We start from the raw sequence: 288,358 nt of genomic DNA on the forward strand, positions 1-288,358 counted from the left end.
GGGTTCATGGGGTTTATTATTAGGGGCTTTTAAGGGGTCCTGAAAGTTTTGTTTTGATCAATAGAGACATGCGTTCAAAGACGTGTAATGTTAACATTGCTGTGCTCTATTTGTAAATCTTGATGTAATCCTAATATTCCAATAAGCTGTAACAGTGACAGAATAACACCTCTCACCTCTGTTTCTCTCTGTCTGTCTCTCCTTGTTTTCATTTTACTATCCTATTACTTTTCTCATCTATCACTCTTACTTTCCTCTGCTCTTTCTGACTGTTCCTGAAATGCCACATAAAACCATGTAAATAAATTATATTTTATTTCATTATCAACAAATAATTACATTCAAGCCATCAGCAAGTAAGTTGAAATATATGGAAAATGTGTTTAATCCCTTTAACCACTTTACCCTGGGTAGGGTCGTACATAAAAGTCTATCTGCTGCCATCTGGTGGTGAGAGGCAGAATGAAAAAATCACAGACATGAAGCAATCATATTTCAAAAATTTATTTACGAACATAATCTCTGAGGAACAACAGCAGTTCTCGCGCTCTCTGTACATGCAACTGTAGAAAATAACAACTTTAATTTTTTACTCCATTAATTTTTTTTATTATTTTGTAATTTCTCGCGTTTGAATTGCAGGATATCGACAGCTAGAGGAGAAAGTACTGACTGGGTCTCTGACAGCACTGACGATAGCATCAACACACCCTTCCCTCCCATAGCTGCTCCAACAATATGTACACAATTCAACTACATTGTACAAAAGAAGGAAAAAAAAAAAAGAACAAAACAAAATTTAAATGAAAGGAAACCAAAGTGACTTTTGTTACATCACCCGCAGCATCTCGTCGCTGTTAGAACCCCACATTTCTACGCAAGATCTGACTAGTACAAAGAGGAGGGTGCAAAAGGTCCTGGGCAATTATTATATACAGCTTTATGTACAATGTCTCTTTTCTTTACTGACTACAAGAGGAAAATTTACACAGCCAAGATCTCCAACTCGAACATACCACAGGTGTCAGAAAGGATAATAAATAGGTTATTTTTCACCATTTAAAGAATAGATCTACACGCTTTATGGATCAATTTCCATTTCCAGAAACATTTATTGTCTGATCAATGCATGTAAGGATAAAAAAATATAGAAGAGGCTTGAAATTGTGACCGGACATTGTGTAAAAAGAAAAAGTGCCACCAGACAAATCACAGAGGTAATAATGTGTTTAGAGGTCAGATGGGAGAAATTAAATCCAGTCCGAAAATTGGTACTGTCTATGAAAGAGGTTCTCAGAGGTTTGGATGACCACCATGTAAAACTGCTACATAAAAGCATCACAATTTCAAGCCTCCGTTAAAAGAATCAAGAACGGCAAAGAAATCAAAAGTAACAAAGAGCTTCAACAATTTCGACACAACACGATGATGCTTCTGTAAACAATAGCGAGATTGCAAAGACGTAATGGGATACATTCTGTTTTTAAAACCACCGTTTGAGGATTGGGTTGCACTGGAATAACCACTTCGACCGACCAATTTACTTTTGGTTTGCTGTTTTTGCGGCGATGAAAACACAAGGGATCAATTTAACGATACAATTTAAACAGAACCTATTGAAAGAATAATAGCACCCGGCACAAAACTGCAACGTGTGACAACCTGGAGCCCGTTTACATCAGCAAAATTGGTATCCACATCGTATCCTACCACTATATCTAGCTAGCCAATCGAAATCTGAGTGCAGTATGGTGTCATTATGAAGGCGTCCACACTGGCAGTCTGGATGTGTTTCTTTTATCAATCATACATCATTACTTACTGTTTAATCCTGCGTAGGAACCTAATTGGAAAAACTGGGGTGCCAGTAGGTGGATTGGCTATTCTAATCTGTCCCTAGGTGCAAATAGAAAGTAAATAGGTTAGTGTGAAACAACCTGTAATGTGTTAGTGCAGTCATTCACTCATTCACATCTAAGGATCCCCAGCATCACATCACACACTCACTCTTTCACTTATTGGCATTACACGCATTACACACCTACTTACTTATTCATGAACACTTAGGACATCTTACAGTCAGTTATTTATACACACCTAGGAACTTAGAGCACTACACACTCATTTCCTCACTCATTCAGACATAAGGACGCCCTACCTACTGGGAGGTGGAACATAGACACCCTGTTGTCAAACGCGGCGAGATTTTATCTAAATTTCAATCTCTGAAGTCATTTAAGGAATCAGATTCGAATTTACGCAGGCAGCGTCGGATACAATCTGGATACCCGATGCATAAAACATCCAGGTGTAAACAGGGTCACATGATGCACACACACAATAAAACATGGGAAAACCCAAACAAACACAAGCCTGGTGGGCAAACGGCATACGTTACACAACCTCAAGCTGAATACAGGCAGCTATAAGTGATAAAACATAAAAATAAAAATATAGATACGGATCTTAAAAGAGAGATTTTGAGGGGAATAAAAATTAAAAGGCAATACTAGTAACTGTAATAGAAATATTAAAGAGCCTTGTTATAAACCCGGATTTAAAACGTGTGCACTACACGCAGCTGTTTAGGTGGTGAGATTTGTGCTTTGAGGATAAAACGGAGAAAGAAAAATCACTACATACGATGTGAGGGATCTGTGAAGACTGTAACTATGGAAACAATCCAAGAGCCCACAAATACAAAAAAAAATTGAGTGTCTTGTTGATTAATATGTTATTTTATATTTTATTTATCTCACTGGACAAAAAAAAGAAAGAAAGAAATAAAATAATAAAGGAAGAGAAAAGCTATGCTAATCAGTAATCTTCAGAAATCACATGATCCGGAAACACCACCATCCTGAATTTGACAACCAGCTATTTGTGATTTGTGCAGAAAAGAAAACGTGTCCATGATAAACATGAAGGAAAAACTCGGGGAGACAGACGGCTAATAACTACAGATGCGGGGTCAGGTTAATATCAGGTTATATCGGCTCATGTGCTGCTGATGATCAAACATAACGTGTCCGGCTTGAAAAGAAAACGGTGAGTTTAGAAAGGCATTTTCTTGGTTTTCTTTTTTTTTTCCTTTTCTTTTTACCAAAGTTACATACTTGTGTATTAAAGCGATGAATAATAGACCTCTACTATTATTTAAATAATTCCATATTCGCTCTGCTACATCTGAGAACTACACTCACAGCCCTGACTCTTTCATTCTGAGGGATTACGCAATAATGGATCAATACAGGTGGAGGTGGTCCGGGATGGGACGCACACTCTGACCGACCTGGGACAGAACCTCAAGAACCCGTACACACATATACACGCAGGTCCTTAAAATACTGACAATGTGTATACATTTTGGCCCGAGGGTAAGGGATGGGGGAAAGGCTGCCCAAAAGTGAACTGTACATACAAAGATTATTTTTATTCATTTATTTTTTACACATAACTGTGTGATGTTACAGTACATAAGTTATTTACAACTGTGCAGTAATGGGTGGCAAAATAAATTATCTAGAAGGCAGCGAGAATACATCGGTTAACGAATATAAAAACTGTACATCATTTACGGGATACAATTTTTGTTTTTGTTTTTTTGTTTGTATTTTTTCTCCATTAAACTAACATTGGCTCTGTAGTGTTTCAAGTCATGTTCGCAGAAAGGGAACAATGAAATGCCCGAGTAAAGAAAACAAAACAAAACAAAACAAAATCGGCTTTAAAACCAAGTCTCTGCAAACACTGCCTTCCTGAATTCTCGTCCTCTTGTCTCCGTTCTGGCTTGTTGCACAGAGAAAGTAGGATCCTGCGTGCTCGATCAGGTACTCTGTTATCCTCTGTTATTTCTGAGGATGCTAGTCCTCACTCTGGCGCTGAGGCTCGCCGGCAACACCGCCCCGTCACGGGGCGCTGCGGGCATTCTGCTCTCCTCTGCGCGAGATCAGAGTCTGACAGCACGCTTACATGCCGTAGCCGTGGACGTTCGAGCGATCGGCGGAGCGATCTCGCGCCTCACGTCTAAAAGACGGCCGCCCCTCGGGCCGGGTTCTGTTCACCGCCTCCAGCGGGCCGTCCCTGATGTTGTAGGGTGAGGAGCACGGGAGAAGCCCGGCTTTTTTTTTTTGGAATTTAGTCGCAGGGGATAAAAAGTAAAGAAAATCAATTTCGGAATCCCCGTCTCTTCTCACCCGAATCAACCAGCAGGGAGGGGTGGATAAGCTTCAAAGTAAAACCGTGTTGCTTCTTAAATTCCAAACGAAAGCATAAGAAGGATGAAAGTGCAAGTCGTGTGTTTTCCCCCAGGTAAAATTCGCTCCTTCTTTGGACAGAAGGCGACAGTTTGGTTTTTTTCTTTTACCTCCTGTATGATATATGCTTATATAATCTTCTCAAAGAAAAGCTTCTCTTGGAAACGGCTAGCCCTTTACCGAACTCGCTGTCTGAGGTCTCTTTGAAAACGGAGGATTGGAGGACCGTGCTCCGGGCGCCCAGGCGTCTTCGTGTCACGCGGGCAACAGTACGAAGTCGTCGTTGACGTCGACCATTGGCACGTAGAAGGATGGGACCTCGTTGACGCAGAGAGATTTGTGTCCGGCAGGGTCCAGCTCCTGCACTTTGAGTTGCCACTCCATCCTCTGCACCGCGTTCAGGGCTGCGGCCTCGTGCTGCTGCCGCATGAGCAGACACGTCTGTTGGATCAGGAACGCAAGGTTAGAACAAAGGCTTTCCTTTTTACACTGACGACTAGTGATTATGCTGATGTCATTTCTATAAATATGACTAAGGTTCTGGACATGAACAGTGCAAAAAAGCGTACTGCTCTCAGCTATTAAGGAATAATTTAGCATATATACGTTTTTCTTCAGCAAAAAAGATGAAATGAAATATATAATATTAAAAGACACAGCGAGGTAAGATTCTCACCTTCATGCGGTCATATTTATCATCCACGTCTTGAATCCAGGAGATAAACTGACGAGCGTTAAAGCGATCTCTTACAGACTTGTTTTCATCCCCCTGTTTAATAAGACAAAAATATTTCGAATTTAGCATATGTGCAAACACACACACACACACACACACACAGTGATTTAAAGTCATTATAACTGACCTGGCTCTCTGATGGCATGTTATACACCTCGGAATCCAGCAGCATGGTGCAGGCACTGAACGGAACAGCCTGATTAGCGATAGTCCTCGCCGCTCTGCAGTGAACTCGCAGGACCTCTTGTTCACATGACACGATCAGCTTTTCCTATATGGGGCGACAAACAAAATAAGTCCAGATTCCCAATCCTCCAAATACCTGACGTTTATTATTTCAGTACATGAATCAATCACATGCATGTTTTCGGGTTCAAAATAATTAAATAAATACACAGAAATGAGGCTTTTTGCATTGTGGTTTCGTAAAACTTAAGGTAAGATGACGTGCTTTTTAATAATGAACGAACACGGTGCAACCGTCTGTTTTTATATCACAACTGACCTGTGTGCTGGTGCGATAAGGTCAGTAGTACTTATTTAGATTATTATATAAGGTTACATCATTAGATAGAAGAATCCCAGGATGTTTTATAAGTTTCATAAGTTAAGCATAGCAACATGTACATATGTTTTATGGTATGTACACCCAACCAGGCATAACATTATGAGCAATGACAGGTGAAGTGAATAACACTGATTATCTCTTCATCACGGTACCTGTTAGTGGGGGGGGGGGGGGGGGGGGGGGGGGATATATCAGACAGCAAGTGAACATTTTATCCTCAAAGTTGATGTTAGATGCTGGAAAAATGGGCGAGTTTGACGTGGGTCAAATTGTGATGGCTAGACGACTGGGTCAGAGCATCTCTAAAACTGCAGCTCTTGTGGGGTGTTCCCGGTCTGCAGTGGTCAGTATCTATCAGGAACAGTAGTAAACCGGCGACAGGGTCATGGGCGGCCAAGGTTCACTGATGCACGTGGGGAGCGAAGGCTGGCCTGTGTTGACCGATCCAACAGACGAGCTACTGTAGCTCAAACTGCTGAAGAAGTTCATGCTGGTTCTGATAGAAAGGTGTCAGAATACACAGAGCATCACAGTTGCAGGGCTGTTTTGGCAGCAAAATGGGGACCAACACAATATTAGGATGGTGGTCATAATGTTACGCCTACTTGGTGTATAATACAATATGATTGTTCATGTGTCAGACCTGATATATTTTGGGTGTTTATAAATAATTGACACAGTTCTCAAGGTTACTTGGACTGTTGAGTGCAGGATTTATGAAATATATGGAGTGATGCAACAGAAAGGCAACAGCCAGCGCGTGGGAGATGCTAGTTTGCACACTTACCCGTTCAATGCTGTGCTGGAGTCGCAGTTTCCCCCTCACTGCTTCCTGCTGCCTGAAGAGTTCTTTCAAAGGCTCGGACAGTGATGGAGGTGGAGCGATCTGCAAGGGAGAAAGTGAGGGAAAAAAGGTTTGAATCTCAGTAGTCCTTCCTGGTGCATTATAGAGTGTTATTTTTGAATGGAAACTATGCTAACTAAATCTACCAAACGCTCCATACAGACCCTGTTTGCATTAAGGGCTGGAAACACTACATGGACAGGCCCGATAAATAGAATCGGACCTCTTTGCCACAAAAACGTATTTGTGTATATTCAAATGAAAGAACATTGGTGGGATCAGGTACTTATGTTGGATAAGAAGACCTGAATTCAATCAGTGGCCCAATTCAGCCTAAAGGTGTTCAACAGGGAAGGGATCAGGGATGAGGTGGAGTTCCTCCACACCAAATGTGGTAAGACGTGACTTTGCTTTGTGCATAAGGGCTCTGGTCGAGTGCTGAATTGGGAAAAAGCATTCCAAACCGCTGGTACTTAAAGAGGTTTTGGTTTGGTTAGTGTCACAATTGTGTACCATGGCTGAAATGCATGAAACGGGGTCTAAAATTGGGTAAACAAATAAAGAAAAGGTTCTTACCACCGGAATATGCAGTTTGCTCAGCGGTTTGCCATCAAGAAGGTAGGAGCCGGTGTACGTCACATATTCCGCGTAGCACTGTGGAGCTTGAGGAGTTATGTAACACAGAATCTTCCGCTTCTCTTCGATCTTTTTCCGAATCTGCAGGTACTCGAAATAAGGGTTGGACCTGTCGCTATGGTAGGGCTCGATGTCATCCAGCTTGATCGCGTTCACTATGACCGCCAGCGTCTGCTGAATCATCTCCCGTGTCTGCTGCATGGCCGTGTTGACGAGCTGTACTTGGACCGGCTGCTGGCCCGATTTCTGAAACTTCCGTTTGCGCGGATGCTGCGACTGGCCATCGTCTTCCTCGACGGCGCGGCCTTTGGCTTTGGTGACCAGAGAAGGTGGCGCTTGGGTCGTAGCCTGCAGAGAGATGGTGCTGATGGTCTCTTTTTCCTTCTCTCCTGAGGACGAAGCGATAGTGATGATGCTTGTGGTTAAGACAGAGGAAGCCGCCGTGGATGCGCTCTGTTTACTCTGGTTGGCCAGCATCTGAGCTCGATTGCGAGTTATCCGCTGGGATACCTCTTCAACCTTTTTGGGAGTCACGGGTGTTGTGACAACTGGGGGTTTGATTGTTGTATCCAGGGCCTCTGATATTTGGGTGGTAATAGTTGATATGACACTTAATACTGGTGCTGACAAGCAAGAATTGCATGAGGGACCCAAGGCTACCACCGGGTTTGGTGCAATCTGATCAATTTTCAAGGGTGTCACTGGGTCCAAAAATGGCGCTACTAAAACTGGTGACAAGGCATCTGTGGATAGATCTTTCTGTTGATATTTCTGGCCATTCTCTTCATCCGTAGTTGAATACATGTTCCCATCACCCTCATCCCGGGCAACAAACGTGCCAACTTCTTTCTGAATTGCTTCCGTTAAGGTTGGAACTTCCTGGATGTTTTCGAGCTCTGGTTTATGCTCATGATTGGGTATGTAGCACTCTTCGGGAGCAGGTGGTTCCATATCCTGAGCAGGCTCACAAAGAGGAACAACCGGAGGAGAACATGGGGCTTTAGTCAAACTTGGAAAGGCAACATCTAGGACCTCTAGCTCTTTGCTGGTTTCCATTGCCGTTTCTCTTGTTTGTGGGGGAGGATGTTTGGTCTCCGCCATGTCCGGGGCTGCAATTTCAGGCTCCTGTATCTCTTTTTCTGGGAAAGGAAGTTCTGGCAAAGAGAAAGGACCCAGGTCATCGAGTTCGTCAACTTCAGCAGAGAAGGGGTCAGCCCAGCGAGAGTCATGGCTTACTGACTGTGCAATGTTGCTCTCAGGGGCATAATTAAGAGATTCCACCTTGTTTTCCTCGGTTTCACATAACGGCTCGACGTCCATTTGGTTCTCGTCGTCGTGTGGCTTTATATCTGTGAAAGTTTCTAGTAATGTCGAGGAAGGTGGAATAAAGCTTGACTCTGATTCTTCTGGCTCTGCTTCGGGTCTTGGTGGCGAGGAAATATATTCCACGTCGTCTTTTTCGACCTCGTAATGAGGTTCTGAGGAACAGTATGACCTGGAATACGTGGAATAAGGAGGCGTCATTGACTGATGGACAGATACCGCTGGAGGAAGAGGTGGAAGTTCACAATCCGAGTGTGAATATGGACTGCTTATCTTTGAAACGGCAGCTTCAACTTCACCATAGCTTTCATGTGGTGACTTCATACCTTCTGAGTTCCACTCTATTGCCTGATCACAAGAGTTTTCCATAACGTTATCATGAGGATGAGAGGGTGTCAGTGGAAGCATCTCAGCTTCTCTGTGGTCTGGAGATTCGGGCCAGGGCTTTATAACATTCCCGAAAGAATACGTGGGATCTTCTGCGGACTGCATGACCTGATCGGTAGCCATTTTAGTTTCAGCTGCATCCTGTGGATTATCTTCCTCTTCGTCATCGTCATCGTCCTCCTCCTCCTCTTCTTCATCGTTCTCATCGTCTTCATCTCGCTCCTCCACAAGAGGAGGTAAATATTCGCTGCCGCTCACTGGATCAGAAGGCAACAAGCTGGGCTCGCTCTGATGGGGTTCAGATAGGTCATCAATATCCATCGGAGGCAAAGCTGCAGGAGCCGGTGTCGGAGGGGCAGCTATGTCCAGGCACGGCTCCTGCGGGTCAGGTCTGTGGACTGGAGTTGAGGGCTTCATGAGATAGTTGTCCATGCTCTCAGGGGGGAGTTCGTTGATGGAATTGGCTGCAGAGGTTCTATCTGGTACAGACTGTGTAGGATCAAGTCTGGGAGACAGCATGCCATTGCGGGGCGAGAGGTATGGAGAGGGGAGGCAATCGAGCCTGTCCATTTTGTCCTCATGAAGGTGCGAGTTTGAGGACTCGAACTCCGGAGCTGAAGGTGCATTCTGCTGCCTGAGGAACTTGTTGGCTTCCGCCTTGAACTCCTCGTCCAGAGGTCGTCTTACATCTGAGCTGACCGACCGACTCTCGAGGGGTAACTGCATGTTCTTGGCTGGCGTGATGCAGGTTCCTTCAGGAAAGCTATGGGATGAGTTCTGGGAGGAGTATCTATCAAAGAACGATGGCGAGCAGGCATTCATGGACATCGTCAACGACGAGTTTTGGCAGTCATCAAACATGATATCTGGGTAGTCCTCTGCACTGCAAGATGGCGTGCGGGGAGTCTGCATGACTTCGTCATAGCTCTGGCACGAAATAACCGACGTAGGAGTGGGCACCCCAGTCGGCCTGTTCTGGTCGGGCCTTGGTGACGCCGGGAGATTTTCTTTCATCTGATGACCTGTCAGCCAGTCTTTAGAGTTCTGGCTGTCCATGGGCTGGGATTTACGATCAGGAGACATGATCTGGGATGGAAGACTAACATCTTTGAGCTTCTTTTCTTTGAGGGCGGATTCTAACATGCTGGATTTCTTGGATGACAGATCGGCGCTGTTCTTTTTGATATCTGCGTTCGATTTGGTTTTGTCTTTAAGCTTCGGGTCTCCTGATTTATGCCTCAGCTTTTCCATCTGCTTCATCCTTTCCTTGTGTCTCTTGTGGCGCTCTTCGTTTTCCTGGTCTTTTAAACTCAGCATTTTTTCGAAGCTTGTTAGTCTGAGATCGCCGTCAACCAGAAGCTTCTCGCGTGGTCGGACGTCTTTGCGAGCTGTGTCTTTTGACTGGTTGAGTTTTTCGCTGTCAGTGAGTCGATCTTTGATTTTGTTATATTCGTTTTTATCTTTGTCTTGTATGTCTCTGTTTCTGTCCTTGTTTTTGCCGTCACATTTGGCACCATCTTCTTTCGTCTTTTCCTTCAGACTGGTGACTTGAGGGTTTTCTTTTAGCCCAAACTTCTGATCGTCTTTACCGTGTCTGAAGAACCCGAGGCCGTCTGAGTATTTATGTTTCTCTTCCCTGGTCTTTTCCTTGTGCCTCTCTTTTTTCTTTTTGTCCTTGAACTTGTCACTGGTGATGATGCTGTTTGTCTTGTCCTTTTTGCTCATCTCCTTCTCAAACTCCAGAGTCTTATCCAGGTCATCCTCTCCGTCGCCCTTAGAACCGTATGGAAAAGTGTACTGGTCGGCTTCCAGGGGCATGGGCTCTTTTTCAACTGATAAGCTCTCTCTGCGGCCGAACGACTCCCTGATCTCTTCTGACTTGTCCTTCTTGTCCGCTCTTTCTTTTTTCAGTTTCTCTTTGTCCTTGTCATGACTCTTTTTGGACGACGATGAAGAAGAATGCCTGTGCCTCTCTTTCTCCCTAAACTTGTCCTGTGGGTTGGAAATTGACAGGGAATCTCTTCTGTCCTCTGACGTGTCTGGCAGGATATTAGAGAAGTCGTAGAAGTTGTTCAGAACTTGTTCGTGACCCCGGTCTGTAAAACTGTCCGATGACAGCTCACTGTTCTTATCGTTGGAGTCGTCTTTGTAATCGTTCATGGCCTCCTCTTCCAGCTTCTCCAGCAACGATTTCTCATTCTCGCCGCTCCCCTTGGAAGGTTTTCGATCTTTTAAGTGGTCTGGCTTGTCCTTATGTTTGCTTTTGCTTTTCTCCTCAGTGGTCTCCCTCTTGTCTGTTGGTTTCTGTCGGTTCTTCTTGTCCTGATTGGAGTCCACAGACGCCCTGTCTTTGCGGTCCTTGTGTTTCACATCAGTCATCTCCTTGTCTTTCTTATCTTTGTGTTTTTCCATGGAACCTTTTCTTTCTTTTCCTGCTTCAAAGCTGGTCTTCTCCTTCTTCTTCTCTTTATGTTCCTTTTCTTTTTTATTTTCTATGGAGTGTTGTTTCACCTCGCCGGAGTACTTCCTGTGCTTATCTGTTGGGACGTCCGGGTCATCCCGGTCAGGTGTGGTCAGGAATAACTCATCAAACCAGTTGTTCATGTTGTCATTTTCATCTTCGCTCTCATCTGTGAAAATGTCCTCAATTTTATACCATGTTTTCTCCCGGACCTTCTCAGGTTTCTTTTCTTCCTTTTTAACCTCGAGGAAGTCCTTTTCTCTTTCTGCATGTTTGTCCTGGGATGTTTTTTCTTTCTTGTCTTTACTCTGCTCAGATGAGGTCTTCCTCTCCTTCTCTTTGCCGTAAGAATCTTTGTGTTTATCTTTAGCGCCTTCCTTCTTGTCTTTAGAGCTCCGGTCGATGTCTTTTTCTTTTAGAGATCTCTCAGACGAGATTTTCTCAGGTTTCTCCTGGTCCAGACTTCGATCTTTAGGCTTATCTTTGTGTTTTTCACCTTTCAGCTTGTCTTTCTTTTCAACACAATCTCCTTTCTTCTCTTTTTCTTTTCCCGAATGGTTCCTCTCTCTGAGATCTGACTTAGGAGTTGGTTCGTTCTCCAGTTTGTCTTTAAAGAAGGTCTCGTTCCCATAGTCATCTCTTAAGCTTTCTTGTTTTATTTTGAAGTCTTTTCGCTCCTTGGTGAAGTCATAGGAATCTTTTCTGTCTCGAATAACGTCAACGGACTCCTTTTCTTTCTTCTCCTTGACCACGCCGTCAGCTGATTCTTTTCGCTTCTTTTCCTTTTCCGAGTGACCGGAGTTGAGTTTCTGTTTGTCCGTCCAGTCTTTTTTCTTTTCCATGCCTTTGTCAGAGCACTCCCTTTCTTTTTTCTTGGATGTAGCTTCTTTTTCCGAGCGCTTGTCTCCATGCTCTGACTTCTTGTCTTTGACTTTGTTTTCCTTCTTCCTGTCCCGATTTTCTTCTTTCATCGTCTCCACTATTAGCTTTACGGTGTTGTTCGCTCTGTATTCTTTGATGGGAGAATCCCAGCTGTCGTCTTCGTAGAGAGAGCTGTCCGAGGAATGGTCAGACTGCCAGTTTTCATGATCTGACGCGCTCATCTTGGCGTCCTCTATGAAATGATTTTTAATGTCGTAGTCTTCATAGTCTGGCTCTTCTTTAGTGATCTTATCCTTCTTCGGCTTTTCATCTCTCACAGTTTTTTCCTTCTCTGACTTGAAATGCTTCTCCTCTCTCTGCTCGTTCCTCTTTTCTGCTTTCAGAGATTTGTCCTTGGACTTTTTCTTTTTTTCCTCTTTGTGGATTTTTTGTTTCTCCTCCTTCGGCTTCTCTTTGAGCTTCAAGCCTTTCTCCTTTTCAGTTTTTAAAGGTTTGTCCTTCTCCTCTTTGCTCGCTCTGTCCTTGGTGGATTCCTTTGGTTTCTTGGATTTTTCCTCTTTTGAAACTCTCTGAACTTCTTTGCCTGACCAGTCTTTGTCTTCCGTTTTGCTTTTTGAAAGCCTATCTTCCTTCTTAAAATGATCTTTGTCATGCTTGGAGAGTTTGACTTTATTTTCAGAAGGTGACTCTTGCCGAGAGTCCTCGAAGTCGAAGGAAATGCTCTTGACAAACTTCTCATTCATGTCTTGGTTCAGGACTAGAGTTTGAACCTTCTCTTTCTCCTTGTTTTTGTGTTTATGTTTAACTTTGTGTTTTTTTAACACTTTCCCGTCTTTGTCCGTTTTCGAGGCAGTTCCATCAACTGAGTTTTTGGCATGCGTGTTGTTTTTCCTTTTCTCTTGCGCCTTCTTCTTTACCTGCTTTACAGACTCCACGCTCGAGTCCGCAGAGGAATAGTCCGACTCGCTGGAAAGCCTGGTCCTGACCGAATCGGACAGGGAACTGTTATCAGACCAAGTCGGGGATGAAACAGTCTTCCAGCCGTCTGTCCTCCACTGCTTCGGGTGTTGCTCGGCCAGAGAAGGCGTTTGCTTCTGAGAGCCCAAGCTCCCGTGAGAAGACAACGAAGACGACACGGAGAGCGAGCCGAACTCTTTAAGGCTCAAAGTCGCGGAATCCTTCGCGCAGTTCGAACTCGGCATGGAGGCCTTGTCGTCCTCGCTCTCCACGTCGCACGTCTCGGAGTCCGAGGTGCAGAACTTGTTGTTGACTTTGTTAAACCGCACCTCCTTACTGATGTTATTTTTCATCTCCTTCTTTCTCTTTTTCTTGACTTTGCTTTTGTCTTTCTGCTGCTTGGAGCAGAGCGTGGAAGAGTCTCTGCTCTTGGCGTTGCTTTGAGCAGCCGGTTGCCTGGGTGTGGGTGTGGGCGTGAAACATAACGTCCGGTCGTCTTCGTCCGAGCTGTTGCTGTCTGACAGTATTCGCCGCGCAGACTTCTTTGGTGTGAGCGAGTTGCTTTTGGAGTAGGTTTTCACCTCCATCTTGGGGACGGAAATTAAGCTGTTGGGCTTGCTGACGGGATCCTTCCGGAAGTCTTTCTTCAGCAAGTGCTTGTCGTCGACGGGCGGGACGCGCTCCTCCTCGTCGTCCTCGTCGAACTCGTATTCGTCCTTTACGGGTGTGGTGACGGATTTGGGCGGGTCCAGGGGCTTCCCCTTCAGCTTTAAGCCCTTTTCGAACTCCGAGTCTGTGTTATTGCCGTCGATGGAGCTTGATGGGGCGAACGACGGAGCGTCTTCCTCCTCTGAAGATTCTGTCGGATCGTGGCACAGAAACACACCGTAAGTCATGCGAATGAACTGGAACACGTGATGATTGATGGAAATATGTAAGAGGTTCTAAAGCACGTACCTGATGAGCTCTCACTAGAGGTGTACGTGCCTTTTCCCAGCAACAGATTAAGCATCGTTGGAGAGTTTGCGACCTTCAGCGGCGTCTCCCCTCTCCTGTTGCTCTGACAAGGATCTCCTCCGTATCTCAAAAGCAACTTTACGACCTGGCAAATACAAAATAAAAGGGTTTTTTCAAACTTTTTTTCAAGTGACCCAGGCAACACAAACAATGCATCTTACTCCCTCTGTTTTGCTCTGCACAATCTGGTCCCACTGTGGTTTACAAGATGCAACATAAAGCCTCCAGAGGGGGTGATTGTGTACAAGTTCATTTCATCTTTCTCTGCTGTTAAAATTTGCTTATTTAACTGTTATTATTTTTCTCTGACACATTTTTTTGACTCGCAACCCCAACAAATGAAACATTAGATCCACAGCAAAAAAACAAACACAAAAGTCAAATAAAAACAAATATTCAGCAAAAGCTGTTTTTCCAAATAGGGTGGGAAGTACCTAGTACCTAATACTTTAGTTTCCTTCGGGATCAATAAAGTATCTATCTAATCTATCTATCCATCCATCCATCCATCCAATAAAGCAGTATGGACTAAAATTCCATGCTCTAACTCTAGTGTTTGACTAAGTAAGCGCTTACTTTAAAGTGACCGTTGTTTGAGGCATCATGTAGAGGCGTATCATCATCCAGACCCTTGGTGTTGACCTCGGCCCCTGCTGCCAGCAGCTGCTTGGCCACTTCATAAAAACCTCTGTTGCACGCCTCATGCAGTGCAGTCCAGCCTGGAAAACACAAAGACTTAGTTTGTTTTCTTATCGTAACTATATAGAAATATAAGGTGACCTGGTACAGACAACCAAGCGAATGTATATGATAATGTATATGGATGTCGGCTCATCATCTAAAACTTAATCCCAGCAAGACAGAGATGTTGCTCATTCCTGGAGATCAGTCTCCAACCCAGGACCTAGTAATTTCTCTGGATGACTCCCAGATCAGACCATCTGATAAGGTAAGAAGTCTTGGTGTTGTCCTTGATAACCAGCTGACATTCTCTCCTCATATAGCCAACATGACAAGATCATGTCGGTTCCTCCTTTACAACATCAGGAAGATTCGTCCATTTCTCTCCAGGGAAGCTACCCAGATTCTGGTGCAATCACTTGTAATCTCACGGTTGGACTACTGCAACTCCCTTCTGGCTGGAGCTCCCATGTCCACGATTAAACCCTTACAGCTCATTCAAAATGCAGCTGCACGTCTGGTTTTTAACCAACCCAAACACTGCCACATCACCCCACTGCTACGTTCTCTTCACTGGCTTCCTGTAGCTGCACGCATTCAGTTTAAAACACTGACGCTCGCCTACAAAGCCAAAAATGGACCAGCCCCAAGCTACCTTCGTGGCCTAATCAAACCCCGCTCTGTACCACGCAACCTCCGAGCCTCTAGTCTCGCTCGACTTGAGCCCCCATCCAGGACTAAAGGAAGACAAGCATCAAGGCTGTTCTCTGTTCTAGCGCCGAAGTGGTGGAATGAACTTCCTCTGTCTGTCCGAACATCAGAGTCTCTTGCTGTCTTTAAAAAACGATTAAAAACCCACCTTTTTACTAAACACTTAGGCTGACTTGTACTTATTTACTAACATTTTGTTCCATTCTTTTCCATTTCAAAAAAAAAAAAAAAAAAAAAAAAAAGACACTTTGGTTCTAACAGGTTTTAGCAGATTTGTGTTCTTTGACTGTTGTTTTCCTAAACTTGAGAAATGAAATGTTCACTATAGAAGCACTTCTGTAAGTCGCTCTGGATAAGAGCGTCTGCTAAATGCTGAAAATGTAAATGTAAATATATGAGCAAAAAAGAACAGCCATGTATCGTCTTTAAACCGTTTAAGCTGCATGCTGAAACAGCGTCCTCACCTGCAAAGTCTTTTACATTCACATCAGCTCCCTCGCTGATGAGCTCCTTGATGCGGCGCACCTCGCCCCGGATGGCCGCCCGGTGCAGCCGCGTCTCGCCCCTCTCGTTCCGCTTGTTTACTTTGTCTTTGGTTTTTGAGGCCGAGTTTGGCGTTCCCTTCTGACCCAGATTCGACTGTGACTGATGCTTTGGTGTTGTGTCTGGAAAACAGAGAAGAAATCAAACGATAAGTTGTCTGTCTGCAGGATGAGATACAAAAGCTGAGACCATCACCTGCCCCAGGGTGGCGCTCTCGCATTAGAAACGTACAGCAGGAGCTGGAACCGAGACCTGACGTTTCCTGGACTCATTAAATCTATTTTAGCAGATTAAAATCTGAGCTTTATTACATTTTCTTCATTGAGTTTGCAGGGCATTGTCCAGAATGTTATTTAAGACTCGGCGCGTCTGCGTTCGGACCTTTAAGTGTAAATGGGGAAATGGCCAGGAGTTTAAGTAGATGATGTAGGAACTCGCCAAGAACGGAAGCGATTTGCAGAGCTTTCCTTTAGTCAGCACAAAAATATCTTGGTGCATAGCGGTAATATAAAAACCTTAAGGCACAACGGTAGCACGTCTGACTCCAGATCAGAAGGCTGCGTGTTGAAAGACGGCTTTGTGGGCGATGGTAGCTGAGTGTGTACGGTTCTGGACTAGTAATCAGAAGATTTCTGGTTCTAGCCCATCTAAGGTCAGACTGCTATTGTTGAAACTTTACAGTTGCTTGGATTGCATTCTGTGTCTAATCTAAATTACTTTGGATTAAATAAACTTATAAACAAATGTAATATGAAGTCTTGTTTTAACAAATGGAAAACGGAAGTGCGCAGTAATCCCACTAAATAATCGCAGGCTCACAACGATCAGGATTGTGAAGCAAACGACTAAAATAACGGGACCTGACGAGGGTTATCTAGGTAACTGAACTCTAATAAAGCAGCGCAGTGTGTTTTAATGAAGCACAGCGTGAGAGAGCGCAGCAGAGACACTGAGGGCTTGTGGGGGCTGCAGAGCTGCAGTGCTGCTCTCGGACGTGGTCCTCATGACAAACACGCACCTGGACTGTTTACTGACTCCTCCGCTGTCATCTGCATGAGAAGAGCCACCTGCTGCCGCTCCGACAGCGGGTACCCGGCCCGGATCCCTGGCATGCCCATTCCGAACGGCAGGCTTGGCTTCCTGGTGTTGGTGGGCTCCTTTTTGATGCGTTTCCGCTCCGGACCTTGCTTCTCTGTAAGAAAGGGGGGAGAAGAATTACGTGAATGTGCAAGAATTAGGAGGGCTCTAACCAGGTCATGTGACCACACATTTAACACTGCGACTTGCTTGTAATTCCAAGCGAGAAAAAATGCAGTTCTATTTAATGCTACCTGAATGTCGTTTGCAATTCCAGCCACTGTACACCTAATGCACTGGATATATCAATACATACACCGATCAGCCATAACATTAAAACCACCTCCTTGTTTCTACATTCACTGTCCATTTTATCAGCTCCACTTACCACATAGAAGCACTTTGTAGTTCTACAATTACTGACTGTAGTCAATCTGTTTCTCTGCATGCTTTGTTACACCCCTTTCACCCTGTTCTTCAATGGTCAGGACCCCCACAGGACCACCACAGAGCAGGTATTATTTAGGTGATGGATCATTCTCAGCACTGCAGTGACACTGACATGGTGGTGGTGTGTTAGTGTGTGTTGTGCTGGGGTTTTTAAACACCTCACTGTCACTGCTAGACTGAGAATAGTCCACCAACCAAATGTATCCAGCCAACAGCGCCCTGTGGGCAGCGTCCTGTGACCACTGATGAAGGTCTAGAAGATGACCGACTCAAACAGCAGCAATAGATGAGCGATCGTCTCTGACTTTACATCTACAAGGTGGACCGACTAGGTAGGAGTGTCTAATAGAGTGGACAGTGAGTGGACACGGGATTTAGAAACTCCAGCCGTGCTGCTGTGTCTGATCCACTCGTACCAGCACAACACAGGCCGAGGCCTGAATAAAATATGGAGGGTTGCGTCAGAAATGTACTTTCTCTGGTGACAGACAGGCCTTAAAAAGACTCAAAACTGACCTGGGGCAAGTAATAGTTTAAGCTAAGCATGTAGCATGTCGCTTAAGGGCTTGTCGAATTCCAAAAGACCAAACCCTCACTTTTTTTTCAAAACACAATCCAGTTTAGCTGCTTTGCGCGCCTGCCTGCCAGCCACTGGTAACACCTGGTAAAACCTTTTGTCTGCTCTTGGTAGTCGGGACAAACCAGAAACGTTCAGTTAAACCTAGACAGAGGCGTCGGCTTTTTGGACGTCTGTTCTTGTTTATTAATTGCAGACATGTGAAAAGAAGTGAAAGGACTGAGGTGTCATAATTAGGCAAAAGTAAATTCATAAACACAGTTTGTTTTTGTTGTTTCTGTGCTGTCTGAGCAACTAGGATGATTTTTCTCACTACAAAAGTACTGGATCAGCCAAGTTGCAGAACATAATTGAGACACAATAAATATCCAACTGTTCTGACCGACAGTTTCTAAGCCTCGAGGTCTCAGGTAAATTACGATCACAGCCAGGGAGGCGGCAGCCGCGGAGCACGATCACCCAGAATTCCAGCGGGGAGGGAGGGGCGCTCCGAGGGCATGTCGGTGTCTGTGCGTCTCTCTTTTTAGGGTGTGACCTGGAAGCCTGACAGCGATTATAAAATGGCCGGTGTCTGTTACAGCGCAGCGAGGCAAGGTCACCGCGCAGAAGAGACGCCGGACAAAAGCAGCTGCACTTCAAAAGACACGCCCGTCGATTATTTTCAGCGGCTGGATGTTAACCTATCTCCCACAATGCGCCAAGTAGGTCCATTACGCTGCCCCCGCCCGGACTATCGGCTTACGGTGGCGAACTGGAAGACGTCCCAGCGACTCTCAAGCCGTACGGTCATAAACAAGCCCGAACGTCGTGCACACGCACATCTAACGCAGTCTAACGAGCTACATACAGCACACACCATCGTGTACAGTTCAGGGTTTAAGCCTGCCATTTGCTCAGGGCCACAAACCACGTTTATACAGAGAGGAAACAAGGCAGGAGAGACTTCCTGTCGCAGAACGCTTTCCAGGGATTGCTTTTCCGCAGACGAAATCTGACGTGCTCGCTCCAACATCTGCGAACGATTACACTTCACGTACCCCCACCCATGCGCGTTCACCCGCACATCTGCCGCTTAGACGCATTCCTCCGATTTAGACGCCAAACTGCGCGAGGTGCAGAGGCAGTCTAAACATGTCCCGCACCGCTGGAAGGAACCGTGGAAGAAAAGCTCCGGTAGGCTTCGCACGGTGAACAGAAATAATTGCGGTGCGTGATTATCCAGGCCTAAAGGGACGCGGTCAGAGTGAACGCGAGGCCCCGGCTGCATGTAGTTCCAGGCTAGATTCATTAGCACAACGTTTCTATACGTGCAATGAGGCTAGACACCAATTTCAGTACGATTTTCCCACTACTGACATCTGCACAACAACAGTTTCATTGTGGCGTGCTTAAAAAAACAGCTTCTGTGTTTGTCTGGATGTCAGACATTAAGATCGGACATTTACAAGTATAAAAAAGTCTGAAACAAGACAGTGACTGACAGTAAACACATTTAGAGGTCTCCACAGCAGATCATTTTGGTCTGCTTACCTAATTCGGCACAGTTTTAAACCGGATGCCCTTTCAGGCTTGGGACTGGCACTGAGAGCGCACTGACGTTGGAAAGTGCACATCACAAACACTAGGCTGTTTGCCAATCATGTCTGTGCAGACGCTCGTCCGGCTGATAGTACTGCTGAGATTTACGTAACCAACTTATAATGCCACATAATGGCTAAAAAGTATAAAAATAAGTATAAAAGCTTCCATGTGACGTCTTTCAAATGATAGACTGGTGGAAAGTTTGAGACATGGCACATACGTACGTCTGTTAGGGACAAGGGTAGCCTAGAGGGTTGAGCTTTGGGCTATCAATTGAAAGGTTGAGAGTTTGAATCTTAGCTCTGCCATTCAACCACTGTTGGGCTCTTGAGCAAGGCCCTTAACCCTGTCTGCTCCAGGGGCGAAGAACAATGCTGGGATATACAAAAAAGAATTACTTTGTACTGTACACCTGTATATGTATACATGACAAATAAAACACATTCCTAAATTAGTGATCCAATGGTCTCAACAAATCCCTCTACCTAGGTGTGAAAATTGTTGAACCATGACCAATCATCAGATTAAAGCAGCTAATGGTGCTTTTTAAAGTTAAAGGTTTGCAGAAATTTTTTTCTGTGAGAAGGTGAGATCAGGAATGTTCACTGTTGTTGAAACCTTGCAGTCTCAGGGTAAAGGCAGTAAAACTAGTTTCTCTGATCGTACCAGATAAGCGGAGTGCTTGTTGGACTAGTAATGTCTCAAAATGAGGTTAGAATGAAGTCCTTAACATGCAGTGATGCAATGCTGAGTGAGGGTGGGGTGAGGCAAAGCTTCAGACGTTGTAGCTTAGTGTTACGTCGTTTCTGCACTAATAAAGCATGTTGCGCCTCCTTAGAGAGAGATGGGAATTGTGGAATTTGGTTGATAGGATGGCCGCAGTCTAAAGTATAAAGGTTTTAACTACACAGCTGCATGCTAATGACACAAGAGCTTAAGACATGCACAAGTAACGCTACTACATTCATTCAATCAGATTCGATTTATTTATTTCATTGTCATTTATTTTCACAGACAGAAGCCTGTCCGGCCGATAGCACTGCTGGGAATTTGAACAACGCATCCACAATGTTAGGCACAGACAAAACAAATATTATCAGCAGTAGCGGTGACTTCGGGTACAAGCAAAACACCAAATTCACACATTTGTTCTGACACGACAATGTCTTGTAGGCTTACATTGCAAAAAATGAAATAAATACTTTAAAGCAATGCTTCCAAAGCTGGCTGAAATACAAACCAAATGAATTAATTGTGCTATTCAGCCTGCTTAACTGTATATTCACATCAAAATAGTTCTAACCTAAAATCTGTGATGTTTTTATTGTTCCAGTGACGCTACGCAACATGCAGCATGTACAGCAACAACCTGAAACACTAAAAGTGAAACTGAAAACCCCCAAAATAGTGAAAAATCTCAACAAACCGACCCATTCTCTAAGAACCCTGGCGTGTCCTTATTCATCTGCGTGAACACACGAGAGTGGGCGCTGTTGGGCTTAGCGAGGGCTGTAAAAAATCTGGGTCACTCGTGAGGGAGGGGACTTACCGACGAGGGGACTTCCCATTAGCAGGGACATAAAGAGCGAGCTCTGTTCCTGTCCTCCGATACTCACATTTACACCAATGCTGTACACACACACACACAGTATACACACACACTATACACACGTCTACACCAGCGAGTTTCTGTCTCAGCTAGCCTGAAGTGTCAGAGAGTGAGTTCAACCGGTCCAGAGGAAGAAAAAAGGAGGGAAAAGAAATCCTGCTGACAGTTTCTCCGAGTATAAATCTGAAACCGGTCACAGAGCGGCTGCGTACGGCTTATATAACACGGCCTCTCAGGGCCCGTACTTCTCTAGGAAAGCCTGCCATGGAAAAAATAAGCAGAAGTAGAACAGAAGCAGAAAGAAACTTGGAATTCGAGACTGATTTGGGACTAAGAATCAATGTTTACAAACCAAAATGAAAGAGCATTTGTATTTCAGGACTTGTGACTGAAAGACTGGTGAGATACAAAAGCATACAGGAGAGCAAATTCAGCTAAATGCAAAACTCAGGTCCAGTTCCAGTGTTTTTAAAATACAGCTGGTTTATCTAGGTGTTGTTTTGTATACTTTAGACGTCAACTTTTGTGATGAGCCTGCAGATAAGGTTTCCTTCTGATGGCTCTTTCATGAGGATCGAGTTTGCGCAAGCTATGTCAGCTAAACCTTTTTTGCAGGTTCATATTTATATAGGAGTTTTGCTTGGTTTGGTTTTCTTGGTTTTTCAAACCTTGAGTCAACTTTTACAGCTGCCCATACCTGCTACATCCTGACACTTTGGACAGTGAAAAACCACAAGCTGGGAGAAGTTTGATGGCTTGTGGAAGCCGTATGGACGTTCGCCTGCCTTTGCTCCCATAGAAAATGCAAAATTGTGTAAGCCTAGTAGCTGAAAATCAATCTGTTATACCAGCATCCCACACAAACAGTGAGAATCCAACACATCTATTGACAAAGCTTTAATTCGAACATTATAATAATTAGCTCAATGCCTTACCACCAACCAAAAATATCCAGCCAAGAGCGCCCTGTGGGCAGCGTCCTGTGACCACTGATGAAGGTCTAGAAGATGACCGACTCAAACAGCAGCAATAGATGAGCGATCGTCTCTGACTTTACATGGACCAACTAGGTAGGAGTGTCTAATAAAGTGGAAAGTTAATCCACTCATACCAGCACAACACACACTAACACACCACCACCATGTCAGTGTCACTGCAGTGCTGAGAATGATCCACCACCTAAATAATACCTGCTCTGTGGTGGTCCTGTGGGGGTCCTGACCACTTAAGAACAGGGTGAAAGCAGGTTAAAAAGGTATGCAGAAAAACAGATGGACTACAGTCAGTAATTGTAGAACTACAAAGTGCTCCTATATGGTAAGTGGAGCTGATAAAGTGGACAGTAAGTGTAGAAACAAGGAGGTGGTTTTAATGTTATGGTTGATCTGTGTGCGTGTGTGTATATATATATATATATATACAGTGTATCACAAAAGTGAGTACACCCCTCACATTTTTGCAAATATTTGATTATATCTTTTCATGGGACAACACTATAGACATGAAACTTGGATATAACTTAGAGTAGTCAGTGTACAGCTTGTATAGCAGTGTAGATTTACTGTCTTCTGAAAATAACTCAACACAAAGCCATTAATGTCTAAATAGCTGGCAACATAAGTGAGTACACCCCACAGTGAACATGTCCAAATTGTGCCCAAATGTGTCGTTGTCCCTCCCTGGTGTCATGTGTCAAGGTCCCAGGTGTAAATGGGGAGCAGGGCTGTTAAATTTGGTGTTTTGGGTACAATTCTCTCATACTGGCCACTGGATATTCAACATGGCACCTCATGGCAAAGAACTCTCTGAGGATGTGAGAAATAGAATTGTTGCTCTCCACAAAGATGGCCTGGGCTATAAGAAGATTGCTAACACCCTGAAACTGAGCTACAGCATGGTGGCCAAGGTCATACAGCGGTTTTCCAGGACAGGTTCCACTCGGAACAGGCTTCGCCAGGGTCGACCAAAGAAGTTGAGTCCACATGTTCGGCGTCATATCCAGAGGTTGGCTTTAAAAAATAGACACATGAGTGCTGCCAGCATTGCTGCAGAGGTTGAAGACGTGGGAGGTCAGCCTGTCAGTGCTCAGACCATACGCCGCACACTGCATCAACTCGGTCTGCATGGTCGTCATCCCAGAAGGAAGCTGACGCACAAGAAAGCCAGCAAACAGTTTGCTGAAGACAAGCAGTCCAAGAACATGGATTACTGGAATGCCCTGTGGTCTGACGAGACCAAGATAAACTTGTTTGGCTCAGATGGTGTCCAGCATGTGTGGCGGCGCCCTGGTGAGAAGTACCAAGACAACTGTATCTTGCCTACAGTCAAGCATGGTGGTGGTAGCATCATGGTCTTGGGCTGCATGAGTGTTGCTGGCACTGGGGAGCTGCAGTTCATTGAGGGAAACATGAATTCCAACATGTACTGTGACATTCTGAAACAGAGCATGATCCCCTACCTTCGAAAACTGGGCCTCATGGCAGTTTTCCAACAGGATAACGACCCCAAACACAACCTCCAAGATGACAACTGCCTTGCTGAGGAAGCTGAAGGTAAAGGTGATGGACTAAACCCAATTGAGCACCTGTGGCGCATCCTCAAGTGGAAGGTGGAGGAGTTTAAGGTGTCTAACATCCACCAGCTCCGTGATGTCATCATGGAGGAGTGGAAGAGGATTCCAGTAGCAACCTGTGCAGCTCTGGTGAATTCCATGCCCAGGAGGGTTAAGGCAGTGCTGGATAATAATGGTGGTCACACAAAATATTGACACTTTGGGCACAATTTGGACATGTTCACTGTGGGGTGTACTCACTTATGTTGCCAGCCATTTAGACATTAATGGCTGTGTGTTGAGTTATTTTCAGAAGACAGTAAATCTACACTGCTATACAAGTTGTACACTGACTACTCTAAGTTATATCCAAGTTTCATGTCTATAGTGTTGTCCCATGAAAAGATATAATGAAATATTTGCAGAAATGTGAGGGGTGTACTCACTTTTGTGATACACTGTATATATACACTGTATATATTAAGAGGCGCTCTGTTAGAAATAGAAACGTCCTTCTGGCCAAAGAAAACAGGAAACAAAGGCAGAAGAGACAGGAAGTGCCCACAGGATGTTGTGTCACCGCTTTGTGCTACAGATGAAAGAACAACGTGACACGACGGAGCGAGAGACATGCTAAGAAACACAGTAATACACTTAAAAATGCCCGCTGTTCGCCAGCCGCAGCGAGAGCAGCTTGCCCGCAGACCACAGAGAAAGAACCATGCCAGCGCTACAGAGCTCAGCCAGCCTCCCTGGTCTACGGTATCGTGCCGGTCGTGAATTAGCCGCTGGAAGAAAGATGAAATCTGAGCTCAGACGCTGAGAGCGATTCGAAGGAGAGCAGAAAACGGCGGTCGGCATGTCTGTAATGCAGAAGAGCTAGCGGGCACATCCTGTGCTAGCAGCTAGCTGATACATCTGGTGAGCATTCGAGCTAGAGACGGTGTGGGTGCCTGGGTGAGCGTGGAAGAGTCCGTGCCTGCCAGCTTTCGAGTGGACAGCATTCAAGTGGGCAGCAGTGGTAGGTGGGGTGAATGTTGGCGATAAGTCGGCCCACTCCGCCAGCCTCGGTGTAAACAGGCTACGAAAAAGTCGGTGTGTTTCTGACCACTAAGATCTGACCATAGGTGCTTGTTCGGCATAGTTCTACAGCCGTGTGATTATTTAAATGATCGTGGAACCATACATTTGTTATCAGCACCACTTGCCATATAGAAGCACTTTGTATATTGTTTTACAATTACTGACTGTAGTCCATGTGTTTCTCTACATACTGTTTTAGCCTGCTTTCACCCTGTTCTTCAATGGTCAGGACCCCCACAGAGCAGGTATTATTTGGGTGGTGGATCATTCTCAGCACTGCAGTGACACTAACATGGTGGTGGTGTGTTAGTGTGTGTTGTGCTGGTATGAGTGGAGTTTTTAAATACCGTGTCCACTCACCGTCCACTCTATTAGACACTCCTACCTAGTTGGTCCACCTTGTAGATGTAAAGTCAGAGACGAGCGCTCATCTATTGCTGCTGTTTGAGTTGGTGCTCCAGCATGCTCCGTATATTGACCCCCCTTCCCACCCACACACACACACACACACACACACACACACACACACACACACACACACACACACACACACAAGATCATGCCGATTATGTCTGTGTAGATGCCTGACCAGCTGATAGCACAGCTGAGATTCGAAACCCAATTTTAAGCAAAAGTAGGCTAGCGTGTTTCACCGCTCAGCGCCTTCTGTGTCTATGCAGCAGAAAATTCAGCCGACTACAGCAAAAAAACTCCGAATTTAATATTGCACATTATAAAAGAGAAAAGCGTCCGACGTGGGACCGGTGCAATCCAAGCGCTGAGATATTTGGGAAGCAGGGAAGGAAAAAAAAATACCAAGGAGAAATACCAAGGGAGACAAAAGTGGAAAGAAAGAAGTACTTTGAAGGCCTCTTGCAGGGCTGAGAGAGGAGAGCGATGCACCATCACGCTGCTGCCTGCAGAAAGCAGGAAAACAGGAGAGCAGCAGAGAGAGAGCGAGAGCGAGAAGAAAACAGCGCTGCGAAACGACCGGTGAAATAAATTATACATCATCAAAGGAAACTCTGTGGCAGCACGAGTCCAGCTCACCGCTGGTCTGACCGTCAGACTTTTCTACATCAGCTTTAAGAGGATTCGATGCATTTTCACCACCATGTATAGCATGTTAGCCAGCCCGCACAGCCCTGCACAGCTCGGTTGCATAATGAAGCACTGCACTGTATTTCAGCCAGATACGAGTCTGTATTGTAACAGAGTGAATCAGCAAGCACGGGCGTCTGTGTTTCTCCTGATGGGTGCAGGGCGCCGTGCCGATCACTCCAGCTCGTTACATAAGAAAAGCCGAAATTCTCTTTGCTCTGGCTAGCCTGCAGCTAACGGCTTTCATGCGGCTGCTTTTGAGCAATGGCAGAGCAGTGAATGGCTTTTCGAGCACATCTATTGCTTATACGGTCTTTATTCTGTTTATAATTAAGCTCAAAGGAATTGGTAATTCCCTGTGCATAAGGACATAAGGACACAGGACATAATGCCCTGTGCAGACCATGTGAACTTAGTTTTCAGCAAAAATTCTGGGGGACAGAAATGATCTTTAATGAATGAACGTGGACGTTACAGACGACGATTTATTGCTGACACTGTTTTAAAACCTGTCGAGATCAAGTATGTGTTTATACACTAATCAGCCATAACATTAAAACCACCTCCATGTTTCTACCCTCACTGTCCATTTTATCGGCTACACTGACCATATAGAAGCACTTTGTAGTTCTACAATTACTGACTGTAGTCCATCTGTTTCTCTGCATGCTTTGTTAGCCCCCTTTCACCTTGTTCTTCAATGGTCAGGACCCCCACAGGACCACCACAGAGCAGGTATTATTTAGGTGGTGGATCATTCTCAGCACTGCAGTGACACTGACATGGTGGTGGTGTGTTAGTGTGTGTTGTGCAGGTATGAGTGTCCACTCACTGTCCACTCTATTAGACACTCCTACCTAGTTGGTCCACCTTGTAGATGTAAAGTCAGAGACGATCGCTCATCTACTGCTGCTGTTTGAGTCGGTCATCTTCTAGACCTTCATCAGTGGTCACAGGACGCTGCCCATGGGGTGCTGTTGGCTGGATATTTTTGGTTGGTGGACTATTCACAGTCCAGCAGTGACAGCAAGGTGTTTAAAAACTTCATCAGCATTGCTGTGTCTGATCCACTCATACCAGCACAACACACACTAACACACCACCACCATGTCAGTGTCACTGCAGTGCTGAGAATGATCCACCACCCAAATAATACCTGCTCTGTGGTGGTCCTGTGGGGGTCCTGACCATTGAAAAAAAGCATGAAAGGGGGCTAACAAAGCATGCAGAGAAACAGATAGACTACAGTCAGTAATTGTAGAATGAGAAAGTGCTTCTATATGGTAAGTGGAGCTGATAAAATGGACATTGAGTGTAGAAACAAGGAGGTGGTTTACAGTCTACTTGTTTACATTCCTCATAGAAGTCACAGAGGCTCTGTCATTACTGCACACAAATGAAAACATGCCGGACTCTCTCACTAAGAAGAAGCAGAAGCTGCAGCAACGCAGGATCAATTTTTTTGCTTTGCAACTAGGCTACCACTGTCCGATCCACTGTCCTGCTTTTTTCATTCGCAGAACCTTTAACTATTGCAGTTATTCCACACTGATTTATCATCACTACAACTCAAAACTCAAACCTCCGTCAAACGGAGCGGAAATTCCTCCCTAAACAAAGCTTCTTATCTCTTCCTTAGTCTCCAGTTATAGATCTAGATAGATATACAGTTTTCCCACAACCATTCATGAAGTATTTGCTAACAAGGAAAAAAAAATGTTGCCTGCAGATACGTTAATCGCTTTTCAATGATTTGTATATATTTATTGATACGATGCACAATGCTTTTGTATCAGAACTTTTTACGATTAGGTAGATAAGCATTACTGGCATGCCTACAACACCTGAGTTCTCTTAGCTCAGGTTGTGGGAAATTATTGGCACTGGACTGAATCAGACAGAGAGTCATATCCAATATGATTCAGCAGTTCAGACATTTAAATTTTCAGTATTTAGCAGATGCTTTTATCCAAAGCGACTAACAGTACTGTGAGAGTATATTGTCTAAGCAATTGAGGGTTAAGGGCCTTCCTCAAGGGTCCAACATCGGCAACCTGGCAGTGGTGGGGCTTGAACCAGCAACCTTTCGATTACTAGTCTAGTACCTTAACCACTAAGCTACAACCGCCCTTTGGTGTCACATTTTACACACACACACACACACTGATTTATAAAATCTCGATCAACACAATCAATCGTTTTTTTATTAACATTTACATTTTCAGCATATACTGTATCCAAAGCCTTTATCCAAAGACACTTACAGTTATGACTGAACACAATTTTGAGCAATTGAGGGTTAAGGGCCTTGCTCAGGGGCCCAACAGTGGCAACTTGGTGGTGGGGGGCTTGATCCAGCAACCTTTTGATTACTAGTCCAGTACCTTAACACCACTGAGCTATCACTGCCCTTGTGGGGCTAACAAAGCATTTTTGCAAAGCACAAAGATCCACAAAAAAGATTCTTCTGTATAAAATCGCTCGAACAGAAATGCACCTGATGGTCGGTGTGTGTGTGTGTGTGTGTGTGTGGAATGAATGTAGCACAAAGGTTACAGGCCTGAACTGGTGTGTATCCCAGAGAGAGAAAGTGAGAGGAAGCCAGAAAGGTAAACAGGACTACACACACACACACACACACACACACACACACACACACACACACGTTTCATGACTCAAAGAACCAAAACTGAGTGGAGCGAGGGAGCCGAGCCAAGTATTCCAAAAATGCCCACAGGTGACTGAATGACTTGGCACAAAAAAAATCAGGCCTGAAACAACAACAACAAAAAAAGCCGTGGTGAGTTTTGCTCCCCACGCGGGCTGCGTGATCGCTCACGGTTACCTGGTAAACCCACGAGACCGACCGAGTAGCTCAGAATAAGGAGAAAAGGCTACGCGACTAACAGCCGAACAATTGCTCATAAATTGCCGTGAGTCAACGGCCCTCGCGTGCTGACCTGGTGAAAATATGGGTGTGCATAATACGGCACAATAGAATCGTTTCAGGGGAGAAAAGGAAGCGAGAGACGCGCAGTGAGCCGATGGGAAGATGACCCCCCCCCCCCCCCACACACACACACACCCCTCCATTAGCATCACAATGAGCACTATAGGCATTGTCTGAAAAGGCCGAGAGAAAAGAGAAAGGAAGGTTTCACGCCTAATGGTCGTAGCAGGCCAAAATGGTAGGGAGGGGGGGTGGGTGGTTAACGGCTCGCAAAGTGCAGCACAGCCAGAAAATACAAGCACTAACTGTAAAAAATCACTCATAGCATTACCACAAACGCTACTAATAGTGAAAGCTTTATGTAAGCAAAAAAAAACAGAGAGCAAATCAAAAACTAGCTAAACATAGCTTGTTAGCATTGATGCTGCATGTTTTTAGCACATGGCAGTTGTAGCCTAGTGGTTAAGGTACTGGACTAGTAAGCAGAAGGTTGTCGGTTCAAACCCCACCACTGCCAAGCTGCCACTGTTGGGCCATTGAGCAAGACCCTTAACCCTTAACTGCTTAAACTGTTTGATAACAGCGTCTGCTAAATGCTGAAAATGTAAACGTAGCACATGCATAAGTCACATGTAGCAACAAGCATGTTACATGTTTAAATCCCTGATTTAACCAAGGTAGAGGAAGAATATGCAATTCTTTATAAAGTCTATAAACACTGCTGTATTATTAATATCACGATGCTACCACTCTTACAAAAACCAACAACCAACAAACACATTAAACGATTTAATCTCAAGCCAGAACATCAAAGCAAATCAAGAAACCTTTATAAATAACCTCTAAACAAATACTTTCTCGAACCCTTCAAGTTCATCTCAGCAAAACCAGCAGACACAGCTAGACGTCTTACCCGAACCTCTCAGCCCTTAAAGTCCATTAGATCCTCGTGCATGTCCATCATTGATCATGTTTACAGACTTTTCCATGGTCCATCACAGCACAGCACAGCACAGTCCAAACAACTCCATGTATCCCAGCACAAACACACCCCCCACCCCCAAACACACACTACCCACAATCCTCGGGAGATAGGTCTGGCCCTGCCTCCTTACCTGAGTCTGAATTATTCTGGTCTCCATTGGCTCCGACTGTAAAGGGCAGCTTCCTCTTAGGAGCTTTCTCTTTCATCTCTTTGACGCCATCGCCGCGGTCCAGTTTAGGAGTCTTGTTTGACGAGCCTTTATCTTTGTCCTGGGGAGACGCGGGGGAGAAACGCATGCTAAAGTCAAGGGGTGATTTTACAAATGAAGCACTTAAATAATAAATAGCTGAGGTAAATATTCCAGAGTAAATACATGAATGCTTCATAGCTTGAACACTGCAGTTGTATACTATTATAAATCAAACCCAAATCCTGAGTCCATAATGGCTATATGTAAATATTATGTAACAGGGCTGGAGGGTAACAGGAGAAAAACACACTCCAGTTATTTTAGGTTTTTGTGATTCAATATTAAATAAAAAAAACTATTTATATAACAATTTTACCCTAGTTAGAAAGTTCTTGTCTTGAACAAATGGAATGGTCATTTCTTTATTATTATTTTCCAATGAAAAACTGATAACATTTGATAAATGAGCAACAGTTAAAGCTTCGTATTTTTTGCCCCGCCTTCCTTTTAAGAGTACCACCCAATGCCATAACTATGAACCACATTAAAGCATTTGAAGCCTTGGCAGCACTTCTAATAAGAAAAATGACCCTAACGTGACCTAAGTGGTGCAACTATTTTTTGTGGATGAGACCTCTCTACTTCAAGCTGTGATGATGCCACAGGCCATCCTGTACCCGGGAGCTGATAGGCACTGTTTTCTGGGTGAGCGGAATTGCATTCGTGATTTCCGACACGTTAATCGGATGGCACCAGACTATGGAAGCATCGAGAACCAACTGTTTGTTTGTTTGTTTATTAGGATTTTAACGTCATGTTTTACACTTTGGTTACATGACAGGAACGGTAGTTACTCATTACACAAGGTTCATCAGTTCACAAGGTTATGGACAGTCATGGACAATTTAGTGTCTCCAATTCACCTCACTTGCATGTCTTTGGACTGTGGGAGGAAACCGGAACACCCGGAGGAAAACCCACACGGACACAGGAAGAACATGAATATTCCACACAGAAAGGACCTGGACCGCCCCACCTGGGGGATCGAACCCAGGACCTTCTTGCTGTGAGTGCTACCCACTTAGCCACCGTGCCGTCCTCGAGAACCAACTGAGAACACGTGAAGGCAGGTGTGTGCAGCCTCCAACAAAACAGAACAGAGGGGTACTGAGAAGCGCGCATGCTGACGAAAACCGTATAATGTGCATTGCAACAGGCGCACACGGGTAATTCACCACACCCTGCTAAAACCTCCTTATTAAAGAAATACAGCACGAAGGCCTGAAGGCAGAAAGAATTCCACTCCGAATGTTAGCGAACGCTACCAGCGCACACATTCGCACAGCATTTTTAAGTGCAGTTTAAATGGCAGCGAGGTCTTAGCAGTTTTGGTGTGCAAGCTTTTCTTTCCCCAACGCCCCTCCCCTTCTTTACCCTGGTGTATTTTGCTGTTATATAAGCGGGTGAACATGTGACGGCCAGCTTACTACTCTTCCTCCTAATCGCTGCTCTGTAATCATTCTCAGGGGTAGAAATATTTAACCAACAGAGCCTCTGGAAAGTGTGAGTCACCCTTACATAATTAAAATATATTAATAAACACACTTATGCAATGCGTGGCGTTTTCTTCCTGCCTTTGTTTTCTTTTTTTGGATGCTGGGAGGCAGGCAGCTGGAGCTCTGGCGGGCGGCTGGCGGCGCTAACGAAAGCTAATTAAGGGGTTCTTGCTGGAAGTTCGGGGTTGAACGTGGCGCGATAAGGCTGAGGAGGAATGCGGCATGGTTCTATTCCCACAGTCTGGCCAAAAACACAACCGCCCCCCCCGATCCGCAGTCGTTCTCCCGCCTTCTTTCCATCTCTCTGGGACCGACAACACTGCCAGTGTCATGAGACCATGATGTCACCGCCTGCACACACTGCTTTACTGTATGTGAAGCGCACGGTGTGGGAGAGATGGGAGGAACATCGATGCGCAGAGGCGACCAGGGCTAAATAAAGAGCAGGCAAATGTGTTTTTGAATATCATTATCAAGGGGGGGGGGAGCATACATTCATCATCATCAAGCATACATTTTTAGATTCATTTCTTTTAATACACGCTGTATATTATTATTAGCTATACTGTTAGTTGTTGTATGTTTGTATGGTACATTGTGTGTAAGGAAGGCATTAGTTTAAGGTCAGACTTGTTCTTTTGATCACTAATGAGATATTCTTTGCATGCCAGTGGGTGGAAACAAAGTCTCACCGGGGCAGAACCTGTATAGCACACTGTGCCTCCTGACAGGTGTTTTATTGTATTAAGACTTTAACGTCATGTTTTACACACTTTGTTTACATTCATGACAGGACAGATAGTTACTGATTACACAAGATCAATTTCGTATCTCTAATTCACCTCACTTGCACGTCTTTGAATTGTGGGAGGAAACCACACAGACACGGGGAGAACATGCAAACTCTACAAAGAAAGGACCAGGATCGCTCCACCTTGGAATCGAACCCAGGACGTTCTTGCTTCCTATCGTGGTGCCCTGCCTCTTGAACTAGAAGCCTAAAAATGGCAGTGAATGAAACTGGCTGTATTTCAAACGGCACCCCTGCCCGCTACATAGTACGCCTAATTAGTGCCCAATAGTAGCCAATAGTATAGTTACACAGCAGGTAGCACATAGAATCAATAGAATAGAATCCTCTGGTGGTGGTGCTGGAGCCTATCCCAGCTTTTCACTGGGCACAAGGCACGCAGTAACACCCTGGATGGGGCGCCAGTCCATTGCAGTGCAGACACACACACACACACACACACACACACACACATTCACCTATAGGGCAATTCAGTGTCTTCAATTAACTTGACCGCATGTTTTTGGACTGTGGGAGGAAACCGGAGCTCACAGAAGAAACCCACACAGACACGGGGAGAACATGCAAACTCTACATAGAAAGGACCCTGACCACTTGCTTCACCTGGGAATCGAACCCAGGACCTTCTTGCTTCCTATCGTGGTGCCCTGCCTCCTGAAATAGAAGTCAGTGAATGAAAACTGGCTGTGAATGAAACTGGCTGTGTTTTAAACCGCACCACTGCCCGCTATATAGTACGCCTAATTAGTGACCTGCCATTAATATAGTTACACAACATGTAGCACATAGAACCAATACAATAGAATCCTCTGGTGGTGGTGCTGGAGCCTATCCCAGCTTTTCAATGGGCGCAAGGCACGCAGTAACGCCCTGGACGGGGCGCCAGTGCATCGCAGGGCAGACACACACACACACACACACACACACATACACACATTCACCTATATAACTTGACTGCATCTTTTTGGACTGTGGGAGGAAACCGGAGCTCCCGGAGGAAACCCACGCAGACATGGGGAGAACATGCAAACTCCACACAGAAAGGACCCGGACCGCCCCGTCTGGGGATCGAATCCAGGACCTTCTTGCTGTGAGGCGACAGTGCTACCCACTGAGCCACCGTGCCGCACCGGTGTTAAATCTACCCATGATAATTAATACCCCGCTGTTTTAAATGTAATTCATATAAACAATGTCTGACAAGCTCAAGTTCAGGCAGGTGTCCACATAGTTTTGGCCACACAGTGCAGCTGAAACAACTGTGTAGATAAGACTAGAGACGGAGAGAAAAGAAAGGCCAAGCAGAGCAGAGCGGCAGCTGCGAGCTGCGTTCTTCAAAGCCGCCTTTGCGAGTGCTGTGTTTAGAGCTGTGTCTCCTAGCAATGCTCTCTCGCCCTCTCTCACTCTCTCTCTAGCGCTCTTTAACGATCTCTCTCTCTTCCTCTCCCTCGTGCTCTTTCCCGCCCCTCGCAGAGTCTGATGCAATCCTACCCAGAACTCTGTACATACACACACACACACACACCGCGATCGTTCCTCCCAGCGCCAGCTAACCGCCGCTCTAACCTCGTTGAACTGCGTCTGCTGCGGCGAACGCGAGAGAGAACCTTCACGCAGGCGGTCAGAAACACAATCGAAATACAACTTTAAACACCAGATGAGGAGCTAAACCTGGCATAGAGAATGGAGCTTATTACAGGTCTGTTACAGGTGACTTCTGACTGACGTGTGAGCAGTCTTGTGTTTTTATTAGACGTTTTGGACGTGTAGTGTTTTAATATATTTCTGGAAATACTGGGAGCGATGCAGAAATACAGCCCAGACAGGACGCTCATCCAGAGCAGGGCAACACACACTCAACTGTATAAATGACACTACACCGACCAGGCATAACATAATGACCACTGACAGGTCAAGTGAATAACACTGATTATCTCTTTATCACGGCACCTGTTAGTAGGTGGGATATATCAGGCAGCAAGTGAACATTTTACCCTCAAAGTTGATGTTAGAAGCAGGAAAAATGGGCGAGCGTGGGGATTTGGGCGAGTTTGACGAGGGCCAGATTGTGATGGCTAGACGACTGGGTCAGATCATCTCCAAACCTGCAGCTCTTGTGGGAACAGTGGTAAACCGGCGACAGGGTCATGGGCGGCCAAGGCTCACTGATGCACGTGGGGATGCGAAGGCTGGTCCGTGTGGTCCGATCCCACAGACGAGCTACTGTAGCTCAAACTGCTGGAGAAGTTATTGCTGGTTCTGGTGTTCCCAGTCTGCAGTGGTCAGCATCTATCAGGAACAGTGGTAAACCGGCGACAGGGTCATGGGCGGCCAAGGCTCACTGATCCACGTGGGGATGCGAAGGCTGGTCCGTGTGGTCCGATCCCACAGACGAGCTACTGTAGCTCAAACTGCTGGAGAAGTTAAAGCTGGTTCTGATAGAAAGATCAGAATACACAGAGCATCACAGTTGCAGGACTGTTTTGGCAGCAAAAGGGGGACCAACACAATATTAGGAAGGTCATAATGTTATGCTTCATCGGTGTATATGGCAACCAATCCACCTTTGGCATGTTTTTGTTGCCGATATGCACACAGACAGAAGAGAATCAGGACAAATGTCTTACAAACAGTGAGTGTGATTAGGCCCTGTAACTATTTTTGTACATACACTTTATTCATTCATTCATTCATATCCTGGTCAGGGTCGCAGTGGGTGTGATTCCTTTAACGAAAGGTAGAACACTCCAGACAGGTTGCCAGTCCATCACAGGACACATACACACAGGGAAATTTTCAGTAGCACCAATTAGCCTGACTGCACGTCCTTGGATTTGTTGGAGAAAACCGGAGCACCCGGAGGAAACCCACTTAGTCACAGGGAGAACATGCTAAATCCACACAGAAAGGACCCAGACCGGGGAAACAAAAGCAGGAAAGATTCTAACACAAGTGTGTGTGTGTGTGTGTGTGTGTGTCCGGAGGACTGGATTTAGGTCATAATCAATAGAGCAGGAATCATTTTACAAGCTCGGTGTCAGACTGTCCTGCAAACTGTGCTTAATGATTTTAGCTGGTCAGTTTGGGACGGGTGTGTGTGTGTGTGTGTGTGTGTGTGTGTGTGTGTGTGAGAGAGAAATAGAGATGAATGTAACGTTATCTTACCTTCTTCCCACCCTGCTTTTCCACCATGTCGGTGCTGAGTGGGAAGTCCTCGCGCTGGGGGGTTTTAGAACCCCCACCCCTGGGCATCGTACAGCTCTCGCCACGCCAAACCACATTCACGCCTCCATCGCGTCGTCATCGACCGTCTGAGGGGAGAAAGAGACATTAGCACCTGCTCGCCCGTCTCGCTCGCCCAACATCAAGCGATCCGTTTCCAGCCATTAGGCTCAGCCTGGCTGCCTGACTCCCTTAGCGATGCCCTTTAATGCTGGGTGAGCTTTGATCGCTCTGCTAAACCCGCGGCATTTCGGAAAACGCAGTTCATAGTTCGGCTGGAAAAAAACATGATAGAGAGGGGACTTACCAAAGATAATTACAAATAAATACATTTATTAACATCATGTTTTACACACTCTGATTACATTATGACAGGACAGGTAGTTACTGGTTACACAAGATTAAACTGGACAGTTTAGTATCTCCACTTCACCTCACTTGCACGACTTTGGACTGTAGGAGGAAACCGGAGCTCCCAGCGGAAACCCACACAGACACGGGGAGAACATGCAAACTCTACACAGAAATGACCCGGACCAGACCGCCCCACCTGGGAATCGAACCCAGGTCCTTCTTGCTCTGAGGCGACAGTGCTACCCATCGAGCCGCAGAAATTAAATAAATAAATAAATAAATACTAGTGCTAATAAATAAATAAAGTACTAACGCCTCTCGTCATGGTTACAGAGTAACAACAACTAATGTTCGAGTATGCTACAGGTATGCTGTATGCTCAATTATTAAATACACCAAACTAGGCAGTAGTCGCCTAGTGGCTAGGGTACTGGACTAGTGATCAGTTGTAGACAGTAGTCAGGGACAGTTGTGGCCTAGTGGTTAAGGTCCTGGACTAGTAATCCAAAGGTTGCTGGTTCAAGCCCCACCACTGCCAGGTTGCCACTCTTGGGCCCTTGAGTAAACTACGAGACACAGTGGCCAATAAGGGGTCACATGACCTACCACAAATGATGTTTAATGTTTACATTTAGCAGACGCTTCTATACAAAGCGACTTACAGTACTGTGACACTATATTGTCTAAGCAATTAAGGGTTAAGGGCCTTGCTCAAGGGCCCAACAGTGGCAGCCTGGCAACCAGCAACCTTTCAATTACTAGGCCAGTGTCTTAACCGCTAGGCTACAACTGCCACAAGAAACCCATATGCACTTATACGCTAATAACAAGCAGCCAATCCACCGACCGGAGAGAACGGACAGCAACCAGAGGCAATCAGGTATTGCCACATGTAGCAGGCTTAGCAAAAACTAGCATACGAGTTCTAATCAATTCTAATTGATTCATTTTTAAACACGCTGAGATAGAACAGAATGTGTCATATATACATATACACGTGTACAGTACAATGGAATTCTTTATCTGCATATATCCCAGCTAGTTTTCGAAGCTGGAGTCAGAGCGCAGGGTCAGCAACTGTACTGGAGCCGAAAGGGTTAAGGGCCTTGCTCAAGGGTCCAACAGTCGCTGTCCGAAGCTCTACCCACTGGGCATCCACTGTCCCACATCACATGATCACATGACATCAAACTTGAGATCAAAGCATATGATGAAATGCAGGCCAGCGGTGTGTTCTAAACACTCGCTCTCGAGCGCCTCGATGTTCCCGCCGCGCTAAAAGCGTTCCCTCCTCTGTATGAGGTGCTTACACCATATAGAGCATGAATAAATCATACGCAGCCGCTTCCATGATCATTCTCTCTGCCGTGGTGCAATTTCTCCAGAGTGCTGCGCGTAACCCGCCATTCCGCTCTGTTTCTCCGTCTCCCTCTTGCCGTCCTTCCTTCGCCCCCCACCCCCCCTCTTTTTTCCATTCCTTCCCGGGAACACTGGCACTCAGTCGTGCCGTGGCGCCACATGTGTCCTTCAGCGGCTCTGTCCTACTATTTATATCCAGTGCGCGCATGCATGCATGTGGACGCGAAACCGACGAGAGACAGGGCCCCTGTCGCTACCCCGTATCTAGAACACGAGATGTGTTCTCATCCTAGTTCCACGGCACAGTACACCTAAGGTCAGACGATGGCACAGATAAAAAAAAATAAAAGAGTCCTCAAAGTGGGTGGACACGTTCTGGAACAATATACTTCACTGGAGCTTATTTTAGGACAGACAACAAACACAGAGCTTCATACATCCTGCTGTCCAGGGCAGGAATCATTTCACAGCAGCCTCATCTATATTTTCCATAGGTGGCAATTCTGAGTGTGTGTGTGTGTGCAGTGTGTAATTAATTTTACAGTTCCTTGTGAGCTTTGAAGGAAATCCTGTGTTCAGACTTTCTCAGCAAAGATGAAGAAGCGGTACACTTTAATGATAAAGGTTCTGCAAATGTTAGAAGTATCAGTACTTCAGAGTCAAATGATCCAAAAGTTGAGGAAATTGGTACTGATCTAGTCCTGTACCCCAAATAAAAAACAGTCCAGTACAAGCCGCTTCTATTTAATGTACTAATTCATAAAGAATGGATTACGTCTCATGGAATGTATGCATTTTCATTGTATCTGTGTGTGTGTCTAGGTAATTTTGTGTGTGTTTGTGGGTTGGGCATTGTGTGTGTGAGTGAATCTGTGAGTGTGTGGGCCATTATGTGTTTGTGTATGTGATTCTGAGTGTGTGTGATTATGGGACACTGTGTGTGTCTGTGGGTAATGTGTGTGTTTGTGTATGTGTGTGTGTCTGGGTAATGTGTGTGTGTTTGTGTATCTCTGTGTGTGTGTGTGTGGGTAATGTGTGTGTGTCCCTGGATAATGTGTGTGTTTGTGTATCTGTATGTGTGTGTCTCTGGATAATGTGTGTGTTTGTGTATCTGTGGGTAATGTGTGTGTGTGTGCCTGTGTGTTTGTGTCTCTGGGTAATGTGTTTGTGTATCTGTGTGTGTCTGTGTATGTGTGTGTGTCTCTATGGGTAATGTGTGCATGTGCCTGTGTGTGTTTGTGTATGTGTATGTGTCTCTGGGTAATGTGTGTGTGTGTGTGTGTGTGTGTGCCTGTCTCTGGGTAATGTGTGTATCTGTGTATGTGTGTGTGTCTCTGGATAATGTGTGTGTTTGTGTATCTGTGTGTGTCTGTGTATGTGTGTGTGTGTCTCTGTGGGTAATGTGTGCATGTGCCTGTGTGTGTTTGTGTATGTGTATGTGTCTCTGGGTAATGTGTGTGTGTGTGCCTGTGTGTGTGTGTGTCTCTGGGTAATGTGTGTATCTGTGTATGTGTGTGTGTCTCTGGATAATGTGTGTGTTTGTGTATCTGTATGTGTGTGTCTCTGGATAATGTGTGTGTTTGTGTATCTGTATGTGTGTGTCTCTGGATAATGTGTGTGTTTGTGTATCTGTATGTGTCTGTGGGTAATGTGTGCATGTGCCTGTGTGTGTTTGTGTATGTGTATGTGTGTGTGTCTCTGGGTGATTTTGTGTGTGTGTATGTGTCTCTGGGTAATGTGTGTGTGTGTGTGTCTCTGGGTAATGTGTGTATCTGTGTATGTGTGTGTGTCTCTGGATAATGTGTGTGTTTGTGTATCTGTATGTGTGTGTGTCTCTGGGTGATTTTGTGTGTGTGTATGTGTCTCTGGGTAATGTGTGTGTGGGTGTGTGTGTGTGCCTGTGTGTGTGTGTGTGTGTGTCTGGGTAATGTGTGTGTGGGTGTGTGTGTGTGCCTGTGTGTGTGTGTGTGTGTCTGGGTAATGTGTGTATCTGTGTATGTGTGTGTGTCTCTGGATAATGTGTGTGTTTGTGTATCTGTATGTGTCTGTGGGTAATGTGTGCATGTGCCTGTGTGTGTTTGTGTATGTGTATGTGTCTCTGGGTAATGTGTGTGTGTGTGCCTGTGTGTGTGTGTCTCTGGGTAATGTGTGTATCTGTGTATGTGTGTGTGTCTCTGGATAATGTGTGTGTTTGTGTATCTGTGTGTGTCTGTGGGTAATGTGTGCATGTGCCTGTGTGTGTTTGTGTATGTGTATGTGTCTCTGGGTAATGTGTGTGTGTGTGCCTGTGTGTGTGTGTCTCTGGGTAATGTGTGTATCTGTGTATGTGTGTGTGTCTCTGGATAATGTGTGTGTTTGTGTATCTGTATGTGTCTGTGGGTAATGTGTGCATGTGCCTGTGTGTGTTTGTGTATGTGTATGTGTGTGTGTCTCTGGGTGATTCTGTGTGTGTGTGTCTGTGTGTGTGCCTGTGTGTGTTTGTGTATGTGTGTGTGTCTCTGGGTGATTCTGTGTGTGTGTGTCTGTGTGAACGTTAGGGGAAGGAAGAGGAACTCATGTGACGAGCAGCGACACTCTGAGAGGAAACACAAGCTGAATCCATTTCTCATTTCCTCTGCCTTCCACCTCGATCAAGCTACACAGCATCAGCGTCGTTCTCCTCTCAGCACCGAGCAGCGCTGATCACTCACGAGGCCTTTACTCTCTGCACTGTACCCTACTGTCCAACACACACACACACACACACAAACACACACGGCTCCTGACATCTTGTACCAAAAACAAGTCTTGAGTTCTGAGCAGCAGCTGTGCGGTGTGTATAAACCCGGCCAGCTGCATGAAAATATACAGAGTTCACGTGTCTGTATTAGCAAAATACACCGTCAAGCAAAATATATTATGTAGGGACATAAATACTGAATGATTCTAATAACTGGAACACAGACGACAGGACGGAATCGTATATACTTGTAAAATCATTTATTCAGACCTAAACACTTAACGCCATGCTGGATAAAACTCTCACCGCACTGGTACCAAACCATTACAGTAATAACACCACTGTGAGCTGCTCTTGATTGAGACTGGACTCAAGAACGTCTCGATTGAAAGGACGCTTCAAGCATTAATATTGCTGTTCATACAACGTAAACAATTCGCTACCTGTTACTATCCACGCTTACACCGCGTGCTAAACATTCAGGTTAGGCAAACGACATTTCGCCGCTAGCTCTCCGCTCTGGAGCTACTGGGGCCTCGCTGGGAGCTTAGAGGAACTTCCTGACGCCTGCTGACTTTGCAGGAGAGGCCTGAGCTCGACTGAGACTAATCCCACTTTCGGCAGCCCGAAATGCAAACCAGACGGATTGAGAGTGGAAATCAGAAAAATAGAATGATTTAGTCGTCACATCTGCATTGGGAGGGTATAGGGAAGGTACAAACGGAACAGACCAAAGAGAAACACAAATGAGCTGAGAGAGACACCACGACTACAGCATGCTAACCGGCGGCCTCGATGGATGTTTGTTTTCCCGATAGTCTTTAATACAGAAACATTAGATCTGTGTTCAGTGGAAACCTATTTAGAAAGGATTACATAACTAAACACGGCGGTTTCATAAAGAAACGGTGAAGATGTGGCAACTTTCACTTCACTTTAGGCAGCGTGTGTTTCTGTCTGAATGAATTCTTATTTGACTTCCACTGCCAAACCAGTAAAACGGTTCTTTATCGTAGTAACTGAGCAGTACTGACCCCTGAACTCTGACCCAAGCTGCCACTGTTGGGCTTTGAATTAAGATCATTAACCAAATCTGCTCTGTTTCTATGGAATTCATTGTTTGTAGCCTAGTAGTTAATGTACTGGACTAGTAAGCAGAAGGTTGCTGGTTCAAGCCCCACCACTTTCCATTGTAGGGTCCTTGAGCAAGGCCCTTAACCCTCAATTGCTTAGACAGTAAACTGTCACAGTACTGTAAGTCGCTTTGGATAAAAGCATCTGCTAAATGCTGAAAATGTTTGATATATTTGATTTCATTTTCATGTTCCCTGGTCAGGGCAGTGGTGGGTCTAGTTTCTGCAAAATCATTGGGCACGATGCAGAAAGAAACCCGAACAGGGCGCCAATCCATTGTGTATTCGGCCATCCCCACGATCATGTACGTATGAAGACGCCCGACAGGCTGATAGCACCGCCATGGATTCGACCCATGGATTCCAGCAGTACTAATTTGGGACTAGACTGGAACTAATAATTAAGTCATTTGCCACAGAGATGATGCATTTTCATACGTCCAGACAATTTAATATCGCGTCTCATTCTCCACTCGCGTCGCTCTCGTCTCCCTCGTCGCTCGGAGACAGGCCCGTGGCTTTGGCTCACTGCGGGGCGTCTCATTCTTCGCCTCTCTCGCACCGGTACCGTCACAGCCACCCACGGTGAGCAGCACTAATACGGGTCGACTCCGGTGGCGACGAGTGCTACCGAAAGGGCACGGTGCCCCGGCTGCCCTGTTCCTCATCACTAGCATTTTGCTGGGGGACTCGGTGCACCTGTCCCCAGTGCATGCGATGGAAAATAGCTGGAACACGGCAGCTGCACTTTAGTCAATGGGCGTTACGGAAGGCTGCTGTGTGTGTTTACGAGCGCAGATGAAGGCTAGGTTTGAAATTCCTGGTGTCTCCTAAGCTCACGGCTGGACTGAAGCCTTCCTGGACATGGGCTTTAAATAAGACGGACATATAGTGTTAAAATGAGGGAAAAATGGCTCATTTATTATTCACCTCACTGATCTTTTCATTTCAAACATATATTTACATTTACATTTTCAGCATTTAGCAGACACTTTTATCCAAAGCGACTTACACAATGATCTCATGACCACATAGATCACAATCATGGCTACAGCTTCACTTTGGATGGTAGAATAAACCTAAAGTGAAAGCTTTTATTGTTATTAGTTGTATGTTGTGCAGATGTGACCTCGTAATGAGTCAGCCTGGGCTCCCAGGTTGGGCTATTGTGCCCTCGGCGTGTACCGTAAGTGCCTATTTGCATACGCTATAAAACTGAAAGAGCTGGGCGCGGGAGCCTGGACTTTGGTGTGTAAATAGAGCGTTGCTATGGCCAGCTCTCGTTTCTAAGTTACGCCGGGCTGTGATTGGCCGAGCGGCCTGCAAGCGGCACTGATTTATTTCATTAGAGGCTTTTGTGTGATAAGGGAAGAGGACAAACAAGGCTGTGAAGGAGAGAAGAACATCTTTTTATTATAAAAATCGCTTGTTCATTCATTTTAGTTCTATTCTGTTGTGCAGTATTTTTATTTCAGCACATTTCAGTAGAATAAAAACATTTAATGTGTTAATGTGTTGAGTTCTGAAGATCAGAGTGTTTACTAGAACTGATTACTGAACATGACTGGAAAGATCAGTCCGGCGTGTTATTTCTTCGTCAGAGAACACTCTAGATACGGCGAGAGGCCAGAAAGGGTGGAGCGGGTGATTTGTAGTGATATTCCGAGCACGTGGGCAGCTCAGTGCAGCGTGTGAGCTAGCCTGCGGCACAGCTCTGCTGCAAAGGAGCCAACCTCTGCATTTCTGCTACAGGGACGACAGAGAAACCGTCTCCGGCCCGCTTTTACCGTCGCCGATTCGTTCTAGATCTGACCGCAGAAGTCTTTCAATCCTCCCCCAGCCCACACGGATACGAACCGAGACGCGAAGAACATATAAAGAACCGGCTCACTCGCACACACACACACACACACACACACATACACACATACACACATACACACATACACACATACACGCGCTAACCGGCTGTACCCACACGAGGCCTGTTGCCTAGCAATGAAGGGATGGGGGCACGTGTTTCCGAGGAGCCGACACGCGGAGAGAAAAACAGGAAGGGAGGGAGGCGGAGATATTAAGGAAGCGCGGAGAGAGCCGGACCGCTAATGAAAACGTGCGCTCCCGCGAAAGTCCGCTCATGCCCTGGGCTTCACCTCGCGCATGCTTAGAGAAACTAAGAGGTGGTCACGCTCGAGACGAAGCGAAGCAAAGGGAGATTCCGGATTCGACTCCGGCACCGGCGAGAGCCGAGGCGCAGGCCCTCCGTCCGTTTTTCATGCTCCAGTTCTTCGCTAACGAGGAGGCTCGGCGGCCAAGTCACATGACGCGCCTGTTCGGCTAAAAACAAACCTGCGTGGCACTTGCGAGAAACCATGGTTACAGCTTAAATCAAAGGTTGCTTTATGACGTATTTGGGTTCGTAAGTCTCAGATATTCAAGGTGGGTTTAGAATCATGAAGATTTGTCTATGTTTATTTATTCATTCATTTTCAGTAAACTGAGATCACATGATGCACGGGAGTACAGAGTACAGGGTGCAAGCTTCTAGAGGCATTCTGCGTGTCAGGTCGTGCACTACGCAATAAAACAGGAGCGGAATCAACATGCACTGCTATTCCAAACAGCTTTCGACACGTTAGCTGGGTGTCACCAGAAGCTTCTCCTGTTATCATCACTAACTAAACTGCACTTTTTAGAAAGAAAAACACAAATCAGCAAAGCCTGAAACACCTATCTGATCAGGAGGCCGTCTGAACGGCGAGCGCTCGCACGCGGGTTAGATAAGAAGCAGCCGGAACCGTGCAACCATTCATTTAACCCCGCCGGCGATTCGCCGCGGGCCCCGAATTCAGCCCCGTTTCCCATCTCTGCCTTCCAATCTGCTTATCAAAGAGCAACGTAAATCTCTCCAGAACACACCGTCGAGGCTGCGTGTAGCTATTAAAAATAATCACCGACCTCATAGTCAGAAAAAGTGAACCGGCGGTCTCCTCCAACCCTCTCATTACTCGAACAGAAAAAGCAGCTGGGAGAGGAGGACGTTTCTCTCACGTTAAAGAAAAAAGTCAATACAGATGTCAGGAAAAATAAAGTTGCTTTCCGGGCGCTCGTAATCGGCGCTCTGCAGACGCACACACATCAACATATCAGCTATTCAAACTCCCATGATGAACCCATTTCAAGCCCTGACGTCACCCTTATGTTGCAGGAATGTTTCAATATTCAAAGTTCACTTTGGTATCCTGAATAAGCACCGCGTGCAGACTGGATTCAATTAAAAGGAAGATGAAAGTCACCAGCTCGCTGACAACTTTCCATTACACAGACATTCACTTTCCGGAAACATCTTTGCACACAAGCGCTCTCAGTTTGGCTACCGCCGTATTTTGTGCATCTCTAGCCTCGGAGCGCTAGCACAAATCTTAAGCAAGGCAGTGGTTCCCAAAACTGACAGCCTCACACCCCTGTGGGATTGTGCCCTAGATTGCAGCAACGCAAGAGGTCCCTCGGTGGCAGTACGAAGGGCGGAGGCTCCACCCGAACCCAGACCGCTTCACTACGAAGGTGAGGAGGCTGCATCTCCTGCCGATTGGAATCATGTCAGAGCGGTCAGCCCGTGTCCTCAAAAGTCCCGGCGATTTTTTCGTGGTCTGGCTCTGCATTGTAAAAGTCTTGCACAATCGACATCATCCGCTCGGAATCGAAAGCTCTCGTGTTTCAAACCAGCGTTCCATTCTGTCCCAGTATTGTGCTCCCAGAGAACAAAAAAACCCAACAGTGTAAACAAAACCGCTCCAATTAGAAGAAACATTCAGCGTTCTGTTCGGGGCTCAGAAAAGCCTGCATTCTTCCAGCCGACATGAAAGAGGACGCAGAATGAAAAGTGAGTTTCGCTGGCACGGAGAAAGACATGAAATATGATACGTGCTGTAAATGAACAAAGACTGAGAAAAAAAACAGCTTGGGAAAATAAGGCAGATTCGGGATGGGAAACCGAGATTAAAAATAGCTCATAAAGCTCTAAGTATTAGAGGTCATCGAGTTAGGCGCCAGTTGTTCAAAAGAAGAGGGGAAAAAAGCAAAAAACAAATGTGCTCATGGTTCAGTGAGCTCCTGGTACTACGAGAACAACAGAAAAGGTTCAAATGCTCTATTTAGACGTGGCAGGATTGAACACATTTGTGAAAGACCAGCAGGACTAATGCTCAGCACATATTTGATACTGAAAATGATGTTGCATCAGATTACATACATTGATGACAGGACAGGTCATCAGTTGGTCTTTCATGTCATCTGGAGGTTCGTAACCCGTCACTCCTTGGACTACTGACCTCCTAGGTATGAGAGAGTGTGTGTGTGTTTGCCCAACCTGTCCAGGACGTTTCCTGCCTTTCGCCCAGTGAATCGGACCCACCGTGCCCCTAAATAGGATAAAGCGGTGGTAAAACACACAATAAATGAAGTACGGGATCCGCATCGGGCATCAGCCGACACTTGAGCTCTGATAGGAGTCAGGGCTGCGTTTCCATGGAGCTCTGACGATGACCTCTGAAGGTGAACGGAGTCTGGAGAATCATTGGGTATGGCAGTAAAGAGCGGTGAGTGACCTCATGAGGATGCAGAGAGCCCTCAGGAGTGAGTGAGTGTGAGTGTGTGTGTGTGTGTGTGTGTGTGTGTGTGTGTGTGCCCACAGGCTGCCCTCCGGGCATCTCTGCTCAGTCTGTCTCTCTCTGTTCTGCAGCAGAAGGTAAACCTACAAACCTTTTTAACATAAACACTGCCATTCAATTAAAGCAAGCTGGCTCCAGGTAGGATGGCACTACCAGCTAGTCTAGAGCAAAATATAGTGATGGCAGAATCTTTAAGGCTGATTTGGGTTCAGAGGCTGAACGCTTATGATCTGATTACATTTCAAACCGGAATTTAAGTGTCTGTTCATGAGATGCATTTAACAGGGTTCTAAAAAAGTACAGGACGGCACGGTGGCTCGGTGGGTAGCACTGTCGCCTCACAGCACGAAAGCCCTAGGTTTAATTCCCCAGGTGAAGTGGTCCGGGTCCTTGTTCTCCCTGTGTCTGTGTGGGTTTCCTCCGGGTGCTCTGATTTCCTCCCACAGTCTAAAAACATGCAGTCAGGTTCAGTGGAGATACTAAAGTCCACCTAGGTATAAGAGAGTGTACACCGATCAGCCATAACATTAAAACCACCTCCTTGTTTCTACACTCACTGTCCATTTTATCAGCTCCACTTACCATATAGAAGCACTTTGTAGTTCTACAATTACTGACTGTAGTCCATCTGTTTCTGTACATACTTTTTAACCTGCTTTCATGCTGTTCTTCAATGGTCAGGACCCCCACAGGACCACCACAGATAAGGTATTATTTATGTGGTGGATCATTCTCAGCACTGCAGTGACACTGACATGGTGGTGGTGTGTTAGTGTGTGTTGTGCTGGTATGAGTGGATCAGACACAGCAGCGCTGCTGGAGTTTTTAAACACCGTGTCCACTCACTGTCCACCCTATTAGACACTCCTACCTAGTCGGTCCACCTTGTAGATGTAAAGTCAGAGACGATCGCTCATCTATTGCTGCTGTTTGAGTCGGTCATCTTCTAGACCTTCATCAGTGGTCACAGGACGCTGCCCATGGGGTGCTGTTGGCTGGATGTTTTTGGTTGGTGGACTATTCACAGTCCAGCAGTGACAGTGAGGTGTTTAAAAACTCCAGCAGCGCTGCTGTGTCTGATCCACTCATACCAGCACAACACACACTAACACACCACCACCATGTCAGTGTCACTGCAGTGCTGAGAATGATCCACCACCCAAATAATACCTGCTCTCTGTGGTGGTCCTGTGGGGGTCCTGACCATTGAAGAACAGGGTGAAAGGGGTGTAACAAAGCATGCAGAGAAACAGATGGACTACATTCAGTAATTGTAGAACTACAAAGTGCTTCTATATGATAAGTGGTGATAAATGAATGAATCCATCCAACATATGGATTAAAGCGGGGCAAACTTATTTCCTCATGTTTAAAAAACATTTGGACCTGGGATGTGTTTCTTATTTTGATGGGACGCTATGGGCTAGGTGGTTATGGGTTAAAAAACATGTACCAACAAGAACGTGGACAGTCATAATTTGTCAGAATTAGGTGCGGTTTAGATTGAACATGCAGAGATTACTGAAAGCCATCGCATGTAAACAATCATTCATCCAAAAACTAAAACAAAAAATCCACAATGCCCTGAGCGATGCTAAAACTTGTGTTTCGCAACACGGATTCTTTTTGGTTCTCCACGTTTCTGGGTACGCCGCCAGACTCGAGGGTGGCATTCAGGATGAGAAATGCGGTAAGAGGCAGGACAAAAAAAAGGGTTCGCTTCCCGTGTGCATTAAGGGATTGGGTTAAGGAGACAGAATGTAGATGTGTGTGTGTGACACAGATGTGAGGATCTCGGAGTAGAGCTGCATTAATTAAGGATCATGGGCGGAGGTAAAAACAAGCACTGAACGGAGCTGGATAATGAACAAAGCACACAGACAGAACAGGGTGGTGGTGGTGTGTGTGTGTGTGTGTGTGTGTGTGTGTAGGGGGGGGGGTGACCTTTTTGAAACGTTAACATGAGCACCACATCAAATACACCCACTACCCAACCCTGCCGCTACCCGTCACGCCGTGCTCGGGACGCATTTTGCAATCAAGGGTGAAAGGTCCTCGTGAGCAGTCTACACTCCATAAATGCTGGGACAAATCCCCACAGTTTCTAGATTGTAGTTCCTGACCGTGCGCCTGATTCTCGACCAGTAATTGACCTTTATACCCAAAACCTTTGGTTCTGGTGGTTCCAATCCCAGCTGTTCTTAAAGGACGGGGGGAACGCAGTTGGCGGCCGCCAGGCAGCAGTTGTTTTAGCAGGAGGAGACGGGGTGTAAACAACACGGGAGGGTGGAAACCCGATCCCTCGGTATAGAAAAAAAAAAAAGCGCACAGGCAGACAGAACAGCAGAGCAAACACGGCCCATTATCCCCGCTCATTCCTGATGGAGCCTATCTGGCGGGGGGTGCGAGCTCTGAGGTATTACTGCACACACACACACACACACACACAGAGAAAAGGGTGTGTGCATTAGCCGATTGGTGCAGCATGGGTAGGCTAGTGTGTGTGTGCCACTGTGTGTGGGTAGAGATCCTGGACATCAGCATCTCAGATCCTGGATGAATTAAATATCAGGGAAGCAAAAGGAACAGAGAGGCGGGGCGGGGCAGAAACTACTGCACCGAAAGCTGCCAGTAGAGGCGTGACCATGTTTAGGACGGGATAGGGATCCTGACAGCGCATGTGTGCGCCTATTCCATCAAAGACGCCCTTAATGAACGCCGGATAACAGCTGGCGGGAGCATTTTGGCTGTTTCGGGGAGGTGCCCGAGCCTCCGCTTAATCGTCGACTAGATAATGAGCACGGGTGTGGCGTGTGCAGCGCATCAAGAGGATTAGTTGGCGGGTTTAGGAGTCGCCACAGTGGATCGTTCGGCAGCACTGTTTATTTGTATCCGGGCTTGGGACCGGCACCGAGGGCGCACTGAGAAGTCAGTACACATCCCAATAGCTAGGCTGTTCGCACACCCACAAACCCCCCAGACACAGCCAGTCATGTCTGACCGTACCTGACCTGACCGGCCACTAGCGCAGCCGAGAGTCGATGTTTGTGGTAGAGGGCTAGCATGACTGACAACTGTGCCGCTCACATTTAAAACGTCAGTTAGTACTTGTAATGAACCGTCCAGTACAGACATGAATATGAATAAGTGAGTGACCATGTGACACCAGGCACTTCTTAGATCCTGAATAGTGTTCAGCTTTATGGGGTTATTAAAAATGAATGATTGAATGAATTCTCTTATACAAACAAGCTTGAAGTTTCATATCTAAGCCCTTGATAGGGTGCGTCTATGGGACTAGATCATCACAGTGAGCCGATTAACGCTCTAGCCTACAGAAATTAAATGCGAGTGATCCTCCTTTAGATATAGCCCATGCTCACTGCTCTTCACTGGTCAGTCATAATCACAATAATCAGAACTACAGAATCATTCGAATCAGTTTTTTCTATTCATGCATTTGTGAAACATCAGGACGAGGCGAGTCCACAGGAACAGCTGTGAGGAGTAAACACGAACACGGGGAGCGGCGCCGGCTGCTCTTCTTCCACGATTCCGAGTAGAAACTTCAACTCCGCTTGAATTTACAGCGAACACTTATACAACACGCCACCTGTCCTCACTTCCAGCCGATCGAGCCCGTCTCCATCTGTCCCCTTTCCCCTGGACACGGCCCCGGACTTGGAACGCAATCCGAACAAGTTTCCAGAGCTTCTGTGTTTCCTTTACAGCGAGTTCGCCCCGACGCGCTGGAACGCAAAGTCGTCCAACTGGCTCCGGCGTTCGTGCTGGATGTAATAATCCGTCAGAAAGGTGCTGAAAAGGCTAATTTCAGCCCAACTTAATCACGGGGAGCAGCCTGCTGCTCGGGTCGACGAGAGAACCCGGGAGCCAGCGGGACGTAGTCTGGAAGGCTTTATGTTATGCATCTTGCGTTTGAAAATGCCTCTCTGGCACAAAAGTGGAACAGGAATAGTGCGCCGGTGTGAAACGCACACCGGGGACGGTGAACATCAGCACTGCTCCAACATCAGTCAGCTCCAATAAGAATTCACGCCAAACAAAACTGTCTGGGGTTTCTTTTTCCACTCGGTTATTCGTTTCATGTTTATAAATAATCTGCGATGAGTTTATCACGCATGAGAAAGTAAAATGAAACACACGCACGTTGCTTGTCTTGGGTTTTATTGCTAATAGGGCCGTGTGCAGGACCAGCGATGACCACGGTGTAATGCTGAACACCCTCTTAAGGCCTATCGCATTTCAGTCCAGCAAGGAGTGGACAGCCAGTGGTTCATTCCTTACAAAGAACACTCTGTACTTCAATTTGCCGGGGGGGCTGTGGATCCCTGAAGTGCTGGAGTGGGGGGTTAGAGGGTCAGGCTGGCAAAGAAAAGGTCAAGTAGTGACCTTTGTGGGAAGGGAGGGTCAGCCATTCAGTATTTAGGGCCTTGAGTGGTACTTAAAAGAGCATACCCAGGTCTGAACACAGTCACATTATGCCTTGCTACCGGCCTGGCTGGCTGCTTAACAGACACATTTGGACGAAGCCGCATAGCAGTACAGGAATCTAGCTATTGAAGGATGACTATCAGTGCACCCTCAGTGTTGGTCCCAAGGTTGTGTCAGAAACGGCATCCGGAGTAAAACCTGTGCCCAAATCTTGGGAAGAACCCCAAAAGACAACAGCACATCACAAAAGACGGACAGAAGAAGGTCTGAGGGGGGATTCGTCCTCTCCTGTGCATTAACAATGCAGCTCTAACCAGCTGTACGCAATTCAGACAGTTATTGCTTCTTCCCATCCAGCCCTGCCACATCACACCTCCGAGAAAAGCTTCAACGTCAGCTAGCATCTTATTATATCACTTAGCTTTCAGCCCCATCAGACCCGGCGGCTCGGAGCTCTGCTATTCCCAGCTACACTTACCAACAGCACGGCGTTCAACAGCAATGTTTACTTCACAAAACATGCACGTGAACGCACTTCTGTAGGAAACACACCACGGCGTGGATTTTATTAAGATTATAACAAATAAAAGCATCCAAACGAACACATTAAAAAACAGACCACAAATGAAGCAGAGGGGTGATTATAATGACGGGTGTATATATTGTATCTGTTTAATTACTGCCAATTCTGCTATTGGTGCTTGTACGACCCCGTGGCTGGCCGAAAAGAGCCGAGACCACCATGTGCCCCATCCTTCAAAAAGAGCCATGGATGCTTCAGGTAGCAGACAGCAGCGGTCGCAACTATACAGCAGCAATAAAGCCCTGTCGACAACCCTCCCTCAGGCACCCATCTGGCAACCCGATGGACGAGTCTGGGTTTGGTTGTTGCCGGGAGAACGGTACCTGTCTGACTGCATTGTGCCGAGTGTAAAGTGTGCTGGAGGGGGGATTATGGTGTGGGGGTGTTTTTCAGGAGTCGGGCTCGGCCCCTTAGTTCCAGTGAAAGGAACTCTTAATGCTTCAGCATACCGAGAGATTTTGGATAATTTCATGCTCCCAACTTTGTGGGAACAGTTTGGGGATGGCCCCTTCCTGTTCCAACATGACTGCGCACCATGTTGGAGCACAAAGCACAAGCTCCATAAAGACGTGGATGAGCCAGTTTGGTGTCCTGACCTCAACCCGATAGAACACCACTGGGATGAATTGGAGCGGAGACTGTGAGCCAGGCCTTCTCGTCCTACATCGGTGTCTGACCTCACAAATGCGCTTCTGGTGGGAATGGTCAAAACACACTCCTAAACACTCCGTGTGGAAAGCCTTCCCAGAAGAGTTGAAGCTGTTAAAGCTGCAAAGGGTGGGCCGCCATCATATTAAACCCTATGGATTAAGAATGGGAGTCACTCAAGTTCATATATGTGAGAAGGCAGACGATCGAATACTTTTGGCAATATAGTGTTTAAATATACATTTACATCCAAAGTGACTTACATTATAGTGACAGTATAGAGTTTGAGCAATTGAAGGTTAGCAGTAGCAGCAGCAACCTGGCAGTGGAGGGGCTTGAACCAGCGACCTTCTGATTGCTAGTCCTGTACCTTAACCACTAGACTACAACTGCCCTGTTTATTTACCAGTTATATTATAAAAGCACTCTAGTGCAGCAGTCTAATACGCTGGCTCTCGCCAACAAACAGTAATCATGATGTACAAGTGTAGAGGAGATTGCATAACCCCACTGAGACTTATTTATTTAAAAGTGTAATTGTAGGGATTTTATCCGGGCTGCTATATAAAAGTTTCAGTTTTTAGTAAAACCCACGCAACACAACTTCACTGCGACTCTTCTACTTTAGTCACAACGTATTCCCACGTTCGGTCATCCGACTCTCCTTCATTTTCTGCGTAGTCCGATCTGGCACGAGATCACGTTACGTTACGTGCGAGCGTGTTGGCAGACACCCTGGTGAACATCTGCGCGACGATGCCCGCACACGTTGGTAAATCAGCCGAGGCGAAAAGCAAAATTCAGCCGTCGCGCGACGAGGGCAGAAGCACTCTGGCTAGCTGGAATTTCCTGTTGATAACCTCCCGCTAATGTGCTGCGCTGCCATGGAAAAACACGACGCCTTAAAGATATACCGCTCCAGCCGAGCGGGGAGAACGAGACGGTAGGACTGGAACTGTCGGTATTACCGAACAGGCCTGGGTTAAATTTAACACAAGTCCACCTAGTAACAAAGCACTTAGGTTCATATCAGACGATTATTACATTAGAGCTCCGGCTGTGGAGGCAGCGTCAATCATTTATTAGCTTAGGAACAAGAAACGAGTCACTAGAGTGTCGATGACATCACACCCATACGTTTATATGGACGTAGAGCTTGTACGAGGACACAGTACCGTTTTAAGCTCTGTTTAACCTTTTTCTCCCCCCAAATAAATACCAAATCCAAGTTGGATGGATTCACCATGAAGACAGGAGCATCAGGAGTGTCTGGTTTCGGACGGTGTGACCAGGCTGCAGTGCTACAGTGTATCACAAAAGTAAGTACACCCCTCACATTTCTGCAAATATTTCATTATATCTTTTCATGGGACAACACTATAGACATGAAACTTGGATATAAGTTAGAGTAGTCAGTGTACAGCTTGTATAGCAGTGTAGATTTGCTGTCTTCTGAAAATAACTCAACACACAGCCATTAATGTCTAAATAGCTGGCAACATAAGTGAGTACACCCCACAGTGAACATGTCCAAATTGTGCCCAAATGTGTCGTTGTCCCTCCCTGGTGTCATGTGTCAAGGTCCCAGGTGTAAATGGGGAGCAGGGCTGTTAAATTTGGTGTTTTGGGTACAATTCTCTCATACTGGCCACTGGATATTCAACATGGCACCTCATGGCAAAGAACTCTCTGAGGATGTGAGAAATAGAATTGTTGCTCTCCACAAAGATGGCCTGGGCTATAAGAAGATTGCTAACACCCTGAAACTGAGCTACAGCATGGTGGCCAAGGTCATACAGCGGTTTTCCAGGACAGGTTCCACTCGGAACAGGCTTCGCCAGGGTCGACCAAAGAAGTTAAGTCCACGTGTTCGGTGTCATATCCAGAGGTTGGCTTTAAAAAATAGACACATGAGTGCTGCCAGCATTGCTGCAGAGGTTGAAGACGTGGGAGGTCAGCCTGTCAGTGCTCAGACCATACGCCGCTCACTGCATCAACTCAGTCTGCATGGTCGTCATCCCAGAAGGAAGCTGATGCACAAGAAAGCCCGCAAACAGTTTGCTGAAGACAAGCAGTCCAAGAACATGGATTACTGGAATGCCCTGTGGTCTGACGGAACCAAGATAAACTTGTTTGGCTCAGATGGTGTCCAGCATGTGTGGCGGCGCCCTGGTGAGAAGTACCAAGACAACTGTATCTTGCCTACAGTCAAGCATGGTGGTGGTAGCATCATGGTCTTGGGCTGCATGAGTGTTGCTGGCACTGGGGAGCTGCAGTTCATTGAGGGAAACATGAATTCCAACATGTACTGTGACATTCTGAAACAGAGCATGATCCCCTCCCTTCGAAAACTGGGCCTCATGGCAGTTTTCCAACAGGATAACGACCCCAAACACAACCTCCAAGATGACAACTGCCTTGCTGAGAAAGCTGAAGGTAAAGGTGATGGACTAAACCCAATTGAGCACCTGTGGCGCATCCTCAAGTGGACAGTGGAGGAGTTCAAGGTGTCTAACATCCACCAGCTCTGTGATGTCATCATGGAGGAGTGGAAGAGGATTCCAGTAGCAACCTGTGCAGCTCTGGTGAATTCCATGCCCAGGAGGGTTAAGGCAGTGCTGGATAATAATGGTGGTCACACAAAATATTGACACTTTGGGCACAATTTGGACATGTTCACTGTGGGGTGTACTCACTTATGTTGCCAGCTATTTAGACATTAATGGCTGTGTGTTGAGTTATTTTCAGAAGACAGTAAATCTACACTGCTATACAAGTTGTACACTGACTACTCTAAGTTATATCCAAGTTTTATTTCTATAGTGTTGTCCCATGAAAAGATAAAATAAAATATTTGCAGAAATGTGAGGGGTGTACTCACTTTTGTGATACACTGTACATACACGGGATAAAGCTAAAGCCAGCTTTAGGATCCATATACATCTTTATTATTCACAATCTTGTTTTAAACACTGCTTACATAAGCTTTAGCCTTTATTATGATACATGCTAATATCTGTATTTCTTTGAAAATGAAACCCTAAACTGCCGCTCAGGTGGCGCAACGGTAAAAAAGACACGCTGCAACCAGAGCTGGATTCCAGATACATGGTATCGAGTCCAGCTCTGCCTTACCGGTTCGAGGCCGAGTGGCTGTATGAGCAACGATTGGCCGGTCGCTCGGTTGGGGGGCGGGACAAAGAACCGGATGTGGGTCTCTCTCTGTCAGAATGCGATCGCGACCTCTGCCGGCTGATTGGAGGCGCCTGCACAGAGATGAGGAATGGTGGCCTTAGGGTGCGTCTCTCCGCATGCAACGCTAGGTGGCGCCACACTCATCAACGTGTGGGTGGCAAAAATGCATCCGGCTGCTGCCCATGTTTCGGAGGGGATGTGGGTTAGCTTCGATCTCCTCGGTCAGGGCGGGGTTCGGCATAGACAGAGAGGAAGCGCGATGCAAACTGGACAAATGGATGTTTAAGGACGTTTGGATGTTTGAGGGATGGTTAAGGTACTGGACTAGTAAACAGAAGGTTGCCGGTTCAAGCCCCGCCACCACCAAGTTGCCACTGTTGGGTCCCTGAGCAAGGCCCTTAACACTCAATTGCTCATCGTGTTCAGCTCATTGTGTAAATCACTTTGGATAAAAGCGTCTGCCAAATGCTGAAAATGTAAAAAAATGGATTAAAATTAAAATCCTAAAATTAAAATAAAAAAGAAAAGAAAATGAAACCCTAAATTAAAATAAAACAGCCTAGTTACCAGAACGCAAAAGCAGAAAAGCTAAAGAGCTCAAGCACACATTTACATTTTCATTTACATTTTCAGCATTTAGCAGACGCTTTTATCCAAAGCGACTTACACAGTGAGTGGAACACAATGAGCAATTGAGGGTTAAGGGCCTTGCTCAGGGACCCAACAGTGGCAACTTGGTGGTGGCGGGGCTTGAACCGGCAACCTTCTGTTTACTAGTCCAGTACCTTAACCATTGAGCTATCACTGGCCCCTGACACATGACTAGAACGCACACACCGGCGGTTCCAGCTCCAAAAGTCAGAACTTCTACCCGAACCGAAGAGTCATGGGATCCACGACAGCCCATCGGCGTGCGGCACAAGGGCCGCATTGAGAGCGGGGACCAGGGAAAGCCGATCCTCACGAGCTAGCGTGTGGAATAGCCTCGTTCACCCTGGCGCTGTGCACACAAAGCTTTCATTATAAGCTCTTCGCTGTGCCAACCCTCGTATTCGGGTCTCTCCGTGTCGGCCTGGTTCGGTTCGGTCCAGGTCAGCGGAGATGAAGGTTCAGTTTAATAAAATGTTCACAAGTCATTTATTTTTAATTAATCTATTTTATTAGGAGTTCCCGGAGGAAACCCACGCAGACACGGGGAGAACATGCAAACTCTACACAGAAAGAACCCAGACCGCTCCACCTGGGAACCCAGGACCTCCTTGCTGTGAGGCGATAGCGCTATCCATCGAGCCATACCAAATCTGCCTCTCACAAATAAAGTCCCATTTTAGTGTTATACTTCTCTCTTTCTCTTGTAAACACACACACACACACACACACACACACACACACACACACACACACACGTATTGCGTAACAGAAAGGGGTGCAGGGCCTCTGCCTTTTCTATGGACACGAAAAGAGAGCCAAAACCGGTCTCCTTCTCTCTCTCAACAAAAGGCCTCAGATTCCAAACGATTTCGCACCAATAGTGCAGTGGTATTTGTTGCACTGAAAACACACACACACACACACACACACACACACACACAATATATATACAGAAAGAACACTAGACTGAAACAGCTAAACAAGAGCGATTACATTACATCTGAAACACGCCCGTAGTAAACGTGAACAATGGCGTTCAGAGAGAATTTGAGAGTAAAGTTATGGTAACCATGACTACGAGTACGGTCCGCATTATTCTCCGCAGTACATACTGTATATAAACGTTACCATTACAACAAGAGTTAAACCTTAACTGAATGCATAGCAACAGGTTTATCACCCAGGGACGGTGCTAGCTCAGTGGGCAAAGCTCTGTGCTGTCGATCAACAGGTTGCAGGTTCCACCGTTGGGTCCTCAGGCAGGGTCCTGAACCCTCTCGGCTCTAGGGGTGCCGTCCAATCGCTGATCCAGCATATACTGCCCATGGGTCTGTCTAAAAACCCAGTGATCTCTACACAGACGGCATCTGTCCGAATTCTTAGATTCCTTAAAATGCTGCCTACTGAGGTGCCTTATTTCGACATAGTCTAAGTAGTGCATCTAACAGGCAAACGTGACAGAGGGGCACCAAAAAAGAGATATAAAGACTCTCTTAAGAAGGCCCTCAAGCTCTGCCACATCGACTTTCGGCTATGGACCTCTCTCGCCGCTGACCGGGATGCCTGGCGCCTCACCGTAAATAAAGCCACCTCCACGTTTGAGAGTGCCCGCAGGGACGTGCTGAGAAGGAAACGTCAGAGGAGGAAGAACCGTGTGGGTTAGACCTCGGACCCTGGCTAGACCCTTTCCTGCAGACGGGTTTGCCAACCCCGCAAGTGGCCCCCCAGGCACCAATATATATGCACAGTCATACTTTTGATGGGCTGCTATGAGCTTGACGGTTACCGGTCACCCGTGGATTAATGCTGTTGGGTTATTGGATCAACCAAATTGGCACAATCTGTATCCCGGTTACACACAAACATTCACGACTGAACATCTGCATACATCAACAGTCTCATAGATTAATCAGCGTGGCCTCTAAAAAGAGCTAAAATCTGAGCGAACAGGAAAGAACACGCTAGCAACATACCATCATTCACACAGGTATGTTTGCGCTCGTTTTATAGGGAACACGGAGTCCGTTTGCAGCGGGCTTTAAACAAACAGACCTCATTTATTAACAAAAAAAAAAGCAGAACAGGTGGCAGGTGAGCTGCCTTTTGATGTGACAAGCAAAGCAGAACGTTACAGAGCGATGATGGGAAGAGTAAACACACCTACGCCCACTTCAGCACCGCATGGTCGTATCAGAGAACAAGAGACCCTACAAAGCTGTGCTGTTCAGAAACGGCACCTATAGAGGATTAGGAAAAACCCCTTTAGTGTGCATAGAGCTTTTTAGTGCAGGACACAAGAGAGAGAAGACAGTAAGCCCCTTACATGTCATCTTTAATACATGTGTGTGCAGGCCGGACAGTAAAACCGGCTCATTGTGCAGTCTCCTTTATATAAAAGCCAGCCTGGGGGAGGTGCACTGAAAAGGCTGTGTGATGCTGAGTGAAAGGACCGCTCTAGTGCGTCCTCGGCGGCCAACGTTAGGCGAGCGTGAGAGCAAAAAACAAACAGCGCGGAGGATTAAAGTCCAAAAATAAAACTGATTTAGCTTCTCAGAGCTGCAGCTGGAAGCTGGTGCCTTTTCTAACCGCGATCTGTTCTGCTCCTCTGGTGAATCTGAGAAGCCGCAAGGTGCGAAAAATCCGTGGGCACGTGAAACATATAAAAAAAAAAAATTAAAAAAAAACAGTCAACGTGACCTAAATAGGCAGCGAGTGAACGAGGCTCCGGCTTCCGCATAGCAAAGTGTTTACTTCATGCTGTATGTGTGCAACACCCTGAGGCGGGAGAGAGAGACACACAGAGAGAGAGAGAAGCAAGACCGGCTGGAGGAGAAGAGTCGAGGCAGAAGTCACAGAAGAAAGGCGGTCATTATTGCATCCTTCTGATTGACAAGGCCTGTGTCCACCCATTTACCGGTGCAGAGCAGTCGCTGAGAGGAGAAACGCACCACGCCCCGGCGGGTACCTCTCAACACGCCACTAGCTACAACCTGCACAGACGCTTCTACAGATGTGTTCAGTTTTGGGTTCCGGGTTACACCTTGAATAAAGGATGCTCAGAATTGTTTGCTGGCTACTCAATACGTGATCATGATATTCTCATGATCATCGTGTGTCTTTGGGAGATGGGAGTAAACCGGATTTCTCAAAATATATGTGAAAGCTTAGCAAACTAGCTACTGATCAGATTGTGGGTCTGTCCGGAAACCTAGTGATCTCTCTACAAAGACGTCATCCTACACTCCCGAGGAGAAGCCTGTCTGAATTCTTAGATTCCTTAAAATGCTCCTACTGAGGCGCCTTAATTCTACACAATCTGACTGAACAACGAGGGAGCGTCCGAAGCTTCCTTAGCATTCAGTGCGGCACTTCTCTCACAAAAATGACAAATATGACGAATGCGGTACAACAAACAAGTTATTTTATATATATATATATATATACTATATTTGTCATATATACATATACAGATGTACAGTACAATGAAATTCTTTCTTTGCATATTTCTTCTTGTTTGGAAGCTGGGGTCAGAGCGCAGGGTCAGCCATCGTACGGCGCCCCTGGAGCAGACAGGGTTAAGGGTCTTGCTCAGGGACCCAACAGTGGCTGCATAGCAGAGCCTGGATTTGAACCGCCAATCTTCCGCTTTAATAGCCCAAAGCTCTACCCACTAGGCAACCACTGTCCCAAAGAAATGAAATGTAAATAAATTCTAGCTGGGAAAATCTAGCAAAATGTTAGCTGGCGTGCTAACGGGTTGTGCCGCCTCAGCCCGCTGGTTTAAATGGCCCAATGCTAACTGTGTTAGCTTAGTAAGTGAAAACTTCAGTGACATAATCACTGTCTAAGTAGTGCATCTAAATAATCTGCCTTATGAGTCGATGTCTGATTAGAATCCCTAGGCATTAGGCAGCAAGGCAGCTCACTAGGATTTCGGACAGACTGTGTGTGTGCAGGCAGCAAAACATGCCTGTGAGGTCTTTCAGAGAAACCTGGGTCTGGTTTCCTAATCAAGCCCCCACCTCTTCCTTTCCTTTCCTATACAATAGAGCTTCTTTGACTTCAAGAGGAAAGAGAAATGAGACAGAAACAGAGGTGACGTTAAGAATAATAATACAACTATTACTAATACTAGCAGCTTAACTACACAATATGAAAGTCTGGCTGAGGTTGGCTCTAAAAGAACGCGTGGAGCTGTAGCACCGCCGCTGTTCGGCTTTTCCCGACAGCGGAGACTGAAAAGGAAGGATGGTGACGGCGTCAGGCCGAGCATCGATCAGTCCAGAGGGTGGCACTTAACAAACCCAGTGTGAAAAGCAGCAGCGCGGTGGCGGCGTATCGACACCCTGAAAAACTGAGCATTTAACGTCTCGGCTTCGGCCAGAAACCCTTATTACCGCCGCCGCACGGAGGAGACCTATTAGCCGAGCCTGCTCAGGGCCACGTTAGCCCGCGTTCGGCATCGCTCGCTGTAGCGAGCGCGCTAGTCTTTCTGTAGTTCTGGTGGTTTCTGCTGTGTCACCACTAATGGCAGCGGAAACTGGAGGGACTAGCGCATGCGCGCACAGACACAGACTCAGGCAGAAGGAGCAGATCCATTATTCCTTTTGAGTTCTGGTCAGGAAGGTAGGCAGCAGCATGCAGTAGGATAACGTCTGTTTAATGTAAAGACAGATTTACACTATTACACTATTACAGCACCTGCAGTGCGTCTGAAAAGGTATTAAATGAATCCTTGTTGAAGGATTGGAGATCATTTGCCCATCCTGTATCACGGTATACACCAATCACTGTCTCCACTTACCATATAGAAGCACTTTGTAGTTCTACAATTACTGACTGGAGTCCATCTGTCTCTTTACATACTTTTTTAGCCTGCTTTCACCCTGCTTTCACAGAGCAGGTATTATTTGGGTGGTGGATCATTCTCAGCACTGCAGTGACACTGACATGGTGGTGGTGTGTTAGTGTGTGTTGTGCTGGTATGAGCGGATCAGACACAGCAGCGCTGCTGGAGTTTTTAAACACCTCACGGTCACTGTCACTATCCAGCCCCGTGGGCAGCATCCGGTGACCACTGATGAAGGTCTAGAAGATGGCCGACTCAAACAGCAGCAATAGACGAGCGATCGTCTCTGACTTCACATCTACAAGGTGGACCGACTAGATAGGAGTGTCTAATAGAGTGGACAGTGAGTGGAGACGGTATTTAAAAACTCCAGCAGCGCTGCTGTGTCTGATCCGCTCATACCAGCACAACACACTGGTCTGAAAGGGGGTGGTGCAGTACAGGCTAAAAGAATTCGCATCCTAGATATACATACATTTAGAGTTATGTTGTCGAGAGTTAAGTGCATGTCCCATCATTTTGTCCATGTACACACACACACACACACACACACACACACACACACACACACACACACACAAAGCCGTCACAGCTTTTGTAAACAGGCACTTTATAAAATGAAAGGAGCGCTCGACTAAAACGAGCCGAACTAGCAATCAAATAAAGTGCTGGCGATCTCTCCTGCAAATACTTCTGCTGCTGATCAAACTCACACACACATGGACACTTCTAGGCCCGGGAAAGACGCACGATAAATAAAAAGGAATTCTTAAGCAGAACTGTGTGCCCTCTGAAAAAAGCGTAAAAACAAAAGATCCCATCTTCTAGCCGGCCTCCCAGCACCAGCCAACAAAGCTCTCATTACACCCCGATCGATAGCGCACCCGCTTAATGAGGACGACCCGACCGCGCGGCTCTTCGTCTGAGCCGGGGGCGAGGTCTGCGCGGCGGCTCTATCGAATATTATTTTAATCCGGCTGCACGGACGAGAGAGGACGTGGAGGGTGGCCAAAACGACAAGCGAAAGTACGAGCTCTTTCTGTCCAGGCTTTCGAGACGAGAGGCTGGGCGAGCGCGTGCGGCTTCACGAGAGACCCTGTGAATTATTGATGGCAGAGACAGCGGGCCAGACTGCGGACCGCTAATGCACAGGGCTCGTGAAGACGGACGGATAACGTTACGCATGACATCACCGGGCAGACGCCTAAAAACGAGCCTAGCCTCCCTGCCACTCCCATTCCGTCCCGTCCCGTCCACGGCAGGACGGATCCGATAAAACGCGAGCCGTCGTGTCCGTCAAGGCGAAATTTTGACATTTCCGCAGACAACCAAAAAATAATAAAATGGAACTGCTCGACATTTCTACATTTTCCATCAACCAGTTATGTGGAATAATAAAAGAGAAGCAACATGATATCTTCTAGAGTGCAAGACTGGAACACATTATGTCATCGTTTATTTCATATTACGTGTTCCCAGCACCTCTTATCACATCTTTTCCTCATACGTGCCCCAAATTTTCCATCTCAGACGAGCTGTAATCCATTTGCCCCTTTCCAGTTCATGCTGATGTGCTATCTGCAATCTGCACAAATGGAAATTTACATTTACATTACGTTTTTGGCATTTAGCAGATGCTTTTATCCAAAGCGACTTGCAGTACTGTGACAGTATACAATCCAAGCAATTGAGGGTTAAGGGCCTTGCTCAATGGTAGTGGCAACCTTGAAGTGGTGGGGCTTGAACCAGCAACCTTTTGATCACTAGTGGTTGCATCAAGATGGGTTGTCACAAACCTTCTATATTTATTTCTTTTAAGATAATCATTTTTTACTTTAGCTTGAAACATAAGAGGCTACGAGTTTGTGTAGAAGAAGTGTGGGAGGTCCATTCTGCAAACACAACCAAACAAACACCAAATTCTATTTGGTCAGCGTTCTTCAACCCACTAGAACATGCCAGAATTAGAACAACCAAAAAAAATACTATAAAAAAATAACGTGTAGACTTCAGCAGCTTCCCAGCAAATTAGCAAGTTAACAAAAGCTGAAAGAAAGACCGAGACCAAACAGCGGGCGCTTTGTCGACGATAGAAGCGAGGTAGATTCAGGAAAAACGTGAGTCTCGTGTGCGTGCAGGACCGAAGGCCGTTCGCTTCTGTGAGCTGCTATTCAGCCGAGGTATAAAAGAGCCCGAACGCAGCGAGCACAAAGGAACAGCCGCGCGGTACTGACGAGAACTACGCCGAGGAACGAGACGGAGAAAAGTGCGCTCGCTTTATTTAAAAGAAGAGAAAGCTCGCACAGCAGAGCACATACCACACCAGGATTCCATCCACAGCTTCGTAGAGCCTGAAGAGATGCACCAATAGCGTCTCTGAGGGACATTATGAATCCTGTCGTATGAGGACACAACTTCTCTTAGCCTATAAACAACTGTCAACCAGCAAGCTTATAACAACAGCAACACATGAAACCCGTCACTACATTTAATGCCAGCAAGTCTTTAGCCATTACAAAATCACAAACAAATCAAAAGGTCTGTCTGAAAACCTAGTGAGCTGCCCCCGGACAGCTGCCTAAGTAAAGATGATTTTAATAAGACATCAACTCATTAGGCAGATTATTTAGACGCACTACTTTATGTCACAGCAGATTCACTTAGTAAGCTAACACAGTTAGCCTCAGGCCATTCAAACCAATGGGCTGAGGTGGCACGACCCCCACAGGACCCCCACAGGACCCCCACAGAGCAGGTATTATTTAGGTGGTGAATCATTCTCAGCACTGCAGTGACACTGACACGATGGTGGTGTGTTAGTGTGTGTTGTGCTGGTATGAGTGGATCAGACACAGCAGCGCTGCTGGAGTTTTAAACACCTCACTGTCACTGCTGGACTGAGAATAGTCCACCAACCAAAAACAGCGTCCTGTGACCACTGATGAAGGTCTAGAAGATGGCCGACTCAAACAGCAGCAATAGATGAGCGCTCGTCTCTGACTTTACATCTACAAGGTGGACCGACTAGGTAGGAGTGTCTAATAGAGTGGACAGTGAGTGGACACGGTATTTAAAAACTCCAGCAGCGCTGCTGTGTCTGATCCACTCATACCAGCACAACACACACTAACACACCACCACCATGTCAGTGTCACTGCAGTGCTGAGAATGATCCACCACCCAAATAATACCTGCTCTGTGGTGGTCCTGACCATTGTAGAACAGCATGAAAGGGGGGTAACAAAGCATGCAGAGAAACAGATGGACTACAGTCAGTAATTGTAGAACTACAAAGTGCTCCTATATGGTAAGTGGAGCTGATAGAATGGACAGGAGGTGGTTTTATTGTTATGGCTGATCGGTGTAGGTATAAATATATACAGAATTTTTAAGTACTATACAATAGTCATGAGTCATGCTATCAGCCGGTCGGGCGTCTACATGCAGTAGATAGATTGGCGTCCTGTTTAGGGTGAAAATGAAGCTAACTGAATGAATCTCGTATATAAGCGCATGTGCAGGAGCGGTGGAACTGATAGTGTGTGGCGATGCGGGGGTTAAGCAGAACTGCGTACAGCCACTTTATTGCAGCCTGTAGATCCTGTGGGTCTGTACAGACCCCCCCTCCCCCGCCCCACCCCCCCACCACCCCCCACGCTCTTCTCTCCACCCCCTTTCGCTCTCTCCCCTCCCCCTCACTGCGGCAGCGCAGATGGTAGCTGTGTGACCTCGCCGTTCCTGCCTCCTTGTTTTGATCCTGCAGTCCCGATTGTTCGGACTAATCCCATCCTCCCCGAGTTCTTGGCTCGGAGCCAGGACTGTTATTAAGCACACAAAGCCTTTTCATTCCAGCTACTGTCATCGCTGCTGCACCCCTCCCCCCACCTCCCCGCCTTCTTTCCCAGCCCCCGAGCACTCGACGCCCATCCCTCCCCTCCCCTCCGCCTCTCTCTAGCGCTGCTCCGTCGCTTTCTCATGTAGCGGCTCCCGCGCCTCGGCCTGACCGGACCGCCCCGCCGATCGCGCCTCATCGGCCTTATTATTATTATTATTATTATTATTTTTCTCCTCGTGTTTTTCCTCCTGCGCTCTTAATTACTGCTGGAGTAAAAGGTCACTTCTGTAATGAAACGTAGAATTCGATTAGCCGCACCGAAACGTACACAAACCGACCCGATCGAACGTTCCGGCCCTCGTCTTCGCGGCTTCGTTTCCACGCCGAACGTGCCGGTACCGAAACGGAAAGGTGCTAACACTTGGACATGTTGCTAGGCAACCGGTGCAAGCCACACTGCAGGTGTTTATGTGTAATTCCTAGCAAGCGTTCGGGCTCTCGCCGCTCACTAACACACGCGCGCGCGCGCGCACACGCGTGCTACAGCACAAGCATTCAAATGTATTTCACCCCGAACGCTCCCACCACAGAGCCAGAATGACCGATCGATGACGTTGGGTCAAGCAGGAATCGATTAGAAAAAGCAAGTGATGAGAACTGAGGTCGCAACGATCGTACGTATCAGAACGTCTCATGTTTTGATGTGCTAGCGGGTGCGCTTGAAGAACGCGCTCTGCACTACTCGACCGCCTGCGACCTGCCTGCCTGGGGCCGCTGGGGAAGAAGGCACAGCATGCAATCAGCCGCTGATCGGAGGTCTCGCACCTGGTGGTTTATAGGCTGCTGACGAACAGGCGCAGCGGTAAAAACACACGCTGCAACCAGAGCTGGATCTTGAGTAGGGCTGGGTATCGCCACCAATTTCCTGGATCGATTCGATTCCGATTCACCAGGTCCCGATTCGATTCGATCTTCGATTCGATTTTCGATCCAATTTCGATTCAACACATTTAGGCATATTTGAGTTACATTAACAGGTTTTGTTTACATATGTACAGATGTTCAGAGAACGAATGTGATAATTGTACAAAGAACACTCATTATTAAAAATATTTGTGTATTTTGTTTACATAAATAATTAATCCAAAACAGAAAACAGTAACATTCAACAGCCAGGTGTATGTTTACATTACATTTACAATGTTGTAGCATGTCAGACAAATGAAATAATAATAAAAAATGAATGTTACTGTTTTCCTCCATTTGTCTGACATGCTACAACATTGTAAATGTAATGTAAACATACACCTGGCTGTTGTACAGCTTATGCCAAGTTTACACTACACGACACTCTGATTAACACCTGGTCACTGTAATGTTCACACTACACGACTGATCGGCGATGGGGAGTTTTACACTACACCATCCATCACCAGGGGGAATCACAGGCGAGCTTCTCTGGTCTCCAAAACTACGTTTTGTCACGAAAACACACGTGAGAAGTGATGAAAGGTTTAATGATACCACGTCCAAACATGCACATCAACAAGTAGCGAGCAATCAAAGTTTGTGCGCTGATGAAATAAATGAATCTGAGTGGATTTGGCAACACGAGCAGCATGGATCGTTCTGTAGTGAGTTGGAGGTTAATAAATATTTTGTTTTGTAGAGAACGATCTCGCGTGTGCTGATGTATTCTGATAGAAACTATATTGCGCTCCACCACCTGTTTCCAACCTCTCCCCTGTGTTTCCCCTCGCTGTTTCTCACATTGATTGAGAGCCGAGTTTTGATCGCAGAGCGAACACCGAGTTCCTCCCGAATCCAGAGCCGAGCGAAAATCAGTGCAAAAAGTTGTGTAGTGGTCATAACTTGAGCTTCTGCCATGCTAAACTGATGTGCAGGTCAGATATCGTTACATGAAAAAACAGTGGCTGGTCACGCGAAATTAAAGGGGGTAACAATAGTAATAGATTTCCGTGTGCACCGTAAAAAGGGGCGTATTTAAAAAATCGATCTCGCATTTATATGAATCGATATCGGATCGTTCAAATAAAGATCGATTAAAATCGAAAAATCGATTTTATAAACCCACCCCTAATCTTGAGTACGTCGTATCGGATCCAGCTCTGCCTTACCGGCCGAGGCTGAGCGGTTATATGAACAACGATTGGCCTGTTGTTCAGATGGGCGGGACTAAGCCGGATGTGGGTCTCTCTCTGTCAGAATGGTGCGGTTACGACCTCTGCTGGCTGATTAGAGGCGCCTACACGGAGATGAGGAAGGAGTGCTCTTAGGGTGTGTCTCTCCGTACGCATCGCTAGGTGGCGCAACGCTCGTCAATGTGTGGGTGGCAAGATGCATACGGCTTGCTGCCCACGTGTCGGAGGGGATGTGGGTTAGCTTTGATCTCCTCGGTCAGGGCGGGGATCGGCAGAGGCAGAGAGAAGGCGGGATGCAAATTGGGCAACTGGACGCGCTAAAGGGGGAGAAAAAGGGGATTAAAAAAAAAGAATGATAAGAGGTGCTTGGTAGAGCAGGACGCACTGTGTAACGGTCCCTGTAAGGGGTATGAGCATGCGCAGTATTGAGAGAGAGTATTCAGACAGCGATAGATAAGCACGCATGGTCACTAGCTCGGGTTGTAGCCTGACTGTTCTGTTCTACTGCTGCTATCCTGGATTGTGATGAATGGAAGTGTGGGTGCTCCTATGCCTAATAAATACTCCCATTACCCTGCACTGGTCGTCTCCTGTGAACAAACCGTCTTTATTAGTGTGCATGCAATATACCAGGCTTCTTCAAAGCCAAAAAAAAATGGGTCGAAGAGAAAAATAATAATAATTAAATAAACAAATTTAACAGGCACAAGTGAACTTATCCTCGGTCAGCAAGCTGGAGGGCTGTGTCTCAAACAGCTGCCCTGTTATGTGTTCACGTTTACATTTTCAGCATTTAGCAGACGCTTTTATCCAAAGCGACTTACATTACAGTTACAGCATATAGTCTGAGCAACTGAGGGTTGAGGGCCTTACTCAAGGGCCCAACGGCAGCAACCTGGCAGTAGTGGGGCTTGAACCAGTGACCTTCTGATTACATTTACATTTTCAGCATTTAGCAGACGCTTTTATCCAAAGTGACTTACAGTACTGTGACAGTATATTATCTAAGCAATTGCGGGTTCAGGGCCTTGCTCAAGGGCCCAACAGTGGCAACCTGGCAGTGGCAGGGCTTGAACCAGCAACCTTTTGGTTACTAGTCCAGTACTCTAACCTCTAGGCTACAACTGCCCTATCTAGTTTACTAGATGTAGTACTAGTTTACTACAACTGATTACTAGTCCAGTACCTTAACCGCTAGGCTGCGACTTGTTTATTAGTGGTTGAAGTGTCGCCACTCACTTGTAGAAGCTACCATCATTAGTCGCCGGATAATAGTAAATAAAACGGCGAAATGCTGCAGTCATGCTTTCCAACCACACAACATTGCTAGCTAGCAGTTAAATACAGCTAAATACGCTAAGCAAGATGCACTTGGTATCTCCAAGCTACTACTACTGTAAATGCTTTCTTTGTATTAGGGCATGATTTGGATTCAGAAACATCTGCATCGCCCAGCTAGCTCAGTCGGTACAGCATGAGTCAGTTAATCCCAGGGTAGGTAACTGGTTCGAGCTTCACGTTGGCCGTTCTTAAAATGTTATGTATGTGGGACAGCAGTACGTCAGTGCGTAGAGCTCTGGGTTTGAATCCCGAAGCCCTTGAGCAAGGCTCAGGAGGGTCTCAAGTGTCAGCCAATGCTGTGCTAAATGCTGTGCTAAATGCAAAACCAGCAGAGATGAAGGTCTCTACAGGTCCATCATGGTACTGAGGTTTGTTTGTGGTTTTTTTTTTTTTTTTATTAAACCCAGTGCAACCAGGAAAGTGTGAGGCTGTGATTTCACTGATTTCACTACCCACAGCTGGCAACAAGTAAACCACATTTAAAAAAAACATGCTAGCACCTATGCGAATACACACAAACGTATTAAAAACAGCAACGAATCGACAGTAAGCATCTATGGCTAATATTCCAGCCTGTTCAGTAGGACGTCTGACTGAATTTTTCAGCTCATGCGAGTTCCTTCTGTGCTTTGAAAAATTAGGCCAGTCTGGAGTCCCAAAGCCTCACATCAGAGTCACACGCTTCACTGCACACACTTCAGCTCTATACATCTATTAAAACCCACTTTTCTTTCTTTGCACACTTACACACTCACACACACACACACACACACCATCGCTAAAGCCTCGCCAAGCCCTTAAATTAGCCTGCTGGATAGGAGTGGGGTGTCAGCAGCTGAGGCGACGCCTGAGGCAAGAATCAGGACTGGAACCGCTGAGCGCTAAGCCTGCGCCTCGAGTTCGGGTTCGGAGACATTAAAGGCGGAGATGAAACGGACTCGTGCGAGCGCAGCTGAAGCAGACATGAAAACCAGCTTAGATGGCCAGATGGAGCTTGTAATGGCTGCTGCTCTTCTGCTGCTCTTTGCTTCTTTACTTGCGAGGAAACGTTCTAGCTCTCGCGTGAACGCTAGCGAGGGCGCGAGAGGGAAGGAGCCGACACCTGCTCCGGCAACAGCCGCTCTCCATAACTTCGACACTCCCCGTTCTTGCCTGACCGATCGAGCCTGTTGGCATCGCCCGACGCTCAGGTGCCCCCTTAACTCGCAAGTGTTGTGCGTGCACTTGACGGACCAAGAACTCACAACCTTCAACAGACTATGACATGGGAAAGTAGGTTGAAGAAGCTAGCTGGATGGTAATTTAGCATAAAGATGACAAGCACATGATAAAAAAAGCGTGTTAGACATCTGTTAGCATAAATAAGCAACATCTGTACCCCTTGAGTCATTTATAGCCAATCATGATCATGATAATCATCACTACCGTTCCACATACAAACAGTACCTACTACAGATATGTTTTAAAAGAACGACTTATTCTTATTTTAATTAGTATTTTAATCAAATTCAATTCATGTGTGGTCCAGCCGATCCCTGTTTTACGAGCCTGTCATCAACTAAGTCGTAACTAAACAGTCAAACCTTCACAAAACTCCAAATGCTAATAGATATGCTAAATAAACACCATGAACGGTAAGTATCCATATTAAACTGCATTTACATCTGTGGCACTCAGTGGACGCTTTTATCCAAGCCATTGAGAGTTATAATGCTCCTGCTCCAGGGCCCAACAACGGCAACCTGGCTTAAACTAGCAAGTCTCTGATTACCGGTGAGATACCACTGCCATTCAGTGTGGTGAAAAAGAGCCAAAAAAGTTTAGCCCGAAACTTAAGTGGAGGTCTAAAACAAAAATCTGATAACGGTGCGCTTCATCAAAGCTTCAGTCTTGTCTCGGGGCTTATCTGGTCTGAGCATGTGTGTGCGCTGTGGCACCGTGGCTCTTATTGATTTGGGACATGTCCAATGGCTGTCTTGCTTCAATTTATCTGCCGGTCGGTCCTACGAGCCACACACATAGCGTCTTGAAGGAGCAGAACGCCTCTCCTCCGACGCCAAGCATGACATCATTTCTCTATCGCTGCTCTATATTTAGCGGTTCGACCCAAACCAGGAGGTCTTAGTGCCCGGCCCAGACGCCTACTTCATTCAATGTGTGAAGAATCATAAAACATGAGTGATATTAATCCAATGAATATGTTAATAAAACAACTGACAATGATCCACATTTCTGTTTTTACTTACATGAATATTTCTTTATTTATGAATTTATTCCTGATGTTTTAGTTCCTGTGATGAGAACGATGGGCTGTGAAAAACACCACTGTGAACAATCGTTCTGACTGGATGCTTGAGCTTTAGATTTTGCAGATCTGGTTCATTTTGTGTGGTTCTAGTAACATCTAATAATTAGCATCTAATGTCTGATTTATTCATTTATCCATCTGTGGCAGCTGTTTTCTCATTGACAAAGTCCCAGTCGGCCCAGAGTATCCATCAAACTCTAGGTGTGATGCAGGAATAGAGTCGGGTTCATGCGCTAGCCACAAAGGTCACTGCACGCTCCCTATAGCGGGTAAGATACTGCATTAGTAAATTGAAGGTCACCGGTTCAAGACTGACCGCTGCTTTGGTTACATTCATGACAGGGACGGTAGTTACTCATTACACAAGATTCATCAGTTCACAAGGTTATATCGAACACAGTTGTGGACAATTTTGTATCTCTAATTCACCTCACTTGTATGTCTTTGGACTGTGGGAGGAAACCGGAGCACCCGGAGGAAACCCACACTGACACGAGGAGAACATGCAAACCCGGACCAGACCGCCCCACCTGGAGATCGAACCCAGGACCTTCTTGCTGTGAGGCGACAGTGCTACCCACTGAGCCACCGCTGTTGGACACTCGAGCAAGACTCTTAACTCTCAATGGCTTGGATTGTATTTGTACTTACTTAATAATGTAAAATTCAGTAATTTTGGCAACCAAACTACCAAGTGAGGATTAAATCTGGGGGCTAGGAGCTGTGGTGACACTACTTTCTGTTCAATATTACGCAGCCATAACAAATGTAAAATACAAACCTCCGTGAGCAAATGATTCAGTAAATGAAATAAGAAAGATATTGTAATAATGAAACCATGTAAAAAAGCGAGGCGATAGCTACAAGGAAAGACACAGCGAAAGAAAGAAATTAGCTAAAAAGGAAGAAAGTGGGAGGCCGCTGAGATAATAGTGTCGTAAATCAGGCAGCGCTAACTCTGCTATAAAGCATCTTCAACTGCTTCCATCTCACCGTCCTTACATTCTCACTCTCGGTTTTATCAGTCTGTCCGATCTATAAAGCCGAGCTCAAGCGAGACCCGTGGTGCAATTCAACGCCTGCTGGACAGGCCAGAAAAAAGCCAGAGCGAGAGAGATGTAGCGATAGCCAGAGAGAGAGAGTTAGAAAGATAGAAAGGAACGGAGAGAGAGAAGGAGAAAGTGAGAGCGCAGGAGAGAGCTGGAGATAAAACGAGGGAATAAAAAAGATAAAGGAGATTTGAAACGAGACGACTGAAAGCAGCAGAAACGCGATTGGTGCGAGTGCGCCTGGCATTTCCACCGCGCTCCCAGCGCTGAATAACATCCTGGCCGGCTAATCTGTGCGAGCGTGACAATTTATTCAGGATCACGTTACCGCCGAGTGCGAAACGCAGTGCGGAGGAGGACGTGCAGGCACCAGCGCCTGGGTTTCCAGCGACATGCTCCGCAGCCTTTTCACTGCCGACTCTGGCTAGCTTTAGGGAGCTTTAAGTCGGCGCTAATAAGCAGGAAAGCGGTTGGAATATAGGACGGAACCGAGCGTTTAGTGTGCCAAACAGTTAGCCAAGAGAAACCGGTATGAAAATATTAACGTGTACAGTCATTACGTTCAGATGCAATTAGCACTGGAAAAAAAGGCTTTAAATAGATAAAGAAGAGATGTGTTAGCATAGCTAGTTCTATTCCCACAACTGAAAGGCGTACAGAACCACAAATCGTCCACGGACAGGTGCGCTACACAGGATTTCACAACAAATAATAGCAAACCTAGTCAAATTTGAAACACTTGGCTTGGTAGTAAAAGAGTGCAGGAGCTAGACTGGCCTGTCTGCAGTCCAGACCTGCCTCAGATCGAAAGCGACTGGAGATCCTAGACCGTCGAGTGTTATGGGAAGCGAGTATTAATATCCCCAGAACATTGTTAAACAGGAAGGTGACGTAACAGTGATAAATATTTCTCTGTCCCAACCTTTTTTGGAACATTTTGCAGCCACATGCTGGGTGGCCCAACTAACTGATGCTTAAATCGGGCTTCAAATCCAGTGTGTGTTTTGCTCAGGGATAAAACTCAGGAATGTGTGAAACAATGAGAAGCCTAGCCGGTAATAAAACAACGCTAACGTGTCCCGTAAACCAGCTGAGACAGCACGGAAGTGTGTTAGTGAAGTGTGTGAAAGTGCAGCCTGGTTACAGTAGAATATAGATAAGCTACGATGCAAAATAATTCCCATCCACCTTCAATGTACAATGTTGAGTAAAACCCTGTACTGGATTAAACTGTGAATGCTAACTCGACCATTCCAAGAATGCGGAATCTGCTCCTCAAGCTCGACCTCAAATACAAAGAATCTGGTAAAAAGTTCCATGAATGATCCACTGCTAGAGAAATTATGAGGTAGCAAATAGGAAAATGTGCACAGATTCCTACTGTAATATACCGCCGAGAGCCATTAACGTCAAAAACACTTAGGCTAACACGTGCTGACCAGTCAGATTCAAGGTTTCAGCAGTTCTAAAGGTAAAATCTCTACAAAACATTAACTATTAGTGTGGTGGAGGATGGTAAATATGAAGGAAAAAACAAAGCCATGCCAAAACAACAGTCGGATGCCAGTAGATACTCACCTAAGTAACAAGAAGTGTAATGTACTGGCGTTTTGCACTTTACTAGCCAGACGATTAATATTGTTTAGGTGGAAAGACTCTCTTCCCCCGACTTATGCCCACTGGATTAGAGAAGTTATGCAATACCTCAAATTAGAGAAAATAAGATACTCTCTTCAAGGGTCAGTACAGAGGTTTTATACAACCTGGCAGCCCTTCTTGACATTTGTGGAAAATATGAAAGCTGGAAATATGAGACACTAGGTTTGTGATATGAAGGATGTATTTATTTTGGTATTACTATGTGCCTTGTTATTTCATTGTGTAGAAATCTGTGATTTATCTCTCTTTTTTTACATGTGCTTATATTTTCTTTTGTAAAGTTTCCACTTCTGAGCAGAAGACTGGGGGAAAACCAGCATGCTGTACAGAAGCTGGTTAAAATGACACACAGAGAACACGCGAGAGCGGCGCGGGATCGGCCGAACGATCGCTTCGACCCAGCCACTTTCATTCTGCCCACACGTTATTGCACCACGGTGTCAGGGAAAGGACGTGAGCGGCCACAAACCATCAGGACTTGTGAGAGGGAATGAGTAACAGCACTGGTATCCTATGCCACAATAATCACATATAGACACATCCTGCTGTTTGGCAGCTAGTCTGCGACCTTGCACTGCAGAATGCAGTTCTCCTGTGACTAACACATTTGTGCTGGTTGATGTATTTGAGGCAACAGAACCAGCACATGACACACCTCTACAAGTGTAAAAACCCCCAACAACAGGCATGAGAGCTTGATTAATCAACCATTCAAACACAGCAAAATTAAATCACCCAGGTGGTGCAGTGGGATATTCCGCTAGCACACCAGCACCGAGTTTCTGAACTCCTCGGTTCGAAACTGGGTGTTGCCACCGGTCGGCTGGGCGCCATCTGGGGGCATAATTGCAGCAGACCACCGTATCTGCAGGGTGGGGGCCGGACTACGTGTGGGTGAGTGTGTGGGTCTTTATACGCTGTGTAAGGACCCTGATTGGCGGAAGAGACGCCAGTGCAGAACGCAGGTGCGAGAAGAGGAGGGCTGTACAAGTGTAGGAGGAGGCGTGTACAGCGACGTGCTCTCCTCGGATGCAATCTGGTATCTCTCAGCAGCGGAAGACAAAATAGAGTCGCTAAATCGGGAGGAAAATGCATAAAAAAAAGACCTTGATAAGGGCTCTGCAGATTCTATACGTCTAATGTTTAGAACAGAACACTAAGTTATAGAGTTCTACATCATTTTTCATCAACACCATATGTAGCCGTTCATCAAAAACACGCTTTGCAACGAAGCTACACGGCTAATGTAATTCAAAAACAATTAAAAACTGTTTTATTTTGAACTCTTTATAGTCTATTTCGACCGTGGACCTGTTCAGACAATTTTCCCTGTAATTTAAGGGGGTCTTTTCTTGCCACTGTCGCCCTTGGCTTGCTCAACAGGGTTTATTTTTGCACTTTCTCCCCATTTTCCAACCGATTTAGCGACTCAATTTTGTCTTCCGCTGCTGAGAGATACCCGATTGCATCCGAGGAGAGCACGTCGCTGTACACGCCTCCTCCGACACGTGTACAGCCCTCGTCTTCTCTCTTCCGCCAATCAGGGTCTTTACACAGTGCATGAAGACCCACCCACCCACACATCGTCCGGTCCCCACCCTGCAGATACGGTGGCCAATTACGCCCACCAGACGGCGCCCAGCCGAGTTTCGAACCGAGGAGCTCAGAAACTCGTTGCTGCTCAGCAGGGGTTTTTATTGTCAGTCCATGATTCTGTAAAGTTGCTCTGACACAAAAGCTACTGTAAAAAGCGCTACACACATAGATTTGACTTAACACGAGCTATAAAGAAAGTAGTATCCTCAGCATTAGCATTTTAATTTGCATTTTGGTCAAATTAGCCTCGAATTGAATGCTTTTATAGTAATTTTACACCCTGCGCTGACCAAAAACCAGAACGTAAAGCTTCCGATTTGAATCCATAAGCAGATCATGAGCAGTTAACCTTCTGCTCTTCTGACCTTTACAGATATGAACACGACAAACCTAAATGATCGTGTTGACCTTCCGCCCTTCTTTTCCGTTTATTCCATACGGACTGATTCGAAACTCGATCGTTCGTACGTTCATCGACGTGCACCCTACGGGTCATTTAGAACAGGCGATGCGGCTAATGACGTGTTTTTGGAAGATGGGCGCAAATGGAAGTGTCTGACGGTCATGAGGAGACCACGGCACAGACGTGAGCAGAGGCGAGGATCAAATCAGGACCGACATTACCTATTAACGCTCTTTGGTGTTAAACTGTCCAGTATTTAATGAATCAAAACAAGCTGTGCTGCTCAGGGTTGAGCTTTAACACATCATATGGGTTTGAATCAGGAAAATGAAGCTGTGGCTCTGCACATATAGCAGTGTGTGTGTGTGTGTGTGTGTGTGTGTGTGTGTGTGTGTCAGTGGGGGCAGGTGAACAGCAGATCCAGCTCATTTCAGCCCTCATCACGTAGCGCGCCACTGTTTGCTCCTGTGCCTCGCACGCTGGCCGCGTAGTCCGCTACGGCCGTTGCCATGGTAACTGCAAATAGCGAGCCGCGCGGCCCGGACCCATTACTGTAAACAGCGCCTGAGAGATGCTGAGAGACAGAAAAGGCCGGAGAGAGCAGCACGAGCAGCTCGAGCGGCATCTCCGCTACCATTTCACATGTACGAACGCACCTGGTACTATTCTGCCCTGGTTAAATCAGCAGCGCTTCTAACAGCCGACTGGAACCAAAAATGAAACTAGCGGTAAATTTGTCATCGGATTACGCTGCCGCCTGAACCTGACGATTTGTCTCCTCGAGCGGAATGGGAAAGGACGAACTGGTCGCTTGGACAGGCTGAGCATTTAGGAGAAAATTAGCAAGTACTCGGGTAGGAGTGGGGGGGTAAATGGGAGGCGGTGTCGCACCGTTTGAATCCGTGCAGACAAACTGCTCCTGTTCTAATGTGCACCCTACCAAAGTATACTGACTACTGTACACCAATCAGCCATAACATTAAAACCACCTCCTTGTTTCTACACTCACTGTCCATTTTATCAGCTCCACTTACCATATAGAAGAAATTACTGACTGTAGTCCATCTGTTTCTCTACATGCTTTGTTATCCTGCTTTCACCCTGTTCTTCAATGGTCAGGACCCCCACAGAGCAGGTATTATTTGGGTGGTGGATCATTCTCAGCACTCGCCTACCTAGTTGGTCCACCTTGTAGATGTGAAGTCAGAGACGATCGCTCATCTATTGCTGCTGTTTGAGTCGGTCATCTTCTAGACCTTCATCAGTGGTCACAGGACGCTGCCCACGGGGCTGGATAGTGACAGTGACCGTGAGGTGTTTAAAAACTCCATCAGCGCTGCCGTGTCTGATCCACTCATACCAGCACAACACACACTAACACACCACCACCATGTCAGTGTCACTGCAGTGCTGAGAATGATCCACCACCCAAATAATACCTGCTCTGTGGTGGTCCTGTGGGGGTCCTGACCATTGAAGAACAGCATGAAAGGGGGCTAACAAAGCAGGCAGAGAAACAGATGGACTCCAGTCAGTAATTGTAGAACTACAAAGTGCTTCTATATGGTAAGTGGAGCTGATAAAATGGACAGTGAGTGTAGAAACAAGGAGGTGGTCATAATGTTATGCCTGATCGGTGTATAAGTATGTTCAGGGAAAGCAGGGGTTTGCAAGAGTAATGCAGTCAACCGCAGCATCACCAAAACTGTTTACATTAGATAATGAGCGGAGATGTTAATGATTAACCGAAGAACCAATCAGAACAAAGAAACCATTGTTCCATTTCTGGAGCTGGTTAAAAACGTCCTGACGTGATATTAGATCAGAGCTGCACGGATTACACAAGCGGTACGGTGACAGTACAGGAGCTGAGCTGAGCTGAAATCTAACCCGTCTCGTTCGCCCTGTTTATGCACTTCTAAACCCAACAGAAAAACCTTTTAATGCATTTACTGGGCGGCAAGGTGGTCCTGGGTTCGATTCCCAGGTGGGGCGGTCTGGCCCGAGTCCTTTCTGTGTGGAGTTTGCTTGTTCTCCTCGTGTCTGTGTGGGTTTCCGCTGGGAGCTCCGGTTTCCTCCCACAGTCCAAAGACGTGCAAGTGAGGTGAACTGGAGATACTAAATCGTCCATGACTGTGTTTGATATAACTTGTGAACGGATGAACCTTGTGTAATGAGTAGCTACCGTTTCCTGTCACCAAAGTGTAAAACATGACGTTAAGACCCTAATAAAACAATAAAACAAACAATAATGCATTTATTACTATTAGGAATTAAAGCGTCTAACTGGGAAGCTGTTGTGCGTCTGTATGGAGTCAGACTAGAGGAGAAAGAATACCGCCCTGATACCGAAATCATTCGTTCACGTTTACATCTATGACATTTAGCCCAGCAAACCCCAAAAAAACACCAAGCACCCTTCAAACTCGTCATAGCGACAGGCTGACGTTCCCAGATAAGCACCTCGACTCGCTAAGAACGGATTAAACACGGATAAAGCGGCTGAATTATGTAAAGTTCGAGCCCGCACAGCTCAAGGTGAGGTCGAGGAGGGCGTTATTTGCATGGTGGGCATGTCGCTTTGATCCCGTCTACCTCTGTACCAGTCACCCCCCCTCCTCCTCGATCTGTCGGTGCAGCATGTGCGGAGTGTCGGGATGGAAATATTCACCATGCAGACTCATGCCTTTTAATGGACAGGGCCTTTCAGCTCCATCGGCGCTGTAGTGGAGTGCAGCAAAGGCTCTGGCAGAGGAATAAAGCCCAGATCACACTGAACCTGACTGCTTTCAATGTTGCTCAGAATGAAGAGAGCGAGAGAGAGAGAGAGAGAGAGAGAGAGAGAGAGAGAGGGAGGAAATAGAGACAGGGAATGAGATGCTACCCAACTATACAACATGAAAGAATTTGGGTTTTAAAAAAAAGAGCTGGCAGGCATGAAAAGGAAAGGCCATAAAAGAATGAGTCAGCACACAAAAGCAGGAGAGAAAATAAAAAGCTGCTGTACAATACGCCTGTATCCTGGCATGCCGTGCACAAAATAGGGCCGATAGTTTCAGTAAAACGTAAACAAACACGCTTAATAACTACAGGAAATGTGAAATATATTTTAATTTTAATTAGAGATGGGCCCGATACGATCACGGATCGGTATCGGGTCCGATATTGATGTCACATACAGATCGGATATCTGACGGACGGGCCGATCTACTTACCGATCCAAACTCCAGTCCGCATCTTGTGCGGACAAAGGATAATGTTTTTTTTCTCTCTCTCTTTTAATATGATGTTCTGTGTGGTTTCGGCCTCATAATCTAACCCTTAACACAATAACAATCATAATAATATTGAAGTATATATATCAGTATTGGTATCGGTATCGGCAGTTGTGTATCGGAATCGGATCGGAACTGAGAAACTGGAATGGAATGGCCCATCACTAATTTTAATTAGTGTAATAGTTCAATCATTCATCATTTGAATAATATGAACACATTTTGGTTCTGATTGGAACGACTCCATTTGTTCATTTCTTAATACGTCGTTACCCAAAGCTGGCGCATGCATACTGAGGACGTGTCTCAAATCAGCAGTCTGAATTCTCACTCAGTTCAAATCAACCACCAGCTGTTAGAAATAAACTGAATTCTTACTAAGTAATATCTAAAACCATATCAGACGGGAGTGAAATAAACAAAAAATAAATAAATGCGTCGAGCCACATTTGTCAGCAGTCAGCAACTGACAGAAGGGAAACAACTTGGGGGTTTGTTTAACATAAGGGTAGACTAGCGTGGCAAGTTACCGGGTCACAGTCTAGCACAACTCCTGGATTGAAAATATGCCTGTAAGCCACAACTCTATGCAGACAGCCTTTATTGTTATATATGCGTGCGTACAGTTACAGCACATCAAACTGTATTCTTTTAACATCCGGCTTGACAGAAGACAAAAAGCACAGGGTCGGCTATGACTGGCCCCTGGAGCAAATCTGAGTGATTGAGGAATGATGTCTGCTATTCATACTGATGAAATGCATTTCAGAGACAGGACGTAGCTGATAAACAAACATATAGCATGCGGATTGTTAGTTTAAATTGTGTCTAATTGGGTCTTTCATGATGATTTGTAAATGGGTGCAGCCCAGTAAATGATCGTGTTATGACTGCATGTGTGAGTGACACAAAGCAGGGATTTCGCTGGTAAAGACAACCCTGTAATTGTATAGGGTGAGTGTGAAAGGGACGACATGCATTCCGCAGAAATGGTTTAAGACATGTCTAAACCGTTTAGCCATTAACCATTCTAAACCCGCTTTCAAGCCTTTTATTTCCAACCAACCGGATCCTGAAAGGAAGCCCCTGGAGAACGCGAATCTTGGCCCGAGGTGAGAGTGAAGACACGTACGGATTTGCAGGTCTGAGTTACCTTTACCTGAAGTGATCACTGAAGGTATAACAAACTGGATACAAGTCTTATTTGCCGTAGTAGGGGGCTCATTACGAATGAAACTGATGTAAATTCCTTTAAAATACACGATTTCTTTATTCTTCGGAAGTTAGTGTAACCTAACCCTGTCTACTGTTTATGTCTAAGGAACAGAGTAAAATCTATAAGCTGTATTCCTATATCAGATTGTAGAATGTGGTGATGATGGTTAAGGGGGGATGAAGTCAGACGGTGACGTAACTCGCATCGAAATCATTTCTCGGCCGTCGGTGTAACATTTCGTGAATACGTCATACACGCCAGGGTCTCCTGCTGCATTAGCTGCTGATCCTTTATTGCTCGGTCAGGGCGAAACCCCGATCGCGGTCTTGCGCCGGAGTGTCTCGGCCTCGGCGTGCTGCAGGCCGGCTAACGCGGGAGAAAGCTGGCGAGCGATAAATCCGGCTGATGCAATCTAATGGAACGTTGTCTTAGGATGGGCTCGGTGCTCAGTAAATAATGGACTACTTACAGTCAGGGAAGATAATGCCCACGCCCTGGGGAGAGAGATAGGGGTAGATTCGAAAACACCATTAATGCCTTCTGAATGGAAACACTCGCGCGCACACACGAGGCAAGCTGCACGCAGATGCCTGGAGGACTGGTCGGCCCTTTCTTCCATACGCTGGCGCTCGGTGGAAACGATGATGGGGGCGATCGGTGGAGCTCTCAGGCTCCACGCTGCTGTACTGATGTCATGCTGACGGTAACGAGAGACCGAACAAACAAGGAATGCCAGGAATGAAAGTTGCTAAATAAGGTGTTTGGGAGTTGGATCTTACAACAAGCAAACTAAACAGTGTCTGTCTGATCCGAGGGCACTTAGACAAAAGCTTAAAAAAGGGGGGCAATAGAAGTAGAGTCCTTTCCTCTTGTAGGATGATGCGCCTGTATCTGGTTTCCCCAATGGTACGGTCTTGTTAGGCTACACTTTAATTCAAAAAGGAACCAAGAAACATTGTAAGTTTACTGCTAGCTTATTAATCAGGTAACCAAAAGATGATTGATTCAAAGCAACTAAACTAAACAAATCCACATAGCTGACTAACTAGTAGCCAGAAGTCTTGGTGGATTGCGAATACAAACAAATATATACTGTATATAGACTAACCTGGCTACTGTCACCCACAAAACTCCACTCCAATACATACAACAACGTACTCCAGCTTTCCTCCAAAAAATACGACCAAACCAGAAAGATTTCAAAGCCAAGTGCCAAATTCCACTTAAGAAAAATTCTGGCTTTTAACTTTCAATATCTTAAGCCACTCAGGGCATGTGCAATACCCCACTACTACCTCACTGCTGTTTTCAAACTATCTACTGTACTTTTTTATAACTATAGTTTAGTCTTTATTCTTTATATTTAAGATTCGTATACATACATGTGTGTGTGTGTGTTATGTATTTGTATATAATTTTTTGCTTCTATTCTTACTTATTGTGTGTGTAAGCACCGTTGGATTGCTACTCAATTTCGTTGTACACTGTGCAATGACAATAAAGGCATCTTATCGTATCTTAGCCCTGTAAGAGTGGACAATTTAATCTGCAAAAGTAAACCATACAAAAAAGCCACACCCTCAAAGCCCATTTAAGCTCTTTTCTCTGCTTTAAAAGCAAGCAAGTAATCATTCACATGAACGACACAACCACTGTCAGGCTGACCGGTTTCAGCCTAAATGCGGATACGCGTATATTATGAGCTCTGGCTAGAGTGACCCTTGTTGAAGAATGGCAGACAGGGTAGCGAAGACATAAACCTTCCTTGGCTGTCATTGTGAGGTCAAAAGTGTCGATCAAAGGTCAGAGAAAAGGGCATTTCTGGTCCAAAACTCTGCGGGAGCAAAAGACAAAACAGAGCATCTCAAGGCCTGAATGCAGAGGGTCACCCTGCCCCCACGACCACGTAAAGAAATGGTACGAAACGGTAATGGGAAGAGTGAGGAGTGAGCAGGACAACATTTGGCCAAAGCTCTTTTCAAGGAACCTCTAGCGCACAGAGCTCTCATTCATATCGTAACAAGCCCAACCAATCACAACAGGCCGATGCTTTTCTGAAGCGCCTCTGCTTTGAGTTGTTTTTTTTTTCCATTCATTTGTGTTTGCCAAGGCCACAAGGGTAAGCAGAGCTCCAACCGGAGAGCGCTGACTCCCACCAGGCATTGTTTTCAAAGGCAGCTGACATAACTTTGACCTATTCTAGATAGACTTGTGTAGGGTACAGGACTAAACACGAATGAACAAGACAAAAGTGGATCAGTAAACAATGCCACATATAAGCCACCTAAACTCTTCATTCAACATTAAACCAACTGGCACAAACAAGCCTCGGCCAAAATATCACCCTCCTGAAGCAGTAGCAGGCGACAGGAATATTTTTAACCTACAGATCTCCAGAGGGTCCGTTTACTCCCTCTTTAGTCTGTATTGATCCTCACACACGTTGCAAAAAGTGAAAACTGAGCCCAAAATTTCAAGGACTCTCAACACATCAAAAGTTTATAGATCACGAGAACAGTTCACCAGAGAATCCGGCGCCTAATCAGCAGTTTCCACATCTCGGTCTGTATTAATCGAGAGCGACCTTGCAGAACATGACACTGAACCTGAAGTCTGACTGCAATTTTAAAACCTTGTGTCCACAGATTCCTACAACAGGTCACCAGGGAGAGCGTACACGGCCCCATGACTCGATCCAAGCCCGTATTGATGCTCCCAGAGCTCAGAGAGGACTGATAGATATACCATGGTAAAACAAACTACAAAGAAGGAGCTGCGTTTATACGGTAAACAAAAAAGCTGCAATTCATTTAGTCTAGGCTGAATGGTCACTTGACTTGACACTTGCAATCACAAGGTGTGGCATGTCAACATTCAAAAATACGACCAAGTGTTTGACTAAACTCAATACAGGATGTAAGAAGACGAACAGTGAACCAAAAGGCAAGGGAGGATTGAGGATTGAGGATTTTCCCGTCTGGTGGTGGACATATGTCCCATGGTGTTCGGTGGGTAATCTAAAACCCGTCGAGCTCATGAGTTGTTGGGGAGTGGACGGGAGAAGTCATGAAAAAGGAGGAGCAAGATGGTGGCCTCTGCCTGCTCGAGTGGACAGATGGGCCACGTGTGGCGTGGGAAGGGTTAAAGTCTGAGGAGGTCCCATCTGCCGGATCGTCTGTTCCCCTGGCTGGCTGCTGGCCCCTGCCTGGCTTTGGCGTAGTAAACGACACAAACACAGTGGCACTGTAACTTTCACTCTCACTAGCGCCGTGCATGAGTAACGTATAGGCGGGGCGATAAGCAAGGTTAGCGGAGCACACCAAAGAATTACCAGTCCCAGTCAATCGTCGGAAGTTAGGCCTAAACGCTTGTAAAAGTTAGAGGAAAAATTTGCTCACTCGGTGCGTCGCTAATACAAACAGAAATGCTGTTAGCGTATCTGATATTTTTCAGTCTCTAGTAACAGGAGCAGACAGGAGGGAAGAATTCCGAACGCGAACGCTCGTCGTCATTCTGTGCAAATCCGGCAGGCCAGTTGGAGGGTTTCAAAGCCGCCAGCAGGAACGGGGCCTAGTAATGGAGGGCCACCTGGATCCGGTGAGGCTAAGAGCCCACATTTCGGCTGCCACAACAAAAGACGGGTTCTTTATGCTCCGGTACAGACTTAAGATTAAAAAAAAAGAGGCACTACAGGCTTTGAAGTCCACCAGAGGTGGTGTTTTTAACAGGCGGAGAAAAACAAGACGTCGTGAGATGGAACAGCCAGACGTCACATGGTCAATCTGCAGGACATTATCAATAACACTACTGCAAGACTTTTACCGTGTGATTGGATATTTAGATACATGCTACATACATGTACGCATATATACAGGGGTTGGACAAAATAACTGAAACACCTGGTTTTAGACCACAATAATTTATTAGTATGGTGTAGGGCCTCCTTTTGCGGCCAATACAGCGTCAATTCGTCTTGGAAATGACATATACAAGTCCTGCACAGTGGTCAGAGGGATTTTAAGCCATTCCTCTTGCAGGATAGTGGCCAGGTCACTACGTGATGCTGGTGGAGGAAAACGTTTCCTGACTCGCTTCTCCAAAACACCCCAAAGTGGCTCAATAATATTTAGATCTGGTGACTGTGCAGGCCATGGGAGATGTTAAACTTCACTTTCATGTTCATCAAACCAATCTTTCACCAGTCTTGCTGTGTGTATTGGTGCATTGTCATCCTGATACACGGCACCGCCATTGGATGCACATGGTCCTCCAGAATGGTTCGGTAGTCCTTGGCAGTGACGCGCCCATCTAGCACAAGTATTGGGCCAAGGGAATGCCATGATATGGCAGCCCAAACCATCACTGATCCACCCCCATGCTTCACTCTGGGCATGCAACAGTCTGGGTGGTACGCTTCTTTGGGGCTTCTCCACACCGTAACTCTCCCGGATGTGGGGAAAACAGTAAAGGTGGACTCATCAGAGAACAATACATGTTTCACATTGTCCACAGCCCAAGATTTGCGCTCCTTGCACCATTGAAACCGACGTTTGGCATTGGCACGAGTCCATCGTCATACATCTTAACCTTTTTATTCTATAAATTCTATAATTAATTCCATAATTTGACCTATTCTTCCTAATTAATTTAACATTCGATTGGTTAAATATAGCAAACGCTTCAATCCAAAACCACCACATTTGGTAAGGCATGTTTACAAGTAGCCAGCTGGCACTTACTTCCACCTAGTCAAGCACTAGCATACATAAACTATTCGAAAAATCGGGTAACTCATTTGAATGAACACACTGCTTAATGTATGGCAAGCCAAGCATGCCAACGTGGTGCCAAACAACATTCCCTATTCATTTATCGAGTCTCTAAAACTGGCCTGGAAACGAGAGATGGAAGCCAGACCGAGAACTGCAAACAGCAATCATTCACTGGGTGCATAACGAATAACACCAGTGCTTGCTTTGCCTGGGTCGGCGGAAGGGTCGGCGAGTGCAGGACATGGCTCGGTCGTTAGTAACATGGCCGGCAGAGGACAGGGAGACGAGTCCTGCTTCCCATCACCCTCAGCAGTGTTTATGCAACAGGCAATGGAAATAACCCACCTTGGTCCCTGAGTCAACTCTGCATTTTCCCGTCTGAATTATTGCCGAAAGCAAAGGTCAGCCCCCTCTAATGAGAGGAGCGGGAGGTATGTGAGCACGGCGCGGGATCGCAAACAAGGACACGCCATCCCAGGAGTGATATTGGCTTGCTACCAGGCGAGAGACACTCGATCCCAAGGTCGCAGTGCTGTGGCCGGTTGTGGAGGGCCGAGCTGAAACGGGCCGTGTGTTAGACCCTCGGTAATTCAGATTACTGGAAAATGTGTTAAACGTGAAGTTTACTGAAAGCTGAAGGTCTGGCTGACACAGTAAATAACACGGCCATTATAGCAACCATCATGGTCAAAAACCAGAAGAACACATCTCTATTACAAATCTCCATTAATATAATAAATCACAGTTTGAATATTATCCATTATTACTCCAAAAGCTGTTGAAACCCCACTGCTGTGGTATGGGAGGCCTTACGTAATGTGGATTTCAAAGGCCCGAGACAACACCCAGGCTTGACAACTGCTGTCCATCTAACACTCGAAGATCTCGTACATAAAACAGACCCTCAGACACTCAACACTCCTAAACGCTCTTTTTCAGGTCCATGCTTTCCTGACCCTGTGATCAAATGCTACATTTCGAATTTTAGCAGCAGCAGCACTACCAAAACAGCACAGTCATCATGATCCAGACACAGCCAGGACCGGGAGGGAGACGGAGGGAGAGAAAATGAAAAGCGAGAGAGGAAAAAGCAGGGATGGGGAGGGGGGGGATGCCAAACGTCACACAGGAATTAAAGCGAATGAAGCAGATGAGACCGGGGAGAGGCAGAAAGGTGGAATAGAAAGTCTGAGAGGTGAAAAGGGCACCGAGAGCTTTAGATTGGCTGATTTCTTTTCCTCTTTGCTCATGTACAAGCAGAACATACAAGCAACACGCCTTCATTAGCATATAGAGTGTCTTCACGTTTTACATTTCTGCTACCCAAAGAGATCTGCTAGCCTCCAGTCAGTCCTTTTCCTTTCTTTCTTTTTACTTCTTTAATATATAGGTGAAAAGGTATGACAGGGAATTTATGGTCCCTGGATTCTTATCATGGCTGTCAAACATGGATAGCCGTTTTTATTTTTCCGGCATCCACCAAAAGCACGTGCTATTATATATATTCCCAACCAGAGTTTAAACCAAAGTCATTTCCTTCCATCAAGAGAAGGATAAAACATTAGATCTACAAAAGAATCCAATTACAGACTCCAGATTGAGCCGAAAGAAAACAACGCAATGAATCTAAAGCTCGACGTCTACTTTAATCAGTGTGCCAGCGATGGTACACGACGTGCCAGCGTGCAAGGACCGTAGCAACCATGAGTCACCATGGGGGGCATCCTTTTAAGTTGGTTTAAAACAAAAACTCTAATTTGTTTCCAGGGGGGTTGTGGTTTGCTGAGCCCCCTGCAATTCATGTAATGACTAAATGATGTCTGCAACGACATGCTGGCACAAATGAGCGTAGATAATAAGAGCTGTCCAAAACCGTTCTGAGCACGTTTTTTTTTTTTTTCATTTGCTGGAAATTCCTGAGCTATGGTCAGGTCAAGAGCAAGAACAATAACATGGACGCACTAATAAATAGAATCTGGACCGGAAAGCACAAACAGTAGTAGTACACAGCAAAATACCTCGCGGACACTGAAAAAGCAAGTTCCTACGAGACCAACACGCTGAACCACGCAGCTCGTACGGTGAGTCACTGCACATTACCATCAATCATGTAATGTTTACAAAAAAAAGTCTGCTATCTGCACGTCAAGTCAGACCACAACGTCCAGACGTCTTACACAAACTCTCCGGCCTTCTGAGAGACCAAGCGATGAAGCGTCATCAGTCACGGTAGCCACTGCGGTCTCGAAAAGATCATGTCCGAGTTCTTCTGACTAAGGACTAAGCACGGACGCCAGCTTTTATAGCGGCACGCAGCCAAAGACTTTAAAAGGGAGCATGAGAATGAGCCTAATTTCCCTGACAGCACATTCTTTTTGTTTGAGCTGCACCCGAATAACAGATTCATCCCGTTCTTCGCCTGGAATGGAAGAAAAAGCGTCTGCACATTGTGGCTTTCTCATCACCGAAGGTTTTTTAAAAATCCTTATGCATGTCTTTATATTTCTGGAATCTAAACATCGCACCTTGAATTACGGGAGCTGCTACTCGTTAAGCAAAGGTGATCTCGGGACATAGTGAGGGAAATATTTGTACTCTAGCCAATCAGCTGCCATGGTGATGAATGGAATAGTGATCTCATTCTTTTGGACAAGGATCTTAAGAGCCGATTGCGAGTGCCAAGCCTTTAACAACCGGCAACTGCCTGACTACTGCAAAAGGGCACCATCCTACCCCTGTGTAGTCCATCATCTGAATGATGCAGCAACGGTGCTCGTTCTCCTTTTATTTCTGCTTTTAGGAGCCTGGCATCAGGGGCACGCGCGAGCAAAGAAAACGTCCAGGAGGTTCGATTTAAGGGTCGGAATTTCCAAACACATTGGGTGTGATTATTTAAACGATAACACCGATATAATAATCGCTAATTATCTGCTGATGCCCATATGTTCAGAGTATTTTGATGCATCATGACTCGCAGCCAAAAACTGCCTATGCCTTCCAATTCTCCAGGCTGCGCGTGGAAGCAAATCTGGCAACGTGACGCTCCCTCTCTCGTCTTCCATCCTCGAGCGCGCATTCCCGCGTTGAAAGGCGGGAGGGAGATGGCATTTTGGAGGGTAATGATGCATGGGTTTGTGCTCGCTTGCCACAGAGCCAGGCCTGTTTAGAGCACACGGCCTTACTGAATAGAGCGTTAGCATGTGGCCCACCAGGAGGGGAAGCAGGGGAGGGGATTGGCGAACAAAGCCCCTATAGTGGTCTCTAGCTGAGCTATGAGACTTATGTAATATGACTGGCAGGGCCCACTTCCTCAAACACGGCGCTGCAGACTAATCTTGTTAGGGGGGGGGAAGCTCAGGTGGGAGGGAGGCCGAGGGAAAAGCGAAGGAGCGAGAGCCAAAAAAGAGAGAAACATGCTCGTAATAAGCTCGGGCCGATCACAGGAGAGCGCCCGCTTTCATCTGCTGACCGATAAGACCCTAAATAATATCTGCCCTGGTGTGAGATGTGCCTGAGCTTCGATCAGGTTGAGAAGAAAGAAGGAAGAAAGAGGTAGAGGTGTGCAGGCAGCTCAGCTAGCAACCGCCTCTGCTCGCCATCAGCACGGCGCTGGATTTAGAGCGGTTAAAAATAAAATCTGATTTTGATTTACTGTACCGGGTGCCTGGAAATCATGTGACTGGCATCACATGAGGAGAAGAAGGAGGAGGAGGAGGAGGAGGAGAATGGAGGAGGGGCGGCGGTGAGGGGAAAAAACACAAGCAGGCCTGCTTGCATAATGAGTTCTGTGATCAGTCTGCTTGGTTTTCACTGATGGTAAGCAGATACAGACCCACTTCGGAGGTGAACAGCACCAGCTCACATGCCGGCAGACCCCCAGGTGAGAGTACGCACAGGGATAAATGGTGAAGGGAATTACTGACACGTGAGAAGGAAAACGAGAGAGGAATCTAACCTGGCTGATGTATACAACCACCGTTTCTGTGAGAATAACCAAAACAGCATTTACAGCCGTCGTGCATCAGTACAGGACGAAGGTTCTGTGTTTTGGACTAGTTCATATTTCTATGCACTTGAACATGGAGCAGCGGCACAGACGCGTTTGTTTATAGCTGTGATAATTATCTGGGTGACATACCAGGCTAAACAACATCTGCAGAATGCCTAATTTACTTTGAAAATGCGTCTTGGAAATGCTGTAGTGCTTTAGACGAGTGAGAGAGTAGGGGAGTTTGTTTATTAGGATTTTAACGTCATGTTTTACACTTTCGGTTACATTCAGACAGGGACGGTAGTTACTCATTACACAAGGTTCATCAGTTCACAAGGTTATATCGAACACAGTCATGGACGATTTAGTATCTCCAATTCACCTCACTTGCACGTCTTTGGACAGTGGGAGGAAACCGACACACACAGGCACGGGGAGAACATGCAAACTCCGCACAGAAAGGACCCGGACCGCCCCACCTGGGGATTGAACCCAGGACCTTCTCGCTGTGAGGCGACAGTGCTACCCATTTAGCCACCGTGCCGCCCGAGTAAGGGAGTACACTTGCTAGTTCTCACCACAAACAAACCGCTCCAGAGTTGGTTTGGGACCTGAGTGAGATCTCCTCCTGTCAGGGTGATTACTACGTTCACACCAAGGAGGAAAACAAACCTGAGTCAATTTACACAGACCAGTATTTTCGTATTTGAGACACAGCCTCGCACCATCACGGTTATTTAACGACTGCCGTGAAATGCGTCTCTTTTCTTTAAAAATCTGTTATAACAGGCAATTCAGTAGCTGTACAGTAGCCTGAAGGGAAGCTAATAAAAATAAGGCCACATATTGGGAATAGAAGTGCTTAAAATAAACAGATTTAATTTCATATGTTGGCAGGATTGACAAAGGATTGTTCGTTCTGTGTACATTAAATACAGACGACCTAAATTTGGGACAGACACACGACCACACACTACACCAGCGGCATCAAAAACAACACAGCGCCGATCCAAGAGAGAAAAATTCCTCCACACAGACGCAGGACCAGGCAGGCAGAGCCTGGCCGTGCACTAAGCCCTGCTCTTTACCACACATTCCAGCACATTAAACCAGCATGTTGGTACTAGCACGCGTCCTAGCACAACGCGCTACCGAGTGCAAAGAGCCCAGCACACATTTCTATGTTAACAACCGGGTTCATTTTCCAACACCTACAGCAAATAAGATTATTTACAAGCGAGGAGACAAGTCACCAGGGAACGCCCTAATGACAGACCAGCGGCGATCACGACACAACGTGGCTTCGGCTGGCGTAGAAGAACGAACCATCGCACAGCAAACAGATGAAGCGGAGTAGGAAAGGCGTATTTACCGATTCCATGGCTGTCTTCAGTGGCGAATAGTTAAAATCCAAAGGGGAGGAGAAAAAAGCTGTTTTAATTCAGCAAAGTCCAAGGAATCCTGCAAAACAACACAAACAAGAGGAAACGGATTAGTTCAGCATAGGTGGCTGTTTTAAATTCCAAACGTGATCTGGCACGGAGGATCCAGTTTCACTGCTCAGGTTGTGGTGGTTCCAAGTAAATAGCAAGACGCTGCACTTGTGATGGTGTAATGGTGGTAATTTGCCAACATGCCATCATGTGACACGCCGGGTTTGAAGTTTAGGCTAGAAATATTCAGTACATGCAGTTTTATGGCTTGAAGAACCACATCTCTGTTACTACAGCCATCATACAATAGGACGAACCTTAGAACAAACTCTAAAAGCAAGTTGCAAACAAGGGCAGTGGTGGCTCAGTGGTTAGTACTGGACTATTGATGGGAAGGTTGAGCCTCAGCACTACCAAGCTGCCACTGTTAAGCCCTTGATCCTCGGGAATTATTCGATTTGCTATGCCAGCATTAAATAAACTACAGAAAGACTAGTAACAAAATTTACATTTACATTTACATTTTCAGCATTTAGCAGACGCTCTTATCCAGAGCGACTTACAGAAGTGCTTCTATAGTGAACATTTCATTTCTCAAGTTTAGGTAAACAACAGTCGAAGAACATAAATCTGCTAAAACCTGTTAGAACCAAAGTGCCTTTTTTTTATTTTTTTTTTTTTATTTTTTTTTTTTTTAATGGAAAAGATTGGAATAAAGTGTTAGTAAATAAGTCAGTAAATAAATTCATAAAAATGAATCAGAAGTGTCATTATTTAAACACGTCCATCATTTATCTCATATAAAAGCTTTAAAAACTCAATCAGAAACGTATTAAGGCAATTTGGAGGGACCAGTGATGTTTTGGGAGGTCTGATGAACTCATAAGCTTTGCTGCACGAATATAAGGAGCTGTGCTGCATCAATAGTACCCGCATTGCCCAACCAATAAAGAATATATACTGCAAACTCTAAGGTATAAATTGCAAGCAATGTAGAAACAATACATTCCATTTAGGGATTAACCAGTTAACCAATAACCAACAAAGAAGTCGTAGTTTGATCACTGTAGAAATGTCATTTCAGTTCACTTCCAACATCTGTAGCTTGATTTGATCTGAGAACGGAGACCCACCCTTATACCCTCAGTGTGAATGCTCTACACTATAAGCTGGTCAGTTATCATTTCAAAGAAACTGGCATAATGTGTGACCCTAATTCCATTAAAAAGTCAGATCCAAATTGGTTTAAATGAAACGTTAGATAAACATCTAAAAGTACAAGATGTTTTCATTTCATCTTTGAAGCTCTACATGACCAGCCTGCTAAGAGCTAAATCAGAATCAGACCCGAGCGCTGCGGTGTGCTCGTGAGTATCTGAGGCCCCGATGCTTTTGCTCAGCAGCAATGCCCCAGATTTAAGTAATCCAGAACCGAGTGCACTCCCTTTTAATGGGATCTGGAAAGAAGCCTGTAATCGTGCAGCACAAAAATCCCCTGACCACACGCAGAACGCGCTGCGGTGGAACCGCTGAATAGAGATCGGCCAGACAAGGCGCAGACCACCGGCTTATCGAGACGCAGTGGAAGCTGTAAACAAGAAAGAAAAATGGCCTGCTACGTGGACGTCCATTACCGTGTTGATAACGGTAAATATTTAAAGAGTAGACGCTGAAATATTAAGAAGAAGACGGAGATTCCGCCTTCAGCCTGGAAGCCTCAGTTGCTATTTTTACACCGACAGATGTTTTCAATAACACTAAAGCTTAACATATAATATCATATAATATCACAATACAAGCAAACCGAGCTGCCAGGTAAAGCAACAGATACGAGTTTGCGCTGATGTTTGGTGACAGGTAAAACCAATTAAATTATAACCCAAGTGTGTGCTGATTAGGGAGCCTTGACCGAATGTTCTAGCAATTACAAAACAAAGTACACGTTTCAGGCAATATAAAATAAGCACGATGCTAACAGAAAGCTGCAAAATACAGAGTTAAACTGCAAGTCTGAACTAAGCTGCTGGACACTGTTGGACCCCTGAGCATGGTTCCTAATTCTCAACTGATTGACTGTAATTAGCTGCAACTGTATAACACCATGTTGCCACATTATGATATTTTATACATATTGATATAATTATATAAGTTTACATTGTTATATTATTAAGGATTTGAAGATTATTTCTGTATTGTTGTAAGACTAACAAAGTCCTGATCCAGTTTCTTCCTTCTTTCTTTTAATCGTACCCTCCCTGCACAGAGTGCGTGTACTGCTGACCTTAAAAGGGAAACGTTGGGCTCTAGGAAGGGAGCTCGTGCACTCCGAATTAGCCCTCGTAGGTCTGTTTGGTTTTGCAGCCGAAAGAGGATGCTTTCACAATTCTCATCGAGCAGGGAGGAAAGAAACGGCAGGCCGGGCCACATCCTGTCTCCGAACATCTCCGTAAGACCGGCTACACCGGGCACTAAAAAACAACTCGCTCTGCAGATAAGCACTTCATTCAGACTGGGTAAGATGGCATCGCGAGGCATGGTTATGCTGGCATACTGATAAACAAAGAGGAAACGGGCAGCAAACTAAGCAGATAGAAACAGAGACAGAGCATCATGTCTGGATGTGTACAATTTCAAAATACAAATATAGTGTATTGACGTCATATTTGATTATTAAGGACGGCAGGGGTGTGTGTTGTCTTTTTTATTTGCCAAAATATCCCTACAGGCAAATACAGGCCAACATTGGCGCAGTACAATTGCAAAAAAGCTGTCTGGGTTGAGACGGCTGCACTGGTAGAGAAGTTTATAGCGTGCCTCTCCGTACGCTGTGCAGCTCTCTGTCAGACTGCACCACCGTCAGGTGAAAAAGTGCGGCCATGTAAGTACAGGCCAAAAAAAACAAGAACACTCCGGTATGTGAGCGTGTTTACAGATGATTCTCCGGTGCTGACAGTTTGATTTGAGTCTGCAGGAGAGATTCAAACTCAACCGTATAAGAAAACTGCTGAGGTGTAAAAAATAACTCTCATTTACCTCAAATTACCAGATAGTCTGACAGTGAGGAAGAAATAAAAGTGTGAAACACACACAAATTCCAGCGTCCGCCTCTCACATAAATACAGTTATCGGAAATTAGATCTGCACGCCTGTGCGTTGTGCAGTAAATCTAAACCTGGATTTCTATCGAACACAAATGGCTTCTGTCGAGATCTTTTTTCCAGACTTCTCCCCGTCTTGCTCTGAAATTCATTTCACTGCACGCTGGCATGACCTCCATCTTGTTGCAGCCTGCGTTAGGCCGCTCTGTGTCGGTCTTAAACTTGCCTCATACATGAGATCAAGAGGATTTGGGCCAGGCAGGAAAAACATGCGTGGTCATGAAGTCCAGCATCAGACAGGCTTTTATACGTACCACTTAGAGCTTCATTCAAAATCCGCAACACTTTTAAAACATAACCAGCCGTCTGCACGTCAGCACTGGGTTCCTCGTTTGGACCGTTTCTTTTTTTAGAATTACCTGGAAAATGTTGAAGATTTATGTCTAGTGCACAGCACACAGCTCGGGACTGCTGGAGCACTCACACTGCATTAGTCCATCACCGCCGTCCATTTTCATCACAGCACTCGCAGCTTTCAATCGTCCACATTTCTCAATGCTCAACATCACCGACAACGTCAACGGATACGTGACCGGAGAGTCTAAGTAATGCGCCAACAAAGTAGCTGTTTCTGCAGTACGTAGTTCAGAAATCATTAAAGAACAAGAATGAGACCTGGCAATTATACAAATTAAAAATAAAATCACATTATTTACTTATAAACCGCTTTTATGAAGAAAACCAGACTATTATTAAGCAAGAATCAATCTCAGCTCATAGAAAACAACCTAAACTAGGACGAAAGATCATGTTTTAGCCTTGGATTGAAGCAGTACGCATGAAGACACGTCAATACGGAGCTAAATGATGTGTTTTATACTTTGATAGGACGCTATGACCTAATCTGAATTGTTATTAGTGAAGATTATTCACTAAACGTTCCAGCAGCGAGATTGTGATGCTATTCGGACTGTTACTAAGTTTTGTTAATGCATACATGAAGCTGTACACCAATCAGCCATAACATTAAAACCACCTCCACTGTTTCACCCTGTTCTTCAGTGGTCAGGACCCCCACAGAGCAGGTATTATTTAGGCGGTGGATCATTCTCAGCACTGCAGTGACACTGACATGGTGGTGGTGTGTTAGTGTGTGTTGTGCTGGTACGAGTGGATCAGACACAGCAGCGCTGCTGGAGCTTATAAATACCGTGTCCACTCACTGTCCACTCTATTAGACACTCCTACCTAGTCGGTCCACCTTGTAGATGTAAAGTCAGAGACGATCGCTCATCCATTGCTGCTGTTTGAGACCTTCATCAGTGGTCACAGGACGCTGCCCACGGGGCGCCGTTGGCTGGATATTTTTAGTTGGTGGACTATTCTCAGTTCAGCAGTGACAGTGAGGTGTTTAAAAACTCCAGCAGCGATGCTGTGTCTGATCCACTCATACCAGCACAACACACACTAACACACCACCACCATGTCAGTGTCACTGCAGTGCTGAGAATGATCCACCACCTAAATAATACCTGCTCTGTGGGGGTCCTGTGGGGGTCCTGACCATTGAAGAACAGCATGAAAGCAGGTTAAAAAGTATGTAAAGAAACAGATGGACTACAGTCAGTAATTGTAGAACTACAAAGTGCTCCTATATGGTAAGTGGAGCTGATAAAATGGACAGTGAGTGTAGAAACAAGGAGGTGGTTTTAATGGTATGGCTGATCGGTGTATATTTCAGTCGGAGGCACAGATTTGCTTCAGACAAAGCTCAGCCCAACACAGTCAACACAACAACATTAAACGACTTTAATCTATTACTACAGCCAATTTAGTGCACAACACCCTGATTAATGGAAAGCTAAAACACCTGAGAATAAACTGCATCTAAAAACAATTGGGTTTTCTTTTAACCTCGTGAGCATCTCATCTGAGATTCTACATCGTACATCATCGGCTTTAGTGTGCTATGCGTGCGTGATCAATTTACATGGCTTTTCATCTTAACTAATACAATAATATGCTTAATATTCAATAAATTCAAGGTGGTCTTTGTAGGGAGTGAGGGGCACAGTGGTTTAGTTGCATTTGGTAACAACTGACAACAAATATCAAGAAAATTTCAGGTTTATATGAGACTTTACTGTGTCCGCATCGCTCAGACTGGCACAGTTTGATCCTCACATTCACAAAAAGCGAAACCATAGAAGGCAAAGTCCTCAATCCATTGTGGGATTAGAGAGCAACGGGTGCCCTAATGCTAGCCTAAGGACACAGCCATCCTTTATCCTGTCCTAGCCCCCCCCACCCCCCTTTCCTCTGGGCATCAGATTACAGGAAGCGGCAGCATTTCCACCACGAATCCAGGTCTATTTATCCAGCAGAAATCAGGCTACCCTCCAGACGGACAGCACTTTTCCTCCTCGTATCGCACCACACATCTGACCGGGGCTCACAATTCCTCCAATCATCCTTGCTGCCCGATCTTCAACAATGCGCAAAGGAAACCGGCGTGGACACAGAAGCCTAAAAAAATCTCTGAATAAACAAGCACAGACGAACAAAACGGGCCGTCCTGAAAGTGTGTGGTGGTGTTTTTTATTTCTTTCTCCTGGACCGACTTCTCCAGTGTCGACCATCTGCACGTGAAAGCCTGAGTAATAAGCCCCGGCTCTGATCGGCAGACACTCAATATGAGAGAAACCAGAGTCGAGGCTGCTGTATGGTTCAAGAGATCGGGTATCGACGGCAGCAGCTTGCTTGTTGTAATATCCCACTAAGCAAAATAAATAGAGCCATCATATGGTCCCCGACAGGAGAGAGGAACCTGACACGGCCTGGTAAGTAAAGAAAGAATGGACACCGGTGTCCCGTTCTCTCGCTGGAGCGCACGTACGGCGTCCTCCTTCAGATACATTTACATTATTGATCACGCTGGCCGGGGGTGCGGGTGTAGGGGTCTCTTCATGCTCCCTGTCCTAAAGCACATTAAAATCTGATGTAGGACAGAACCTTCCTTGGCAGCAGTGCAAAGCTGAGTGCAGCCGCACTGCTGCAGGTTTTGTATTAGCTCCTGCATGAAGGAACAGGCTCTTTATCAGCAGCTAAAAAGCTTTTAGCCAGCTAAAACTGGTCAATGAATGACCGTCCAGGCAGCTGCCAGAATTATAATAAGCAGAAGAATCACGAATGCGTTTCTTAAAGCTTAAAAATGTGGCTTTTTTTTCTAAACGTTAGCTCTCGACACATAAAAAATAGCACAAATTGGTTTGCAGTCCTTTTATTAATGACGTTATTCATTTCTATAATTATATATAGATTTTTTTCTTTCAGCTGCTCCTGTATATGTAATTGGGGTCGCAAAAGCAGATCTGGTACGCATTCCAGACTTGCTTCAGGTTTTGTGCCGGCAGACGGCATTGAGAGCTTGTCATGTCCGTGCAGACGCCCGACCGGCCGACAGCACTGCTGAGATTCATTCTACATTTACATTTTTGCCATTTAGTGGACGCTTTAATCCAAAGCGACTTACAGTACTGTGACAGTATATTGTCCAAGCAACTGAGGGTTACGGGTCCTGCTCAAGGGCCCAGCAGTGGCAACCTGGCAGTGGTGAGGCTTGAACCTGCAACCTTTTGATTACTAGTCCAGTACCTTAACCGCTAGGCTACAACTGCCCTGAGATTCGATCGGCAAAATAGCTCATAAGTCAATCTGGAGGGTTTGATGCTTTATGGTACCTCATTGCATGCCTAATTCTCAAGCACACTAAAACACCACCACCATGTCAGTGTCACTGCAGTGCTGAGAATGATCCACCACCTAAATAATACCTGCTCTGTGGTGGTCCTGTAGGGGTCCTGACCATTGAAGGTTGTGAAATTCACAAATTCACAGGGTGAAAGCAGATTAAAAAGGTATGTAGAGAAACAGATGGAATACAGTCAGTTATTGTAGAACTACAAAGTGCTCCTATATGGTAAGTGGAGCCGATAAAATGGACAGTGAAGGTAGAAACAATTTGAAAATTTTTGCTACTCAAAGTACTCAAACTAAATAACTGCTGATTCAGTACAAAGCCTCCTGTGTGCAATATTGTTGTATATTTTCTATACGTCATTCCTGACCTACTCCTAACCTAAATTCACTCTAGGTGCGCATGAGTGTTAATTAACAGAAGTAACAGCGTTAATTACAATAATAATATGAAACTATTTTGGGTGATTTAACCTCAAATAAAACGTCTCTATATTCCACTGATATTTACAGCAACTTTGAACCAGTTTCATCATACAGATTTGCAGGCCTTAACAAATGTATCAGTCGCATCTGCGCACACACGGTTAACAATCAGATTTTACTCTGCAAAACCTTGATAAGTCAGGGCCAATGTCTAAACCAGATAAGTGTGACTTATCGTATGCTGCACAAATGTTACATGATGGTAATACACAGCGTTAGAAGCCATAAATCAGTCGTATTTTAACCTTATTTTAAATGTTTGATGAGCTCCTACAATCCTAAAGCAAAACCTTAATTAATGAGAAGTTTTTATACTACAGTATATAAACAGAGGTAACTACCACATTTTGGGACAAACTGATTCAACTACAAATGCGAAGAAACCTGAAGACAGGTACAAGAAGATATTTAATTAAAAATAGAAGGAAAAAGGACAGGTGCAACTGCAAGGCTCTGCAGATTTAGGGATCTTATAAACACGACTGAGCAAAACCATTAGAACCAACCGCCTGATGCACAGCTCTCAAACAGCTCTGACCGGACAAGACACGGACTTCATGGTGTATCTGGACATCTGTTACCAGCAGGTTTTGTAACTTCTGTATGGTGCGAGGTATCCACGGGTGGAGAAAACAAGATTCATCAGCCCTCCAGTCTACCGACCAATATTCTATTGGTTTGATGTACAATTTAAGCCCAAATTCTGAATTCCCATCATGAATGAGTCTTGGCCGCCCAACAAGCTGTTGCTGGTTTGTAGCTTGTCCCTCCTTACTCACCAAGCTTTTTATGCTGATGCTGCATTCAACATGTATACTAGAAGTAACTAGCATCAGCCCAACATTCAGTACATCCCTGACCCTCACATGCACCACTACAAGGATTCAACAGGACCATTCACAATGCATTCCACGTGCAAATCCAAGTACACTGCATGGGTACTAATTTAAGGAAAGGCAGGACCTCGGACTCGGCCAGGTTAAGCTGAATCCACAGACTGAGGGACGGGAGACGATCTTTACACGTCCAAAAGGACCAGAGAGGTCCATCTGGCACAGTGAATAGCTAAGCACTGCCACAGCCCACACTCCTGCTTCTCTGCCAGCCAACGTGCAGAAAAAGACGACCGAGACAGAAAGAAAGATCCTACTAGTGCAGGGGAAGAAGGGCGCATTTAACGATTTAGGAAGCCGTGGCGGAGGTAAAGCCCGGCGTATGCAGCTATTGAGAAATATAGGCTGGGTCAACGATCTCCTGAGGTTCGAATTACAGAAATAAACAAGCAGATAAGACGAACAGCAACCTACAGTCAACACTCCAGCAGAAGACTGTGTGCAGCGATTTTCTCCCCTTTATTTTTCTTCAGTCGTGCTCGTTTGCCTCCCGAATTTTGATTAACGTGTACAAACCCACACGTACATGCATACAAAACTCAAGGCCTGTACAAAAGTGTGCATGCGGTGGGGGGAAATTGAGCTGGCAGAGTAGCAAAAGGGGAAGAGGAGGCAGGAAAAAGGGGAAATGGCTGAATTGGGAATCTGCGCCACGCCTGACACAGTTAACAGCACTGTTTATTCTGAAGAGCAGAGCAAAAAAAAACACCCGGCATTTGCTAGTTGTCAAGGTAACGGTTCCTCGGAGCTGGAAAAAAAACACAATGCAAGAAATTCTAATGCCTAGCCGAGCTTAATCACTAACGTGTGCTTCATCCAAATACATCAACACTGGTTACGTGAAGTGGAACCGTGTACGCATGTTCTGATACGCTGATATGTACAGTTTTTATACTAGTTATTACCGTTCTTGAAAAAAATCCCTATTTCTTTCTGTTTGTGTGCTTATTCTTACAGCTTTCCCTTTAGTCAATTTTGGAGGAATTAATTCCTTAGTCAAGCAATTATACCTACGATATCTTTGGTTTGGTACAACTGCTTAGGAATTTGAAGAACAGAGCTCATTTTCTTTTATATCGGGTGTGTTAGAAAGCCTAGGGAGCTCTCTACATAGCATTTACGTCATCCTACGCATGCTCCCGAGAAGGAGGCAGTTCGAAATCCTAGATGCCTTAAAATGCTCACTAGTAAGGCATCTTAAAATTTCAACGCTATTTTAACAGAACAACGAGGGAGCATCTGATGCTGCCTCATCGATGGAGGCAATCCCAGCATTCAGTGCGGCACAGCTTTTCTCACAGAAAAATACAAAACATGGCAGATGGTGCGTAGAAACGTATATAAATTATTATTGATTTTTAATTTGTATAAACTTGTTAGATGTTAGTTGACGTGCTGACGCGATGTGCCACCCCATCCCACAGGTTTGAATGGCATGAGGCTAACTGTGTTAGTTAGTTAGCAAAAACTGATGGAATCGCTGTCTAAGTAGCGCGTTCGAATAACCTGCCTTATAAGTCAATGAATCCTCTCTACTTAGGCAACAAGACAGCAAGGCAGCTCACTAGGTTTTCGAACAGACCCACAGTGTGAATCCAACACAAATACGTAAATTGTAACTGCACATGAAGCAAACAGCAAATCAGCCATGTATAATAGTAAAGCTATAATACTGTATATAATACTGTATATAATACTGTATAGCTTGTCGTAACCCAGCTCGCACCCCGCCGTGCAAAGCAGTGTCGTTTAAGAGCCTACACGCGCCGAGCTGAATTGATTTTTTTAATAAACCGTACCTGCTGTATTCAGGATTGAAGTTTAGCTGACTCGAAAGAACTCGCAGTGGTTAATTGTTCAAACTTCTCCGCTCTGAGAGATTCAGACAAGCATTTGCGTGGTTCCTAAACAGCGACTGCGACAAAATTGCCTTCCCTAAATCCATTCCTGATGTCCCGATATCAAAAAGCGTCTGTTATGAAATCTGACTCTGCGAGCTCTACCCGGCAGCCTGTCAGCGTAGTCATTTTTCCCTGTCGCTCCTGCGCCCGAGCGGCTGCTCGTCATGACGCCTCGGCCGCTTCAGCCACGGCACTTAACATGCGTCGGTTTCACGTTGCCGTGCTGCGTTTGTTCAGAGTGAAAGGGGGAGAGACAGGAAGAGATGGATGGATGTGAGTGTTTTGTAGCAACACACATACAGTAAAGAAGCTTCTACAATAAGACCAGGACAATAAGGTAGACTAATAAAATAATGCTAGATACAGAGACACGTTCACACTAAGCCACACTGGAACCATTTCAAATGTGTTTCCCTACATACCAGGACAACGACAGATGAGATTATTATTACAACACGTAAATGTCATTCACACAACAACCTTAAAAATTTGTCTGGTTTACCCAGAACCACAGGGTGCCATGTATAGGACGGAATCCATCATGGGGCCTCGGATTTTAAATCCTAACTGGCTGAGAGCACCGCTGACGATTCAAACCCTGGATCCCATCTCCCTAATGGTGTATGCATCGCGTTAAAAACCAATCCTTCAGCTTCTTGTGTGTTTTATCTTCTCCTTTTTGTATTAATATTTTGTGTTTACATTAATTCAGCAGTTACATATAAAAGGGGCGGCACGGTGGCTCGGTGGGTAGCACTGTCCCCTCATAGCAAGAAGGTCCTGGGTTCGATCACAAGGTGGGGCGGTCCGGGTGCTTTCTGTGTGGAGTTTGCATGTTCTCCCCGTGTCTGCGTGGGTTTCCTCCGGGAGCTCCGGTTTCCTCCCACAGTCCAAAGACATGCAAATGAGGTGAATTGGAGACACTGAATTGTCCGTGACTGTGTTCGATATAACCTTGTGAACTGATGAATCTTGTGTAATGAGTAACTACCGTCCCTGTCATGAATGTAACCGAAAGTGTAAAACATGACGTTAAAATCCTAATAAACAAACAAATATATAAAAAAGATTTAAGTGACGGGAGGTGTTTGACATACAACGACAATAACAATGATAGAAATAATAATTATGTTCGGGAAACTAATTGACTCTGCTACTAAATGTAATTCTACTAAAGAACGTTCTAAGCCTTTAATAATTACAATTCTCTACCAGTACAAATGTCTTTCTTTACCATGGTATCCAGCCATACCAGTTTACCGTGTCAGCCCTCACACTTTATGTATCTCAGATGAAATATAACACAAAGATGTTAAAGGTAACAGAAAAACGTCTCCACAGATGCTACAGCTTTTACCGATTGGTTTCGGGTTGAGAAGGAATAGAAATCACGATGGAATAAAAGACTTCCTCTAGCACACCGTGTGCTGTAAAAATCCTTGACTCTTGTAAAAGCCATTTGTTTATCATCAGCCGTTTCCATGGCGACGGAGGGAGGTAGAGCAGCGTATCTTTAATTCGAGCAATAGTAAGTAAGGCATTCAGCACTAAGCGGCCTACGCACAAGTTTAGCGCGGCTGTGAACGCCACACACGTCAGCTTAAAGAGTGCGGAGAGAGGCATACAGACAGACCAAGACTTCACCGCCTCACCCTCGCAGTCACCTTCCGTCAGGTCAGACCGCGGCTGCAAGAAATCGTCCGGTGCTGAGGTTTCCGATTCTATCACCGTGAGAGGCACGGGAGTGCCGACCAGGACCTGACTGTAATAGAAGCTGATTAGGAGGGCAAACAATGCCTGCTAGGTGCGTGTGGGCCACCAGACAGCTTTCAGAAAGCTCCCGGCTCCAACTCGGCCCCGGTGTCACTTCCAATCGCCGGTGAGACGAGCAGCGCCGGGCTGCCCACCGCTTTCTCATTTTCTCCTCGTCCAAAAGCTGTCTGTTCAGGAGAAGTGGATATGCATGAATTAAGGCTGGGAAGAATTACAACTGGGTTAATGTGAGAGACTGGGAAAATGAGTCTGAAGGCATGACAGAAGAAGGGTGGCAGGATGGTGTTGGGTTGAGCATTAGTACTGACGTGTTGGGGGGGAGGGGGAGTCACATGGAGCTTAGCGTGGCTCTCCGTACAGGATTAGGTATATTAATACATTTGCTCACTTAAAATAGTTGTTGTCCTGTTCTTATAAAAAAAGAATCTAAAAATAAAGACAAATATTACCCGACAGGCTGATAGCACCACTAAGATTTGTATATGGGATAAGTTATTATATATATATATTATACTGTATATCTTCAACTATTCTTGAATAAATGATATTAATAATAATAATATATTATAAGACACTTGGGAGATTCAGTGGTTTGTTATGCTAGGCCACCTTTGCTGACATCCAGGTTGGAATCTACACATATATGTATGGCTCTATCTTATAGAAGGGGGATATAACATGCACAGATGTACCACACTTATATAAGTGTATCATTCTTAGGGTTTTGTTTAAAATATATTAGAGGGAAAAACTAGTAACTCCACTAATTCAATATCAGAATATATATATATATATAAAAAAAAAGCTTTTGGAAAGAGTAAAAGAGAATTTTTAAAAGGCCCAAGGGCTCAGTCGATATTTTGGGCCGATAGATCGTTACTAGTGTTTTATCATGTATGTCGATGCATCGGCAGCATTCCAATACATCCCCAATGCGCTGTCAAACGTAATGGATGAAAACAGACGTTTGAATGCAGAGCAGGTCGAAGATAACCCTAAAGCCAATTAGGCATTGTGACAAGTTATAAGAGCGCTTGATTATTAATCATGTGCACAAATGATTTTCTGTTTATAAGCATTTTGCTGCTTTGGCTTCACAAAGCATCGCACGTAATCAATGAAGAAATCAGCCTTGTCCGTTTCCTGTCGGTGTTAAAAGTTTTAGACCCACTCGCGCATGAAAAAGTCAATCATTCATCCCGGCTTTTGGAAGCGTGATACCGGCAGATGAATGAGAACTGGTGGGCCGGATCAATCGCTTTCTCCATTATTCATAATCGAGAACAGTTCTTTATGGCTGGGCACTTTAAAAGATCTGACTTCTGACTTTTGGAAACTAAAAGCAGCCGGAAAAAACAAAGTGATATTTAGATGCATTATTTATGTTAAATATGAGGCTTATGAAAAGGTCACACACAAATCCGAGAGGATGTGGCAGCGGCGGCTTTAAAACGACACACAATTGGTGAAAATTTACAGGGCGCAAACGCATTATTTATACAATATGTTAGAGTAGTATTTCTTAAGTTAAACTGGCTTTGTCAGTGAATGTACTGCCTATATTATCACTTGCTAACAATGTGACGATGATAGGCTGAGACTTCCTCACGTTCCTCAGCAAACGTTTTAATCTTTGGAACTATAAATAATATTTTGCTGTCTTTTTCACCACTTAATGCACATGCAACTTAAAAACACACAAATGTCAAATACGATGGCAGAGGGTACGTATCAAATATCAGTTGTACATCGGCATCTTTCACATAATGCTAATTTTGTTTGTTTGCCAATTTTTTGCCTTTAAATAATCTGTACTGACAATTCAGGGGTGAATGTAGTGTCAAGTGTAATGCATTCTAGTTTATAAAAGACATCCAGTGTGTGGCAGCTTGTTGATAAGTGGGGAAAGAAGAAATTGGCTAGACTGGTTAGAGCTGACAGAAAGGCAACAACCATGATGAGCAGAAACACACAACAAGACAAACCTTAAGGTGAATGAGCTCTAACCGCTTAAGACCAGGTTCCAGTCCCGTCAACCCGTTTACAGTGGGCACAGGCTCCCCAACTCTGAATGTTTAAACATAATAATGAATCTCGATATTAATGTAATAAATCTGTGACATGCTGATTGTAGGCTCAGTTGTTTACTTCTAAAATGTTTACATTGAAATCTTCTGTGTTAACAATCTGTAATCTCTTTCTCCAGACAACGTGGTCGTGACCCAACACAAGAAAGTGTGCAGTAATCTAAATCGAAATTCCTGAGCACTGCAGTCAGGACACATAGTTAACCACAAAACGACCATCATCTACAGTCCCGTGTAAAGCCAAGGCACCTTTCTAAAATAACCGAGAGGTCAAAAGGCCATCTTACGATAAAAGAAAAAGGTCGCACGAGCCCTAAACAAGTTTAATTATTCATTTCGAAACACACAGAACACAAATACTCGCACATTGTAACCGTCTTAGAACAAAAGGTGTCAAATGAAAAAATCCCAATCAGGCGAAGAGATAACTTGCATGACTGTGCTACCTTGAAGTCAAAGAGGTCAGGTTTTCTCTATCTATGCATATTTAATGACCGGTATGACCCCTTGACTCACGTCTTTGCATCGTTTCTACGCTGCATGATTCACAGAATGTGAAATTACAACAACTACAAGCCTGCCACATCATCATCACGAACACCAGACTATCCTTTTATCCAGGACAAAAACCGGAAGGATTAAGCCCAAAAGAAAGAGACACAGATTAGTCAGAGAGAGTTTTAATACGCTTGTTTTCCCGAGAAGCCAGAGACATGAAACCACGGCTCAGGACACTGCAGTGATGAGGGCATGTCTCTACTGCAACGAAAACCACTTCGTACGTGCCTGTGCTGAAAAGCCCACATTTCAAAATCGTTCGGCTTTTATGAAATTGAGAAACGCTGTACCGTAGTGTGGCTGAGGGAACATCCTGTCAGGGAAACAGGAAGTCACATACGCCGCACGATTTATCATTTGGTAATCGTTACCACAGCACTGGCACTTGCGACAGGCTGCGGAATGTAAACAAGCACAAAAAGAGAGCCCAGTTTTATTGCTTTCTGTATGTTTCTGGTAAAACTGTGCATATTCAAGTGTAGAGGGGCAGAGGTTAAGGTACCGGACTAGTAATCAGACGGTTGATGGTTCAGGTACCACTACTGCAAACCAAATTCTCAAATCCCCTTAACCCTAAATTGCTTGAATTATATTCTGTATTGAGTCAAAATTGTGAGTCAGTTTGGATAAACGTAACCACTGATGTCAGTAACGCGTTAATCTGACCACATTTTTCAGTAGCGAGTAATCTAACGCGTTACTATTTCCAATCCAGTAATCAGATTAAAGTTACTTATCCAAGTTACTGTGCGTTGCTATTTTCGTCATTTTCCTTAGTAAAAAGATATATTTTTGCTTTCTTCTTGCGTCTCGGGGAGTGACGTCTGGCCTATGAAGTCATGGGCTGTGTCCGGAATCGCATACTTACAGAGTACGTACTAGATTGGAGGAAGTGTGCACTGCTCGGCCGGTAAAGAAGTACATCTTACCAACGTCAAGTGATGACGTGGAGACGTGATGACGTAATATCACCATAGTTACAGACTCATTACAAACCCCACTCACCAACATTTAGGATATTTATCGTCCTTTTGTTATTTATTTGTTTTTAAAAAATTGTATTTTATTTATCTTACTTACACTTGTGAACAGAGGACTCTCCGTTTTCCGCGTCTTTCTTGTTTCTTATTCCGCTTCAATCGCCTACGCAGCTCCAGTTGCATTATGGGATACATTAGCGGACCGCATTATATAACTAATAAAGTAACTTGTAATTTAACTTAGTTACTTTTAAAATCAAGTAATCCATAAAGTAACTAAGTTACTTTTTAAAGGAGTAATCAGTAATCAGATTACTTTTTCAAGGTAACTATGCCATCACTGAACGTAACAAATGCTATAAATGTAAATGCAGCAATGTAATGACAACATGCCGTCCGTGTATACATCACAACTAAGAACGCTTTAAATTTAAAATAATAAACAGGCAAACAGGTCTGCCGCAGTGGAGGAGAGACGCTGCTGGGTAACTGAATACAACTAGATTGAGAGAAGATGCATAAATGCTTTAAAAAAAGTAATAATTTCACTGTGAATGTAAACTGAACATAAAAACGAGTGCATTTTCATACAAATTTAAGACAACGAAGTACATGCGAAACGAGCAAATTGGGCCTGTATTTGGAAATGTTACCGCAGTGAGTTAATACTGAAATACTGAAAATCACGTCTTAGATTAGCACAAAGCTTCTAATAAAGAGCACCGTTTCACATTGATCACTTGTAGACAGGTATCGAAATTCTAATGCAGTTGTGATGACTGCTGCCGATACTGATCTATAAGAAAATAATCTAAAAGCGGATCAATAATGCAGAGTGTGCAGGATAGTTTTCGAATAAAATGGAAACAGGCTACAAGAGTTTTTACGCTTACTGGAATGAAAACCGCGATAGAAAAATATTATCTCCATCAAATATACACCGATCAGCCATAACATTAAAACCACCTTCTTGTTTCTACACTCACTGTCCATGTTATCAGCTCCACTTACCATATAGAAGCACTTTGTAGTTCTACAATTACTAACTGAAGTCCATCTGTTTCTCTACATGCTTTTTTAAACCTGCTTTCATGCTGTTCTTCACTGGTCAGGACCCCCACAGGACCACCACAGAGCAGGTATTATTTAGGCGGTGGATCATTCTCAGCACTGCAGTGACACTGACATGGTGGTGGTGTGTTAGTGTGTGTTGTGCTGGTATGAGCAATAGTTTTTAAATACCGTGTCCACTCACTGTCCACTCTATTAGACACTCCTACCTAGTTGGTCCACCTTGTAGATGTAAAGTCACAGTTAGACGATCGCTCATCTGTTGCTGCTGTTTGAGTCGGTCATCTTCTAGACCTTCATCAGTGGTCACCGGAAGCTGCCCACGGGGCGCTGTTGGCTGGATATATTGGTTGGTGGACTATTTCCAGCAGTGACAGTGAGGTGTCTACATGTTGATAATTTTACCGTCTATTCTAGAGATTAGTGTACTAGCAAACTAACTATTACTAGCACAACACGTCATATTCAAACAAAACCAGATATCGGCCACAACACTGTTGATGTAACTTCATACAGTTACGATTTTCGACAAAAAATGCACACCCCTAAAATAATCATTTATTTTTCCACCAAACCAAAACAAGAACAGGACGCTATATACACACTATAAATAGAATTCTGCTTCATTTTTTAGCTGTACAGCATCAAGTTTAATTCAGAACATCTGGAAGACATGATACAGATGCTTCCCCAACAAAAAGTCGAAGGCCACCGAACACAGAATAAATAAGATTTATCTACAATACGCCTTCAGGGAATTTTATAATGTAGAAGCGACACCGGAGCTATTTTTCATACACAGAGTTCAACAGATGAAATCCGTTAGCTGGTCGATCCAGCGTTTCTGTTCTAGTTCAGCAGCAACTAATCAAATAAATGTTGTACAAGCTCAAAAGCATCACTGTGCATCCTGTGAACAGTCTTACTCGCTCTAGTATTCTGTCTGCACACTATCTGTGTGTGTGAGTGTGAGTGTGTGGCTTCATGTTGAGTCACAGATGTTGGTGGTCCTGGGGAGCGAACGCTGACGTGTTGTTATGCGCTAATCACAGCTAATAGCAAACAATTATCAAAGTCACCAAGTTCTGCCACGTCGTCGAGCTTGTGATTGCATTTCTAATGACATCGCGTATGAGACTTTTAAAGACTCGTATAGTCCTAAATACTCGCGCTTACACCTTCACACTCTTGTTCCTCGCATCAGATTTATTCTGAACTTATGATCGAAACAACACACTGCAAATCTCACACACACACACTAGTTAAATTTTTATCGTGGCAGCAGTAGCCTAGCGAGTAAGGTACTGGACTAGTTATTGAAAGGTTGTTCTTTTAGTGCCAGATTGCCACTGTTGGGCCCTTGAGCAAGGCCCTTAACCCTCAATTGCTTAGAAAGTATACTAGTACTGTAAGTCACTGGAAAAAGGTGTCTGCTAAATGCTGAAAATGTACATGTAACTAAAAGACCAAACCAAAAGCATCAGGAAAACCAAGAGGTGCGATGGCATATAACTGGATATTATAATAACAGTAATTAACTCAATTATTATTTTCATCATTTCATTTTCAGCAGCTGATTTAGCCTGTTTAGGGTCACAATGATTTGAGAGCCTGTCTGGGAAACACTGGGTATATCTCAAATAGGGTAAATAGACCCTGCAGTGCATACAAATTATACAATCTAAGCAATTGAGGGTTAAGGGCCTTGCTCAAGGGCCCAACAGTGGCAACCTGGCAGTGTTGAGGCTTGAACTGGCAACCTTCTGATTACCAGTCCAGTACCTTAACCACTAGGCTACAGCTGCCCACAAATCCATTTTACAGCAACACATACATATTGATTTACTCACTACCTTACATATAAAAACAAATGAGAAGATTGTTTATAAAATGAGGTGTGTTTTTGTGAGGTAGAAGGAACAGACTTTATAGTAAAATTTTATATAATTTGTTTTTTTATATTAGAGTCTATCAGAGGATTGACTAACACAGTCCGGGCTGTGTTACTGCGCCCAGTGACTACCTGTGACCCTGACCAGGATAAAGCGGTGGTAAAATCGGTGGTGAAATGACAAAACATGTTTAAAGTCGGACAGCAGTGCAAACATAAAACTTGTGGCCACTATTATATCATGTCCATTTGACAAACTGCATGTCTGAAGGCTTCGCGTCCATCCCGCAACAAAAAGGCCCCTGTAATCAGTAAATAAAAGCCTTCCCGAGAATAAACCTGATATGCCTGATTTGAAGGTTCAGACCGCACATTTTTAAAAGAACATTAAACAGAAGAGGGGGAGGAGGCTGGCACAGTCATGAATATCAAATCTTTACTAATCCTAATCCGAAATCAGAGACTAAAAAACGATTGTACAAACTGCTCAGTGGGATTTTTGACTGCTGATCAAAACTAGCAGGTATGCAAGCCCAAAGAAGCTGCGGTCTGGATGTACAGATTGTGTTTCTGCATGACGAGTGCTACCGAATGCTGCAGAACCGACAGGCACAGCAAACTGCCGCCGTCAGAGAACCCTCCCCTCTGACCGCAAACTAGTTTAATGTGCTGCAATACCAGGAAATGGCAAGTTCAAAACAAGCTATGACTCACGGCGAATCAATGGCACTAGGAGAATGCATGGGGCTTGGCACAGAGCCGGAGGGGAAGGTTACCACACCTGTCCCAACGTTCGATAGTGGAAAAACACACAACCCAACCCTGAGAGAGCAACAGGTGACATACCACGTGGTCAGTGCTGCGAGAACCAGAGAACCCATGCTGACACACTAGCCTAAATAATACTACTAATACATTTTACCACGTAATATAATGTACAACATGTTTATATGCATGTATATACACCGATCAGTCATAACATTAAAACCACCTCCTTGTTTCTACACTCACTGTGCATTTTATCAGCTCCACTTACCATATAGGAGCACTTTGTAGTTCTACAATTACTGACTGGAGTCCATCTGTTTCTCTGCATGCTTTTTTAGCCTGCTTTCATGCGGTTCTTCAATGGTCAGGACCCCCACAGAGCAGGTATTATTTAGGTGGTGGGTCATTCTCAGTACTGCAGTGACACTGACATGGTGGTTGTGTGTTAGTGTGTGTTGTGCTGGTATGAGTGGATGAGACACAGCAGCGCTGCTGGAGTTTTTAAATACCGTGTCCACTCACTGTCCACCCTATTAGACACTCCTTGCAGATGTAAAGTCAGAGACGATCGCTCATCTATTGCTGGTGTTTGACTTGGTCATCTTCTAGACCTTCATGAGTGGTCACAGGACATCACCGCCGTGCCTGCTGCCATTCTAACTCCACTTAACCAGCACGTTCTGCAATACTTGCTACTCTGTCTCCCAGTTATAAGAAGGAATCCATTTGTTTCAATAGTTGATGTTCCACTATAATCTCAAAGCAAGCACAACTAAACATTTTTTCGAAGGTTTTAAACCTGAACCAAACTCCCTTTTTCATTCCCAGAATAAAAGCAATCAATAAACAACAGGCATTAAAAACATTCTACGTGCTTCAGGTCTTTGTTCTAAGCACTTGGCACCAAGCTGCCGAAAAACAATAGAGTGTCAGAGGCCTGCGGTGGCCGTGCTCCCTCTGCTCTTTGGTTAGGTGGGCTTTTCAGTCATGCACAGTGTCCAGGAGCCCATCCCCCCCTTCCTGTCGCCGCCGCATTTCAATGAAAATGGGCCGATTGAATGGCTGCAGCTGCCCCATCAAAAGGAGAGCGGGGCTAAAGGAGCCAGGGATTGAGATTCGGCCAGGCCGAGCTCGGCTCCTGCGGACCCCCTCACTTCATTAGATAAATGGAAATCAACAGGATGTTCTGGTGAACATTCGGTGCGATTCATATACACACATATAACGGTGATTAGCCGCACTGTAGGCGGGAGTGCTTGGTTTTACGGAACCACCTCAGTACTGTTATGAGATTATATACCCAGCAGTCACATAGAGGTAAAATTAAGTAACATTTATGACCACATGCTTTTACAGTGCATTAAACACAGCTTGGCAACCTTGCGGTATCAACGTTTATTACCGCTTTTAAGCTGTTAAACCCTGCAAAAAAGCGTCACAAACTTCATATAAACAAGTGTTTATGCTAAATTAAATAAAACCAGTGTAACATGGTGAACAGGGCAGTGAGATGAACAAAATACCATGAGCAAAACCAGTTTAGAATTTAAAATAAAGATTTCAGTAAGCACAGAGTTCTTTACAAGCGCTAACTAAACCTGCAGTCAGTGGATTAAAGCTTCCTCAAAACATTAGTGTAGATATTATAACATGCTTAGCATAGTTTTTACCTTTATAATGCAAAATCCAACTCCTTTCTATAAAAATAACATAACAGAAAGGCCGTGTGCTAATATTTACTAGTTCCACGACTTCTTTGTCGATTCACTGGTTAATCACTGATGTCCCCACCCGAAATGTTTAAATATATATATTACTTATATATAAATTATACTATGCACTTTAGTTATTCGTTCATTTATGACGTGACCCTGGGCATGAGAAAGTCGTTCGAGCAAATATACTTATACTGTTACGCTTCTTTTAGCAAAACCAAAAGAAATGTAAAACATTTAGCAGTGTCGGAAAGGCCAATTCTATAAAGTGTGGCCTGCATTGCAGCAAGAGCGAGAGTGTGTGTGTGTGTGTGTGTGTGTGCAAGGGAGGAAATGGCTGAAGCCACCTGTTTCTCTGTTGTAAAAACACACAATCTCAGTGCAACGTCTCTCTGTTATCAGTTCACGGCGAACACCCAGTGTGCCACATCAGGATAATACATCACTCGGTGTGCGGCACATCCAATCAAAACAATAACCGTCGCCGATCCGCCCTCCTCTGGTCTATTCACTACAGCCCACGCAAGTGAAGCTGCAATCTTTGGCTGTAGCATCACACACACACACACACACACACAGAATATTCTCACTACTGGTTCAAGAAATAAAACAAAAACTACAGTATAATACCAGGATAACGCCATACACTGCCAACCATCACAAACTCTATTTCTGGCTTGGTAAAAAAAGAAACACAGTCATATGTGCATTATTTTGTTTGTTTATGTCCCAGTCCTACGCTTCAACTAATCATCCCCAAGCCACAGATGGGATTTCTTTCAAATATCTGACACTAAAAGATAAAAAGACGCTGGGGGAGGTATATCAGTCTAAAAAACTGCAGCAGAAGCAGGCACGAGACAAAGAGAGGAAGAAGCATCTCCTTTAATTCATTCCATGTTCTTGAAAGCACTGCAGTCGAAGCACAACGAGGGTCTAAAAGATCCTCCGAATGTAGCAGCGGTAGCAGAGGAACAACCTAGCAGAGGAACACTGCCATTCAGAATGTGTGTGTAATCAGGGGAGGAGGGGAAAGATTTCAAAGGGGATTTTAAATGGCATTTGGCCTCCGAGGAGATAAAGTGAGGAGGGGCCTATAAAGCATTTAGACAGCAGGGGAGAAGTGAAACAGAGGCCACGGCGTTCCTGCTTACTGAAGGGAAGGGGGTGGTCAGAGGAAACCAAGATGCAATAACCAATCACAATAAGATTGCTCTGAGCACGGTGTCTCTCAATACCAGAATGCTAAAGTGAAACCTGTTCCTGTCACACTGTGTTTAATGCCACGACGTCTGTATGCAACTGATGCTGTTTGTACGTCTGTATGCAACTGATGCTGTTTGTACGTCTTACCATTTTGCGCAGGTTGTTTAATTCATCTGAGTAAAACGTTCCAGAGTTGGAAAAGCAACCAGTTCTGGCGGTATGCTGGTGCAGCAGTGTGCAGTTTGGATAAAACAGCCCAGAATCGTGGGTTTACTCGAATAAAGTACAGATTAGACAGAGAATCCAGCTAGAAATGTAATTAAAGCTAATAGCCACCTTTAAAATGTGCCATACTAGTAAAACCATCATTAGTCCTGTTTCCAACAACCATTAACACAATCAATAGCATATCGGTAGATTTCAAAAGACCCGACATGCACCCAGATCAATTTGTTCCATTTTCAATACGATTCACTAGCATCAGAGCTCTGAACAGAGGCTGGAGAGCATACGTGTAGGTGGATTGGATGGTAAATTGTGTCAAAACAAATCGCCAAAGAAAGTCAGCATCAATTCTGATACTAAGTTTTACACCAATAAGGCTTTATTACCAAAACAAAAGGATACAAGAGCAGTTAAACAGTTACATGAACATAAATACCAAAGGGAAGTGCAAGTGAGGCATTCATTCTTAGAAACAAACCAAGTCATTGGCAAGCATCCATTAAGAGATGGGACTGACTAACCAGGCTAATAATGTATCAAAAATAAGGCTGGTGTCCAAGCCATCGCTGACATAGCAAGAAGGTCAGCAATGTCCAGTATTTGTAAAGACATACACAGATATCCCAGTGCACTAACTGATATACTACATACAGGTTAATACTTTATTATCAATCAATCCCGTTAAGTCTCAACTGTCCTCTTCCTATTTTGCCATCAACTCTTCCTAGCACAACTGTCTTTCCCAATAAACTGGTTCTTCTTATAATGTGTACAAAATAAGAGAGCTCCAGTTTCATTATTCTATGTGCATTAGATTCGATTTATATGCATAATATATTTTGCAGTATTTAGTGCCGCGGTAAACTCGGACAGACAGGTTGATACTAAGACCATGTGCATCGACATGGATTCCCACACCGTTAAAATTCCTTGTGGGTATTTGTGCCGACTGAGTGTTTATCTAACCCAATGCTGCGATCACATTTATTTTTAACTACATTTTTCATACACTATGAGCTTTTAAAGTAAATAAACTGAATGTGCTGAGGCTAAAATGCAACTGGATATATAGCCATGCACAAGCATATGGGCATCGTATCGACCGAGATTTATTTAAGCACTTGACAACACCGCTCGAAAAACACTATTTACAATAGAAGAGAAAGTGTTACGTAATAGTCCATTTTGACATATCCGACTCACTGTTTTGTGGAAAGGCACTCAATGAACGGTTATGCAACATGTAAGTATACGAGTCAAGATGAAATATACATAAGCCTACACTGTACTGCCAAAATAATCCCAAGTCTGCAGGACTCAACTCGCCTACACATTCTAGCTGTGTTACAAACAACCGGGCATGTTCACTTTCCAAAAACAAATGTGGTCTGTAAGCAATCTGAACAAATAAGTATGTTTCAGTATCCCCATGTTCACACAGAATGTTAGGAATATTTTAGAAACGTTACAATTTCTTACACTTGTTCTAAATGAGAGATAAATCAGTTTGAGGAAGTGCAGCTCCTAATATCGGAGCTGGTTTCTCCACCGCCTTGGCCAGGACTCCATTTCCTTCAGATCAAGGAGCCAGACAATAAGAAAAACACAATCTTAAACTTGCCACAGGCAAGGGACTGAGAAACTGACACTTTCTAAACAGGAAAAACAGGTACCATAATGCACGAAAACAAAACACAATGCAGCAAGGTGACACCATGACTTCTGGTGAACTGAACAACCGACTTCGATCCGAAAAACAAGAATGCATGTTGATTTGCATTTTAAAGCTTGTATGTGAAGCAATAACATTGTTTTTTACACCAGGTGGAATTCAAATTCAAAGATTCACCCTGCTCGGGGCAGCTAGTGACTTAGCAAGCTTTCAGCTAGTTTATTTATTTCTGAAGAAACAGAAAACGAACAAATAATAAAAGTATACCTGCAATCTAGCAATTCAGAAACATCAAGCTACAAAATACAGCAGAAGGCTTTACTGCAGCGCTGCTTTAGCTCTGCACCAACAGCACAACGTTACTCTTTAACTCTTACCAACAAAACCTCTTTTTAATCAGCAAGCTTTCTTGTACACATGCAACTGGACACACATCCTCCTCGTGCAATTAATCAGCATTGAACGACAACATTAGCAGTATGGATTCCCTTTATGCAAACACAATAATGCAACAAAATAAGCAGCCACATGTGAATACATAAGGATCAGCAATACTGTCTCATCTTCTGACAAATCCTGAGACCTTTGCTGTCAGAACACAGAGGTAATATTAAAGGAAATATTTTACTTTTAGGCAATTTCACTAATGCCAACACTAACCTGATCCTGATCGTTATAGGTCTGTCACCTAAATAACTACACAGACACTCGTGCAAACTATTTTGTCCGATTGTTTAAATGAGCTAAACACTACGTAGACATGAAGAAGTCTGGTATTGCAGCCAGTGTTGTAGGTCATCGGAAATGAGATTTTTTCCCAACTTTCTATGCCTAAATAAGCAGGGAATGAGTTTGGTTGTATTGGAACCATAGAAGCAATGTAATCTGGTCCACACTGATTACAGGTTCCAAAATTTGATGCTGTTTATTAGTATTTTCAATGTAATGCCAGTATGAAATCTGTTCTAATCAGCTTATAGAGCTGATCCAAAACGTATGTCATTGCAATAACCGGGCCAGCTCTCTGCAAATATCTTAAAAAAACAATACAGGCGTAATAACTGCATGTTTTACACTAGTGTGTCATGCTGAACATGCAACACATTCACTGCACTGAATATGAATCAATTGCAAAATATATTATACTGTATATTTAGGGACCGGCATTAGTATTTCTCCTCATGCTCTTTTAATTAACTTAAAAGATTAACTTTAACCACTCATACAAGGCCTTGTTAATGCTCTGCATTGTAAACATTGCCAGGTAAGAAGAAAATATATAAATAAAGGTCCAATTCAACCCTAAATGTTTTAAATATGAGTGTTGCAATTCAACATTGTTCTATATTAATCTACTACTGAAACAAGAGCTCAATATTCCAACTTTATAATGTTTATAATGATATGTGCCTAAGGTTCATGTGAATGACACGTGATGTCACTGAACATAAACATGTGCATCACAGCATAAAATGTCAATATCACATAATTAAGATCAAATCAAACACCCTAAAACTGACTATGCTGTTGTTTTACCACATTGTAAGTACTAGAGGGTAAAATAGCTTCACAACACTGCTGAATACACATAGAAAAATGCAGAAAAGCCTCACAAAAACACCAAAGAATCATTTGTGTTGCTTGATGAAACGTGTACGAAGATATTAATCCTATTACACTGATGCCCAGAACTGCGCAGTACAGGCTGTTTACAAACAATCTAGCAAGCTTCTCAATATTTATAAACCTCCACCTTTCTATTGAATATTTTGTTTAAAGCTACAAAACAATATAAGAAACAAGCGAAAACAAACAGCAAAACAAAAAGTCATAATAAACAGCACTGCAAGGAAGCTAGAAAAAACAACAAACTCCCAGGCTGCATGCCAGACAGCATAGCATGGTACTAAACAGTATAAGAAGTACACACAGCAGATAATATGTGTTATTAAATGTACATACTAACTAGTACCGTAGTGTGCAGTATGGAATGCAACCCTGGTCCGCATTGCCAACGTTGCTAGCGTGTTGCTATCTGGTTTGACCCTCGCAATGCAAGAATAACTCGCCTATAAGCACAAACAGCAATGTTTCTGTGAAATACAAATAAACTCTGTTACTCACCTCCGTGCGAAATGCGAGCTACATCTACAAAATCACAACAGAAATACTTCTACCTCCGACGCTTGATTTTCCCATTTGAGGCCTTTTAAATCAGCAAGCTCGAGTTGAAGGGTATCCGTGAGAAACGACACACATTTCAGTCCAGGTAACCACCAACGCGTCGGAGAGACCGTTACCATATGCTAATCTGAAATAAAGCTAAGCTAATTCCGATAATAACAGAAACTCTCCAGTTGGATCCATGCGCATTAGGAAAAAAACATTGCGATGAAGTCTTCACGACTTTATAAAAGCGAGAAGCGCATTAGAAGATTCAGAATAAAGATTTAAAGAGCAAAAAAAATCCGCTGCGAAGCAAAATAATCCCCCGTCTGTTCTTCTCTTCCAGCACATCTCAGTCGGCCTCTTACTCGGACTGACGGGAGAGGAGCCTCGATAGGCTGCTGCATGTGGGAAGGAACTGTTTACTCCCAGTAATACTGCGGCTGTATTCCAAATACAGTTGTTCTATTACTATAGTGCACTAGGCTGAGCACAAAATCTACTTTAGAAAGTGCCCCTATGTAGGGAGTAAAGCGTTATTAGGGATTAAAAACATGAAACCACCGCCATTGTGGCTCAAGGGTGCAAAATGTTTTTCCGTTAACTCAGATGAATTCATTGAACCAAAATGGAGCAAATAATAATAATAATAATAACAATTAAACAATAAAACAATAATGATACTTATCATTATTGATATCGTCATTATTATTATTATTATTATAAATAATAATAAATACATTATAGTTTATTCCAAACTCAAATACACAAACATTTCAAAACAATGATTCCACTATGATGGCACTATTTTACCAATTAAAACTTGAACACTAAGATTTTTTTATATTAATCCATTTATTAGTAAATTACAATAATGTCAACTGTACAATAATTGTCAAATCCAGTTAAAACTGTTAGAAAGCAAAAAAAAAAAGTCATAACAACTGTAAATGTATCTTTTAAAACATAATGTAAATTTAAATAATCGTAAACTATTTTAAATATACATTAAATATTCGTATATTAGCATTACAACACATTTATATTCCTGCCATGCCTTAGTGTTTTATTCTGGTAGGTTTTTTATATGTCTTAGTTATTTATTAAGTTTTTATAGCCTATATTTTCTTAGCACAAATAATTTTACAACTAATTTGTTGAATTCTTTATTCTTTTCTCTTTATTATTTTTTAATGTTTTTCAAATCAGGGTCGTAATACACCCTGGACACCAATCTATTGTGTGGCTTTCAAACATTAGGCATTTAATACATCCAATCAACCTTGTGCAGGTTTTTTTTGGTGGTTGGGGGGTAAGTACTTGAAAGGCTGTAATAGTTATGGGCTTTATCTGATATTGATGTAGGTAGCTTTGAAAGAAAGATGACACTTTAACCTGCACTTTGACCTGTTTGTCACTTGAACTATCTGTACTGCTCTTGTGGCCTGTGGGGTTTGACCTTGTTGACCCCTACAAACACATTTGTTGGACCACTGATTGCTTTGACCAATTAGTTTCTGATTAATCTCTGTAGACTCATTAAACAGAATGTGCATGATATGTTGATAAGTTATAAGGCAGCCCAGGGATTTCATTATTCATTATTTTAACTATCGGATTCGTTTTATTCTGGTTGAAATTTAATTTACTGTTTTAATGGATTTACAGGCAATGAAAATATTCGGCACAAATACTTAAGAATACAATAATTGTGTCAATAGCTCTCCCTGCTGGATAAAAGTTGTTAAAGCTTGAATAATTGTTTATTCTGAACTTACTCCCAGTGCATTTGGGCAGAGCAGGACCCACTGCGACCCTGTACATGATCAAACACTTAATATGTGTAACTATTAGATTCGTATTAAAAGGAATATAATCTGATTACCAGTTGTAGTTGTTTTTTCAGGCTGTAGAAATGTACATTCTGCTCAATAAATGAATCAGTAGCGCCATCAGCTGGATACATGTTGTAAGAGAACTTCAAACAGCTGTGCTAGATAAATTCTACAACAAGAAAGCTATAAACAGTAAAATAATAATAATAATAATAATAATAATAATAATAATACTTATAATAATAATAAACACTAACTCTAACATGGTGGATAAATACTATAATGAGAAATCTACAAACAGAAAAAATCAAACTGCTAGATAGATTCTACAACATAAAAAAGCTATAAACAATAATAATAATAATAATAATAATAAACACTAACATGGTGGATAAATACTCTAATGAGAAATCTACAAACAGAAAAAAATTTAGATGCTGAATTAATACTATAATAAGAAAGCTACAAACAGCAAAACGTTGCATGATTAGATTTGTCATAAATGTGTTATTACTATATTACTATTACACACTTAGGTGACAGTCTTGGTATAAAATGTGTGATTAATTTCTACACATTAAAAAGTGTTGAGATTTTGTTGTGTTTGATTAATTATAAATGCATTTAAATATAAAATACAATTTGTTTAATGTTATTATTATTCACACAGTGTTTAGCAGGGATGGTACAAGCTATATTTACAGCTTAAATATCTAAATAATACATAGAATATTATTATTTCTGCACGAACAGATGCTGAATCCCAAATCCATCCACGAACCCTGTCTAAGTGGACTACACTTGCCCTTAGATAGCATCCGCTCATGCGCACTATCAAGGCGTTCACTATAAAATAAACAAGGGCAGGAGGGGATTTGAAACACCGCCGTTCAGAGTAAAACATGGCGGCGGTCCTGCTACAACATGGAAGTCGCTACAGTAAATACATTAATAGAGAGCGTTTGTGGTCTCTGTCCTTCCGTGGTAAAGGTTCAGATTTCAGGACGGACAGGAAACTTTTCAATACTCGGATATCAAGAAGTCCGACATGTGTCAGATGTCCAGGGTCGCCGTGTGTCCAGCAGTTCAAGTCAGGTCTACACACAGGAATCACTCAGGTCAGTTAGATAACCAACTACTGACTGTTCAGGTCTTTATGAGTTGACTTTTGATGCTCTGGTACACACACATTACACCAATCCTGGATACACCTTTAATTTAGGTGCACTTTGTAGGTATAAAGTCATTGACCGTAGTCCATCTGTTTCTATGCACAGTTAGCAGCAATAACATGGTACATCTAGTATGATGCTTGTAATAGTGTGTGGTGCTGGTATCAGTATGAATCCCAGCTGGTACTGGTGTCATGGTAGTGTGTTCCACTTGACCCTGATGCCTGTGTGTACATTATAGTTACCTTCTAGGATGGACAGGAGTAAGCATGTGCACTGGCCTGTCACTACGTATCTGCTGTGTGTTTTGACACATTTATCTCATCAGCAGAATCTGCAGTTTGAGCCACAGTAGCTCTTTGCTGGTCCGACCTTTGGCATCGTTGAGTCTTGGCCGCCCAACAACCTGTCAGCGGTTTGTGGCTTGTCTCTTCTCAGACCACTTGGTGGCCATTCACCGTAGCTCTGACACTTAATACATAATAATAACATTAAACTTATCTGACCAACGTTTCATATAATCCTGATTGTGACATGCACAGTTGTTACAGAATAGGCATTTATGAGACATTTTTGAGAGTGGTCCTAATATTTTGATGTATTAAATGTATTATACTGATGTATATAATTTTTTTTTTATGCAATAAACTGGCACCTGTACCTAAGCATTAATTAAACGCCCGTCTTTTACAGCAAATCCTAAACAGACCCCTGACTCTGACGTTTCCTGGGCTGAGCAAATCAATCTTCAAAAATAATCTAAACAGTGACCCAGCAGCATTGTGGAGAATTCTTGGTAAGTAAAACTACACAAGTGCAGATGCTGGTTGGGCATTTTGCTGGCACAGATCAATAGACTTATCCGTGCTTTATTAGTCCCAGTCGTAAGCCAGGATAAAATAAGGAACGTTGCATCAGGCGTATAACTGTGGCAGTCAGGTATGTGAACCAGAATGACCCGCTGTGGCGACACCTACGTATATACAAGAAAGGAAGAAAAAACAGATATGAAATGCTTTAAACTCTACACTTGTTCATACAGTCATTTCTACACATCTTTATATGTTGTACGTGATGGTCATTTGAGGTGTTCTCTTTCCAAGCAGGTGGTATAAATTATTTCAGCACATCATCTAAAAGACAACAGAAGAAAGATGGATCAAAAGGGAGGTCACCTAAAGAAGAGGAAGGTAACACATTTTTCCACATTTTATTAGGATTCCATAGCAAAATAAAACAACTTCTAATGTCAGAACAATATGTTTTGACTTCCAGAGGAGAAGAAGCGACGTGAACAGGAAGACCAGATGTATAAGGAGCGACTGCGTACTCTCTTCATTATAGCCGTGATTATGAGCCTGCTGAACTCCTTCACTGCCAGCGGAGGAACCATCTCCTGGAATGACTTTGTGAACGAGATGCTGGCTAAAGGCGAGGTGTCCCGGGTGCAGGTGGTGCCAGAGAGCGAGATCGTTGAGATCTACCTTCATCCTGGAGCTGTGATCTTCGGAAGACCGGTGCGCATTTCTATCAGTGTTAATGCTGGCCAAACCAAAGTTCAACTAGCTATAAAAATACCAATCTAAATTAGAAACAAGCGTGTTCACTGCTGCTCTACGTTTATGTATATGTGATAAATAAATGAAAATCAATCATGTTATTATTGTGTTATTATAATGACGTGGTTATATTTTGCAGAGGCTTTCTCTGATGTACCGGATGCAGGTGGCCAACATTGATAAGTTTGAGGAGAAGCTGCGTGCTGCAGAGAATGAGCTCAATATCGACTCTAAGGACAGAATACCGGTGTCCTACAAGCGTACAGGCTTCTTTGGAAAGTGAGTTTATGTTTTTAAATTTTCAGCTTAAAGTGATAAATACCATATTAAATATATCTCATTTTTGTGGTGCTTGGATGGGCAGCAGTCTATCACGCCAGCCCACTATCGGCTGACTGGGCATCTACACAGACGTGATGGGCCGAGGAACACTTGCGATGGATTGGCACCTAAACAGAGCATCTTACGATTGTGACTACAATTATGGTCATTAATCGATTACATTAACCTCTGGGCTGTCTCTGCCCTAAACTAAAGTTACTAACCAATACACACCCTCATTGTTTTTAGTGAAAGTCAGTAGTTTTCCATAGTACAACATCCTAACACTAGGTGCTCGTACCTACCCTCTGCTGCTCTAGTGCTCTCTACGCTCTTGGCATGGCTGCTGTGGGTGTTGGGATCCTGTGGTACATTTTCCGCCTGGCAGGAATGGGTGGAAGAGAAGGTGGATTCAGTGCTTTTGTGAGTTATCTAATACAGATGCAACACGTCATATTATTGTTTTATATGGTGACATTACTGTTGAGTTAAACTGAGATGTATATTTATATTTTTCTTCATTTTAGAACCAGTTAAAAATGGCAAAGTTCACTATTGTTGATGGGAAATCAGGAAAAGGCGTGAGCTTTAAAGATGTAGCAGGGATGCACGAGGCCAAGATGGAGGTGAAGGAGTTTGTGGACTACCTAAAGGTAAAAACACCAAAACATGGAAATGAAAACACACAGCAATGATTTGTAAATATATATATTTTTATTTTCTGTATTAAAACAGCACAAAGACTTCATTTCATCTTTAATCTGTATTTATCTTTACAGTACAGTACAAAGACTAGATGTTTTCTTTAGGGAGACTGAATGTCGCTTTTATTTTGCAGAATCCTGACAGATACCTGCAGCTGGGGGCGAAAGTACCCAAAGGTGCACTGTTACTTGGGCCACCTGGCTGTGGCAAAACCTTGCTGGGTAAAGCAGTAGCGACCGAGGCGCAGGTGCCCTTCCTCGCCATGGCAGGCTCTGAGTTTGTGGAGGTGATTGGAGGTGAGACTTTACCTAAAGTTCCATCAGTATTGAGTTTTTTAACTACAGATGAGGGACAAGCACTTCCAAGAAAAAGCATTGTTCTGTTTGTATGAGGTGCTGATTGGTTCGGTCTGTGTTAACGTAGGCCTTGGTGCTGCGAGGGTACGGAGTCTGTTTAAAGAGGCACGGGCGCGCGCACCCTGTATCGTCTATATCGACGAGATCGATGCTGTCGGCAAGAAACGATCTACCAACATGTCGGGTTTCAGCAACACGGAGGAGGAGCAGACGCTCAACCAGCTGCTGGTAGAAATGGACGGTAAGACGAAAAAGTCCAGACAAACCTTTAACGTGTGTTGTTGACGGGACTTTACAGACGTGTTTTTTTTTTTTTAGGAATGGGTACCACTGATCATGTGATCGTCTTAGCGTCCACCAACAGAGCGGACATTTTGGACAACGCACTGATGAGACCAGGCAGGCTGGATAGACACATATTTATTGACCTACCTACTCTACAGGTACTGTGTGTATGTGTATAGTAGAAGGAAAAATGAGTTGGTTGACAAAATAATAATAATTATCACCAACTGGTGTGTTTATAGGAGAGAAAGGAGATCTTTGAGCAGCACTTGAAAATCCTGAAACTTTCCCAACCTGCTGAGTTCTACTCCCTGCGCCTGGCTGAGCTCACACCAGGCTTCAGCGGTGGGTTCCTGACATTTTTTTCCTTCCTTTCAGCTGTTCCCATATTAATGGGTCGCCAAGGTGAATCATTTTGACCCACATACCCAGTTTGGCACAGTTCTAACACCAAATGCAGTCCTTATTTGTATCTGGTTGGGACTGGCATGGACAGCACACTGATATGTGCACTTGCCAATGGCTAGGCTGTTTGGACATCCCTCCTCAGACATAGCCAATCCTGTCTGTGTAGACGCCCGACTGATTGTACTGCTTTAATGAATTTCCAAGAAAACACAGCCAATCGTTTTGCCTGTTCAGTCAATAGCAGAGCTGAGATTTGTCATTTTAGCCCATCTATTTAATGCATATTCAACCAATACTGGTTTAATCTGTGAACTGGATGGTTTGTGTGCGTATAAACTTCATCCTTGCACAGCAGGGTGACTATATCTGTCCATATTTTCTTTCTCAGGTGCTGATATTGCAAACATATGTAATGAAGCTGCTCTCCATGCAGCACGCGAGGGTTACAAATCCATCGACACCTTCAACTTTGAATATGCAGTGGAGAGGGTTATTGCAGGTAGTGCTTTGTTTTCAGACTCACCTTCACGTTTTTGCTGCGATCACGTCCTGACCGCCGCTGTGGTTCTTGTATCACGCAGGCAGTGTGAAGAAGAGTAAGATCCTGTCTAAGGAGGAACAGAGGGTGGTGGCCTTCCACGAGTCGGGCCACGCTCTCGTCGGCTGGCTTCTGGAACACACAGAGGCCGTCATGAAGGTGAAAAAGACCTCTTAGTTCTAAGTCTGATCAAACTTAACTAGACTGCGTTAACACTGTACTGGAATCATGGGGTCATAGACGGGGTATGTTTTTTTTTTCTGGTAGGTATCTATTGCTCCCCGGACGAACGCGGCTCTGGGTTTTGCTCAGATTCTTCCAAGGGATCAGTACCTGTTTACCAAGGAGCAGCTGTTTGAGAGAATGTGCATGGCTCTGGGTGGAAGAGCTTCTGAAGCCATAACCTTTAATAAGGTCACAACAGGTATGCTTTAGCTACTGGCCATCAGGTTTATAAAGATTTAGTACCCCCCGAAATTAGCAAAGCATGTCTGTGCAGATGCCCAACCGGCTGTCAGCACCACTGAGAACCCCGGACTCTAGATCTCAGTGGTAGTGGTCTAGCGCAGGGTTTTTCAAAGCCTAAAGAAAAATAGTACTAATTAATAAAACTTGTACGCGAATGCCCCCTTGTGGAGGCTTTATGTTACATCTTGTATAGAGAGAGTTAGATGCATTGTGTTGCCTGGGTCGTGTAAAAAATCATGGACGAAATGTGGGTCGCTTGTAAAAAAAGTACTTTGCAGCTGTGCCACCCAAGCACAACAAATTCTGACCTGCAAGAGTAAATGAAGCAGCTTAATACCGGTACTAAAATGTGATCCGAGATGCTTTCTGTGCCTGGATAGGTGCTCAGGACGACCTTAGGAAGGTGACGCGCGTCGCCTATGCTATGGTAAAACAATACGGCATGGTGCCCAGTGTGGGTCAGGTGTCGTTTCCGGATGCCGAGGAGCAGGTTGGCATCGGACGCAGGCCTTTCAGCCAGGGTCTCCAGCACATGATGGACCATGTGAGTCCCACACATGCACACACGATTCATTTTCAGGACCTGAAAACAAGTGGAACTAGTTGGTGATCAGGGTGAACGGGTGAATAATAAATTGTGATGTTTTTCAGGAGGCTAAGATGATTATCGCACGTGCATATCGACATACAGAGAAACTGCTCCTGGATAACAAAGATAAACTGGTTTTGGTAAGTGCCAATGTGTCATTTCCTTGATATGGTAAATCCATGCCAGTCACATGGTCAAGCTTGCCAGTTCCTGCAGCAAAAAAACATCTCCTGGTCACTGACCCCCATCCATGCTTGACTGTGGTGAATGTTGGACCGGACAAACCACTGATCCATATGGCCAGACGGTTCCAGTTTTGATTTTCCCAGAACGGCAGACTCCAAATTCAATTGAAAATAAATAGCAAAATCCCCTCCAACTCTGATCTATGCACCAATTGATACTGTATTGATAATTTCTATAAAAGACCATTGAAGAAAATGATTATTGATGGTTCTGTTTAAATAAACCAGAAATGTTTTTAATACTGTATTAAAATTTGGCACTCCCTCACTGTCTTAATCAATCCATCTTCATTTTAAGTTGGCTAACACACTGCTGGAGCGTGAGGTGATAAACTACGACGACATGGTGGCCCTGCTTGGCCCCCCACCACATGGACCCAAAAAGATGATCGCCCCTCAGAGCTGGATTGAAGCTGAGAAGGACAAGCAGGACACGGAGGAGGAGGAGCCTCGCAGACCCCCCAGAGCCCCAGGGAAGGACGAAGAGGAGGAGGATGTGAACTTGGGGCCGGCTTAAATCTTCTCGCGTGCACGACGCACCCCGTTATGTTTTGGGGCGGAGTTTCTTCTGAAAACGTGCCTGTTGGAGGAATCTGATCGAATGGTAGAAGACCGGCATGTAGATCACAAACCGATAGGCTTCTGCTGTATTAACAGGAAAGTTCAGCACATGTAAAGATTCACTCTTAAGTTGTACTATTATATGGACTGTAAACACTAAACGAGCTATGCTAATAAGAATCCCAGGCACAGTTTTGTTTTAATGCAATGCAGCAGTTCAAAGCAGATGCCAGCTTAACTTATCATACTTTTTGTTCAATAGGAACACAAAATACAGTGGTGTTGGCATCATTTATTTATATGTCATTGGTATTTGAAGAGACTTAAAGCAGTGCTTTGTGGATTTAGGAATAATAACAGTATGTGATTGAGAACAAGCAACTGTAATCTGGTAAAGAAATGTGAGAGTTTTGCTACTTTGAAGTGTAAATATGTTGTAATATTGTGAAAGTGAAACATTGAAGTGCTAAACTAAAAAATGAATTTATTTTGAACCAAATAAATGTACTTTACAAAATAAATCAACGCTGTTTTGTAAGAAATAAATAATAAAACAAACCCCAAAAAATGTGACAATTTTGTCAATCACGATTACAAACAGACCAGTAAAATATAAAAAAGGAATTACATCTGTCTGATAGTCACGAAAACAGAAAGCTCAACACTGACCTCTGAACGCCGATCTTATACGTGAATAGCGGCAAGATAGTAACGATCCTGCAAATCACGTCACATGCAACAAACAGCATCACATCCATCACCTGAACTGTCAACTTGCAACATACCATATTTATACTCGGTCCAGCTGCCGAGCCAGTTTTGTACGGACCTCGGTGCTGGAAAAAACCCTTTTCTGTTTTTATTAGCATTTCATATTAGCATTTTGTACATATTAAGTATATTCTGTTCATCCCTACATGCTTTAACCTTCTCTAGATCTCATAAAAAAAATACATACAAATCTTTGCATCATCCTATCAAGTGGCTTAAAGATACTCTATATGGACAAAAGTACTGGAAACCCCTTCTTTAATCATTGAATATGTGTGTTTCAGCCACAACAACTATGCAGCAACAGTATAGGAAACAAAACAAGCTCTATAAAGCTCAGTTTACTGCAAAGAAACTCCAGCGGCCTGCACAGAACCCTGACCTCCGCCCCACTGAACAGCTTTGGAATGAACCAAAACATCAATCAAAGCCGTCTTGACCATCGGTGCCCAGTCAAATTCCCATAAACATGACTCAAAGTCTTGTGAGAAGCCTTCTTCTAGGGTGGTGGTTGTTCTAGTTGAAAGGATCACATAGAGGTCACTGACTATTTTAATACCTCTTGTTTTTGAAATAGGATGTCCATTTAGGTCATGGTCATGTGTCAAAATACTTCTGGCCATATAGTCTAGCAGTGGCGCCTTTGTCTAGACACTGAATGAATAGTATGTTCAGAAAATCTGTACAAAATCTAGAAAGCTAATTTCAAACGTCTTTGGTTAAATTAAAACCCAGGTGTTACTGCAATAAAATACTGAACAGCCCAAAAATGTCACTATGATCTCTGGACTTTAATAGAAGTTAATTAGTCTGCAATAACTGCTGTCTGTTCTTTTAATGTCAGGGTGAACTGACATGCTCTCCTCACATCAGCCCAGTAAAACCGCTCACGGATCCGGCGCCGACCTTTCTCAGGAACACGAGCGTCAAATTCAAAATGCACATTGTGCAGATCTTCCATCAACGATCCACACGCAGGTCCCGTCCCTACAAGCCAGGGCAGCAGTATTACCCCCCCAAGTCTATACGAACGGGGAATGTCGAACTGAGTTTGACCTGCGGGAGCTCCGTGTGGGGACGGGAGCCTGGTCATTAGCGCGGGTCGTACAGGTTGGCCAGTTTCTTGAAGCGCGGCCCCCAGTCGTTGAGGTAGTCGTAGTCCTGGTCCTCGTCGGAACCCACGGAGGCGATGGAGCTCAGGCTTCCTGCAAGAGAGCCATCGCCTTCGTAATCGTAGATCAGAGCCGTGTCATACGGAGGCACGTTGGGGTCTTCGTTCGCGACAGCCAGACCCTGTGGACGTACACGAGAGAGGACTTAAAACATCCTAAAGATGGATCACAATTAAAAAGCTGAATGGACGAGTGGTGCATTACAGGGTGCATCTAATAATTCACTGTTACAATTCAGCTGTTGGTTAAAGATGCTGTCTGCAGGATGAGGGTTGTGTCTCAAATTGCATACTATTTACCATACTAAACATGATGTTGAGAGCTAATTTAACACACAATGTTCAGCTCATGACTGATATTTAGTTTAAAGTCTTTTATTTTAATCCTTAGTCTCATTTAAATCATTTGATGCCAAATCATGTGGACCTTTTGATAGAATAAACCTTGTTAAATCCTTTCTTGACTAGCCAGTGTGTGTTGCAGTTGGCTCTTACGTCGTTGATGAAGTCCTCGATGTCTGTGGGGTCTCCTGGGGGTTTGCGTGGGTACACAGGTGAAGGCAGATTATATGGAAAGTCCCTCCTCCTTGGCTGTTTTCTTTTGGGAAGGCCGGACCCTGGTTGGCCGAAGGTTTCCGGTGGAGAGATCATATCATTAGGGGGTCTCAGAAAATCGAAGTTGAAGCCATCCTGGGAAAAAAAAAAACATTTTTAAAAGGATTTTAGTCTTTTTTGCAATATACAGTTCTAAAACAATCAAACAGAGGCTGCAGTTTCCTGTACACCAGGGTTACTACAGTCCTGTATGGCTACTAGCAAACCTGATTCTAGTAACATATTCTGGCTCGATAATTAGCTCATAATTAATTCTGCTTCTCACAAATGTGTCTTCCCCATCCTGCAGTTATGGGCTGGTGTATTTGAACAATACGCCCTGTCTTTCAGAGGACCGGAGACAGATTGAAGGTGTCAGCTGCATGTGCATTCCCCTGGCTAATCGCTATTTCCCATACGCTCACCACACACCACCTGCTCCTGTCCACCACTCGGCTGTACCTCACCCACACGCATAGCTGGCATCCCAGCGAAGAACTGGCACTCACACTCCATATATTACTTTTAGGAGTACTGATTTGCAAATTGAACCAATCAATGGCTATCGCAGTCACATGTGCCAACACTGATTTCTCTCGGAGTTTTGTACACCGTGCCCTGTGATTGTGGGGCATGGTGGGGCATGGTGTACTCCACAACCACGGGGCAACCAATCCCAGATTCCTACAGTGTGATTGCAATGCTTTGTCTGTGAAATACAAACACTGCTGCTTAAGTTTTCACACAAAAAAAGATCTGTTTATGTTTGTAATGTCGTGTTCGATTCTGTGACGCCTGATCACAAACCTCGTCCTCTTCTCCTCCGCCCTGCTCGTCGTAGTTGAACACGTTGTCACGCACGTCGTCTTCGGATTCGCCGACCAGCAGGCCTCGCGCTTTCTTAACGCCGCGCCCGGTGCAGCTCCTCACAGCGACGGCGAGCAGAATTAACACTGAGAGAGACACACGTACAAACACAGTGATGATTTTATTTACAATAAACACCAGGGTAAGGTATTACACTTAAACAGTTACACCCAATTTTAGTAGCTACAAATCATGATCAACTGATCACTGGACAAATTTGGGAACTAATCAACTGGTAACTGATAAAGACATGAACAACTGGTTTTGATTAAGACCAGTATTGATTAACGCAAGTAGGGTTTTGAGATCTCAGCTTCTAAGAACTCCTAATATAGAGGCTGGTGCTCGGGTTGCTTGGCAGTGCGAACCCGCCATTGCGTCTGAATTGCAGGCGGTGCTATCCACCTGGCCAGGGGACCCAAACAATGGGCTGTGCCTGAGATAGGATGCACCTGGCTAGTGGTGGGTATTCGCGGAGTTTATAGCACGGCTGTCTGTGCGTTCCACGGAAGGCCTCTCACAAGAGTATGTCTGTGGGAATTTGTGCCAGTATTTCTATGGCTGGGCACTGTCAGTCAATAAAGTCTCAGTGGATGTTCTGCATCATTCCAAAGCTGTTCAGTGGGGCAGAGGTCAGGGCTCTGTGCAGGTCACTGGAGTTTCTTTACAGTAAATCAAGCAGGACAGAACCTTCCCTAAAAAAGTTGCAAAGTTGGAAGCATATCATTTCCTTTATATGATTAATTTATTACACCTGGTACCTTTGTTGTGGCTGAAATGCATGAATTTAAAAAGAAGGGGTGTCCAAATACTTTTGTCCATATAGAGTAAATAAATAAAATAAACGATCTTACACAGCAGAAGAGCGACGCTGGCCATGATGATTATAAGCGCGATGAGGCTGATTCCAGCTTTGGCTCCAAAAATGGCGGCCACTCCACCGGTCATACACTGTCCAGCCATGTCACACGGACACACGGTCACATTCACCAGGGCGTTGGAGGAGAGGGCGGGAGAACCCGAGTCTGATACTGCGATGGGGATGGAGAACTCACCCCGGTCTATGTCTACCACAGGCTGCAGCATGGCATGAGTCTCTGTTTACACATTGAGAAGGAAGGTAAGGTGTAAAATACCATAAATACCACAGAATTACTACAGTGTTCCGCTACTGGGCTTTTTTTTCTCTTTACCGTTGAGCTGGATGATGGTCCAGTTGACAGTCAGGTCTCCATCAGCCAGGTCGAAGGTGAAGGGGTCAGCATGAGGAGCGAGGTCATTATCTACAGCGCTGAGCATCAGGCCAAGCCGGTGTCGCTCCCTGTTACTGCACACGATGCCGTTCAGAGGGACGAGCACAGGGGCGAAATCATTGGTCTCCCACAGCGTGATCTCCACCGAGGCTGTGGAGGAGGTGCCGTCTGAGAGGAGAACAAACTAGTTTACATTTCATCATGAACGTATCATCATCAAGTTCTCCATTACTGTTTAAAAAACTGTATTAAAGTGCAGGTGGATGACTCGGTGCTAGGCTGCGGCCCTCCTAGGTCCTCATATAGGGGTGGTCAAGGCAGCAGAGGAAATGTAATATGGAATTAGATATATCTAAATTGGCAGTAAAAGGGGGAATGAATGAAAAATATATGAATAAAACATGTTTGGACTTGTGGGAGGAAACCGGAGCACCAGGAGGAAACCCACATGGACAAAGGGAGAACATGAAAACCATTCACTGGCTAGGAAATCAAACCCACACCCTTCTTGCTGTGAGGCAACAGCACTACCCCTTTATTTTAAAAATATTTAATTTTTAAAGTCTGCTATTTTAACACCATTGTAGGAGTTTTTTTAAAACAGATTTGTCCTTCACTCACCCTGGTCAGTAACCTTTATCAGAGCTGTGTACTTGTTATTTTTGACGTATGGTGAACGGATGTTGAACTTCTTCTTGGCTGAGATAGCTCCAGTCTCGTGGTTGATTGCTAGCCAACCCTCAGGATCATGAGTAATCTCAAACCTTGGGAATAAGAATGACGCTTAGCAACGATTTATGAATATGACATAGTTTACATGGCTTTACACCACAAGCCCAACCATCAGAGCCTCATACCTAAGCTTGGTGTTTTCGGGATCGTGGGCGATGTCTGAGACGAGGTGAGACCTGGGCGTGATGGACTCTGGTACGGACACCTGTATGGGGTTCCTGTGGAAGCGTGGAGCCTCGTTCTCGTTCAGAACTCTGATGGTGATGGTTGCGGTGCTGGGCTGTTCATATGGAGCTTTTATACTCAGAGGGACTTCGTTCTCCGCTCTCACAGCCAGCTGGTACTCTGCTCGGGTCTCGTAGTCCAGGGGCTGAAATAGAGGAGCATCCAGTCTATAGAAGGCTAGCCAGCTGGCTATGTTAAACGTGCAGCTCATGTTCTTTCAGATCGGATGCTGTACTATATTTTATTTTGTCCGCTTGGGATTTAGATGAATGAAATTGGAGGTTGGATTTTTACCACTAGAGAGCGACAATTTACGTTGAATAAAATTTAAGTTATGATTATTAATTTATTTTTACAGTAAACATGGGTGCTCTGGATTCCTTCCACCGTACATGCTCTGTATAATACACTACAGAGGAACACACTCATCTGGGTTTTTGGTCCTGATCCCTTATAAAATGTGGTTAACAAATAAATTTGACTTGACTTGGCTACTGCCTTTCGATTTGACAACCTCCTGACACCACGTGCACAGATCATTTCTTTAAAATAATCCTAATGTGTGTGTACACCCTTTATACTTGAAAGCCCAGGTGCTAGTACTAATATATTGTGCATCATTATCCAGTTACACCATTTGCACACCTTCATTACAGAGATGATTCCTTGGTTGGTAACCGGGTCGGTCCGGATGGCAAAGTTTCCAGTTGGATCTCCGCTTATAATGGAATAAGTAATCCTCCAGTTCTCTCCATTCTTCTGATCTTTATCTGTAGCGTTCACTCTGCCCAGATCAAAATTAGCTTTATTCTCCACACCAGACATTGTGTACTGTAATCACAGCAGAGAAAGCACAGAACATTCAGTTCTTGTAACAAAACAGAAGTGAACAGATGTGTGTATGGAAATGGATTTATAACATAGATACCGTGATGGGTTCAAACTTTGGGGCATGGTTATTGATGTCTATGATGTGAATGATGGCTCTTCCAGTGCTGGTGAGTCCCATCCCGGACATGTCAGCCACCTGCAGAGTGAGCCTGAACGACTGCACCAGCTGAAGGAAGAAAACAGAGACGTTACAGACGTCCATGTTAGGGTTTCGTCTCGTCTCGTCTCGATCGTGTTACGGTAGAACTTACGTCTCGGTCCAGTCCCACATCTCGGATGTAGATCACGCCTGTTACGTTATTGATGCCGAACATTGTCTTGTTAACGCTGAATGGAGGTAAGCTGTCCTGAGCCGTGATGGAGTAGCTCAGCATGGCGTTGTCTGTTGCCGGGTCGTCGGCGTCCACGGCTGATACGGTCAACACCGAAGTCCCTACAAACAGCAATGTGTAGGAATAGTGATGTATATCACAATAATGAATATAAGAAATGTTTTCAACAACTTTACTGCAAACAGTCAAAATTATATGACCAAAAAGAACATGGACACTTGTCCTTACAAATTAGAGTAAATTTCAAGAGCAAAGTGATGCTTTTTTTTTTTTTTTTTACAAAATCATTGAAAGATTAAACTATGTAAAGTAAATATAGGAGCATGGTGGCATGTATAAAACATAGTATGTCCATATATTGACTCAGGGCATTTTTTAGGATGTTTAGGATGTTAAACAATAACACTGTATAACCGTGTGCACTTGCTTGCTTGTTTACTGATCACAGTTTTACCTGGAATGGAAAATTCAGGCACCGATCCAATAAACTCCTCTTTTATAAAGGCTGGTCTGTTATCATTCTGGTCCAGCACATAAATCTCGATGGTGGTGGGGTTCTCCAGTCGCTCTCCACTGGGTGACAGGGCGAAGGCTTTGAGCTGAAGACGACATGAGTGAAGTTTATCGAAATGCTATGTGAGTAGTGACAAACATTTGCCCAACTTTTACAGCCATAACAGCCTTCACACTTTTGCAAAGGCTTGTCACGAGATTTGTGTGTGTCTGTTGTGTTGTTTTTTTTTAGAAATGACTAGATTGTAAGATAAAGGGAAAACTCCAGATGAAAAATACATGGGAGGTATAAGAGTCTCCAAAATTTGAAGCAGCTGCTCACTACCTCCTCCTGGGACACACAGAAATTCCCCAAACGACCTTTACTACTATTTACATCTCACAATTTACCTTGAAACTCCTGTATTTCTCCCTGTCCAGTGGCTTTTTGCTTTTGATCCATCCTGATTTATCATCGATTTCAAAAAAGTCCTTGGGCTCCTGGTCGACCCCGGGTCCCTCCAGCTTATAGATCACCTCTCCAGTGAAAATCTTGTCTGATTTGATCTGTAAGAGGAGGAATGGTAAGCGTTAAAGATGCATGACAAACTTCTTAACTTCCTAAACAAAGAAGAAACACATATAGGAAGCTGGGGTCAGATAGCAGGTCAGTCTCTGTATATATTACCCTGGAACTGAGAGGGTTAAGGGCATTGCTCATGGGCCAAACTGTGGCTGATTTGTGAAACAGGGGTTTTAGCTTAGCTTCCGACTGACCTACAACTGAGCCACCACGGACACCCAAACAAATTCCCTATTAATATTTACCTGGACCAGGTACTCGGGGACCTGCTTGCTGTTTTCAGTAACCCGAATAGGAGGAATGATCCAGTCCCTCTTCACCCGATTTAGACCTGCACTTCTCGTCCTCCATGGATGCAGCACGGCTGGGTTCAGGGTGTTACCTCCCGACTGGACGCTGCTAATAACCTGCAGGACATTTACACAGCCAGCATTTATATGGAGCAATTAAACCTGTGTGTCACTAGAAGAGCAAACATATTTGGACACCTGATTATGAGCTTGGAGCATCCCATTTCAAAAACAAATTCCAAACCTGCTCAGCTAAGTGGGGCTGAAATCAGAGCTGGATGGTCCAGAATGCCAAAAACCAAAACGTACTAACATATAATAATACATTTTATTTATATAGCGCTTTTCAAGATACTCAAAGACATACAGTGTATCACAAAAGTGAGTACACCCCTGACATTTCTGCAGATATTTAAGTATATCTTTACATGGGACAACACTGACAAAATGACACTTTGACACAATGAAAAGTAGTCTGTGTGCAGCTTATATAACAGTGTAAATTTATTCTTCCCTCAAAATAACTCAATATACAGCCATTAATGTCTAAACCACCGGCAACAAAAGTGAGTACACCCCTAAGAGACTACACCCCTAAATGTCCAAATTGAGCACTGCTTGTCATTTTCCCTCCAAAATGTCATGTGATTTGTTAGTGTTACTAGGTCTCAGGTGTGCATAGGGAGCAGGTGTGTTCAATTTAGTAGTACAGCTCTCACACTCTCTCATACTGGTCACTGAAAGTTCCAACATGGCACCTCATGGCAAAGAACTCTCTGAGGATCCTAAAAGACGAATTGTTGAGCTACATGAAGATGGCCAAGGCTACAAGAAGATTGCCAACACCCTGAAAATGGGCTGCAGCACAGTGGCCAAGATCATCCAGCGTTTTAAAAGAGCAGGGTCCACTCAGAACAGACCTCGCGTTGGTCGTCCAAAGAAGCTGAGTGCACGTGCTCAGCGTCACATCCAACTGCTGTCTTTGAAAGATAGGCGCAGGAGTGCTGTCAGCATTGCTGCAGAGATTGAAAAGGTGGGGGGTCAGCCTGTCAGTGCTCAGACCATACGCCGCACACTACATCAAATTGGTCTGCATGGCTGTCACCTCAGAAGGAAGCCTCTTCTGAAGTCTCTACACAAGAAAGCCTGCAAACAGTTTGCTGAAGACATGTCAACAAAGGACATGGATTACTGGAACCATGTCCTATGGTCTGATGAGACCAAGATTAATTTGTTTGGTTCAGATGGTCTCAAGCATGTGTGGCGGCAATCAGGTGAGGAGTACAAAGATAAGTGTGTCATGCCTACAGTCAAGCATGGTGGTGGGAATGCCATGGTCTGGGGCTGCATGAGTGCAGCAGGTGTTGGGGAGTTACATTTCATTGAGGGACACATGAACTCCAATATGTACTGTGAAATACTGAAGCAGAGCATGATCCCCTCCCTCCGGAAACTGGGTCGCAGGGCAGTGTTCCAGCATGATAATGACCCCAAACACACCTCTAAGATGACCACTGCTTTATTGAAGAGGCTGAGGGTAAAGGTGATGGACTGGCCAAGCATGTCTCCAGACCTAAACCCAATAGAACATCTTTGGGGCATCCTCAAGCGGAAGGTGGAGGAGCGCAAAGTCTCGAATATCCGCCAGCTCCGTGATGTCGTCATGGAGGAGTGGAAAAGCATTCCAGTGGCAACCTGTGAAGCTCTGGTAAACTCCATGCCCAGGAGAGTTAAGGCAGTTCTGGGAAATAATGATGGCCACACAAAATATTGACACTTCAGGAACTTTCACTAAGGGGTGTACTCACTTTTGTTGCCGGTGGTTTAGACATTAATGGCTGTATATTGAGTTATTTTGAGGGAAGAATAAATTTACACTGTTATATAAGCTGCACACAGACTACTTTTCATTGTGTCAAAGTGTCATTTTGTCAGTGTTGTCCCATGAAAAGATATACTTAAATATCTGCAGAAATGTGAGGGGTGTACTCACTTTTGTGATACACTGTATATATGAAGTAAAAGTTCTCTCTCCGGCTGTTCCTCTTTCTACACACACATGCACACAGCAGTTGGCCACATACACTCAAACCCAAGTAGCCACAAAGATTTCCTTTCAGCCGTCTACACACGGACACGCTGGTACATTTGGCTCAGCTGTCTTCTTGAGGAATGAGCTTAGTTTACCCTCGTCATGCCCAGCCACACAGCTACACATTAAATGTAGCTTTTAAAATACACTACAAAGTTCTTAGGTCAAACTGAATCTGCTACAGTCACACAAACCCCCACACGTTCACCCACAAACACATTCCCTCCCACCAGGCCATCTTCACCTGTCCCAAAAAGTTTAGAGCTGCCAGAATGCACCCACAATGACTTGCAGGTCTGTCAACAACAGCTGGATGGTGGAACAGCCCCGCCGAGATGAATAGCACCATTGCCCACGGTCGTTCAGATGTAACAACTCTCAGATCTCGCCAAGCTGCTGCTTTTTATTTTTTCATTCAAAAGCAGGAAAAGTGAGGTGACTATATCACAGATCAGATCCTTTCACTGATCAGCTACCAGATAGATTTCAAAGTGTTGCGGCCTGGTAATAATTAAACAAATGATTTAGAACCTAAATACCTCTCTGTCAGGGATATACTGTTGGTATCCTGCTAAACAACATAACCATAAGAATTCTGTCCTGATGCAATAAGATGAAATATGACTGATTGACATTCTGACTTTCTAGCTAGTGGTGTTACGGGAGAATGCTGGTACTGTGGCATGCCTGAGATCAGACGCTGCCGAATGGCCAAATGCCAAATTGAGATAGAGTCCGAGTTAGAGCCGACTAATCTTAGCTCATCCTGCATTTTTATCATAGATTTAGAAACTCAATCAGGAAATCCCACATACACCCATACCAGCCAAAAGCTACAAGCATTATAATGGGTACATACAAAAATAATAATAATAAAAATAATTCTAAGATATATGGCAATGTATGGTTACAGCTTATTCAAATAATATCTAAAATAATATTTAATGGAATCTGTAATTCATTCTCTCTTGAACCCTATTATTATTATTTAACAGAACAAGTGTGGGCTCAGTGGTCATGTTCGTCACAGTGGTTTCTGAACCAAGATTTCTCCAGATTTGCTGAATCTTTTCACAGTGTTATGTACGGTAGATGTTAAAAAAGCTCATTGATGATTCTCTAACAAAGTTGATACCATCAATTCTAATAACACTCCAATTCTATAGATGTCTTGCTTTTATTTTATCCAGTTTATCCAAATATCTTTCAATCTTATTCTTATTTGTTTACAGTTTGTAAGATCTTACTGTTCAGTACGACAGACAGATATTTGAAGTTTGTATGCTCAGCTTAATAAATTGTCTGAATTTGCGATGTTCAAGACAAACACCTTAAATCTCTATTAAGTATCAACTGTAAATATCTACATCAGTTGGATGTTTCGGGGGCGGGTACTGTGGGTGACTCTCTGGGTGGTAAAAACACTGGTGGTCTGTGATGTGTTTAACATCAGTTACTTTGCAGTATTATCAATTAAGCATGCCGTTTAGATGCAGTGACAGGTCACATGCTCACTTCTTTTAAGATTTTACTGCTAGGGGGTGGGTGGGTGGGGGAGCTGATGATTCAGATTGTTAGCTGTTCGTAATCTGACCCTGTAACCAGGACCCTCGTTTGAACAGTTGTAGGTGAGACTGAGGGATGGATTACTTCTTTGTACCAGGCTTTTCACCACCACAATATGTGCTGAGATGAGAAACATTAACATGAAAAGCCGGGCCTTTAAAAGTAGATACTGTTAAAGCTGAACTAAGGGTGCAAAAATAGGATGCCCTAAAATCTAATCACCAGCTGTCTACATTTGTATTGCTCCCAACACACCTGATCTGACCTATAAGCTTATAATCAATCCCTCACCAGGGATGTCCTGGCATCAGAATCTTCAGGACTGTCGTACAGATTCTTATTCTTCAACTTTGTACCAGTTCTTGTCCTGGATGATGAGTGAAACAGATCTGTGCACAGACTGAGCCTCGTAACGAAAGCCGTGGCACCTGGACCGACATGACTTGGCCTGGCGCCACCTGATGCCCCACAGTGAAAGTGGTTTCTACCCCGGCCTGTCTGTAAATACTCTCTACTGTGCCAGCCTGTTAGTCCAGCGGACGCCTTTCTTCTGACACAGGATACAGTCAATGAAGGTCTATAACGGCACAGTAGATCACTTTCAGACTTACTGGCTCAAGTCCCAGACACAGTGACTTGCACTGGAAATGGCGCTCTGTTCTGTTCTGTAACATTTGCTGTAAATGTGGAATTGACTAGATTAGAAAATAAAGGGACAAAAATACTCCAATTTTAAACTTGTATAAGTGAGTATGGTTAAATAAAGAACATCAGTGCTGCTGCAAAAATACCAAATCATTACAGCTCAACATACACAAAAACTGTCTCATTTTACATGAAGATTTCATACGAGTGACACTGCAAACAGCCAACCGGACCTTAACGGCCTCAACCTGACCTTAGCATCACTAAACTATTGTAGCTGTAATGGCACAAAGAGCAGGACATTTTTGGGAATATACAGCTGCCAGTCATTGTGTGTCTTGTTTTGCATTTAACCCTTTTTGACCCCGTCTTTATAAGAGTCAGACATTCCTAGGAATTCACATTTGCTGGGGTCAAATGGTCCACAGTCTCATGAGGGGATGGAAAGGCTGGAATGGGATGCATGACTAATAGGACTGGACACGCTACATTTCTGAAGTGTGGCGAAATGAGCCAGGTGAACGTAGGTGTAGGCATAGGCGTCTACACAGACATGATCGGCAGTGTCTAAGTGGAGTCCTGTAATAGATTGGCGCCCTGTCCAGGGTATTCCTGCCTTGTGCCCAGTGTTTCCCGGTTTAACCAGCGACCTTTAATGAAATAAAATAACATTTGAAAAGAATGAATACTTTTATAATTATAAGTAATGGACTGTAATACCTGCCAACCTATTTACTGTATTTACCTAGTAATCCTGTGTTTACGCCCATGTATGAACCCCAGTGAAACCCGAAACCCGATCAGCACGCCCTTCTGTCAAAGCGCTCCCATACACCCTGCATTTTGTTCATTTAAACCCGAGCACTTGTGCTGCTGCAACTGCTGCACTGCTATTTTGAGAAGACGCCCATGCTTCACCAGAGCAGATGCCCGATCTTTATGATTGTCATTCCTAACGGAGGGTGCCGTGTTCAAAATTTCTGAGTAGAAAATAGTAACAGTTGGTGTGTTGTGGAATTTGGGAGGATGAAGCTGACCGAAATCTCATGACCCTTTCTTATACTTTTGCACTTTTGCACAGAACACATTGTGTTATGTTTGTCATTCACACAGGAACTTCAGTATCAACAATATCTGGAGCTTACGAGGACAAACACAGACAATAACTGTATAATACTCATCATTTATCACATTTAAAACATTTTAAACTGCTCACAGCCCCCTAACCCCACTGGAATCATGCTCCCCCCTCGAAAACACAGCAGTTTCAGGCTGCATCTTTATACCTGCCAGTGATGGAGTCTGACAGAGAGCCGCATTAGACCACGGACTCGACCACAGCACCCGATGCGTCTCGATTCTTTCTCCTGAACAGAGATATTCTGACTATCAACCAACTGGAGAAGGCCGGTGAGGCCGGAGATTTGCTGGTAAATCAGACAGCTGCTCTGAGCGACCCTTTCCATTAAACATGAGCTCAACACTGGCTGCTTTATGAACCGATTTGTCGGTAATTTCACGCTCTTAGTGCCAGCTTTCTCTTTCTGCAGCAGGAACCAGCTGCTATTTTTCATCCCAGGTTCTCAAAGAGTCTATGCTTAGTAGGCATAAAAGTCCTCTCACAGGATCAGTGTACCTTTCTGTCTGTTATACTCCAATGGAAATGGGGTTTCCTCCTGCGATAGTGGCTCTACAGATTTTCATCATCCGTGACTAGCTCTGAGCAGCGCTTCTGAAATCTGAACGGGGAATGTAAGCACTCCCAGGTGCCACACATGGCTAAGATAGTTGCCTGATAACCGTTACCAGGGCATCGTGATCAAAGAAAGCGTGTGGAAGGATGGCAGGATTTATAAACCCATCCAAAAAAAGAGGACAGGTTGGGAAAATTCAATGAACTGCACTGTCAGTGGTCAGTTACCACATAGCAGCGTGGCCAATGCTGGAATGCTTTGATGTACAGTATTTTTACTCATCGTGGATTGCTCAGTTGGTGCGTCATCCACGTTCCACACCGCAGATGCAACATAACCCACTCGGTCAACACATTAACATGTTCTAATTACACTAAATCTGTTATAATGTTCACCTGTTGTATTATAATCTCTACCACATATAAAGAGATACCATTTAAACCCAGGTTGGATTGACCAGTCTCAAACATGACTATAGGATATTGCTATGAAGGTTAATCTAACCTTATCCAGGTTTACACAAAGTAAAAGCACTGTTCTTCTCATAATGCATTGCAAATAATAATACTAGCATCTTTCCCTACAGTGTTGCTATCGAGGCTACTATCTTTTAAACTAGAATGTTTGCTAGATATACTTCTAGTACTGATTGTTCCATCATTTGCATCCAGCGTGCCTCTCAAGGTTGGTCAGTTCTGTCAGGTTTAACCATTATCACTAATGAAAAAGACCAGCACGTGCACCCATGTGAAGTCAATGACCACGTCTTTACACTGTCCAAAGTATTTTAACACCTGACCATAAGTGGGACATCCCACTTATTTTAAAAACAAAATATAAGAATGAAAGGAGTGAGTTTTGTGTGACATGAATCTAATAACCAGCACTGCTGTTAAAAAACAATAATTTAAGTGCTTGAAATCAAACGAGGCTCCTGATTTTACTGATGATCGAGCTTGCTTGTCAGCATTGGTCATTAATGAGTTGCTGCCCTGTTTTCTTCCCGGATAGATCAACTGTAGCCAAAACCTAAATCTGGCAGCAGGACTAAGCTTTACTTATATATATAATGATGGTTATCTTAATGGTAGCTAGCTTGTTGGTGAACATGTCTGGTTTTGATTGACACCACATTTCTTGTGTGTTTAGGGGTCATGCTACTGCATTCAAAAAGTCACCTGGAAAGTGAAAAGCACACACAACATAAATACAAAGAGGAAATATGACGACCTGTCATAATGTTTAATGCATCTGAAAGCATCTGAGGATAAAATTCCATTACACATACAAACATAAACCGGACTGATTGTGATTTATGGTCATATGTTTACATCCACATCGTTAATATTTCTCATTTCCTAAATGTCCCGTAATGGCAGTGTAGACAAGCTGGAGGACTAACAAACAGGACTGTCAGAACAGAGCGGAAATCTAAGAATCTTCTCCTTCTATTACTGATTAGCTGTCATCGTGCTATTAATCACCGGCCCCGTGTGTTTAGATCAACCGCTTCACGAGTTCGAGAGAGCCGGAGGCCGGCCGTGTCCGACGTCAACCTGATTAACTCAAAGCAGAGGAAGTTCATAATCCGTTACTCTGACGTGATCTGTAACGTGTAGGTAGAAACGAGCTCTGCAGATGTGGCCTGGAGCTCAAGCACCTCCTAAACTCATCACCTTATCCTACAGCAATAAACAGTTTTACCCACCGAGTGCTAACGGTGGCTAAAAGCACGTCTCTTTATGGTCAGAACATGTACGCAGACGTCCCATTCCAGAACCATGACCATTAACATGGAGAACCAGTTGTTGGGGGCTTTAACAGCCCCCACTCTTTTGACAAGGCTTTTTTGCCCATCAAGCAAAAAGCATTCGTGAGCACAGGATGCAAAGGCCTGGCACACAATCTACATTCCGATTCATCCCAAACGTATTCAGTGGAGCTAAGGTCAGGGGTCTGTGCAGGCTATTGGAGTTCTCCGTTTGGTGCACAGGGGCACTTGGTGTTTCCTGGTGGCGCCAGACCCACCATGACCCTGATCAGGATGAAGTGAAGTAAAGCATTTTTCCTATGTAAGGGTCATTAATGGCTCTTGTTGACTGTAGGACGCTACATAGAATCCTTCCCAAATGACCAATAAAAATATTATGGGCTCTTAGGTGAACTCATTTAATAGAAGTTTAGTATTGGAACAGTATCACGTCAACTGATGCTTAAATCTCTCATAAAAACATCTGTACTTAAATTATTTAAAATAATTTAAAAATAAAAGTTATTAGTACATTACTAGATTTATGTTTAGTCTTAACAGCATACTCACATTTAAAAAATTCAAACTGAGATTTAAAGTTCTTGTAAGAATAAACAAATTTAAACCGGACCAAGTACTAGACCCTGAGGAACTTCAACACTAGAATTATTCAGATTGAAAGGAAATTCTGTTCCTACCTGACTCATGGATGCTACCAGCAAGCACACTCCCATCAGCAGCTTCCAGGCCATTGTCTTCTATGGCTTTCACACTTCTGTAGTAACCTCTGTGGTGCTCCTGGATCTTTAAGGATGGACTTACGCTGGACTGTTCAAAGACCTGTTGTCTGTATGACGGTGAAACCTTGTGGAACCCTTCTGTTTCCCTCTCTCTCTCTGAACTGTGTGCTGGAGAGTTGAGTGACAGCACATGTGTTGGACTTGCCTGAGGAGGCTGTAATTCTAGCCCCCCTTCAGCTCTCCAGCCTTGGACACACCCCAGAGTTTCTAGCCCTGGAAGGTTAGGCCATGCTGTAAACCTTGATCCAAGAAGAGAAAACTGTTTCTTCCATCCTTCCAAACGTAGAATCATTTTTGCTGTTTGGTTTGTTACTTTCTCCGATGACAAAAAAAGATGGCAAATCAACCCATGGTTTCTCAAGTGATGAGTTGAGAAACCATACAACAGTCAAGAGCTTATTTAGGGATGTACGTTAGTTAGCATGCTGACTGACTGAGAAGCTCTGGCTATTATAGAAATGTCCAGCGTCCAGTTCTCCATAGAGTGCATAGCATAAATGCATCTTCAGTTCCAACAGTTAAACCCACAACTCACGAGCATTACTTTGTGCTAATCAGCAAAGTGTTTTTCTTTATCAGATTGTTCTTATTCCATTTTCTTTGCACCCAATTTGTATATTCAGAATTTCCATGGGCACTCTGGTGACTCACGAGGGCTGAGAAGTGCCTCGAGCTAGCACACTCCTCCTCTTACACATCTGAAGTCACAGCTATTGAAGTCCTGGCATGTACGGTGGACCAAGTAAGTCCTTTCATTCGCCGCTTGGACAGATGGAGTCACTGCAGTGGCAAGAAGGTGAATCCTATATCTTGGCCTCTTTCCATGCAGTCACAGTCAAGTGGGTATGTTGAGCGTCCCAAGGTCTGATTGTTTGATCAGGGAACTCATAAATCCAAAAGGCTGGGATCCAACTGCAGGACTCTTCTATCCAAGATAAAAGAAGTGTAGAGTTTATGAAAGGGTTGCCTGGACAAAACTGTGTCAGGAAGTAGAAAGGGGAATTATCAAACAGTCCTTTCAGAGTGGCGCCCCAAAAAAAGCAGCAGATGGACCAATTTTGAAAGGATTATAAAACAGCAAGAAGATTGACCGTCCAGGCAGCTGGCCACAGTGCACAGAGCTAGGTATGTGAAAGCTCAGATTTCAGCTTGCTGCTGGTGGCATCGTCCACCTCCTGACCCTGACCTCCTCATTATCAGCCCACACCTGTGTCTCGGGTTTAACCTTAGTCACATCTCCACATAAACAATAATAAGGAACTTGCATATCAGGGTTAAGGGTTCTGTTCTGTTCTTCAGTTCAATAGAAAGGGTTTACTGTGACCACGGTATAAACTAACCGTAGCACCATATTAGCCCTTCCATTTATCAGAGCGCAAAGTAAATCAGAGCGCTAAATATCCTACAAACATTCACTACAGGGACCACCATCAGTGCTCGGGGAAATGATGGGAATTAGTTCTGGCATCGGTTTACAAGTTGAAAAAATTATGTAGAGTTGGATCTTAGCGGCTGTAATTTTCAGGGCTTAGTGTTGGTCTGATGATGCTTAGGACTGGAATTTTAAACGCTGTTGCAGACTGGTTGAACACCATCAATTTCTCCTTCAGAGGCAATGTGAATCATTTGGCTTGATTCAAACGAGTCATTTATGTTTCAAATCATGTTTCTGCTCATAAGGTGCACATCTCCTGAATCGCAAATAAACTGCAAATAATTTTGCTACATAAACATGTTCTAATGAGTCATTTGGCTTGATTCAAACAAATCATTCACATTTCATATCATGTTCCTGCTTGTAAGATGCACAAGTTTCAACTTCCTGAATCATGACCTTGCATTTATGTAATCTTTCGATAAAATACAATGCATTTCAAGACATAAACAAAAGCATAAAATTGGGCTAGTCCACTACTGCTGGGATCCAGGGTTCGAATCCGTAGAAGTGCTATCGGCACAGACACACAAATGACCCCCCGGTGTTGCTAAATCAATATCCACTCAATATGAGTAAAGTCTCTGAACACATCGTTCACTTTAGACACAGTTTCGGAGGCGTCTCGGTGCCTGCGTGTCATCAGGGTCCTCCTGCGGCTTTTTCCATACAGATATAAAGACCTGCCGTCCACACGCACAGCTGCATGCTGGGAATACTTCTGTTGCACGGCTCTTCAAGCCTTCCTTCACCTCTCTGTGATTCATGTCCTTCAGATTCTTTAGCAGCTGGTGTTCTTTAAAGCATGCACAGACAGAGATAAATATCGTTTCACGTATTGTAAACAAGCGGCGCGTCGATCCACTCGTCTGGTCCAGTCTGATCGACCCACCGTCAGACAAAACGTTTAACAAAACTCAGTTAAATCAACAACCATCGTTACTGTTAGCCCTGATAACGCGCTAGTGTTTGGCATTTGGGCCTGAGCTTGAATGATCCACGCCGGCTGACCCCGAGTGTTAACAGCCCTCTTTGATGCTGTAAAGAAACGAGCAGGTCGTCTCTGTTGTTTGGGTTAGAAGATCAGCACTCCGGGCCCTCTGCTCTCAAGACGTTTTTGTCTTTTCCCCTCAGTGCGGTGAGTGATAAATGACATGACCAGGATGACCAGGAGGATCCAGAATATTCTCCACGTGCATGACCAGTTAATCATGGGTGATGGGTGAGAAGTTCCATTCAGAAGAAGTCTTCATATTCGAGCAATTTTTTCCCCGGACACGTCAGATTTAGTAAAATTCTCACACAACAGGACTGACTGCTGTTTTCTAAGTCAATGTTTTACAATTACTGTTCTAGAATAGCAGCCTGGCACGTTTTACTTTTTCAGATCTGACTCCAGTCTGAGCATCTTGGTTGTTTGTGAAAGACAAATACCAAACTGTACAGGACTGAACACAAAAGCAGTCATGCTACACGTGTGAATGTTGAGGAACTGCTACAATTAATACAATTAACAAGTGCAGTCAGGAGACAAAACGGCGGCATTCTGATATACTGTGGTTCATTTTAATATTGTTCTGAAAAATAAATTAAAGAAAAATCTTGCTAAAATAAAACAGAAAACAAAGTGTAAGATTATAAACATTCCAGTGCTTGGTCAGCAAAAGTGAAATTGTGATGCTCAAGGCATATAATACATAAATAAAAAGAAAAGAAAATTCCTTACTCTGACATTTACACAACACTAAAGCATTCCCTTCACATGAAACGCTCGCTGGCCTGGACGCTCATCCAGATACGAAAAAGGTTTACAAAATTTGAAGTACACATTTATTGTTCATACACATGCCCTATTAGTGACAAGTCTAAAAAAATCTGAACTATACAGGATAGCATAAGTCGACTGTCGGTTCATGAATGGATCTATCAAAGAAGCAGAAGGCAGCTGTTCCAGTGTACAGCGGGGAGACAGCACACGTAATCAGGGAGGCCTAAAGAAGCAACATACAGTCCATTCAGCAACACTGCTACCGTCATCGGTACAGCTCGTTCCTCCATCTAGGATTTGTACTTACAAGCTTTACAATACTGTGGAACATAAGACAGGTCATGAAAACATCTTGTGAGGAAAATGCCGTAATTCAAAGTATTTATTCACTCAGTGACAAACACGAAGATGTGCAATTTAAAATCAATTCGAGTTCCATTATCACTTATTAAAATTACAACCCAACAATTAAAGACCTCGAGTTACTTAACCCGTTTACACACGGCATCAGAGACACAGACAGGACCCGTTCAGGAATCATCTTGACCAGGGTCGACATACAGACGCACCGGTGCCAGCATCTCAAGTGCTTTAGGAAATGTAAGACTTTGGCTCTTTGATTGGTGCAGAGTTAGGTCCGACTGCATCGACGGCTTTTCTGCAACTTGGTGAGCCTGCTGAAAATTTGACTCAACATGCATGATCAGATTCAGTCTGACTTTTTTTCTCTGTCAACAAATTACCCAGAGGCTTCAAAATCTAAATCAGAGAAGAAAGACATGATGTCAGAAGGAGGAGGAAAGAAAAGGATGAGAAATAAGAAGGAATGCATAATGAAGATGGAAAGCATAGACTAAAGGAGAAATGAAGGAATAGGAAACATCCCATAAGACACTAACAGCATGATAAAATAGTGAGCTTAACATCCTGATGAAAGTGCCAGCTTGCAATCTACTAACGCAGAGAACCGGGTTTACGCCGCAGTCTATTTTTCTTCGTCTTCTTCTTTTGTTCTTTTAAACCCAGCGTGGTCAGAGCCGTCCACTCGTCAGGGCCGAGAAAGTCCTAAAAAGCAGTTTATGGAATGTGGCGGCTAGTTTTTCTTCTTCACGTTGTTGTTTGACGGCAGTCTCTTTCGCTGAGCAGGCAAAAAGTTGCCCACTGACACTTTGTTCTTGGCAGTCTCGAAAAGCTTGGAAAAGACCTAAAAGGAGGAATTTAGGTTAGCAAAAGAGCAAGAAGTGATTTTACAGAGACTGGAGTCAGAATCCACAGCTAGTGAACACCTCACCTTTCTCGGAGTCCTCTGATTAGCATAGAGCAATAAAAGGGAAGAAGTTAGCAGAAAGAACAGCAGTACAACAAATATATATGACATGCAATACCCTACATGTACAACATGTTTCCTGTGTGTCGGCTTTTGTTAGCGGTATGCTTACTTAATGCTAAACTCCCAGTGCTTATGGTTACGCTAATGGTCTACATTACTGAGATTCAATAAAGTCTAAAACTTTGCTGACATGTGACTAACAGTGGCTAGAACAGGTAAGCTAGATGCCTGTTGGTTCTAGTTAACCATCCACTAATAAAGCCCCGTTATTGCAGAATTTGGGGAAAGAATGTACAAATAAACACCCAACTCACCTGTTCCCAGAGTGTTTCTGCCACCTGGTCGATGACGCTGCCCACCTCTCTAAACTCCCCTGAGTATTTAACGTAGGCCCAGGTGCACAGAGACAACAGAGCCACGCCCAGGATTAGATTACAGAGCATGGCCACAGAGTTTACTCCCACGAAGCCCGTGACCATCGACACCACGTACATGACAAACATGAGGGCGAAGAGCGTGGCGGGCGTACGGGCCGCAAAGAAAATGTTCTTTCCGTCGTTGTGCTTGACGAAGTTGCTGTAGGCCTCGTCCAGCTCAGCCTCCAGCTGCTCCTGGTAACGGCGGCAGAACTCCTCGCCTCCCATCTTCTTCACGGAGCGGAACTGTCTTATAGAGCCTTGCTTCAACTCCTCGTGGCTGCGTTCCAAATCAGCAGGGGCGATGTAGGGCTTGTCTCCTTCACACACCTGCAACACACATTCATTAACACTGGTGAGATGATATTCTTCTGCAACTGGACCAAACGAATGCAGCTGGTCTACTCCTGTAACAATGTACAACCTAAAACGCTTTATTTTCCACCAGATTTAGAGTAAACTGTGAATGGCACATCAACTGTGTGACTACAGCATGCATGTGCCACTGCTAAATGTGTGTTATTGCCTGATGAGACTTTAGAGATGCGTTGTATGCCTTTAGTAAAATTCACCTGTTCCATGCTTTTGATGTAAACATCTTTCGCTCCAGCGACCGCTGCAAGGTTATTGGCTTCAGCCGTGGCCTAGGCAAAGAAAAGAAAAAGAATCAAACACTATATCAATACATGCATATAATGAACTAAGAAGCATGACAAAGTCTGTAATCAATTCTACCTGTAACATGGACTTTGGGTGAGGTAGCTCTTCCCCTTGGTAGATTTTCATGTAGGCCTAGGGCCAAAGAACAGAGTTAGGATACACAGTTCTAATTCAGAATAATTAATATATGAAGAGAGAGAGAGAGAGAGAGGCTTTATTGTCATTTCAATCTAAGTGTGTGTTAGTGTATGTATATGTGTGCAAGTGTGTGTATTTTATGGTAAGGCACCTACTTTAAAATACTGTACAAGATCTCTACACGTCACTTTGGAACCCCCGATTTCTTTCTCCACCAAGTTCTCTGGAGCCAGCAGCAACGGGACAAGGTTCACTAGCTCCTTTTTAAAATCAGGATCAATGTCTGTGTGAAGAAGACACAAAACCTCCAATGTCATTTTGCAATTTTGGAAGCTTATTTATACACAAAACGTGCAAATAAACAGGCAGTGGTTGATGTGTAGCATAGAGGAGCGTCAGAACATGATTCTTTACTCTAGACAGACAACAGCAATGACCCCTTTGGCCACTAGGGTGCAGAAGATTTTTACCTCTCAATCTGCCATCGAAGAGGGGATTTGTGGCCACTCCGAGTCCTGGGTGAGGAAGCAGGAAGCAGTTTATGTTGGAGAAGCAGGAGTGGACGTGCTTCCTGACATTCTGAAGCTCCTCGTGCTGGTTTTGCTTTACCTGAGATTACATGAATGAATCAGAAGGGCAAGTCCATGCAAATGCAAGCAGTTGTATGCATAAGAGGCAAAATACAAGGACAAAAGTACGCTGACAATTCTTCTAAAACAGTGCATTCAACCATTGCTAACAGAGGAATAAAACCATTAAGCCATGAACAATCAAGATTTAGTTACAATAGCAATGTCAGAATAACAAAATGAGTAATGGTCTGGGCAGTGCCCCCTAGTTCAAGTGAAGCTTCTTTGTGGAAAGAGTTAGCACTAAGCAATTAGATAGACCGACAGATAGACAAATATTAATCCCAAAGGGAAAGTCAGGTATTACAGCAGCTCAAGGTACATTAAGTACATTAATTATATTAAAATAAAAATTATTTAAAAAAAAAAAGCAAATATTACTGTCCAAAACGATGTAGAATAAATAGAATAAAGATATGTGATGTAATAAAATAAACTATTATGAAAGTGTCCTTTCCAGTAAACATTAACATACTGTATGTGCAATGTACAATACTGTCAGTGTAGGTGAATAAACAGAATAGATATATAATATGTAATTTATATGTAATAAATGAATTGTTTCACCATAATGCATCAAAATGTGACGTCTAGAACACTGAAATTAACTGTAAACAGTCAGTAGTGATAAATAATCTGCCACATACAGCTGCAGTGAATAAAAAAAATGAATTTCTCTCGTGACAACATTGTCTCTTTAAGTCTTCTTGAATTACCACATCAAACAAACTTTTGTGTAGCGTTTCCTGTTATTGCTGCTCGAGGTTGTTATTAAACAAGGACACGAAGCCCTGCATACCTGTAATCGCTTCTCCAGAAACTTGTTTCCTCCTTCCAGACCATACGCATGTTCATAGGGGTAACTCCAGTCTCTTATAAGGAACATCAGTGACTAGAAAAAGCAGAAAGAAAGCAACCCTTCTAGTCAACCATTTTAAACCGTAAACAATGACTGGTTAAAAGGTGGTGCAGTTAAACCTACCTGGAATGGTTTTAGATAAATTTCCTCCATAGCAAGTCTACCATACTCAGTAAAAAGCTACAGGAGAAAGAGAAAAGGTGTACATGGGTATGTTTTTCAGAGTACAATGCACCATGTTACTTAATTGTAAGGGGGGGGGGGGGGAGTGTAAACCAAGCAGGGCTTACTTGCAAATGTTGTAGATCATCCTCTTGCACATTTTGAGATAAATTGTAAACCTGTAGATAAAACAAAGAGCATCAAACAAAGTACCTGACATCTCAAAGAATCTAGCCAAAAATAAAATCTGCAAAACTGTCTCGTTAATAATGTTAAATATTAAACACCACATTAATAATTATCCTACAGAGAGATTTTGTTACTGTGCTTGTGGGTCTTCCACATAATAGTGAAATGTTTCTTGACTGTAATAAGCTCAATTATGAAGAACAGACAGACCTGTACTGAGCTGGTCATGGTGCTGAGGGCGAAGAGTGTGGCGCAGTCTTTAATGGTGGACTGGCTGTCGAAGGCTCCCTGTGTGTCTAAGAGAAGCACAGCCACCTGCAGACATACACATGGCATAAACAAAAACATTCCAGGAATCAGGTTTCTGCTCTGCTCAGCCTTAAAAACAGACTTAAGGCAGAATGTAATTACACACTTCAATAATCTGATGTAAATATTGTTTCACCACTTTCAGATCACTTTAAACAAGTCAAAGGAAAAAGGAAAATTATAAGCACAGGTCGAGTCTGAGTGTCGAGTGCTACCTTGTTCCCGTCTGGTTTCTTTACTACAAACACTTCACTCCATGCCAGGATCCCTGTGGTCTCCCTCTCACAGCCCCCCCTCCAGGAGAAGCCCGTAAGAGGCTCGTCATCTCCGCCGACCCACGGAGACGATTCCTGCAGGTAGGAGACGGTAATATCAACGAGCATAAAATCAAATATTCTACCACATAGATAAGAGGTCACATTATAAGCACATCCAAATAAGACTGTCTCTTTATGGCAATAAAATCCGACTTAGCAAACAAGACATAGAATTTGCTTTGCAGGCCTGGATACAATGGGTTTATTTAAAAAAGTTTCACACTATTAAAGTAGCTTAGCCATACAACAAATAATAACGATATAAGGTGTCTATAAGAACTATAGATTTTGAGGGGAAGAATAAAATTTTATATATTGTAAACATTGGTTAACTGCAACAATTTAATAAGTGTTTATTGCACATGCAAAGAAATATTGTTAAAGTGACTTAATCATGTATTAGGCAATAAATGTATCAAAATAAATCAATAAGTGCCTTGTCTTTGACATGAATATACAAGAATTAGAATAAATAAAATCAAAAACTATTTGCTATATTTGATCACACAAAGATCATCAAAAAAATGAGTTGGACAATTATACATTTATGATTTAATTTGCATTGGATTGAATTGGCATTATTAATTTGCCTTAATGTGTACTTTTTTCATTTCATTTTCTACCACTGATTTATCCTGATCAGGGCTGCGGTGGGTCGTGTTCACCCAGAATCATAGGGTGTAATGCAGCAACACACCCCAGACAGGACGCCAATCCATCACAGGACCTTGGCTAATCACGTCTGAATGTAGATGCCCAGATGAGGTTTCAAACCCTGCATCCCAGTGGCTAGCATAATTCACCACTGCACCACCCAAGTGCCCATTATGCATACATCATAACTTCTACTAATAATGCATGAGCTCATTCTAGCTCAGTTTCCTTACCTGGTTATACATGTACCGCAGCATGAAGTCCAAAAGGAAGGACTTGCCCTTGCGAAAGGCCCCAGCTACTGATACCACCACCACGTTCAGGTCACGTACATGCTCCTGAAGGAGGAGGCGCTCCAGGGCCTGCTCATCCAAAGAGAACTCATGCTCATCTTCATCAGCCACCACAATCTGCACTGGAACAGTTACCAGCAACTTCTCCACCTCATCCAGCAACTTCTCCTCCTCATCCAGCAACTTCTCCTCCTCATCTCCGCTCATTTTATGAGACACGGCTTTCACCCCGGCACCTACCACAGAGAGAGAGACAGACAAGAGACAAAAACACACACACACACACACACACACAATTGATATGAATTTGGAGGGGATTCGTAGGTATACCTGTCTGGTATTTATTGATTTAATAAGCTAGTCCTACTATACATACATTTATACATTCAGCTTCAGTTTGTGATTTTAATACATAACAGTTCTGTCATTCAAGATTGAAATAGTATGAATGCATAAAGTTCTTTTTGCTTTAAAAATAAATGTAAATAATCAAACATCATTTTTGTTGATTATCAGTTAACTGGTTATTCATCCACTGATGAGAAATCATGCTAAGACACCACTGAGTTTGTAAAACACTGAGACCTACACGTCTCTGTACTAGATAAAAAAAAAAACCTCAATTAAAAGAAATAAAAAGGCTACAGTAGCAAAACTACAGTGAGAATTTGGGCGTGATCCAAATCATATCAGATTGCTGGAGCTTCGGGTCCCTCATGACCAGCTTCAGGCTGACATCAGACCGGCAGCTCTCGCGCTCGGTACTGGGCGTTGTCCAACCAGGCATCTCGATACAAATTCTACCATCTGTTAATAAGATGTCTGCTGCTTTCACCATCTGGAACTAGGGTGTAAAAGCAGTGTAAAAGTATAAACTATTAAAAGTGCGTAATGAGACATGCACAGACAAACAAATCGTGATCTAGACATGTTTCAGCACACGTTGTACCAGGTTTATTTTACAAGATTTTGCCATGATTGGGGAAAAAAATGCTATTGTAGTTTACAAGGACAAGAGTATTACAAAGCAGAACTAGAAAAGCTTCAGAGCCATTGCACACAGCTTAAACAATGCATGTGGTGTCTGGTGTCCAGCTAATCCAGTTAGTGCTTTACTATGCTGTAGTACTGGACACTAATCTTGTCTTACGAAGTTCTCTTAAATGGCATGTCAGCACAAGTTAAAAGGAAGTAAATAATTGTCAAGCAGTAGAACAAAGTTGTAAGAGTCCAACGGCTTTATGCCACAACAATTCTGCAACAACCAGAAGGATGAAGATGCCGCTTTGATAAAAAACACTCAATATCAGTAAAGAAAAGCAGCTCAGAGCAAAGGAAGTAAAGCTTTTTATATGCCACAAGATTTGATCCCATTACAAAACCACAAATGAAAGTATCTATCTATCTAAGCAAAAAGCTCTTTTTCTTTTGCCATAATTCTGCCATCTTCATTTAAGGATGTAACAAATAGGAACATGCAGGACTGGATTTGTTACAATTTTAATAAAAAGGCTTTATTTTAAACTAAAACATGTAAACAAACCTAACACTCAATGTTCGATAAATACAGCTAGTATAAACCTCTAGGCAAAATCAGCCTCTATAATCCCAGAGTAAACAAAATTTGAAACAAATTGATCTTGAAGATCCACAATCAGTTCCTTGCACTTTATTTGAGACCCTGCGGTCACATATGGGAACATTACATTTTGGCTTTGCTATGCCTTATTAGTAGACACTTTTGTCTGCCATCTAGTGGTAGCAAAAGTACTAGACAATAAATAAGGTGAAAACAAGATGAAAAATGAATGCATAAAGAGCAAAAAAACACAACTCGGGTCTTAAGTTGTTAAAAATGTCAGAATTCACACTATCCGTTCTTAGTAACCAAGTGGACTCTCTGCAAGCATATGCTGGCTAATTTATTTATTACATGCTCATTTGTAAATGTGTATATTTGTATACTACAGTATATGTAATGTACATTAATCTGCCACTTTGATTTGTAAATGACATATATGTGAAGGTGTTTTGTGACAGTCATTTGGCCGCATGTGCAGTAAACCATACAGACTTGGTCTAAGAGCCAGTTAATGATTACATAAAACATCTAAATGGAATCAGAGCATAGTGTAATCTCAGTGACTTTGATCATGTCATAGTTGTTGGTACTAGGTAGGCTGGTTTGAGTAAGCACACTGAATCTCCTGGAAAAGACCTGAAAATAATATTTTAGTTGCTTTTTGTCTGTTCTATTAGCTAAGAAAAGGAATCAAAGGCTATGGTGTGCCCCAGCTCACAGAAACTAAATAGGTAAAGGGTCATGAAATGGGAATTATCTGCTTATGATAGTTTTTCAGTAAGCTTAATGTTAATGAACTGTGTTATAAGTTAAGTGTGATTTAGCCACCTCGCCAGTCACCAAATCTGAATCAAACAGACCTTTTCTTCATGTGATGGAATGTGATTTGGTATTTTTAGCAACTAAACTAAAGGAATCGTGTAATGTCACATCATGTTCCAACCCAGTATATCTAAGATGTTTCTCATAATGTGGCCAGTAAGTGTAGTTTGGTGAATAGCATTAAAAAGATCACACAAATAACATTAAATAAATGGGAATATGATATATGATAATGATAAGGGTCTTTGATAACAATACACACACATGCTGTATAATTGCGGTGAAATGTCCACATAGGTTTGACTATTTGAGTTAAGTTTAATTATGGAGAAAAAAAACATTTAATTGAATCCTAAAACGCGTTAAGATTGGGTAAATCAACAAGGGATGATTTAAAGCTAATATAAGATTGTACAGTGTAGGTTGCTGCACAACTATAACAGTGTTCCATACAGTGCATCAGTCGGTAAATTCTGCTCTATATTTTTTATTTGACTGGTCAAAATTGAACAAATTGGAGCATGACCTAATAGCCAGACCCTTACCTCACAACAAAGGGGAATGAATTCTAATAATGCGTCCTCATACTGCGAAAAAAGTGCGAAATTGTTGAAACGTACGGAACACCGTGACTTTATGATGTGCTGCTGCTGCTGCTGCTAACGGTCTTGACCGCAGAGCAAAACCAGCCCGCTTGCTAAGCTAACTCCAACTCTAACAATGTCTTCTATGAATTTATATGAACGTGTTTGAGAAACAGAGTGTATTAAATGCAGTGTACTGTTAACCGGAATAATAATACAAATATATGAACCACGGTTAAACCGACCGGCATCACAGCGTTAGCATTGGCTAGCAGGTGTCACCAGAGTCAGAGCACACCGCTAAATATAACCAACACGTTTTTTAACCTCATTGTTGTCACTGTTAAGACTACGTTATTTTCCTCCATCTTACCGTCACTGTAAGGGTAGTTCTGACGTTTTATTACGGAATGATTGCGAGGAAGCAACGGATTCTCCTCTTCCGCCATCTTTATTCACCTCAATTTCAAAATAATCCAGCCTCCCTGACGTCATCGCCCCGTCCCACCAGCCCCGCCCTCGTTTATTAAACCTTAGCGACAGTGGGCATCTCCTGGGCATCTCCTGGGCGCTTCTGTGCCTGTGCTTTGTTTGTTTGTTTGTTTGTTTATTAGGATTTTAACGTCATGTTTTACACATTACATTCATGACAGGAACGGTAGTTACTCATTACACAAGATTCATCAGTTCACAAGGTTATATCAAACTCAGTCATGGACAATTTAGTGTCTCCAATTCACCTCACTTGCATGTCTTTGGACTGTGGGAGGAAACCGGAGCACCCGGAGTAAACCCAGGCAGGCACGGGTAGAACATGCAGTTGTAACCTAGTGGTTAAGGTACTGGAATGCCACTGTTGGGTCCTTGAGCAAGGCCCTTAACCCTCAATTGCTTAGACAGTATACTGTCACAACTGTAAGTCGCTTTGGATGCAAACTCCACACAGAAAGGACCTGGACCGCCCCACCTGGGGATCGAACCCAGGACCTTCTTGCTGTGAGGCTGGTTTGAACGGGGAGTCAAAGAGGCCATCTATGTGAAGAGGGAACGACCATCCCTAAACCGAGGGGGTTTGTGGCTGAGAGTACACCTCTCACCATCTTACAACGCCGTGATAGGAGCTATACCCCAAGCACATGTGAAAGGCACATATGGCCATTGTAATGAATGGTCATTGTGATTTGCACATGGTTACGAAATGGGTCGGTTTCGGTCGTTATGCAAATCGTCTGCATATAAGGTTGGGGTATTCACCTCCAGCTTAGACTGACAGAACATATCATATTACAACAAACTTGTGTCCAGATGAACTGATTCAACTTTGTGGATTTGTGTACCTAGATTATTGAGCATGCATCAAGAGACTACCCATTTAGCCACCGTGCCGCCCGCTTGTGGATTGTAAGTTCATATAGTGATGAACCATATTCAGATTTTTTTTTTTTTGCAGTGACAGACATCCATCACTGATATGATCAGTAACAAATTGCTTATGAAAATGACAAGATAGAGCAAGTGGTTTCCAGAAAAATCCCCATTTTGTCCCAATTTAGTCAATTTGACAATTCCCACTGTGTGGAAGTGGTGGAAAAAGGAATGGAAATGTCTGGTTGTTTTAATGCTAAAACCCCGGATCTAAATCTGTAATGGGCTTTTATTACATTCCCCAGTCATTTATCTATTTGCTATGAACCAAATTAAGATTCTAGAGTCACGCCATGCTCAATTTTGATTGTTACAGCATCACATCTATACCAATTTTTAAAAAAACAGGCAGAAATATTTCTGCTTTTACCATCCAAGGTTCATCTATCACTCTCTGCCATCACACAAATACATAATAAATATTTTGGGTTGATAAGCATACATCATTGCCTGAAACTGGTGTCAGGACAGTAAACCCTCAGCAAGTGTCACCCTCGTGAATAATCTGGATAATACTTTTATTCTGCCCTGGAGGAATTTAAGCAATGCTCTCTGGTTTAGCAGGATAAAAAATCCCTTACATGCTTCACATTCCTTTAGTGGAAATGAATGCTGTGTGTGTGTTACCCCGTTTCTCTCTCGGCTTGTGCGCATGTAGGACAGCGTGGCCCAGTTTTGTAATGACTGATTGGGGCTTTCTGGATTTTATGCTAAGGCTGAAAACTGACATGGAGACGTAGGGATTCTGGTGGCATACAGACATTATCGAGGAACCGGGAATCTGAAATGACTAGATTGGGCAATAAAAGAGAAAAACTTTTTAAACGTTTTTTGCTCATGTATATACAGTATATATTTTTACCCTAATGTTTTTTACATTCTTGTGTGAATGTAACCATCTCTGAATAGTTGCACCTGAGAGTTTTTGTCTGTGTCTTAAGTCAGTTCATGTAGTAGTTAAATCATTCATGTAGTAGAATCAGATCAGTTACACAAGGGTAGCTTTGTCCTCTCTGATTCACTTACTCCTCTACTTATGAAATGTTTAAACCTGACCCTGGATCTTTGCATACATAGGCCACACGTCCTGTTGAGTCTTAATAGGAGCTTTTGCACACTTGTGGTTAGTGTCGATAGGTGTCGTTCCCACAGTGCAAATACAATCAGGATGACCTTGAGCACACTGCCAGAGTTCAGTTTACTCACTGGTGGAATTATCAGTTGTTTGGGCTGTGTTTTCATCATATGTTTACTATGAACAGACCCAGTCAGAAATGAAATCTTATTTTGACTTCAGCTTTGGTGCCACAAAGTTCCCGGACAATAAGTTTAATTCTTTTTAGGTTTTGTTGAACATGTGCTTGTCATTGACGCTCTAGCACAATGCATACAACATTATACAGTAGAATTAAAGCTAATGAATGCCACATGCAGATTAAGAAACAACATTTCTCTTGATCTAATGTTTTTATTCGTATAACTTTAAGAAAAAGTCTCGATGCACAGCTCTTGAGACCTTGCAATATTTTCATCTTTATTTAATATCATTTTTATTTTCTTTTAAGATCCAGTTAAACAGTACAGTAGAAATGATGCATCGGTGGTATTCACTGATCCACTGCACCTTCTATTGATCCTCTTTGCTTCAGTGGTTCTGTTCAGCACACTTTACTGCTAATAAACCTCTTTCTAGCAAGGGTTTGAGCTGAATAATGAAAGTAGTGTCCATATATTGATTTTGGAGAGGGCTGTTCTATGGAAATGGGCAGAATAATGAACCACACTATCAGTTTTTGTGTTCTGTCCTCGGTGAGCCTTCTTAACCATGGCTTTGTGCAGTTTCTATTATAAACTGTGGTGCTTGTGTAAGCAGTAAGTTAAAATATGTGTTCAAGAGTGATGCAGAGCATATTGAGTTTTTAATGTATATTTTATATGGTATGAGAAGTGTACAATCACACAATTCCATTTAATATTTCATTTAATACGTCATTTGATTTATTTCTACATGGGTTTTGAGGACCTGGGCTCCATCCCTGCCTTCGATCTGTGCCTGTGAGTTCCTGAGCATGTTCTTCCCATGCTTGCATGTTTTTGGGGATTTTCCCTCCTCTCAATGACATGAATGCATGCAGAGGTGTAAACATCTGATCAGTAATAATGGTGGTGGTAAGTTCAACATACCTATACTGCCACCTTGTGTTAATAAACTTCATTACAGTGATTGTCGTTCAGCGTGCCTATACTGTTACCTTGTGTTCATGAACTAAATTACAGTACAGCTTCAAGTATTGTTAGAACTAAGGAAGGAGTTTGCATTAGATTTTTTAAAACCTTTATATAACTTCTGTGATAACCCTCACCATATATATGTTTCGTCATGATCAGGTCTGCCAGGCTAATCGTGATGCATTGACTTAAACAGTTGCATTGATTTAAACAGAATAGCCACACTAGAGACTAAACCCTGAGCTGTTGGTCAAATCTGACTTTGCATTCTTAAAGAGCTTGTGCAAAAGTGATGTCCTTTCTAATGAGCACAATACATATAAATCAGTATTTTCCACCAGGCTGAGAAACAGACTAACAGTGTAAAAGCTAAATGGACGTTGATTATACACTGTATGCAGTGGACATGGTGGTTTGCTCTAAATGTGGTTCTTCAGTTGATTCTCTTAAATAAAAGATGGAAATTTGCAACCTTAACCTTTCATTATTCCAGTAGATGAATTGGCCACTCTAAATCACCATATATGTGTGAATGAGTAAAGATGAGCAGCCACACTGTGAAAAATGAACAGGCTTATTACTGTAAGGATTTTGAATATTGCTGACAATAAAAAAGACGGTAACAATGCACAACACGCATACAAAATATTACACATAAATGTTTATTTTCAAGTATTAAAGAAGAAATTCTTACACTGACCCACTTTTTCACGTAGAAACAATTTCAATAACATTACCACAAACGTATCACAAAGGTCAGAGGTCAGTTTGATTGTTATAAATTACAGACCAACAAGAATATATATATATATTTCTCCATACATACTTATCAAATATAGCACCATTACAGCTGCAGCTGAGGATCCAAATGGTTAAACTAAGCACCAATGTCTGAGTAATAAACAAATCCACTGTGAGGAGGTGAAGTTAGATTTTTTAAAGGCTGTTTAAGCTGTTATGAGGCCTATAAGTTTTCAGATGAACATGATCCGTCTCCCTTAATCTGCCTGCTGTGTTTCAGGCATGGTGCAGCACATCTACTAGCACTTTTCCTTGTGTGTTGCTCCAAGATAATACAGAGTTCTACATAAATATACCTTTATTTGGAATGTTAGGTGGCTCAAATATGGCTAAATCTATCAGCTGTTTGAGGTCAAGGTTTTGTGACTAACGACCACTGGAGTAAAGCACTTCTGACGCTGGTGCCGACTCTTAGTTTCTATTTTTGGTTTCTTTGTCATTTGTAACTAAACACACAAAATAAATGCTAGATTAGACTAGATTAGATTAGTTTGTACTGACTGAGCTGTTTCTAATAATGCACAAAAAAATCCCACAAAGAACCTGAATCCTAAAGTTAATGCCATGACAAATGTAGAAAACACAAGCAAGACTTAAGCTAAGAGCCTCTGTTTTTACATGTTCATAAATAAAAGGAACTATGTTTTTCTTTAATACTAAAGGTAAATTGTTAGTTGTAAATTACGTAATATATCCTAAAAATTGCCTTTTGGTTTCATCAATGACATCTGCTGTACAACTCTGTACAAAAGGTCACAATGTACCTATTTTAATATGTTACACCCTTAATCAAGTCATGGGACTCGTCTCTGGTCATTTTAAATTAACAAATATATGAGACACTTCTAATAGCTACATGCAATTAACATTTAAAGATAAAAAACATTTACTGGTATGCCCACTATGTTTGTATATTTCACCTGGGAATGTTCATGTAGTTGGAAGGTAGAACAGTGTACTACAAGATCCAATTGTGTAGCACCTTAGCATTAAGTACTCATATTTAGGTACATTTATTCTCGAGAGCATTTTAAAATGTGAAGAAAGTAGTTGTTTACAGACATGAACTTATGATAGCAGAGATCTTCAATATACTAGCAACATGCAGGTGCTAATCACTAGTATATTATTAGATTAGTTTATTCTTTGCAAAATATCATTAAATCTAAAATAAAGTTACCATGGCTGCAAAGGTGGAAATGTTGGATACCCTCTATATTTCACACATGATGTCTTATTAAACCGTTCTCCCCCCCTTTTATTTATTTGTTCTGCTACTTTAGATAAACCCGTTTATACACTTCCATTGATTAAATCTCAAGAATCTCAATCCTACTGCACATGATCTGTTTGTCTTATTTCCTTCTCTTTCATCTGTAGTTAAACTGACAAAAAAGTGTAAATCCTGGTGGTGATGTTCTGGATATTCTGTCCTGTATTAGAGGAAGTTGTTAGAAATTTGACGCCGGTGTTCAAACAGATCCTCCACCTCTGTGCTGTATGCATCACCTGCAAGAACCAGACATAGGTGGTAAATACATGCAAAGCTTGGATTGAACAGAGGGCTACACCATAATGCTAGCTCAAAAATAGCAGATTTTATAAGGTACAATTCAGCTTAAATAGTTCATTACAGCAGATGCAACTTTATATCTCAACAGTTTATCTTATGAACAATTTCACAATATTTGACCAGGTCATTTGTAGTAACATATTATATATACACACACACACATGTATATATACAGGGGTTGGACAAAATAACTGAAACACCTGGTTTTAGACCACAATAATTTATTAGTATGGTGTAGGGCCTCCTTTTGCGGCCAATACAGCGTCAATTCGTCTTGGAAATGACATATACAAGTCCTGCACAGTGGTCAGAGAAATTTTAAGCCATTCTTCTTGCAGGATAGTGGCCAGGTCACTACGTGATGCTGGTGGAGGAAAACGTTTCCTGACTCGCTTCTCCAAAACACCCCAAAGTGGCTCAATAATATTTAGATCTGGTGACTGTACAGGCCATGGGAGATGTTCAACTTCACTTTCATATTCATCAAACCAATCTTTCACCAGTCTTGCTGTGTGTATTGGTGCATTGTCATCCTGATACATGGCACCGCCACTGGATGCACATGGTCCTCCAGAATGGTTCGGTAGTCCTTGGCAGTGACGCGCCCATCTAGCACAAGTATTGGGCCAAGGGAATGCCATAATATGGCAGCCCAAACCATCACTGATCCACCCCCATGCTTCACTCTGGGCATGCAACAGTCTGGGTGGTACGCTTCTTTGGGGCTTCTCCACACCGTAACTCTCCCGGATGTGGGGAAAACAGTAAAGGTGGACTCATCAGAGAACAATACATGTTTCACATTGTCCACAGCCCAAGATTTACGCTCCTTGCACCATTGAAACCGACGTTTGGCATTGGCACGAGTGACCAAAGGTTTGGCTATAGCAGCCCGGCCGTGTATATCGACCCTGTGGAGCTCCCGACGGACAGTTCTGGTGGAAACAGGAGAGTCGAGGTGCACATTTAATTCTGCCGTGATTTGGGCAGCCGTGGTTTTATGTTTTTTGGATACAATCCGGGTTAGCACCCGAACATCCCTTTCAGACAGCTTCCTCTTGCGTCCACAGTTAATCCTGTTGGATGTGGTTTGTCCTTCTTGGTGGTATGCTGACATTACCCTGGATACCCTGTGGCTCTTGATACATCACAAAGACTTGCTGTCTTGGTCACAGATGCGCCAGCAAGACGTGCACCAACAATTTGTCCTCTTTTGAACTCTGGTATGTCACCCATAATGTTGTGTGCATTGCAATATTTTGAGCAAAACTGTGCTCTTACCCTGCTAATTGAACCTTCACACTCTGCTCTTACTGGTGCAATGTGCAATTAATGAAGATTGGCCACCAGACTGGTCCAATTTAGCCATGAAACCTCCCACACTAAAATGACAGGTGTTTCAGTTATTTTGTCCAACCCCTGTACATCTATCTAAACATATTTGCCTCGTACCTGCATGACATCCGTAAAGGTAGACTCTTCCACCATCGTATCTGCATCTGCATCTCATAACATTATTCTGGAAGTCAGATTCAGCCATGTCCAGTGAGGGGTTCACTTCCACCTACAGCAACCAAGACACACGTTTAGACCACAACTATTGTATCACACCCATCATAAATCTTTCTGACTGTGTAACAATGTAACCTACAGTAAACTGTGTTTTTTAATTGCAGAATTTAAGTGCCTATGTAACAATTTATTGTGTAAATTCACGTGTCTGTATAGCTGCACTAATCATATTTTAATGATTGTTTTTACTAGTTGAAGAAGTTTCTTTATAGAGCTGTAAATAAATCAGTATTAGGACTTGACATCACTGTGCTTTTTGACATTTATTTATACTCGAATGGCACTGGCTTTACTCCACAGTGCATTAAAAACTGCATCATCGTATCACTATTCTTTAACAGATACAGCTGCTGCAAGTGCCATTACCAGGATGGTGAAATGAAATTTGGTGCACATCACAAGAGCTTGAGAGAATGCTTTGTGGTTGGATTAACACATTTGAAATGATGTGTTAGTATGTTTAAAGGAGAAATGCTGAAACTGCTGACAAAAGGCTTTCATGTTGCAAGCCTGAATAAGTAGCTGATTGGTCTGCTGCTGTTTTTTTCCTTCTCCCAATATCCAGTACATTTATGTATGAGAAAGTGAACTGGAATGATTTTTCCATCCAGCAGATATTTAATAACATTCTCACTTTTCCATGTGGAGAGGAGCGTGCATGTCTTGTAAAAACAACCAAATTCAGACAGTGAGAACGAAAGGGTTTCATTACAGTTTCTGTCTAATTTGCATCATGTTTTAAGTCAGTGGAAAATTCTGGCACTTAGAGCTGCATTTCTCTGCATTCCAGTAGCAATGACTGGATAAAACTCCTTTTATTACGTCCTAGGTGTTTTACAGCAATAAAAAATTCACTGTTAGCAGAAATCAGTCAAATCTCAAAGAGTTTGGGCAGGTTGCAAGGCTGATTCCTAAATGACTGTGCAATCAGAGCTTCTACAGTCTGAGTAATGCGCTTAAATGTATGTTCCTAAATCTAGCACACCACAGCCTGGGCTATTTTTCTGAGAGAACGCCCAATGATAGCATGAAATACACACATGCATGGAAACACACTCCCACTAACTCACTTTATTGGCGTGCTTTACAGCTCTTGCAGAGGGGGTTTCATGGCAACCTAAAGCGAATCCTAACACACATCTGAGCATTACGTAAAAACTCATTTCTGTTTGATCTGCACTGTAAACCATATCATAAAGATGGTATTGTCATTGTCCCAGGCAGTTTTAATACCATGTTTGTCACCATGCTGCCTCTGGGAAAAAGTAGGCATAGAATGAGCTAGGGACTAAATTACAGTGGTAAAATGAGAAACGTCCACTTGACTGAATTGCGGGTAAAAATGTCTGGTGTTTAAAAAAAAGCAATGCTACTTAAAGGAACATTAACCAATGATAGCATTACCTTAATTTGTCCCATTACACACTGCTACTTGAACCATTTTCCATTGTACTTTCTGTAATGGTTTCGGTTATGGGCCTAGACTTAACGTTGTAATGGGAATATATCCTCTTTAAATTGCTTCACATTCACTGTAGACACGGTGCAGCGCTTTTACACCACTAAATCGCTGACTTGATGCTTTTCTTGAACCATTACAATAATAGCAGGGCTGAAAAGCCTTAAAACTATGCCTGAATCCCTTCCATTTAAAAATCAAACAAGCAAGCATACACAGACCCAAATTTACTCTAATTATCCCTATCTGCACCTCGCATCGCTAGAGAAACCTGCAAGTACAGGGAGCTCCAAGAAAAACGGAGCACATGGAGAGGGTTTAAATAGTGCTGGACTTCCACAGTTCTGCGCTCATGAAAAACATTATTTTCTGTAATAAGTTTATTTGTGGGTAACTGATTTGGGTTTCAGATTTAAGTCAAACTGCGGTGGATTTCTTGCCAGTGAACCTTATTACACTGACAACTAAAATAAGAGAGAATTGATTAGGTATTTAAAATATACTGTGGTATTTTTCAAATAAATACTACTTTGGTGCACAATTGTATACACCTGTTAGCAGCTGGTGTGGCTGAAAAACCTTAACTCAACAATTAGGAGGGGTGTCTACATACTTTTGGTCCTGTATGTAAAAACTGAATGTCCTTCAAATAGCCAGTATGCAGCGTGAGGATGGTAACATTCATTCATTCATTGCCTTATCCGCTTATCCAATCAGGATCCCAGCTTTTCAATGGGCGCAAGGTAAACAGTAACACCCTGGACGGGATGCCAGTCCATCGCAGGGCAGACACACACATACACACACCCATTCACTTATAGGGCAATTCAGTGTCTCCAATTAACCTGACTGCATGTTTTTGGACTGTGGGAGGAAACCGGAGCTCCCGGAGGAAACCCACGCAGACACGGGGAGAGGATAGTAACAAGCTTGCAATATGGTCGGTTTGGAGAAAGAAGACTTTATAGTGGAAATTTTTGGAAACAGCCTGCTCATGTGATGCTTTTTTACTGTTATTAATCTGACTGTCATTAGTCACTGATAAATAAATATATATATACAGTGTATCACAAAAGTGAGTACACCCCTCACATTTCTGCAGATATTTAAGTATATCTTTTCATGGGACAACACTGACAAAATGACACTTTGACACAATGAAAAGTAGTCTGTGTGCAGCTTATATAACAGTGTAAATTTATTCTTCCCTCAAAATAACTCAATATACAGCCATTAATGTCTAAACCACCGGCAACAAAAGTGAGTACACCCCTAAGAGACTACACCCCTAAATGTCCAAATTGAGCACTGCTTGTCATTTTCCCTCCAAAATGTCATGTGATTTGTTAGTGTTACTAGGTCTTAGGTGTGCATCGGGAGCAGGTGTGTTCAATTTAGTAGTACAGCTCTCACACTCTCTCATACTGGTCACTGAAAGTACCAACATGGCACCTCATGGCAAAGAACTCTCTGAGGATCTTAAAAGATGAATTGTTGCGCTACATGAAGATGGCCAAGGCTACAAGAAGATTGCCAACACCCTGAAACTGAGCTGCAGCACAGTGGCCAAGATCATCCAGCGTTTTAAAAGAGCAGGGTCCACTCAGAACAGACCTCGCGTTGGTCGTCCAAAGAAGCTGAGTGCACATGCTCAGCGTCACATCCAACTGCTGTCTTTGAAAGATAGGCGCAGGAGTGCTGTCAGCATTGCTGCAGAGATTGAAAAGGTGGGGGGTCAGCCTGTCAGTGCTCAGACCATACGCCGCACACTACATCAAATTGGTCTGCATGGCTGTCACCCCAGAAGGAAGCCTCTTCTGAAGTCTCTACACAAGAAAGCCCGCAAACAGTTTGCTGAAGACATGTCAACAAAGGACATGGATTACTGGAACCATGTCCTATGGTCTGATGAGACCAAGATTAATTTGTTTGGTTCAGATGGTCTCAAGCATGTGTGGCGGCAATCAGGTGAGGAGTACAAAGATAAGTGTGTCATGCCTACAGTCAAGCATGGTGGTGGGAATGCCATGGTCTGGGGCTGCATGAGTGCAGCAGGTGTTGGGGAGTTACATTTCATTGAGGGACACATGAACTCCAATATGTACTGTGAAATACTGAAGCAGAGCATGATCCCCTCCCTCCAGAAACTGGGTCGCAGGGCAGTGTTCCAGCATGATAATGACCCCAAACACACCTCTAAGACGACCACTGCTTTATTGAAGAGGCTGAGGGTAAAGGTGATGGACTGGCCAAGCATGTCTCCAGACCTAAACCCAATAGAACATCTTTGGGGCATCCTCAAGCGGAAGGTGGAGGAGCGCAAAGTCTCGAATATCCGCCAGCTCCGTGATGTCGTCATGGAGGAGTGGAAAAGCATTCCAGTGGCAACCTGTGAAGCTCTGGTAAACTCCATGCCCAGGAGAGTTAAGGCAGTTCTGGGAAATAATGGTGGCCACACAAAATATTGACACTTCAGGAACTTTCACTAAGGGGTGTACTCACTTTTGTTGCTGGTGGTTTAGACATTAATGGCTGTATATTGAGTTATTTTGAGGGAAGAATACATTTACACTGATAAATAAGCTGCACACAGACTACTTTTCATTGTGTCAAAGTGTCATTTTGTCAGTGTTGTCCCATGAAAAGATATACTTAAATATCTGCAGAAATGTGAGGGGTGTACTCACTTTTGTGATACACTGTATATATACAGTGTATCACAAAAGTGAGTACACCCCTCACATTTCTGCAGATATTTAAGTATATCTTTTCATGGGACAACACTGACAAAATGACACTTTGACACAATGAAAAGTAGTCTGTGTGCAGCTTATATAACAGTGTAAATTTATTCTTCCCTCAAAATAACTCAATATACAGCCATTAATGTCTAAACCACCGGCAACAAAAGTGAGTACACCCCTTAGTGAAAGTTCCTGAAGTGTCAATATTTTGTGTGGCCACCATTATTTCCCAGAACTGCCTTAACTCTCCTGGGCATGGAGTTTACCAGAGCTTCACAGGTTGCCACTGGAATGCTTTTCCACTCCTCCATGACGACATCACGGAGCTGGCGGATATTCGAGACTTTGCGCTCCTCCACCTTCCGCTTGAGGATGCCCCAAAGATGTTCTATTGGGTTTAGGTCTGGAGACATGCTTGGCCAGTCCATCACCTTTACCCTCAGCCTCTTCAATAAAGCAGTGGTCGTCTTAGAGGTGTGTTTGGGGTCATTATCATGCTGGAACACTGCCCTGCGACCCAGTTTCCGGAGGGAGGGGATCATGCTCTGCTTCAGTATTTCACAGTACATATTGGAGTTCATGTGTCCCTCAATGAAATGTAACTCCCCAACACCTGCTGCACTCATGCAGCCCCAGACCATGGCATTCGCACCACCATGCTTGACTGTAGGCATGACACACTTATCTTTGTACTCCTCACCTGATTGCCGCCACACATGCTTGAGACCATCTGAACCAAACAAATGAATCTTGGTCTCATCAGACCATAGGACATGGTTCCAGTAATCCATGTCCTTTGTTGACATGTCTTCAGCAAACTGTTTGCGGGCTTTCTTGTGTAGAGACTTCAGAAGAGGCTTCCTTCTGGGGTGACAGCCATGCAGACCAATTTGATGTAGTGTGCGGCGTATGGTCTGAGCACTGACAGGCTGACCCCCCACCTTTTCAATCTCTGCAGCAATGCTGACAGCACTCCTGCGCCTATCTTTCAAAGACAGCAGTTGGATGTGACGCTGAGCACGTGCACTCAGCTTCTTTGGACGACCAACGCGAGGTCTGTTCTGAGTGGACCCTGCTCTTTTAAAACGCTGGATGATCTTGGCCACTGTGCTGCAGCTCAGTTTCAGGGTGTTGGCAATCTTCTTGTAGCCTTGGCCATCTTCATGTAGCGCAACAATTCGTCTTTTAAGATCCTCAGAGAGTTCTTTGCCATGAGGTGCCATGTTGGAACTTTCAGTGACCAGTATGAGAGAGTGTGAGAGCTGTACTACTAAATTGAACACACCTGCTCCCTATGCACACCTGAGACCTAGTAACACTAACGAGTCACATGACATTTTGGAGGGAAAATGACAAGCAGTGCTCAATTTGGACATTTAGGGGTGTAGTCTCTTAGGGGTGTACTCACTTTTGTTGCCGGTGGTTTAGACATTAATGGCTGTATATTGAGTTATTTTGAGGGAAGAATAAATTTACACTGTTATATAAGCTGCACACAGACTACTTTTCATTGTGTCAAAGTGTCATTTTGTCAGTGTTGTCCCATGAAAAGATATACTTAAATATCTGCAGAAATGTGAGGGGTGTACTCACTTTTGTGATACACTGTATATATAAATAGATAATGTGCTTTTACACAGTCACATCTGAACTGTGCATCCCCCTACATATCTGTCTACCTTGTAGAGTAAACCACATGTATTTATTTTTCTGCCTCACCTGAAAGATGTAGTCTCCTGGCCTGACATCAGTCACGTCAATCCACTGACAGTCGATGTCATGGCGATACGTATCCCAGCAACCCACTGTGATGCCCTGGTCCCCCATGTTATAGCAGGAGTAGCGCTTTGACAGACCTGTCACCAAGGAGACCAATTATTTGGCGGGGTTTTTTTTTTGTTGCTTTTTAACCACATCATTATAGCTCTGATGTCGGCTTAATTCATTTTCCATTTGTTTCTGTAAACTCAGAGCTAATGAACTTTCCATAAAGCTGATTAGATTAAGATCTTCACATGCAGAGTCGTTAAATTGAAGAGCTTTAATTAAGTTTAAAAGCAACATGCAAGATGCACAACAGAGCACAAACGTTTTAATCAGAGAATACATCAAGATTTAATCTAAAGCTCAACACTGGTACAGATTTACACTCTTTACATTTGTCAGCTCAGAAAAGGAATGTACCTTCAGGGCAGAATGTGTCCTCTAGACAGAAGCTGGCTTTGTGACCCTCTGCCACCTTTGTGCCATTCATGGTCAGCAGGTCATAGTGTGTAAATACTTCAATGCTGTGGTAGTGCCTGTCCAGAAATACAACGAATTTCTTTAGCAAACAAACAAACATTTGCATCTAAATGAAATAAAACCCCGTACTGGGAACTTTCTTAGTTTAAACTGGCATATTTAATTCTTAAACAGCTTCTCTGACCAGGATGAAAAGTTTACAAATGAATAATAGAAGAGAAAAGACAGTTTAACAGTTTAAATCAACAATCGTTTTCAAAAACAAGCTAAACTTTTTCTGTTCTTCCATTGATGTTATGTTAGTTATGTAAAAGAGAAAAAAATCAATCAAATGGCATGGATTTCTTTTTCCACCATGCTTTGCAGTAGAGACAGACCAGGCCAAGTTCCCTGCTGACCACAGCATCCTGACCACAGCTATAAAAAAGGACTGTGACAAGGCATAGTCATCAGGAAAAAAAAGCATCTGAGCTTTATGGTGCCGACATGGTCACATCTGCCAGAAATATTTAAAGGTGTACCTGGGCATTGTGTTCTTTGTGTGTGTGTCTGTGTGATGGGCTTTATTTTATGTACTTAAGGTTTGGTTCAGCTAAGCACCTCATATGGAACAGAAAATAAGCTTTAAACCAGAAGGACAAACTCTCTATAAAACCTTCATGGCCAAATTCCACAAATGTATCCAGAACCAAAATCTCCTGGGGGGGAGGTTGTTTTTTTCCAAGATAGTAAAACTCAGACTGAACACTTTGTATCCATTTGAACAGAACTAAACTAAAAAAATGGCCTGGAAGCCCGGAAACTTCTCTGGCTTACTGTATATTACAAAGAATTTTCAACTGTTTACAGCATTTAGCCGACGCTTTTATCCAAAGCCACTGACAAGTGTGACCTAATACTATTTAACCAAGTGAGAATCAAGGGCTTTGCTGAGGGGCCAAACAGTGACATTTTGGCAGTGGTAGGGCTTAAACCAGCAACCTTCTGATTACTAATCCGGTACCTTAACGGCTGTGCTACCACTGCCCACTGAAAGTCATTACTGTAAATGTTTGTTAATAAATGCTTGTATTTAAAGATTAAAAGTAACAATTGTAGATTTAGCATGGTACATTTAACCTCAGGACCGCACTGTATTTTGTACTTAACAGTTTTCATTATTCAAGAAAACATTCCATATTTCACGCTCCTACCTGTGACACTGGTGCCAGACCCAGTCATTACGTGACGCCCGTGGCCGGAAGTCGGCACGCCCCAGGTTCATGATGCGTGAGGAGAAGCGCAGCAGGCGCCGGTGACCGTAGGGCCAGTTCATGCTGTCGGCTGAGGACGAGAGACAGCGCTCTTCATGGGCGCAGGTAAGCAGGTGTAGAGGGCGGTCCTCTAGATACGCCGACTCCTGGACTAGCTGAGAGTCCACCACCAGGTCAGGTGCAGCTGAACAAAAAGTCATGCTTTTATAGTCACTGTTCTAATAAGTACAGCTTGAAATCATCACAAGAATGATGTGCGTGCCAGTATGTATTGCGTAATTAATAATCATTAAATATCAAATACGCTGCTAATACTAATCAGTACCAATAACAATCAGGTACCATAGTGAGAAAAAAGTCAATCCTTTACCCTCTACACAGGTGACCCCAGCAGCTCTGCCTCCAGCCCCGCGAGGACAGTACACGTTTCCATTCCGCCTGCACTGCTGGATGGACATTTCTGTCCCAACACAATGAGTCCCACTGAGGACAATCTCTCCGGCATCCGAGTTTCCAGGCCAGTACCAGGTTTCCTAAATTACACAACACAGACAATACCAATCTTGACGACGTTCTCGTGCCACAATGATTACCACCGCCTCCAGGATCACTTTAATTCAATGGCAAACACAGTCTTATATCATAGGTGTAGCTCTGTACTGGTAAGTATGAGTTTCAAAAAAATAACAGAAATTACAATAATTGCCTCAATGACAAACATATCACCAATCATGTCTGTGTGGATGCCAGGCCGACCAATAGCAGTGCTGAGATCTACACAGAAATGATTGTCTGGGGATTGTCTGGGGGTCTGGCCATGGATCAGCATTTTATGGCTGTAACTTAGAAGTACAATGTCTGGCCAAAACTTATTACAAATGTAATTATATAACAACTATTATTATAGTAATAAAATGTACAGTAGAATGACATGCTAATCACAGGGTTAATCAGAACCTCCGCCTATGACAGAGGCCATAAATAAAACCAAATGCAAATTATAGCAGTAAATTGCATAAAAAAATGCAAAAGACCTCAAAAACACACAGAATTAGAAGAGAGTCAGTGGGTCACTGTCTGGAGAAGTACGGAGTCTAATGCAGCATTCAGTGGATATTACCCTGCCTGCTCCACTCTACCTACCTCCAGTCATTTAAAACTTGGGTTTATAAAAATATGAAGCACACCCCCATCCAACACAAGCAGCTATTTAAAGTTTGTTTTCTTTCAGTTTGCTGCTTTTCTTTCTCCTTTCCTTAAACGTGTGGAGACGTTTCATGGGAAGCCTGCAATTACTTTCTTCATGGGAAATAATGCCGCTCGGAAAAACAAATGCCTGAGCACAAACACAAAGCCAGAGCGCAGTGGCACGCTAGGCTACGAGGAAACATCAGAAATCAAATGATCATATCAAAAGAGTCGGTCTTCTGTGGGAAGTGCTTTACAAGGAAACTTAATCCTTAAATTGGTCCTGGACCACATAGCTGCACTACACTAGATTGTATTGTATTGTGCCACAATACAAGAGCCAAAATGAAAATCATTTGGAAGATGTGCAACATTTAAATGTGACAGATTAGCAAAATAAGAAGAAATCAGGTTTCACAGTGAATGTAGCCTGGCTTGGTTATCCGTACCACATACAGCAATGTGTGGGAACCCAACACTGGAAGGTGATAAGAAGCGATGGCATATTGGGCACATTTCAGAGGGCGCATGTGGTAATTTGGTATTAAATTGCAATTTTTAAGTTATATCAATGCATATATTAACGTTTTCATTATTACTGGGTATCAGGTGAATGAATTGCGTTCCAATCTGAAAGAATAAAACACCTGTCTGTGTTAATCACACATATGCTACAGATGCACATCATACATGAGGTTAAACATACTTGCCATAAGTTACAGCACACACAGAATCAGCTCATAAAAGCAGATACACATTTCAAATGTGTGTGTGTTCATACCTGGTGAGCTGTGGAAGCAAAGCCCAGTCCTAGCTGTCTGCAGACTACCATGGCCTCATTAATGCCCCAGTTCTCACTGCACACAGAACCCCAGCGCCCATCAAGCAACACCTCCACTCGGCCCTCTGAGGTGTCCCGCCCTCCTGCTAAACGCACCTGAGAAAGAAGAGAGGTTTGTTTACTTTATGAGTAGTACCGCTTTATCCTGGTTGGAGTCACAGTGGGTAAAATTATCCCGGAGAACGAAACCCAATGCAGTAACACACCCTGGACAGGACACCAATCCATCACGGGGATTGTCTGTATGTATTGACTGACCGGCCGATAGCACCGCTATGGATTTGAACCCTGGATCACAGTGGTTGTGGGTGGTGCCACAGAGCGAGCACCTGTTTAATTGTACCTTCTTATACAAATATATAAATACTGGTTGTTTTGACCTTGGTATTAACCAAATGCATTTGAATGGAAATAGAGCTGCAGATGAGACTACACAATTCCAAGGTCACAATGTCTTAATGCAGGAACCGACTGTATGAAGAAACCCTAATAAAGCAACACAGTCGGTTCCTGCTTTAGGACATTGTGACCTTGGAATTGTGTAGTCACAACAGGGTTTCGTCATTAAAACTACTCTAAAAATCACAAGAAGCTTTAAAAAAAAGGATAAATAACTCCAAAAGCTCTTTAAATAAAGCTTGTGTATGTTTGCACATCAGCACGCTTGTGTCAGTATCAAAAGTCAAATGCTGTGAGTCTCAGACGCTGCCTGGGAAACATGTTGAACTGTTTACTATTAAAAAACCTTCAAATTCTAATCACCTCTCCAACCATTCTTACTGCAATTCTTTAAGGGGGGTGAGAGGGATAATTAATAGCACCAGGCCTCCTAAAAACCAACCACAATTACGCAACCTGGCCGTAAATAGTAACAATTTGTTCAACATGCATTCAGATCCCTGTGTGTGTGTGTGTGTGTGTGTGTGTGTGTGTGTGTGTGTGTGTGTACATGACTCACTGTGGCTGCCAGGCCAGTTTTGGGAACATTGCAGCGTACAGAAACGTCTTGGTTGTGTTTGCAGGTATACAGGGGGACATCACGATACTGGCACTGCATTACAGAGCTCTCTCTGCCCGTACACTGTACTGAGTTTATATGGATCGGACCGGTACCTGTATAACAAACACACAAGAAAACCACTCACGTAAGCACTACATGCAAAACTGATGTCAGCCACACAAGGTTAGATTAAAATAGCGTGATAGATGTGCTTTAAATGTTACTAAGATACATCCGGGTATATCTTCAAACTGTTAAACTAGCCCTATTTATATGGACATATAGAAATCACCAGTTGTAGTCAAAGTTAACACCAGAGAGCCACCAAATTAAAAGAATGCTCTCATCTGGTTTTTGGATACAGGGAATTGACTTCTAACTATTCAGAACACTATTCCCAGAACACATGCATAAATCAATTGTCCTTTACTGATACTCTGTGTGAATATACAATCACTGATTTTAGTCCTTCTTACCAGATACTATTCAGGTGGTAGACTGTTCTCAGCACTGCAATGATACTCTCATATCAGTACAACATACACTACCATGTAATTTACCTAGTTATTATCAGGAGTAGCAGAATTAATGGGTTTAACACCTCACTGTCAATGCAGGAAGGAGAACAGTGCTCCAGTGAATGTGTGCTTGAGAAGGATTTCCCTTTCGTAAAGTGCTTGGTTAGTGTAAGAATATAAATCATGAAAATATTAGGGTTTGTCTTATAAGGACATTAATTTAAAATGTGTTGTGTGTGAAGGAGAAAGCGTAAAAATAAAATCAAAACAGTTTGGCCTCTTCTGCTTGTTTGTACCAGCAGTTTAAATTCCGTCTGATCACGTCTAGTGTCTAATAACACACAACCACATTCCCCAGACAGGTGGTCAGCTAAGTCTTTTATCCATGCATTCGCTCTCTACTCAGCAGCTAGAAATAGTGATTAGCACGTTTTGCTTGGCTCAGACAGTAAAGCAAGAAAAACAGATCACAACCCGGCGTGGTGCTCTGTGCAGCTGTGATGTGGATTCGAGGGAAGCGGGTGTGCACTCAGTTTCCCTAGCGAAATTACACCCCAAAAACCAGAGCACCGTTTAATGACTTAAAATAGACACAACGGGCACGGAACAGAGTGCACAAGAAGAAACAAAAAGGAATCCTTGTCATTTACAGCACAGTTGGGCCATGATGTCATTAAGATGAGTCAACCACAATTTTTTTTGCACTTGTGACCTTTACAGAACTGTCCTCCAAGCAAAAAAAAGTACAGAGTTAGACTGAAAAGATGCTTTTGTTCAATGTAGCCCCTTAGACCTGATCATGAGTGAAAGCAAAAAAAAAAAAAAAAAAATCCAACTAAACACAGGATATTTTAACTTAATCTAACTGCACACCTATAACGTGTACCAAGAGGGCATGTTCCTAATAAAAGGGACAGTAAGTTAAAAGTGCTGCACCTGATGCACTCATACCAGAACAAACACTACCATGTCATTACCATGCTAGTATCATTGCATTGCCGTGCCGAGCCCACCCTCCTTCTTTCATAAATTCAAAGCTGAAGAAGCTCTCAGTAATGAAGCCGTGATACAGCATGGGTGGCCCTTCTGTGCCTCATTACCAAATATTTTACCCATTTCCCACACAGAAGCAAGATTTTGTTTTTTCATTCAGCCACAAAAAAAAAGGAAAACGACACAATTCGGGCATTGTAGACCAGTCTAAACAAAGATGGTAACACTGGTTTGGAAAAAAAATAGACAAAGCTGGTCATCTAACGGCCTGTTCAAAAGAGCACAGACAGCAGGAGCTAAGGAAGTTAATCACATGACTTTTATCGTTTATTAAGATTTAAAATCCAAACGTCATCACCCATGACCACACAGTTCAGAAATACAGCTGGCTATAAAGAAATTTGAAAATATACTTCACTTTATTTCAACAGTGTTCAGCAAAAGACTTTAGGTTAAGTGGTCCAATTATCCAATCAAATACAATATCAATATATTACAACCAATATTACCCTATGTATGCCAAATCTGACACATAATGCTCACTGTGTCAAAGGTTCCTAATAACCTAATAGCTGAACAGATTTCAGATCATAAGGACTGGACCAATTTTAAGCTTGGTCCTAATGTTTTGGCTTATCGGTGTATATAAACAACAAATTAAATAACTAAACCCAGTATTGTAAAGAGTAATTTATTGTTATTTATCTTTGAATTGCTTTGTAGTTATAATATTTGTGAATGCACATTACGTGTAAAAGTTTAAGCTTGTATTTGTTGAAGTTCACAGTGAATTGAAGGATTTTTTTACATCATTGTTTTTTGTAAATGCCAGTTTCTGACTGGATTTTGCAGTACATGAGCAGTTTTCTTCGAGTTTTTTGGTCTTGCAGATCTCGCCCTTATTTTCAGTTTTACACAGAAACTGCTATTTCTTAATGCCAGTTTAAGCATGGAAGCATGGGAAATTGCCAGTTAGAAGCAATTTGATGTCTACAAAGCGAGGAAATTATTTTTAAAGATATAAATTAGCTTTCAGTTTTATATAATTAGTCAGCTGTTTTAACTTACCCAAAATATTTAGAGCCTGTCTCGGCTGTAGTATGTGCAGATGGGCACGTTATGCTAACTACAGCCAATACAAATCATTATAATCCACATTTAAACTCCCCATGTAAAGACAGTAATTCCCCAATAACCCATAACACTGTATATAATTATAATTTACATTATAAACTCCCCAATAACCCATAACACTGTATATCATTATAATTTACATTATAAACTCCCCAATAACCCATAACACTGTATATCATTATAATTTACATTATAAACTCCCCAATAACCCATAACACTGTATATCATTATAATTTACATTATAAACTCCCCAATAACCCATAACACTGTATATCATTATAATTTACATTATAAACTCCCCAATAACCCATAACACTGTATATCATTATAATTTACATTATAAACTCCCCAATAACCCATAACACTGTATATCATTATAATTTACATTATAAACTCCCCAATAACCCATAACACTGTATATCATTATAATCCACATTTTAAACTCCCCATGTAGACAGTAATTCCCCAATAACCCATAACACTGTATATAATTATAATTTACATTATAAACTCCCCAATAACCCATAACACTGTATATCATTATAATTTACATTATAAACTCCCCAATAACCCATAACACTGTATATCATTATAATTTACATTATAAACTCCCCAATAACCCATAACACTGTATATCATTATAATTTACATTATAAACTCCCCAATAACCCATAACACTGTATATCATTATATTTATGTTTATATACATTTTAAACTCCCCATGTAAAGACAGTAATTCCCATAAGTTTCTGATCTTGAATAAGCAGTAATAAAGACTGCAGTCGATTTGATTCTAAAAATGACGTGATATTTCCTGCACTGTGACTGAACCAGAAGTCTAATTAGAATCAAAGCCAAGCCAGAACTGTACAGCAGACAGACATGCCTTTACATTTTCCTCATTTCTATTTCTGACCCCATTTTCCATGCTCGTTTTAAAGCACCATTTATTTTGAATAGGTCTATTTAATATGAACTTTGTACCTTTTTCATTTCCTTTTACATATTTATTACACTCATTTGGATAGAGTTTTTGTGCGCAGCCAGCTTCTTTGAAGTCAGTTTCAAATGTGCTAGGCACCATTTAGCATACAATAGCCTTTTATACATGCTACAGTGTCACAAGTGAATTAATTTTCCTTCAGAGAGTAAGAACACCAAACAAAACAAAAGTGTTTCCTACCTTGGCCTAACATTGCACCTCTAATTGCCTCTTTGGCAGTGCCAAAGCCCAACTCCCTACAAGCAACGCTGGCTGCACTCAGATCCCACAAGTGATCACACACCGTGCCCCATTTGCCCTCCTTCAAGACCTCCACACGTCCCTCTCCGAGCCTGGGACCAGCCTTTAGACGAACCACCTGCTCACACACACACACAAGCCCAGAAATAAATGATAATTTAAAATCAATTAATAAAAGATTACATTCTTACATTTCAGCATTTTTATTCTAGAACAGTTGAAGCTAGCAGTGAACCTTAACTTTAACATTCCCTTCAAAGCTGCAGGACAAAAACAAATGCACATGTGCTGCCAAAGCTAACAAACCACAACATAGTGGAAGAGTTTCTGGGGGTTTCTAATTGTAAAGGCAACACAACTTCTCCTTGTTTGTTTTGAATTATGGAACATTGTGGTATCTGTTTTTTCCTTTTTGGCTTACCTTGGAGGAGTGCTCGCCTTGAAACTGACCAGATGTGGAAAGTTGGGAGAACTGTGGACCTGGTACACATCGCACCACAGCATGCATACCGCCGTTACATGGAACGGTATTACGTGCAATAGAGAGTTGAGTCTGGCATTGTGATAAGGACATCTCAGTGCCTGAACACTTCACCTTCTCCACCCAGTAGCCCTTCTTACTGACTGTAGAACTGGAGAAAGAGATATCAAGTGTTATGGGTAACAAACAGGCATAAAAGGTTCATGTTAGAACAGTTTTAATGTTTTAAATTTTGTTTAATATTATTTTCATCTATTAAAAGTGTGCTTCAGTGTCATTCAGTTACATAATGTTTGTATATGATGACCTATTTACTTTAAACACCTAACTCATGCAGGTGTAGGTTACGCTGAGCTTAAATGTCAAGTTCCAGAGTCATTATGATCCTTATTTTTTGTGGTATTACTAATCTCACTAATGACAAAAATATTTTTCAAGCCTGCATATCTAATATCTCTTAAGTTTTTAATTTAAATGCATCCTGACTAGATCCAAATGCAATTATATAAACACAGCAATGACAAAACTGATGAATAAAAACATTTATATTTGTGCATGACCAGTTACTATTGGACATTTCTGCCAAAAAAAAATTCTCTATAGCCAGCATTTAGTGATTAAAAACTCTGGTGTGCACATTCACTAATAAACAGATTATTTCAAAGGTCAAATTTGAATAAATGCTCTACCGTGTGGCTGGATCTGCAATCTTGGAATCCCAATGTTTCCTGAAAAAGAAGAGATTCCAAAAACCATAAAATAAACAGACAAATACACCTCATACCATCTCTGAACTCAATAAATAGCTTTTTGAGCTCAGACAGTCTGGTAAACACGGCATATTTTTGTGTGTTTAGGTTAGCTGAAGCTCCAACCTCGCATGGCAGGCAGAACTTCCGACTGCACACACAAACAAGTACACGTACACACATCAGTACAGTTGGGCTCTACCCCATGGGTTCGGGTAAATAAACCGTAGCTGTATATATCACACAGACAAAACAAGCTCAGGAGGTTTCGGTGGTTTTGTGGATGACTAAACAGACGTACAGAGATCACAGTGTACCATGGCTCCAGCCAGACATCCATCGTTCTTTCACACCCTCATTCCGGCCTTTCATTTATCTCAATGTAAACCTCTGTCAGAGAATGAGCAGTTTTGCACCTGATCGGCCGAGTTAAGACAGACCAAAGTTTCATGCTTCTTAAAACAAGACACAAGGTGGTGACACTGTTTCCATTTTCTTCTTGGTGATGAACGTGACAGCTGTTTATCACACCCTACTGCAAAATCATACAAGCATGTCAATCTAAACAGTGCTTCCTTTAAGACCATGTTTACACTGAGCACTGTCAGTACGTAAGGAAATGGTCCCTACCCCAGTGTCATATTTCTGGGTTGTTCAAATGGTGTTACCATCAAAGATGAGTTGTGTTGTGTGTGTAATACCGTTTCAACCCATGAAGTGAAGTATTGTTGGTTTTTTGAGGGTTGTGGGGTTGTTCCATAGAAGATTATACATGGTTAGAGTGATCTTACTGCCTGGGTTTCTGCTATATTTGGGCTTTTGAAGCAGGCGATGTGTTTGAGTATTGTGGCTGACAGATGGAAGATCATATCATGCAATTTCGCATATAGGTGGTTTTAATAATTTACCTATTTTAAACACTGAAACTTAAAAAAAAAAAAACTTTATACAAAAGTTTGGAATGTTCTGCTTTTAATGACATGCCTTTAATAGAGATTAATACTTTTATTTATCAAAATGCTATTAAATTGATTTAAATATTATAACAAAGTAGATAAATAAATGTCTGCAATTTCAGAAACCTTTATTACCACCTATTTTAAAACTAAGGAAAAAATAAAACACATTTCTGATAAGAATAACGTTCACCCCACTGCTAGCTTAACACGTTGCTCCAGTAGAAAATTAAAGACAAATAGTAGAAATTAAACACATCATAGCTGACTGCTCTTGGGTTAAGGGAAAATGTTGTAAATGTGTTTGGCATTGAACCACTTCATTAAAGAGGTTTAAGCTCCATTGTTTCTCACTAAAAGAAACACCCACACAAACCATAAAAGAAGGCAGGAAGCTGGGATGCTAACGGGTATTTAAGCTAAATATAAGCACAGGCTGGTGCTGATTGGGTGCCACATAGCACATAAGGGCTGGAAAGCATGACGACGCTTTATGCACATTTAACTGAGGAGAGGATGATTCACAAAAAAACGGGTTTACTTTTAAATCTAATCTTAATCTCAAACCTAAGCTAGTGCAGGTTATCGAAATCTTGGCTATAATGCATCTGCTGTGCTAATGCTAATAAACACAATCATAATGTATATGCTACAGCTTTGCACAGACTTTCCATACAAACCCTTCTTTAAAAAACCTGCAAAAGTGCTATTTCAATGCAAAAATTTAGACAATGGCATATCATGAATGAAGACGCAAGGTGTAAAATGTTGGATCTAGTATTCTAGTTTTCTTACCACAAAATACTACACAATGTATTCTCTTCAAATGTGCATGTGTGTTACAATTAGTTATTCATGCTGGAGTGGTTCAGAGGGTTTGAATAAAAACCCAGCAATGGATTGGCACCCTGTGTAGGGCAGGATTCCTGACTTGCGCTCAGCGTTTCCAGGTGAAACCGGACTCACTGTGACCCTGACCAGAATAAAGCAGTTTCTTTCTGCTGCTATTTTAGTTAGCTTTTGTTTCTCTGTTGTGCTTGTAATTACTGCACCATGCACAAGCACACGCTATCAGAAATAAGCACCGATATAAAATCATAACGTGATGTTATAAGCTGGCAGGGACAGCACCTATATTTAGATTTGACTTCCTACCTGGCCTGGTTGCAAATGAAAAAGAGAAATGGAAAGATCTCTAGTGCTATGCCTGAATCCCAAAAGCAAGACTCTGTTTAACCCTAGCACAGAATTTTAGGTTGCAGCACATAGCGCCACCAGAGAAGCAAGTCCTACGCACCGCTGTCTGCCCAGTACAATCACATACAGAATGTGCGTTGGTGGTCCGGTCTGGTTCAGGCCATGGTTTTTGCAGAAGTGCTTATTTGCCACATATGCACCTTTTATTAGCTGCTAGTTAAGGCTCAGTCTTACAGAGACGTACCGTAGAAACTAAGAAGAAGAAGTACAAAATGAAATAGAAACAATTCAGGGGAAGTGCAGAACAATTTTGGGGCATTTTTTTAACTCGCTGATTTATTTAAAGTGATCCTTTATTTAAAGTGAACTATGGGAAAGTTCAACAAGGCTACTATGACAAAAACCATCAAACCACAGACTATTGAGTCATTCTTAATTTCTCTAGTGTGTCTGTGTGTGTGTATTAAATGTGGTTTAGCAGTAAACATGGCTGTTTAAAATGTGTGTGTGTGTGTGTAACAGAGAAAGTGAGAAATCTACAGGCTGCCGTAATGAAGGTACGTGTGACTTTTCACACATATCATTTCTCTGATTTGTCTGAGCCATTTTTGCACGAGACAAGACATGATAAACGAGAAAATTACCTTAAGAGCAGTCATTTAAGATCAGACGCATTTCTTAACATGTGCTCATGGACCTGGCTGTGAGTTGTGAAAGACTTAAACAACCTACCACATACTCTAAATTTGGCAGCCACGCTATTGGTTAAGGTTAATTTTAGACAGACGTAAAGAAAAAATACATCAACTTTCATCTTGTTTTACCTCTCCCCCTAACTCCAAGTTTACAAAACGTTTATTCATTTATCTTTAGTAAGCGCATTTTCATGTTTAAGCTTATAGTCATTTCAAAGCCAGTACCAAGAACACCCTGGACATGGCACCACTCTATTATAGGACAATACTCAAAGCTAAGGGCAATGATGAGCAGCCAATCCACCTCCCAGCATGTTGTGGGAGGTGAGCGAAAAACACAGTACAGGGAGCAAAACCTACACAAACGCATGCCTGATTAAAACCAAGTACTGAGTCCCAGTGCTGGGCTTTAAAGCATTGATTCTCCACATGTGAGCGGAATTTGTTATGCAGTAAACACTGATTTTGTGGTTCAAAACCTTCACGTACCAACTCTTAGTCAGCTTAGGTACACATGTACCACTGACGCTATCCATCCAAGTTTGGAATTTAGAACCAAGATGACGCTATATTGCAGCAATGTTTGATGCCCGCTAACATAAGCAGGTCTAACTTTGCCAAGATTTACATCAGCTGTGGAATGAGGTGTGTCTGACCCATCAGCTGGCAACGTTTCTCCTGGTATCTGTTTATGTTCTCTTCTATGAGGAAACGTCTGTCAGGAGAGCCGAAACACAAGCCAAGACCTGAGTGTGTGAGAGAGGTAAAGGACAGGGTGAGTTATGTATAATCAGAGATGTAATGGTAGGACAAAGACAAAACAGTGGGTAAGAATTTCTGAAAGACTGTCATACTGTACATGTGCACAAACCTGTGCACCACAACCAGCATATTTATATCAGACACCAACAAAAACTGAAAAGATTAAAACGTATTTCACTGCACATCATGCGTGCAATGTTTTCAAAAATGTGGCGTGTAATGGAAAGAGAACCATGACAGTCCGAGTCAATTTAGGTGTAAAAATACAGTGAAGATTGTTCCAAAAATCTGAAAAATGTTAGTGATCATTTTTAAAGAATAAACCTTAGTTTGTTTGTTTGTTTGGAGGCTATAGACTGTTAAAAGGCCAGAGCTGTAATTTACAGTAAACCACAAAGATTGCAGTTTTGATGTTTTCAGAATTTAACAAAAGATGTCCTAAAAGTTACTAAAATGCTTAAATTTTAAAAACCAACATGAACTGAAAAGCAGGCAGCAACCGAAATCGTTATTCATCCAAAATGACAAAAAGAGAGCAAGAAGGCTTCAAGGGCCATATGGGCGAGGTCCTGTGCTGCTGACACAGCCAAATCGAACACAGCTATTAAAACTCAGAGACGCTGCGGCAGGATTCCACCTTATAATTACTGCATTCGGAGCGCTACGTGCCGGTCTGAGCGGACAGCAGCTCAGAGCTGAGATGTTGCATGATGCCGGGAGAATGAACCACAAAGAGGAACTTCTGGTACATTTTAATTTTAGGGATTTTTTTAAAATGAAACTATCACTTTCACAGCTGCATGCAGATTTTTTTACCTATAGAAAGCCTGATGAGTGTTATGTAACCTTTAAATATGGCATGAATTCTATAAACTCCTGCTTAGGTTGAAATTACACGAGTAAAAGCTAAACGACTATAAAACTGAGCTATAGAAAGTGGACAGGGCTCTAGCCTGACACTGCTGGGGTGCGACCTTCCGTAATTTTAGTTTGTATGTGGGAGCTTTAGGTGCAATAATGTAAAATGTAAAAATATACAAACTAAATGTATTAATGGTACAGAAGGTACCACCCTGGCAACAAAATGACCATTTTTATACTTCTGCTTTTTTAGAGTTTCTTTTTTTAGTTACAGTGCCCCTACTATATTTATTTTGGGCTGCACTATCAAAACCATGCACACATACACTAACAGCCAGAAGTATGTAGACACCCGACCACGAGCCTGGCTGACATGCCATTTTAAAATCATGGGCAGTAATATAAAGCAGTTCTCTTTTTTATAGAAAGCTTTGCCAGGGGACTGGAGGCTGTTACAGCTGCACTACACCTTGGAATATGTCTGCAGTAATTTGTACCCATTTAGTCAAAAGATATTTGTTCAGGTACTGATGTTTATGAAGTACTGGGTATAGATGCAAATCCATTAAGAAATAAACAAACAAGCCAAACAAGCTATGCTTAGAAAAGCATATTAAGTTGTCTGTACCTTTTGCTACCAACCATTTTGCTACCACTTTCATCTTAATGACATATAAACTAGCATGTTTGATTATATATTTTACAAACTGAAGTTGATTCTTCAATGTATGACATGCACTGTTCTAAAAATGACTATTTTTTTCAAGCAATCTCTACATCAAAATACACAGTTGTCATAAACTGTGGCAGTAAACATTGGTGCAGTAGTTTGACTAAGCTCAAAACAACAGTTTGTTCTTTAATTAAGGCGTTCGGTTTGTTCCTGGGCATGACTTCAGTTCAGCGTTTACAATCGAAGCTATTCCAGGTTCACATAAGATTTTTCTGCATGGATTAAAACCACACGTACTTTTTCTGTTCATAATCACATGTTACTGTATATACGCAGAACTTGCTGCTGTTTTCAAGTAAAACTCATTGGCGAGTCACTGGAAGGATACATGAGAGAAAGGGCATTTATTTAAGTCTTTCATTCCTCTAAAGGGTTTGTAGGACAAATGTAAAAAATTGCCAGCAATGATTGATGCTGCACTGACTCTCTACTCTGAAACATCACCACAATCAATCATTTTCAATCACACGACTGTAATGAACGAGACTGGGTTGAAAACTTCTAACTAGAATTCTAACTGGATTGTGGTCTTGTTTCTAGCTGACCTCTAACACAGCTCATGTCATTCCTTAGTGTAAAAATACATACTGAAAAGAATTGGTTCCTTCTTACTGTAAGACTCAGCGTGGACGGCACCATAATGAGTGGGTGTGGGTGTGAATCTACTTTTGTTCTTAAACGTTCAATATCAAAACATCACAAATCTGCTCCAACCCAAACGTAACTACTAATTACAGGCATGCCCTGGGCTTTAAAGGTTGATTTTACATGCACACAATATACTTTTCTCATCACAGTGTTTACATGACAGGAAACATTTGTAATCATAGAATTGTATCCATCTCAGTGTGGCTTTAGACTAGGGCGCTATTTCACCAAGAATGAATGACTATCGCACTGAGTGGACAAAAAAAACAACAAATAAATTCTCATTCACAATCAGCACTCATCCCGTTTTCATAACACTGCCTTAATTTCCTCGATCACCTGTTTGATGTGGGAAGAATGAAGGAAACAGCTAGCTTTTGTGTCAACACATGCATGTAATCAGTGCAGAGCAACACCCTTTCTACTAAATACAAAAGGCCGTAGCCATGAAATCATATTTAACTAGAAAGATACACATTCTAAATATCCAGAGGTTGCAGTAAGACTACAATTTGAAGCTCTCTATTGCAGTGTGCAGATTACATCATGAATTACTCCGGCAGAGTATTCAACACTCAATTTATCACTAGGGCTGCTGTGTCCCAAATCACACAATGTACCAAACATTGCTACTATTTTTAAAACTGTTTAGTAAGCAGTGTGCGGTTTGAGACACAGCCCTTTAACCCACAACCCTTGAGCTGTGTTCAGTGGGCACTTTACCATGATACAGTGATTTCATGCTAAGGTAAAGCACACTCCTGTTTTTGGAGCAGGGACATCTTTTTTGCATGACAGCATCTAAACTAATGCCAGTGGAAAGCTCATTTGACTGAACAATATGTTTTCATTCATGGCAGACCTGCTTTGGGGGTTAAAGACATCAATCCATCATGGGGCCACATGCCAATCATGTCTGTATGTAGAGCCTGACAGGATGATATCACTGCTGGAAATTCAAACCCTGGGTCTCAAGGTACTGAGCTAACATAATTTACCACTCTGCCACCCGAAGATTCTTATTTTGAAATGACCTTTACATGAAACACTACAATATATTTTCTGATTGTGCCGTAATTTTAATCATTTATCATTATAAATACTAGGATTTAAGAATTCTGTATATTATTTATTACACTGTAGTAATTCTTACTGAAATAAACCAACACATGACTGAGTAGTGAAGTGAGGACTTCAAAAGAGAGCAGCGGGTCACGAAAACGGAAAAGTACATTAGCCGGTGGTGATTTTTCAGCACGTCCCCTGTCTAATTTAGGAAGTTTAGAGTATAGTGTAGAACTTCCATAAAAAGCATCTGTGGTCAGGTATAAAGACAGAGAAGCTGCGTTTTCCATGGCTGCTCTCACTATTTATGGCTGGGGGTAAGACAGATGTGTCGATTATTTAGTGGGTTGTGTTTCCCCTTAAAGGAAAAGTAGAGAAGTAATGACTCCTACTTAAATGGCTAGTCTGGTTGAACAACCACGTCAAATCTTCCATGCAATATGCAGAGAAGAAATGGTATATAGGATGTAGATATTTAGGGTACGTCTCTGGTACAATATACTGTATCTCTAAACAGGCTGTCATTGTGTATTTTTAAGCAAGCTTTTAGGCAAAGTTAAAATTAGTAGCTTTTTTTTATAGACAGAAACAATATTCTATTATACTAAATCTAAAAGTCCTGCATCTAAGGGCAGTGATACATTTGAATACATCTAAATGTGTTATACTGTTATAGTTATTAAAACTGTGCAAAAATATAAGCAGCACAAATTAACTGAATGCCAACATACTAAAATAAGTGGACGATGAACCATTTTAGAGTTGGTTCATTCATATCTATATTTATGTCATTTAGCAGACTCAGACCAGTGCAACTTTAAATTTGGACTCTAAACAATCCAAGCAAATAAGGGCCTTGCTAGAGGAGTCAACGCTGGCAACCTGGCAGTAGTGGGGCTTTTACCAGCTTCCGGTTACAGTCCATTAAATGTTCAACAATGTTCAACAATAGCTCCTATTCGAGAAGACTGCATGAGGGACTGATGGAGTGAAATCTTAAAATCTGGGACATGTAATCCATCTGACTGGCCCAGGTTACTGTTTTGTCCAGTCCTGGTAAATCAAAGAGCGGAATAAATAAATGAACAGGAAGCAACACAATACACAACTCACCTGTACAAGCGCTCATCGTGCTGCTCGGCTTTAGGAAATCCCAGCATCCCACACGCCACTCGACTGCTGCTCAGATCCCAGCCCAGGCTACACACGTGCCTCCACCTCCCAGCATGCTTTACTTCAAGCACTCCTTCAGTTACCATGCCAGTGCCTCGCGTTCCGGGCAAGACCGGACGGAGTCGCACCTCCTCCAGACTGGTCCTTCCTCCGGTCTGAGGTAAAGGAACACAGTCAGAAATGGTGCACTTGTATAACCCTGCTTTTGTTAGTTCAAAAATACACATTTCAGATGGAGTGTAGCATAGATTTTTAGGTCAACGAGAAGGCAGATGCATAAATTGTTTGGGTTCAGAAGAATTCTAGACACAACCAAAGACTTCAGAGCCAGTTACAAAATAATCGCCTGTGTGTGCCAAGTCATACTGGATGGTGAAAGTAGATTTTCTGGTAAACAGTAATTTGGAGTGATTTAATGTTTTCTTAAGTTTAACTTTGAAGAGGTTTTCTGCCACCAGACTGTGTAGCAAGACAGAAATGTAATGTAAAAACAAACATACAAAAGTAGCTAAATGTTAGGGGAGCCGTGAATGGTGGTTTAGCTAGCACAGCTGACAGTGTTTTGACTTATGCTGGCTCAGAATGGGTGCTTGGGGGTTTAAGGACGGTTAAGTCTCCTTGTAATCCGACTGCATTCAAAAGCAAACCAGCAAGTATAAAAGTAAATACCAACGTGTTACCAACAACAGCAAATACTGCACTCAGGAAAAAGCATTGTTGAATTACAGATCACCTAATGAAATGTCAAACACTACGGAGTAAAATCTCAACATCTGATTATCACATTGCGTTTGCATTAGTGCTGGATGTCAGGGCAATCACTAACTGAGTAAAAGATGTGAACACCTGACCACAAGCTTGCTGGACATTGCATTTAAAATCACGGGCTTTAATATGAAGTTGCCCGCCTTTGCAGCCTTACCTGCTCTATAGTGTTAGAGAAGTCAGTGTTCATTCTGTTGTCTTGCTCTGTGTTGGGATGTGACTGTTCAGATCTGGACAGTGGAGCTGGTTCTGGAGCTGAGGATCTCTGAGCACCAGAAGTCTGGGCTCGAGGTTGATTTTCCTGATTGCGTCTGTACAATGGTCCATTGCGCAGGTAATTGGGCAGCTGGTGCCCTTGTGGCACTAAGTTGTCTTGCCGGCGTGTGGCTGAGTTTTCATTCCCGTTTCTGCGCAGCTGGATCTGATGGCCACGCGGCGAGGAACCCTGGGAACGGTCCCGGCCCGCGTTGCGGTTCAGGGCGATTTCGTGGCCCCGCCGAGTCGACCAGTTATAGGGTGTTGTCTGAGATGGCAAACGATAGGCAGTGGGGGCAGGCTGTGCAGGCTCATTGTAACGGGGGACGTGGCCCTGGCGCGGAGCTTCTGTGCTGCACGTTACTGCAAGGTCCTCAGCATGGCTGCAGTCATTTACACCCCAACCGTTGGAACGACATTCAGAGACCGAAGTCTCAGAGCCCGTGCAAACCACATTGTCCAACCAGATGGGTCCTAAATTGCACACAGATAAATAAATTAATTTAAACTATTTTATAAAATCAGAAAAAACTGAATATATAAGTAGAAATTGCAATGATGAGGTGAGAGGTGCAAAAAGTGCCTCACAAAAATTAACACTGAGTGTAAAGCCAAAGTGTGCACAGTATTTGTCCCAATGAGCTGCGATACCATATTTAAACCCTCTGCAGCCTCCTGCTAAGGAACTATAAAGATTTTGTATTCACTTTATAGTGTCATGACTTTATGAAGTATTATATTAGCTGTTATCCGTCACTGTAGAACCCAGAGGCACTACAGGAGGAGTAAAGGCTGCTTTATGATCCCAATCCTACAGTGGTATGACACCATTAGACAGGTAGAAGAAAGAAGCAAGATTAGAACAATTTACGCTCTAAACAGAAAAAGCCCAAAAGCAGAACCACCAGCCATTTTGTGCACGCTCTCGTCAATGTGTGATCAGATAAAGACGTGCAATAAGACCTCATGTCTAAAATTTTTATGAAAACATTTTCATCAGGCATCACAGGTCGTATCTGTTCTCAGGATCTAGTGGACATTGCCATCACAGTGAACAGTTACAATAACTTTGTGGTTTTCCATATGTCTAATTTAGAAATGACTCTTACATTTCATCAGAAATATGTATGACATTTATGACTTAAACAATGTTTAAACGTGGAACCTTCATCATAAATTTGGCCTGTTGTCCATAAACTGTATGAATTACACTAAGGTTTGAATTCCCATCAGTGCCATCAGCCAGCCATTTGGGCATCTACATACATGCTGGGGTAGCACCAAAAACATTTAAGTCCCCTTTTATAATTTTACTTTGACTATTTGATCAAGAACGAACTTTGAATGAGCCTTTTTCAGCACAGGATTCGTTCATGAATGGCAGTATCTGGACCCAAGCTTCTCATTAGCAGCAGGCCTGTATTTGGGCGCTCTTGGATAACACCTGACCACCCAGACCAATTTTCTTCAGGTTTGGGTTTTGTCCTGAACCTTGACAGGGTACAACTGTTCCAAGTAGTTTTTTTTTTTATTTTATTTTTTTTTACCCCTTTTTCTCCCCTTTTTAGCGCATCCAATTGTTCAATTAGCATCGTGCTTCCTCTCTGTCTATGCCGAACCCTGCCCTGACGGAGGTGATTGAAGCTAACCCGTATCCCCTCCGAAACACGAGCAGCAGCCAGATGCATCTTTGCCACCCACACATTGACGAGTTTGGCGCCACCTAGCATTGCATGCGGAGAGACACACCCCAAGGGCACCCTCTCCCATCTCTGTGTAAGCGCCTCCAATAAGCCGGCAGAGAACGCAATCGCATTCTGACAGAGAGAGACCCACATCCGGTTCTTTGTCCCACCCCCCACATGAGCAACCGGCCAATCGTTGCTCATATAGCCACTCAGCTTCGAACCGGTAAAGCAAGGCTGGATTCGATACCACGCTTCTCAGAATCCAGCCCTGGTTGCAGCGCGTTTCTTTTTACCGCTGCGCCACCTGAGCGGCTGTTCCAAGTAGTTTTAAGGGCATATGACGACACAGCAGATTTTTACACGACTAATTTAAAATTCAGCGTGTCTGTATGTATATATAAATACCATAAAAAAAAAAAAACTTACAATCTTTAAGTGTTTTCTTTCTTTCGACAATGTGTGTCCCAATTATTCAGTCAAATTAGATAAAGCATTGAAATACCAAAACTGATATGGAATACCCCCTGCCCCAAATGTACATTAAAATCTAACCCAATATAATATTATATTTTATATATATATATATATATATATATATATATATATATATATATATAAAGTTATATTTATTAAGTTTCATTAATATTATTCCAATTCTTTGACTTGTCGAACAGTATGTGCTCAAATTGCAATATTGCAATAAGTTCACAAAAACAGACTCACCCTGTCCCTGTCCGTATCTGGCACTGTGTGCCCACGTTACTCCTCGGGTGTAACCGAGTTCTCTGCAGATAACGTTCACCAGGTTGATGTTCACCTCATCGTCACACACGGTCCCCCAGGCACCATTATAATAAACCTCCACCCGACCCTCATGAGCACCTGCTCCTCCCTTCAAACGAACCTGGAACCCGGGGGGAAGTGAGTGGACAGTGGAAATGAGGAGCAGGCAGAGCGCCAAGGCTAAAGTCAGCATCGTCTCCATCTGAAAGACAAATGTAAAAATGTAATAATAAAACACACTTATACTGAGTATTTGTGCTGTGAGAATACCTTTACAACCACAATTCACCCTAAAAACACACAAAAGGTGAATTAATCGCTTTGAGTTAAGAGAGGTGCATGGCGTACGGAGAGAGACGCCAAGCTCTCCAGATCATCCACTGCTAGTGCAGGCTACTTAACCAGACAGCAGAGGCTGCAGTTGTACTGAGGCAATAAATTTGACTTTTTCCTCCTATACAGGAACAGCCAATGTTTCCTGTGGGTGGGCACCTGGTCAGTCAATAGCACAGATGAGATTCAAACTAAGATCCCAGCAGTACTGGGCTAGCGCATTAGAATGCTGCTCCACCCAAGCACCCCATTTGGTTTCTTTTAAAGCTAATCCAAATTACCTGTGTACCTTTTTCTGTACAAAAATGACTACAGGTGGTCCATGTAGCTACACTGTAAAATATGCAGTATTAAAGTACAGCTTGTTTTATGTGAAAATGTAAAGCTCTGTAGTTGCAAGAATGAGTCTCCCAAGAGGTGCAAAACTCCCACAAAACCATAAAACACTCCAATTGCATTTTCCAGCGAGTTATAATTAGCAATCCAAATATTTCTTTGCCTTGACAGAAAACATCCAACGATGAAAATTACAGCAAGAGAAAAACACCATGAAGAGGCAATGAGAGAAAGAGCAGCGGGAGGAAAAAAATACAGTGCTAAAAGTGGAACCCCCTTCACCAAAACCAGCCCAACCAATACCGCAGTGAACTATGTGTTTTCAGTAAGAAAATAAAACAGTATGATACAGTACCTACAGGTTACAAATATGAAATCCACAGCTGATCTGCAGCAGGTTTCTGCATTTTCAACCAGCACTGCATTTGGTTTTAATCAACACACTATGCCAAGTGCCAACTCACTGACTGGTGTGTAATGACAAAACCAGTTGGTGACAAGTGTACAGGGTGGGAAAACAGGGTGGGAGACATAGAGTGTAAAGAGAAATAAAGAGACTAAGGCTAAGACAGGCAGAACAGAAGTGAACAGAGGTGCATGTACAGAGGTGCACTCACCTGTTGATGATGCTTCTGTGAGGAAGCTACGGAGCTTTTACACAGCGAGAGAGACTGAGAAGAACAGAGGGTGCATGAGGGTTTTGGGATTCGGCTGTCTCTCTCTCAGACTTTTTTCCCTCCCTCTTTCTCTGTCTTTGTTCCCTCCTTTCCCTTTCCCTCCCCAGTTAGGATCTCTTTCTCCACCCCACAATTTTTTAGAATTTTCTTGGAGAATTTATTTTTGTCGTTCCATGAAATTGATGCCTAAATGTATCCTGGTTTCTGATAATCCTGTGCAAGACATTAGGTAATAAATGTCTACTTTTTTATTTTGTGCTCTGTATTCTGTACAAAGCAACCCAAACTGTCACTGGCAATTCGTCTGGATGCTCTGATATAAATCAAGAACGATTAAAAAAACTGACAGAAAAGTAAAAGCTGCAGGAACATGGACTGTCCACAGTCAAGAAAGCTTTACATCACCATGGGCTTAGAGGCTGCCCTGCAAGAACGAAGACCCTTGCAACAATTTTCAGGCCAGTTTTACGGTGTGTATGAAACAGGCTTTTTTTCTTTGGGTGTTTTAATAATTCAATTAAATTTTTGAGAAAATAGGTTGAGAATTGGGGTGGTGGAGTTGATCTAAAAAGATAGATACAAAATAAATACACTAAAAGTAATATATTCAAATTAAAATATCAACTTTGATGAGGAAAGACACCATTGAGAATGGTATTTCTCCTTTGCGTTCAGTGTTTTAGTGGTTTCTTGCCACCCTGACTGGGATAAAACGATAAAAAAACAGTAAAGAAAGTAATAACAGATTATTTCTGATTTGAAAAATACACATTAATGTCCTAATGATTCTGGAAAAAGTTATTGCAGTTATTCAGCCTGGATGACTACAGAGAACAGGCTATATCTAGGAACTACGTGATTACATCAGAGGCCCTACCCACAAACCTAGTTATGACTGGATCCATTTAAATTGATTCCCGCTGAATTGCTGGTTGACATAAAATGTGCAGTGACTGACCGAATCAGACATAAGTACATCCAGTAAATCAGCACTAGCCTTAATTTTATAATGTTTGCTCGTAAACTGTGATTTCTCTTAATCAATAAAGGGTGGGTGGGGTAGGATCTATCACAGAGCATCAGACTTGGGGCGAGTACGGAGGAAACGCATGCAGACATGGAGAGGAATGTGAAATCCCTTACAAACAGTGACCAGAGCAGAACAGGACACATGGTGGTACTCACTTTATCAGCAGCACCACTGTGCCATCCAGAATATTATAGTGAGATGTGATTTTCTTCACATTGGCAAATATAGACCATGATTTGGCCTGACTTTTTGACTGTTATTTGTGAAGTGCTTAGACGCGCAGCTGACGTGTGTAACCAAGGACGTCATTTCCGTGCCTAATGCTCCCTTCTCCGAGCTCAGGCTTAACACCTCTGCAACTTTTTCTCACAAGGTGTCATTCCTGAGTCACGTCTATAGCTGTGTCATCTCTGAGCCCCCGAACGAGCCTTAAAAACGTCTGCCAGGAGATCCTCTGAGCCACGGCACATGAATTAAAATTTTGGTACACGTGAAAGCAAGTCATACAAGATTGAGTGTTTGTCTGTCCGTCTTAAAATAAAGAAAAATTGTCTCTTTCTTTCTTGCTCAGTCTTTCTCTTTCATTCTGTAATTATACAGTAGCTGCGCTGGCTCAAACCCACACCCACAATTAGTGGTGTCATGAAATAAGTGCTCAATGTGCTCCTTAGCAATAAGCAAACTGCCTATGTGCTGAGGACACAGCCTCACCTCTTTCTCTCTCTCAGAGCTCAAACTGGTTTCGGTACACTGATGGGGAATTTGTCCAGATGAGGTTTGTGTGACAAAGCTGCTGTGTGTATATATTTAAAAAATACTAATAAAACAATCATAAATTGTTTGAATTATTTCACTCTGTGGCCAAATATGGACATGGAGACTTGACCACAAGCTTCTTGGACATTCCAAGTTGCCCCCTTTGCTGTTACAACAGGCCCGAGTCTGTCTGTGGAGTTCTGTGGCCAGTAGAACATTTGTGAGATCTGGCTCACAGTCGATGTTCTAATTAATTGCAGGTGTTCGGTTGTGTTGAGGCTACAGCTGTAAGCAGTATAAAAATGCAGAAGGTGGATTGGCTAATTGACATTTTACAATAGAAAACATTCCTTTGCCTATTTTTTCAAACAGTTTATTTACCAAGACGTTCACACAAGTACCTCTGGGTGTATTAAATACATGTGAGCGTTTTGTGCTCTGTGTGTTTACTTCTAGTGTTACTTCTAGCACCAGAACCGCCGCGACTATGACCAGGATAAAGCAGTTAGTGAATTTGAAATCTAAGTTAAATTCTGTAAATGCATGTCATACCTGATACCATAGAAGAGCTGCTGTGGTGTTCTTGTCTCCATCTAGTGGTTCATTGTGGGAACTTCAGGCTGCGAAAAAAACATCCATTGCTTCTTTTTTACATCTTAAAACACACTATAGTTAAAGTTTTATTACTTTCACACCTTTGAGTGCAAATACATACATAACATTAATAATACATAACAGTAACTAAGGTTATTAGTTTGGCAATGTAGAATGTTCTATAATGGCATTCAAGTCTGTAACATCAGTAATTAGAATTAGTGACTTCTCTGTGCTTATACAAACAGGGTCACTGACTAAACCTTTTAAAATAAAACAGTGTCTCTTACCACGATTTGGAATACAATTTAATGTCACCTTATGAGGGAAAATAGTCCAGATGGTCAGATATAATACAAAAACCACCAAAAACTAGGTCTTCCCTGAATTAAGTGGCTGGAACAGTGACAAAAAAAAGCTTTATGATTGAATTTTCATGCAGAGCAGCCACACACAAGCCACCATGTACATCCACACATAAGTGTCAGCTAGAATGATGTGAAGCATGCCTTATTTTTTTATTTTACAGTCTGATATATAAATCTGTATCCGCTCAAATTCAAAGTGAAGTGTGAAGGCAAAAAGAGTAATAATCTCTAGTTCTGATAAATAAATGCCCTGGAGTTGTTGCTGGAGTGCCAGTGAAGACCTCCACCCCTATTCCCCAAATAGAAGCTATTACGCTGCTACAAAATTCTAGAAGACTATTTTAGCACTCTTATTTGTGGACGGTTTTACAGTGCCTTGTAACCACAATGAAAATGTACTTTGTGTGTGTTCTTTTTAAAGTAAATGGCTTAACACCACCCACGTCGAGCACTGTCTGGGTGTAAGATATCAAAACCCTGCACATCAGGTCTGTTATAATAATTAACGTGTCATGTTTAGCTTTTGTAAGTTTTAACTTTTTTCTAGCAATAGTTGCTAAGACACCCTAAACTTAAAAACACATGAGTCAGGTTTACTTCAGTGTATACATTCATGTATTAGGCTAATATAAGAAATAATAGTAATAAAAAAATATAAGAAATATAAAATTCAGGGACCTCAGGGTACAGTTTTCTTTCCCTACTGGCTACTGTAAATTATCCCTTTGTGAGTAATTCAGAATTATTTAATAGATGATGGTTTTGTGTAAAACCATGGTAAAGAGCATGGTCACTTCAACTAAAAAATAATTAACCAACATTACGTTTTTTTCAAAATTATACAAAATATCCTACATTATTGTCATCTATTTTATTTGAAGGTTATGCAGTTGTGATATTAATAATTTACCTCTTTAGGATTGCATTTATTCCCCATAATCAAAAGTTCATAATAATAATAATAATATGCTTCCTGAACTTCGAAATTAATCATTTTTATTTGGTGTTCCTATTATTTTGACACCCATCTGTATGGTATGTATGGTTCAAAAAAGCCAACCTGTCTCTTTTGCCCTCTAGTGGTTTCCACTTTAAATAGTTATTTACTTAACATTTCACAAAACTGCTGAAATGTGTTTTGGGTAATTAAACAGTCTGTTGAACTTATTTTGTATGCAATTATAAAGGAAATAAATTGTATAGTGAGTGTTAGGATGACTACACCAAACAGAGAAAGAAATCTGTCTCTATTTAAAAGGCAATCCCCAAAATCTTGTAATTATACAGAAAATGCATAAACAGTCAGATCAAAAGATTCACAAAATCCTTAACATTTATATACAGATGTACAAGTTATTGCCATAACTGAGCCAAATATTTATGACTGGCATAGACAATGTGATGTTATATTTCAAATGCTTTAGGATCATTTGCATTAAAGGAATGTAATTATAAAAAAAAGAGAAAAAGAGAAAAGCAAATAAAGTTGTTGTAATGAACAGCACCAGTATCATATAAGATTTTACCTTTTTATCTCGTTGTATGAAACCTAAAAAAAAAAAAAAAAAAGTTTTAGTAACACTCAGCAGTTTAAAATGGCAGAACAAACTAAAGCTACGCATTGTTGGAAGCTTAAAGATATAATGTGCTACAATAATAACGATTCCAACAGACAAATAGAATACATAGTTCATTTTTTTTATTCTATATGCCAAGTTTTTTTATTCATAAAGTAAAATTTTTAGGCTCCAGGCCTACGTTACCTTTGTTTTTACTGGAATTTAATTCACTTTTGCAATATAGTATATATATATATATATATATATATATATATATATATATATATATATATATATATATATATATATATATATATATATATATATATATATATATTTATATATACAGTGTATCACAAAAGTGAGTACACCCCTCACATTTCTGCAGATATTTAAGTATATCTTTTCATGGGACAACACTGACAAAATGACACTTTGACACAATGAAAAGTAGTCTGTGTGCAGCTTATATAACAGTGTAAATTTATTCTTCCCTCAAAATAACTCAATATACAGCCATTAATGTCTAAACCACCGGCAACAAAAGTGAGTACACCCCTTAGTGAAAGTTCCTGAAGTGTCAATATTTTGTGTGGCCACCATTATTTCACAGAACTGCCTTAACTCTCCTGGGCATGGAGTTTACCCGAGCTTCACAGGTTGCCACTGGAATGCTTTTCCACTCCTCCATGACGACATCACGGAGCTGGCGGATATTCGAGACTTTGCGCTCCTCCACCTTCCGCTTGAGGATGCCCCAAAGATGTTCTATTGGGTTTAGGTCTGGAGACATGCTTGGCCAGTCCATCACCTTTACCCTCAGCCTCTTCAATAAAGCAGTGGTCGTCTTAGAGGTGTGTTTGGGGTCATTATCATGCTGGAACACTGCCCTGCGACCCAGTTTCCGGAGGGAGGGGATCATGCTCTGCTTCAGTATTTCACAGTACATATTGGAGTTCATGTGTCCCTCAATGAAATGTAACTCCCCAACACCTGCTGCACTCATGCAGCCCCAGACCATGGCATTCCCACCACCATGCTTGACTGTAGGCATGACACACTTATCTTTGTACTTCTCACCTGATTGCCGCCACACATGCTTGAGACCATCTGAACCAAACAAATTAATCTTGGTCTCATCAGACCATAGGACATGGTTCCAGTAATCCATGTCCTTTGTTGACATGTCTTCAGCAAACTGTTTGCGGGCTTTCTTGTGTAGAGACTTCAGAAGAGGCTTCCTTCTGGGGTGACAGCCATGCAGACCAATTTGATGTAGTGTGCGGCGTATGGTCTGAGCACTGACAGGCTGACCCCCCACCTTTTCAATCTCTGCCGCAATGCTGACAGCACTCCTGCGCCTATCTTTCAAAAACAGCAGTTGGATGTGACGCTGAGCACGTGCACTCAGCTTCTTTGGACGACCAACGCGAGGTCTGTTCTGAGTGGACCCTGCTCTTTTAAAATGCTGGATGATCTTAGCCACTGTGCTGCAGCTCAGTTTCAGGGTGTTGGCAATCTTCTTGTAGCCTTGGCCATCTTCATGTAGCGCAACAATTCGTTTTTTAAGATCCTCAGAGAGTTCTTTGCCATGAGGTGCCATGTTGGAACTTTCAGTGACCAGTATGAGAGAGTGTGAGAGCTGTACTACTAAATTGAACACACCTGCTCCCTATGCACACCTGAGACCTAGTAACACTAACAAATCACATGACATTTTGGAGGGAAAATGACAAGCAGTGCTCAATTTGGACATTTAGGGGTGTAGTCTCTTAGGGGTGTACTCACTTTTGTTGCCGGTGGTTTAGACATTAATGGCTGTATATTGAGTTATTTTGAGGGAAGAATAAATTTACACTGTTATATAAGCTGCACACAGACTACTTTTCATTGTGTCAAAGTGTAATTTTGTCAGTGTTGTCCCATGAAAAGATATACTTAAATATCTGCAGAAATGTGAGGGGTGTACTCACTTTTGTGATACACTGTATATATATACACACACACATTATATATATATATATATATATATATATATATATATATATATATATATATATATATATATATATATATATATATATACATACTGTATATATATACAGTGTATCACAAAAGTGAGTACACCCCTCACATTTCTGCAAATATTTTATTATATCTTTTCATGGGACAACACTATAGAAATAAAACTTGGATATAACTTAGAGTAGTCAGTGTACAACTTGTATAGCAGTGTAGATTTACTGTCTTCTGAAAATAACTCAACACACAGCCATTAATGTCTAAATGGCTGGCAACATAAGTGAGTACACCCCACAGTGAACATGTCCAAATTGTGCCCAAAGTGTCAATATTTTGTGTGACCACCATTATTATCCAGCACTGCCTTAACCCTCCTGGGCATGGAATTCACCAGAGCTGCACAGGTTGCTACTGGAATCCTCTTCCACTCCTCCATGATGACATCACGGAGCTGGTGGATGTTAGACACCTTGAACTCCTCCACTGTCCACTTGAGGATGCGCCACAGGTGCTCAATTGGGTTTAGTCCATCACCTTTACCTTCAGCTTCCTCAGCAAGGCAGTTGTCATCTTGGAGGTTGTGTTTGGGGTCGTTATCCTGTTGGAAAACTGCCATGAGGCCCAGTTTTCGAAGGGAGGGGATCATGCTCTGTTTCAGAATGTCACAGTACATGTTGGAATTCATGTTTCCCTCAATGAACTGCAGCTCCCCAGTGCCAGCAACACTCATGCAGCCCAAGACCATGATGCTACCACCACCATGCTTGACTGTAGGCAAGATACAGTTGTCTTGGTACTTCTCACCAGGGCGCCGCCACACATGCTGGACATCATCTGAGCCAAACAAGTTTATCTTGGTCTCGTCAGACCACAGGGCATTCCAGTAATCCATGTTCTTGGACTGCTTGTCTTCAGCAAACTGTTTGCGGGCTTTCTTGTGCGTCAGCTTCCTTCTGGGATGACGACCATGCAGACCGAGTTGATGCAGTGTGCGGCGTATGGTCTGAGCACTGACAGGCTGACCTCCCACGTCTTCAACCTCTGCAGCAATGCTGGCAGCACTCATGTGTCTATTTTTTAAAGCCAACCTCTGGATATGACGCCGAACACGTGGACTCAACTTCTTTGGTCGACCCTGGCGAAGCCTGTTCCGAGTGGAACCTGTCCTGGAAAACCGCTGTATGACCTTGGCCACCATGCTGTAGCTCAGTTTCAGGGTGTTAGCAATCTTCTTATAGCCCAGGCCATCTTTGTGGAGAGCAACAATTCTATTTCTCACATCCTCAGAAAGTTCTTTGCCATGAGGTGCCATGTTGAATATCCAGTGGCCAGTATGAGAGAATTGTACCCAAAACACCAAATTTAACAGCCCTGCTCCCCATTTACACCTGGGACCTTGACACATGACACCAGGGAGGGACAACGACACATTTGGGCACAATTTGGACATGTTCACTGTGGGGTGTACTCACTTATGTTGCCAGCTATTTAGACATTAATGGCTGTGTGTTGAGTTATTTTCAGAAGACAGTAAATCTACACTGCTATACAAGCTGTACACTGACTACTCTAAGTTATATCCAAGTTTCATGTCTATAGTGTTGTCCCATGAAAAGATATAATGAAATATTTGCAGAAATGTGAGGGGTGTACTCACTTTTGTGATACACTGTATATATATATATATAGGTCTAGTATATATAGGTCTAGTAACGTTAAGCAGGTTATATATCAAATGTGTGTGTGTGTGTGTGTATATATATATATATATATACAGTGTATCACAAAAGTGAGTACACCCCTCACATTTCTGCAGATATTTAAGTATATCTTTTCATGGGACAACACTGACAAAATGACACTTTGACACAATGAAAAGTAGTCTGTGTGCAGCTTATATAACAGTGTAAATTTATTCTTCCCTCAAAATAACTCAATATACAGCCATTAATGTCTAAACCACCGGCAACAAAAGTGAGTACACCCCTTAGTGAAAGTTCCTGAAGTGTCAATATTTTGTGTGGCCACCATTATTTCCCAGAACTGCCTTAACTCTCCTGGGCATGGAGTTTACCAGAGCTTCACAGGTTGCCACTGGAATGCTTTTCCACTCCTCCATGACGACATCACGGAGCTGGCGGATATTCGAGACTTTGCGCTCCTCCACCTTCCGCTTGAGGATGCCCCAAAGATGTTCTATTGGGTTTAGGTCTGGAGACATGCTTGGCCAGTCCATCACCTTTACCCTCAGCCTCTTCAATAAAGCAGTGGTCGTCTTAGAGGTGTGTTTGGGGTCATTATCATGCTGGAACACTGCCCTGCGACCCAGTTTCCGGAGGGAGGGGATCATGCTCTGCTTCAGTATTTCACAGTACATATTGGAGTTCATGTGTCCCTCAATGAAATGTAACTCCCCAACACCTGCTGCACTCCTGCAGCCCCAGACCATGGCATTCCCACCACCATGCTTGACTGTAGGCATGACACACTTATCTTTGTACTTCTCACCTGATTGCCGCCACACATGCTTGAGACCATCTGAACCAAACAAATTAATCTTGGTCTCATCAGACCATAGGACATGGTTCCAGTAATCCATGTCCTTTGTTGACATGTCTTCAGCAAACTGTTTGCGGGCTTTCTTGTGTAGAGACTTCAGAAGAGGCTTCCTTCTGGGGTGACAGCCATGCAGACCAATTTGATGTAGTGTGCGGCGTATGGTCTGAGCACTGACAGGCTGACCCCCCACCTTTTCAATCTCTGCCGCAATGCTGACAGCACTCCTGCGCCTATCTTTCAAAAACAGCAGTTGGATGTGACGCTGAGCACGTGCACTCAGCTTCTTTGGACGACCAACGCGAGGTCTGTTCTGAGTGGACCCTGCTCTTTTAAAATGCTGGATGATCTTAGCCACTGTGCTGCAGCTCAGTTTCAGGGTGTTGGCAATCTTCTTGTAGCCTTGGCCATCTTCATGTAGCGCAACAATTCGTTTTTTAAGATCCTCAGAGAGTTCTTTGCCATGAGGTGCCATGTTGGAACTTTCAGTGACCAGTATGAGAGAGTGTGAGAGCTGTACTACTAAATTGAACACACCTGCTCCCTATGCACACCTGAGACCTAGTAACACTAACAAATCACATGACATTTTGGAGGGAAAATGACAAGCAGTGCTCAATTTGGACATTTAGGGGTGTAGTCTCTTAGGGGTGTACTCACTTTTGTTGCCGGTGGTTTAGACATTAATGGCTGTATATTGAGTTATTTTGAGGGAAGAATAAATTTACACTGTTATATAAGCTGCACACAGACTACTTTTCATTGTGTGAAAGTGTCATTTTGTCAGTGTTGTCCCATGAAAAGATATACTTAAATATCTGCAGAAATGTGAGGGGTGTACTCACTTTTGTGATACACTGTACATACATACACACACACATTATATATATATATATATATATATATATATATATATATATATATATATATATATATATATATATATACATACTGTATATATATACAGTGTATCACAAAAGTGAGTACACCCCTCACATTTCTGCAAATATTTTATTATATCTTTTCATGGGACAACACTATAGAAATAAAACTTGGATATAACTTAGAGTAGTCAGTGTACAACTTGTATAGCAGTGTAGATTTACTGTCTTCTGAAAATAACTCAACACACAGCCATTAATGTCTAAATGGCTGGCAACATAAGTGAGTACACCCCACAGTGAACATGTCCAAATTGTGCCCAAAGTGTCAATATTTTGTGTGACCACCATTATTATCCAGCACTGCCTTAACCCTCCTGGGCATGGAATTCACCAGAGCTGCACAGGTTGCTACTGGAATCCTCTTCCACTCCTCCATGATGACATCACGGAGCTGGTGGATGTTAGACACCTTGAACTCCTCCACTGTCCACTTGAGGATGCGCCACAGGTGCTCAATTGGGTTTAGTCCATCACCTTTACCTTCAGCTTCCTCAGCAAGGCAGTTGTCATCTTGGAGGTTGTGTTTGGGGTCGTTATCCTGTTGGAAAACTGCCATGAGGCCCAGTTTTCGAAGGGAGGGGATCATGCTCTGTTTCAGAATGTCACAGTACATGTTGGAATTCATGTTTCCCTCAATGAACTGCAGCTCCCCAGTGCCAGCAACACTCATGCAGCCCAAGACCATGATGCTACCACCACCATGCTTGACTGTAGGCAAGATACAGTTGTCTTGGTACTTCTCACCAGGGCGCCGCCACACATGCTGGACATCATCTGAGCCAAACAAGTTTATCTTGGTCTCGTCAGACCACAGGGCATTCCAGTAATCCATGTTCTTGGACTGCTTGTCTTCAGCAAACTGTTTGCGGGCTTTCTTGTGCGTCAGCTTCCTTCTGGGATGACGACCATGCAGACCGAGTTGATGCAGTGTGCGGCGTATGGTCTGAGCACTGACAGGCTGACCTCCCACGTCTTCAACCTCTGCAGCAATGCTGGCAGCACTCATGTGTCTATTTTTTAAAGCCAACCTCTGGATATGACGCCGAACACGTGGACTCAACTTCTTTGGTCGACCCTGGCGAAGCCTGTTCCGAGTGGAACCTGTCCTGGAAAACCGCTGTATGACCTTGGCCACCATGCTGTAGCTCAGTTTCAGGGTGTTAGCAATCTTCTTATAGCCCAGGCCATCTTTGTGGAGAGCAACAATTCTATTTCTCACATCCTCAGAAAGTTCTTTGCCATGAGGTGCCATGTTGAATATCCAGTGGCCAGTATGAGAGAATTGTACCCAAAACACCAAATTTAACAGCCCTGCTCCCCATTTACACCTGGGACCTTGACACATGACACCAGGGAGGGACAACGACACATTTGGGCACAATTTGGACATGTTCACTGTGGGGTGTACTCACTTATGTTGCCAGCTATTTAGACATTAATGGCTGTGTGTTGAGTTATTTTCAGAAGACAGTAAATCTACACTGCTATACAAGCTGTACACTGACTACTCTAAGTTATATCCAAGTTTCATGTCTATAGTGTTGTCCCATGAAAAGATATAATGAAATATTTGCAGAAATGTGAGGGGTGTACTCACTTTTGTGATACACTGTATATATATAGGTCTAGTATATATAGGTCTAGTAACGTTAAGCAGGTTATATATCAAATGTGTGTGTGTGTGTATATATATATATATATATACAGTGTATCACAAAAGTGAGTACACCCCTCACATTTCTGCAGATATTTAAGTATATCTTTTCATGGGACAACACTGACAAAATGACACTTTGACACAATGAAAAGTAGTCTGTGTGCAGCTTATATAACAGTGTAAATTTATTCTTCCCTCAAAATAACTCAATATACAGCCATTAATGTCTAAACCACCGGCAACAAAAGTGAGTACACCCCTTAGTGAAAGTTCCTGAAGTGTCAATATTTTGTGTGGCCACCATTATTTCCCAGAACTGCCTTAACTCTCCTGGGCATGGAGTTTACCAGAGCTTCACAGGTTGCCACTGGAATGCTTTTCCACTCCTCCATGACGACATCACGGAGCTGGCGGATATTCGAGACTTTGCGCTCCTCCACCTTCCGCTTGAGGATGCCCCAAAGATGTTCTATTGGGTTTAGGTCTGGAGACATGCTTGGCCAGTCCATCAGCTTTACGTTCAGCCTCTTCAATAAAGCAGTGGTCGTCTTAGAGGTGTGTTTGGGGTCATTATCATGCTGGAACACTGCCCTGCGACCCAGTTTCCGGAGGTAGGGGATCATGCTCTGCTTCAGTATTTCACAGTACATATTGGAGTTCATGTGTCCCTCAATGAAATGTAACTCCCCAACACCTGCTGCACTCATGCAGCCCCAGACCATGGCATTCCCACCACCATGCTTGACTGTAGGCATGACACACTTATCTTTGTACTCCTCACCTGATTGCCGCCACACATGCTTGAGACCATCTGAACCAAACAAATTAATCTTGGTCTCATCAGACCATAGGACATGGTTCCAGTAATCCATGTCCTTTGTTGACATGTCTTCAGCAAACTGTTTGCGGGCTTTCTTGTGTAGAGACTTCAGAAGAGGCTTCCTTCTGGGGTGACAGCCATGCAGACCAATTTGATGTAGTGTGCGGCGTATGGTCTGAGCACTGACAGGCTGACCCCCCACCTTTTCAATCTCTGCAGCAATGCTGACAGCACTCCTGCGCCTATCTTTCAAAGACAGCAGTTGGATGTGACGCTGAGCACGTGCACTCAGCTTCTTTGGACGACCAACGCGAGGTCTGTTCTGAGTGGACCCTGCTCTTTTAAAACGCTGGATGATCTTGGCCACTGTGCTGCAGCTCAGTTTCAGGGTGTTGGCAATCTTCTTGTAGCCTTGGCCATCTTCATGTAGCGCAACAATTCGTCTTTTAAGATCCTCAGAGAGTTCTTTGCCATGAGGTGCCATATTGGAACTTTCAGTTACCAGTATGAGAGAGTGTGAGAGCTGTACTACAAAATTGAACACACCTGCTCCCTATGCACACCTGAGACCTAGTAACACTAACAAATCACATGACATTTTGGAGGGAAAATGACAAGCAGTGCTCAATTTGGACATTTAGGGGTGTAGTCTCTTAGGGGTGTACTCACTTTTGTTGCCCGTGGTTTAGACATTAATGGCTGTATATTGAGTTATTTTGAGGGAAGAATAAATTTACACTGTTATATAAGCTGCACACAGACTACTTTTCATTGTGTGAAAGTGTCATTTTGTCAGTGTTGTCCCATGAAAAGATATACTTAAATATCTGCAGAAATGTGAGGGGTGTACTCACTTTTGTGATACACTGTATATATATATACATATACACACACACACATTATATATATACTGTGTATATATATATATATATATATATATATATATATATATATATAGGTCTAGTATATATAGGTCTAGTAACGTTAAGCAGGTTATATATCAAATGTGTGTGTGTGTGTGTGTGTATATATATATATATATATATATATATATATATATATATACACACACACATTATATATATACTGTATATATATATATATATATATATATATAGGTCTAGTATATATAGGTCTAGTAACGTTAAGCAGGTTATATATCAAATGTGTGTGTGTGTGTGTGTATATATATATATATATATATATATATATATATATATATATACACACACACACATTATATATATACTGTATATATATATATATATATATATATAGGTCTAGTATATATAGGTCTAGTAACGTTAAGCAGGTTACACAGATTCCCAAGATCCCTTGCTGTGCACTCACTGTGTATTGTAATTACATGTATTCTGATATTTCATTGTCTTTTAGTTATTTCTATATTTTACTTAACAAAAATATTGTCGTGTTTTTACTTTCGCTATCGCGGCACTTTACCGCTAGCATTAGCCACTTGCTACTGTAGAGGGTCGGCTCACCTAGCCGCTGTCCGGTGGGGATGCTACAGGTCTTTTGCTGTGCGGTGGTGGAGGTGTGGGAATAAAGGCACACGACAGGGTAAAGTCACTTTAACTGTTTAGTCAGGACTTCAGTGAGCGTTACAACACTTTACACCGCCTTCAATGCTGGGACCATAAGGCGAGTCTCATATACAAAACTAACTGCAGAACGTCCAAACACACGTGTATAAACCTGGTGCTGCATTCTGATTGGCTGAGCTGAATGTCACTCACTATACTAGCTCTAACCAGAGCCGTAGATAGAGAGAGTTGCGACACTCCTTGATCTCGCCGCTACGCGGTCACGTGGTTCATGTCACCCTCCAATAGTTCCAAACAAACCCGGCGCTGTCATGTTCTCATATGGGACAGGCAGCAGTGAGTGAAATATTAAACAGTAAATAATAAACATTTGTACAATTTCTGGGTATTTTCAACTGCGTTTACATTTACTGCATCTGCTTTAATATCAATTTGGTATATGAAGTGGAAGATTGATGTTTATAATGACTTAATAGGTCGTTCTTGTTAACACACAGTACATTATATTAGCATACATTACATAATGCGATATCATTAAGTAGTAGAGACAATATACAGTACAGAGATTAGACAGTTTTTTATGTTTTGTTTTTTACATAAACTAATCTCCCTTCACTTTCCTGAGGATTCATAATAATAATCATTTTGGTTAAACACTAAGCCATGTGGCTGGATTCATAAGGTTTACCTGCACTGAATGAACAGATTCATAAACACACTACCGTACCAATACCTTTAACATTATAGTGCAGGTACATGAAATAGCATTAATTCATGTCTTATTTCATGAGTAAGTAATAATTTATTCCTACATGTAATACATGAATTAATTCATAATTAATATGCACTAGTTCATTTTGTCTAATGTAAGTGGTGGACAAGGTACACAAACCATGTAGTTGAGTTGAAGTAGAGATATCCAAGGTAACATATTACTCCAGTAAAAGTAGTAGTAAAAGTAAAAATACTCTTTACCTCCACTAAAGTACTAAACTAAATTTACCTTCAAATGTACTTAAGAATGAAAGTAAAAGTATAATGATTTATTATGGCTCTGATGTTTTATTATCATTTCTGTAACAAGACTCTTGATTAATCAACTTTTAATTAATCAATTTTAGGTGAAAAGACTCTAGTGTCAATAATTTAGCTTAGCTGACTAAGCTAAATTCAGTTATACCTATTAATTAAGATAAACATGTAACATTTAGTGCTGAGCAAATGCTAAATAATAACAGTATTACGTATATTAATGACATCAAATTCATTATTTTTTTTAAAACAAAGCAACAAACAGCTAAAAATGCTTGATAAGTAGTGGAAATGAATGGGGCTCTATGGGATGTTTGGAACTATACAGAGCTCCACAACCCGGAAGCTGCACAGAAAATATGTCCCGCCCCCTTTCCAACGGTTCCCTATGGGAGTGTCGCCACTCTGTTCTCTCTACCGCTCTGGCTCTAACGTTCACCCAGAATCTCTCTACGGCTCTGGGTAGGAGGTAGGAAGTAGGACGCGATTTGGGACACAGCCCCTAAAGACGCGAGCTGTAACCATGGTAACACCAGCACACCGCAAACAGCGTCGCAAATCCACTTTAACGTTATTTATTCCTGCAGCTTTTCTCTCTTTCAGTAATCCAAATGATTCTAAATGAAATAATTAATGATTGTCAGATTAATCAGCAGGAATCGTTGAATATCAGTCACCAGGGTTTAGTAGTTCTACCAGCACAAATTGCACAGCTGAAAGATTTAAAGAAATTGTTCCTAAATGACAATCACCTTATTTTACCCCCTGATGAGGTAAGTAAAACAAGAGTGTTAACATATTTAATAATACAATGTATTTATTCTAAATTGTTATAATACACCGATCAGCCATAACATTAAAACCACCTCCTTGTTTCTACACTCACTGTCCATTTTATCAGCTCCACTTATCATATAGAAGCACTTTGTAGTTCTACAATTACTGACTGTAGTCCATCTGTTTCTCTACATGCTTTTTTAGCCTGCTTCCAACCTGTTCTTCAATGATCAGGACCCCCACAGGACCCCCACAGAGCAGGTATTATTTGGGTCATTCTCAGCACTGCAGTGACACTGACATGGTGGTGGTGTGTTAGTGTGTGTTGTGCTGGTATGAGTGGATCAGACACAGCAGCGCTGCTTAAGTTTTTAAACACCTCACTGTCACTGCTGGACTGAGAATAGTCCACCAACCAAAAATATCCAGCCAACATCCACCACTTAAATAATACCTGCTCTGTGGTGGTCCTGTGGGGGTCCTGGCCTTAAAGTACCCAGAACACATTTTTCTATGCAAATGTGTAACGGTCCTGTCCAGCAAATTACACTGGATTCCACAGTATAAACGTTATCTGCTGCAGATGTTACTGTATGTACGACATGCAATTTCACTTTCCACCACCAGATGACACTATTTATTCTCACAAAGGACAAAATTGTTTTGGCGACCTCGGCTGGCAAGACACTGATACTGTGGTTTTATAGTGAAGTTCATATTTACCACATTCACATCCATTCATCTGAACTACGATGCACATACAGAATAGTCTTATACAGCTGGACAACATGGGTCAAACGGCATATTGTTGCTTAAACCACTTAGCTCTGTGCATAGACTGTATTTTAGCTAGCTTTAATTAAAACTTAAATGAATGAATTAAACACAACCCCTTCATAACTCAATCCTTTGCAGATTCTGCAGCTCGATCAGCTTGAGGAGCTCGTCTTGGATAGAAACCGGTTGACTCTGCTTCCTAACATCAGCTCACTGAAACACCTGACGTACCTGGGCCTAAACCACAATCCTTTTACTGTGCTACCCGAGATCCTGGGAGATCTGAGTGAGCTCAGAGAGTTTTGGGCTGTAGACTGTGGACTTATTTCAGTCCCAAGGTCTATAGGCAAACTCAACAAGCTGACAAAACTGGGTCTGAGTAACAATGCCCTGATGAGCTTGCCAGCAGAATTTGGAAGCCTTGGGAGTCTGCAGTGGTTAAGCCTGGCTAATAATAAACTGCAGGACGTTCCTGAGGAAGTGAAGAACCTACAGTCTCTCGTCTTTATCAACTTGGACGGAAACAGTTTTGACTGTATTCCAAAAGCACTTACAGGTTGGCTCAGAGAAAACAAGTGAAACGTCTCACAGACTGTGCTCAGAGGTGAAAGGTTAAACTCAGCTTCCCAGGACTCTTGTTGCTATGTGCTGTTATTTTAATTATGGTGAAAAATGAATTATAAATAATCTAAGCAGTTTATTAATAATAAAGTAGATGTGTATATTTCTAACAGAGCTAAAAGAGTTGGTGCTGAACAGAAACTTAAGTCCTAAGAACCTGGTTTAAACCTTTTCTCAATACATTGTCTGTAAGGATATTAGTATGTGTTCACTTGTGTCTACAGTGGTGTTCTTTGAATATTCTGGTTTCCATTTAAGTCCTTAAAACATGCACTAGGTGGACTAGTTGCTCTAAATTGCCCCTCGGTGTAAGTGTGTGAGCTTGTGCTGCCCCAAGGTAGACTAGCGTCCTGCTCAGTTTGTTTTCCTGTGTGCACCCAGTGTTCTTGTAAGGTACTGTACCCACCGTATCACTGACCAGGATGAATCAGAAAATAGAAACATTAAGTGTATTGCATTTCTTGCAACTCAACTGAAAAGCATTTCTTTTTCAGATATACCAAGTCTGCAGGTTCTTCTTCTCAAGTTTAACAGGATTTCCTCAGTGGAGGATGAATTGATCCCTGCTTTTAGCAGACTGACAAAACTGGACCTCAGACAAAACCCATTAACACTCAGACCACATCACTGGAAGGTAAGCATGTTAAAAGTAACTCAGAATCTTAATGGTGCCTGAACTGACTTAGGTTTTTAAGTAATCCCAAATATTGACCTGTCCTGTAAACAAAGAAAATGCTGTAAAAATCTAATAAAACTGTTAAAGAGAGATTTAGACTCTTCTCTGACAAAAAAAAAAAGCTGGGACATGAAGCTGACAGTGGTAGTGAAAATTAAAGCTGAAACAATAATATTGTATCTGATTAATGTGCTGTTTTGTAAAACATTTGGGTGGCACAGCTGGTAGTGTTGGTCCAATCTATGTGAAATATTGCAAGTATTCCCGTGTCAGTGCTTTTTGCTGTGGACTGCTGCTCTGTAAAAGGTGTATTCTTACCTTGTGTCCATTGTTTCCGGACAGACTCTGGACCCACAGCAACCCTGTTAAAAAAAAAGCAGTTATTAAAGATAAATAAATGAATGAAACATATTTAATGTGAACTAACTAGCAAACAAAATTTAAATATCTATGAAAAAAGAGATTAAAATGGTGCTTATAAAAGACACAAACATTTAAAACATTTTATCCCAAAAAATCTGCCCCAAAAAAGTGTCCCTTACACACCTAATGTCACTTTTACTCACCCACCTGCAGATGTTTTATTTATGTTAATGCCAGCACAACGTTTTGAATGTGCAGTGATTTTTTTAAATATTATTTTCTTTATTTATTTACATCCTGCAGTATTTTTTTCAGGTTTCTTAAATAAGATGTTGATAGTGAGTTACTATTCTGAAATGTATTCACACTATAAATTGACAGAGAAACATTGTAGGGCACATTGTCTCTTGTTTAAGATACAGTGAGAGTGCATATCCAGTGAAATTATTACCTACATTTTCTGTTCATCTTGTTGCAGGGTTTAAATTGTATATTGCTCAATGCCACAGAAGAAGCTTCCATGAATGATTAATGCTGAATACACAAAGAACCCCGAATTGCACCTTGTTTGATTTTCACATGACAGCACAGGAGGAACTACACTGATATATGATGAACTCATAGGGAGATTTAAAACGACGTTTTATTTATGGTTCAATAAAACTATCTATAATGGCTTTGCATGCTTATATTTCTATCTTGCTGTACTGACTAGATTTTAGTATAGTGATGTACAAGGGATGAAGAGTTGTATTTTAATAAGGACTACAACACCTAGATGCAGCAGATGGAGCTGTAGTGCAGGACTTAGAATCCAGATAGACAAGGCATCTGATGTACAGTGTGGTAGTTATGAGAAAATGAATCCATTTTTAGATTCGGTGTAATTCTTCAGCATTAATTAAGCAACACTAAGACATAATTTAAGCTGTGTTGGTTAAAAATGACATATTTTAAATGGCTAAAGCTAAGGTATAATAAAGTTATAATACAAAAGCAAAAATGCATCTAAATGGCTAACAATGATACGAATTAATGACAAAAAAGCATTTGGGTGGCGCAGCAATATAAACATGTTAACACACCAAAGCTGACATCTCAAACTCGCAAATTTACCGTCAGGTCGGCCGCCTTCACGGATGATTGGCTTGTAGGGATTGATGAGAGGGGTTCCTCATAACTGCTGCAGTAACGACCTCTGCTGGCAAATCGATGGTGCCTGCACAGAGATGGAGAAATCAATCGAGTAATTGGATACGACTAGATTGGGAATAAATTTAACTGTGTTTTAATCACATCAAATCGATTTTTAACCAAAGAAGAGAAGCATGCTCACAAAAATTTATGTCAACAGTAATTTTATGTTCAGGTGGATGTCTGGTTTAGGGAAGTGACTGTCATACAAAACAGAAAAAATAGAGATAACCATAAAATATGTAAGCCAACCACTCGAGTAAGATTTACACCCTGAGAAACTCGACCCCTACACAAGTACTGACAGCAGAAGTATAACCATTAAACTGAAATACACAGAGGTATTGTAAGATCATACGTGGCGACAATGCTATTAGAAAATCTGTTTTATTAGGACGAGAATTATGATCACAGGAGATTTAGACCTGCTAACCTTTAGGCAATAAATACTGCAGGTCAGATCATTGCAATACAATCTGGTGTCTGTAATTCACAGTAAAATCAACACGAAGGTCTCACATATTTGGATTATTTTGTACACATTAATGCCACCTTTAAGATCTTAGTGGTGTTAATAGATTATTTAACTTCATTTATGTACATTTACTGACAAACAACCGTATCAGGCTTTCTTGTTAAAGCTTTATGAGATTGGACGTGGAATAAATTATTCATGTTGCAATTAAAATATTAATACATGCATACATATTTATACAATTTATTTTCCACTTACTAGCTGAGTCTTATAGCGCGGCACAGAGCCACAGCTGGTAGAACGGCTGCTGCATAGCAACAAAAAACCCTGTGGCCTCGCAGGTTTTCTCTGGGTACTTCCATTTTATTCCAATCCCCCAAATAATGCAGAATGATGATTGGCTGCTCTGAATGACCCTTATATGACTAAGTGAGTGAAACTTGTGTGACTGTGATTAACTGGTGCCCAGTCCAGGCTGAAGTCCTGCTTTGTAATGATTGTTTCAGGTGATAGTGGACCCACCGCAACAATGAACAGGCTAAATCAGTTAGTGAAAATGAATGTGTAGTTGTGTGTTTCTTATTTAGTCTCTGTGGTCTAAGTTAGGGTGAGAGTAAGTATGGTTCGATTCTCAAGTCAGTGTCTATGAGGAGTTTCTAACATAGTTTTTCGTAGCTGTATTCCAATCAGAATAATAACATTTGCAAAAATCATTACAATCCCAAGACTGTCATGACATACACTATCCAGGCAAAAGTATTTGGGCACCCCTCCCAGTAACTGAGCTCAGGTGTTTCAGCCACACCCACTGCTAAAAGGGGAGCAACATCATTCAGCTTTCAACTTTGCTTGTTCCAGCATGACTGTTCCACAGTGACATGGTTTGAAAAGTTTGGTGAGAAGGATCTCCAGTGGTATTGCACAGAGCCCTGACTCAACCCCACTAAACATCTTTGGGATGAACTGGAATGATCCAGGCCTATACATGTCCAGCATTAGTGCCTGACCTCACAACTCATCTTTTTATGGAACGGGCCTGAATTATTTTACCACACACACCTCAAAATCTTATGGGAACCTTTCCAATAAAAGAGACTCTGTAATATTAATATACATGGGATTGGAATAGGATGTCCAACAAGCTCATGGTCAGGTGCCCACATACGTTTGACCGTAGTGTGTTCAGTTTTTCTCCTACAGGACAATAACACGAATGAAGCAGAATTAAATTTGAAATTGAGTTGGGACGTTACAGAAGGTAACACAATGTTAAAGAAGAAAAATGAAAGAATTCAAGGAAATACATTTCATTTAATTATTTCATACTTATGTTTATTATTAATAGGTTTTTGGGGAGTACGCTTGTTCCCGGACAGTAATAGGATTATTAATTGGGTTTATTATTATTTAATGGGTTTATCAGAGGTACATCTGCTCCTGGACATAATTTTCATTTAAGTTTTTACCACCGCTTTATCCTGGTCAGGGTCCAGTTAGACAAGAATCACTGGGTGCAGTAACACACCACAGACAGGATGCCAATCCATAATAATAATAATAATAATAATAAAATAATAATAATTTTTGTGGATTGTAAGCTTGTTCCTGTACATTTTTATTTTTATTATTTTTTAATGGGTTATAATGAGTAACAATAATAAATAATAATAATAAATCAGGAGTAAGCCAGTCAACACACCTTTTATTCAAGTGAGCCAACCAGGATCAGTAGGATCATGATGATACCACGCCCTGCATTACACCTTTCAGTGATTTCTTTATTACTAAATGCACTTTGGAGTGGCATGGCAAGACGAAAAAACCTGCACTGTTGCCAGATTGAATCAAAACCCCCACTATTCATTGATTGTACAGTATAATGTTATTGACGTGACTACGACTCAAACATATTGTTTGACTTCATTTTAAATAACTACATTTTAAATATTGTTAGATTAAAAAGTATCAGTTCCGGTATATAAAAATAATGCTCATGCAAAAATTACATTTAGCCAGGCTAAATCAGACCAAACTGAAACCAAGTACAAAATGATGGATTTTTTATTAGGAGGGGGAATTATGTTACATGGGCTATACACGTTATACATGCACAGATTCTAAATCAGAACAAATGTGAATTCAAATTATATAGTAACAAAAAGAATAATACGTTTTCAAAACTGCCATGTCATACAGTTAACTTACTGTACTTTTGTATGTTAATTTCACACCTAAATTGGATATTAAATATGAAATTTATAGTAGATTCTCTGTTGTAAAAAAAAAAAATTTTTATTTGTATATGTGCACACATTAGTGATAGGAAAAATGAATGATTATTGTCAATAGACAGGTGAATTTCTAGAATGCAAGATTATTTCTAAATCTGGCAACCCTCCTCACATCTGCCCCTAGTTATTGAGTGAAACTTCGTGCAGACTGCTCGTTCATTCACAGCTACAGAAGAGAGAACAGGTCTGTTTCTTAGCTCTCAGCACTTTAACAAGACTACGGACTCACAATGACCGGCCACAAGTGGGGTTATGGTGAAGAGGATGGTAAGCAGGGTGAACTTTCTTAGAATGTGTTTATTTGTGTAGAATGTGTGCTTTATGAAGGGGCAGTTCATGATTGAAACATTTGTCATTAAATCATAAATGACTGTGTGTGTGCAGATGTATAAGATTAATTGGGGTTTTTACTTGTTATGGCCATCAATGTGTTATACATGTGATGCACACATGGATGAGTTTTCAAATGCAGCGATGATCTATGCTGGTCTGATGGTGGATAACTTAATGCAGGTTATCAGGTTAAATGAATCACATTATTAGATTTGCCAGAGTGTCCACTCCAGCATGTTAGAATATAAACTCTATCCAATATTTATAATGCAGAAATGACTATTGGCTCCTTCACTTATTCACATCCAGTAAGTGTTTCATCCTGGTCAGAAATACACTCTGGACACAGTGCCAATACACAGCCAGACATCATTTACTACAATTCTGATGGGGCGCTCAGGTTGCGAAGCAGTCTATTACGACCTGGATTCGAATCCCATCAGTGTTACCTGCTGGTTGTCTATACATACATGATTGGCTTTGTGTAAGGATTGGGTTTCATCATCTAGCTGAGTAAATAACCATAGAACCCCCTCCCTCAGTTTCTATGGTTCTTTAATCAGCTAGATAATGATAACTCATTTGTAAAAGAATTGACTTAATATGGTCTTTGCACACATTTATTTATTTATGTTTTACCACCAGTTTAATCCCATCAGTATCAATATATTTTAGATCTTTTGTTCTTTGGATTTTTGGGCTTTAAGCCTGATTGTCTATAATTAGCTTTTTCATTCTAAAAATACGTTTTAGATTAGAAATTAGTGGTGGTGGGGTAAAATGTGTTTTAAATAAGTGTTACTGGCTGCCACAGTAACTGACCTTACATTTGTGTGTCTATATATTAATTAATATATTTGTGAATCTCTTAGCACACACACACAAATATGAACACACACACTCACACCTACAAAGTGTGAATCTGTCTGTTCATCTCTATGTTCATCATTAGAGACAGAGAAATGTCTAATGGCTTTAAGGAGGCTGATCATTTTTCTCTAAGTTTTTGCATGTATACAAAAACATTTATTGAAAATGACTTAATGGTTGAGACCATGAAGTAGCAGCTTGGCGATCCTGAGACTTAGTAGAGTACCTTATCCACTAAGACACTACTGTTCCTTATTGTTCTTTTTTTTAGTGGGCATCAGGAAGCATGATGATCAGACTAATTCTACAGATATGATGAATTAATTAAATCAAAATGCAGTTTCAATAATAATGAGAAAAAATACTACAACTGTTTATCCCAGGGTTATTAACCTGTGCCCCATGGGCCTGTGACAAATGGTAGTGTGGCTAGTAGGCTAGTTTTTGTCTATATATTACTGTGTGTAAGCAACCTGCTGTGTATTGATACATTTAAGAACCACTGATCAATTGTAAATCAATGTAAACACTAAGCTGCCTAAAATGTGTCTGCAGGTCCATCCACCTGGGACAGAGCCTACCCCATTGCTCAAGGTGCACGCCAGTCACCCATTAACATTGTTCCTGAAGAGGCAGTTTTTGACAGCCGGCTCCCTCCTATCTTCCTCAGCTATGATAACTGCACCTCACTCAGCATATCCAACAACGGACATTCTGTAGTGGTGGAGTTTGAGGACGGGGACGACAGATCAGGTTGGTGTTTGCAAATGAATTTGTTCTGAGTTTTTTTTTTTTACAATATTTAAATAAATAAAAATAATTATTTTAAATCCTGTATCTATACAGTATATCAGTGCTGTGAAACGTAAATCAATATTTATGACACTCACCAGATGCTTCTACCCAAAGCAACAAACAATTTTGACTGAATATGATGCAAGCATTTGAGGGTTAAGGACGTTATTCAGTGACAACTTGGCAGAAGTGGGGCTTGAACCAACAACCCTTCGATCAATAGTCTGATACCTTAACTGCTGAGCTACCACGGCTGTAATTGCATATTTTACACTGAGTGACATAGTATTCTATTATGCTAGCCCATCATCGCTGACATCTGAGTTTAAAATTCAGTGCTATTGGCCAGCCGGGCAACTACACAGACATGATTGGCTATGTCTGGGAACTTTGTGCTGGATTGGTGCCCAACCTCTGGTATAAAATGGTTGATGAAAATTAAATGAAATATTACGCAAATGGAAACTTGAAACCTTGAATAAATAAAACACTTGATTTATTTAGAGGTCTGTTATCCAACACTCATATTACCCTTGTGAAAAATGAACTGCCTCCTCACTGGAATAAATGATTACACCACCTTTAGCTGCAGTACATCTGCCACTAAACACAATGTATTTTACGTTGCTGTGTAAGAATTTCATCCTCACTCTTTTTTCAGAACTGCTTCAACTCAGACACACTGCTTAGTTTTTAAGCATAAGCTTCTTATTTCAGGTCGTAATACAGAATCTCTGTTGAATTTGGGTCAGAACTAGGTAAACCCCTGACCTCTAAGTGATCGTTTTAGCTAGAACAACATCCATTCTTCTCACAACGCTTTGAAGTATGTCTGTGGGAATTTGTCCCCATATATTATTATTATTGTGGCATAATAATTTGTTAAAAACTTTTATATGTCTGCTTGATTTTGATAATGAGTGAAATGTATAACTACAGGTCTGAAATCAAGAGTGGCTGTGTTTAATTAACTAAACTGGCTTACCAAAAAAATTTGGTCAGACGGTTAATTAGTAAAATGACCTTTATATGTATGGTTATATGTATGTTAAAAATAACTTCATTTCTTAAGTAAATTAAGTGCAGATTGTCCAAAAAGTTGCCGCTGCAGTTGCTGTACCAAGAGCTTATAGTTTTATTACTTGACACAGCACAAAAATAGCTTTTCTTATTTCTATTTTTTAACATATGATGGCGCTTAGGTGGCACAGTGGTTGCCCATTACTGCTGGTAGCCAGAGTTTGAATCCTCAGCGATGCTACATACAGACATGATTGGCTATGACTGAGGTTGCTAAGGCCCTGCGAAGAACTGGTGTCCTGTCTTGGGTGTATTATTGGAATCTTTCATTACAAAACTTGGCATTTACTACATGAAGAAATTAGCACAAGGGATCCAAGCTGAGAAGGCACAGAGTACATGTAACACAGTAGACTGTATACAGTACAATCGCTCATAGACTTGCCATTGTTTCCGCGGTATATTAAATACATCAGAAGTGTTTGTGGTAAAAGCACAGATGCTGTATATGTCAGAGATGGAAAGTAGGTTGAAATGCTAGAGCAGTCCTTTAAACAATGAAGTGTCAGTAAAGGTACAGGTCAGGATCATATTCTGTTTCTTTATAGTATAATAACTCTAATGGTTGGATTTCACTGTGCTCTGAGAATACAGGTGTTTTTTAATAGCTTCATCGCTCAGTCGCACCCTCAGTGAAATATCACTCTGATCCAAATAACCCCTTAATTTATTTAGCTTATTTACCATTTCTTTTCTTCTCAGCAACTGATTTCCATTCTGTTTAAGCACCAGACTGTCTGGCTTTGGGCTTCATTTAATAGTCTGTCTTTACAGGAAGTGTGTGAATCAGAAACGCTACAATGCAATTGCATGACCCTGATTTTAGCTGACATAGCTATTTTTTCCTCCGGCCCTGTCTGACCAGTGTAATTATTGCACTCAGTTTTGTGCGTGTGTCAGAAATGAAAGCACACTTATAATTCTGCCTGCTGCAAATAGCAATAAGGCAAGCGCACAGACAGACAGGTTTTACTGGAGCATTTTTATTGGTTTTTACATCGTCGTGTATTGCTTAAAAGTAATAATGTAATTGTTAAATTAGGTGCGAAGCAGGAATACCCTGGACAGGTTGCTAATTTATCGCAGGGCTTCGGCTAAGATTCGAACACAGATCTCATTGGTTGTGGGCTAGAGTAATAGACCGCTGCGCCACCTGAGCGCCTCGTTACTGTACTGCATTTTCAGATATTTTTCAGGCTATTATGAAAGATGACTTTGCCCTCAGGTATTAAAAAGTGTCATGTGTACTGCCAGATATCAAGTTTCTATTAGCTCATTTTAACATTTATTTTGGTTGAAGAAAAACCCCTGACAGACTTTAAGAACCAATGCTTTACATCAACAGACTTTATAGACTTTAAATAAATAAGCAGATATAAATTACACATTGATGTTATGTTGTATAATTTAGCCAGTGTCACGATGGGGTGAAGTGGGAACACAGCAAAATTTTCATACGTCACAACTAGACTAGATTTTTTTTTTACAAAATGTAAAAAAGCTTGTTCCCATTTATAAGTAAGCGTACTGAATTGTTTGGCACTCCCAGAGGAAACCCATGGGGAGAACATGCAATTTCCACACAGAAAGCACCCAGACCCAGCACACAGCTTCACCTGGAAATCAAACCCAAGATCATCTTGCTGTGCCATCGATTATATCTCTGACACACATGTGTTCAGTCTTACACTGTATAACCTGTATATGACCAAAAGTATGTGGACACTTAACCTTGTTAAGCTTGTTGGACATCCCATTTCAAAATCATGGACATTGATATAGATCACTCACACAGAGTTGTTTGTGATAAAGCACACATGTACAGTATATGTAGGAGATGGAAAGTTAAAATGCTAGAGCAGTCCTTAAAACTGCTCTAGCATTGTTAGTGAAGTCATAGGTCAGGATCATATTCTGTTTCTTTGTAGTGTAATTACTGTAATGGTTCAATTTCATGTGCTCTGAGGGTACAGGTGTATTTTAATAGCCTAATCACTCAGTCACACCGTTAGTGCAATATCACTCTGATCCAAATAACCCCCGATTGTATTTCATTTATAAATACACTGAGATCAGGGCTTTGTGCAGTTTCTTCCCACCAAACTCATGAAAACCAAGTCTTTATGGGCTTTTATGGGAAATAGGGGCACGGTCATGCTCATTTATTATTTACACTTTATTCTGGTCAGGGTCGTGGTGGGTTGTGTTTAATCAAGGAACACTAGGCACACTGGACTGAGCAACAATCCATAACAGGGGATTTCAGGGGTGTTGGGCTAGAGTAAAGAGTGTCGAGGGGTGTCCACACACTTTTGGTCACATTGTGTATTAAAAAAAAATTCATAATATAGCAGAGCTCATGTGTGTTATTGTTGTGCAGCACAAAACTGTTATCTGCCTACATGTAGCACCTTCTTGTCTTATAGAGTCATGTCAGTTCACACACAGGCTGTACATAACACACGGAATCTGATTTGCATGTTCGCCTAATATCTGTGTGATTATTCTGTGGGTACTCCTGGGTTTTCAGTCACATGATCAAAACATGGCAGTAGGTTGACTGACTGCTCTAAATTGCCCTTAGATTTGAATAAGTAGATAAATGCAATAAGTGATGCCCTGTGATGGACTGATGTCCTGTTTCGGCCTTGTGCTTAGTGCCACACCCACCACAACTCAGTTCAGGATAAAGCAGTTATGCAGGGAGAAAAGAATGAATGACCAAGTGAATCTTCTTTGATGACAGTGATAAACGGAGGCCCACTTGAGAACGCCTACCGACTCAAACAGTTTCACTTCCACTGGGGAGGAAAAGGCTGCGGCGGCTCTGAACACACCGTCCGAGGCAAAACCTACGCTTCCGAGGTAAGATCACAGAGAGCAAACCAAACAAGTCTGTTTTTAATATATTTTGTTGATCTAAGTCTCTTTCCTTTGTCCTCCAGCTACATCTTGTGCACTGGAATGCAGTTCGCTATCAAACGTTTGGTGAAGCTGCTGTAGCTCCTGATGGTTTGGCTGTGCTTGGCATCTTTTTGGAGGTCAGAGTATCACAAACTACTTTTTAAACATACCAGTGTGTAAAATACAGCTTTAATATACTGTAGACAGCAGGAATTCTTTCCTGGTTGTTAGCCATAGAAAGCTTAATCGAAGTTTTGCTACTAGTTCTTATGTATGTGAGCATTAGGGGCTTAAAGGACAGGATTTCCTAATCAGGAATAAACAAAACCTTAGGGAATCATGTGGCATTAGAGGGGGGTCATATAGAACTGTGATGAAAATATCAATGTCATAAATCTCATCGTAAATCTGGAAACACACAAAGTTAAATTACTAAATTCTTTCCTGCGAGAGGTAAATGCCGATCTATCCAGGATAAAGCGGTAGATGAAAATAAAATGAAATAAAAAATAAACCTTCCTTACTTTTTAGTCTTGAAAATGGAAGAAAACACCAGACATGTTTTGGCTGATGGACTATTAGGGACCACTGTATAAAACAAACCCCCATTATAAATAAATGATACTAATCAAACAGGTGGTGTTGTGGTTATTTACAGATGGGAGATGGACACAGAGATCTACATGCCATAACAGATGCCTTATATATGGTGAAGTACAAGGTTTGTACCTCTGTTACTGGCCCTCCTACTAAATTATCTTCTGCTGGTGCCAGATCTTTTAGTGCTGCTGCCCCCAAACTCTGGAATTCACCACCTCAACACCTTGGAGCGAACACAAGTCTTTCTTCCTTCAAATTAAAACTTAAGTTTACTTAGTGCTTCTTCACTTAAAGCATAACTCTGTCAATTCTACTGCTATTAAATGTTATTGAATTATTATTGCTATTTGATGCTATTTTTCTGTGCTCTTTATTTATTTATTATATATCTGCTTGTAAAGCAACCTTGAGTCTTTGAAAAGCACTAAAAATATTAGTATTATTATTATTATTTGTGAGTTAAATGTAAATTACTTTGCCCCAAACTTAAAAAAACACAGCTTTTGTTTCTGATGGTTAAAAAATAATTGAAAGTCATTAAACTTACTTAAAATCATTAATTCAGTGGTGTGCTAATGGTTTAGCAGTTTGTAAGTGATTGACTACTATTGATAGTTGACTACAGCTGCCGACTGCAGCCTTTGAGCCCATCAGAAAAGTTTCTCCTTTTTTTTGTCCATGTGATTAGCATCTAACTTCACTCATTTCCTTTGTCAGCCTCTAAACCGTTAGGGATGCTTGGATGAATTGATTTTAGCACCTCTGTAAATGCTATAAAGATAAACTTTGAATCAGGATGACTTATGTTAAATAAATCAGTGATTATATGATCATCCAAATATACAATATCAAACCATTATCCACCAATACTTGGTTGTCTTTTTAAATCATAAATATTAATTCATAATATTATACATTAAAACAGTTCTAAATTATTAAACTCATTAGCTGAATCTTTGTAAAGATGTACAGACTTGAGCCTTGATGTGCATTTCTTTGATGTGTTTTTTTTTAAGGGAAGCGTTGCTAATTTTAAAGGTTTCAACCCAAAGTGTCTCCTGCCCTCTGATTTAAACTTCTGGACCTACCCTGGCTCACTGACCACTCCTCCACTGTTTGAAAGCGTCATGTGGATTGTTCTGGCACAACCTATTCAAGTCTCTGACAAACAGGTGGGTAACTTTTTAGTACTGACCTGCAGATCTGTGTGTTTATATATTTGCATTCAGCCACAGCACTTCCTGATGAGGAACAGGATTCTCTGTGGTCGGAGGCCACAATTGTGGGCTTTATTATTTGCTTAAGTTATTTAGGTTAGGAATGGAAATGACTATGAGGTAAATTAATGAGTACATTTATTTCTATTTTACTTCTCTCAGATTTATTTTATTTTGTATTTATATTTTATAACAGTTTAACCTACATGAGTGCTTACGCAGATGTTATGTAGCTCTATAAGCATTAGATTGAAAAGACACTATTTCTTCTACATTTGATTAGGTTTTAGCCACTTTACTTTACACTGTTGTTCTTTCACTACAGATGGGGAAGTTCAGGATGTTGCTGTTTAGTGCTGAAGAGGAGGAACTGAAGAAACGCATGGAAAACAATTTCCGACCTCCACAACCGCTGAGAGGCAGAACCGTCCGCACCTCCTTTAAGTAGCACTTATTTTACCCCAATAATAACAATTTCATTTCTTACACCAACACTGTTAAACACTGTTAGTTTTAACCTAAGAGTTATGTTAAACCCAAATCTGCAACATTTAAGTTTTTGCAAAATGCAACCAGGTGGTATTCTAATCCATCCCACTGATGTTTTCTTTCCTAGTCACAAGGAAGTAGACATATGTGTGTTTGTGTGCTATACCTTCATGATTCTCCTGTTCGGAGTTTCTAAAAGCTTTATATCCCTCTAATCCATCGAAATTAGTCTTGTGCAAGATGGATTACCCTGAGGTGCATGACATGACGCCCACAGGAACCACAAGACCTGGGACAAGCCTACAGATTTTCAGATCATTTGGATACAAACCTACCCTTGGCAAGCCACTCTTATGTCTTTACCGCTTTATTTTCCTGAGTTTTCAAATGACAGAGACGGGGTTACTGAGACATGCATTCAATTTGCAAGTTATTTTGTCCATGGAAGTAAAAAAAACATTGCTGTGGAACAATCCAGTAATTACATATTACATAATCTGACATGACATTTTTACTTCGGGATACTGCTGTTTCGTTTCTAGTTGTTTGCTGTTGCTCATTTACAGAACAAAAAAAGAAGTATAATGTATAAAGTATAATACAATTTACAACTACTTTACAACTTCATTCACACTGCAAGTGTTATTGCAAATTCATTTTAATTTCATTTTTTAAACACCACTTTATCCTGGTCAGGGTCATAGTGTGTCTGGCCTCCCCAGAATCATTAAGCGCAATGCAGTAACACAACGTGGACAGAACATCAATCATTAGCGCAGGGCCTCGGCCATCCCCGCTCAGCCATAGCCAATCATATCTGTTTGTAGATACCCGACAGGGGGTCCGAACCCTAGATCCCACCAGTAGTGGGCTAGCCGAATTGTATTGCTGCGCCACCCGAGCACCCGCATGCAAATAAATAAATAAATATTTGTGATTTTTGCTGTTTATACTGTCATGAAAAGAAAAATCTGTCTCTTATAAAGAACTAAATAAAGGGATTTGAGTTACTTATTTACAGTGTGAACAAAACCTAGCCTTTAAGCATGCTGTGGGTTATTTTAAAAGCTCTTTTCAATCCTATTTAAAATCTGAACGATTCACATCATATTACTGAGGTCAAATGTACATTTTATTAGTGGTGCTAAACAGTTCTTTTATTTAAAACACTGTTTTTGACACTGTGGCATTTTGTAACCTGATCTGTATCCACTTTATATGCAGTGTATGTGGGATCACAATATACAGTCATTGAAGCCAATAAAAAAATTATAATGCAATTCTGTGGTTAGTAATGATAGCAGTTCACATGTCAATGTATCAACTTTTCCGTTTTGACATCTGAGCAATAAAGTGAAAAAAATTCAGTTACTCACATCTTCCTGATGGTTTTAAGGTTTCCGTCTGGGATCAGGAATGAAAGAGACCGTCCCTGAAAACAAATTAATAATTATAAGAATAAATTACTAAATGATTATATACAGCTACTGCACATGTACACATACATTTATTAACTACCCCTAGACTTCCATTATGTGTACGTTTGGAATTTTCTCAAATGCACGTTATTGAAATGTGATCAGCAGCTCTTGACTGGCCTTGGTTCCAGAGATTTCTCTCATATTTATTTGTTCTATAGAAATGACGCCAGGGAGAAAATTCTTAAACATGTTGTGGTGTTGAACTAAACAAGGCAGCTAGTACATAAATCATAACCTTGTAACATTAACTCTTTGGTAAAATTGTCAGAGGCAAACATATGACACTGTATATTTATTACATTTTAGAAGGGAATAAACTACAGTTCATATAATGTATGTAAAATCGGTCATCAAATCACTTTTACTCTGCTTGTCTACTGTCACTGTTATTTATCTATTTTGTTTTAGATAATTTTATTGTTTTGTTTGTCATTTACTAACATTTTAACTGTTTTTTTTTATTTAGACTTACCTCTTAAACTGAGACTGGGCTGAGATTTTTACTCTGTGCTGTATAAAATACAGCCCAGATATTCAACACAACAGGTTTTAAATCTACAGCTATATGTAGGAAATGCACTGGAACACATTTTTAGTTCATTAAATGATTGTGCATGTAATGAACTGATATTTTCTGTTGTAGATAGGTTGTGTGTAAAGGTTGTAATATTTAATTTATCCACCTGCAGTAGCTTCCAGAAAATACAGCTGACTAAGTGCTGATAAAGCATAACTGATTCCTGGGGGATCATTAGACAGCTTTGTATAAGACTTTATTTATGTAGATGATTTACAGCAGATCTTTTTTTTAATATAATGCTTAGATATTATTAGAGATTTCCTGTTTACCCTTATATAGCTTAAGCGCTGACTACTAAATAAAATGAAGAAATGTATAAATGTGAAAATATTTTCATTAATCATGTTGATTAAAATAAAAATATATAAAACATGTCCCTTCTTGTTCTTATATTATTTGTGTAAAATACATGCATTTTTGTGCATTACTGCAACAATAACAATGGTGTATGTCACGGTCAAACATACATTAAATGTTGTTATGATAGTAGTTACTCATAGTAAACGTGTTGAATGCAGCAAGAATGGGCAGCATAAATACCTGAATGACTTTGATAAAGGTTGAAACGTTAGGGCCAAACAACTGGGTTAAAGTATCTGCAAGGGCCCACTGAGAATATCTGAGAATGTCCTGGACCATCAACAGATTGTTGGCGTCAGCACTTGTTAGTGCCACAGGACATTAAGGTTATGGAGTCTGTTATGGACCAACAGAGGAGTGGCAGATTATTTCAATATTTTATTATTTTAATGAGGTATAAGTTACACACAGTGCATCAAACTCTTCTGTGTATGGGACTGTGTAGTCACAGGCCAGTTTAATAGCAATGTTAAGTGGACATTCATATAAACATGCGGAGAACATGCCAAACCTATCAGACACATTATTAATAAGGACGTGGACCGAACATAGTGGAGTTGTGCGGCACCTACAATACCTGCTGCACAGTTATATAGCTTCAGCAATATTACCCAGAAAAGTGTGCACATCTTTATACTGGTTTTTGCTGCCACCTTGTGGTAAAGTATGGACACAACATTACTCTAGATATAATTTTATATAATATTATTTATTTATGGTTGTACAGGGGTTGGACAAAATAACTGAAACACCTGTCATTTTAGTGTGGTAGGTTTCATGGCTAAATTGGACCAGTCTGGTGGCCAATCTTCATTAATTGCACATTGCACCAGTAAGAGCAGAGTGTGAAGGTTCAATTAGCAGGGTAAGAGCACAGTTTTGCTCAAAATATTGCAATGCACACAACATTATGGGTGACATACCAGAGTTCAAAAGAGGACAAATTGTTGGTGCACGTCTTGCTGGCGCATCTGTGACCAAGACAGCAAGTCTTTGTGATGTATCAAGAGCCACGGTATCCAGGGTAATGTCAGCATACCACCAAGAAGGACAAACCACATCCAACAGGATTAACTGTGGACGCAAGAGGAAGCTGTCTGAAAGGGATGTTCGGGTGCTAACCCGGATTGTATCCAAAAAACATAAAACCACAGCTGCCCAAATCATGGCAGAATTAAATGTGCACCTCGACTCTCCTGTTTCCACCAGAACTGTCCGTCGGGAGCTCCACAGGGTCGATATACACGGCCGGGCTGCTATAGCCAAACCTTTGGTCACTCGTGCCAATGCCAAACGTCGGTTTCAATGGTGCAAGGAGCGCAAATCTTGGGCTGTGGACAATGTGAAACATGTATTGTTCTCTGATGAGTCCACCTTTACTGTTTTCCCCACATCCGGGAGAGTTACGGTGTGGAGAAGCCCCAAAGAAGCGTACCACCCAGACTGTTGCATGCCCAGAGTGAAGCATGGGGGTGGATCAGTGATGGTTTGGGCTGCCATATCATGGCATTCCCTTGGCCCAATACTTGTGCTAGATGGGCGCGTCACTGCCAAGGACTACCGAACCATTCTGGAGGACCATGTGCATCCAATGGCGGTGCCGTGTATCAGGATGACAATGCACCAATACACACAGCAAGACTGGTGAAAGATTGGTTTGATGAACATGAAAGTGAAGTTGAACATCTCCCATGGCCTGCACAGTCACCAGATCTAAATATTATTGAGCCACTTTGGGGTGTTTTGGAGAAGCGAGTCAGGAAACGTTTTCCTCCACCAGCATCACGTAGTGACCTGGCCACTATCCTGCAAGAAGAATGGCTTAAAATCCCTCTGACCACTGTGCAGGACTTGTATATGTCATTTCCAAGACGAATTGACGCTGTATTGGCCACAAAAGGAGGCCCTACACCATACTAATAAAATTATTGTGGTCTAAAACCAGGTGTTTCAGTTATTTTGTCCAACCCCTGTAGTTGTTATTGCTGCTGGTAAAATGACGAGAGCAACAATAATAAAGGCTAAATGTTGTCAAATTTCTAAATGTTAAAAATATGTTATAATTAGCAAATAACTAGTACAGTACAATAATTGTGTTTATTTTAAATAAATGAACTCACTAAAGTAAAAGTACTAGCTCGAACAGTTTATTTAAAATGCTATTTGATTCTAATGTTACATAATGTGTAGTTCTGCTACTGGCTTGATATACAAGTTTATTAAAATTGTACATTTTGTCCTGAGGACCTGGGTTCGATTCTAGCTCCGATTACTGTCTGTAAAGTGTTTGATATGTTTACACCATGCAAACACGTTCCCAAAACAGACCAGTAGGTGAATGGGTTAATTAAAATTGCCCTTTAGTGTGACTGGGTGCATCACAGGTTATCACAAACACGCACAACATTTCCATGTAAACTATAGAGTCAAAACTATACACACTTTACTCGTCGTTCAAGGGCTTCTTGAATACAGAAGGTGAAATTGCTGCTATAATCCCTACAGCAATAAAAGTGACGTCAGTTTAACACAAATCATTATAATCATAAATCACAAATATTAATTTGCACAAGCATTTTAAGACTAATTGCTGGGGTTTTGTTTGTCCACAGTGGCAACAGATTCAGAAAATCATTAACCTGGACAGACTGGGATTGATATCTTAGTGCTTGGAGCTGTTGGACAGTGCACCCTGATTTAGGGTGTGTTTTTTGTGCCCAGTGTTGGAACCACTGCAACTCACTAGAACCTATTTATGTTAAATATATTTAATTTATTAGTTCAGATTAGATCAGAATGAAAAAATCAACACTCACCTATTTCCTTACACACATCAGTTCCATTCATCTTGTGAATGTTTTTGGAGGTAACCAGTGCACCCCGAGGAAACCTACATGGACACAAACAGAAAGAGCATTACAAACTATTTACTGACAAGAAACAAATTTCTTTTGTTATATGCAAAAAATGTCCACAAGATGGCAGTAAAAGACAATAAATCTAAAAATCCACCAAAGGCAAAACAGAGCTGGTGATTTTTTATAAAGGTCGTGATTAAAAAAAATCGAGGAACAACCCAAAAAAATTTATTGGCAATATAAAGTATTATTTATTTTTAACACATTTTATTTTACTAAGTTTAACCCCTAAACATAAATCTGTATTTCATAAAATGTAAATATTCATAAAGCAATGCATTTAAAGTCTATAATTAAAACAATATTTTTTTCCAACACCACATATTTTTTTAAACAATAATTGTATAGAAATCTCACAGCCTGTTTAGTACATTACAGATTCCTAATCTGACCAGCCTGTGCTAGATTAAAGCCATAAAATCCTGCACATCTGGATTGTCAAGGTCATGCACTGATGCTGATGTATCAGCATTTGGCGCTTCATCCAATCAGATGAGGTCATGCAGCTGAAATATCTCAGGAGAAAACTGATCTGAATTTCATCCGTCTCCTGTTTGTCACCTGAACGCTTTGATTCACAGCTATTTTCTGTTAGAGGCATCATTAATAATGAATGAGCTGAGGCGTAGGGATATATTTGACTTATCTGTAGGAATAGAGCTCTCAGAATAGCAGTGGCGACATGGGTTAGGGGCACTGAGATACCTGAGCAAGCAGAAAACATATGAACAAAATCAATGTGGCGTGTAACGTAAACTGCACTTGAGTTTCTGCTCTGGTATAAATAGCTGCCATCTGATATTTTTGGCATGGGGGGTATCGGCAAGATCTACTGATGCTGCATTTGATGAAACCTCGGGGAAATGACTGGCTCATTTTCATCCAGCCTATTGCACTTTAATATCTCCCCTGAGTTACTGACACATGACAAAAGGTAAAAGGACTAATTATGATGAATAATGTCTCGTTAGTCTTCTAGTTATGATGCGCCAATTAATAAAAGCACAACATATAAAGCACTAAGTGACAGTCATTCACACAGTGATTTATAGGATAATTGATGGGATATATTTAGCCTATGGATAAATATATAGGGAGTTCCCTCCACAGGCCAATTGCAACTACATTTCAGTCCGGGTCGTAAGGTTAGGATGATAGCGTTCTAACAATAATTCATTTATTAGGATTTTACCGTCATGTTCCACACACTTTGGTTACATTCATGACAGGACAGATAATTAATGGTTACACAAGATTCATCAGTTCACAAGTTCAATATCAATAACCAGGAGTACCAACTAGCAAGGAGTTTACTGGTAACTGGTTTAATATGGCAGTATCCTCATGGCCCTAGTATAAAAATAACCCAACAACCCTGACCTACTATTCAACCTTATCTTTAACAAGTACACAGAATCCCTGTTCAGTTAAGTGAGCACACCTCTAAATATGTGGACTTCTAATATATATATATACAGTATGTATGGCTGTATTGGGCAGGAAGTGAGGACCAGGTCACATCCACAACACATACAAGCACACACACACACACACATCTACTATACACTTACACACACTTCAACACAACACATACCACTCTCTCTGCCTCATTTTACTGATGCTTGTCACCATGGTTACAAACAAACACCGTGACTCTACTCGTATCTCCTCTCTTAGTGTGAACATGTGATATGTCACTGTCACAACTTAAAAATAATAAAAGAAAATAACACATCCCATGCCCAGAATATTTCTCGCCTTATTTATCCCTCCTTCCGTTACTGCAGGCTTCCTTTGTACTGCTATAATGTAGGTTTTTAAGCGTTCTCCTGATCTGATGTTAGTGTGAGACTGGAGTTTGAATCACCCATCATAACTTTAAACTCAAAACTAAATGAAACGGTCTAATCAGGTCAATAGGAAGGAGTACAGCTGAAGAAGTTCATTTAAACAGCACATTTTTACCATTAATTCAAGCAAACAATTTTGAGTCTTCTTGTTGCTACCAGTCTGGCCAGAGTTTGTTCGCATTGGCACTGTAACAGCGTCTCCTGCTTTGTGGCTGAGGCACCAGAGCGAGTAGTGGAGGAACACATAGGGCATAGCATAATTCTCCATATGCAATATGAATCTAAGTGAAAAGTGGATAATTGGAAATGACTAAAACTGATATAAAAGGGGCAAAAAAACCTTGATAAGTGAATATATGCAGTAAAGAAAATGACAATATATTTTTCTCTCTCTTTGACTGTATATTGTTGGGACTTTCCACAATTCCCTGTGTGTCCAAACTTATTGGATGACCCAGTATTTAATTTTCCTGCGGGAAGCGCTGACCCAAACACATCCTGTAAAACCACAGACATGCCTCTTTAATAATCCTGTTCCAGTTAAATGCTTTTCTCTATTACCACAGCACATATTCATACCAGTTGGGTGATGCTGACAGTGTGGGATTACATTAAGGGAAAATGAGACTGGTAACGAATGTGGCATGGCTGAAAACTGCTGGCACACTCACCCTGTCCTTACTGCTGCTGATTCACTGATTTATTAAAGTGTGAATTGATTCACCATCTTCATGGCAACCTTGCAAAACATAGTGGGTGACACATGATGACATTAAGGCCAACTGCTGGCTGCACAATACACAAATCTTGCACTCGGTGGGTGATTACTGGCATTGAGGAGTCCTGTGACCTTGTGTTATATATTAGATGGGAAGTGATTTGGCCCGAGTCTTTCGTCATACACTTTTATTTGTGGTGTCAGGCAGAGAAGGTTCTGGATCACACAGTATAAACACTTGAGTCTCTTATGATGCAGGCTGTGACACATCAGGTTTTTCTCACAAGACCTGTAGACTGTGTTTTAAAGAAGCGCATGTCTCTGCTTATATGTTTTGTTTAAGTGCTATTTTTTTTAATTATAGAATCACTTTACTTAAGATGTGGGTAGAGTGAGGGTTCTTCTAGTTAATGAAACCTAGGACTTACAAAAATACACTAAAACAATATACAATTGCTTTCATTATTTCTGTATCAGTTTTTACCAACAATAAGTTCAATTTTGTCTCCGGGTATTAAGACCAAATTATTTAAAATTCGTTTTAGCAGTAACAATATACCTAAGTTCTCCAGCTTAGAAATGATCATTTCACTGTTTACAGATCCTGAGGAAATGTTAAGAGAGTACCAGTAAAGCACAAGCAGTAAAAGTTTCCAGGAAGCCTTCAGCAGGAGTGGACAAATTTAGTACTATTTCCAGCTGGACTGTCTTGAGTTCAGAGACTGCCCTGGCCTTGTGTGTTTCACACTACACACAACGGCTATCTCCCGAAAGTCTATCACACACAGAGCGCAGGGGTCAGTCATGCACCAGTCACAAGTTTCCATCAGCAGAGCAGTCGGGTTAAAAAATAGCCCTCAGTGCCTGTTATAAACTAAAGTGCTGCTATAAACAGGGGGTGCATTGAGCAGAGTCACTGAGGTGACCCTATCTTTAGCTTTATTTATGTCCTGGTGTTGACAGCGGTACTCGCAGGCTTTCCACTCGCCATGCTGCAGGTCACGAGCACCACACAACTGGGTGACAGAAAATCACCACACGGGGGAAACGAGCCCAAAGCTCATAAGCTACTGAAATACAGTAGTGTTCTGAGAAAGCCTGTGCACTTGAATAAAAAAAGACCAAGATATAAAGGAAATCTGCTTAATCTGATTACTAAAATACAATTCCTCAAAATATAATCTAGAAAATGCGATTATAAGACTGGACTAAAATAGGACTAAGGGCAGATTTCTGTAAAACAGCAGCAACTCAGTTCTCAGTAGAACTTTAAAAGGGTTGTATGTTGATTACTTTAGTGTGGGATGTGATACTATGATAAAAAAAACGTATTAAATTATTAAGATAAGTTGGTGGTTTTAAATCTCTGTGTAGCTTTTAAAAAACACAAAAGCAAACATGGCTGGAGCTGGATTCCTTGTCACTTGTGAGTAAGTGTGGCCTTTGCTGACCAGACGAGGTACCTGCACGGGGAGAAGGGGGGTGGCTGATCACAGATGTGCGTGTCTCTACGCACGCAATACTGCGCTCTGTAAGACCACGCTCCTGGCAGATTAAAAAGATCATCTGTGCACATGTTGGAGGGGACGCAACTGAATTAAATACAAAAAGGTGGTGGTGGGGGGTGGGGTCACATTTCCACTCACCATCTCATAAAAACAAGTGCACCATAAAACCAAGTTTTCAGTGCATGGGTTTGATAAGATACTCTGCTTATTCTGGTCGTGTATTCAGCAGATGGACTGTCGTGACAGTGCAGTACCTCTCAATCCAGGACGAGCTAAATCAAGAAAGACAAGGGCACAGTGACATCACTGGCCATGTGAGTCACAGACAGACTTAGGATCTCCAGTTCACCTCAACTGCATGTCTTGGGACTGTGGGAGGAACCCGGAACTCTCCGAGAAAACCCACACAGACACGGGGGGAACATGCAGAAAGGACCTGGATGGCTCTACCTGGGAATTGAGACCACAACCTTCTTGCTGTGAGGTGCTACCCACCGAGCCACCTTGCCGCACAAGACACAATTTAGACTAGCCTATTTTACTCTAAAAATGTAATTTTGGGGTGAGTTAGACATGACAGACATTTTCTCTATGGCTAAACTAAAGGTTAACGTGAAATCAGAGCCCAGCATCACAAATGCTCAGTGATTCATTAGAATAAAGAGTGTCACAGTAATTAAATGTTACAAGAAAATGTATTAAATTTACTGGGTTTTTTTTTTGTAATCTCACATATTATACAGATGTGGACAGACATTACATTAATATTCTGGAAGAGTTCTTTAAAAGATTTAAAAAGATTTCTATAAACCTCCCACATATTACTACAGCCCGAATCATGATGACAACACATACACACACCTACTGTACGGTGAACTATACATCAGTAGACTGCTGACCCACAGAACAGCAGATATATTGTGTTTAGCCCACACACAGACTGATGGAATCGTGATTCTCTGTGATCATGTCATACAAAACGAGGACTCAGGTGGTGGGTGGTATGAGTGGGTGGCTGAGAGATGGGTACTCAAAGCCGACAGGGCAGGAATCACCCTTTTTACTGTTATGTGTGGACACACTGGTGATAGTTGGCTGTTGTACAGTGTACAAATGGCAGACTGGAGAACGTAAGATAAAAGAAAATCGAATACTTTACTTTGAGTAAACCCACAAGTCCCACTTACACACTACCTGCTGCACCACTAAGCCAGCCTAATCCAAATTTCAAAACAGAACATAATATTTTATTGATTTACTTTCACTAACCACCACAGAAACTATCCTATTCAGGGTCACTGGGCAAAAGGTATGAAACACCCCAGTCCATTACAGGGCACACACACACACACATTCTCACACACACTCATACTTATAGGGACTTTAGTATCTCCAGTTAACCCGACTACATGCCTTTACACTGTAGGAGGAAACCAAAGCTCTCGAATGAAGCCTGTATGGACAGAAAGAACATGCAAACAGGACCCGGATTGCTCCCCCTAGGACCCAGGACCTTCGTACTGTGAGGAGACAGTGCTACCCACTGAGCCACCGTGCTGTACAAAGGGAACTTTGGGTGCAAAATGGGTTTTAGTATAAACCAATAATAATAAAATAGTAGAATATTAGTAGTAATAGTAATTATACACACACACATCGTCAACTGTACATTTCATGTTTATCAGCCACTTTATCCTGGTCAGGGTTGCTGCAGGTTCTGTTTCACCGGGAAACATTGGGCGCAAGGCAGGGATACCCTTTGACCATCCCCTCCCTCTGACATAATTAAATCACGTCTGTGAAGAAACCCGGCTGGTCGGTAGGTGGTGGGTTAGTGCAACAGACTGCTGCGCCTCATCAACTGCACATCCAAACAAAATAAATTAATCTGAGGCTATTTAAAGATCATAAAACAACCCATCACTTCATGCCGTGGGTTGCCTTGTCAGGGTGGTCAGATCCAATCCAGACACATTGTGTCACAGTAAAAGTTGCACTCATTCAAAGACTGCAGTAACATATTTGACATATGTGTCTTCAACTACGTATATTTGTGCCTTACTAGCTTATTGAGACTTTGGGTATAAAGAGAAAAAAACACCTAAACATGATGTGTTAAAATATCACTTTAAATCAAAGAACATTAGGAATCAATATATTGACAACCAGATTAAGTTAAACAGCACCACTCTTCCATTTATTCCACATTTATTATGCAAAATGTGGTAATTACCCAATAATAAGTATAGTTCATCATAATTCTGCAGTCATGAATAGAATATGTAGGACATTTTAAAAAAGGAACTGCATTTTCATTCAGGTTGCCATTTTAATGAAAGTGTTATTCATGCTGCTTGAGGACAAAGGCTGGTCTGTCAGCAGGAGCTTACGTATATCACCAGTGCTGGAGAGATGAATCATCCACCATTGGTATTGAGGTAGCACATCACCAAAGATAACTCCATTGACAATATGGAGTAATTTTATCTGATTGATTGCGATAGCTCCTTCGTCACTGTAGCCGTCATACGCTAATAAGTGACAAAAGTGCCCATCCGGTCTCAACTCATACAAGTGCTTGCCCTCTTAAAATGCATTAGAATTGATCGCCTTCAGCACAGCCTATTCTTTCCTAGACACTGATTATGTACTGTGGGTGATTCACCCCATGACCATATTGGAAGCAACATTTATACTAAAAAAAAAGAAGAAAAAAAGCAGGCACTATTCAGCCAGCATGGCACACACATCGACATGTTTTAAAGCAAATGTTCACCATTTTGTTCCCCATATTAATCATGGAATGCCAGTCAGTCCAAGATCATTTACAGCCATTTACAAACAAAGCAGGCAAAAAACACTGCTCAAAACCTGTTTTACTTAATAAAACGAGTTACTATTACGTAATGGAGTATAGTGTTACACAAGGCCATAGACATATGATTGCGGCCTTGGTGTTATATTATTTATTTCCTACGTTTCTGCCCTTGCTGTGGCATTAAACTAGTACAGCGAATGCTCACATTTCACTTGTACTGATAAAGACAACCAACTTTTTGGTACATTTACATTTTTGGTATTTATTTGATGCTTTTACACAAAGCGACTTACAATTGTTAAAGAATTACAAACCATCCAATTAAGGGTTAAGGACCTTGCTCAAGGGCCCAAAAGTGGAAGCCTAGAAGTGGTGGGGCTTGAACATATAGAATTCCAGTTACTAATCCAGTACCTTTACTGCTCTCCCCTAAATGAGCAAAACTCCACTGGTAATTTTCTTTTTATTACAGAAAAGATTTGCTATTAGCTTTATCAATCCATCAAAACATCTAAAAATAGAGTCACATGTTCATACAGCTTGAAAGCCCCTTCCAGACGTAATCACGGTCATCATTCCCATTATCGTCGTCATCATCCTCCTCCACCTACTGCCAGTGTATGTGCTGTATACGCACTCACATGTACAATACCTCCTCAGACCCATTCTCTGACTGACAGACAAAGCAAATGTCAACTTTTCTTATTTTCAAAATAGAACAGACAGAAGAAATACATTTACTTTTACTGAATGTACTTGAACAGGTTGGAATGAACCTCTCTTCTTTTCGAGGACAGTGGTTGCTTAGCAAATAATGCAAGCAATGAGCCTTAGGTGAGTCTTCACAGCTAAGATGCATTAACAGCCACCGCTAAGCCACTCACACACCCGTACATCTGACGTGTAAACCAACAGCACAGGAGGTTCAGTCCCAAATTGAATTGAGGTGAAATGAGAGGAAAATAAAACATATTGTCCGGTAATGTGCATGTACAGAAGGTTTCAGATTTTCTTCAAATGTAGTAATTAACTTTGGGCAAGCAAGACTAGAATTTAACACCATTCAGGATGATGCAAGATGATTAAAAAGTCTTTGGTTTGCAGCATATTAATGGATGGTTATACTCACATCAGGATATTCACTGTGTTTCTTTAAAAGCTGAGATGGTAGGTGATTTGGACAGAAGGGGTTGGGGATCCTGAAGAAGAAATTATATATATAAAACAGGTTGTAATGATAAATCAAGGTGAGTAAAGAAAAAAAAAACACTTACATTTTTTATGGGTGAGAAAAATCACCTGATTCGCATCACAATGGGTCCAATTCCCCCAAAATCATTGAACTCAATTCAGTAAAACACACTGGACAGGATACCAATCCATTGAGGGGCCTCCCAGAAACATCGGGCCACAGGGAAGGAACACACATCTGAGAGCAAATTACTTTATGATAAATCACGACAGGGTCTCTTTGCTTTATTATATATTTAGTAAAATATACATGCTAAAAACATGCTATTTTGTTTGTTTAGAAACAATGAGAATGGATGTGTTTTAGCCTTTCTCCAGTAAATTTCATGTAGACACGTTTAGATTTTTGAAACATGCTGAAATAACTGCCCATGATTGTAGCGCGTTGTTACAGCGATGGTAAAAACCTCAGGAGTACTGTTCTAACGTCACGATTTCCAGTAGATCTGTTCAACCATATGAACACCACATGAATGTCATGACACGAGAAAAGACGTGTGTACGCATTGCTTCCTGGGAACGCATTCACAACCTAACAGCTGAGACTGGAGAGATGTGGAGGCTCATAGCAACGGTTGCTAGGGAAAAGAATTGCTAGCAAGGTGAAAAATTCATTCAGCATCACAATTCCTTGATATGAATGAATACAGAAAAAGCTCAAGTGCACTACGTCAATAAACAGAACGGTAAAATAACCCTGAAATCTGAAATGAAATGAACTTAAACTCTATAAATGGGCGCTTGATTGTGCTGTAAATGAACCTGCCTTGTATCAAATATGTTTATTCTATTCTGGTGATAATGTAGCAGGATTATTACTGGCAGTGCTCAGACGAGTGGGTAAATTTAGACACGTCCTTCGTAATAGTGCAGAGGGCAAAGGGATGGAAACACTCATCATTCCTGAGCTTGGCTCCTCACCAGAGTTTAAGCTCTCCAGCAGCGTACCTTATGACTGGACTGTTTACCTTTTTAAAATATATTAATAAAATAAAAAGCTTTTGACACATTAGCAACAACTATAGCAAGCCTTCTTATCCAACATCAATGCCTGATTTCATAAAAGGGTACAAATTCACACAGACACCCTCCAAAACCATAGGCTGAAATAAGCACATAAGAAGGCAAGTCCATAATAATGCCTTTGGTTTTAATCTGGGATATCTAACAGGTACACAGTCCGGTGTCCAGATACTTTTGACCATATAGTTACGACAACCCCAAACCTTAAGTAAAACATCTCTGATATATCACGTGTGAACACTTTATAGACAGGATTGAAATGATTGCTGGCCTCTTTGATTTGGATGTCTAACCTTCACTCGACTCCTACGTTCCAGTCAGCGGTAAACATAGCGGTGCGCTCTAGTGGGGTTAAGTGGCTGCACTCCTATTAAATTAATCAGGCAGCTGAACACTCAGCTAATTTGCATAGATTAAAAGCAGCTATTAATAAATCCTGATGCTGAATTTTGTCCAAACGTAGGTGTTTGTTTTGAAGGAGTGTGGGCAGAACTGCTGGCAATGTTCAGGTGGCCGCTCTTTTAGCAGGCCTGCTGTCCATCAGCAGTCACCACTTACAGACCCCATAATGACAGCCTCAAACCCCTCTGAGGCTCATGTTTGTAAGATTGTTCTTAAAGGTGCATTGATCAATATTCAACTGTTTTAAATATAAAATTTCTTAATCTGAGGAAATCAGTAAAACAACTGCTGACACTCTTTAAATAAAGCAAATCTATTTTAAGTCTGATAAATCAGCATCTAATAATACACAGAGCCAGTCTGGCTTTTTTAATAATTTACTCATGAATACAAATATGGAAGACTCCCTTGGTAAACATATTTCGTTCTATTGTACTTGTATGTCTTAATAATTAAGGCTTAATAAATCTCCAATCACAAAAAGCACAAGCACATCTTATAGCTTAATCTTAATGCCATTCTTTAAAATCTGGTCAAACAAGTAAATTAAGAATGTGCTAAATAAAAGTAAAGGATAATAAGTAGAGAGATAAAAGGCATTAATTGGCCGGGCTTTCTGGCTGTTTTACTATTTATGGCTCATGGGCATTTGGCCATCTTTATATTTTTGAATTAGGGGAATTTAGGTGTCTCTTTTGGCTTTGGGGCATTTGACATTCTTCACATTTTTGGACTAAAGGAATTTGAGTGACTTAATTTTGGGCATTTGGCTCTCTCAAACTTGGCTAGGAATCTTCCCTGAGTTTCTTGCAATAACTTTAAGTGTCTACAAATTCCCAAGACTCAAAATCTTACATCCAAAGTTTCAAACTTAAGTCAGTGATGTATTCCTTTAGTGGAAAACTCTAAATAAAGGGGCCTTGAGGGACAAGAAACTAAACGGAAATGAAACAGATTTTCCACAAAGTAAAAAGAAAATGCTGCGTCATGGGGCTCTTCATCAACCTGAAGTGTGTTTACAGACTGAAAAAGCACCACAGCTGCTTCTTGCTAGTTGGACTGGGATAGCAGAGAAATATACAGCTAATGGAAACCTTCCAACAGTACAGCAGCTCACCGAAAGACTAATGTTCAACTGCATCTCCAGGAACCCTCATTAACAGCTAAGATAAACAACAAAAGCTCATTACCACTTACTTACTGCCATTTGGATAGAAATTATAAGTAAATGGTCCTTTACACCTTGTTTGTTAGCTTATGTTCCTGATTTTATTATGCACCAGTAAGCAGTATCTAATCAAAAATCATTTACCATAGTTTTTTTATGGTCAATAATTAATTTAGACAATTAAGTAAAATACTTACATTCAGGTGGATAGAGGCCTAGTCCACAATAAGACAAGGATATACACATCATTTCCAGTTTTTAACAATGTTTTCACTTTACAAAGTGAATAAATCTTTAAAAATCTTTTGCACCTTTAATTGTTCATTGTGAACGAGGGAAAACAGCTTCAGGAAAACCCTGACATATCACCTTCCAATTTCCTTGCATTTTCACCACCCCATGTAAAATCTATATCCAAGAAACACAACATACATTTTCTCATTTAATAGCTCAACAACACTAATGGAGCAAACTGATGAATTACCAGTGCCACTTTGGGCACATTATTATACACTGTGCCAAGTCTGTTATACAGACCAGATCCACTTTGGCAACCTCTAAATATGGGGAAATAAAAATAGCCTTCATCTGGACTTGACAATTCATAATAAATAGTAAAATATAAGCAGCAATATAAAGACATTCCAATGTTTCGAAACATAACCAGTCATGTCTGTGTGTATATGCACAACTGGCTGATAGCACTGCTGAGGATTCAAACCCTGGACCCAGCAGTAGTGGGCTAGCGTAATTTACTGCTGCACCACCCAAATGTCTTCATATGTTTATTCATTTTAGATCGTAATTACTTTTTAAAACCATGATCTTAAGAGCCGGCCAGTGTATTTAATATCATGTTTAGGAATGTACACATTTACCAAAACATGGTTTAATAAAAACACAAATGTTCACAGAGACTGTTTACACCACAGTATTTTCATCCTTAGATATTTGTAACACTAGGATTAATAAACATGACACGGCCATGTAGTTGATAATGTAATCTTCAAAACAGAGTCGACATGTGATCGATTTTTCTCCAGATATACTGTTTGCCAGAAACAACAAATTTTGAACCTGTCAATAGGTCCTTCTATATTAAGGTTAAGTGTGCTCCAAATCACACCTTGAGGCCGTGGTGACCGAAAAGCCTCTTTCTCCATGACTCGCCTGCCAGCTGAACCATTTTCATGCTAAGAGAAGCAAAACAAGGGCAGTAAAGCTAAATATAGCATCCATTTCAGTCTCAGTGGTACTAAGGATTGACCCAGGGTGACTGGAGCCATTTCAGAATATTCCAGCGGGCTTTCGCTGTTTCCAAAGACGCACATACACAACCTTTAACAGCCCGTGCACTTCATCCCTCACCCAGTCAAGTGTTGACAGTTAAACAAGTAACGCATGTGGGTCTTTTGAAGATAAGTTTAGGGTGAAACAAGGGGATTTCTATATTAAGCAGCATGAAAGTGCGTACATAAATAATCAAATGTTATTTTTGGGTGATTGCACTACATTTTTTCCATTATACGCAGGCGGAATATTTGTACGACTGGATCGACACAGAAGGCTGAATTTACCCCGAGCCCTGAATAAGATCTGATCTACTAACTGATGCGTGAATTGCACAAAGAAACTGACTTTGTTAAAGCAGTACAGATAAAAGCAAAGGGTCACTACTCAATTGAACGTTATTCAGTCATTATTTTTATGTTTTATGCCAGCCTTTCTTCCCCCAACATCATTGCGCCTGATGTCCGAAATGCTCATTTAACTCGGAACCTGTTTCCTCTGTGTAACAGAAGTGGAGGCTGGGATGGCTGCAAAGGCAGACCAACTGCATATTAATGCCCATAGTTTTGGTATGGAATGTTTACAGTCAGGACCACATACTTTTAGCCATACAGTGTTGATAAAGTAAATAACTGTATTATCACTTATTTGGTTAATGTAGCCTTTGTTGAATTTTTGTAGCTTAAACCTAACAAATTTATTTGGGACAGAAAATGCAAACTCTGCACAAAAAGACCTTTTATTATTATTTAATTATAATCATTCTAAAATCCAGGTTAGAATCTCAACTGTGCTATGCCTGGCTATGTCTGAGGAAGGGAGACTCTTGGCTGAAGCCCTGCGATGGATTGGCGCCCTGTCCAAGGTGTTCCTGCCTTGTTCCCAGTATATCCCAGTGGAGACTAACCCATTGTGATCAAGATGCAGCGGTTGATGAAACCCACCCCACAATTTAGATCTTTTACAATAGGATAAATGCAGTTAAAATTTAAATATGGAAAATGTATAAGAATTGTATTTGGTTAAAGCTTCCAGTTTAATTATTAATTAATTTTTAGGCTAAGTATATACAGTGTATCACAAAAGTGAGTACACCCCTCACATTTCTGCAGATATTTAAGTATATCTTTTCATGGGACAACACTGACAAAATGACACTTTGACACAATGAAAAGTAGTCTGTGTGCAGCTTATATAACAGTGTAAATTTATTCTTCCCTCAAAATAACTCAATATACAGCCATTAATGTCTAAACCACCGGCAACAAAAGTGAGTACACCCCTTAGTGAAAGTTCCTAAAGTGTCAATATTTTGTGTGGCCACCATTATTTCCCAGAACTGCCTTAACTTTCCTGGGCATGGAGTTTACCAGAGCTTCACAGGTTGCCACTGGAATGCTTTTCCACTCCTCCATGACGACATCACGGAGCTGGCGGATATTCGAGACTTTGCGCTCCTCCACCTTCCGCTTGAGGATGCCCCAAAGATGTTCTATTGGGTTTAGGTCTGGAGACATGCTTGGCCAGTCCATCACCTTTACCCTCAGCCTCTTCAATAAAGCAGTGGTCGTCTTAGAGGTGTGTTTGGGGTCATTATCATGCTGGAACACTGCCCTGCGACCCAGTTTCCGGAGGGAGGGGATCATGCTCTGCTTCAGTATCTCACAGTACATATTGGAGTTCATGTGTCCCTCAATGAAATGTAACTCCCCAACACCTGCTGCACTCATGCAGCCCCAGACCATGGCATTCCCACCACCATGCTTGACTGTAGGCATGACACACTTATCTTTGTACTCCTCACCTGATTGCCGCCACACATGCTTGAGACCATCTGAACCAAACAAATTAATCTTGGTCTCATCAGACCATAGGACATGGTTCCAGTAATCCATGTCCTTTGTTGACATGTCTTCAGCAAACTGTTTGCGGGCTTTCTTGTGTAGAGACTTCAGAAGAGGCTTCCTTCTGGGGTGACAGCCATGCAGACCAATTTGATGTAGTGTGCGGCGTATGGTCTGAGCACTGACAGGCTGACCCCCCACCTTTTCAATCTCTGCAGCAATGCTGACAGCACTCCTGCGCCTATCTTTCAAAGACAGCAGTTGGATGTGACGCTGAGCACGTGCACTCAGCTTCTTTGGACGACCAACGCGAGGTCTGTTCTGAGTGGACCCTGCTCTTTTAAAACGCTGGATGATCTTGGCCACTGTGCTGCAGCTCGGTTTCAGGGTGTTGGCAATCTTCTTGTAGCCTTGGCCATCTTCATGTAGCGCAACAATTTGTCTTTTAAGATCCTCAGAGAGTTCTTTGCCATGAGGTGCCATGTTGGAACTTTCAGTGACCAGTATGAGAGAGTGTGAGAGCTGTACTACTAAATTGAACACACCTGCTCCCTATGCACACCTGAGACCTAGTAACACTAACAAATCACATGACATTTTGGAGGGAAAATGACAAGCAGTGCTCAATTTGGACATTTAGGGGTGTAGTCTCTTAGGGGTGTACTCACTTTTGTTGCCGGTGGTTTAGACATTAATGGCTGTATATTGAGTTATTTTGAGGGAAGAATAAATTTACACTGTTATATAAGCTGCACACAGACTACTTTTCATTGTGTCAAAGTGTCATTTTGTCAGTGTTGTCCCATGAAAAGATATACTTAAATATCTGCAGAAATGTGAGGGGTGTACTCACTTTTGTGATACACTGTATGTATCTGTTCAAAAGGGAGGCTTTATTTTAAATAAAAGCAACCTGGATGGTTGAATGCATCAATTAGGTACCATATAGTGGGTCTATTTATAACACACTGCAGCATTATAAATAGAGGAAGATAGAAGCTATAAATAGTAGCTTGGAAGGTCAACAAGGTCGTGCACTGTTGTTGTTTTCTTCATGCCTGGGGAAGAAGGGTAATCCGCCAAGCTCCTTAAATGTGCCATTTTTTATTTTCTCTCTTAGACGGGCCTGATTAATCCCTTCATGTAGAACGGCTTTAAAACAAGCATGGCTTAACAACAGTAAATGTGAATGAGGTTATGCTTTCTCGCCAACACCCCCCCTTCCCCCAACAGATCTCTCTTTATACCCATGAAAACCATTAGTGCACAAACAGGCGGATTTTTTTAATAGTATTTATTTTAGAATGAACAGGGGTACAGTTAATGGAAAAGGGAATTAATGAAATGTGGTTGGCTGTGAACATCCAATTAAATACAAAGTGTTTAATCAACGTGACATTTAAAAAGAAATTAAAAAGATAAATATAAAATAAAACCAGTAATTAATCTTAGGTAGGCTGTCAGTCCAGAACGCAGACTATCATGAAACACTGTATGGCCAAAAGTATGTGGACGCCTGACTGTGAGCTGTACCGTGTGAATTAATATGGAGTTAGCCCCTCCTCCACTGCAATAACAGCTTAGGCTTTTATGTGAAAATGAAGATTATTTTTCTTTATTAGACCTTTTGTGAACAGGGGCACAATTATGCTACAATAGGCATATGAGGCATATGATTTATTTGATATACTTGAATTAATACACGTGTTAAAAGTGAATCACTAGAAATCACTAATTAGCAGCTGGTGTTCACATACTTTTAGCCATAGTGTAGATGATTGTATATAGACTTGTATGAAAAATCCCATAGTTGAAAATAAGTAAAAGCATCCTTTATAGGGAACAAACGTCTGTGCATTTAAACACAGCTTCTGTCTGTCTTGAATTACCATCAGAATCCCTTATCCATGAAATAAGCTTTATTCCTGGTTAGTTACAAGTGTAACACTTTAAAAACACTCATTTAAAAGCCTCCAATAATATTGCTCTGTCAATTCTACCGTAGCTTGCAAATATTTATAGAAGTTAGGAGACTGATAGTTGTGAATACAAGCGCCACAGATTTTCTCGAACATATATTACAAAAAATTATCCACAAAGTTCTGGCGCAAACCAAAAGGAACTCTAACCTTTCTGATTTTATACAACATGTCACACTGAATAGTTTCAGATCATTAAACAAAGCACAAACCATAAACAGAGCCAAACAGTTTTTATAAAATGTGCAGCAGTTGTTCAGTGGCTAAGATACTTAACGAGGGCTTTCATTAAAAACCAACAGGCAATACAAACATAATCTCACACAACCATTGTCAGTGTCTGTTATGGTATGGGGTGTGCACCATTAGTATGTGTAACTTGCACAACAGTGCAGTATCGAACATGCAGGGGTTACAACTGGTACTCACCACACAGCAAGAACAAGTGTTAATTTAACAGAGAATTTATGAATCAGAATGTGACATTACAAGGTAAATTCTAAACCTTGCACTGCTGTTAACAATTGATTTGGCAGCATGATACAGTATGTGCTGATAGACAAATGACCAGTAAAGTCATAAATGACTTATGAGCTATACTGTACTTTTTAACATTATTTTGTTGCATTTTTGGCAGAAATGTTTTTTTTTTTCTTTTTTTAGTTAGCAAAAGTGTGCTGTTTGAAAATCACTTCATTATTCATGTCTGAGACTGAATCATAGCTGTTATTTGTGCTAACACTCCCTGTAGTTTTCTACTGCTTAATTATATCATAACATTATGAAGCCATATGTTCATGTTTGTGTTGTGCCTGTAACTTTAATCACCTACAGGAGTTTAGAAAAGATTAATTCAGGCAATACAAGGTACCGTGTATGCCTTAAAATACAGTATGTTATAAATGCATTGTATACAAGTGCCTTTGGTCTCTAAAGCACATTGTAATGATAAGGGTGAAGCTTAATTAGCTGTTTAAAATGGTAATATTATTTTATGTAGGTTTTAATGCTCTTGGTAGGTCAGATTTAGATTTTTTGATGATGATCTTTGGATTATGATTAAGTTTTTGCATCAGTTTATAAGGTTTTGGTCATAGATGTATAGTATATTTGTATTATACTTGATAAAGAAAAGCCTTAATACAGAGCTACTTGTAACTGTATGGGTTATCTAGAAACATGTAAATATAGTAAATAAGCTCTTTAGTATTAAAATGTGTTTCATGCCTAGATATCAGTACTTCAGGACCCATCTTGAGGAAAACATGATATAAAAGATTATTGCTACCTGGCTGTCAGAACATTAGAACTGAATGACTGATGAGTTACAGTGAGATGTTAAGAGGCACCGTCTCCTGGTTAGATTTTTCATTCGGTGGAGGTTTCTGATAGGACAGTCTTACAAAGATGACAATCAATATGATACCTGTTCAGAAAAATAAAAAACAACGCAAGTTGCAAAATATCCACTAGCGTACCAGCACATTTAGTTCTGATGTTTCTTTATATAGCTTTAAACGCAACCTAACCAAACATTTTACTATTACTACTTTAAGTGTTAAAAAATGCAGACACCCAAGACCTACCACATTTGGTAGAAAAACAAAAATGTGTAAGAGAAAAATAATAGCTGTAATGAACAGACACACATGAGGATGGCTTGACATGTGACTTCTAATGTTAATAATGCATTTTCTGACTGAATCAGGACTTTACCTATAACTCCCAGAGTTCCCAGCAGCACACCCAACGTGGACTGGATAGTGGGCATCCCAGCCAGCTGCTTGGCTTCAATGCGGCAGTTTCCTCTTACGTTGCACGTACACACAGTCACTGAGAGAGAGGAAAGTAAATATTTATTACTTCAAACATGCTAAAAAGCATCACTTCACCATTTTAGGTTTAGTCTGAGTCAGACGTTATCATGATCTTTGACTGGCCTGTGACTACATAACTTTATACACAGATGGGTTTGATGCACTGTGCTGTGATGGTGTCTTGTACGCACCAGCAGAAAAGCAAGTGCGGTTCAAATTCCAGTTTATGTTCTCTGGCCGCCCAACAATCTGATAAAGTATATTTATCGTTTACCAAAAATACATGTTTGGGAAAATTATGTAATATTATTTTAATAGTTCCCTATTCTAAGACATCAGTCCAAGGGCTTAATAATCACTTTAAAGGATGGAACGGGCAGTATTAAAAGCAGAAAAATAAATATGACCAACATTCATCATTCAGTTTTGTATGAGCACTCCATATTGCATTAAAAAGCAGGTCTGGATTTTGTAAATACCATAATTAGAAATAAGTACAAAACATTTATGATCAATAAAAAGGTTGATGCTAAAAATAACACTGAACATAATAAATCAATGTGATTCATCAAATGCATTGAGGGGCCTGCTGTGAATGTCACAGTCTCCAATTAGTAGGGCGGTTACATCACCTCATGAGCAAGCCAGCATAAATGGGTGACGTCAAAGGAACCCGTTCCCCCACGGCCCCTTTCTTCCAGCGAACACAGACAGAAAGCTAGAAGTACTGAAATCTCTCGGGAGTGAATTACCAGGCAGGTTGATGAAGGTACTTCTGGGAGGTGAGCTGCTGTCGGAGATGGTGAAGGGCACGGTATAAACATCAGGGGTCAGATAGTCAATATTCAGAGACAGGTTGGTGTGGGTGTCTGTGGAGAGAAAGATAACTGAGATTAAATTGCTGTTACATGTCCAATGCAGTCAGTACCGCTTACAAGTTTATTCACACGGGACAGCATTTAAAACCTATAAAAAGGCATCATTTTAAGTTTGTGGATACCATTTCCTTCTGTAGTGTGAATGTGAAAATGTCCATACTGTACATATGTTCCAGTGATTGTTACTTGCTTTAAATCCAGCTGAAAAACATCCATGTAGTGAATTTAAAATACAATCCTCAGCTGACATCCCAGTTTTAGTTAGTTTATATCGAAGTTTGGTTTATATCAAACCCTAGTGTGCATATGCAAACAATTAATTTTTGTCCCAGTGCATTTTTTACCAGTGCATTTACTTTTTTTGGACTAGGCAAATGGATTAACATAATGTAGTGTAAATCTAAGAAAAATTAATATTGAAATATATATTTAGGTATGGCATGAAACTTTGACCATGGAAGAATACTGTAGCATTGTTGAATGCTGCCGCTCACCAACACAGGTGTATTTATGCAGTATCTAATCAGACAGAGCTGGATGACGCTAAAGCAAGAGTCTGATCCAGTAAAGAGACCATGTTATCACTCCCAGTTAAGTCTTATCGCAGCTCCTAAAGGGCCCTCCACTGTCTTTTAACACCAGTGTGCTTTAATGTTCCACTGGGTTCGAGGGGCTGAAGAGGCTGTGATGATGGCAGGAGCAAACTAAACCTGGTGTTTATCTGCTGCTGTATCGGTGCTGTCAGAAGTGAGCTGTATGTTACACATGGACTTCACTTCAAAAGAGACTTCTGTATGTATGTTACCTTTTAACTCATTACTAAGCAGTACAGACGGCTCTTAGAACAATTTCTCAGTTTTGCAGTGCAATAAAGGAGAAGTTCTGATTTTTATGCTATTATACATTTTAGATCTACATATATTTGCAGTTAAGGATGACGTGTTGAACAGTGCCGTTATGTTACCCAGACATAGCACCATGTATTTCAAAGGGGGTTTAAAAAGCTGCAGAGAAGAGTATTTTTCTGCTTCATGCATAACTACAACAAACGTCATTTAAGTGCTGCATGATTCACACAGATCTTTATTGATATGACCTTATATATACAAACCATAGATCAATAACATTATTTCCATTAGGAATAAACCAGTTACCTGTATCAAATGTATTATAAGGTGTATCAATTCACCTACTGCTGTTTAATTTTGCTTACATCTGTCTTGATTTATTCTATTATTCCCTCTCTTTGATATCTATTTTCACCATGTGACACTAGTGTTTTAACTGTCAGATTTCACAAACATACTGCCTGATGATTTGCAAACATGCCCAAAAATCTGACATCTAGCTTGACACTGTCATTAAGTAAATGTGTTAACTGTTGTGTCTCCAACATTTGACTCCAACTCAACATGTTTGCCAGCATCAGTTTGTTCTATTAAATCTAGTCACGTTAAAAGGAAGACATCTGCGGCCCTTATTACCGTTAACTAGACGAAACAGGTCAGCATGGCAATTTCCTGCAGATGACTGGCTCAGCCTCTCAGTTAACTCTGCACCTCATACCCAGCATGAATCAGCAGCTCTCTATATTCCATCTAATTCGTATGACGTCTTTCGCTCACTGAATTGGTACATTGCCGCCAAAATGTTATTTTTCTCAACAGCCAATTTTAGCCCAGGCTGACATCAGCACAGCTCAGACCATCGTAGGGCACAAAGGGGACTTGAACATGACAACGTGCATCAATTTATCAATTGGTCTTGGTAGCAGCTCATGTTTGAACAAGAGGTGTTTTCAGTCAATCAGTGTTTCATTTTATTATTGACTTTTATAGTAATTTTATCCAGGTTAGTAAAATCTTTAAATGTTTAAAATGTATCACTAAAACTAATAAATCAACAAGTTGATTTGCTATTAGAATGTATAGAGTTTTTCTTTTTTAGTGATCCACAGTCACTCAGGTCTGCATACCTGATCTAGCACAGTTTTACGCCAGATGCCCTTCCTGATGCAACGTTATTTTGGACCAGCACTGAGAGCGGACTTTCCCATGAATAGTCTATTCCACCACCCCCTTTTACCCCAACACACAGCCAATCATGTCTGTGTAGATGCCCAAGCAATTTAGAATTCTTTATAAACATTTTTTTAAAGATTTTTTTATCTGGCTTATGGCTTACATACTGGCTTATGTATTGACATGTGCACTGTGCACTAATAAAACATTTTAAAACGCACTGGGTAATCTTCAATTGTTCCAATATTACAAATAAAAAGGAATTATCAGCAGAACACAAAACAAAAACTTCATAAAAAGCATTATTTAAAATTATGTTTGGAGAAAATGATCTGCTGTTAAGGCCACCTTGTAACCACAAGACATCAACCAACACAACTCATAAAATACTGTGTGTGCAAAAGTAAGAGAAACTATACCATGGGTACCATGGGTGCACCATTAGTGCTGGTCCCCAGGGCCATAAAAATAAGAAAGTTAAATCTGTTGTATTGAGCCGTAAAAAGCGTAGCTGATGGGAATCATCCATGGTTGCTGCTGTTAAATTATTGCTATTATTATTCTTGGTGTTAATAAGACTTACCGTTGATAGGTGTGAGTCTCCAGTTTCTGCGTACCGTAGGCTCACTGCTGAGTGAGAAATTGAGGCGGCCGCCATGCTGCGGTCCATCACTGTCCCGAGACGCCAAAACCAGGGCCTGATCCTCCCAGCGTGGAGTGCACAGGTACTTCCAGGAATAATCACCCACTAGAACAGGGCTGTTATCATTCACATCCAGAATGTGCACGGTCACCAAAGTGGAGGCCGACAGAGATGAGTTACCTGCAGCATGCAGACATGAATATCACTTATAGTGCTACTGTATTACTTACAAGCCTTCCTGACTAGCTTTCATTTCTTCTGTTTCTGTATACATTGTACATTACTTAATTAACCAACAGACTAGAAGCTTTATTGCTATAGCGCTCTCAGGGCATCTTAGGCGAGGGTGCTCTCAGGGCATCCAAGGCGAGGGTGCTCTCAGGGCATCCAAGGCGAGGGTGCTCTCAGGGCATCTTAGACGAGGGTGCTCTCAGGGCATCTTAGACAAGGGTGCATCTTAGGCGAGGGTGCTCTCAGGGCACCTTAGGCGAGGGTGCCCTCAGGGCACCTTAGGCGAGGGTGCCCTCAGGGCACCTTAGGCGAGGGTGCTCTCAGGGCACTTTGGGCGAGGGTGCTCTCAGGGCATCTTAGGCAAGGGTGCTCTCAGGGCTCACCCTTGCCTTGGATGCCCTGAGAGCACCCCTGCCTCAGATGCCCTGCCCAGCACAGAGTCCTGATCTTAAACATGATCAAACACCTTCTCTTGAACTGGCATGTTGAATGAGTCAGGCCCTTTTTGTTCAATATTAGTTTGTAACCTCACAAATAAATTATCACTCAGTCAGTAAAAACGGCCACTTGTAGGAAAAATAGAAGCAACTAGCCTGGGGCAGAACACTTGGTTGACAACCAGTATAAACAATCACGTGTCAAATCTCTTTTTCTTTCAACACAGTTTAACAAGCACTTCTGTATAAGAATGAAAATCCAAAACAATCTCTATGGATTAAATGTTCCATATTGCCAGTGTGCTCGGTAGATCCAGGTTAAATGTCATATCAGGCTACAAAAGCAGGCATTAATCTCTGACCACAGACTGCAACAGCTGTATAGACATGCATAAATGCTTTAGCATGTCAGGCAGCATGGCATTATGAGACCTAAAAACCATCTGATCTTTCAAAATCTAAAGAAAGACAACAAACTAAATAAAACCAATATTGACCTTTTAGTACTTCTCTGTCTGTATTCTCTACATAATGCACTCTATTAGGAAAAAAACTTATCTTTTTAATGTATTTCTAATCTCAATAGCTGCCCAGGCCTGTTTATGTGCATGCTGTCTCCCTGAAATGATCTGTGACGGCAGAACCATTGTCTCTTTCCAAAGTGACCCCTTTTGTCATTGATTTCTGAAACACTAGCATTTTAAAACGTTTTTATGAAATATTTTTGCATGTGCTGCAAAAAACGATTGCACGATTATTCGAGCTGAAACACTTTCTTCCTGGATGATTCATAGTTTTCTAATTCTCATCTTTGAGATTCTGCAGTGTGTGTGAGGCTTTGTGTGCTCGTATAGTCTCTCTCTGAGCCATCATGTTTGCTGCAATCTGAAATGTCAAGTGTCTCAGCTGTGATGAGGATTTTGCCCACATCACACAGATGTTTCAAGGCTGATCGTCTGCTGTTTGTCTGTTCGTGTTTGTACTGCAGCTATATATTTACGAAAAAATTGAACATAATCATTATCATACACAAACCTGCTTGATAGTAATAATATTAAGCAGACATCTGGCATTACAGTTTGTTTATTACTCTGTGTGACGCTTTGTTTGGCTTGGAGGCAACCATGCATATGGATTGTATGTGGATTGGTGCCAACGGTCATTAAAAAAGCCTACTTATGAGCACAGCTCCACATCTTTTAAAAAGTGCATCAGTGTGGGTGTGGAAAGCAAGTTTACAATCAAATCATTTATTTAATGTCACTGCTTTATCTTATTATTCATCACTATTCATCGGGCTTTTCAAGGACAAACCTAACTATTTTTAACTCATAAAATCTGAGCATGTTTTTCTTACGTCCATCCTCAGCCACCACCTCCATGGTGTAGGTGCTGTTCTCCTCTCTGTCCAGAGCCTGCACTGTCTTTAACTCTCCTGAGTATTTTCCAATGGAAAAATATTTCTTTGTGTCTCCTCTCAAGGAGTACCTACAAAAAAGCATGAAAAAAAGCCGTCACATAAGCACGTTCTGTACAGTCCTGCGGCTGCTGTGATCATGCACTGTTGAAGGTGGAACTGTACGTACAAGTTCTTTGTACAAGTTCTAATACACAGCAGGAACTAAAATTGTGAAACATTTGCAATGCAATAAAAAAAAAAAGAACAAGTCGCTGCTACTGTTTTGCAGGCTACTGTAAACACTCGTGTCACCCATCATAAATACATATGCTATTATTTACATAGCCTTGCCTTATTGGGTGGGAGTCAGGGTCGTAAGCCCTGATCGTAGCAATCACCCGTCCTGGTTCCTCTCCCTCTCTGACCGTGACTTCGTAGTGACTCTGGGACAGAACAGGACCCTCGTTGATGTCGTCAATGTATATGGAAACGGTCGCGGTGGACGCAGGGCCGTACCTTCCTCTGACCAGTGCCACAGGGTTTTGAGCACTCAACACCAGGATGTACTCGCTCTCCCGCTCAAAATCTAGCACCTAATCAGAAATACACATAATGTTAGCACTGTTTAGGAATATAATCAGTTGCAGTTTGGGCTTTGCAATGCTTTTAACCATATAGTTCATACCTTAGCAAGGACAAGTGAGACTTCATTGGTCTGTCTGTCAGTCATCAGAGTAAAAACCTCCTCCTCATTCCCTGACTCCAGCCGATAGTCGACCACCCAGCTATCTCCGCCCCTCTCATCAGCATCCCACGCTGCAACTGCTGTCACCGTGGCACCCACAGGGGCATCCTCTGCCAAGTGAAATGGGCCATACTAAAAGAGAGAAAGAGAGGGAGAGAAAATGGATAAGGCTACAGTGTAAAGAAAGGCTACAGTGCAGTGGAAGTGACACGGAAATGAAAGAGAGAAAAGTATAGAGGATGAATAAACATGAAGGATAAGTCAGGACAAATGGTGCCAAAGATCAAAGTGTGCGGATAAAATCAAACGAGACGATGAAAAAATGCGGCTATTGTATCGGATTTAGGAAACACCATGCACATCAGTTGATCACAAGTATGTTTTAAACAAGAAGATAAAACTGGGTTCTGAATTTAAAATGTTTTGCTGATGGCATTAAAAATTGGTACAACACTGGCAAAAATGCATCCTTAAAGGATGGTCCAGACCAAAATGATGTTGCAATGTTTTGGCCAGCATGGCTGACCCATAGGGGAAAATCCCTACATGTTTCCACACAGACCATTGCTGCTGGCCAATGCCAATCAATAACACAAAGTGTTTCCTCCCTGTAGCTATTAATAGACGGCCTTTCGGTAATTTATTGGGATTTCTGTGGGCGGGCATAGCATTTTTACTTGATGGATAAATTACAAATTATGGTCACTGCGCAAGTAAGGCCCATTCCAAAGTGTGGATACGGGAGGCCACTACAGGGTGCTTAATAGCCCACATGTGGTCTATAACCCAGTGATTAAAAAATGGAACTGATTAACACCATTCTATCCTCTTCAAATCATTCTGCCATTGTGCCATGCAGATAGGGCATCACTATTCAAGATGTGATAGTGGTATTTACGGATGTTAAATAGAAACCTGCACCCTTGTATTAAATCACCCCTAAAGTGACTGATATCTAAATGGTTAAAATCGTTTTATTAATTATTTAGGTTTGGATTTTTTTAGCTCAATGTAGTAATCCTAGTGCATATGTACCCATGTTCCATCTAAAACATTAATACACTAAGCACATTCCAAAAAATCCACGTGAACAGTCATAGACAGTTAAAACATGGTTCTAAATTCCTATACACGTAATTAATCAAGAGTAGAGATGGTATGGTGGGATTCATATAACATGTGTTAGAGTACGGTCTTGAAGAAAATCTGGGTTAAGATCTTACAAAAAATGCCAGAACAGAACATGCCAACATCCAAACACACCGCACGCTGAAACATGATGGGTTGCCTGAAGCTTGTATGGCACCAACACTACCTGTTCACAATATTTGACCCATTTAGTTGGCTTCATGTGTTTCAGATGAAGCATGTGCTAGGTGCACTTTCCCAGACTGGTGAGTGCTGTGAAGTAGGGAAGAAATTTTATTCCGTCAACAGCTACATTATAAAGTCCTCTTGTTTAAAATGTGATCATGCTCAGTAGAGGTGGAGAGGTTCTCTCTCAGGCTGTATATCAGTTTGTTTGGGGGCAGTAAGTTATCTGTTCTCACTAAGCCTCTGATTAACCAGGCCAAACTTGTCAATGCTCGCACTGCAACATACCATCACACACTCACATTAAGCACACCATCACGACCTGCTCAAGAGTTTTTTCCACCTATTCAGGGGGGATTCTCAACGATGGTGCTTATGCATTCTTGTCCTGGCGCACATTCAAAGCAGAGCACTTTATAGGCGCTTGTGGACTGCAGAGCACAGAGTGTATCCCCTGTATCGGTCATCCCTTTACTTCTAACAACAGCTAAATATACTGCACTCAGGCTGGAAAAGGTTCCCCGCCCATGCCTGCCAAAACTCTCTACTGTTTTCCAGAAGTCCTTCCTTCCATTAAAGACAAAACAGAAGTAATTGCGTTTGGCATGGAGAGAAGAGCGTCTCAGATTTACACTCGTCTCATATCGATTTCAAGTGTTTTAGCAACACCCATTGCTAAAAAATGATTTAAATTTAAAATCATAAAATAGAAAATAAAAAAATGCTTCCAACTTTGTGGCAACAGTTTGATAAATGCCTTTTTTCAGTTTCAGCCAAAACTGCGTCTTGCACAAAGCTCTAAATAAAAACCTGACATGCAAATGACAATCTTTGCTGTGTTCTAATAGTCATTGCATGTAACAGAAAAATCGATGGTTCATCAGACACTCAATCAAAATACAGTATACATGCAGAGATAGCTCAGTGGTTAAGGTACTGGACTAGTAAACAGAAGGTTGCCGGTTCAAGCCCCCAAGTTGCCAGTGTTGGGTCCCTGAGCAAGGCCCTTAACCCTAAATTGCTCATCGTGTTCAGATCATTGTGAAAGTCGCTTTGGATAAAAGCATCTGCTCAATGCTGAAATGTAAATGTAAATGCAGACGTGGCCCAAAAACCTTGCCTGAGTGTGTTAATACCATTCCTCATAATCAAAATGGCATTTAATGAAATAGATGTAAAAACTGCAATTATAATTTCATAAACCAACACATAAACCCTAACGTAGGAGTACAATACACACAATCTTTGGAAAAAAATCCAAGTCTCCTGCTTTGGTATTAGAACATAATTTCCTGAAAAGATGAACAGTTTTTCTGCATGTTTTGTTGCTGCTTCTATCTTCGCCCACATATATCACCTCACTCCTATATTATTCACACAGTGTGGGTGTAAACACGTAGAGGATATTCCAGAAGACGAAGGGAGGGTGAAAAAAGGTGTCCACTCAGAAAGGATTTCCCGAACCACGTGGTGTTAAGAGAGGTGATTAGAGGCATTTAAAAAAGAAAATGAGGGTGAAAAGGTGGTGCAGTGTGAGTCTTTCAATTCGGCACATTTATATAGAAACACAAATAATCTGCTTTTAAGATTTAGTGAACATAAGACATAGCAAACACCACAATGTGTTGCTGTCTACACTGTCCATTAATATTTCAAATAGATATTTATTACATTTAAATGTTTTTATTTAAGGGAAAAATGCACAACTAGATTTTGGAGAAATTTGTATCCACTTATTACAACACTGCTTTAGTTTATTGATGTTGTAAGCCGTCCACTTAGGCACAGCTCGATCGATCCTGCAAACATTTCAGTATTTTTCAGGTCTGGACGTTAGTTACTTCAAAACCTTCATTTTTTTTCCACTTTAGCTGGTAAGTTGGACTTTGCTGTAGTGCTTCGGGTCTAATAATGAATACCAAAAGTGGGTTGAGACTAGGCTAGGGCTCTGTGTAGGAAACTGGAGCTGCTTTGCAAACAACTACTTAAACCATGTGTTTATAGAGCCTGCTTAGAGCTCAGAGGCATAATCAAGGTGAAAAAAGAAGGGAATTCCCCTAACTGTTGCCAGTGTTACAATCCTATCATTTATCTTCTATCATTTTTACACACCTGTTAGCAAGAGATGTATCAGAAACAACTACATTCAAGTATTAGGATGGTGTCCACATACTTTTGTCCTTATGTAAATTGTTCCTATGTAAATTTGCAAAATTAAGAAAGAATGTACACACTTACCACTGTGTTTGTCCTCGTAGATCACACACACACACACACACACACACACACACAGGTATGCCCATGTAGCCAATTATTATACCTATAACCATTTACAGGATGTAATTAGCTCAGATGAGTTACTTACAGTGTAAATCATGTTAATTGGGTGATCATGCTGTCACTGACATGATTACAGATTTGACTCACAAATTTTGACAGGAACCAGAAGACCCAGAACGGAGGTTTGATATTAATTTAATTTAATTTGCATATTAGTGTTATCCTGGCCAGGATCGCGGCTGGCAACACAAGAATACTATAGGAAACAGGATGCAAATAGCTTAGTGTTGTATCGACCAAAAGATGACTGTGGCTGAGGTGCCAAGAGTTTACTGTTGAATAAATTGTCTACCTGAGCTTTATCCAATTAGTATTGAGAACAGTGTCCATTTGGAGCTCTGAACAGGAATCCCTCTGCAGAAGCAACCCATTCCTATAAGCCAGAGATTAATACACAGATTCCCCTGAAAGCTCTTTACTACATTCGCCCATCCTCACTGGCATCAGCAAATCAAATCAGCTCCTGCCAGACTGCAGCTCATATATACACTCACTTACACTCCAGCAAACACAGCACAAAACATAACATACACATTAGCAATAATTACATAACTACACATATTTAAAGAATTCAGGGTCCTGGAGACTGTATGTAAGAAGGTCTATCAGTTCTGCATTAGTTGCCTCTGCGCACTCTTTTTTTCTTGCACTTTCCAAATCCATATCAGTAGATGGATTGACTATTCTCCATTGCCCTGGGTGTGCGACAATAAGATGATGTGTGTAAGATTGTGATTCCGTTATGGATAGGCACACTGTCCAGGGTGTGTTGCTGCTTTGCATCCACTTTTAAGGATCAAACAATTGTAACCTGGCAGTGGTGGGACTCAAACTAAAGAACTTCTGATATTGCTGAAGGTTTAGACTAGTGCTGAACCCTAAGTGCTTAGGTACTACTGCTTCTAAGATGCCGACACAGACACACAAACCACAACAGTACCTCATGCTGAGAGAAGACAGGAGGGTTGTTGTTCTCATCCAGAACTTTAACGATCACAGTGCAGGAGCTGTTTAGTCCTGCAGAAAGAACACAGTTCTGCATAATACACTACTAATAGGCTTTATAATAATCACATGCTTTCTCTTAATAACCAGGGTGCAGTAATAGGGGAAAAATTAGGACAGATAAACCTCTACAACCAGCATGATTACAAACAAAACAGAGTTATAAAAATCTGACTGACACTTTGTCATGGAGAAGACTGAATGCAGGAATTTTTAAGGGGGCCCGAAATTTTTAGTGACACCCCTGACTACCGGCGTGACATACAAGCAAACGGTCATTTTACTGACTCATTATGAATCAGCTATTCTCACTTTTCATCCTGACCACCTGTGAAACACCACATCTGATATGACACATATCACACAGTTACTGCAAAATGCCAATCATGTAGACAACAAGCTCAGTGAGAATAAAGACTTTAATTAAAATAAAATACAATCAGGTACAGTATAAACATCAGCAGACGTATGGACTGTGATGCATGTTTCTTTCCTAAACACCATTTTTACTGCATGCTTACGTCCTGTCTAATATTTATAATCATCCAAAATGAGGCCAAAAAGTCAAATGAGATCAACAAGTTGCTCAAAATGAGACATCTAAATATGAGACCTTCACTTGGATGGACAAGTACAAAGCCATGCCTCCTTCACAAGCACCTTGCATTCTATGCACACAAAGACCATGCCTCAGTCACTAAGACTGACTAGAACAACTGACATGTCTCCTTCACTGGTACTGGAAGACTATGCCTCCTTTACTGGAATAAACAGACACAAAGGTGATGCCTCAATCTCTAAGACTGACGGGCTCAAATGACATGTTTCCTTCACTGGTACTGGCAGATTCCTGTTAGCAATGGCAGTGCCTTTATTACCAGGACTGACAGACACAAAGGCCATGCCTCCTTTACTGGCAATGAAAGCCAACTTGGCCATGTGTCCTTTTCTAGGACTGAGATACAGATACCACGCCTCCTTTACTGGTACTGACTGGTAAAGAGGTAATCCTCCTACACTCTGTGTTATAAGGCAACATTTACTATAATTATTAAGTTACTTTTATTAGTAATGGGCATGTGTGTACCTTTTGCATCCTCAGCGATGATGGTCAGTGTATACTGTGGTGCCGTTCCCTCCATGTTATCCGCTTGCACCGTGATGACACCGGAATCACGGTCCACACGAAACAGATTGCGAGGGTTTTCGGGCACCTGTCCCGCCAACCGGTAAAAAATGCGCACATTTTCAGTCTTGGGGTCATCGTTATCAGCTGCCTGGACTGTAAGGATTTCAGTTCCTGTGAGGCATATTACATGGGACATAAATATTTGCACATGTTTTTTGCCACGTTTTTATTCAGACGGTAATTATGAGATGCATAATTAATAATTAACAATAATTGTCACAATAAGTGTCGCAAGTAGATTGAAACTTAATTTAGTGCATTACTGCATTTTGTGTGAGCGGGTGGTACAGTGATGAGACATGTTAGCCAACTATTAATGAGATCAGGAGTTCGAATCTGTCAGCCAGCTGCGCAGCTACACAGACATGATTGGCTATGTTTGTGGAGGAAGAGGAGGTGAACTTTAATATGCTCTCAGTGCTGGTCCCAACCCAGATAAAATAATCAACACTGCATCAAGAAATGAGCAGGAAAGTCAGAAAGGAAGTGTTGAGCCTATGAAGCATGGTGAAAAAATAATGGATAGAGTTGTTGGGCTTTCTTTCTAAACATAAGAAATAAGACTTAAGGGTTTAAATTATTAGCATATATTACTCAGCTATAGTGTGACTGCACATGAAATTTAAAGTTTTACTTACCAGAAAGAGAACAGATAACCGGAATATCTAATGTGTTGATGCTGTTTGTTTCTGTTTTAACATTTGTCAGTAATTTACTCTGTAATAATTAGTTTTCATTATATGACTGCTTTTCACAATACAGTAGCTGATTATCATTAGCTGAAATTAATTTGTTTGTTGGATTACAGTGGCATGGCTGATTCGTCCCATTGTTCCTTGAATCCGCTGAGTGTGTGCCCGTAATTAAACTGCAAAGATTAACTGTCTGCGTGACTGTTTGTGTGTGTGTGTGTGTGTGTGTGTGTGTGTGTGTGTGTGTGTGTGTGTGTGTGTGTGTAAGACCTTTCGGGGCAAGTTCCTTGACAACAGTGTGGTACTGCATCTGAGGGAAGGTAGGCCTGTTGTCGTTGGCATCGCCCACCATGACTCTCAGCTCTACAGGCTTGGCGATCTCTCTGCCATCAGGCCTTTCTGCTACAATACTGATCTGAAACTAACAAAATGTGCATGTATTTAAAGATACTTTCCGCCAAAGTAACTTAGAAGTAAGACTAACCCTAGAGTGCAATCAAAGTTTCAATCAAGACACTGATTTTAATGAATGCTTCCAAATTCCGAAGCCTTTGAGGTTAATTATGCTAGCCTACTATAGCTGGGATCCAGAATTCGAATCCCTAATGCTATCAGCTGGTGGAGCGTCTACATACAGACATGATTAGCTGTGTTCTTGGGCAACCTGTCCCGGGTGCTGCGTTTCTGCACAGCGCCTAGTAAAACCAGGGAAACCAGACCCACAGAAATCCTGACCAGAATAAAGTGATGGTAAAAGGAGGAAAATGAAAAACTGGTAAAAGTTAGCATTAATATTGAACAATCAAGAAGAATATGTATTAATAATTGCAAAATATTTAGGCAGACTGGAGCAGAATTATAATTACTACTGGCCAACAGGCCAAAATTGGTCTCTGTGCAGTACCTGGTCCTGCGTTTCTCTGTCCAAAGGGGCATTAAGGTAGATCACTCCATCTCTGCTGATAGTGAAGAGCATCTCTGGAAACTCTCCCTCAAGACTGTACTGTACTGGAGTCCCACTCCATTTCACCTGCATAAAAAAGCACATTTACATTCCCTGTTCAGACAAAATCAAGCAACCTACAAACAGTAAAATGCGCTGAAATGTACACAATACATTTTTGAAGGAGAACTGACTTTCTGGTATATCAGATACAAGAACAAAACAGAGTATATGTTGGTGATTAGTAATGAAAAGTAATTTAATTCAAGTAAACACAGACACTGAAATTATGCCTCAACATTACATTGAAAAATGTGAACAAGGTGGCATGTAAAAATTTGCTTTTCAAAAGCCTGGAACAGAGATCACATTTTTCAAAAGTTAAATGAAGGATTCCCTTAAAAGATGAACACAACAAATTTACATATTTAAATTTTGCTCAGTTTCACTGGCTAGGTTTATGTACTGCCATTCACCTTCTGTATGGCAGTACGTGAGCCCAGACTATTATTTAAACCCCTAGAACTCAGACACCGCTCATACCGATAAGCCACACAAGCTCACACATTTTTTCAAAAGTTGACTAAGTGTTACATCTGCCCGTCTGAAATGCATTATTAAACAGGATGCTTGTGCAGAGATATTTTGCTTGATCTAATGCAATGGATAAAGCAAGCAAATACTGAGCATTTAAATTATGTAAAATAGGAATCAAAAGTACTAAAATTTAAGCCATTGTTGTATGTTACGCCATGCGTGTTTATAATGCATGTGCATGCATATAAAAATATCTTAAATCACAGTACCGGTCGTCTGACCTTTTGTATGACTTGCTTGTACTCAGATTTCACAGTACTGAGTCAGTTTCAAAATGAGCCAATATTCAGAGCTGACTTCAGTCCTAAACAAAAGCTGAAAAGAACTTAACCTGTGCATTTTGATTGTACACCAAAAAACTGAATTTTAATAAAATTTTAATGAAAGTCACCCAGAGTATCCCGATTTAACACAAACACTTGCACACACTTGTGAAAGCATAGCTCTGGAGAGTGTCCAGAGGTCAGCAGTTGCCAAAACAAAGCGGTTCCCCTTACTGTAGAGGGATTTTCCACTCCTTTGGGAAGAAAGCGTGACAGATGATGACGGACGGGCTGTAAAAAGCACCGAATTAGGAGAGGACCCTGGAGCCGAGCGAGGAGTCCATGTGCATCTACGCTGAGCACCGGCACCTTCACAGTTTGTTATGGTGATGGCTGTCCAAACCTAGTGTCTGTGTACAAGCCAGGCAACTTCTCTGCATGGGCCTGCACACACTCACACACATTAGCAGAGGTTTTCAGGAGGGCAGCAGTGTTTTAAAGAGATTAACAAGCTGTATGCTGTTCTAAAAAATGGTGCGTGGCATATTAGGTGATGTCATCTGTATCGGTTCCAGGCTTGGGTTGTCCGTACAAATGATTAACTTGTGTGGATGGGTAGTGTGTCTGATAATGCAGGTCTTTGAAGTGTAAGTAGTGCATGGTGAGTGGTAATGCAGGTAGAGATAAAATGTCTGAAGCTGATCTTAATTTAGCTGCTCATAATTTAGAAAGCCTTAGTAATGAATAAAAAAAAAAGTTGTTTTGATGTGCAGCGCAAATAACAAGGTGACATTTAAAACAACCTGCATACAGCAGTGGGGTATTAAAATAAAGACCAAAAATCTGAATAAATCAGGAATCCATTAAAAGCTGAAAGGGGTTTTTGCATGGATCAGAAATATGTAAAACAATTCTGTCACAAACGCCAGTTCTGAAAACCTTGAGACATTACGTAAAATACAATAAATTAAATAATCTGTAATTTATTCATTCTCTTAAATCTATTCTAGAAAATTTACTGACAAACTTACAAAGAAAAGATTCCCATGTTTTCATGGGCCAACGTAATTGTATGTTGTTAATTTCCCTTCCTCAAACGAAGACAATAAGTCCTGTATAAGTGTCCGGCCAGGTTGAAAGCACCACCTAAGATTCAAATTTGAGAGCCTGAGATCCTGGCAATCTGAGCATCAGTATCAGACAATGACAAAAGCTGAGATTATTTTAGGTTTTACTTCTCCTGAAGGTGTAATATTGTCAGTGTAGAAATCTGGCACTGCACGAAGCTGATTTCACCTGAGTGTTTAGCCAATCTATTAAACTTATATAATTTTAATAATATAATAGTGAACTTATCTGTGAAGTTCTTTAACTAAGGTTTTTTGTGACTTTCTGGTTGAGTCATCCATCCATTCTTAAAGGAGTTTAAGTAGTCTGGCAACTTCTATACTGCTTGTATATGCATTTTTCCTCAATTTCACATTTTACACTGCATTTATTAAAGAGAAAATTGTCACTTCTGCTGTGGTGTTGCTTTGAAAAAATAAGGAGCAGAATCACGGCACGGGAGAGAGAGAGAGAGAGAAAGAGAGAAAGACAGAGAGAGAGAGAGCAAAAGAAAGCTTGGCATACTTTATCATCCACTATTTCATAACAGTTGTGACTCCCACCACCCACATGTACATCTCAGCATCCAAGAGAGTGGGCAGCACAAGGCTTTTCCAACACAGACAAGAAAACTATGCAGAGCACAATCTGTAGGTGTACACACACTGTTTACACAGGACATACACACATGCTTATAATGTCACACACACACATTGACTGGAACAAAATATGCAAAGGTTTGTGAGTGCACCAGTGTTTTGGAGACAAAAGGAAAATAATCAGCTCTTTCTGCAATGCATACAGAACAAAAAATATAACATGCAAAGTAATTATTAATGTGAGGAACCAGCAAAACACTATCAACACTACCATGTTAGAAGCACTGAAGAGACAGGGGACCAAAGGGTGGGGTTTGTGGACCAAAATTTCTAATGGTACTCCAACTCAAGTGAAATGAAATGAAAAGTGTAAATAAAGCTGAGACTGTTAATGGAGAAAATGAGCTCAGGAGATTTGTGAATTTTATCACATTTATAACTAAAGTATGCAATATACAGTATGCTTTTTATATTGTCATTATAAAGATCTAACAAAATACAGAGAGGCCCACACGGCTTCTTAATCACATGCTTAAAAAGACCAAAAAATGTAGAATATTTAGGAATAATGTATTTAAGAATTCATACTTTTAAATGTAGGAAAGTTTTTTTTAAGGAAAAGTCCTTATGACTTTGTGGGCGCTCGGGTGACACAGCCGTCTATTACACTAACTCACAACCACAATTTCTTTCCTTTTTCAAAAAGAAAAGCCTTTTTAAACTGTTCTTCACTGAAACATTAGTCAGCATTTGTGCGTTGGTGTGTGTGGGATGAGGAAAGCGTGGAAGGAGAGATGTTGTAGGAGTAGAAGGAGGCGGTGGAGGAAAAAGAGTGGTGGGGGAGGAGAGGGGTATTAGGACAGAAACCAAAACATTTCTTTGAACACCAGCTTATTTCCCCTACAGTAACCCCCGCCAGTCCCGTTTAACTAACCCCTCATTTCTCTCAACTTTCCACTGCGGTCAGATCTGCAAAGTGCTGCTTACTTTTTCCAGCCAATTAAAATTTTATGGAAACAAAAGACAAAGATCTATAGTGCTGAGGAGTACAAGTTCACGCTGGCTCTCTCTTTTCTTTTTTCTCACTGGCTCGGGTGTCCTGTGTTACTTACACACAAAGTGGCCACAAGCTGAGGCAGACGTCCAACCTTGAATAATGTAAAATTAGAATAACGAGCTAAAGGTATCCTGAAAACATCAGGTATCACAGATGCTGGCAAAACTACTGGAATGTTTCAAATCAAGAAAATCACACAATCAAGAAAACCAGTAAATACAAATAAATGTATCAAGGCAGACAGACTTAAAGAAAGCCATAAATTAAGAGCTATAAAGTGTGTCCATGGAAACTGCATGGTTGCATATTTTATGTAATGCACATTTTAGGAAAATGGCCTTTTAAGGATAAGAATAGATTGGGTTGTAAAAGCAAAATAACAATATAGCAAAGTGCCACTTTTCAGTTCATTATATTACTGCCCTGCAAAAGCTGACCTTGCTCAGCCATGACATCCATGACTTTTTATTTAACACTTTGCAGAAGCAAACTTGGCTGCAGCTACAGTCTTCTTGTATACGCTTCTACAAGCTTTGCATAGATGGATTTAGATCATTTATTCCTTTCTTCATGGCAGATCCTCTCAAGCTCTGTGGACGGTGAGCTGTGTTTGTGAACTGCCATTTCCACAGATGTTTAATTTGGTTGGGTTTTGACTGAGCTACTCAAGGATATTCAAAAACATGCCCCAAAGCAGCCCCTGTGTTTTTCTGGCTGTATGTTTTGAGTCATTGTGTTAAAAGGTGATCTGTCATTCCAGTTTGATTTTGAGTGTGCTCTGTTAAAGGTTTTCTGCTATTGTGTTCCTGTATGGCTCAATCCTTACCAGTCTTATCGTCCCTGCCACAGAGGAGCGCCCCCATGGCATAATGTTGCCGGCAACATATTTCACTGCAGGAATTGTACCAGCCAGGTCATGGGCAGTGACTATTTTCCCCAGACATAGTGCTTGATGTTCTGTCTAAAAAGTTACATTTTGTCCCGTACGACCAGAAAGTGATTTACTTATGTTACCAGCAATGCCTTTTACTCAACAGTGGTTTCAGTTGCGTCACTCTGCATGATGAACTGATTTATGGAATCCTGTAGAGATGGTTGTCGATCCCACAGTGTCTGTCATCTCTGCATGGGGCTTCAGGAGCTCTTTTAAAGTGACTGTTGGGTTCTTTTTATCCTCCCTGAATGTGGCTTTTCTTGTCCAGATGACTGATTTGGAAGGACAGCCAACTTCAAGAAGGTTGTGCCAAGCTTCTTTCATTTCAAAATGATTGAGACTACTGTGGTCCTGGGATCACTCAAAGCCCATGATTTATGCTTTCCCATAATTAGATTGCAAAGACCCACAGACAGTTCCTTGGACTTGTTTTTGGCTTGTTTTTGGTCCTGATATAGCAGTGTAAATTGTGTGCTCTTATACACCCAGGTGTGTGCTTCAGCATGGAAATACCTGTATGTATTAATCAAACTCAAATATATCCTGAACGGGGAAACCAATCTATCGCAGGGCAGCACACACTTACGCATTTCATTACAACTGAGGAAGGCATATAGTAGCCAGTTCATACAGTTAGTGACCAGAGGCAAGTTGACACATGTACTAAACCTTAAATTTTCACAAGGGACCCAAAATTATGTGTACTGTACCATAGATCTATTTAATTTATGTGTTATACATACAAAGTCATGTAGGTGTTGTGCCTGACCTGAGAGATAGGAATTGGGTAGGGGCCTGGAAGGTTCTCCTGCAATCTGACTGGGTCAGGTGAAGCCCATGTGTTTCCTGTAACCTCCACCAAGACAGTTCCAGTGGAAAAGAAGGCGTTGGCTTTTCCACCCATGTCCTGTACCATCACAGATAGCTTATAGCGTCCACACATCTCAGGGTCCAGTGTGGAGGCACCTGCCAGAATGCACATAGTACACACAAACAGAAATGTTTATATAATGCTCATTAACAAGGGAATTAGTGACCCTTCTTGGCCTGGCTAAGTAACAGGACAGAAAACAAGCCGTCATCAGTTGATTTCACGCTAAATAGAGGGACAGTGGAGCAGAAGGAGCAGGAGGACCAGGCTGCCAGAAGCATATCAAAGTAATGTGTGACTCCATTGGTAACAGCATAATCATATGTCTCATCCATATCTGGATTGAATTGGTTAGAGCCAGAATGGATGTGGATGAGCACTCGTGCGTGTGCATGTTATTGGTGGTGTGTTTGCGTTTATGTGTATAGTGTGTGTGTGTGGATGTAGAGGACATCAGGGGTATTTGAAGCGGCACAGCTTTAAAACATCAGCCTACTATAACAACACTGTTATTTCTGGAGTAAATGCACTCATTTGATGCATTAGGTCTCTATTGTACGACGGGCACCAATCTGGGAGGGTAAGGGCTAACGTGCATAACTTCGAGCTGACGTTCCGGTAACATCGCTGATAGTTAAACACCTTTAAAGGAGAGTGCCCTGGGTCAAGGGAGGGGGTGCATGAAAGTGCACTGTGCGATCTTTTTAAACGGTGGCTTGTTTATACTGCTCCCAGTGGTGTGGAGATGCAACCACAAGACTAGCACAGGCTGAGGTAGATTAACAGGCAGCAACAACCAAAATGATTGCATCATGTTGAGTTTGCATGTATTATATTTATGAATACTTTGTATATGTGCCAGATGTTTTTGTCCTGTCTTTCCCTAACTGAGCAAAAAATCTTATTTCATTCCTTATTCTCATTACCATCCTCTGTGAGAGACACCTCCCCAGTTATGGCATCTATGTGGAACATGTGGCTGGCCGGGATACGAGGCATTTGGTCCAGGAGTCGGAATCGCAGATCAGCGTGGGCTGTGTTTCGATCATCACGGTCTAAAGCTTCCACCTGCATAAACGGGATCCCTACAGTTATAAAAGCAAAATCACAGGACACAAGAGAGAGGCACATGTTATTTTACATGATAAGTAATATGTTGTGATGACAATTAAAAAAAACATTTTATTATTACATTTTACTTAATTTTACTTTATTTAATAACCACACTTGATTGGCTGTGACCTTTAATCCCTCAGATTAAGGTTATGGATGGTGCCCTAAGCAGCTGCCTATGCTTCTTATAGGCATACCAGATTTGTATGAATGTAATTAGTGTAACAAGAAATGGTATACTGATCTGGATGACTCAAAACCTTTAAATACAGCTGATTAGTTACTCCCACACACACAGCTACCTTTCAGCAGACCCAGCTGAACGCTGCCCCTCATGCTCTCCTGGAGGAAGACGGGCACATTGTCGTTCTTGTCAATGACACACACCTCCACAGTCAAGCTCTGTGGTTGCATGGATGCACTGTAGGACACCTAAGAAATAAGCACATACAGGTTTAATGGTCATGTGACAAATCCTTACACATGTTCCCTTATTTTAAAGATAGACTTAAGGAATAAAGTCTAAAGACTGAGGACTTAAATTGGTGTGTTTGGGAGTGTTTCTAATTCTTTCTTAATATAAGACTTTAGACAGTCCAGGGTCTCCCCTGTTGTATATTGTTTTTCATAATGCACCACATATGTTTAATGAAAGGCTGGTCAGGCTACAGGCACCTGCTCTCGCTTACTACAAAGGCATGCTGTTGTAATGTGCAGAAGTAGGTTTGGCATTGTCTAGATGGCAGCATACTTTGCTTATAAATGCGCATTAATGGTGCCTTCAAAGATGTGCAAGGAAAAAGGGAATTAGAAACAGAATTCTACCAAACCATTCTGTTAACTGCGCTTCTCAATAAACTAATTTTACAATATGTGTTTACTGTTTACCCATATAACATTCTCAGGATCTAAAACAAAAAATAAACAAGTAGAAAATTAACTGAAATATATGACCAACGTGTAGGGAGTACGATGGTTGCTTTTCTCTATCCAGTGGCTTTAGGGCATACAAGAATCCTGCCTCCACTCCAAATATGCCCTCATCATCACCGCTCACCATCAAATCAGTGTAGGTTAAAGGAAAATCAGGCAGCTGTGGAAAGAAACAACTTTCTAATTAAAATATAAATGATGAATGTTCAGTCTGAATGTTCAACCAAAAAATTTCTAAAATATTTTACAACCCCACCACAAACCCACACTATGGCCTTTATTCCTAGAGCATATCTGTAAAGAAGGGTAAAATATGTTAACTAGACTAAAACTGATTATCTTAACAAAGACATTATTGTAACTCAAAAAAACAACGCAATACTACACAAAGAACAAAGGCAAACATGGGCCTAAATACACTGACTAATCAAGGTTGAACTCAGAACGATGAACAAAAGAACAAATCACAGATAAGGGTCTGTAATGGGGCGTGGGAGCATACAAGTAAACAAAACACTTGTAAAGAGTGGCCACAGAATTAGCGACGCTGTAGAATAGACCAAGGAGGATGCAACAGCTGTATTTAACTTCATTTCATTTTCATCAACTGCTTTAACCTGATCAGGGTTGTGGCAGGTCAAGTTCCAACGGGATTTCAACCAAATTTCAAAATCGATTTGTGACTAAACAGTTATGGCCCCTCATACTCTGCTGTTTGTTTGCACCACGGTCATTTGTGGCAAAATTACACAATAACTATCAATTATTTGTGATAACTTCATAGTACTGTTAATCGGAAAGTGAGCTATTCTAATATATTTAGTACAATATAATTTAAAAATGTATACACTACTGAAGGAAATACAGTATATGTCAACACAGACTTGTGATTCTTTTTTGAATTCTATTTTTTTAATGACTTATTGTAAGCACTTATTAACTTTTTTGTGAAAAAGGGGTCACATTTATGGCATTTAGCAGACATATTATCACACAACTGTGGCTGATACAATGCAAGCAATTAAAGGTCAAGGGACTTGCTCAGGGGCTCAACTTTGGCAGCTTGGTGCTAGTGGGGCTTGAACAAACAACCTTCGGATCACTAGTCCAGTACCTTAGCTGCCACAGCACTATCTACACTACTATAGATACTTGTTATGACTGATTGGTGACTTAAAGATTTAGTGCTCAAAAATTGGGAGCTGCTGGAACATGTGCTTTCATCAATTCATTCTTGGCTCAACAAATCAAACACTGAGAGCTGAATTTGGCTCTTTGATTTGGTTTATTAAAAGCAATTCAACACATTCATAGGAGGGTTTATGTATATTATACAATATTACCTGTTTGTTTTTGTTTTCCTATTTATATTAGTGATACATAATTTAAGACATAATCATGTATTTTATTCTTGGTTTTTTTTTAAACATAATTTATAACAATAACTTGAATATTGTTTTGACCAAACAGTAACTTGCACTTAATTGTTATATTTTAATTACAATGAGGTAAATAACAAATAAAGAATAAATATCGTTGCAGTGTCTGCTTTTTGTTCTCAAAAAGTAACAAAGTTTTACACATATCTTGTTGATAGTTTATATTTTACAGTTTTACTCGAATGTAAACATAATTCGTTGATAGTTTATAGGTTTAATTGTAACATTGTGACTCGTTTGGCGAGCTAACACTTCCGCCGTACCAAACAAAACCTGAAGCTTCTCACCTCCTTTTTCATTACACAATTAAGCAATAAAAAAAGTATTTTCATTAATTTTACGTTTTAATTTATGTTTACATTCTACATGTTTTACCTAAAGTAAAATAAAACCTGTGCTAAAGCGAAATAAGGACGAAAGACGCCAGTAAAATCACTTCACCTGTTGGGTGCCTGACTCGATTCAAACTTGGTGAATCTTTTGAATCGACTCTGAAGCTTTGAATTTCGTTTCACTTCTAAAAGCAAAAGTCGGGGAATCGATTCTCAGTCAAGAATTGCAAACCGAATTTGTTGCACAAATTACGCGCACTGCCTTTTGATTAATATTGAAATAAAACTGCCCAAACGTGTGCTGCAGCTTAAGTCCACATTTACAGTAAATGCAAACCAAATATAAACTTGTATATACTTACACACTTAACACTAACAAAGTTAATATTAAAAACACTGCATGCCCTTTCAGTAACAGCTGAAGATCCATCTTTTCTCATTTTAAGAAGATCACATTCTGTTCTACTGAAACTTAAATAATTGTAAAAACATACAAATAAGTAGTTGAATCTAGTAGTTTACCCAGTCTAAATGAACTACAGGCACTGTCAGGTAACTAACATGTCACTTTTATGTTTGCCATTAACAGTCATTTTGAACAGCATTTAGATAGTTTGGTATCAAATTTGTAACATAGCAAAGACTCTACTAGTGTCCTAAAATGCCTCCAATTACAACTTCAGAGAGAACGTGCAGTACAGAGAAGACACATCTTCTCACTATTTTATGTTCAAGAGGTCTGGTGTTTTATTATACTTAGCATGGCTGGTTCTGAGGCTTCATGCCAGTTTTTTATTAAGCTTAGTGATAAATATAATTTGAGATATGACTAATGAGAAAGTGGAAAATGAACACAATGTTTAAAACCTGTTAGCTTTTTGAGACCCCCACCAAACCCAACCCCCACATTACACAAGAGAGTGATCTTTAATGTCTTACTCTCTAACTAGCAGCACAGAAACGGCCTTTGATAACTACCCCACTTAGATCTACAAAGTGATAAGTAAAGAGATTCTTTCCACTTCTTATTAGTACTTGCTTTAAGTGAAATTAATGACAACAGAGAAAGCTAGAAACCCATTTTAGTGGGTCAAACAGTAAGAAACCATTTTTACCTTTTTTTTTTTTTTAACACATTTGTGAAATGTATGTTAGATAGGTTAGTTTTGAGAGCCATCGAACTGCCTCATACTTTAACATTGCTTTAATACACTAAAAGTTTAAAGGGACCCATACAAGTTATTTCGACATTTTGAATAAAGATCTAATTTACAATCTGTTAGAAACAGTGTCTGTTTGTTCTTTTGGGGAATAACTCACTTACCTTGGTGAGGTACCAAGGGAAAATGCCATCATAGTTTTCTGGAACACCAATCTTAAGGTGAGCAGCTTCTCCAGGTAATACACAAAGCAATAGCAGAAGCTAATAAAAGAGAAAAAAGGTTTATTTCCAAAAAACTATTTCGATGCACAGAACCAGCAGATTATTCCTACTTTGCCAATCACATTAGTGACTTCACATGCTGGTTGGGCCAGCTAAAGAAGTCACTATTTGTACACCACTAATTATTATGTGTACAATAGCTACACACACACCATGCAGCTGAAACAGAAAAACAATGTTTAATTCCACACTAATTACAATAATTACACACACACACACACACACACACACACACACATATTTCAATAAAGAACGAAGAAAAACCTACTTTCAGTGACTGGATCATTAAAGGCATCTTATCTACCTGTAAAAAGAATCATCAAATACAGATAAGAAAGGATTTAGTCATATGTAAGTATGTTGTTAAGTTAGAGTAACTGTAAGAAACAAGGCTCAACTAAATCGACTAACTACTCAGCAAACCCAGAATATAAAATTTAATATTAAATATACAGTATATTTTTGGCCAGAATATATAATGTAATACAATATAGATGTACAGTTTATATTTAACACTTACTCACACCTAAGGGCAATTGAAGGAAGACAATTAATTTTCTGACATGTTTTATATGATGGAAGGAAATAGAGTACTTTAAATAAACCGATGCAATAACAGGTAGATTATGCCCCCTCACAAGGATAAAGCCCCTAATGCTGTGCTGCACCCAATTTACAAGCCACCAAAATAAATTGAATACACACACAAGCTTATGACTAATTTAAACTACCACTATCCTTTTACAGAAGTTGATTCATTTAGAATTAATGATAATAAGAATAAATACTTTAATTCTTTTGTAGAATAATAAATTTTAAAATTATCATTTGCTGTCTTCTCCAACACTGGGATGAAATACTATCTTCAGCATCAGGGGTTCTTAACCTTGAGGTTAGGACCTTCAAGGGGGTTACATGTTGAATAACAGAGGAAATGCATAGAAAATACATTTGTTGTCAATAAGTAGTTCTTTAATTCTGATAGAATTTTGGTTAAAAATAGTAGAAATGCAAAGCAAAAAAAACAAGCAAAAAATAAAAACTTATGATGAAAAATATCCACATCATGGATTTAAACAAAGAGAAGCTTAAAAAGATCCAACAATTAATAGTAGAGTTTGTTTGTATTTCTTTACATGTAATATTTTTACTGCTTATAAATATGCAATGTATTAATATACAGTGCATATCAGCTACAGTTTAAACGTGAACATAGTAAACAGCATTTGGACTCACATTTCTAGTAACAGTTTTAATTCTGGCACTCTGAGCTCTAACTAATGTTCTGTTCCTCTTCACCAATAATGTGATCATTTTATGATTGGAAAAATTACATCGCAGCTCTAGAATATTCCTTTAAATTGCAGAAGAATAAGTCTTACCTTGTGATGGTAGGTGAGCATCTGCTCTGTTTCTCAACAAAACCAAAATGATTAAACTAAGAGTGTGGAACTGTGCAGCTCCTATCAAAATGTTAATGTTTAACTTTTTTAATTTGATGCGAAACCCTTAACGACCTTGTTTCCTTTAATGATACTGCTTGTCGACAAGACAAGGAAAGAATTATTCCACACCTCCATATGCATGAGGGAATATATTACACCTGGCTGAGCTTCAGGAAATTGAATGTGTGTAAATCAGTGTGTTCACAATAAAGGAAAGGCCGCTGTTTTAATGAGCTTTTATTATAAAAATCAATGTAAACGTAATAAAATTAACAATGAATAATATTAAATGGAAGTGCAAATCAAACATTTAGAAAAAAAACATGTCATTTATTGCTTCTACAATATTCGATCAAATATACCTTGCACATAAATATCATTTTGACAGTTAAATGTGTGAACTTCTCACAAGTCCTTTTTCCAAACTTATTCCTGTGTTTCTGAAGTGCTGAAGTACGTACCCGCGCACTCAGATTCAAGTAAATATTCACAATTGATTGTGCTCGTTTCTTACAAATGTACATGACAGTGTTTTCATTTTCAGAGCTGTATGCATTCACAAAAACAGATTTCAGTTCCATTTTTCCCTCTAATTATGGACTTACAAACATGTCTGTGTGGCACCAGGAGCCGACTCAACAGCATCTCATACGTTGCCTTTAAAGTTAAAACTTAAAATGACACCTCGGACAATTTGAGTAGCAACCCACGTTAGTTATATTTGAGGAAATCAGGGGGACCCCAGGGTACCCTGAGGAAACCCATACAGACAGCTGAATGATATAAGAAATTCTTCACAGTGAACAGGTGCATTCAAACCCAGGTCCTCAGGACCCATGATGCTGTGTGGCACCCACTCAACCAGCTGTGCCAAATTTATTGTCTTTACGCATTTCGTATTAATACCCCAACAACTTAGGATATCATAATCCAATACTGATCTAATCCAGTGCATACTGGTTGTCCATTCTATTTTGTTGAGTCTCTCAAGAGGAAAATAGGCTCAGCACTAAAACTTTAGCAGCATTACTGTTTTTGGGATGCAATGCAGAACTGCCTGTACTTGCAGCCTAATAGTTCTGTTAACATGGACATTGAGGCGAATCTGGCCTTAGTTAAAAATGAAATAACACTGAGAAGTTGCCTTGTAGTAAATACATGGTTGTACATGTTTAAGGCAGCAAAACATAAAAAGTCAAACTTAAAAAATTAAAAAGCAACATGCACATCATAAACACTGACTTGTATAATGTTCTGGGTCTGATTTTTACCATATAAAATGAGTACAGTTTAAATCTGTTTGCAGTCCTGTCGAAAACACACAGCTTCTGGTCTTAGAGGCCGCTGAGGTGGCCAACGGGTCAGTCTCTCTCTCTCTCTCTCTCTCTCTCTCTCTCTCTCTCTCTCAGAGTACAGAGAGGTCGTGACAGGACTTGGACTTCTGTCTGAAAGCCATCTTTTTGTTCTTGCGTGCAACCATGCGACCCAGGAATCGCTTGGCTTTCTTGCTAATGCTCTCGCGGCGTTTGCAGTTAGCCATGCGCCGGGCGTTCTCCTCTTTGCTGTCCTTGCGTAGGCGGATCTGTCGTACGATGCCCTCGAATAGAGTGCGCACGTTGTGGTGTAGTGAGGCTGACGTCTCAATGAACTTGCAGTCGAACACAACCGCACATGCACTGCCCTCTGGGAAAACAAAGAAATGTGGACACAGGTTAAACAAAGGACATGACCCATTTATATTTTACTCCCCTTTACTGCACTAATACACTGAGTCAGGCAAATACTCATTTAAACAAGCAAAAGATTTTGTTATTTGGTTTAATTTCAAACAAATAAAGATCATTGCATTAGAAACACTAAGCATTCTTTAAACTTAACATCGGCATCTATCATGTTGAAACCAATTAAGTTGTAAATTTACCAAAAAAGTAAAACAACGGAAGGTGAAGTGGTTCTTTATGTTCATTAGGTGTAGAGAGATTTGGGTACCTACCATCTACAGACACTTCTCTGGAGCGCACTAGGTCACTCTTGTTTCCCACCAGGATGATGGGGATGTCCTCTGACTGTCGTGCCCTGCGGAGCTGAATGCGAAGTTCTGATGCTTTCTCAAAACTTGACTTGTCTGTCACAGAGTAGACTATGATGTAGGCGTCACCCATACGCATGCACTGATCCTTTAACCACTGGCTGTTATCCTGTAAAATCACACAAATAACATTTGGTTCATATTTTGATACAAGTGTCGAGGGGAAATTAGATTAGGCGTCTATTTAGTCGCATGCATTGCTACCAGAATGTGGGTGGGTGGGAAAACCAGAACCTAGAGAATCCTGGATTCCTAGAATTGTGCAGTATCAATGTTGTACATGTTAAGTCCAGAGTCATCCTTTTTATAGATTTAAGCTATTTTATTAATGATTGTAGATTATTAGTTAATTAATGGACAATTTAAAAACTAGGGGAAAATCCAGATTAATAGCAGATTTACATTTCAAATATAATAAAGATAATTGCTATAGTTTGTTATCAGTGACTGATAAGGACTCACCTGCTCCCATATGTCGTACAAGAGAATATTTGCTTCTTCTTCATCAACAATAATCGATCTGTCGTATGTGTTTCCTAGAAAAGGGAGCAAAAAGATATGATTAAAATGGTGTATGAAATATCAGTATTCAATATTACTCTGAATAAATGAAACTGCATATGGTGCTGCCAGTTAGATCCATTACATTAATGTGCCCAGTGATTGACAGCAGTTGCACCATCACTGTGTAATGGATGCTAGTGAGTAAATGGAAATAGCAGCAATCAATAAGTCTCCCTGTTCACCTAAATAACTCATTTCAGTGCCTCTCACACACAAACACTGTGTCTGCAGTCTGCAGGGTAATCCCAATGTCCTTAAAACACAGCACATAAATTCGAACCACAATCACATTCAGAAAATACGCTACCTGCATCCTCACAGTCGTGAATGTCCTCCACGCCACCGAAAATCCGTGCCAGGGTAGACTTGCCCACCCCGTGTTCTCCCAGAATGACGACCTTGTGGATCTGTGCATCAGAGTCACTCCCGGAGGAGATGACCGAGTCAGATGAGTCAGACACACAGCTGTCTCTGTGCTGTTCTCCTGGGCTGTAGGATGTGCAGCGGGTGAGGTTGGACAGGTCGCCTGGGCGAACAGGGAGCATGGTAGAGTGCAGCTCACGCTCATCGACAGGCATGCTTCTCCTGTGCAGAGTCTGAAGATGCATGGGAAATGGGGTGCTCCCTCTCCTTCTGTCCATGTTCCTCAACTTATCGCCCTTGTTCAGAGTCATGATTTTGTACTGATCTGTGTGAATATAAATGCATGGCTATTTTACTTCACTGGCCCAACTGATATGTTAATATGTCTGAATTGTTTTATGACATTTAAGCAAAACAGCTGCAATTAGCACAGTGATCAAGGTTGGAAAATGAAAAAATACAATCTATGGACGATATGAATTTCATTTTAATATAATGCTTTCAGTTTTAAAGCCTTACAATGTAATATTTATTATTAGTATCACTATCTTTATTGTTATGTTCTGAAACATCTGTACAAGCTCCACCATCTGAATGTTTAAATTTGTAAAAGTTTATACAATTCTGGTTAAATTATGATGTTAAAACTACTCTCTCTTTGACTGTAGTTACCAATTATGTGTTAATGTACATCCAAATGGTCCCAAATAAACACTTTATGGTCCCAAATAAACACTATAAATAAGTAGTAGTTTATGTGTCATTATGTGAATAATGATGAGTAATAAAATAAATATTAATAATATTTTACATTATTATTTACTGCATTACTTTATCATTTAAATACAAATAAATACAATAAATGAGTTAAATTTTTTTGAATTACCTTTTTCCTAAACCAACATGTAATGTCAAGCAGCATGAACATAAAATAATAATAATAATAAATGCAGCACTTACATGTCAGTGTGTTCTTGTTCAGTGAATCCAGAGGTAATAAAGTCCCAGTATCGCTGATAGTCCCTCCAGTACCTGATCACCAGTCTCACTGGTTTCTATTGAGAGATGAGACGGATCCCCCTTATTTATTACGCAGCCCAGTCAGTGACGTCACGGCGGAGGAGGAGCTTACTGCGGAGACTCACCGTCACTCCACAGTGCGGGTGAGAGGGGTGAGCGAGGCTACCAGTGTGGAAAGCCAATGATGCCAAAACTGGACCAGAACACACAGGAATACTAAGGGTATCCTTCAGATATCTTTCTGTAATTGCTCTTTTGATTTCCACGACCCTATTTTGCCCACCGAATATCATCTTGTTCTACATTCACAAAGTGTTCATGCAGATCAGCAGATACGGGATCAAGACATTAAGACGCACATCTGTGTTAAAACTCCCTAAAATGTTTTCAGAATCAGAATCAGAATCTGTATTATTTACCAAGTACCAGATGTACAAGGAATTTCTTTTGGTGCAGGTGTCAACATATATACAGTACATCAAGTTAAATAATAAAAAGGAACACTATATCTAAACGTATAACAAACAATATAGCAGCAGCATTAACAGTACAGTACAACATCTGGCAGAGTGTGCAATGAGGATGTACAGTACGGTACACTGACAGACTAAGTAAAAATTAGCAAAAGTATATTATATACTGTATAAACATAGAATAAAATAGACAATATAGCAGCGACATGAACAGTACAGCATCAAAGTGAGCAATGAATGTGTACAGTTTGGTACACTGACAGATTTAAAGTAATTTTATAGCCTGATGTGCAAGTTATCCCTGTTTAAAAACTAAAACTAAAGCACACTTTTATTGGTGAATAAATTACAATTGACTTCAACGCAACCTATATGTTGCTGTATTTTTTGCATTGCAAAATAATATAAATTATGAGCCTTTTTTATTGATGGCTGCCCTGTGGCCACCTTCTTGCTTTTATAAAAACAGTTTTATGTTGTTTAGTACAGAAAATAAAGTTACAAGTAAAAAAAATCTATAAGTTTTAAATAGCTTTAGTTTTATATTTTATATATTTAAAAAATGTAAGAAAGGTGTGTGTGCCTGTTTGAGAGGGCAAACATTAGTTCCAGTAACATAACAGTGTGTAGTTACTGATAGTTATCTTGATGTGCCTGATGAAAAACATAATCATGTTCCAATACCTCAAGGGCACATCGTTTGTACATTCAGTATGTGTCTTTTTTAATGGAAAAATGCATACAAGTGATATAATGTATACTTGTGAAATGTGTACCTTAAATGAATGTAATTAAAAATGTAATTTGGGACCTCGGTTTCAGAACAGTGTATCAATTTGTGGTAAATGTGTACATGGAAAAAAACAATCAGGCAATATATGCTGCTAGCTTGAACTTTGTGCTACATGTAGGAAGTAAAAGGTATTTGGCTTCTTTGGCCTTCCATACACTGAAGACGTGCTGGAGAAGCTTGGGGTCTGGTAGATGGGATTTCCCTCCTCCTCCTCCTACACTGATGTAAGGCTTTCTGGTTATGCAGTCTGGGGCTGCATTTAGTACTGCATACTACTGTGCCACAAAATACCTCACACATGTATTATTTATAATGAAACAGCTTGCTAATCATGGCAAACTTTAATCTAATACTTCTAATCTAATAGTAGGTTAGTATGTGAGCAGGAGGAGGATAAAGGAGGTGGGAGAGACCCTAAAGTGGCATTTATATGTTTTAAATATAGCTTGTGTTAAATTGTATAAAAATTGCATGATTCATCATAAGCATGTTATGGTATGGTGTGATGATGGGACATTATTAGGATCTTGCATGTAAGTAGGTATATAGACCACCTTAGGATGTGATTCATAAGATGTTGGTTTTAAAGAGCCCTTTTTATTAGCCTATTTTGAACTTGAGCTGGTGGTAAATTGTTCAAGCAATTGTTCTAAAACCTTGGAATAACAAGCATTAAAAATAACACCACTGTCACTTGAAACACTTGCCTTCAAGGTCAAAGTCAAAACATGCCAAATTTCTAAATATGTAAAGGGTTAGGGTTAGTAAAGGAAAATAAAGTAATTCAGTTATTGTGTGTAGATATTATGCCTCAAAATTTCAGGTTCAGCAGAGACAAATGATGATTCATTCACCCATTCATTCATCTGTATACTAAAGATGAGTTCAGCTGATAACTCAGTGTAATTCTAAATATTATACATTGTCTCCCCCTGCTGTCCAGTATATAAACTGCAGGGAATTAAGGTGTAACGTTTAAAAAATTCTTCATTCGGTCATAAATTTTCACTAATTACTTCATCCTGGTCACGGTGGGTCAGGTACCAACCAGAAACAGTGGAAGCAAAGCAAGAATGCATCTATCATAAGATTGAATTGTAGATGGCACATATGTGCAGTAGGTGCAGTGTAATTTAGGGTTTTGCAGCAGGCACACAGCGTCAGGGTCCTGGGGGCCGGTGTTGTTTTTTGTTTTTTAAATAACTTTTGTTGGTGATAAAATAATAACAACAATAGGATAACAAGAGCATTTCACTGGGAAACATTGTGTGCTAGCATAATACACTGCTGTGTCAACTAAGTGCCCACTATTACTACTACTAGTATGAGTAGAATTGGCTAGTGTTGCAGTGAGTCTAGCCCCCCTGAATATGCTGATCACAAGGCAGGAATACATCCTGGACAAACATTTATTAAAAATCCTCAATTCTATTGGAATTTGCATTTTTATTATGCTGTTTTACCCTATTTTCATATTATTATTATAGTTTTCCACCCATCAGCTGTTCTTCCCATGCAAGAGCTAACATGCACTACTTCAGAGATAAAACTGCGGTCAAGCCAGCCTCCACTTCGAAATGCTCAGTCAAATCAGCCCCCCAGTAATTCTGATGTGTCATTTCTATGCCACATTTCTATTAATTTCACTCTAGATTGTTATAAAAAGGAATTCTCTAGTTTCCACAGAATAATTCCACTTTATAATGATAGTACACCATCTGTAGATGACACTCAGTTAATATCAAGCAATTCTGATGTGTCATTTTTAAATTAAAGCCTTTATATTGCCACATTTCTATTAATTTCACTCTAGATTGTTATAAAAAGGAATTCTCTAGTTTCCACAGAATAATTCCACTTTATAATGATAGTACACCATCTGTAGATGTCACTTAGTTAATATCAAGCAATTCTGATGTGTCATTTTTAAATTAAGGCCTTTATATTACCACATATCTATTATTTTAACTCTAGACCAGGGGTGTCAAACTCATTTTCACCGAGGGCCACATCAGCATTATGGTGGCCCTTAAAGGGCCGATTGTAACGTATCCTGCTGTGATTGTGTCTTCTGTTTTTCTTAGAGGGTGAATTCTGCATTTATATTGTCCTCCTTTACCACAGACACGGCCTCATAACACAAGAGATGCACCGGTTTCCCTTCCTGAAGCACAAACTTGTATTCACTTTCATTAAATTTCCTCCTTCTGCTTAATGTTCTTACTTCTCTTCTTGTACATTTTGGGATCATGTGTAAATATTTCTTAACATCATCTACTGGCGGGCTGTGTCACTTTGCAGGTCACAAAATCAGCATGCATTTTGAGAGATGCATTTTATGTAGGATTTTAGTGTATTTTAAGTGTTTTGCCCGCACTAATAGTTTATCCCCCTTTCTCAGACAGACAGACAGACAGACAGACAGACAGACAGCTCCCTTCAGAATACAGTCGGTTTTATTTGCTTCCCAGCTGTGTGATCCACTGTGTGCATCAAAATAAAGTAAAAATACAAACAATAAAAATAATAAAGAACTTAATACAGTAAAAGCACACAGCTGTAGTTAAGTGTTACATCTGGTACAATATGAGATTTAACCAAACGTAAAATAACGAGTTAGCATTTTGTGTAAAGATACTAATTGCTATAGTAACGGTAACAACTGTATTTAATTACGGTAAATTTGTAACTAAAACGCTGTGATATACTCACTAAACACTTACTAACAACTGAGAATATAAACGCCACTACTTACAGACGATGATTATTGATTGTGTATTATATTGCAAGATAATTATTTATATTTATTATTATTGTTTACATTACTGACTACGCTACCCCGCGTTCTTTGGCCGTAAAAGTCACATGGCTTCTTAGCGAAGGTCAAAGTTAGTTGCCATGACTACGATGTCAGCAGTTGTTGCTTGACAATATAAAGGCCTTAATTTAAAAATGACACATCAGAATTGCTTGATATTAACTGAGTGACATCTACAGATGGTGTACTATCATTATAAAGTGGAATTATTCTGTGGAAACTAGAGAATTCTTTTTTATAACAGTCTAGAGTTAAAATAATAGAAATGTGGCAATATAAAAGCCTTTATTTAGAAATGACACATCAGAATTGCTGTCAGGTTGTTACCAACTCTTTTTTTCAAAGCTTGAAATTGTATCCCTAATACAGTTTGCAGGAAGAAATGGGTTTATTTATTTTTTAATTTTTAACGGAAATATTTATATATTTTTAACTGATATATTTATATATTTTCACTGATATATCTATATATTTTTAACTGTTTTCTATATTTTTTAACTCATACATTTATATATTTTTAACTGATATATTTCTGTATTTTTAACGGATATATTTATATATTTTAACTGATATATTTATATATATATATTAACTGATATATTTCTATATTTATAACTGATGTAGTCACGTTCAGGTCGTCAGTAACAACGTGGTGGCTGATTTGACTGAGCATTTCGAAGTGGAGGCTGGCTTGACCGCAGTGATAAGAAGCACAACCTCATAGACGCCTGTGATTGATCAGAATCTCTTACATCAATAGTGAATGTAGAAATATCAACCCTGGGCCAACAAGCTGGCTTTAGCAAGTAACCAGTCTAAGTTTGTCAGTCTGGCTCTAGCTATTCAGGCTGGGAGACTAGCAGGACAATCAGTTATGCCAAAGATGGGCAACTAGTTAAACCAGGTGAAACAAAAAAGGCCAGCAAAAAAACTTAAGTTGGTTTAAGCATTTGTTAAAACAGGGTTGAACTTGCAGTTGTCAGTTGGAAGGACCAACAGACCAAAAACCCCTGTTGAGCAAGCCGAGGGCGACAGTGGCAAGGAAAAAGTCTCTTAAAATTACAGGAAGAAACCTTGAGAGGAACCAGACTCAGCAGGGACCCTCATCCTCTTTGGGTGGCCTGCAGGATACTTTAAACAAATCACACTAACACTAGATAACATTTAACACTATGTTTTTAATTCCCTTTATTTAACTGTTGAAAAAAGAAGCAGGTACAGGAGCTTTATTATAATAACGGACACCAGTATCATGTGCATCAGATTTGGGAATTGTGTTGTGTTGGAGCCAGGGTGAACTGTTTATAAAGGCTTTAATTAGTGTTTCTGTACAGAGTGTATTAACCAGCGAGAGTAAAGATGATAGAGATGTTTGTATTCGGCTAGGACTGCTTAGCAACCTGCTCGGCCAGCTGAGCTGAGTGGATGTGACTCAGTGTTTGGGCTCTTAGCCTTCAGATCTCTCTGTTCTACACTTTCATTAACATAGCGAGTGGGTACATGCTGACAAGTGGCAATGCTTTACTGTGAAGGAGGCGTAAGATATAATCCTTGCCACACAAAACAAGACAAGCATGGCATGAAGTTACCTGTTTATGGAAATATCAGCAACATCAGCAATGCAGAAAGGACATACCTGAGAATTAGCAACACATTTACATTTTTGGCATTTAGCAGATGCATTTATCCAAAGCGATTTACAGTAGTGTCGCAGTATACAGACTTAGCAATATAGGGTTAAGATCCTTGCTCAAGGGCCCAACAGCAGCAACCTGGCAGCGGTGGGGCTTGAACTAGCAACCTCTTTTTTATTGTTACTAGTCCAGTACCTTAACCGCTAGGCTACGATTGCCCTACGTCCTACAACGTCCTCTGCATTGTGTTGCAGTATCTGATACAAACACCACAATAATATTATTGTGCCACAAATATTGATTATTCATGATGAAACAGCTTGCTAATTATGGCAAACTTTAATCCAATACTTAGTAGATTAGTATGTTTAGTAGGTTAGCATGTTTAATAGATTACTATGTTTAGTAGGTTAGTCTGTTTAGTAGATTAGTATGTTTAGTAGGTTAGTATGTTTAGTAGATTAGTATGTTTAGTAGGTTAGTATGTTTAGTAGATTAGTATGTTTAGTAGGTTAGCATGTTTAATAGATGACTATGTTTAGTAGGTTAGTATGTTTAGTAGATTAGTATGTTTAGTAGATTAGTATGTTTAGTAGGTTCGTATGTTTAATAGATTAGTATGTTTAGTAGATTAGTATGTTTAGTAGGTTAGTATGTTTAATAGATTAGTATGTTTAGTAGATTAGTATGTTTAATAGATTAGTATGTTTAATAGGTTAGTATGTTTAATAGGTTAGTATGTTTAGTAGATTAGTATGTTTAGTAGGTTAGTATGTTTAATAGATTAGTATGTTTAGTAGATTAGTATGTTTAGTAGATTAGTATGTTTAATAGATTAGTATGTTTAATAGGTTAGTATGTTTAGTAGATTAGTATGTTTATATTCACGTTCATATAGATTTTACAAGAATTATTATATTGGTTTTCATAGGGATTATTAATAAAAATGATTTATTTGTTTAATATGAAAAACATAATATGAAAAAGTTAAAAACACATTAGCAGAGGATGGTTTCGATCCATCGACCTCTGGGTTATGGGCCCAGCACGCTTCCGCTGCGCCACTCTGCTGCACGAACAAAGATCGACGATAAATAAATATTTACTCCACCTGGAACATATTATATTTCTGACAAGATGTGTAAGTCATGTACATTCTTAATACCGACTGTACTTACATACCACTAATACTATGAATAAAATAATATAATGTAAATATAATAAGGTACGATTATTGGAGTCACCACTAGAAGGCAGCACAGTTCAGCACATAGGTAAATACTGTAAATATGCTTGTTTCCTGCAGCACTACATTAATCAAAATCATAAAAATAAATCTAGCATTACTTCCCAAACAGAAAAAATAACTTTTATTTTCTTTTATCCTGATTTTACCAACCTAATTTAAAGAAAGAAAATCTCAGACATCAAGCAAAAGCTATTCACACTCTCAGGATGAACCAGCAATCATTTCTTTATTTAATCTAGAAAATAAACAGAAATGTTCTGAATGCAATAACTGGAAATATTAACACTGAACAATAAAAAGGTGGCACAGGCGTTATAAGTGGAAGTGTAACATACAGAACTGTCATATCAATTGTTACAAATATTTTAATATACACGATTTAATGATTTGAATTGCTTCTGATAATGTCACAGTCAATGTTCAGACTAAATACAAACTGGTCAAAAGCAAGTGAGGCTAAATCACAGACTTTCAAAAACCTTTGTGTTTAATGCAGGAGATATTTTATTTATTAAACAAGCAAAACTCAATCATCAACTTCAGTGAACTCATTAAATCTTCAAAAGTAAATATGCCTACTATATGACTCAGCTATTAATAAGATGTTTTCAATAAACGTATTTACTTCTTACATAATTTCCAATTATTAAAAGTTTAACACTGAGCTGCAAAGCAAATGACACAGCAGCACACTTAATTTCATCTCTACAGGGGTTTAAGCTACAGCTACAGCAAATGAACAATTATTTTCCTGCAAAAAGTATTTAATTTTACTGCATATATGACTTGACATTCACAAGGCATTCCCCCCCAACTTCCCTCAGACTTCAAATCGTCTTTAAGCCTGTACCCACAATATTACAGCTTAACAAGCTATTCTGCGTGCACTTTCTTCAGATGAAGCGGAGCGTCCAGTGTAGCAAGCGTACAAGTCGACAGAAGCATGTTCTCAGCAAAGACTCATAACGACGAACGATCGGATCACACAGCCCTTGTGGAAAGGCACTGGTTCACAACCTCCAGCAGGTGAGAATTCTCCAAAGCTGCGGCCACTCGCTCCTTATCCGCCAGCTGCTTATTGACTAGGCAAAAACAGAGAGAGAAACAGAACGTTAGTCTAAATATCTAAAAGTCTGCTGTCAATCAAATACTAACCAAAGTCCAAACCAAAGTACAATAAATTTTAGCTGACAAATCTGTATTATTCACCACTTGGGTTGGCACCCAGACATTAGAAGTATCTGTTGCACTGACATTTTGCCTACAGACAGCTGTAGTGGGTAAGTTCATTAGAATGCTGTGCTACCCAAGCACGCCTCAATCTACTAACCCTGACCGAAAATTTATTGAATATTGCTTATGCATTTCAAAAGAGGTAATGACGTCTTACCTGCATCCTCTGAAGCATGTGTTCCTGGGGTGATATGGACGTCAATCTGTAGGCACATATGCACCATTTAAATACCACAACAATACTTTCAAAAGTTAAACACTTGAAATGTACCCGAAGATGTGACGTACCTTAAACCTGCTGGGCAGTGAACGCAGCAGCTTAACTTTGATTGACAGGCCTATAAGAGTAGCCATGCTGCAGTGCGGGATGGTCGGTGTGAACTCCACAGAGACTGTGCTTTCTTCATCATTCACCTTTTTAAAATCACACACACACACACACACACTTTGTAAGAAGGTCAGAATACTTCACATTTTATCAGAGTTATGCACAGCACAATAAAGCAGGTACAGTGTGTGTCAGATGTTCAAAACATTGCTTAAAATAAAATTTGAATCCTGTTCATTTACCTGTACTCGCATTAGCTCTAAAACATTTAACTCCTCGAGGGACAGCGGGTGCTCAGGATCATTAATACATCTGATATGATGTGATTATCAGGTTAGGGTGGAAATAATCTGATAGTCTTTTGCTATCACAGAAATACTTTTGTATTAAAACACCAAAAATACAAAACAATTTAATATGATCTGTTGAGAGCTATAAAGTTTTAAAAAGTTTTATACATAAAATGACATAATATAACTGTATAATATTATTACACAATGATCTCTGATCTAAAATTTCCCTGTGAGCAGCATCCTGTAACCACTGATGAAGGTCTAGACGATGACCAACTCAAACAGCAGCAATAGATGAGCGATCGTCTCTGACTTTACATCTACAAGGTGGACCGACTAGGTAGGAGTGGACAGTGAGTGGACACGGTATTTAAAAACTCCAGCAGCGCTGCTGTGTCTGATCCACCCATACCAGCACAACACACACTAACACACCACCACCAATTCAGTGTCACTGCAATGCTGAGAATGATCCACCACCTAAATAATACCTGCTCTGTGGTGGTCCTGACCAGTGAAGAACAGCATGAAAGGGGGCTAACAAAGCATGCAGAGAAACAGATGGACTTCAGTCAGTAATTGTAGAACTACAAAGTGCTTCTATATGGTAAAATGGACAGTGAGTGTAAAAACAAGGAGGTGGTTTTAATGTTATGGCTGATCAGTGTATAACTGGCTTGCTAACGATTAGAGTGAACGAGAGATCGGACTGTATCCCAAAAACACACACACAGCTTATCTAGTGCCCTTTACGCAGGGTTTAAAAGACTCCAGCTCACACTACATGTAGCGCACTTAGCTACTAAAATAGAAGCAATTGAAACCCAACCGTTGCTAACGCTGCTGGATTATTGACAGTTTCTGGAAGCAGAATAGCAGCTAGAAAAGAATCTGTTAGACAAAATGATGTTTAGTTTATTTCTACAGTGAACATTTATCATTTATTTTTAATTATACTAGTAGGTGGCAGAACGACATGACATTAGTACTGAAGATGTAATATGTAGCTGCAATGTTTTAAATAAATGAAGGATATCGAAGATTTCTCTGTCATCAATAGGATCAGTAACTTGTTCATCCTGGTCGCTGGCAGTGAGCTCTCTTTCTCCTGATCTCTCAAATATTAAAGGATTTGCATTTTCCAGCCGAGTTCCTCCAGACATTCTGATTCAGTAATTCAGTGGTTAAAGCTTAACCAGTTCACTTAATGTTCCTCTAATACAAAACTATAGTAATAAATAGATAAACAGCATAAATTATGCACTAATATTCAAAACATCTAAATACAAATAATGCAAAACTAAATGTGCAATCTCCAACATGTGAAGTAAACATGGAGGTAGGAAGTAAACTTCAGACCACAAGCAGAACCTTCTCTTCCAAAATAAAAGTCTTAATAGCTGCTTTATATAGATAGATAGATAGATAGATAGATAGATAGATAGATAGATAGATAGATAGATGATAGATAGATAGATAGATAGATAGATAGATAGATAGATAGATAGATGATAGATAGATAGATAGATAGATAGATAGATAGATAGATAGATAGATAGATAGATAGATAGATAGATAGATAGATAGATTGCATTTCAAAAAATAACAAAGAATAAAAGAATCAAACACCACATTCTGTTATTAAACAAATTTATCAAAATATGGGGTACAACAGGGGCGATTTAATGCATGGGCTTACCTGGGCTTCAGCCCAGGGTCCCCGAATAATTGAGGGCCCCGGATTGGCTGTTTTATTTATTTATTTATTTTGTTAGTTATTTTGGTTATTAAGAATGGGGAAGCTTACAAACCAATGATTTTGTAAATCATTTACACGTTTACACATATTTCTGACTGTTGATTGGCCAGATAAACTCTAACGAGCTGCTGTAAACTTCTTTTGCATATTTTCTAATACGTAAAAAAATAAATGCTAAAACTGAAGTTTGTTTGCTATAGATAATGTTATTTACATTTAGAAAATAGCGAAATAATAATGATTTAATCCTGGCGCATGAGTGGCACCTTTAACCAATCATCGCTTGAGGAGGATACAAGAAGAAAAACAACACGTGACACGACCGTGTATGAAGTGTGTGACTGGTACAGTGTACATACAGTCAGTGCAGGTTTTACACCTTGTTGTATTAATAAAGCATATAAAACATGGAGCAGGATAATCTGTCTCTGGTTCTGCACGCTAAGGGAGATCTCAGACTGGTAGGATATTTTACATTCATGTGATTTATTTTTAAAGTTTAGACTCGTAAGGGACGAAGGGCATGCATGTCATGCCAGTACTGATGTTTGTGCACATACATTCCTTTAATCAAAATGAAACATGTATTAATTTGTATTTATTTTATGTATCCAAACATTTGCAGGGTCAAAAATACACGTTTTGTAAAGCAATAACAACAAGAATCAGATTTGTTAATGTTTAACTGACAAAAGTATAAAGAAAAGACTTTTAATGTATTAACTGATCCATTGTATTTTGTAAAAATTCAAAAAATTGAAATAACCTAAACTGGTAACAGGTTTTGTGACTGGGTTTACAAGGAGGGTCCACCAAGGGCTCAGTAATAAGATCTAAATTTGTATATATTTACAAAATACACTTTAGGCTGGTCAGTAAAAACATTGGAAATACTTTTTACTTGTGTCACGTAAGTTAAGGTTCAAGAAGTTCATGTCCAGAAGGTTCATGTCCAGAAGTCCATTTCAGGTGTATAACTTTCACTGTGTATTTTATGGTCTTTATTTTAATGTCTGCAACAAGTGTTATTTGCAAATCTGACCACTTGTTATTTGCTTTGCAAACTTATTGTTGTGATTTATTGCAGGAACAAAGGCCCATACCAGAGCCAGGATCAAATGGTAGGAATTAAACCCAAATGCACCAGAAGGTTTGGTTTTACCACGTTGTTGACATTATTTATTGACTTATTGCTGTGCACTATGGCCTTTGGTTAAATGTGTAACAGGTTGCCAGATTGGATGCTTTCAGGCACAACTGTAAAAGACTTTGGACATTTATTATCTAACAATTTAGGTCAAAGCTGTACAACTCCATTCCTGAAGAACCAAGGTTCACCATGTTAGCTTTTGTGCTCTAACACACATGGATTCTGGTTATACCCTGAGCAGGACCCTTGTCCCCCCACCAATACTGGATTTGTGCACACAACTATTACAGTGGTCTTGCTTCTGTTTTCTTTTTAAATACTTATTGCTGAAGGGTGGAGAGTTTATTAAATAATTATACAAATATATTTCGTGATACCAGCAACCTGGATGGAAACAGCTTTAATCATGGTGTTTAGAGCTTTCACACTGCCCTACAAAATGTTATATATCACAGATCATGAATCAAGCACTATTCTGTGCTTAAATAGTTAAATGTAATCAGGCGCCTTTATTAGAGAAAGCAAAACTGCACTCTGCTCTAGACTAGGATAGCCAGAAATGAGAACTTTCTAAATCAGTGTTTTACTGTGTTTTGCTTTACTTTCAGAGGTTTTAATTCAGATGCACTCAGTCGGGATCTGCGGCTCTGATGTGCACTACTGGCAGAATGGACGAATCGGAGACTATGTTGTTCAGAATCCAATGGTTCTCGGACATGAGGCCGCAGGACGAGTAGTCAAAGTGGGATCAGCAGTAAAACACCTTCAACCAGGTCAGTACTCCGGTGTTCTCAGAAGTGAAAACCAGCCCTGAAATTCTTCAGACACAGACTCAGTAATTTTTAAAAAACAAGGTCTGTAAAATGTGGCACATTTAAGATAAGAGATAAGATAAGATGACACTTTATTGATCCCGAAGGAAATTTCTTGTAACATTATTAGGCCCTAGTAATTTACCAAAGTGCCTGTGTATCGTTTATTGGTAATTGTTAATGTTTGCACCCGCCTTGGTTTCTGTCTTCAAAATGACAGTCTACATTTTTCGAGTCTCTTGATGCATGCTCAGTAATCCAGGTACACAAATCCACAAAGTAGAATCAGTTCATCTGGACACAAAGTTCGGTGTGGAGATACGTTTTGTCTCATCCAATTGTTTTTTTTAGTCTGAGCTGGTGGTGATGAATATCCCAGCCTTATATGCAGCCGATTTGCATAACAAACTAAACCGACCTATTTCATAACAGTGGAACCGCTGATCAGGTCCATGTGCAAATCACAATGACCATTAATTACAACGGCCATGTGTGCTATTCACATATGATTGGAGTATAGCTGCAATAATATAATTATAATTGTATAATTGTATATGTTGTATATGTTTATTATTATTGTTAAGTCGTATGTATTTTCTGTTGCTTTAGGTGACAGGGTGGCTATAGAACCTGGATTTCCCAGAGAAATAGATGAATTCTGTAAATCCGGCCGCTACAACCTGTCGCCCACCATTTTCTTCTGCGCCACACCGCCTGATGACGGGAACCTCTGCAGATATTACACACATAATGCCAACTTCTGCTACAAGTCAGTTTTCCAAATATGGTTGCACAAATCAAAGCATTAGGCCTGTCATTTTTCTCTCATCATCCAATTTTAAGTATTAAACAGGTTTCACTTTTAAATTAATTTGAGTTTTAACCAGACATCAGTTTTACTGAGAGAGTCTTCAACTTTACTTGCAGTATGGATCTAAAACACTGTTAGGCTAAACTGGGTTATTTTCTCAATGATTGAGGCGACACCCATTTGTATTCTATACACTACAACAGCAATGTTGATGTTGGCTTTGATGTTTATAATAGAACATAGAACATCCCGGACCGGACGCCATTTCATCGGCCATCCTCCCAGACACAGCAAAACGTCTATATGCAATTTACTGCTGTGCCATCCTGCTGCACCCTATAATAGAACAAGATACACTAAACATTTAAATATGTTTTTGTATGTACTGGTGTATGAATACGAAAATATAAGCTCTCTAATGCACTGTACACAGTGTTAGAAACACCTGACCTCTTGCCATGTATCATTTAACAGTTGTAACTTTAAAACAATACAACTTGCTTGGTGCATTCATGATGTAATTATTTCTGTATGCAGACTCCCTGATAATGTGAGTTTTGAGGAAGGAGCTCTGATCGAGCCTCTGTCTGTGGGGATCCATGCATGCAGAAGAGCTGGTGTCACTCTGGGAAGCTCAGTGTTCATCTGTGGAGCAGGTTAATGCAAACTTCTGCTAAATCTGCAGAAATCATTCAAAACAGTGTTTGTTTACTGTATGACGAACATGTCACAGCAGTCCTGTAACTAAAAGGAGGAATTATGTAGATTAAACTTTAACCAATTGATTGTATTTATTCATTTTGACTAATTGCTTCACCCTGGTCAAGATTACTGCTCCTAAACTTTTCAAGCAGTTTTTCAAGCAAGTCTCAATACACAATAATTTGTTAAATTTGGCCCACATTGTTTATTTTTCTGGTTAACTTCAATTAATGTATTATCACATTTTGTTTCTGATCAGGCTGCACTTATTCAAAACTCTAATTGCAATGGACCACATTCTTATACATCCTGTGTTTTGTTTCCTGTAGGACCGATCGGACTGGTCACTCTGATGGTAGCTAAAGCCATGGGTGCTTCTCAGGTCATAATAAGTGGTAAGTTGCAAGATTATAAAGTAAACCTACTTTGTATTTACACTCTTTGGCTAATTATTAAGCTTGAATTATCATGATGGTGCACTGTGTTGATACACTGTTACTCAGTCCAGCCCATACTTCCCAACCAATCTTTTAATAATAAACCTGTTAATAATTTCCGTTATGGTGTTCACATTATGTTTGTCTATAATGATCAACGATAACAATATTTAAACATTGTTTTTTATTTTTTTAAGACCTCTCTGCTAATAGACTGGCCAAGGCTAAAGAACTAGGAGCGGACTTTATTCTTCCTGTTAAGAAAGAGGATGTTCCACAGGAAATAGCCCGTCATGTGGAGGGCATGATGGGTGGGATGCCTCACATAAGCATAGAGTGTACCGGTGTGGAAAGCAGCATACAAACAGCTATTTATGTAAGTACCATACATTTGCAAGATCTCACCTTTAGTGCATTGGCACACTGAAATATTACACTACATTTTAACATTTATTTCTCTCTCTGGTCTGCATATCAGACTTACTGACGCAACCCTCCTTAAACTCACAGGAGTTTTATTTAGGAGAATAAA

At 41.7% G+C, this 288,358-nt stretch overlaps 11 protein-coding genes across 14 annotated transcripts in view; 4 read left to right on the top strand and 7 right to left on the bottom strand.

Moving 5' to 3' along the window:
• Positions 1-488: 488 nt before the first annotated feature.
• Positions 489-115,787, bottom strand: ankrd11 (ankyrin repeat domain 11). 4 transcript variants are annotated; one of them, XM_062989854.1, is made up of 12 exons: positions 115,603-115,787; positions 35,689-35,834; positions 30,097-30,235; positions 17,021-17,194; positions 15,924-16,124; positions 14,644-14,786; positions 14,008-14,152; positions 6,981-13,909; positions 6,348-6,446; positions 5,120-5,263; positions 4,933-5,025; positions 489-4,697 (listed from the first exon to the last, which is right to left on the bottom strand). In XM_062989854.1, exons 2-12 carry the CDS (start codon positions 35,773-35,775, stop codon positions 4,512-4,514), a joined length of 8,340 nt encoding a protein of 2,779 aa, XP_062845924.1. In that variant the 5' UTR covers positions 35,776-35,834; positions 115,603-115,787; the 3' UTR covers positions 489-4,511. The 4 variants fall into 4 exon arrangements, with proteins under 4 accessions (XP_062845924.1, XP_062845922.1, XP_062845925.1 ...); XM_062989852.1 differs by lacking the exon at positions 115,603-115,787 and adding an exon at positions 89,338-89,422; XM_062989855.1 differs by lacking the exon at positions 115,603-115,787 and adding an exon at positions 40,084-40,116.
• A 2,594-nt stretch (positions 115,788-118,381) lies between these two features.
• On the top strand, positions 118,382-125,243 carry spg7 (SPG7 matrix AAA peptidase subunit, paraplegin). The gene is made up of 17 exons (XM_062989329.1): positions 118,382-118,597; positions 119,345-119,447; positions 119,755-119,841; positions 119,927-120,168; positions 120,350-120,489; positions 120,852-120,954; positions 121,059-121,184; positions 121,370-121,532; positions 121,660-121,833; positions 121,911-122,035; positions 122,120-122,222; positions 122,674-122,784; positions 122,867-122,982; positions 123,091-123,247; positions 123,672-123,835; positions 123,943-124,020; positions 124,424-125,243. Exons 1-17 carry the CDS (start codon positions 118,382-118,384, stop codon positions 124,640-124,642), a joined length of 2,427 nt encoding a protein of 808 aa, XP_062845399.1. The 3' UTR covers positions 124,643-125,243.
• Positions 125,244-126,227: 984 nt separating this feature from the next.
• cdh15 (cadherin 15, type 1, M-cadherin (myotubule)) lies at positions 126,228-141,408 on the bottom strand. Its single transcript, XM_062989548.1, has 14 exons — positions 141,333-141,408; positions 132,843-133,004; positions 132,426-132,581; positions 131,977-132,121; positions 131,442-131,623; positions 131,228-131,356; positions 130,945-131,130; positions 130,200-130,444; positions 129,964-130,106; positions 129,283-129,510; positions 128,944-129,186; positions 128,030-128,175; positions 127,124-127,318; positions 126,228-126,750 (listed from the first exon to the last, which is right to left on the bottom strand). The coding sequence occupies exons 1-14, from the start codon at positions 141,384-141,386 to the stop codon at positions 126,550-126,552; spliced, it is 2,415 nt and encodes an 804-aa protein (XP_062845618.1). The 5' UTR covers positions 141,387-141,408; the 3' UTR covers positions 126,228-126,549.
• Positions 141,409-144,413: 3,005 nt separating this feature from the next.
• LOC134304151 (atlastin-2-like) lies at positions 144,414-154,035 on the bottom strand. The gene is made up of 13 exons (XM_062989729.1): positions 153,955-154,035; positions 150,534-150,829; positions 149,545-149,679; positions 149,231-149,335; positions 148,960-149,010; positions 148,793-148,849; positions 148,610-148,702; positions 147,652-147,790; positions 147,337-147,464; positions 147,119-147,175; positions 146,956-147,027; positions 146,282-146,713; positions 144,414-145,841 (listed from the first exon to the last, which is right to left on the bottom strand). Exons 1-13 carry the CDS (start codon positions 154,028-154,030, stop codon positions 145,731-145,733), a joined length of 1,752 nt encoding a protein of 583 aa, XP_062845799.1. The 5' UTR covers positions 154,031-154,035; the 3' UTR covers positions 144,414-145,730.
• A 3,905-nt stretch (positions 154,036-157,940) lies between these two features.
• Positions 157,941-233,877, bottom strand: LOC134304073 (lysyl oxidase homolog 4-like). The gene is made up of 21 exons (XM_062989620.1): positions 233,683-233,877; positions 225,558-225,631; positions 221,697-221,752; positions 209,189-209,291; positions 208,028-208,071; positions 194,230-194,252; positions 192,294-192,361; positions 188,550-188,811; positions 186,041-186,612; positions 185,059-185,273; positions 176,969-177,007; positions 176,220-176,430; positions 175,739-175,916; positions 171,869-172,023; positions 170,851-171,006; positions 169,252-169,414; positions 168,822-169,065; positions 167,569-167,684; positions 167,104-167,240; positions 161,062-161,173; positions 157,941-159,545 (listed from the first exon to the last, which is right to left on the bottom strand). Exons 8-21 carry the CDS (start codon positions 188,809-188,811, stop codon positions 159,475-159,477), a joined length of 2,631 nt encoding a protein of 876 aa, XP_062845690.1. The 5' UTR covers positions 192,294-192,361; positions 194,230-194,252; positions 208,028-208,071; positions 209,189-209,291; positions 221,697-221,752; positions 225,558-225,631; positions 233,683-233,877; the 3' UTR covers positions 157,941-159,474.
• si:dkey-1h4.4 (leucine-rich repeat-containing protein 1) lies at positions 205,367-208,749 on the top strand. The gene is made up of 5 exons (XM_062989621.1): positions 205,367-205,384; positions 205,503-205,631; positions 206,551-206,968; positions 207,528-207,667; positions 208,551-208,749. Exons 1-5 carry the CDS (start codon positions 205,382-205,384, stop codon positions 208,602-208,604), a joined length of 744 nt encoding a protein of 247 aa, XP_062845691.1. The 5' UTR covers positions 205,367-205,381; the 3' UTR covers positions 208,605-208,749.
• Positions 212,215-220,279, top strand: ca7 (carbonic anhydrase VII). Its single transcript, XM_062989623.1, has 7 exons — positions 212,215-212,299; positions 213,791-213,988; positions 217,857-217,975; positions 218,056-218,151; positions 218,673-218,735; positions 219,631-219,786; positions 220,157-220,279. The coding sequence occupies exons 1-7, from the start codon at positions 212,263-212,265 to the stop codon at positions 220,277-220,279; spliced, it is 792 nt and encodes a 263-aa protein (XP_062845693.1). The 5' UTR covers positions 212,215-212,262.
• Positions 233,878-242,680: 8,803 nt separating the features above from the next.
• On the bottom strand, positions 242,681-264,780 carry cdh16 (cadherin 16, KSP-cadherin). The gene is made up of 15 exons (XM_062989792.1): positions 264,664-264,780; positions 264,008-264,137; positions 263,519-263,677; positions 262,491-262,687; positions 257,126-257,251; positions 256,492-256,642; positions 255,428-255,640; positions 254,276-254,352; positions 249,622-249,813; positions 249,288-249,529; positions 248,895-249,025; positions 246,810-247,049; positions 244,080-244,196; positions 243,227-243,343; positions 242,681-242,936 (listed from the first exon to the last, which is right to left on the bottom strand). Exons 1-15 carry the CDS (start codon positions 264,763-264,765, stop codon positions 242,836-242,838), a joined length of 2,295 nt encoding a protein of 764 aa, XP_062845862.1. The 5' UTR covers positions 264,766-264,780; the 3' UTR covers positions 242,681-242,835.
• Positions 264,781-270,510: 5,730 nt separating this feature from the next.
• rrad (Ras-related associated with diabetes) lies at positions 270,511-273,357 on the bottom strand. Its single transcript, XM_062989825.1, has 5 exons — positions 273,275-273,357; positions 272,259-272,639; positions 271,850-271,923; positions 271,292-271,496; positions 270,511-270,981 (listed from the first exon to the last, which is right to left on the bottom strand). The coding sequence occupies exons 2-5, from the start codon at positions 272,623-272,625 to the stop codon at positions 270,704-270,706; spliced, it is 924 nt and encodes a 307-aa protein (XP_062845895.1). The 5' UTR covers positions 272,626-272,639; positions 273,275-273,357; the 3' UTR covers positions 270,511-270,703.
• Positions 273,358-280,542: 7,185 nt separating this feature from the next.
• ciao2b (cytosolic iron-sulfur assembly component 2B) lies at positions 280,543-283,501 on the bottom strand. Its single transcript, XM_062989674.1, has 5 exons — positions 283,190-283,501; positions 282,105-282,182; positions 281,823-281,948; positions 281,692-281,737; positions 280,543-281,383 (listed from the first exon to the last, which is right to left on the bottom strand). Exons 1-5 carry the CDS (start codon positions 283,316-283,318, stop codon positions 281,283-281,285), a joined length of 480 nt encoding a protein of 159 aa, XP_062845744.1. The 5' UTR covers positions 283,319-283,501; the 3' UTR covers positions 280,543-281,282.
• A 755-nt stretch (positions 283,502-284,256) lies between these two features.
• Positions 284,257-288,358, top strand: part of sord (sorbitol dehydrogenase) — a 5,689-nt gene continuing 1,587 nt past the window's right edge. Inside the window, exons 1-7 of the mRNA XM_062989755.1 lie at positions 284,257-284,375; positions 285,002-285,035; positions 285,673-285,837; positions 286,486-286,645; positions 287,225-287,343; positions 287,719-287,784; positions 288,024-288,202. Of these exons, the coding sequence (XP_062845825.1) occupies positions 284,322-284,375; positions 285,002-285,035; positions 285,673-285,837; positions 286,486-286,645; positions 287,225-287,343; positions 287,719-287,784; positions 288,024-288,202 (777 nt within the window). The 5' untranslated portion in view covers positions 284,257-284,321. The remainder of the gene's footprint in view (positions 284,376-285,001; positions 285,036-285,672; positions 285,838-286,485; positions 286,646-287,224; positions 287,344-287,718; positions 287,785-288,023; positions 288,203-288,358) is intronic.

This window comes from Trichomycterus rosablanca, chromosome 27, assembly GCF_030014385.1.
Source record: "Trichomycterus rosablanca isolate fTriRos1 chromosome 27, fTriRos1.hap1, whole genome shotgun sequence".
Taxonomy (NCBI): Eukaryota; Metazoa; Chordata; class Actinopteri; order Siluriformes; family Trichomycteridae; genus Trichomycterus; species Trichomycterus rosablanca.

What these genes read in the sequence shown, in the direction of transcription:
- ankrd11 (XM_062989854.1), bottom strand. Translation starts at nt 35,775, where the DNA reads ATGCCCAGGGGTGGGGGTTCTAAAACCCCCCAGCGCGAGGACTTCCCA. An exon ending in GAATGTAAAAGACTTTGCAG is followed by an intron (nt 14,787 to 15,923) that starts GTGAGGACGCTG and finishes TGTGTTTTCCAG; the next exon opens with GCTGGACTGCACTGCATGAG. An exon ending in CAAACAACGGTCACTTTAAA is followed by an intron (nt 14,153 to 14,643) that starts GTAAGCGCTTAC and finishes TGTATTTGCCAG; the next exon opens with GTCGTAAAGTTGCTTTTGAG.
- LOC134304151 (XM_062989729.1), bottom strand. Translation starts at nt 154,030, where the DNA reads ATGGCGGAAGAGGAGAATCCGTTGCTTCCTCGCAATCATTCCGTAATA. An exon ending in AGAAACCAGACGGGAACAAG is followed by an intron (nt 149,336 to 149,544) that starts GTAGCACTCGAC and finishes GTATGTCTGCAG; the next exon opens with GTGGCTGTGCTTCTCTTAGA. An exon ending in CAGAAACACTCTGGGAACAG is followed by an intron (nt 145,842 to 146,281) that starts GTGAGTTGGGTG and finishes TCCTCCTTTTAG; the next exon opens with GTCTTTTCCAAGCTTTTCGA.
- ca7 (XM_062989623.1), top strand. Translation starts at nt 212,263, where the DNA reads ATGACCGGCCACAAGTGGGGTTATGGTGAAGAGGATG. An exon ending in GGGTTATGGTGAAGAGGATG is followed by an intron (nt 212,300 to 213,790) that starts GTAAGCAGGGTG and finishes ATGTGTCTGCAG; the next exon opens with GTCCATCCACCTGGGACAGA. An exon ending in TATATATGGTGAAGTACAAG is followed by an intron (nt 218,736 to 219,630) that starts GTTTGTACCTCT and finishes TTTTTTTTTAAG; the next exon opens with GGAAGCGTTGCTAATTTTAA.
- cdh15 (XM_062989548.1), bottom strand. Translation starts at nt 141,386, where the DNA reads ATGGCCTGGAAGCTGCTGATGGGAGTGTGCTTGCTGGTAGCATCCATG. An exon ending in AGAAATACAGGAGTTTCAAG is followed by an intron (nt 132,122 to 132,425) that starts GTAAATTGTGAG and finishes TGTCGTCTTCAG; the next exon opens with CTCAAAGCCTTCGCCCTGTC. An exon ending in GCCTGAATTTTCCATTCCAG is followed by an intron (nt 131,624 to 131,976) that starts GTAAAACTGTGA and finishes TGCTGTTTGTAG; the next exon opens with GGACTTCGGTGTTGACCGTA.
- ciao2b (XM_062989674.1), bottom strand. Translation starts at nt 283,318, where the DNA reads ATGTCTGGAGGAACTCGGCTGGAAAATGCAAATCCTTTAATATTTGAG. An exon ending in ATGACAGAGAAATCTTCGAT is followed by an intron (nt 282,183 to 283,189) that starts ATCCTTCATTTA and finishes TGATAATCACAT; the next exon opens with CATATCAGATGTATTAATGA. An exon ending in CACTGCCCAGCAGGTTTAAG is followed by an intron (nt 281,738 to 281,822) that starts GTACGTCACATC and finishes ATGTGCCTACAG; the next exon opens with ATTGACGTCCATATCACCCC.
- spg7 (XM_062989329.1), top strand. Translation starts at nt 118,382, where the DNA reads ATGGCGGCGGTCCTGCTACAACATGGAAGTCGCTACAGTAAATACATT. An exon ending in AGTTTGTGGACTACCTAAAG is followed by an intron (nt 121,185 to 121,369) that starts GTAAAAACACCA and finishes TTTATTTTGCAG; the next exon opens with AATCCTGACAGATACCTGCA. An exon ending in ACACAGAGGCCGTCATGAAG is followed by an intron (nt 122,983 to 123,090) that starts GTGAAAAAGACC and finishes TTTTTCTGGTAG; the next exon opens with GTATCTATTGCTCCCCGGAC.
- LOC134304073 (XM_062989620.1), bottom strand. Translation starts at nt 188,811, where the DNA reads ATGGAGACGATGCTGACTTTAGCCTTGGCGCTCTGCCTGCTCCTCATT. An exon ending in ATTGCAGATCCAGCCACACG is followed by an intron (nt 176,431 to 176,968) that starts GTAGAGCATTTA and finishes CTCTTTCTCCAG; the next exon opens with TTCTACAGTCAGTAAGAAGG. An exon ending in CAGGAGACTACATCTTTCAG is followed by an intron (nt 161,174 to 167,103) that starts GTGAGGCAGAAA and finishes TGGTTGCTGTAG; the next exon opens with GTGGAAGTGAACCCCTCACT.
- si:dkey-1h4.4 (XM_062989621.1), top strand. An exon ending in TATTCCAAAAGCACTTACAG is followed by an intron (nt 206,969 to 207,527) that starts GTTGGCTCAGAG and finishes TTTCTTTTTCAG; the next exon opens with ATATACCAAGTCTGCAGGTT. An exon ending in TCAGACCACATCACTGGAAG is followed by an intron (nt 207,668 to 208,550) that starts GTAAGCATGTTA and finishes ATCTTGTTGCAG; the next exon opens with GGTTTAAATTGTATATTGCT.
- cdh16 (XM_062989792.1), bottom strand. Translation starts at nt 264,765, where the DNA reads ATGGTGAGCGGTGATGATGAGGGCATATTTGGAGTGGAGGCAGGATTC. An exon ending in GGTGTCTCTCACAGAGGATG is followed by an intron (nt 262,688 to 263,518) that starts GTAATGAGAATA and finishes GCATTCTGGCAG; the next exon opens with GTGCCTCCACACTGGACCCT. An exon ending in GGGAACTCTGGGAGTTATAG is followed by an intron (nt 242,937 to 243,226) that starts GTAAAGTCCTGA and finishes TTTTCTGAACAG; the next exon opens with GTATCATATTGATTGTCATC.
- rrad (XM_062989825.1), bottom strand. Translation starts at nt 272,625, where the DNA reads ATGACTCTGAACAAGGGCGATAAGTTGAGGAACATGGACAGAAGGAGA. An exon ending in TCACGACTGTGAGGATGCAG is followed by an intron (nt 271,924 to 272,258) that starts GTAGCGTATTTT and finishes TCCCTTTTCTAG; the next exon opens with GAAACACATACGACAGATCG. An exon ending in CAGAGAAGTGTCTGTAGATG is followed by an intron (nt 270,982 to 271,291) that starts GTAGGTACCCAA and finishes TTGTTTTCCCAG; the next exon opens with AGGGCAGTGCATGTGCGGTT.